Here is a 288,358-nt window from a genome sequence, read left to right as displayed (position 1 = left end):
GGCCTACTGACACCTCTCTGACTTCAGGAACTATTCTCTCCCTTTCTTACTGTGCTCTGATGATGGCAGCCTTCTTGCTTTTTACTACAGGGCATCTCTGTGCCTCAGGGCTTTTGCACACCTTATTCCCTTTTTCTGGAATATCAACACGACCCGCTCCTCACCAACTTCAGATCTTCCCTCAGATCTAATCTTCTTACCAAGATGTTTTCAATGGCCTCTCTATTGAAAATGACAAGCCTTTGTTTTTCCTGCCTTCCTAAAGAATTAGTCCAAAAGCCCAGCAAGGTAGACATCCACGCAGAGTCAGGCTCGGGGGCAGTGGGCATGTGTGTTGTGTGGGAATCTATGAGATGAGGAGGCCATCCATGAAGAAGGCACTGACAGAGGAAGCCTGAAACAGGAGACTGAAGTCTGAATGGGGTAAAGTAGGTGGAGAGTGAATATTGCAGCCATGTGAAGGAAGGAAGCTGGTAGCAGCAGCATATTCTTCTATTCGGAGAATTTAATATGTAAATATGTTAATCATAATGGCAGCCATGTTTCTCACTGGGGGAGAAGGGAGTTACAAGTATGGAAAGGAGAAAATTAGGATGAACCCTGTGGTGCTACATTGGAGCTGGAGATTAATGTTAGCTCATGCTTTCTAAGTGTATATATATATAACATGTATATAAATATATGTATAGTATATATATACATATAACCCCAGCTCTATCCACTAAAAAGACCTGGAAGCAGCAATACTCCATTAGCAACAAGCATACATAGCACTGAGATCTTAGTTTCCAAATATCCAATTGTCATTCTCTACTTAGGAGATCCAGAGACCCTTAAAAGTGGTGATTCCGCGGCTGAGCAGAGAAATTACAAAATAAGCCTGAAGTATCTCATAATCCCCAACAGAAAGGAAATGCTCAAAGATGGGGTTTTATCAAAATGACGGAGGTGTCAGCTTGAAAAGGCCCCCAGTGACCAAGTCTGGAAAATTTGAGCATCAAATTAAATAATAATGCTAATATTATAACCTAGCACTGAATAAAACATTCTGATGTATATTTTTTAATAATAAATAAATGGAAAGAAGAGAAATATTTTCTCTAAGAGAAAGATATTCTCTAATAAATATAGTGAAAGTCATGGAACATTATAGTAATAATCAACCAAGAAACATCAACAGTTGCTAAGACTAGTGGATGAAAGTTAATATGGCATGGGATATTGATATACTCTCAAAATACCTCTCCATAAAATGCCTTTTAGTTACAAAGAAAAAAATAATAACTGTAGAGTGAAGCTGCCTGACAGATATTTTCCTAATGAAATGATCAAAGTTAACAGTACCAACAATGTGACAAATTAAAATCACCTATCACCTGATGGGATGCAATAACAACACAACTTCACTTATGTATCATTTTTACCAAAAATATATAATTGGCACCTAACCATGAGGAATCCTCAGGCAAACCCTGACACAGAGACATTCTACAAAATGTTTAGCCAATAATCTTCAAAAGTATCAATGTTAAAGTCAAAGAAACACTGAAAAACAGGGATTTTTTTTTTTACCCCAGGTATAATTTGGCAAATAAAATTATAAGATAATTAAAGTGTACAACATGATGATGATTCTATATATATATACATTGAGAAAGGATTTCACCCATTGATGAACAACTGGTTTTGATGAAGGATACTGAAAAGACCTAACAACTAAAAGCGGTACATGATCCTGGATAGAGTCCTATTATATGAACATTATCAGGACAATTGATAATGCTGGATGAGATTGCAGGAAAGAATCGGTGCTAACTTCCTGGTTTTGTGGCTGCATCATGGTTATGTCGGAGAAAAAAATCCTTGTTTGTACATAGTCAGGGGTGATAGCACTTACTCTAAAATGGTTTATGAAAACACAAGTTTCTTGTACTGTTCTTTTGTTTATAGCTTGTAGTTATTTCTAAATAAATAAATAAAATTGGAAAGCCACCCAATATATTCCCATTTTCTTCTGCACTGTTTCTCTCCAGAGGACTTATCAACATCTCATACACAATATATTTTACTTGTTTGTTATTGTCTTCCTTCCTCTACTAGAATATAGGCTATATGGATTTCTGTGTAATTTTTACTGATATACTCTAGCACCTTCCATGGTGTCTGACCCATACAAGATGCTCAATATTTGTCCAATGAATTGATTCACCTGTCCTCAGATGTAGGTTGCCTGTGAGCTCCTACACACCTCAGCAAGCCAGGTAGCAGGCAAAGTTACCCTTAATGACAGACATAAAAAAGTAATCTCTTCTCCAAGGGAAACACTTGCTGCAGAAATGGCAGATCTGCCTACTCCTAGATGAACATCAATTCACCATAAAGAACAATAGAGCCCCTTAGAGCCACAGAGTCCCAAAACTCCTCCAACTTCATTGGTAGTTTTGGGTAATAAAACTACAAGTTTTTCAAGAACAAAGAAACAGTCTGCATTTAAGTCAATTCAAGTTACCTCTTTTTTTTTAGGCCAGATTTAAAAAGGGGGAAGGGGTGCTACTAGGTTTGGGTGGACAATTTTTAAAAATCTTCTTCTATCTTACCAAACTTTTCAACAGTCTTAGGGCAAATATAAGTCACAACATCTTGTTAAGTCATCTATTGAGATTTTTAAATATACACTGAAAAAAAATCATATGAAATTTCCATTTGAAAGAACAGAATTAATCTGAAGTACATTTTATTTTTCTGTAGTTTATTAATCATATGGAATGCGATTAAATTAATATGAGAGTATTATGGGAGGCAGCAAGAATATTATAGTATAAGAATATGAGTCTTATAGTCAGAAAGATGGTGATTCACTCCAGCTTCACCAATATACAATAAACCCAGTTGAAGGAAAACACACAAATTTGTGGGGTTTTTTCCCTTCTTGGTTTCAATCTGGTAAACTTTTACAACTAGAGTCTCATTTTCTGTAACTCCCATTAACATGTCCTTGAAAATCATACCATAGTGTAATATAAACATAAAAATGTGGGTTTGACTTTGCATTGTTAATATGTATGGGAAGCTCAAATTGTATGTAGAAATTATATTATTTCAGCTTGAAACTGATTTGTGCAATATGACATTTCATTTTCATTTGCACACATTTTGTCTCTCACTGATTAAATAATTTCTCAAATCAGCTTGAATCTGTCATATCTGTTTATAGCTGAAGGTAACAACCAAATTGTTTTGGGACTAATTTACATAGTAAGTATAGTGGAATTTTTATCCTATTTAAAGTATCAGATAAAAAATTAATTCCATAAAATGCTATAAAAATCAATAATGTAAATTAATTGTGTGATGTGTATACATCTGTATTCAAATTTCATTAAAAGATTAAAATAATAAAAAACAAAGCAAATGTTACATGGGCTTCTCTTTTCTCTTTTTCAGTTAACATGGTTTCATAATATATCCCTAGTCTCATACTGAATCTGGTTTTGCAAAGCTAATCCCAATTGCTCCTAATCCATTTAACTATGAAGTTAGATAGCAGATTTTTGCCCACATTCTCCGACAACAATAAAAGTAAATCAATTTAATTTAATTTAAACGTTATCAAAATATTTCCAATTCTCAGGGCTAGTGTTGAGTTTCAGGTCTTCTTCTGATGCCAAACCCAGCAAACGGCAGGAAAGCTTACAATGATTAATGATGAGTAAATGCCACAGCAACTACAGCCCACAGGTTCAATGAAATGTTGTTTCAACTGTACCTTAGTTATCTATTACAGTTTAGACCTTTTAAGAGGAGAGATTAAGTTTGGAGTAGGGATAAGATCAACTTATTATATATATTATATATATATATATATATAATATATATAAAACAGCTGACTTCCATAGCCTCTGTTTATTCCTACTGTTTCCAAGTGTTACCGCATGTGGCCCTATATGACATGCTATGTCCTTCTCTGTGCCTGTATGATTGATCAGTAAATCCCTATTTGGTTTCATCTGTCCAGTGTTAGATAGCATGTGTTCAGCCATCTCATAGTATTTAAAGTAGGGGATAACTCTCTCACCAACTAGGTAAATAGGAGGTAATCAAAATGCCTTTACAAGAGATATAAAACAATTCAAAATGGATCAAATGCAAGAGCTTAAACTATAAAATCCATATAAAATATAACATTTAGTAAAGAATTCTTAGATATAACACTAAAATCGTGAGCAGCAAAAAAAAAAAGATAAATTTGACTTCATCAAAATTTTTAGAAAAATTTTGTGCCTCAAAGGACACAATCAAAAAAGTGAAAAGACAGCCCATACAATAGGAGGGAAAAATTGTAACTCATATACCTGATAAGAAACTTATATCTCAACTATATAGAGAATTCTTACAACTCAGTATTTAAAGAATGGGTAAAGATCTGAAGAATTACTTTTAGGAAGGTATACAAATAAGTGCCCAAAAAGCATATGAAAAGATGCTTGACACCATTAGTCAAAAGATAGACGTAAATCAAAACCACTCAATAGGATAGCTAACATTAATAGGTCAGATAATAACAAGTGCTGATAGGATATGGAGAAATCAGAATATTCATACACTACTAATGGATATGCGAAATGATGCAGCCACTTTGGAAAACAGTCTGGCAGTTCTCCAAGTGATTAAACATAGAGTTACCATATGACTCAGTGATTCCACTTCTAATATATATTCAAAAGAAATCAAACATATGCTCACAAACAAAACCTGTACAAGAATATTTATAGCAGCACTATTTATAATAGCCAAAAAGTAGAAACAACCCAAATATCAACCAATGAACAAAAAGATAAACCAAATGTGGTATATTCATACAATGAAATTTTATTTGGCCATAAAAAGAAATGAAGTACTGATAACATGGTACAGCTTTAATGAACCTTGACAGTATTAGATTAAGTGAAACAAATCAGTCACAAAAGTCCACATATTATATCATTCCATTCAGATGAAAGACTAGAATAGGCAAACCAATAGAGGAAGAAAATTCCTTAGTGGTTGGTTAGAGATTAAGAAAGTTATGCAGGCACCCTACTTTTTCAAGAAGAGTAAAACTATCTGTTATGGACTGTATCATGTCCCTCTCCAAATTTATTTGTTGAAGCCCAATCTCCCAAAGAGCTGGTACTTAGAGATGAGGCCCTCAGAGAAGTAATTAAGGTTAAATGAGGTCATAACGTTGGGGCTCTGATCTGATAGAACTGGAGTTCTTATGAGAGGAAGAGACACCAGAGAACTCTCTATGGACAGACACACGCACATGCACAGAACGTCATATGAAGACACAGGGAGAATGGCAGCCTGAAAGCCAGGAAGAGAAGTCTCACCAGAAACTGAATTTGCCAGCACCTTAATCTTGGATTTCCAGTCTCCAGACTATGAGAAAAGAAATTTCTGTTGTACTCTGTTATGGCAGCCTGAGCTGACTAATAACCCAAACCTAGGGGAATTCCACAGTTAGTCACTTACTACGTGTTTTGCTTTGTCTGATTGTATCCTATCTTTTCACTTGCCTCTTAGGAATAAACAAAAACAAAAATGAAAAACTACAGTGATCCCTCACTTATTGCGGGTATTACGTTCTAGACGCCCCCGCGAGAGGTGAAAATCCGTAAAGTGGGAACCTTACATTTATTTTAGTATTTACTGTACAGCACCACAAAATCCCGCGATATAGCGAAAAATCTGCGATAAATAATTAAATACAATATTTTTTTAAAATCCCGTGATACAGTGAGGCCGCAATAAGTGAACTGCAATTTAGAGAGGGACTACTGTATCTGCAAAATAAATCCTTTCATTCGTAGCCTTTCATCAAAATGCCTCTGTTTCTCGTTCCTTCTCTCTGGTACCAAGTTTATTTTGGGACACTGAACTATACTAGTGAGAAGGTTGCCTGGTAGGCAAGAAATCAAAGTAAAGAAAGATAGAAAGCTTTGAGGAAATTTTTGTTCCAACAACAGTAAAAGCTGAAGAATCCTAGCTTTTTGTGAAAGTCAGCCCTGTGGTAATGACAACAGTTCTTCCCTCCAGGTTCATTGCCACTCTCCCTTTGAGCCTATTGAGCTACTAGATTCCTGGACTTTGGTCTCCCCTTTCTAGGCTCTATGCTCACTATCACCTTTGGTTAATTAATTTCCATCTAGAGATAAGTGATATAATTATAAAATGGTAAAATTTCCATTTACTTTGGTATATTAAGTTGCAACTTAATTATATTGCAACTGTTTGTATTTAATATGATTAGTTTATGCCTGGAGATCTTTATCTATACTAGCTGTCTCCGTATTCTCATTTTCCACTCAATCCTCCACCTATTCCACAGGGATTGTTCTTATTGCAGTCTACATGCTGCCAAACTTGGTGGCTACTTTCTGTCCTTTTCTTATTGAACTTTTCAGCACCAATAGCTCAACTAACTGCCACCAGCCCTTCTTGAAACAGTCTCCTTACTTAATGTCCATTATACTACATTACATCTCTCTGAGCCGCATCTTCTCAGTCTCCTTTCTTATTACACTTTCTCTACAAAATCTCTAAATGGTGAAGCGCCACAAGATCTATCTTGACCCTTCTCCTCTTCTGTATGTATAACATTTTTCTATATATTTTTAACCACTACCCTACCTTTAAATACCATCAATATACTGATGAGTCAGAAATGTGTATCTTCAGCCCAGCCTTTTCTCCAGGTCTTCACACCCACACATATCCAAGTGCTTACTTGATACAGTCACTTGGCTGTCCAACAACTATATCAAACTATTCAAGAAGAAATTTTGGTTTTCACATAGATATTGTTTCCTTCCGGGATTTCCATAGGTCAGTAAAGGGTACAACGAACTCAGGTTGTTCAAGCCCAAAACTAGAGTCATCCTTGATGCTTCTCTTTCTTTCTCCCCTTGGCTCTCCTACTGCTGCTACTTCCACATTATATCTAAAATCCATTCTCTTCTTTCTATCCCCATTGCCACTACCCTCACCCTAAGGAAATTACGTCTCACCAAGATTGTTAAGGGCAGTCCTAACTAGGCCCCTTGCCTTCACTCTTACCCTTTCCTGTCCATTCTCCAAATAGTAATAAGGTTGTTCTTTGTAAAACAGAAAAGCAGATCTATCACTTACTGAATAAAAATCTTTCTATTACCAGCAAAAAGTCCAAACTCCTTGTCTCCTGTCTCCTCACCAACCTCGGTTTGTAGCAATTTTCCCATGGCTATACTCTAGCCATTTGGGTTTCATTTGGCTCCTCTTTCAACCCTCAATTTCTTTGCACTTGCTAACACATGTGGTTGTAAAGCTATTCCTGTCCCTCAGACTTCAGCTGTATGACTTCCTCACAGAGAACTTCCCTTACAACTTTATACAAAATTCTGTGTGGTGTTGCAGTGTGTAGGGGGCAGGGGCGGGGAAGCGGGGCATATAAGGGTGTAAATGGTAATGAAAAAATACAATAAAATATTTTTAAATATTGTAAAAACAAAAATAAAACACACACACACACAAAAAGAATTCTTCCCACCTCTTCTTTGCCCTCTGTTCATTCTCCATCTTATCATCCTGTTTATTCCCTTCATAATCTGTAATGTATTTACCTGTTTATCTGTGTTTTCCAATAAGAAAACAGACATTATATGTCTATATCTTTAGTACCTATCACAATGTTTGTTACTCAGTTTATTATGTTGAATAAATTAATAGATGAATAAATGATTGAATACTATCCTGAACCTATACTCCAGTAATTGATAGACATGAAAATCCCTAAAATTAATTCTCGCATTTGCTGAGGTCAGAAAGAACAATTCCTACCGGTGGGTGATTTGCATGCATTACCTGTACATTTTCCCAGATTTTATTCTCAGAGAGTACTGACCTTAAAATTCTACATGTATTATTTCCACTGCCACATGCAAGTATATATATACTAACTGAAACCAAGAATGCATTTGTTGCTAAATTTATAGTTCAAAAGCAGATCCTGTCACCTGTTGGATCAGATTTATTTTCTAGATCTCCTTCTAAATATCTTTTATCATTTTTATATTGATTTTATTTGTGCAATTTTTTATATGTTTTAGTGTATTAAGCCATCACAATTTCTTTTGTATGCTATGGTCTGCTTTACAAATCATTTTGTCTTTTTCCTGGGCACAGAATCTAGTGTGATAGTTCTTTGTGCTGTACACTAGATATTTGACTCTCTGCCTTATAGACACACAGTCAGTTGTTCTTCTCTGACTACTGGTTTCAGGCAATGCCATCTGGCTTGCGCTGGTCAATGAGAAAAAATGGCAGGTGTCAACACTGAGCTGATGCCTTAAGTGTAACATTTCCTCCGCACTGCTGCAATGATTTTGTGGGGTGACCAAGCATCCCAGTTTCCCAGAACTGGGAAAGTGACTGGCAGAGTGACTATGAAAAGCAGAGCTTCTTTTCTGACCTGTTTTGGAAATGTTCTATGAGTATTCTATTATTAGTGATATTAATGAAATTTTTGGTGTTGCTTATTACAACAGTATAACCCATTTTGACTGATACTGCTAAAGTACATTGTTCAGTCTGTCTCCCTTATAGTTAGCTGTGGACATATGAATGAGTTCTTGTATAAGGAGTATGAGTGATGTAAACCACTTTCAGGCACATCCTATAAAACCTCCCATGTATGATCCTCCATTCTCTTTACCCATTTGCCAAATAAGTGAAGAGGACTTCAAGGTCCTACAAGAGAGTGGAATCATAACACAAAAAGGCCCTCGATTATGACCCATGTTGAAAACTTCCTGTCTAGGAACACCTGTTTTGGACATCACTAAATCCTATTATGTTAAGTCATGAAGACATGGGGTGCTATAGAATGAACATTTATATTCCCCCAAATGCATATGATGAAGCCCTAAACCCCAGTATAATGGTATTTGAGATAGGAGTTTTGGGAGGTAATTAGAGTTAGAGGAGGTCATGAGGGTGGGACCCTCATGATGGCATTAGTGCCTTTATAAAGTGAGAGAGAGGGAGTTTGTTTTCTCTCTGCCATGTGATAACATAGAAAGAGGATTACAAGCTAGGAAAAGTGTTTTCACCAGAAACTGAACCGTGCAGGCACATTAATCTCGAACCTCCAAGGCTCCATTGACTAAGCCACCCAAGTCTGTTATTCTGTTATGGCAGCCTGAACTGACTAAGACATGGGGATTTAATCTATTTTAACAATTAATATTTCCCTATAAATACATGTAAATTATTTTAAAATAGTTGTTTGAGTTCCTGATTCCAATGTCTCCCTCTTATAACCATACCAGATTAATATCTCATAGCAAACTTCTGATTATATCTATCATAAATGGTTCTCTTCAATTACCACATCAAATTCAGTCTTATCTTTTCTTCCTTTCTTGGTCTGTCCTCAACACACATTTTCAGTCTTATCTCTTATTACCAGCTTACATACACTATGTTATAAACCTTATACCTCATATCCCTATTTATCACTACCTAAATATACTATTTATTTTCCTTCCCCCCACAACATATACCAAACGCAAGTATGAGCCATGAAACAGTCACCAATTATTTAATGAACAACATTCGAATTCCCCTTTCTTCTCTCCTTCCCCCGCCACCCATCTTCCTATCCCCAGCCACTTGTTCAAAAACAATATTAATCAACAGGAGATGATCAAAGCTGTGGTAGGGAAAAAGGATTATGTAATTCCTTCTCCATGAGGCCTGACATTTTAACATAGTGGTTAAGTATGTGTGCTTTGGAATTACCCTGCCTGGTCTCAAATCCCATTCCAGCAATTTGTGTTCTGTGTAACCAGAGGTAATTTACTTAAACTCAATACTCCAGATTCTTCATCTGTCAAAATAGAAACAGAAATAACCCAAAGGCAATGAAAAAGCTAGCTACAGTTAAGGCAAGGTTAAGCCCCTCCCACCAGGCTTGCAGATTTGTAAAGTCAGATCATTGTGTAAATAGCTTTAGGACTCAGACTTACTGACACCTTTCATGAGCTGCCCTGACAAGCATGACTACAAGTACGGAGGATTGCCAGACAACAGGCATGGTATAGTGGAAAGAGAATGAACTTCCAAGCTATGTAGATTTAAATTCAAATACCTGCTCTTGTAAGATAATGATGTGACTCTGAATCACTTATCAGCCTCTTTGCACTTTGTCTTTCCTGTAGGAAATTGATTAAAACAATGGCAGCCCAATAGGACTGATGTGAGACAAAAAGTGAGATAACCCATGTAAATAGCTTTGGACATCTAAACAAGAAAGCCCCTCTCTCCCCTCTCTATCCATTACAGAAGTAAGTGCAAAATTAATCCTCTTAATTTCTGAAGCTTTATTTTTTATCCCCAGCAGCCTGGTTATTCAATGTTTCTCCATGTTCTTTGCTTTCCAAGCATTTCTATTCTAACACAATATTTTATTTGATTTTTACTCTTAAGAAGCAATATAAATTAGTTCAAATGTCTTTCTGTTTTCTTTCCAGTAAACTAATTCTCACTGCATTCTAACAAATAAATAGCACTGTATTTCTTGCAACTGTTTATGATACATATTGATATAGCATACTTATTTTCTTCTCCTGGCAACAACATTTATTTGAACTCAAAAATTATACTTTGAAAGTCAAGTTCAAAACTAGAATTAAAATTAAAATTATTTTTTGTACCAACACTGACCAAATAATATGACCTAATTTGCTTGTTTATGGACCTAAAAATTAATAATAGGCATCGAGTTCTTATTTCTCCGTGGAGCAATTTATTCTCATTATCCATTAGGTCTTTTGTTTTATTTGTCACAGTAGGGAAACTATTCAGAAGAGGACATTTCATGCTCATAGTCATTTTGCTTCAATATGAAAAACAAGTCTATAAATTTACTCATGACTTAAGCAATGCAGGATTCAACAAAAAAAAAGAGGGCATATATTACCATATTATAATGATAAACTACAAATGCCTATATATGTTATTTTTCTAGAGTAATTCAAATTAATAGCTTCCATCTATAAAGGTCATATAAGGTGTCTACATGGTGAACAACTGTCAGTAATTAGGGTTTTTCAACAGCTATTTTACTGCTGTTTTATATATGATCTCTTCAGTGCTTATAAAAATATTTCACTGCATCTTATTTTCATTTTCATATCATGTAAGCACTTGAGTTTTTGATTCTAAATATTCATTCAAAATTCAGCTACCATCTACAAATTAAGTTATACTGAGAAAATGTCTATAAGTAAAAAGCCTCTGCAATCACATTATGTTCTAAGTATTCAATCAATGAACACGGACTTGTGGGCCTATTAATTGCAGACTGTCAGGCCCTGGAAATACAATGACAAGCAAAATAGACATAGGCGGGGGTGGGTTGCGTGGAGGAGAGAAATTGGGAGAAAAGGGGACAACTGTAATTGAAAAACCAAAAATAAAAAAAAATAAAAAACACAAACATAGGCCCTATTCTCATAGATACATAGATACCACCCTCATCAGAGTGGTATATTTTCTACAGTTGATCAGTCTACACTGACACATCATGATGATTCAAAGTCCATAGTTCATTACTGTGGTTTACTCTTGATGTTCATTCTGAGTTTGGACAAATATATAATGATGTGTCCAGCATTATAGTATCATATAGAGTATTTTCAGTGCCTCAAAAATCTCCTATGTTCTACTTACTCATCCTTTTACCACCCTGCCCCCCAACCCCTGGCAACCACTGAACTTTTTACTGTCTCCATAGTTTTGCCTTTTCCAGAATATATACTATGAAGCCTTTTCAGATTGGCTTCTTTTACTTAGTAATATATCTTTAAGGTTCTTCCATGTCTTTTCATGGCTTGATAGTTCATCTCTCTTTTTAATGCTGAATGGTATTCAATTGTTTGAATACATCACAGTTTATTTATCCACTCATCTGCTGGCTTCCAAGTTTTGACAATTATGAATAAAGCTGTTATACGCACTCATATAAAGTTTTATGTGGACACATTTTCAGCTCCTTTGGGTAAATACCAAGAAGCACAATTGCTGAATTCTGTAGTAAGAATATGTTTAGTTTTTGTAAGAAATTCATCACTCGATTTTCCAAAGTATTGTAACTTTTTTCCGGGCTCTCTATTCTGTTCCATTTATCTGTTTCTCTATTCTTTTGTCAGTACCACACTGCCTTGATTACTGTAGCTTTGTACAATAGTAAATCTTCAGGCTGGCTAATGTTAGTGTTCCAACTTTGTTCTCCTGAAATATTATGTTGGCTCTTTTAGGGCCTTTCCCCCTCCATAGAAACTTCAGAATCAGTTTGTCAATATTAAAAAATAATAACTCATCATAATTTTGTTTGGGCTTGCATTGAATCGAAAGATCAAGTCAGGAGAAACTGACATATTGAAAATACTGAGATTTCTTACCCATGAGTATGGACTATCTCCATTCATTAGTGTTTTTCATTTCTTTCATTGAAGTTTTTGGTTTTCTCATACAGATATTGTACATATTTCATGAGACTTTGCCTAAGTATTTCTTTTTCTGGATTGTAATGTAAATGGTATTGTTTTTTATTTTAAATTCCATTTGTTTATTGCTGGTATACAGGAAAATGATTGATGTCTGTATATGAACCTTGCATCCTGTAGTGTTGCTATGTAGTCAGTCACTTATATTAACTCCAGACATTTTTTAGTTGAGTTTTTCAGATTTTCTACATAGGCGATAATGTCATCTGTGAACAAAGACAATTGTATTTCTTCCTTCCCAGTCTATGTACCCCTGCCCCCACCGCCACCCCCACTTTTTTTTTTTTTTTTTTTTGTCTTACTGCTTTAGCTGGGACTTCCAGTATGATGTTTAAAAGAAGTGGTGAGAGAGGCGATTTTGCCTATCTTCTGATCTTAGCATGAAAGTTTTGAGTTTCTCTTCATCAAGTACGATGTTAGCTGCAGGCTTTTTGCAGATGTACTTCATCAAGTTGGGGAAGTTCCCCTGTACCCCTAGTTTACTAAGAATTTTTATCACAAATTGAGTTTTGTCAAATACTTTTTCTGCCTCTATTGATATAATCATGTGATTTTTCTTCTTTAGTATGTTGATATAATGGACTACATGAATTAATTTTCTAATGTTAATCCAGCCTTGAATACCTGGATAAACCCCACTTGGTTGTGGAGTGTAATTTTTATATAAATTGTTGGGCTTGTTTTGCTAATATTTTATTCAGGACTTTTGCACCTATGTTCATGAGAGACTTTGGTCTGCAGTTTTGTTTTCTTAAAATGTCCTGTCTGGTTTGTGTATTAGGATATTGCTGCCCTCATAGAATGAGTTAGGAAGTATTCCATCTGCTTTTATCCTCTGAAAGAAATTGTAAAAAAAAAAAAATGGTATAATTTCTTCCCTAAATATTTAGTAGAACTACCAGTGTACCCATCTGGGCCTACTACTTTCCATTTTAGATGGTTATTCATATTGACTTAATTTACTTTATAGTTATAGGCCTATTAATATTGTCTCTTTCATCTCTGTGAGTTTTGGCAAACTGTGTTGTTCAAGAGCCATTTCATCCAAATTATCAAATCTGTGGGTTGTTCATAGTATTCCTTTATTATCATTTTAATGTCCATGGTATCTGTAGTGATATTCCTCTTTCATTTGTTATTAATAATTTGTGTCCTTTTTTCCAGTTACCTTGGCTAGAAATTTATCAATATTTATTGATCTTTTCAAAGAACCAGCTTGTTTTCATTTATTTTCTCTATTAATTTCCTGTATTCAATTTTATTGATTTCTAATTCTTATTCTTTTATTTACTTTTAATTTGATTTTCTTTTTGTAGTTTACCCAAGTGGGAACTTAGATTATTAATAAAATCTTTCTTCCTTTTTAATATGTGCATTCAATGCCATATATATGTATATATATATATATAAATTTCTAAGTACTGCTTTCAGGACATTTCACAAATGTTGATACATTGTTTTCATTTTCATTTAGTTAAAATTATTTTTAAGTTTTTCTTGAGGTTTCTTTTATCCACATGTTCTTTACAAGTGTATTGTTTAACCTCCATGTATTCAAGTTATCTTTCTGTTATTGATTTGTTTAATTGTGAACTGAGTGTGGATATTTATAATATCTATTCTTTTAAAATTATTAAAATGTTTTATGTCCCAAAATGTGGCCTTAGATAACACTCCCTGTGAGCCTGAAAAATATGTATATCCTGCTACTGTTGAATGAAATAGTCTATAGATGTCAATGACATCCAGTTGATTGATGGTTTTGTTGAGTTCAGCTAGGTCCTTACCGATTTTCTGCCTGCTGGACCTGTCCATTTCTAACAGACGGGTTCTGAAGTCTCCAACTATGACAGTGATTTCATCTATTTCTCCTTGCAGTTCCATCACTTTTTGTCTCATGTGGTTTGATGCTCTGTTGTTAATACATACACGTTAATGATTATTACTTTCTTGTAGAATTGACTCCTTCATCATTAGGTAATGCTTCTCTTCATCCCTGATAATGTTCTTTACTTTGATGTGTACTCTGAAATTATTACAGCTACTCCTGCTTTCTTTTGATTAGCATGGTGCATTTTTCTCCATCCAGTTAGTTTTAATCTATATGTGTCTTCATATTTAAAGTGACATTTAAAGAGCCTTATTTTTTTGATGCATTCGGACAGGCTCATTCTGTTATCTGGTACATCTAAACCATTCAAAGTGATTATTGATATAGTTGGAATAAAATATACCCTATTTGTTAGTATTTTCTATTTCTTGTCCATTTTTTGTTTTTATTTTTGTCTTCCATTCATTTTTATTTTTTATTTATTTTTTGCCTTTTGTGGTTTTAACTGAGTGTTTATGTAAGTCCATTTTTTCTCCTTTCTTACCACATTGGTTATAGTTCTTTAAAAAAAACCTCTATTAGTGATTACCATAAATTTGCAATACCCATTAAGAGCCAATCCAAGTCCACTTTTAAATAACACTATACCGCTTTACACGTAGTATGAGCACATTATAATAACAAAACAATCGTAGCCCTGGCCAGGTAGCTCAATTGCTTACAAGTGTCATCCCAATATGCCAAGGTTGTGAGTTCAATCCCTGGTCAGGGCACATAGAAGACTCAACCAATGAATGCATAAATAAGTAGAACACAAATGGATGTTTTTATCTGCCTCTCACTCCCTCTCCCCCTTTCTCTCTTTCTAAAAAAAAAAAAAAAAAATCAATAAAATTGAAATTAAAAAATAAAATAAATTGGTATGACCAACATACTATTTAAAAAACAACAAATAAAGATAATCCTAACGCCTTCCTTTTGTCCATTATATCATTCATTTCACTTATACATAAGCATATATATGCAAATGCATATATAAATATGTAAGATATACACATAGCATGCATAAAGAAATACATTGTTTATACGATTTGAATATACTGTTGTGTATTAGATCAATCATGGAGGAAAGTAAAAGCTTTTATTTTACCTTCACTTAGGCCATCTTTGATACTTTCATTTCCTTATGTAGATCCACTTTTCTGATGTACATTATTTCCCTTCTCTTCAAAAATTCTTTTAACTTTTCTTGCAGGTCATATCTACTGGCATAAAATACCCTACATTTTTGAGAAGTTCTTTATTTCTCCTTCACTTAAATTACTTTAACTTCTAGTCAAAAATTTAAAAGAAATACTTTAGCAAAGAACAGCAGTTTTCATATTTGTTTAAAAATCTAAAACAATGTTGGACACTTAATTTTGCTCAAATCATTTGTACCTTAGCCTGTGTGAAAAATTCTTTGGTTTCAGTTGTTCAATGTGATTACCTTGTCCCGTTTCCATTCCCCTCTATAACTGCTCACTTCCTACCTTACTTAGGTCCTAAGGGGGGAAAAAGCAATAGAAGTAAATACTAGGAAATAGCTTAATGATAGCATGAGGCTTTCAAGTAGTCACTTTTTATCTAGATTACTATTCTATTATAAAACATAAGAAGAAACTAAACAAAACTTTTATTTATTTTTATTGTTTACACTATTACAGATACCCCTATTTTTCCCTCCTTTGCCCACAAAACTTTTTTTTTATCCATTTAATGGTGTGCTGGAACCACATCACATCAGGAGCTGATTGTTCTCATATTTCTCCAACTTGTGATCAACAACTCCCAGATGGTACCTTGAACTCTTATCACGGCAGGTGTGTTAGTTTTCTATTGCTGTTATAACAAATTACCATGCATTTCATAGCATAATACACAAATTTATTATTTTATAGTTATGTAGGTTAGAAGTCTGTCACAAGTCTCATTGAACTTAATTCCTCTCAGGAAGCTTTAATAAAATTCATTTCCATAGTTTTTCCAGATTCTAGAGGCCTTCCACCCGCCTTGGTTTGTGGCCCTTTTCTTCATCTTTAAAGCAAGCAACACGGCATTTCCTTAAGCTTTCTTTTGGAGTCACACCTCCCTCTTTCATTTTAAGGAATTTTCTGATTACATTGGGTCCTGAATAATCCAAGATCATCTGATTTTAAAGTCGGTTGATTGTCAAGATTAATTTCATCTGCAACCTTACTAGTCTTGCCATGTAACCTAATGTAGTCTCAGGTTCCAAGCATTAGGACGTGGACTACTTTGGGGGAAGGCATTAATCTGCCAGTCACATAAATTGGCAAAATCTACAAATCAGGATTTTTCCCTTAAAGAGATGGTCGTTAAACATTTACCAGTACATCACTGCTACAAATACTCATGAGGGAACATCAGACAAACCCCTTAGAATTACAGGGCTAAAGCAATTTAGTAAGATTCTTCTAACAAAGTTGCTTTGTAATTTAAGATGTTTAAATATACTTCACAGAGGAGGACAAATACTCTTAGACCTCTATTAAACAAATGAAGTTTGTGAAGTGTCTTCATTTGGGATGAATTAATATGGAATCCAAAAATCCTTCTGATTAGAAACAAACAGAAAAAGGCTATTACAGCATATACAAGCTGTTGCTTTTTAAGATTAAAAAACAAATATGAGGAGAGACCTATGAAAAATTATCCAGATGCTATTTGTCCATTTATAAAGCATCAAAAATTTCTTTCAATATCAAGCATGGATTAACTCAGTATCATTTTCACCCTAGGAAAGATGATCTGTATATCAAGATTTTAATTCATTGAGTCATAATGCAAATCAGAGAGGGTGAAACATTATTACAGCCTATGTGGGCAGATATTGTTTTAGCAGACCAAGGGAGAAACTTAAATAATACCACTTCTTAGTCTTAGAACTCTGGTGTAAAAAGTGCTAACCTTGTCCACATGTTAAAATCAGTGATATATGCAATAAAAAAAAGGCATTTGATCAGATTGTTGGTAATTGGGTAAGTTTTTACTAAATAGTCCTTCTCTTCTTTGCTTTTAGTTTTATATAATACACCTTTTAGAAGTTTTCCATTAGTTTCTGAAATTACTCATTCCATCATTAAAACTATAATAGCTAATATTTAAGTAACATTTATTCTACTAAGAGGTACACAAAGCTTCTTAAATACATTATATTATTTAATTCTAAAGACAATCCTGTGAGACAGGTCTAGCTGGTTCAGCAGTGAACTCTGAAATCCAATTGCTTGGATTCAAATCCTGGCTCCACCACTTCCTAGTTATGTTTGACATTGGGCATACTTTTATGCCTTGGTTTCCTCATCAGTTTGGAAAAAAAAAAAAAAAAGGAACAGGTAATAAATCTTCCTTACAATGTTGTATAGAGTAGTAAATGAAGTTCTACATGTTAAGCTTAATGTTACCTATTATTGCTTTAGTTTCATCTTGATACTACTAAATGGAAGCCTTTCTCTTGTCCTTATTCTTTACCTTCTACATAACCAAGAAGTGGAGATTTCCTCCAAAAATGAATTCTACCAACCATACTAGAGAAAGGGACAAATTGCTACAATGAAAAATATTAAAGTGTAGTAAATGTATATATAATTTATATGCATATTTATTTGAAATTTAAATTTCAAATTAACATAGAATTAAAACACGATTGCTTTCTATTTAGAGAACATAAGCATTTAAGATTTTTCCTACAAACATAACTCATTAGGGGATCACTTAATAAATTATGTGTGTAGCCGCTGTGCTATATTCCTAAAACTAACATAAATGATAACTTTGACAAATAAAACATAATGAGGTTCCTGAATGCCATATTTGAGGACTTTTGAGAAAATGGTTATAGAATAGCATCCTAACATATTTTCTACTTTAAAAAAGCCTTAGATACATAAAAATGTTTTCTGAGAATAATTTTAATTGTGCTGAGCAGGCATTACTTTTATAATTGGAAAGAAAAAATGGGAGTAAAAGAAAACAAAGTTTGGGGTAAGGGAACTCTTCTTTTTAAAACAAAAGGAGAATCTATCTGGTTTTACTTGTGCTTGTATTTTTTTTCATTCAGACTCATCTGGATTAAAATGTGAAATAAGAAACTAGCCTTCAAATTCCAGGATAAGAGATGTTGTTTTAGTATAAACATAATACTCTAGTGGGAAATAAAATAAGACATATTAAAAAATTGTCAAATGGGGTGGTGATGAGTATAGCTGGGGGTCCTTTTGCAAAAGGCATTCTACCATCTCCAGATCTAATTTTCTGCCTCCATCAAGAGTCACTTGTAAGCACTTAGATACTCTGCTCTAGACAGTTAATGAACTGGCCTTTTATTTATCCATATAACAAATATTTATAAAACACCAAGTATGTGCTAGATAACATTGTAGGTGTTGAGGATGTATCAAGAAACAGACAAAAATACTTGTCCTCATGGAGCTTATATTTTAATGAGGGAAGATATTTCAAACAAGTTAATTACATTTTATATGGTAATAAGCACAAAGGTGAAAAACAAAGAAAGAAGATAAAAGGTCATGCAGATGAAGTACTGGGTAGGATGTAAAATTTTGGACAGGGAAGGCCTCTTTGAAAAGGTGACATAGGAGCGTAAACTAGAAAAATACTAGAGTGAGCCGTGAGAAAGTAGCCATGCAAATGTTTGGGGAAAAGGATTCCAAGCCAGGGAAGGGCAAAGCCATGAGGCGGAATATGCTTCTCTTTGTGGAAAATAAAGTAAATCCAGTTGGTTGAGGTTAAGTAGAAAACAGTACAAAGTGGAGTCAGGAAATTTTAAGTATCTAGCTTTTATTGATTAAAATGGGAAATGGTGGGTTTTGAGCAAATAAATGTCATATTCTGACTTACCTACTGAACATCACTTTGGTTGCTGTGTTGAGAGCATATTGTAGACAGGGAGAGCAGCTAAAAGTTATTTTAATAATCCTGGTTAGATGGCCAAGGTGATGGTAGAGAAACTGTATGTTGAAAACAATCAGATTCTGGGTATGTTTTGAACATGGAGCACACATTAATTGACTTAATAAACATGATTTACTCATTTATTGATTGAATGTAGGTGTTTAAAAAAAGTTAATGAAGATTCCATGGATTCTGGCCTATATTTCAATGGTGTTCCCATAAACTGGTATGATTAAACAGTGGGCTTGAAAACTATAGGTGTGAGGATTAAGGTTCACAAGTTCAAACTTGGACTTGTTAAATTTAAGATGCCCATTAGGCATCCACGTGGAAAAGTGAAGATATATACTGTGTGTATGTGTATGTATGTAAATATACATATGGAAAAAGGATCTGGTCTAAAAAATAACCTTGGACATCTAAATCATGGTGTTTGAAGGTAAGAAACTGGGTGAAGAGACTGCAGATAGTGAAAGGGTCCGAAGTGTTTTTCCTCTGTGGCATTCCAACATTAAAAGGTCATGAAGACGAAAATGGACCACCAAGAGAGTGACTAGAAAAGCCAATGGCAAAAAACAAAGACAGTGTGGCAGACTGAGGGATTAAAACGTTTCGAGGAGCTGTGTCAACTATCACTGTTAGGTCAAAAGTGAGTACTGATAATTTGACTCGGAATTTAGAAATAAAATCTTCAATGACTTTAAAAGAGGCACTGTCCGTGAAATAGGATAAAGCCTTATCAGTACAGGTTAATAAACTTGAAAGGAAACATCAGTATTGTTTGGTTCTTTTCTTTCAAGTACCTACTGAGAAGCATTTGTAAATTCTTAAAATTGCACCTTTCCAAATGCACATTAAGTGCTAACCCAAGGCATTTGTATTTAAATGTAGCTTTGCCTGGTGACCTCATTATAGATGAGGAACTGACAAAGCATTCTGTTGTCTGATTAAATAAGCACACTAAAGTATAATTATAAACAAATTCATTCAAGGAAAAGAAAAAGAGCAAGTTATCTTTCCTGGCAGCATTGATACCTGATGCATTCCAAAGTGATAATCTACTTAATTGCCATTGTAGCTTCTAGAGTAGCAGTAATAGTGGCAAGGTTGAGAAACCCTGCTCTAGAGGCTGAAATTATGCAAGAGACACAGGAGCTTCAAGTAATTAATATGCACTCTACACTCTAGGTTCAGGACTATTGGGTTCAAATATCCACATTTGACTAAGAGAATATACTTGAGTAGTTTAATCTGTATCTTAGTTTTCTGAACTTTAAAAATAAATGTGTATTTGAAATAACCCATGTTAATTCAAACACTGACATGTAAAATGTGCTCTAACTTTTAAACAAAATATTTAAATATCAAAATCCAAAATTTTCTATGGTGTAACAACTTACCAACACACACCTATGAAAAAACTTGATATATGGTTAATTATTGATTAGCCACCATTGAAATGTTCTGCTCATCAGATAATTTGACACTTGGCTAAAAGGTCTGAGCCACATAACAGGTAACATCAATACACACATTAACATTTCCTTCAACTGAATTCGAATTCCACAGCCAGTTTTGAAGAAAGATAACTCTCTTACATTTTCCCCACCTTAAAATTACTAATATACTTTCTGGCCTTTGAAAACCTGCCAAGACGCAGAAGATACTCCCAAGATCTGTCCTTGGCCACTAGCTCCATGGTTAGCAGTGATGGACTCAGATCCAACTGAAATCCCAAGCTAGACCACAACAACTGATAGCCTTGAAAATCTTCAGCAAAGAGAATGAATGCCGTGGTAAAAACCATTAACAACTGCACACACTTCGATATTAGTGAGTACCACAAATCCATTTTGCCAACGCCAAAGATGTTTAAATATTCTTCCTGACCATAATTTCCAGTTGCAGTTGTTAATTATGTTCTAGTGAAGTTGTGACATATATAGAGTAAAAGTATCTTATTTAGCAACCTAAGTCTTATTTTCAAATTATACTCAAGAAATTATTTAAATTCTAGTATTTATTTCCTATACCCGTTATAAAATTCTGAACACATTTTCAGCATTAAATAGTGACACATATCAAGTTTCAAACATTTATTAATCAGTGTAAACCCCAACAGAATACACAAACATGATTTCATGCATTAGAAGGGGAAATATTTCCTGGTTAAGTGGAAAATTGTGCGCATGGCTTCTGGAAGACCTTCATTCTAAGCAGCTTTATAGTGAAACATTTCATTTAGAAGTCTGGACCTTCTTTCTTCAGTTTGCTGTAATCTACATTCACTGAGTAGAACTTGGAAAAGAAAAAAAAAATTTTAGATAATCTATCAAATTCACAGAGATGGTACAGAAGTTTTAGAATTATTTTTATTCAGTTTTTACAGTAAAAATTACAGACATGAATTTTTTATTAAGACTGTTTAACAACGTGAAAGCCATTCAAAGAAAGACACCAAAACTCCAGTCCTTTAATAATAATTTTGTAAGGTCAAAATATTCAGTCTACTTCAGAAGAGCAGTGTTAGTGTAATTTGTTAGTCAGAACCTCTAAAAAATTCCTGTTTCACAGTGAATAAGAATTCCTTCTGATACATACTTACAATTTTTAAGTTTTTACTTTCATGTTCACTAAGTATACAGATGAATCTCCAACAGAATAGGAGAATACCAAGAATTATCATCCCTACTTTGGTTAACAAAGGTTTATAAGTTAAACAGGAGAGATTTATAGCAACCAAGATATGCTAGTAATGTGGTAAGGCTTTGTTGCATGGTTTACATAACTTTTTAGACACAAATTGGTTTGCTTTGATGGCTTTCTTCCGCCATCACTTTCCTAACCCAGACTGCATCAATATCAAACTAACACCAGACTACCGCTGGTGCAAAAGCTTTTAAGTAGTGCTATATTTTTGCTTTTAAATGATAATGTATTTAAGTAATACTGTATATTTGGAACTTTCAAATTTTCCAAAAATGTCCTTATATTAAATTTAAATTAATATTAGAAATCTTACGATGATTGCTCAAAAAACTGCCTCTAATTCGCAATAATTATTTTTTAAATGATTCATGTCTTAAACTGGCTCCAGACTGAGGAAACATTAGAATTTGTACATAAGCCCAAATAAAGCTATAACCTTCTGTTTATGCATTGCTGTGCCAAACAACACCAAAGAGACTGTACTATAATTACTTGAAAACAGGAAGGAAGGAAGGAAGGAAGGAAGGAAGGAAGGAAGGAAGGAAGGAAGGAAGGAAGATTAACACTTTCTTCATGGACTTAAGCAAGAAGCTCCTAAGTCTGTATCCATTTCTTCAAGCCCTTTGTTTTCTTTCTCCAAACATACCCTAAGTTTTTTATCTATAACTGAAAAATTCTTATTTGTTTGACTTCTAAAAAATAAAAATAAATTTCAGGTAGGAAAGCTTATCCTTGATATCCTTGAGATACATAGACTTTCATAAACAGAGAAGTATGAATAAGCGCAAAGCAATATTCTCTGTTCTGACAGTATTCTCTTATGAAGTAACTGAACCTAGAAAATGAAACTTAAAAAAACAAAACAAAACAAACAAAAAAAAAACACAAACTGACTGTGCTATCCCTAACACATTAACAAAATACTACGGGAATATTTATAAAAGGAACTACAGGTTATGTATTAAGAAAAAAATAAACATTTGTTGGGTTCTTTTTAATAGGTCCCTGGCACTATAGGCATAATGCTTTGTTTATCTTAGTTAATTAATACCTTGCTCATTTTAACTCTATACAAGAGGCAAATGAAGATCAAGCTGCCAAACACTGAACAAGCAGGATCAAGCCCCTACACCCATGCAGTGTAAAGGTCACAGCATCTTTGCCAGTTTTCTCAAAACTAGTCAGGCTTCTCGTGTAATGCATTTGCTTCTATTTAGTTCCATGTGCCAGTATCGAAATTCTTTGTTGAAGTAATTTTCAAATCTGCTTTATTTTTCAGCTTCCATGTACCCATTCTTTTTCTCAACTTAATGGTGGCTAATTGAAGGTCTTTGAAACAGCAGGGAAGGCATGACATAGTTTGATCTTGATTTGGAGCTTCTATTGGGCTGAGAAGTGTTGCTGGACCTTTGATGCTTAAGTACTATTTCAGTCCCCTCTCTGATTTGTATTAGTTAGCTTTGTAAAGTGGCAAAAAATAACCTCCAAATCTTAGTGGTTTACAAAAACAAACGTTTATTTTTCGTTCACATTACATACCACTTACAAACTGACTCATCCATGTTCTCCTGATTCCTATCCTAGGCTGAATGAGTAATCCTTAACTGTCAACTTTGGTCTCATGACAGACAGAAAAGAACAAGAGGGCAACCACACACTGGTTCAGAACTGCAGCATCACTTCTCCTCACTTATGGTTTGCCAGAGCAGGTCATGTCATCACACCTGATGTCAGTGGGCCAGAAAAACAAATTCTCTTAGGTGAAGGGCAGTGAATGATAGAATAATCTAGTCTACACCTCACTATGGATTCAGAAGCAGCAGTAGGCTTCATTCACTCTATAGACTCACTAGTTTCTGAACTGGCTCCCTTTTATTTCTGCTTGCAAATCATCCAAATCTTCTATAAGCTCATCTCTTGGCAAATACAGCCAAAAGTAAGTCTATTAACATCCTGTTTTCCAAAATCTTTTTCTGTAACAGCTCTCCAGTCATATGGTCCACCTTCTAAGTACATAAGTGACACTATCAAATATTTTGCTATTATATGATTCACAGCTACTCACAGCCCAACCTATGCCATGCATATTAGATTTCTGTTGTAGCAACATTCCATCTCCAAAATTGCACGGCCTCATACTCGCATGTTAATCATTTCCCAGAGCACTGGTAACTGGCTTTAGCATCAGAATCACCAGGGGAGTTGTTTGAACTACACAAACCCAGAACCCCCAGAGACTCCAATATGTTCCTTGGTGGAAGGACCAACACCTGATTTTTGGTTTTCTTTTTTAAACTTTATTGGCTATGAATCCATTTTCACTAGAATGGACTTAATCTAAACAAATTTATGAAGAGAAAAATAAACCACAATGCCTACGATTTCTTTTTGAAGCAAAATTTAACAGAGATCAGATGGCTCATTTCAGCTTCACCAATATATTTTCGTTTCTTGTAGTGAGATCTTCTTAGAGATTTGGAAGCCAAACTATAATCTGAAGGTTGAGTGGAAAGCTTGGAATCAGCAAAAGGTGGTAATTATCTTAAAAACTACTGTTACCAGTAGTGCTAGCACTGATCTCCATCAGGGAGTAATATCTCCTAAGGGGTCCTAGACACACCCTGGTCAGTGCACCTCTTCTTGGAAGTGCTTATGGAAACTGCTATTTCTCTTTTGCCGAAGCAGCCTGTTATAGTGGAAAGTGGGTGGGTGAGTTATATACTTTAAATAGGTAAGCTGTATGGTATATAAATTATACCTTATAAAGCTGCATTTTTTTTGGTTTTGGTTTTTTTGACATTGGAAGGGTTTATCTTTATATACAAAAATTTTACACATTAGGAAGGTTATGCTTGGGGAATCAATAACTGGTCTCAGGTTTTAACAACATGGATGGACCTTGAGAGTGTTATGCTAAGCAAGGAAGTCAGATAGAGAAAGACATATAGTATCACTTATGTGTGAAATCTAAAAACCTGAACTTACAAAAAGAGTAGAATGCGGGTTACTAAGAGGTGGAAGAATTGGGAGGGTGTTGTTTAAGGGTACAAACTGGCAACTAGTAGGTAAGTTCTAGAGACCTAGTCAACTGTATTATAAATTTCAAAGTTGCTAAAAAACTAATCTTAATCTCAATACACAAACAAAAAAATAATTACTGATGTGCTAAAAGTGTTAGTAAAAGCTACTGTAGCAATCATACTGCAATATATCAGTGTATAAAACCAACATGTACAAATTTACACATTGTCAATTGTATCTCAAAAAAATAAATGGTCTCACTCCTTGAAATCATTCTTTAAGAGTAGTTCCACAAACCAACCTTCAGAAAAGATGTTAAAAAATTTATCTACAAGGTTCATGATACAATTTCAGTTTCAACTGACTTTCATTTCTTCCTACTAATCACATGAAATATTTTAATCATACCAAGAAAGAATAGCCGACCAAAACATTTATTATACTAGATCAGTGCTACTCAAAGTGTGGTTCATGGACCAGCAGCATGAGCATCACCTGAAACCTTGCTAGAAATGCAAATTCTCAGTCTCCACAAGAGACCAGCCGAGTCAGAACCTCTTGGGGTGGAGCTGAAGAATCTGAACAAACTCTCCAGTTGATGCCTATGTACAGTGAAGTTTGAGAAAAAACTACACTCAACTAAGATCTATGAAAATGGTAAACAACAGCTATACTATCTCTCCTTTTTCTTTCACCAAATCAGTAGAATTCAGACATTATCTTAATTTCACATCTGGAGTCTAGTCTGTGAATAAAATCCTTAGCAAAAATATTTATTAGAAAAACATGCTATTTTAATTTCATAGAACAGTCTAGCAGCTCTTCAAAATTTTACCTGTACGTTCAATTAAAACAAACAAACAAACAAAAACCCTACTCCATGATAAAATTTATTAAAACACACCTTCCAGCAATTTTCAAACTTTGTAGCTTACCTTGTATTGGTCATTGGGACCCAGCTTGTTCCAGGGTTCTGGGTTATTCTTTCTGTCCCAACTAAAATAAAAACATTATAATTGTTATAGCAATAAAAATGATTTAAAATAGTTCTGTACTTCATAAATAGCGAAAATTTTGAACAGATCAATCTCACTTATTATTAAGTGTAGTGCTGTTTTCATTATAAAGCTGAAAGAGAGGGAAGAGCTATAATAAGCAATCTCATGCAATCAGTCAGAAAAAGTAAACACAGAGGCTCCCTGTCCCTATCCCAGTCACAGGAAACTTTATACTAGGCTATTACTGAAGTTTCCTATTTCATCAATGAAGTGATATGTAGAAAAGTGCATAAAATAACAATGAATTGATCTTTTTTCTTGCCTGATGTCTTCCAACTTCAAAAAAAAAAATGTTATTGTGAAAAAGCAAGAAACATTTACATGTACAAGCAACCCTGATTAATTTTTGTATAAAAAGATTATCTCAATCTTTACATTACAAGATACGTATTAGCAGTTTTACTCTACTGATGAGAAAATGAGTCTCAGACATTTAGATGATTTCATGAACCAGGAAAAGCAAATGGTAATGGCAGACTTGGCACCTGAACTTACTGTATAACTACAAAACTCAGATTCTTTCTATTATTTAATGCTGCCTCCCCAGAAAAACTGTGGCTCCTAAACCAGCTTGATAAACTATCAAAGTTTCAAACGTTTTAAGTACTTACCAGACATCTGGATTGAACAATGCCAGGCGCGTGACATACAGCAGTGCCCCAGTACCTCCAGCTCCAATAAATACAAAGAGGGGGATCAACTAGAACCAAAAACAAAATAGAAAGAATTAAGTCATCTTCAAATACCTAAATACTGATAACAGAAAACCTAAAGTAGTTTCTGCACAGATTCTTAAGTTTCAAACTCCTATTCTTCAATTCTGTCTTAAAATTTTAATAAAGGTAGATCTTACATTGAAGTAATATTTCCTATAACTGTGCTCAAAAGAAAGAAGTAGAATTTCCAAAGGATGTGAAGATGAATTTGATTTAATGTAGAAAAAATATTCAAAATTTATAATTTCCAATATATCGTCTACCTCATCTTTCTAACATTTATGCATCATTCCCATTAAATTTCCCAGCTTCCTTTGAGGCTTGAAAAACAAGCTCTTGGCAAATTACTTAAGCTTGCCTCGATATATACGTTATGAAAAACACAAAATTGAACAAACACACCTGTTTCAAATATTAGTTTTAGGCATAACCTCTGAAAGCATACTGCTGCTACCAATGCTTAACACATAAACAAATGAATTTAAAATAAAGACTGAAAACTCCCTAATTTAGTTTTTAAACCACAGGACATTGACGTGCTGGGGGAAAATGAGAGATACAAAAGAACTTGACTGCAATTAAACTCTGCGCTACCAAACTCCCCTAAAAATATCAAGACGTCAAAACAAACTGAGGATTCCAAGATCACAGACCCTCCTACTTGCCACAAGGCCTGGTGGTTCAACACAGTGTCCTTAACAGACAGCACACAAAAAAGGGGTAACCCAAGCTTTACTTGTCTCTAACCCACACAACGCACAACCATCCCTTTTCCGAGGAACCTGCAAGACGGCAAAGCCACCAGATTCTTCCACCATTCACTAGTTTATTTTTCTTTTCCTCGAACATACTCCCACCTTCAGCCGGCCAGCTCAAACCCCACAAGGCACGGCCTGGAAGGTCAGAGCTCAAGGGCCTAGAGCAACAGCCGACAGGACAAAATGAGGCCACGTCCAGCCTCAAGGAATGAACTGCTAAGTGGCTGTGAAAGAGGAAGCTCCCAAGGGACGGAAGCAGCCGCAGTTGCACACAGGATGGCCCATTGGGAAACGGGTCACGAACTTACGCTGGGATGCTTCTTGGCCTGACTGAGGACCTGACGCAGCATGGTCGCGGCAAAGCGTCCAGAAGAAGAGAAAAATAAAACTGCGCTTCCCGCAGCAGGTTGCCAGTGCACCGAGAATCAGCGGACGTCCAAAGTCACCCAGGACCTCCTACCTGAAGGACCCCTGGCTCGGAAGGCACCCTGCGGCAGTAGGGCCTAGATGCGGCTGTCCATAACAGTGCCTGCTTCCCCCGGCGCCTCACGCGTCTGCTCTAACCTAACCAGACCTTTCGCGTTCATTCCAAGGAAACGTTCTTATTCCTGTGCAGTGTATATTCCCGACGGGTAATTTTTTCCGTCAAAAATGGAACACTTGTGTGGACTAGCCAGGCACTGTCTCAGGAGGCCAAGCGTGGAGGGATGGAGGCGGGCGCGCGCACTCCACCAGCCCGGTCCTTTCCGTAGGCGCCCGCCGGCAGGTCCGCGCGCCAAGACGCTGGGGGCGCGCGTGCACGGCGCGCGCCGGCCGGCCCTGACAGCCGCAGAGGGAGCACAGCGACGCCTGGGACAGCTGCGCGCCGGCTGCTTGCAGGGCAGGTCGAGTCTCTTGCTGCTAAGGTCAGCGACTGCGGTTTGAGAAGACTGCAGCTGCTTCCTGTCTGAGACTGTTGCTTACGGGCAGAGGTTAAAAACTAGTAAATGCCTTAAAGAAGACAGTAGTTCTGCCAATGTGATCTCTAAAACCCTCAGGCCCTGAACCTCAATTGAATGTTCAACGCCACAAAGACATTTGCGGCACTGCCCTCTCCCTGGACTTAAAATTGCATTCTTAAAATGTGTTTTCAATGATTACATCCCTACACATCTTTTCTAATACCCTAGTACAGTTTTCATCTCTCCCCTCAAAGCCTTCTATAGGTCAAATTTTAGGGGGCGCTAGGGGGCATCTGAACTTAAAATCTTAATGAAAGAATCACACAAGTAACTGGGTCTGAGAAGAGGAGGAAAGGCTCCTTGGAAGAAGTAACGTTAGACTTGAAGGAGAATGCACATTAACCGACTGAAAGCGGAGGATGCAGGTGTACAGAATAGAGGTAGTAAGTGATAGGGTCTGAATCGAGAGAGACCTTTTGAGGAGCCGAGGGAGGTCTGGTAGGGCTGGAACTTGAAGAGGTAGAGCAAGACGGGCATCAGATCTGATGAGCCAGTGACCATTTACATACACTTCGTGGGTCTTCTGCTGGGAGAATTGGGATCTTAAGCAAAGCAAGATACGGTGGTTTGGAATGCTTGCTTTGTGAAGAATGGATTAGAGATGAGCCTGAAAGGGGAGGGGCTGGTCAATGAGCCATTGCAATAGTCCGTATCTGAGATAGGAAAGCAATAATGAAGACAAGATTCCAGAGGTATTTAGGAGGTAGCACCAACAGGACTTGATGGGTAGAATACGGGGTAGTGAGAAGACGAAAGAATCTAGGATACTTTCTGCAGAGGCTCAGTTTTTGACCCTCTGCGTGGATGTTAATGCCAACTATTAAATAAGGAACAATAGAGAATGATGGATGCTTAATGTAAAATTCAAGTGTATTTATATAGGGCAGAAGAGTAATCTGGGTAGAGAATATATTTAGGACTCAGTTTATTGATAGGAATTGAAGCCATATGACTGAGTGAGATTGTTTAGGGAGAGAAGGTAGAGTGACAGGAGAGGTAAAGGACATGGAGCTGAGGAATTCCAACATTCAATGCTCAGGAGAAATATGGCCAGCGAGGTAGGAAAAGAAAAAGATAAATGGTTATTATTAAGATGATGTGTCATGAAGCTTAGGAAGACTAGTGTCTTCTTCATTCATTCAATAAATCTTTACCAAACACCTACTCTGTACCAAGCACAGTACTAGGTAGATATCAAGGCCTGAGAAAATTGTTCTTCCTTAAAGGAGTTTCCATGAAAGTTGAAAAGGCAAACTATAAACAAGCAATTAAGATCAGTATAGAGAGTGATAACCCAATAAAATAGAATAATGAGACAGAAGGACTAGGGAGAGTGGAGGAAAGAAGGTTACGTTAGTGAAAACAGACAAGGAAGGTCCATCTAAGGAGGTAATATTTGAGCTGAATCCTACATGAAAAGAAGGAAGTGAAACCGGAAAAGCTGGTGCCTGTCACCTACCAGACCCAATAAGGAAAGACAGGGATTGAATCTTTATGGCTGCTTTATTCAGATGGTTGAGGATCTGAGAAGACAGTGGGTTTGTACCCTAACAGACTGTCTTAAATTCCATTATTAACGGACCCTTTTTATAAGAAAAATAAAAGTGTAGGCAAGGGGGTTGGAATTCAGGGAAAAGGTTAATCAGATAAAAGCTTCAGCATTCTTTCATCTGTGTCCTGGGTAGTGGCCCTTGTACCCTGCGCAGTGGTCCTTGTGCCCTGGATGGTGGCGGTCACCTCACCCTGGAGTACAATGGCTCAGATACCGTCTTGACTGCTTGCTGTCTGTCCTCCTGAGGCACAAAGGTGGGACTGCTTATGGTCTCCTGGATTCAGGATGGGTCATGCCTCTGTTACAGAAACAGGGGTGTCCAAAAACAAACCCCAGAGTTTGAGGCTGGGGGATGGGGAAAAGGAAGCAGCTTTTAAGACGTGTTTGCATGCCTGGGGCTAGTTGCTAGTGTCTTTGTTATGCAAAATGGCTTTGATACTTTCAAGGCCCAAGAAGATGGGAGGAGTCTTGAACTGTGGGATGGTACGGAAGGAGCCTACTGAGCCTGTATAGGGTTCTGTGAATGGTCAGAACTGGTTGCAACACCCACTGCGTCAGAGTTCACAGTCAGGGATATATAAGCAGCTGCGGCCATTTTAGCTGGGACTCGCTCGCGCTCTCTCTCTTTCTCTCTCGCCCCCTCCATGCGGCTTGGTGAAGGGACCTTCTCCATTCGGATTAAAGAAGCTGAGTTCTCCATGTAGTTTTGAGAGGGCTCTCCAGGCCGCTTTAAGAGGCTCTCGCCATGCGGTTTTGAGAAGGAGAGGAGATCCATGCGGTTTGCAGGAAGAAGGCAATTTGCAAGGAGGCTGAGAATCCAGGCGGTTCTGCATTAAGAGCTGGAGGGCACCACAGCACAGAAAGGACTTCCCCAATCAGATCTGAGTGATTGGCAGCTACTGGTAAAGCTGAACTGTGCCTAGGAAGTAGGGAAATGGTGTTTCCAACTTTTCTAAGGCTGGCCTGGTTTGGAAGGGGGAGGCAGAACTATGTGTTTGTGGGTATTTTGAAGAACATAAGACTCAACGGCAGAAATCCGCAAATAATCTAAATCTATATAACTGTTAAATAAACAGTTCTTTTTCTTTTCACTAAACTCTGGTATTGAGTTATAATTCTGGCGGCGGGCAATCGGGCCCCTAACTAAACAGCCTGTGGGTTCTGTTTCAATCGGAGCAGCCCAGGGGTTCTGTTACACCTCCAGTTCCTGAAACAATAGCATTTTACACACATTGATTACTAAGCTTATTAGCTATTACCTGAAACTAAAATTTTCGAACATTTGAGTTCCCCATCAGAGGTAACCTGGTGAAGATCTGGGGGAAGGACATTTCAATTGTGAAGAGGAAAAAAAAAAAATGCTCAAGGGAGGCCAGTGTGGCTGATCCATAACAAAAAAGAGAAGAAGAAAATGATATCAGAGAGATTATAAAGGCCTCTCTGACATTGACCTTAGACTTCGTCGGCAGCCGTCCGTCTCGAGAGACGATGGTGTAGCTTCTTAAGAGTCTATCTGCACCGCTGAGAATGGTTGTGCAGTCCGACTCGGGAGTGACACGGTATCTGTCTCCTCCCGTGTTGAATCGACATCTTGCGATGACGCTGGGGTGTCCTCTCCAGTGAAGCTGAAGCTACAGAGCCTGGGCAGGGTGATATGGAGGGTCTGCTGTTGCCCATGCAGCAGACCCCCCCTCTCTTCGCAGCTGAAGGGTCCAAGGGAAAGACGGAGTCAATACAGCTTGGCCTCAGGTGCGCCGCAGGAGTTGCCGGTGTTGACTACAACGTCAAACCGCCTTAGGGACTCTGGCTCCGGATTTTCTGTCGGGGTTTACTCCCTTAGCCTTTCCCCTGAAGAGGTATGCTGCAAGGCAGCGGAGGTTTTTTGGAGTCAGAATTTTCCTTCTCTGATGTACCCTGACTGGAAGATCGAACCAGCGACACTTAGCTCGCAGGCCGACGCTCAATCTTAACCTTAACCAAACCCCATAACCTCCCTCGTCAGATCTTTCTTTCTAAACACACTAACCTGCCCTCCACAAGAGGGATTACTGTAGCCCTTCCCCTGCCAGCTTCCCTTGCTTGCTTGTATCCTTTCTGCCTCCACTGACAACTCCAAATTCTCAATTAATAAGGATAGGTACTGCACCCAACTGGCTATGTTTTAAAAAATTAAGTACAAAAATCATGGAAAATATTTAAAAGTGACTATAGACACCTAATAGGAGTAAGCACAGGTAGGATTTCAGCAAGTAAATTAGAAGAGGCTATTTTATTTTTAATGATAACAGTTGATAACAAAATAAAGAATGCCACTGTGAGAAATGCTCACAATAAAACACCAGGACACAGGACTTGAACAGCAAAGCGAGGTGTTTATTCATGAGTCTGCAGAGTCAGGCGCACCACCAGCCAGGAGAATGTGCGCTCAAAGTAGACAAAGAAAACTGGTTTCATACTGACATGATTAGCTCCCCGTCCCTAACGGATTAGCTCACCCTCTCCTCTCCTTCTCCCCCAGTTTCTCCATTATTGGTTAATCCAGGTTCACAATCTAACGCGATTAACTACTTAACTCAGGGTGTGATTAAGGGTAATCTAGTTATAGCTCTGTCTCCAACTTATTTGCAAAGTTATCTAGCTATACCTTCCCATTTCTCTGTTTGGTGACAACAATCTTTCTCCTTTTGATCCCAGAGATATGAGTGAGGAGCTTCGGAATGTCATTTCCTCGCCCCTTTTCCATGATTCATCTGTTCATTATCTCCTACTGGTTTGAGAGTCATTGGCTTGCTCCTTATCCCTAACACCATTGTTAATAAAAAAGTAAAACCCAGTGCTGGTCGGGCAAGGTAGATAGTGCAGTTGGTTAGAGCATTGTTCAGAAATGTCAAGACTGTGGGTTTGTTACCTAGTCAGGGCACATACAAGCAACCAGACATACATAAATAAATGGAACAACAAATCTCTATCTCTCTCTCCCTCCTTTCTAAAATCAATAAATAGAATTAAGAAAAAAAAAACCTGATGTTAATGATCCATTCAAGAATGTATCCATCACATTGTTAGAAACAAGGACATAGTGACTCCCAAACCAGTAAAAAGTCATTAGTAACAAAGGGCAAATGTAATTAAAGGGTCCTAAGGGCAAATGTAATTAGAGGGTCTCTGAGAAGGGAGCTGACAGCACTGGCATATCTACAACTCACAATAGGGGCATTTAGATAACCGTGTTAGATTGTAAGTTAGATTGTAACTCCGGAGTAACCAGTCATGGAGAAACGGGGAAGAAGGAGAGGGGAGGGGGAGCTAATCGCTCTCACTTTAGGGCAAGGAAGATAATCACTTTAGGGTGGCAATTTTAGGGTGGAGAAGATAATCACTTTAGGGTGGCAATTTCAGGGTGGAAAAGATAATCACTTTAGGGTGGCAATTTCAGGGTGGGGAAGCTAAGACTATAAAACCAGTTTCCTTTGTCTACTTGGCCCGCACATTCTCCTGGCTGTGAGGGTGCGCCCGGCTCTGCAGACTCGTGAATAAAGGCCTCGTTTTACTGCTCAAGTCCTGTGTCCCAGTTTTTATTGTGAGCGTTTCTCACGACATTTTTGTTGAAACATTTCAATAAATTAAGGTGTCTCAGTAAATCCTCTCAACTGAATAATTTGGAAGTCAGATAAAGGCGTGGCTCTCTCACTAAAGCCTGATAGGATCAAAGTGACTGAAATTAAATCTAGAGAAAGAGCTATCTCTGAAAATAATTATATGACCTTTGATGGATGGAGCTTACTGGAATCAAATGGAAGAGAAGCAAACTGGGTACTGCTGAGAGAAACATCAGCCTTGGGATCAAGTGTCTGTGACAGTTTGAGATTTGTAATGGCACTTGGACTTACCAATCACCTGGAGATAAGAAGCAGGTTGAGAGATCTGTTCATCTTCAAGGAAGGCCTATTCTACAATATCCTCTTTATTGGATCTAAAACAAGACTTCCCAGAAAGGGAGACAGGAGCCACGGGGAAGAATGAACTAGAACTAATACCCAGATAACAATATCTGGGCCTAATCAAGGAATATTCCACATTTTCAATCAGCAGTGATTTCTACCTTGTGAGATTTTTCAGGACCAGTGTGTGCCTCCCATTCTTCCTCTTTCTGAATAGGATCAGTCATTGTAGCTATCCAATTCCTGTTCTGCCACTGCATTTTGCATGTTCTGAGGCAAATAACTTGACTGTGTTACTTCACAGGTCTCCAAACCAAAAGGAAACATATCCGGAACAAACACAGAGACTACACATTGTTCAGGGATCATGGGCTTTGAGCTGGCAATAATTATACTATAGGACTTTTAGGTTAATTCCCTTGGTGAGGAAGGTAAGTATATCTTGAAACAGGAAAAGAGAAAGATTGAAATAATTGCAATCAGAAGGGCAGACTGCCCTGGCCCCTGACAAGTGTGGTCAGTGGGTTGGAATGTCATCCCATAGACTGAGAGGTCTCGGGTTTGATTCCCAATCAGGGCACATGCCCAGACTGCAGGTTCTATCTCTGGTCAAGATGGCAACCAATCAATGTTTTTCTGTCTCTGTCTCTGTCTCTGTCTCACTCTCTCTTTCCTACCTCTCTCTCTTAAAAAAAAGCAGTGAAAAGATGTCCTCAGGTGAGGATAAAAAAGGGACAAACTGTGGTAGATTGTCTTTTTACTCATAATATTTAATGTCCTTACTGGAAAAAGGTTATATTTTATAAACCCTGTTTATACCATGTTTAGCCAGATGACCTGATTGGGGAAATAAGGATACAAAAGTAAAATGACTGATACTACAGGAAAAAAAGACTGTGGACTTTTGAAGAACTTAATGATGAAGACTATGATCCTTGCAGAATGATTAGGCCAAAAAAAAAAAAAAGAGGGAAAACGTGTACTCCATATATATGAAATAGCCTGAACAAAGCAGAAGAAATAAAAGTTCATAGTGTAAGTGCATAATGTGTAGAATGAATTGAGATGTTAGGGTAATGAGAGCTTAGGTTGCATAGGAGGGTATTGTAGAAAATGAAATGGAAAAGGTTAACCCAAATTTTTAAGAATATTATATTTGGAACTATTGTTTTCACAGTGATGACTCATAAAAAGTTTTGTACCTAAACATGGGGTAAAACAACCACAGGGCACAATATCTTAAATGAATAGGAGCTGTTTTCTATCACCCCACTCTTGAGACTTGTACCTTCTGGATTTCTTGTTCCTTAGCTTGATTTAATTTTGTTAACAATTTTAAAATACAAAAAGAAAGTATAAATATTAGTTGTCTGAATTAAATATAACTTGTATGGTGAAGAGCTCTAAAAAATCTAGGCAGTATATCAATAGGACCCCCCAAATGATCTCTTTTGCATAGTTTCTCTGAATATACAAGATTAAAAAATTCTGGAAGCTGTAATGCTTATATGCTATTAATGTGTGACAGTAAAGAAATGGGTTTTTTAGAAAGAAATGACTTGGTAAGTGAGCCATGGAGTACAATTATATTAATGCAAATTGAAGGCAGAATCTTATATTTTTTACTCTGTTTGCATTTAGGCATTTAATTATTTTTTCTAGCAAGTAACTTGACAAGTGGAGTTGTTTTTCTGATAATACAAATACAAATTATACCTTCACTTGTTAATAAAGATTCTGCAACTATCCTTAATCTAAAAATAAATATGTTCTTCCATTAGTATTATGGTTACTTAGCATAAATTGTATTTAATTATAAAATTTCATTAGAAAAATGAAAACATATTTTTTCCTGTGAAACTTTACTTCCCTATTATAAATTTCAAAGCTTCATATGCTCTCATCAGTTTAAATACCTGTGCAAATTTAATGAATACTAAAAAGTAAAGAAACTAGCAATTTGAAATAAGTACTTCTTGTTGCTGGAAACTTATAGCTAAATGGTATTTTAGAAAAACTGTATTTACAGTTTTTAATTATTATACCATATACCTAAATCATCAAGTTATAGCTTTTTTAGAAAAACTATGTTCTATTACTCCTCTATGTTGCCATTTATTATCTGCGATTTCTATCTTTTCTATGAATCCATCCATTCGGTCATTACTTACTGGCTGGTTTGGCTCAGTGGATTGAGCGTCGGCCTGCGAGCTAAGTGTCGCTGGTTCGATCTTCCAGTCAGGGCACATCAGAGAAGGAAAACTCTGACTCCAAAAAACCTCCGCTGCCTTGCGGCATACCTCTTCAGGGGAAAGGCTAAGGGAGTAAACCCCGACAGAAAATCCGGAGCCGGAGTCCCTAAGGCGGTTTGACGTTGTAGTCAACACCGGCAACTCCTGCGGCGCACCTGAAGCCAAGCTGTATTGACTCCGTCTTTCCCTTGGACCCTTCAGCTGCGAAGAGAGGGGGGGTCTGCTGCATGGGCAACAGCAGACCCTCCATATCACCCTGCCCAGGCTCTGTAGCTTCAGCTCTTAAGAAGCTACACCATCGTCTCTCGAGACGGACGGCTGCCGACGACGACGACGACGACGGTCATTACTTATTAATGTGTTCATTTATTAAACATATATTAAGTGCCTACTATGTATTGATCAACATACTGAGTGTTTAGGATAAGAAAAACAATACCCTGCTGTCTTTCTTTAACACCCTGTAGTCTAGAGGGGCTGGGGCTATAATTATAAAGCTTTATGATATGTGCTACAATAAACATAGATACATGGCTTAGGTTACTGGGTGTATAGTATCCATACCAAGATCAAGAATATGATTTTATTTTTGGAATGTTGAGTCTAGGATACTTATGAAATATCCAATTAGAGATACTCTGAATACGACAGAAACATCACTCAAGATTTAAGTTTGTTCTGGGGAAGTACAATTTAAAAGGAAAGGGCATTTTGGTGAGCTTGTCTACAAAGAATGTGTAAGAAGGAAAGTGTAAGGAGAGAAGAGGGTCAATGTTAAAACCCTAGAGAACATGATGAAAATGAGGACCAGGCCAGGAGGGAGGGGTCAGAACACAAAAATTATAGTAAGTCAGAGATGTAGGAAGATATATCAGTCAGGGTTCAATAAGAGAGACAGAACTTCCCAGATATATAAATATATAATAACGGATTTATCACAAGGAATTGGCATTACGCAGTTGTGAAGCAGTGTTTCTTATTGCAACCTGATGTCAGCAGGAAGGCAGTCAGTGAGGAAAGTGGGACGTAAAGTGCAGAAACAAAGACACATCAGAATTTGTGAGGTTGAACCCATGAGGACGGAGAGACCCGATGAGATCTCTTGTTGCCTCTAAACTCTCAAATTCAATGGGGTGGGTGTCCTGCAGAAGACATGAGAGCAATCTGTCACAAAACTAGACATAAAACTAATCCAGGAATACACAAACTAAAGGAATAATTTGGCAAAAAACAGGAATACAAAGATGCACCCCATGCCCCACCCCCCGCCCCTGCCCCCGCTGGGAATTTCATGCATTCCAGACATACTCCCTATTCTCAATGAGTTGTAGTATTCCAATTTTCCCTTGCTAGTCAAAATCAATCACAGAAGCTAATAGAGTAAGCCCTCTTATTTGCCTTTTTATTGATTGACATGAAAGCCCAAAGTGACTAGGTGGCAGTCTTAACTTTGAGTTTAATGAAATCATTGCCCTCTCTCCTGAGAGAAGCTTTCTCTCTTGAAACTAAGACTTCTAGATGAGCAAAGCCATGGTTGCAGAAATGTTAAGTTAAAATTTCATTAGCAGATCACTAGGAAGAATAGTAAGAGCTACTCCTATATCATTTTTCACTACTGTCCTTCAGAGTCAATCCAGAGTGGGACTATAGTGCTACCATTGTCTACTCTGGTATATTGACAGCATTTCATACTGAAACAAGGTGTTTTTACTGCAAGCTTGGCACCTTAGTTAACTCAGACAATGCAGACTATGTTTTTCTGTTCAAAGACATTGAAGGGCCTAGTGGGTTTAATAGTGTGCACTGAAAATTCATGAACACCTGGAACCTCGGAACCTTGGAAATAGGATCTTTGCAGAGGTAATTGGTTAAGATAAAGTCACACTGGATTAGGGTGGGATCTAAATCCAATGACTGGTGTCCTTATAAGGAGAATGGACACAGCAAAGAAACACACAAGCAAGAAGGTCATAAAAAGAACTCGGAACTTAGTGTTAACATACCAAAAGCTTAAGGACACCAGGATATACTAGGAACTGAAAGAAACAGGGAAATTTTCCCCTAGAGCCTCTGGAGGAAGTGTGCCGTTTATACCCTGATTTCACACTTATGACCTCCAGAACTGTGAGAAAATAAATTCCTATTGTTTTAAGCCACCCAATTTGTAGTAATTTTTAAGGAAGTCTTTGAAAGCTAAAACAGATATTGGTACGAAAAGCGAGTTGCTGCTGTACCAAATACCTAAAAATGGGGAAATGTCTTTGGATTTGGGCAATGGGTAGAGGTTGGAAGAATTTTGAAGTACATGAGAGAAAAAGTCTAGATTGCCTTCAAGAAACACTTACTAAAAATATGGACATCAAACGCAGTTCTGGTGAGAGTTCACATGGAAGTGAGGAGCATGGTAGAGAAAGCTTCTATCATCATAGAGAAGACATAAATTGTCATGGACAGAGCATTGGTTAGAAATATGAACATTAAAGGTGCTTCTGGTGAGGTCACAGAAAGAAATGAGTAACAATATTGGACGCTGAGGAAAGATAATCCTTATTACAAGGTGAAGACAACTTGGCTGAATTTGTTCTATTATTAAGCATTAAGTGGAACTTGTAAATGATTAATTTGGATATTAGCTGAGGAGATTTCCAAGTGAAGTGTTGAGTAAAGCCTTGTTTCTCCTTGCTACTTATAGTTAAATACAAGAGGAAAGAGACTCAGCCATGGAGCAGCTTCCTGCAACTGGGCTCCCAGACCACGGCAGCCTTCCCCTCGACCTCTCCAATGGCTTGCTGTTGGCCACCCGTAACTACTGCTGGCGCTGCCTGGGTTCCAGTTCCAGTAACAGCTCCTGTGGAAGCGCTGAGTACCCTGGGGAAGACATCCTCCACCACCCCAGTCTCTCCAAGGCCTACCCAGGTCACACTGGTGGGCAAGCTTCTTTTGGGGGAAGTTACTCTGTCATTCATGGCCACAGTGTTGGATTACCCAGAGCACCTGAAGTCTCAGGCTTCTAGCAGTATGAGCAACTGTGACCCGGCTGGGGCAGCCACAGAAAGCAGCTTAATAGCCAGCTCAGCAAAACCAACGCCAGGCCCCCATCCTGAGTGGCCACTACCAGCCACCAGATTTCCAGAGCTGATAGGCTCTTTTGAGCCCCTCCTCTTACCCCTCCTCTTTTTGTCCCTACCCCACTCCACAGACAAGGCAGGCTGCAGCAAGCAGAGGCAGTTGGGCTCTTCTATATCAAAACGGCAAGACACCAACAAGGAAATTTGCTATCCAAGCCACACATGAGCCTTCCTCACACCGTGTAACTGTATGCCTTTTACCAAGTAGAAAATAAATGACAAATAGCCGCAAACAACAACAACAAAGAACTGTGAGACAAAATGCAGCTAGTGCAAGAGACGTAAAAGATAAAAGAAGATCTAATATATATGAAGTTAAGTTCTGTAGAAGACTAGAAGACTAGAGCAGCGGTTTAGCAATTTTCAACTAGTGTGCCATAAGAGATTTTAAAGCACGCACTACCTGACTCTTTAGTTAGGGGTACTGACCTCTTTTTCCTTAGACTGTCAAATAACAAAATGAAAACAGCCAAAATAATAGCCATCCGGTGTGAATGAATAAAAATTATACCTACTTTTTTTTTGTCAGATTGGCAAAAAAATAATATCTTTTTGCTCTGCTGCAGAATTTCAGTAATTAGTTTGTGTGCCATGAGATGAAAAAGGCTGAAAATTGCTGGACTAGAGCATAAAAAAATATTTGTAAGTACTGGAGAATATTATGCTTAGTGAAATAAGCCAGGCAGCGAAAGACAAATACCATATGATCCCATCTAATACAGGAACCTAATGAACAAAACAAACAAATGAGCAGAATAGAACCAGAGGCATGGGAACAAGGAACAGACTGACAGTGACCAGAGGGGAGGGGAGAGGGGGAGAATGGGGGAGAGGTGGGGAAGGATTTAGTTAGGAACTAGTATAAATGACCCATGGACATGGACAACTAAATTGGGATTGACTGTGGGAGAGGGTCTGGGGTGGGTGATGCAGGAGAGTGCAATCAGGGAAAAATGGGACAACTGTAATAGAACAATAAAAAAAACTTTAAAAAGAAACATTGCAAGTATGACAAAGATTGTTTCAAATCTGATGTAAGATATCAGACTAAAGATTCAAGACTCTCTTCAAGTACTTTATAGAAGAAGAAAGCTACACCTAAATACATTGCTGATGAGAGTATAAATTTGTACCACACTTCGAAGATCCGTTTTATTTTTTCTCCTAAAGTTGAATATTTGAATACTATATAATCAAGTGATTTCAATTTGAGATATAAACCCAAGGGAAATGCTTGCTTATGTACACCAAGAGACATGAACAAGAATACATTTCAAATCGTTATTTATAATAACTATGATCTGGAAAGAGCCAAAATGTTGGTCAAAGGTAAATGAATAAATAAAATATGATACATTCAAGCATGTAGTTCCACAGTGCAAATGAACTACAACTACACACAACAACAGAGATGATCCTCACATACAAAAAAATAAATTAGTCAAAGAAACCAGAAACAAAACAATACCTACTGCATAAGTCTATTTACATAAAATTTTAAAATAGTGTTAGACTCAGGATAATGACTATAGGTACCAAGGGAGTATTAATTGAGGGGGCTCAAGAGAGGCTTATTGGGTCTTGGCATAGATGTTATTTAACAAGGTGTTTTCTTCTCGATGATCCTTTTATCTAAACATTTATTTATTTTTCACTTTCTCTGTTATATTTTCCAACCAAAAAAAATTTTTTTTTGAAAACTAAGTGGTATAGATTTAGGACAATGTTAGGAAATTTGCTTATGATTTGTCACTTAAAAAATCTGATGGATTAAAAAAACAGAAGGTATCATTAGGCATATTTGTTTGTTTGAAAACTTTTCCACCTTTTGAGTTGATGACATGAAACTTCCTGTCTCTGACTAACCTTATTTGTCTGTCTAACATATAATATTGTAAACTTTCTGATGTTGCCCTACTGATGCTATCTTTACTCATCTGCTTTGCTTTCTTGGGACTTGCCCCTTGTAAAAGTCAGCCCCTAAGAGTGCCATTAATATGCACTAAATCATGATAAAACACCTTGACTTGTCTAAGCGATCTATCTAATAAATAGTTATTATAGCAAGTATTTAGGAACACAGTTCTCATTTTTGTTTTTTCTCAATGCAGAACAAATACTGATCACATTTTACAGTACCACGTTAACTTAAAAACAAGCTATATCACAATGTGGATAAACCATGAGCACCATGTAAACACCATGCTAGCAAAAAGAAACCAGACACTAAGACCATTTTTTATTCCATTTATATGAAGTGTTTAGAATAGACAAATCCATAAAGACAGATATTAGATTAGTGATTGCCAGGGGCTAGGAATAGAGAAAATGAGGAGTTACTGCTTATGAGTATGGGGTTTCCTTCTGGGGTGATGTAAATGTTCTAAAATTAAATAGTGGTGATGGTTGTACAAATTTTGAATATGCTAACAACCACTAAATCTTACAACATTAAAGGGTGAGTTTTAAGGTATATAAATTATATCTCAATAAAGATAACATACAATGAAAATAGTTTTCATGATACTCATTTGTACATTAAAACTTCTGTATGTATTATATATATGAAAAAATATTTTTAAATATTATTCTTTTGTTATAAGAAAAGTTTTTACTCATGTAATACTAGAGGAGATTCTTATTGCTTAAATCTTTGAAGAAAATCCTGTAGTCAGTATATTTTACATAACATGAAATGGGTGATTACCAATAAATCCATTATTAAAGACATTGAATTGATTTTAAAATTCCCAGCCATCCGAAGTTGCAGTTAGGAATTCTAATTTGAACCTGATTCCTTTTCCTCTGTAGACATTCTGTTTTTTCTCTATGGGAGCATTTGAGATTCTCTTCAAGTTCAGAAATTTCAGCACAACCTTCTCTTTATCAATATTATTTTCTTCTGACTATCTCTGAAAATATTAATTATAGCAAGATCAAATGAGCCATGGACTTTCTGAAAAATACATCTTCTTAGGGATCATAAATGACAGCTATTTGGCTAGCTTCTGGCTGTAGTCCTGCTCAGTATTCTTCATTTCCATCTTAATGTTCTATCAAACATTTGTTACCAAAGGCTTGCCTTCAATAGGCATCTTATTCCAGATGATTAATTGTGATAATATAAATAACTATTTTACCATTTTATGCCTTCGACTTCCAATATCTTATTTTTTACTGTTAATAAAGTTATCACTGTCTTTAGACCAACACCAAGTTAAATAACAAATCTTAAATTCCTATTGTTCAGGTTTTATTTATTCTACGAATACTTTTCCATACAAAATGCTGTATCAGAAAAAGATATTACTAGAGGAAGTAAAAACCACTCTAGGTAGTTTATACTGAAAAGAAATTTGGTGCATGCAAAATCAATTGGAAAGGCTGAAGGAGTGAAAGTCAGGGATACAATGATACTTTTAGTTGCAAGATCATACAATGTAGCTGTGATCTAGAAGTTGGAAAACAAGAGCAGTTATTGCTGTCAACCTTTTCCAGAACTGCTCCTCCACCATGACTTTATACTTTTGAAGGTAGAAGCCAGAATGTAGATTCTATTGTTATTTATAATGCAGTTTTCTTTGAGGTTGCTACAGCTAAGAGAAGGTCTCTGTCTCCCTTTCACCTTCTAAATCTCATGATGTACATAGGAGACCTGATGTATCTGAATCATATAACTGTTCTAAAGGTTTTTAATATTTTAGTTCCTCTCCTGTTATTAGTTTTACTAAAATATTTAATGGTTCGTGGTTGCTTATATGTCTGTAAACATAGATTGTGTGGTATTGGTAGCCAGAATTTATACACCTTGCCTAAATAAGAAGGCCTGTTCACCTGTCAGATGGGAATGCAAGTTCTGTTTACAAATATCCTCGCTCTGATGGTTGGGTGTGGGAAAAGAAGGTTGGTGGTATAGGAAGGATGTACGTGAGCAGGCTCTCCTTTTTGGTTTATGAGTAGTTTGTACGATGAATCCTCCTATTGCTTGTGGCAGTTGATAATCACTAGGTTCACACTTTCTTTCTCCTATAAACCTGGTGCTCATTCTGGTAAATTTCTGAAGTCAGACTTCCTACTTAATAGAACTTGAAGTTTTATTCTGGGAAGAAACATTGTTTTCAGTTCCTCTAAAAACAGGATTGCTATGTTGCTTTTTTCCCTCTAATGAATTACCCAGCTTGTTGTCCAAGTCTGCCCATCTCATGGGCTTCATTATCTCCCATCAGAGAGTTAGTTATATGGAGAATTTACTGCGAAAAAACATTCAGTGACTCATCTCTTTCACTTGGATAAGATTATTAGCTTCTTGGTCTGGTGGGTTTTGTTGGCAACCTGAGCCCTTCTCCATAACTGTCACTCCTGGTGACATTCCTCTCAGGTTTATAGCAGTACATACTATGCTGTTTTGGCTTTATTTCTATTTGTATATTTGTGATTTTAGTGACTTTTGGGGAGGGTAGAAAGGTAATTCAGCTGCTTTATTACCCTTTGTGAACCAGACCTATTGTAACAGAACCCCTGGGCTGCTCCGATTGAAACAGAACCCACGGGCTGTTTAGTTAGGGGTCCGATTGCCTGCTGCCAGAATCATAACTCTGAATACCAGAGTTTGGTGAAAAGAAAAAGAATTGTTTATTTACACAAAGTCCTGCCTCCCCCTCCCAGACCTGGCCAGTCTTACGGAAGTCAGAAACACCGTTTCCCTACTTCCTAGGCACAGTTCAGCTTTACCAGTAGCTGCCAATCACTCAGTTCTGATTGGGGAGGTCCTTTCTGTGCTATGGTGCCCTCCAGCTCTCAATGCAGGACCGTCTGGATTCTCAGCCTCCTTGTAAACTGCCTTCTTCCTGCAAACCGCATGGATCTCCTCTCCTTCTCAAAGCAGCCTGGCAAGAGCCTCTTCTTAAAGCCGCCTGGAGACCCCTGCTCTAAGCCAGATGGAGGGAGCCCACAAGAGCCAGAGAGTGAGGGCGTGAGGGCCAGAGAGAGGCTGAGAGACAGAGCCTCCCAGAGCCAGAGCCAGCCCCAAATGTCCCCAGCTCCTCTCTCTTCCTCCCTGCCTCCTCTCTCCCCCTGCGTCCTCTCCTGCAGTGGGTGTTGCAAACAGTCCTGACCATTCACAGAACCCTATGTAGGCTCTGTCTGCTTCTTCCCTACCAGCCCACAGTCCAAGATCCCTCCCATCTTCCTGAGTCTTGGAAGTAAAGCGGATCTTTGCAACAATGTATCCAGCCACTAGCTCCAGGCATGCATGGGCATCCTGAAAGCTGCTTCCTGCTCCCTATCTCCCAGCCGCAAATTCTGGGGTTTGTTTTTGGACTCCCCTGTTTCTGTAACACTATTACCCTTAGACTTATAACAAACTGATTTACACTTTCCTGATGCTTAAAAAAGTTAATCAGGATCTACGTCTTCTCCCTCAAATCAGGTAAAACAATTCAATTTTTGTTTTCATTTCTCTTATTTTGCTTTACCCAAGCACCCCATCTCTTTGCCTCCAAACTCCTCAAATTTGGTTCCAATCATACTAAGTAGGTTTTTAAAAAAAATTTGGAATGGAAGTTTCTACAGCACAACAGAAAGGTTTGAAGGGGCATATAGCAGTGGCGGTTTGGGTCAGATGATAGAGGTTCAGAGATATTGGAAGGGTTTACATTTCTAGCACTGATGAGGAAAACAGAAAGATGAGACGGTACTATAACTGGTACAAGTACTGTTATGGAGGGATGTCCTGGGGGCATTAGAGGTAGTCCAGCTTGTGAGGACTCTAGCTAGTCCTGTTCCCTTAGACCTGGACATTTACACATGTCTTTCCTTGGTCTGCAACAACTTTGTCTTCTTTTCTTCCTTCCCCAGGCCAGTTCAGACACTTTATGTCTGGATCTAAATATAAGTTTCTCAAGGAAGCCCTCCTTGAGTGCCTTCTCTCTTCTGTGCATGCATATTTTCTCTCTGGTAGCCCTTTCCACACTATACAGCAATTGTTTATTGAATTGTTTGTATCCTCAACTGTATCCTAAACTCTGGAAAAGGAAGAGACAACAACTGTCTTGCAGAAAGTCCAACCTCTATGTAATCATTCCACAAATTGTACAACATACATATTTACTGTTGGGTTGCCGAAAAAGTTCATTAGTTTTTAATTTCCTGTAAGATGGCTCTAGTAGCACTTAGTTGTCTTTAAATCATTCGAAACAATTTTGTTAGATTGTATTGTGACAGCTGCTATATCAACGTTCATTTTTAAAAAATGGTGAATTTTTGTGTAGTCATTTTAATATTGAAGATGGAAGAAAACAGGCAACCTTTCAGCATTTTATGCTATATTATTTCAAGAAAGGTAAAAATGCAACTGAAATGCAAAAAAAGATTCATGCAGTGTATGGAGAAGGTGCTGTGATTGATCGAACGTATCAAAAGTGGTTTGCGAAGTTTCGTGCTGCAGATTTCTTGCTGGTCAATGCTCCATGGTCAGTAGACCAGTTGAAGTTGATAGCAGTCAAATTGAGACATTAATTGAGAACAAACAACATTATACCATGAGGGAGATACCCAACATACTCAAAATATCCAAATCAATAAAATTACTGGTGAAAATGAAAAATGTGTCTTTTATATTACAGAAAAACAAAACAAAACCACGAACTTTTTGGCCAACCCAATATTTTTCAAATTTGATATTATATAATTTAATTCCAGTTTATAAAAGCACTAAACATGTTTCTTCAAAGAGTAAGCTCCACTACTGCATTATATGATTTGATTCCTACACATTTAATTTAAAGTCTTCCATAACAGTGTATTTCCTCATGTTATAACCATTGTCACATTATTAATGTATACTTTGGAATAAACTGAATCAGCTTCATGCAAATCTTTCTCTATCCTTGATATATAAACATTTAAAAAATACTAATACTGCTTAGATTCTAACATTTTAATGTTGCTTTTTAAAGTAGCTAACCTGGTCTACAGCCATACCACCTTGAACGCGCCCGATCTTGTCTGATCTCAGAAAAAGTAGCTAACCTGTATGTGAATAAGCATGGTGTTTGTAACTGTTGAAGATGTGATCCCCCAAGAAAGAAGATACCACAGAAAAGGGCTCCTGGTAGCTAACTACACTCAAATTTAAAGGTAGAGTCAAGCATCAATTTCTAAATAGGGGACCCATGCAAACCACACTTTATGGAGAAGCCTGCATTGAACTGCCTGCCTGCATTGTGTTCCTGCCATACCAGCCGGCGCTTATAAAGGACCTCCTGAAATAGTAGTATTTCAATCAACAGGACTGAAAGTTCTCCCCATCCAATCGGAGCCGCACAGCTATATCTCCATCACAATCTTCACCGATCAATCAGAGAAGCTCTATTTTGACAAATAAGGACAGTGATTTTTGGACCAATCAAACTGGGGAGATTTGGAGTCCTTACTTGCAGAATTGCCAGGGTAAGACTTCTGTCTATACAAGTCAACTAACTCCCCTCTGGCTCCAGAAAGTGCTCTTTCCCTTTCCAGGAAAGACTGAAGACTGTGTTTCCCTGGCTGGAACTGAAAACACCGAAGATGTCTCACTGGGGTAGAGGGGAGCAGACCAGGAGCAGAGCTATCTATCTAGAGAGGGTCCGGGTCTCAGGTGTCGCCTCCCAGCCATGCTACGCTGCTTCATAATTGAGCTGTATACTACTGAATTGTTCTACAGCCGCGCCATATCACGACTGAGTTGTGTGCCCTGAATAAAGTTTTATTCTTCACTGCACCCTAAACTGCAGATTCCTGTTGGCAATGAATTGCCCCAATGACCATCCGGTCCTCTGTTGACAAAGGACTGCCATGTTTGGTTTACCTACTGTCCTGTTGTTATGGGTTTAAAGATTCATTTTAATAAATAAATTCTCTAAGTGGATGGAAGGCACTATTTCACATTCCCACGGACACACATCTTGAGTTAATGCACAACATACTTGTGAAATGGAATATATTCCCCTAGGCGTATTCTCTCTTTCTCTGAGGATTAAATACTATGTATATTTTATTTATGTGGAAATGTCTGTCCACAGTACAATCACTGAAACAACAGTTGCTATAATTAAGTGAATAATCTTCCCTCTGTTAGAGTTGCAATTATCAAAGCAGCGATCAAACAAGGTCTAATGTTATTCTCACGTTACCCAAATCCAGGAAATAAAAATTTCCCAGGTTCTTAGATATTTTAAAGGATGCAATTTATGGAAGAAGCAACAGGAGAGATGGTATTACTTATGTTTTTTTGATAGTGATTTAAGCTAGCGAACGAAATGTATTCTGAGTGAATACTTAAAACCAGGAACAAAAATTGGGGCCCCCCCAGGGATTTGGACCGAGGGTGGAGCCTCCGCGACTTGTGGGCGGAGCCACGCAGGGTGTGGGAAGGTGCTCAGCTCCCGCTGGCATCAGTCGGCTGCTCTCGGCTCGCTCTCGGCTCCGCTCGCTTCCTCTCCGGGAGGGAGAGTGTCTGCGAGCCCGGCGCAGGCGCTCTCGGCTTCTGCTGCACTTGGGGCCCCGCTCCGTCTTGTGTTTTTACTTCCTTCCCTTCCGAGCTGTATCCGGGTCGTTGCTTTCCCTATTGTCTTAGGCAATCGGCCTCGGACTGTGCAAACTCTAATTTTGTTTTTTTGTTGTTGTTGCTTTTGGTGCAGGCTAATAAAGTTTTTCTTTCTTTTTCTTTTTTTCTAACAGTTTTAACGGGGGAAATTAACTCCCCAGGCCTGCCGGGTTGGCCACGCTGCCGGGACCGGACGGCGCCTGTGCCCGGGGAGCGCCGTGGGAAGGGGCGGGAGCCGGTTCCGGGACGACTCGGGGGGCGGGCCGGGGGGTGGGGTGCGGGCGGGGACCGTAGGGGTGCGCCTGGGATGCCGCGGTCGGCTCGGCGGGACGCCGATTTTAAATAGCATCTTTCCGATCTGTTCCCGCGGTCTCAGTCCCCGACCTCGGCGCTGCCTGGGCTCTCGCAGCCTCTCCCTAGGTCTCCTCCACACGACCACCGCACGGATTCCTTAGTAAGTGTCGGAGGCCTCCGCGGGGAGAAGGGTCCGTCTCAGCCTTCCTAGAAGCCGGAGCCGGTGGGACAGCAGCGCGGGCGGGTGGGGCCGTCGTGGGCTCTTTCCCCGTCACGGCCCGCGGGAATGATCGGGGCTTCTTTTAGTCCGCGGGCTTTGCGTTTTCTTGCTGTTGATTGTCACGGTGTCTAAATGAGGGATCACGGGCGAGTCACCGAAGCATCACAAGGTGTACAAGAGGGTCCGCTTCGATTTCTGCCGGCCCGGGCTCGCCTTCGCCGTTCCCGGTGGCTGGAGCTGCCCACGTTGCGGCCCGGCCCTCCCCCAACACCTTTTGCTGAGAACTGAATTAGATAAAGATCCCCTGCACCAGGTCTTTTGGACCTTCCTCCAGCACCACAGCTCTCCCCTGTGCTTGGTGTGATTTTGAATGACGCTGTAATTTTTTTCCCCCCCTTTACAGTGGATCGCAGCTCCAAGAGGAGGCAGGTGAAGCCTTTGGCAGCTTCTCTGCTAGAAGCTCTCGATTATGATAGTTCAGATGACAGTGATTTTAAAGTTGGAGATGCCTCAGGTAAATGTTTCTCTTTTCCCTTTCCCAGATTTCTGGAGTTGGGTTTATTTTCAGACTTTTTTTTTTTTTTAAGAATCGGTTTTGATTAAAATGTCAATTTAAAGTTAAAAGCACATAGACGTCATTTATTCTGTCCACTTGAATTCCCACATTTCCCTAAGATCCGATCACTAGGTCCTATCGTTACATCTGTTTCTGTTGATACTTCGATAATGAGTCGGCAGAAGACTTATTCCAAAGACGCAAAAACATTTTCTCTACTCATTACTTGAAAATATATTTATGTTTATTTTATGGATAGAGGAGAAAAAATGAGAGTTATTACCAGGTACAGTAATATCCTGAAAGTAATGAGAGTCATGAACTGCTCCTGAGCAGGGTTCTTCTCTTTCCAGATCACTGGGCACCCTCCGAGGGGAGTTTTACTTTTTGTGCATTAGCTCCCTTACCAGAATAAAACTGACCAGGGAAAAAACGTTGTGCTTCATAGTAGCTGCTGGACCTCGTGGATTGGGCCTTTCAAAAACCTCTGAGATGTAAAAGCATGCTTGCTCGCTCTATATATTGTGATTTTAAAAACGAACTTTTTAAAAAGGTCATATATTTACATTGTACAAATTGGAAAACAGAAAAGTATGTTGTACTTTGTATCTTTTCATTGTAACTCATATAGAGATACATATAAAGTTTTAATTTCAGGAATCTAAGGAATGGATACAAATTATATTAAAATGTTTTATGTGGAAAATACCAAGATACACATGAACAATAAAAATTACTTATAATTCTGCCCCTTTTGAATGGAAATTTAATAAAGTGAGAAATGAAAGCCCTTCCAATTTCATCCCTTTAACAGTTTTAAAATATTCTTCTATAAAATTTCCTGGGTTTAGTCCTCTGTCTCCTCCCACCCGCTTCCTTCATTTCTTTCTTTTTCCCTGCTAGTAATTATAGGAAGGGATGAATTTAGGTTGTGTTTCTATTATTACTTTTAAGAGCATCAGCAATCAGAATTCACTTGTGATTTACTAAGAACTTTTTGTTTCTATAATCACATTTAATTTTTAAAGTAACTCAGTGAAGGAGATGTTATTTTACAGATGGCAGGGGAACTGAGGTCACTCAAGCCATAATGGATCTAATCCATTTCTTTTGATTCCATAATTTACAGTCTTTTCTCTGCTTAGATCCTAAAAAGAGATAGGATGTAATCTTAAACTGAAACTACTTGGATGTTCTAGTGACTAATTGAGGTCACTCCCAGTAATCAAAGTTAAGTTTATCTTGATTTTTTAACCTTTGCTTCTCTGTTCTTTTTATCTTCCATTTAGTTGATTCTCTCTGATGCTTGGTACTTCCAAAGAAGAGAAAGAATGGGAAGGGGAAAGTGTAAAATCTAAACATACTTTAGTTCTGTTGGAGAAACCTTGGCAGATAAGAATATTATTGGCTAGAATGTTTTCTTGGTTTGTTATGGTCCAGATTATAAAGTGTGACAAAAATAGCCAAGTCTCAGAAATTATGACTTATTTGAATACCATTATGTGAAAAACTTCAAAGCTTAATTTCTCTAAGTATTGCATAATTATTTTTGTGGTAGTAAATTCTGATTTTGTGGATTTTTTTTCTTTTTGCTTATTGAGATGGAGTCATTCACAGGTATCACTGCTCTTTTACAAGGGTTAAAACAATTTAACGATACAAACTACTTTCTCAAAATCATTTATGGTATAAGCTAAATAGAGATTTGGAATCTTACTTTGTTAAATCTTAATCAGAGTTAATGGGAATTATATTATTTGTGGTCAGTGTTAAAGAGTTTTGTTAGCTGATAATTTTATATTAAAAAAAATCTAAAGGTGCTAAAAATCTATATACTTTCTATTCCCTCTTGTCATAATACCTCATTGGCTATACTTATAATTTACTTTCCTGGCTTCTGGGGATATTAAATTTGTGATCCCAGGTCAAAATTTATCTGTGTAGTTCTTAATGTTATTGCAAGTAAGAGTTTAATAGAAAATTATTTTCTTTAATATAGTTCAGAGTTAGTAGAAATTGAATGATGTTTTCTGCTCTTGGTTAAGGTACCTTGGTGTCCCACACAGCTGAAATGTTGGCTTACTCTAGATTGCCAGTAATTCCTGTTCAAATCTTTTCTCTGTCTGAGACAGCTGGAGTCTTACATGAAATAAGCCATTAGACTCATCACTGGTTTCCAAACATGTTAACATTATGGAATCCCAAGCCTACTTATGAATAGGAGATTAAACTGAAAGTGGAAAAATAGTAGCTAGCCATTTGTCAATCATAGCTTCTTTCAAAACAATTTCTGGAATGAACAATATATTGACTTCCTTAGAACTTAATGTTAAAATGCTTAGCTTGATTGGCCTCAATTTTTATCTGGATTCTGTGCATCATTTTCTTTTGGTTTTTATTTTGAAGTCTGAAATTCCGACACAAAACTTCATATTTTTGTTGGGCTTTAAGAATAAATATAGATAATTCTTTAGATAAAGGTTATTATATTTAAGACCTTTGCAGATATAATAATTTTATTCATGTATTTCTTAGATGATAAAAATTGAAAAGGATGAATGTTCCTCAAAAATAATCTGCCAAAACAATTGACAAGTTAATAATTATAAGCCTCGCCCTGGCCAGTTAGCTCAGTTGGTTGGAGCATTGTCCCCATTCATACACCAAGGTTGTGGTTCAGTCCCCAGTCAGGGCACATAGAAGAATCAAGCAATAAATGCATAAATAATTAGAACAGCAAATTGATGTTTCTCTCTCTCCTTTCTCTATCCCTCAAGTCAATTAAAAAAATAATCATTTATAAGTCTCTACCATTATAAAATTATGAACTGAAAATTCTCTAATGTGAAGGTAGAGCTAAATATCTCACTTTTGACTGAGGAGAGTCAAATAAATTTAAAAATTACTAAGTGCTAAAATAGGACATAAGTGTATTAGAATTATGGTGATAACCACCGGAAAAACCATATATGGAAATGTTAGATGAAACAATATAAAATTACCAGTTTTGTAGATATAAAACTGTCAAATATTGGCAATTTCATGGTTTGGCCTAGGTAAAGTGGTTTTATTTGGGGTGTGGACCTCGGATTAGGGCTAGGATAGATTACATTTAGTAATCTGCTATATAAATGGAGAAAGGTACATCTATTACTTTTTTTTTTTTGAAGAAAAGTACATATATTACTTTTACCAAACGAGACAAAATAGCAATGCTATGTCCCCCAACCCTCTGGCCAAAGTAAGATGGTTAACTTTATAAGGCATAGTTAGTTTAATTAGGTGAAATTGTCAGAAAATAATTTAACTGGAAAAGTCAGGCTGAGACTGCTTTGGTATTTGTGCTTAATCTGACTTTACATGGATCAAGATACATTCATCGACTATCTGTAGTATTGTTTAAAAAGCACTTAGATGTTATGGTGAATTCACAAGTAAATAGTGATAATATTAGAATAATTAGATGAAATAATGGATAGATGATATAAGGCATGATTGATCATTTATGCAGGTCAGGTCTTTCAAAGGCAATGGGACCACTTTAGGTTGGATTGATCTAGGAGATTTCATTGAGAACATAAGAGTTAAATTAGAAACTGAAATCTCGGTGGGGAAACATTAAGTATCAAAAGTGCAGAGGTTGGGAAATGTCATTTATTAATTCTGGATCATGACTGAAGAATAAAAGAGATGAGCCTGGGAAAGTAGAATGAAGTCAGATTGCAGCCTTATTGGCTAGACCACAGTTTCTTAATCTCAACACTATTGAGATAGTTCTTTGTTGTGGAGGCCTGTCAGGTATATTGTAAACAGCATCCCTGTTTTCTACTCAACTAAATGCCAGTAGCATCTTCCCTACCTAGCACCCTCCACCCTAGTCCTTTCTTGGCAACCATTGTCTCTAGACACTGCCAAAAATGTCCACTGTGGGACAAAACTGTCACAGCTGGAACTCGAGGGTGAGTTGTGTTGATTGATTGGCTTTTTTAAAAGAGCTCTGCAGGGTTTGTCAAAATGGTCACAAGATGATAGCTGAATAACTATTAGAGTGGTGATCTGTCTATTGTCTATTGTGTGTAGTTATACTACTAATCATGTTGAACTATATCAGTGACCAGAATAATTAAGTAATTAGATTTGATGAACAAAGATGATTCTTCATACTGCAAAGTTAACATAAAACTCTGGTTTAAATGATATTTTTTTGTTTTGTTTTGTTTTTGCTTTGTTTTTGGTTATATTGTTTGATATTTATCATGGGGAGAACTTAAGCATTGAGTATTGTGAAGGGATTCTTTAGGTTGGCTTTTTTAAATTCCGTAACATTCTATAAGTTGAAATAGCTATTGATTAGAGAGATTTTGATATAGTGTGTGTTTGAGAAAGATTATCTTTTGTTTAACTGAATAGGAAGTAAGAAATTTAATTTTAAATATTTTTTCTAATATAAAATTTTTTATTACAGACTTAGAATTCACTAGTCCTTATAACCAAGATTAGGTATATTTGAAGTATTAAATTACTTCTCTAGTCTATTCTTTTTTTTTTTCTTTTAAAGGTGTAAGAGTGATAGATTTGGAATATGGCAGAGAGTTTTATGTTTGCATTCTTTGTGATAGGAAATTTTTCTTTGTTGCTTACAAAAATATAGATAGCCAAGGACTCTTATTTTCTCATTACCATTATTACCAAGCTATGCTTGTAACTAAATATTTTTATCTCCATCCTTTAAGTGCATATGTACCAAAAAGAAGTGTGACTAATTAGATGAAGTTATTTTTCAGAGATCAAAGAAAAATAAAATTTGACATATTCCTGATGCCTGCAAGTAGAGTATGGCTAATATGTTATATTTGGAGAAGGAAGGGTTGGGTAAGCTACTATGATTCAGATTTGTGGAAGAATCCCACATTTTTCTAATATGTTAACAAATGTAAAACATTTAAATCTTTTAAAATTTGCTTTCTATTCAGGCATGATTATAAAATAAAAACAATTAAATTTCCCTTTACTTTGAAAATTAATTAATTGATTTGTATTGGCAATAACGACCAAAACAAAATTTTAAAATTCTTGATGTTTTGTAAAATTTACTAATAGGAAAATTGGATTCCTCTTAGTTTTGATTATGTACCCACATTTGTGCTACAGCTAATCTCACTTTTCTATCTATTGTTATGTTTTTATTGGTAAAATAATTAGGAGTACTTTTTAGGTATTTCTAAAAAGGCTTCTAGAAGATTAATGCAGAAGAAAAGTACCCTTTCTCCCTCTCCCAGCTCTCTTAATTATGATATTGTTTGCAAGATATTACAGTTTTCTTTAGTCAGTGTACACAGAGATTCTTTTTTTGTCTTAGAAGTGTTTAGACAACTCTATCCTTATCTAAAAATATCTAGAAATTATTATTTTACCAGAGGTAGTTTTTCTTGGTAGGTTGGGTTTAATTGTGAATGGTAGTAAAAAAAAGAAATCAAAATTTTCTTAATGACTTGTGGAGCTATTGGACTGAAAGAAGTCACCTATTTGTGAGTGATACTGGGCTCACATACATTTTGAAATTCAAGGAGCTAACAAATCCAGAGGTGTTTTCTAAGTTTGGCACAAGGTTATGTGATAGGAAAACCTGACTGGTACTGGTAGGAGTTTATTTGTAGTATTTATTTATCATACTCATTTATGTTCATGAATTTTATTGCAGAAATAATGTGTTTGACTTTAGGATAGGACTACAGGCTTCCCTGGAAGGGCTAGTGTCGTATATTGTGCATTTACCATGCTACCCTTCTAAATTTATTTAAAACTCTAAATTCTGAAACATAAATGGCTCCAAAATTTTCAGGTAAGGAAGGAATTGTTGACCTACAGGATTTGGTGTTCTATGCAAGATTGTTTAGGATGAGAGTGTTATTTTCACAACAGTCCTGAGTAAGCTATGGGCACCTTGCATGGTAATCTAGAGATTGACAATGATTTTATAAGGTCAGTTGACACCTGCTAAATGTTAGTCTTTTTTTAAAAAAATGTGATTTAATTAGCAGGAATTTTTTTTTTTTTTTAAATCAGCCATTTGTAAAGGATTTCTGAGCTATTTAAACACTAGGTACTAATCATAGACAACTTTCTTTTATATTTAATGCCCAAGTAATAATACAGGCTAAGGCTGCTTGCGTTAACAGAAATTAAAATTGTGTGGAAACATAGATTTTTTTTCATCATTTATTGTCACCCTTTTCTTGGTTATTGGTGCAATATATTCATCACCCTGCAGATTTTACTGTTGATGTTGGCCATGACCTGACTATGACTGGTTTGTTTCCCACTTCCTCCTTTCTCTTTCCTTTTTTTCTCCTCCTCTTTATCCCTCTCCCCAGATATTTTAGATTTTTATTCATTTGATTAGGCATAGAGATGATTAGATGGTTACTGAGTAGGGTTGGTGCTAAGAGGCCCTGGGATGTGCTAGGCAGGAACGGAAGAGACTTGCCAGAAGATTCAAAGTCTTCTGTGAACTCTAATGTCCTTAGCCTATCTTTTTAGGGACTCCTGTGGATGCTCATTTCCAAGATAGCTTAGTTTTTAAAGAAGATTATTAACTTCTTTCATTCTAGGGGATATAGCAGTGACTGCCTAGAATTTTTGATAGTTAAGATGACTCTTTTATTGATATTCTAATAAGTATCCTAAAAACAGGAAAATTGGTTATTTCTCTTAGAACTTCCATTTTCTATTCCATTGCTATTATCTCTTCTCATCCCTGTCCTTTGTGCTTCTAAAATTGATTGCTATATTAGGGGGATGGTACAAGTTGACTGACTTAAATATCTATGTTTAATTTTGCTGGATAAAGCATGAAATGATAAAACAAAGGTATTTGGGCCGGGACTTTCTTGTTGTGATTTGACTCAATGATTGTAAGTCCATGTAGTTTATGAAAGGAAGATATAAAGGAAGAAAAATATGGTGTGTATTCTATTATAATTAAGTTAAAATCAAGTGCCCAATTTAAAAAGAATGATATTTACTTTTAATGCCTCTAGGCTACCAGATATAGCATGTGTTATATGACAAAACAGTGCTCTTCTTTTTAAAGCATATTTTAATTTAGAGTTACATATATTCATCTTCATTAGTATTATATTGAACTAAAACCATACACCAACTCCATTGATTTATTATTTAATCAGGTTAATAATGTCTACCATCCTTTGACTTAAATTTGTTTATATTGTTTTGCAAGTTACTCACAGATTTTGGTGGTTTCATTTGTGTCAGCGTTGTGTGTGTGTGTGTGTATGTATATACATATGTGTGGTTTTTTTTTCTCATATTTTCAACAGATTCTGAAGGGAGTGGTAATGGAAGTGAAGACCCCTCAAAGGACAGTGGAGAAGGTTCCTGTAGTGATTCTGAAGAAAATATTTTAGAGGAAGAACTGAATGAAGATATTAAAGTAAAAGAAGAACAACATAAAAACTCTGCAGAGGAGGAAATACTGTCATCAGAAAAACAGTTAGTTAAAATGGAAAAGAAGGAAGAAGAAGAAAATGGAGAAAGACCTAGAAAGAAAAAGGAGAAAGACAAGGAAAAAGAGAAGGAGAAAGAAAAAGAGAAAGAGAAGGAGAGAGAGAAGGAGAAAGAAAAAGCAACAGTATCTGATAATGTGGCTGCTTCTGCTGCTGCCACCTCACCAGCCAGAAGTCCTCCTGCTGTTAACACATCTCCTTCAGTTCCCACGGCAACGACGACTACAGAGGAACAAGCCAGTGAGCCAAAAAAGTGGAATCTTCGTCGAAATCGACCCCTTTTGGATTTTGTATCCATGGAAGAACTGAATGACATGGATGACTATGACAGTGAAGATGATAATGATTGGCGACCTACTGTAGGAAAGAGAAAGGGAAGATCTGCATCTCAGAAAGAAGGAAGTGATGGTGACAATGAGGATGATGAAGATGAGGGAAGCGGGAGTGATGAGGATGAGAATGATGAAGGCAACGATGAAGATCATAGCAGCCCTGCCAGTGAAGGGGGTTGCAAGAAAAAGAAGAGTAAAGTTCTTAGCAGAAACAGTGCTGATGATGAGGAACTGACCAATGATAGCCTGACATTATCTCAAAGCAAGAGTAATGAGGTAGATCAACCCAATTTTTATGATATCTGTATGTCTGGGGAAAAGGGAATTCTCTAAACCATTCTGCTAATTTTATCGAGTGGCTTCCTTGAAATCCTATTTATAGACATTGTGAGAGTGAATAAGCACCCTAACTATAGCATTTACTCATTTGGCCAACCAACCTTTATTGAGTACCTACTAATTCTCACCGTTCTCAAGGAGCTCACAATCATCGTTCTCAAGGAGCTCACAGTCTATATATTTAGAGGAATATTTTTATAACCGTAGACTTGGGAAATGGTAGCGTTTTTCTTTCCCCTTTCTATTTTCTTACCCCATTGTTCATAGGATTGCTGAATGGTGCTAACTGGATTATGAGAAAGGTCACCTTTCTTTCAACTTAGATATATTCATATCCACATAAAAGGTCAGACTTTTAGAATACTTTAGAACAGGGCAACAAACAGCTTACCAGTTTTCTCAGAGATTCATTTTCAAGGTTAATTTCTTTACCAATTGTAGCACCATCATCAGAATAGTCACCAAATCTCTGCTTCAGATGCACTGGAGTAAGTACAAACTATATGTTTACAGATATTTAGTGAATAAGTTCCCTCCAGAAAGAACTGGAAACAAACATTTCTATCATAAAACAAACATTTCTATCATAAAGCTACAGTAATGACTCAGTTCTTCCACTTGAAGTTCTACTACTGAAAGTTAGGTTTGTCCATTGGGCCCGAGATGCAACATTCAAGACTCTTCAGCCAAACACATTTGTGTCTTTTTGTCTGTGTGTTTATGTATATGTTTTTCTTGAAAAGAAAGATTGAGTTGTCTTCTCACATGTTATATCACATGTAGAACTAGAATTAAATCTGTCATTTTGTTAGCATGTTTATAGTCATGAAAATTCACTTCTTTCACATTATCAAGCACTTATATTTTTTTTTCTTTTTCTTCATAGCATTGCAATAGATTAAACTGGTAGAAAACTTTTCCTTTTAAGCTTTATTCTTTTACGTTTCTTTTGTTTACAACTTTTATATAGCAGTGATTATCCATCATAACTAAGTTTAACTTAAAAATTTGGTGATTTTCTTAAATAATATATGAGGGGTTATATGTCAGTGGATATGAAACAACAGTTTATATTTTAGATTATAAACATTTTTTAACTTCTAGTTTGCCCATTTTCATATGAAAAGTGTTGCTTGCCTCAATTGCTCTACTAATTCTTATCTTTAGGTAAAGAAAAATTGTCATTCAGAATATAATATAGTATTTATAATGATATAGCACAGGCAATTCCATATTCTCAATGCTGATTTATGGAAATAGAAGTATGGAAAATCCAATTGTTCATATTTGCTTTTTAGGTATGTATCCAGTTTATTTTATAGCACTTAGTATTACATCTGTATTTACTGAGTAATTTACCTTTGGCAGCATCACTTCCTTTTTATTTGCCTGACATTTGCAGAAGTAGGCTGGCTAATGATAGAGTCAGTGTGGATTAGAGTCATGCTAAGGTGTGGGGAACACCTTCATGTTTAGAAACTTACCACATAAAATCTGTATATTATCCATTTGTTAATAATCTGTAATACATAATGTATTACTGAAGAGATTGTAGGCTATTTTTATGATACATTTAAAGGCCACATGCACTGTTTAGTTTTTCCTACCAGAAAAGACTTTAGTAAATAATGGGACTTGACATATTTATGTTAACAGTCTCAAAGGAATGAGATTTCAGAGCATTTCTTGGAAAAGTGCCTTGTCTCTTCTTCTATTTTTTTAAAGAGTTTATTTATTTATTTTTAGAGAGAGGGGAAGAGAGGGAGAGAAATGTCAATGTGTGGTTGCCTCTCATGCATCCTAACTGGGGACCTGGCCCACAACTCAGACATGTGTCCTGACTAGGAATTGAACCAGCAACCCTTTGGTTTGCAGGTCAGAGCTCAATCCGCTGAGCCACACCAGCAAGATGTTTCTTCTTAATTAGCTAAATTAATTCCTCTTCTGTTATTTTATGTTAATTTTTCTTTTGCTCTGCCCTATGTAGAAATGTTGAAGAACTTACAGAAAATTAATTTCCCCTGAATAATATTCTACCTGAAAGCTTGATAACTGTTTTCCTCCCAAGACTATTATTGTAATTCTTTAACATTTTTTATTTTAGTTCTATTTAAATGTTACTCAAATTATATATTAAATTTTAATAAAAAATGAATCAATTGAGATTATTATTTTATCTTATGTTTTAAAATTCATGGCTTCATAAAAAGAGGACTAAAGGTTATCTTTGTTGCCTTATAGCCAATGTTTGTATCTTCCTGGCTATTCTAGGTCCATTAGTTAATATGTATATATTTGATTATATTTGAAGTATCATTTTTCTCTGCTTTTACTTTAAGTTTTCAAGTACTACCTTGTAGTAGAGAGAGCTAAAGTGTGGCTTTAGTAGTATATAAGAGAATTATATTTAGTTGATAAGCAGGTACACTTTTTTCTTGGCTGCTCTGTCAAGTGCTTTGCAGGGAAAGGACGTTGGGTTTCATGTAAATGATGCCCAGAAACTTCAATAATTTTGAAGTTTCTTAGGAGAATTTGATATTTTTTTTGAGCAGGGGCCTTGTATAACTATTGGCTGTTAATGGCCTTAACATACCTATCTATGCTATAGGTCCTAAAATACTCTAGAGTAGTGGTTCTCAAACATTTTAGTCTCAGAACATCTTCACACTCTTAAAAATTATCGAGGATCCAGCCCTGGCCAGGTGGCTCAGTTGCTTGGAGTGTTGTCCAATGCACCAAAAACATGGTGGGTTTGATTCCCAGTCAGGGCACATACCTAGGTTGCAGTTTTAATCCCCATTCAGGGAATGTATGGGAGACAACCAATCCATGTTTCTCTTTCTCTCTCTTCATCTGTCTCTGAAATCAATAAACATATCCTCAAGTGAGGTTTTAAAAAATATTGATTTATATAGACTACATATTGATATTTACCATTTCAAATTAAAACTGAAACTTGAAAAAATTAAACATATGGAAGCACATAAGTTATCAGATCAATAATGCCATCCCATGTCATGTAGCTTGTGAAAAACTTAATCTTATACCCATGAATGAGAGTGAAAAAGGCAAACAACCTTAATATACTATGAAAACAGCCTTTACCTTGCAGACCTCCCTAAAGGAGATTTCCCAGACTACATCTTGAGAACTACTCTTCTAGAATAGGGCATTTTCTGCATATGGGTACTTTGCTTTTGTCAATGGTATTATGGCATTTTTAATTTGGTGCATTTTGAACAATCCGCTCAGAATATGATTATGTGTCTTCAAACTTTTATCTTGAAGCTTTGAGATTCACTAAGGTTACCTTGCCTTTTAGTTTCCTGAAGTAGATTTTTTGGGGAGGGCTGTGTAGTATTTTCAGAGACTGGTTCCCATTTTCAGGACTTTAAAACTAGAGCTTTGGATTAATATATGACCAAAAAAAAAAAAAAAAAATCAGTAAATTTTCAGATGGAAGTTTTTTTCTTTTTAAATAAAAGAGTCAGTTATATTAAATGGATATTATTGTCTTGCCATATGAGGAAATGGCAGCTGTCATCTGGTTTGCTAATTAAAAGGTACAAATTTGGCTGAAATTATAAACAGCCACTATGTTTAGGGCTTCTTATTTACTAATCAATTGCCTTTTTACATACATCAAAATAAAACACATTTATCTAAGGCCTAAAAAAGTCAATTTATAACACTGTACAAAAATTACTTGAGATTCTTAAGAATTTAACCTTCTTTAAAAACAGAGAGGAAGAACTATGGGTCAAACTTCTTGGTATACTGATTATATTTCTCTTCGAGTCAACAGATTTCTTTAATTCTGGTTTTACATGAAGTGTGCTGGAATTTCCTTTATCAACAACACACACAACTTAGAATTTAACCTGTTGTGTACATTATTTATAATCATCTATGTGGCATGCACACATAAATGAACACTAAACATACTTTAGAGCAATGAGATAAGAGACCATTGGCCAATAATATCATTTTTGGTATAAATTTTAAATCCCAAAGGAAAATGACATAATTTAATTAATTTACTGTAGTGTCCCATTTATTCTTATAATCACTGCTAGATTCCTATAAATTATTTCACAATATTAAAGTTATATTCTAGGTGGTAACTTGTGCTACTCAAAACTGACTCCCAATTTCTATTTTTATGTAAAAATACTATTTTCAAATGATATATTGTAGTGAAAATGTTAGCTTAACTATTTTCTCCAGAAACTTAGAATATAATATACAGCTTTAGAAATAAGCTAATAAAAATTGATACTAAATTGGCTTTTATATTTTGATTATAAGTGTGCTTAAATCCATGTTTAATCTATTAAAAACACTTAGAACATACTTTTTTTAAGAGAATGTGTTTATTCAATAGGATTCCTTCAATTCCCATTGAAGGCTAGGCTGTCAATGATTGGATTGGGTAGTATTACATTTCTAGTAAGAGTTTCTAATTGGGAGCAGAAGGCCAGAGATACCAGTTAAATTTGTTTCCTCTACCTCTAAATGATAATATGTATAGAAATTGGTGTAGATATAATTCAGCTACTTACTTTTTTTTTTTTTTTTTAGCAAAATAGAAAAAGAGGAAAGTAATGGAATTAGAGCTAACAGTTGATGTCAATTTTTCTGATCCTTAGAAATTTGTGTTTCCCACAGGGATAAACCTTTTTTAAGGGCTGATTTGTTGTTGTAATTCCACCAGAGAAATATTGTCAAAGCCCATAAACATTAGTATCTTCTCTGTCATCAAACTCTGGTTGTTTGTTAGGTCTTTTCCTAGTCTGTGATTTCTTAAAAAACTTAGATGTAGTATTATAAGAAGAAAGTCTTTTTGGAATTAACTACAGGAAAAAGTTACAGTAACTATGGCCATTGAGGCTTACAACCTTTCTTTTAGGGTTCCAAGGAAGATTCCTCAGTGTAATAAATGGTCAGCTCATGTTTCTCTTTTGACCCACCTACAAGAAGTACAGAGGAAAAGAGAATAGAAATCAACATTTATTGAGTACCTACCTAATATGTCTTGGGAATTTTGGGTTTTTTAATGTACTTTTAGTGTGAGGGGAAGGGAGGGAGAGAAACAGCAATGTGCTAGAGACACATTGATCAGTTGCCTCTCGCATGCCTCCAGGTGGAGACTTGGCCCACAACTCAGGCATGTGCTCTGACTGGTAATTGAACCAACAACCTTTCAGTGCACAGGCCGACACTCAGTGCACTGAGCCACACCAGCCAGGGTTTGGGAACGTTTTTACATACATTTTGTTAATTGTCACAACAGCCCCATGAGGTAGGTATTATTTTTATCATCCCATTTTACGGATGAGAAAACTACAGCTTCAGGGTTCAACAGCCATTAAATGAGAGATGAGAATGAAAGCAAAGTACTTTTGACTCTAAGTCAAATGTGTTAAATTTGAAACATGGCTAATGGGATGAAAATCTGGGCAAATTTTTTTTTTTTTTGCTCACTGTGCCAAAGTATTGTAAAACATGTGTTTTCTTTTTAGGAAGTTTTTTACCTTTATTTGCTTGCCATGGCTAAAGCCCTTAAACTAGTTTGCTTTTATAACAAAAGGAAGCAATGTATAAAACTTAAAGTAGTAGGATTCTCAAGAGAAAGAAACATCATACCTCCTTGTTGACTTTTGCATTCTTTTCTGATTTATTTTATAGATCAACTGCAAATTTAGATATATTAAACAGAAATATATTGAAAGAGTATTATTGTTACATTTGAGTGTCATTCAAAAGCCATAAATTGCTATTGCTACTTTTGCAATATTAGTTAATTTAAAAGAACATAAAAATATTTAAAAATTAATGTAAATTAATATTTAGTGAATGTATAATATGGAACTAATTTATAATTTATTTTTTCTGGATATAGTTAGGTTCTTAAAATATATAGACTCAAGTGCTATCTTTTATATGTAATACTAAGCCCAATCTGTTAAATATGACAAGAATTATTCTCTTGCTAACTTATCCTTTAAAGCTTAAATCCATAATGCAGATGGTATAAATTAAAAGAAGCAAACTCTTGAAATTTTATCTTTTTATACTTATCTATCATCTCTTTCTTTCTCCTACATTACAATTTGCTTGGTATCTTTATTACCAGTTTATATTAGATATTTCTTGACATAAACCTAGTAGAGTGCTCTGACTCTTCTAGCAGCTAGTCAACTGGATCCTTTCTTAGATAGTTTTCTGTACCTGTATACACAGATATACCTAGGTAGGTGCTCATCTAGCTATCATCCAGCAGGTGGATAATACTGGAACTTCTGAATTCCCCTTATACATTTAAGGATTATAGAGTCTGTAACTGTGACATCACATACATAGTTGCTTATATGTTATATTGATTTATTCTTGTTTAATAGATGTGTGTCTTGTCTTCCCTAGGTAGGATTGTAAGTTTCCAAAGAGTAGGAGCCTAATGTTTTATTCTTTTTAAACCAATGTATAGGATTAATAATTACTTATGGGTTAATTTTTCCTTTCTCCTAGTTTAAAAGGTTAGACTATAATTCAGAATGGCAGATGTAGAGTTGTTAGTTGCATGTTTGCTTTCTCATTTCCTAGAGAAGAGGTTATATGGGACTTGCAGAGAAGTGAAAAATTAGAGGGTGCTTACAGGGTCCTTGACAAAGAGATATACTTCTCAAATGTAGCATACTCTAAAATTACTAAAAAAAACCCAACAGAGAATGCAGCATAATTTTGGAAGTGCATAAAATAAAGTGAGAGTTTTATTTGTTAAAATTACCTTTTAATTTAAAAATGTAATTTTCTTATATATTTTAATCTTAGGACTCGCTGATTCTTGAGAAGAGTCAAAACTGGAGTTCTCAAAAAATGGACCATATTCTGATTTGCTGTGTTTGTCTTGGAGATAATAGTGAAGATGCTGATGAAATAATTCAGTGTGATAATTGTGGCATTACAGTCCATGAAGGTAATTTTGCATTGTTTTTTTCTCCTTTTAGAAATAGCTCATTGAAACTTCATTTAAACACATAAAGTCAACTCCTTTACATTTGTACTATTCTAAGGTTTCTCTATAATATTTCTTTTTAAATTATTGTTATTGTTTAAGCTGTTACAATTACTCCCACTTTACTGCCCTTCCCCACCCTCTCCCAACCCCACGGCAATCCCCACATTGTTGTCTCTGTCATTGGATTGTGCATACATGTTCTTTGGTTAATTCCTTCTTTCATCCCCCCACCCCTACCCCTGGGCCTTTTCAGCAGCTATCAGTCAGTTCTGTATATCTAAGCTTCTGTTACTGTCTTGTTCCTTAGTTTATTGTGTTCATCAGATTCCACAGGCAAGTGAGATCATGTGGGTTTCTAAGAGTTTCTTGTTGTTTTTTTTTTTTTTACTACTGCTGCATAGTATTCCATTGTGTAAGTGTACCAGCTTTTTTATCCACTCATCCACTGATGGGCACTTAGGCTGTTTCCAAATCTTGGCTATTGTAAATAGTACTGCTACAAACATAGGTGTGCATATATATTTTTGTATTGGTGTTTGGGATCTTTCGGGTATATTCCCAGAAATGGAACTGCTGGGTCAACAAGGGAGTTCCACCTTCAATTTTTAAAAGGATACTTCATATTGTTTTCCACAATGGCTGTACCAGTCTGCATTCCCACCAACAGTACACGGATGTTTCAACTGATATAAGACATACTGAGTCCTCAAAGTATGATGGGTGTTATTTTTCAGATTATGTTAACTTTAAATGTGTTTTTAAATTTTTTAATTTAATTATTGGGGTGATATTGGTTACTATTATATAAGCTTCAAGTTTATAATATTTTAATACATCATTTGTATATTAATTTGTATATTATATTGTGTGCTTATCGCTCAAGGTTTAGTCTCCTCTGTCACCATATATTTGACCTTCTTTACTCTCTTCAAACTCCCCCTCCACTCTAAATGTGTTCTTAAATAATTAAAATAGAAATCTTATTTTGTAGAAACAACAGTATTTCTTAGATGGTTGGTGTTATATTTTTTCTTCATGGTATTATTTATTTCTAGTTTTGGAATGAAATTTTGATGTAGAAAAGGTCTAATATGTTAGTCCAGTAGACTGTACTACAGTATTTAAAAAGTTACATTCTGCCCTGGCTAGCATGGCTCAGTGGATTGAGCACTGGCTTCCAGACTAAAAGATTGCTGGTTTGATTCCCAGTCAGGGCACAACCCTGGATTGCGGGCCAGGGCCCCAGCTGGGTGTGTAGGCAAGGCAACTGATCTCTGTATCTCTCAATGTTTATCTCCCTCTCTTATTCCCTCTCTAAAAATAAATAAATAAATAAAATATATTTTAAAGTTACATTCTTAGTTTAGTGGTATTATACACTTCCTTCTTTCATAGTTATTTTATTTATTTAGTTATATTTTATTGATTATGCTATTATAGTTGTCTTGATTTTTCCCTCTTTGCCCTCCCTACATTCAGCACTCCCATACCCTCAGGCAATTCCTCCACCATTGTTCATGTTCATGGATCATATATATAAGTTCTTCAGCTACTCCATTTCCTATACTGTACTTTACATCTCTATGGCTATTCTGTAACTACCTATTTGTACTTCTTTTTAAAGTATTTTATTAATTTTTAGAGAGAGGGGAAGGGAAGAAGAAAGAGAGGGAGAGAAGTATTGATGTTTGAGAGAAACATTATATAAATTGCTTGCCTCTCACACACCCCCAACTGGGGATCTGGTCCACAACCCAGGCATGTGCCTTGACTGGGAATCGAACCAGTGACCTTTTGGTTTGCAGGCTGGCACTTCATCCACTGAGCCACACCAGCCATGGGTATTTGTATTTCTGAATCCCCTCACCTCTTTACCCATTCCCCTGCACCCACCTCCCACCTGGCAACCACCAAAACGCTCTCTGTATCCATGATTCTGGCTCTGTTCTTGTTTGCTTAGTTTGGTTTTTTTTTTTTTTTTAGATTCAGTTGTTGACAGATATGTATTTTTTGCCATTTTATTGTTCATACTTTTGACCTTCCTCTTTTCCTTAAGTAAGTCCCTTTAACATTTCATATAATAATGGTTTGATGATGATGACCCATTGTGTTTTCTTGTCTGGGAAGCTCTATATCTGCCCTTTGATTCTAAATGATTCAAAATAATAGCTTTGCTGGGTAGAACAGTCTTGGCTGTAAGTCTCTGCTTTTCATTACTTTAAATATTCCTCGCCAATTCCTTTTTGCCTACAAAGTTTCCTTTGAGAAATCAAATGACAATCTTATAGGAGCTCCCCTGTAGGTAACTCACTGCTTTCTCTTGTTGCTTATAAGATTCTCTCTTTATCTTTAACCTTTGGCATTTTAGTTATGAGGTGTCTTGGAGTGGGTTTCTTTGCATCCATCTTGCTTGGGACTTTCTTTGCTTCCTGAACTTGCATGTCTATTTCCTTCACTAAATTAGGAAAGTTTTCTTTCATTATTTCTTCAAATAGATTTCCAATTTCTTGGTCTTTCTCTTCTTGCATCTATATGATGCGAATATTGAAACGCTTGAAGTTGTCCCAGAGGCTGCGTATAGTATCCTCGTTTTTTTGGATTCTCTTTTCTTCCTGTTGTTCTGATTGGTTTTTTTCATTCCTTATGTTCCAGATCACTGATTTGATTCTCCGCTTCATCCACTTTATGGTTGTTTCCTGTAAATCTTTTGTCTCTTCCTTTTGGCAGCCTCCCTGTGTTTGTTTCTATGTATTAGGTAAAGCAGCTTTGACTCCATGTCTTGGTAGTGTGGCCTATTGTAGTAGGTGTCCTAGAAGGACCAGTGGCACAGCCTCCCCTATCACCCAAGCTAGGTACTTGAGGTGCACCCCCTGTGTGGGCTTAGTATACCCTCCTCTTGTACTTGAGCCTTGGTTGTTGTTGGCAGATCAATGGGAGGTATTTACCCAAGCCAGTCAGCTGCAAGGATTGGCTGGGACCACTGACCGCCAACCACCAACCCCCGTCCTCCGTGGAGGATCAGCTCTGCAGGGGCAGGGTGATGGTGCTCCTATGTAGTCGGTAGTTGTCCACTGGGCGTGCTGGCCCTGGGGTTTCCTGGGTGCTGCAGACCAAGGTCATCCCTCACCTGTGTTTTCCCTGGGGTCATTCTGTCAGAGCTGTAAAGCAATCTGAGATGGCTGCTACTTGTGCTGAGTTTGGAGATTCCCTGGAGAAGCCAACTCTGACTCTAGGCTGGCTGCTGCTAGTGCCAGGCCAGGGGCTCACTGAAGTAAGCTGTTGCTTATTTGAAAGGATTTAGGAAGTTGTGAAGCATGAGCCAAGGCCAGCCATTCCTATGGAAAAGTAGCTTGGGTGGGTGGGCCCGTAAACTGGGTGGGGTGGAGTCTCTGGGGATTTCCAAGGCAGGTCAAACAGTATTAGCCAGGTTGATGAAGTCTCAGATATGGCACTAGCTTGTGGACTCTGTGGAGGGAGTGTTTAGAAAAGAGACAGTGCCCTCTGCTCACCTTGATGCCAGACACTTCAGTTCCTCCCTCTTTGCCACTGGTGCCTTTCAAGCTGCTATCCCAGTGCTGGAGTTCAGAGGGAGTGAATCTGAGTAGGTCAGTCCATGTGTGGGTTCTTTAAAAGGAACTGCTTGAGGCTTCAGTAGTTTATTCCACTGACTCAATACCTGCTGGTTTTTACAGCCAGAAGTTGTGGGGACTTATCTTCCTGGCACTGGAACCCTAGGATGAAGGGCCTGGTGTGGGGGTGGGACTCTTCACTCCCAAGATATCTCAAATTTTTATCCACCCACATGTGAGGGAGGGACCAGCCATTCAGCATCTGTGCCTCTCTTACCTATCTGGATGGATGTGGTTTCTTTAATTACAAAGGGTCAGACTTTCATTAATCTTGATTTCTGACATTTCTGAGTGATGGTTGTTCTATATTTTAGTAGTAATTTTGATGTGGTTGTATGAAGAGGTGAGCCATGTTTGCCTATGCTGCCATCGTGACTGCAAGTTTGAACTTGAAAGGAGAATATATGAGTTCATTTTTAAAAAATCTGAAATAGGAGTCACTGTAGTACATTGGAAGTATATTTCCTGATTATAATTTTCAAACATTTTTTGTTAATTTATTTTTTACTTACAATTTTTATTTTGATGTAATTTCTGACTTACAATAAAATTATACGAATAATACAAAGAAGTCCCATATTTTTTCATCCAGATATCACAGATAGTAACATTTTGTTATACTTGTTTACTCTCTCATATAACAGTTTTTTTCTGACGTTTATGAGAGTAACTGTAGTTATAATGTCCCCTCTACCCCTAAATACCTATGTGTATTTCTTAAGAAAAAGGGCATTCTCTTACATAACCACATAGTCATCAAAGTCAGAAAATTAGATTATCTAATCTTCCTACTGTATTCACATTTTACCCATTATCTCAATAATGTCAATTCTAGGAAAATAAAATTTAGGATCATCGATTCCATTCAGTTGTCTTAACTATTAGTCATTTTGCATCTAGAACATATCCTGAGCCTTTGTGTTTCATGCCATTAGTATTTTTGAAGAGTACAGGCCAATTATTTTATAGAATATCCTCAATATGTTTTCTTTTAATTTTTTTTTTTTCATCATTTGATTCAGGTTTATGTGCTTTAGGCAGGAATGTCACAAGTTTCATTGTAGTCTCGGTGTATCATATTAGAAAGCATATAATGTTTATTTATCCAGTTGCTGGTGATGTTAATTTGATTACTTGGTTGAGGTTTCTCTGTGGTAAAATTTTATTTTTTCATATCAGTTCGTGTTTTAAAAAATTTATTGATTGATTGATTTTAGAGAGAGGAGAGGGAGACAGAAAGAGAGAGCTATCAATTTATTATTCCACTTATTTATGCATTCATTGGTTGATTCTTGTATGTGTCCTGACCAGGGATCAAACTTTCAAACTTGGTGTAATGGGACAACACTTTAACCAACTGAGCTACTTGGCCAGGGCAGTTATTTTTTTCTATCATGGCCATGACTTCCACAAAACAGTATTTCTGTGGTCTTGCCTTTGCCTGCCTCTCTGGCATTACAGTCCTCCTCCCAGATAGTTCTGGGAGTCTGCTGGATTTGTGGGACCTTGGTGAGCTCTGGGACCTGTGCTGTTTAACCCTCCCTCTTGCCTTCATGTGAAACTGTCCTCTCTTGCTGTTAAAGGTCATTGTGTCATGTCTCCTCTTTCTATTATTCACTCATTTATTTTTTTCAGTAATGTTTGTTGAGTAACTTCCATGTACTAGGCGTTCTGTAGATTTTACACATGTTAAATAAACAGAATATAGAAATTGCTGACTTAATAAAGCTTAATGTTTTGGTAAGAGATAGGCAATGAAAAAAATGAAGTAACAAATAAATATATATCAAGTGGAGATCTGGACAATGGAGAAAAATAAACCAGGGTGAGGATTAGCAGGACTGCTATGGTTGTGGGTAGTTGAGTGGATAGATAGAAGGAAGTTTGTATTTATAAAAGGTGATAAAGAAAACTGTCTGATCAGGTGATATTTGAACAGTGACCTGAAGGATGTAAGGGAGAAGCCATAGGAATATTTGGGGAAAGAGCACTCTAGGAAGAGCGAGTAGTGAGGGTAAGGATCTTGAAATAGGAGCATGGTTGGAATGTTTGTGTAATGGCACAGAAATTGGTAATGGCTAGAACTGAGTGAGTGAGCTGCTTAAGAGATTGGGACAAACCAGGTGAGGCCTTGCAGATAATATCTCTGATTTTAGATTTTACTCTGATGGGTATAGGAAGACGTATGTGAGTTTTGATCAGAGGATTAATCTGATTTGGTTTATATTTTGGAAGGATCGCTCTGACTGCTGGGTTGAGAGTAGACTGAAGTGGTCTACTAGGTCTAAGGTGGGATTTAGGGAGACGGTTTAGGGAGACCATTGCAGTGATCGAAGAGAGGAATAGGTTTGGAGGTAGACAGTAAAATTTTGGTTTTAAACTCTCTGGGTGTAGTAAGATGTTGGGACTGGAGGTATAAATCTGGGACTCATCAGCCTGCAGATGAGCCACTGAAGAAAAAGGCACATCATTCCAGATTGCTAGGTGGCAGGTCAATAAGCAAAGGGACTTAGGAGGCTTGTTGTGGGCAACCACAAGACAAGTGGTTTTCTGCACCCACGTGGCAGCCTTGCCCTGGCCAGTGTGGCTCAGCTGGTTGGAGCTGTGTACCACAGACCAAAGGGTCACAGGTTTGATTCTTGGTTAGGTTAGGGTACATACCCAGGTTGCCACTTTGGGGTATGTGCAAGAAGGCAGCCAGTCAACGTTTCTCTTGCATCAATGTCTCTCTCTCTCTCTCTCTCTCTCTCTCTCTCTCCCCCTTTTCCCCTCTCTCTAAAAGCAATGAAAAGATGTTCTCAAATGAGGATAACAAAAAAAATTTACACAGAAGCCTTACTTGGGGTTAGTCATTTACACAGGAAGCCTTAACAGGGTTCAGTCACATTCCAAGTCCAAATAATCTCATCAGCATATTTCTATCTCAAGTCTATGTACTTGGGCAGCTTCTAGCAATGGCAACACACAATTCCAAATACAGCGGAGGGAGTGGGGAGCCTTCAGATGCCTAGGTCCAGATCCTGGGTCAACCAGTGATGACCTTCCCCAACAGGCCACCGCATTTTATTCTGTTACTTGCTCTACATTTTTTTTGTCATTTAAAAATAGGTTTTACTTGTCTTGTTCTCATTGACTTATCCTTTGCCTGTTATATGTGGTACAATTATTTTCCAACCTTACAAATATTTTTTCCACCCTGCCCTGTACCTTTTCACTTTGTGGTATTTTTCACTGTTTGTAATGTTCTTTTTTATAGTCACATTAGTAGATTTCTCTCTACTACTTTTTAAGTCCTTATATGAATTTTCATCTGAAATTAATTAATCAACAGAAAGGGAAATTTTCTACAGTGTAACAGGAAGCTAGTGTTACTACGGTTTGTTTGCTTTTTGAAAACTCAGGTGCCTAAATGACAGATTTCCATATTGTAACCCAGCCATGCAAATTTCACTTAAACTTCTCATGGTTAAACATGAACTTCTTGAATGCTTTATTTTAGAGAGAAACTATTTGTCCATCATAATAAAGTACGTGAACACTAAATAAACTGTAGGAAATAGAGAACAGAGAGAAGAAAAAACATTTCTAATAGTCCTAATAGCTAGACAACCATAGTTAGTGTTTTGGTGTAGTTCCTTTACCTTTTTATTCTTCTCCTCTTCTTCCTCCTCCTTTTTAAACATATTCCTTAAGTAATATAATTGAGAGACTTTAAAGTTGAGGTTCTGCTAGAAGATAGTACTCTAAATGTATTTTTAAATGTATGATTGTATAGTTTTCAGAGGACTCACTTCATCTAAATGTAGATTAATCTTTTCTTTTTGAAATTGAAGGGTTCCAAACTGTCACTTAGTATAAATACCTTTGTGACAAGGTCTTGTAACTGACTTGTAATAGTAGGGTACCCCTGACTGTGATGTCAGTTTTCATGATACACTGATTGCACTGTGTCTGAAGAATAATGTCAGGTATGTGTCATAGTACAAGGCAGAGAAACAGGTAGTGCACTTCCCAGCAATTACCCTTAAGTTTAGTTGCTATGCATTAAATGAGATCAGGTCTACTAAGAGATGTTTTCCTTCAACTTGTTTATTTTTCTTTCTGCTATTAGTCTAGTCCTACATCATTTTTATTTCTTAATGTACTCAAAAATATGTCTGCATTAGTATTTACTGGGTAGTAAAAGTTTGTCCAAGTTATAACCATTTGGGCATCCAAGTCAAAAAGCACTGTGGTTCTTTTGTGCTTTAGAATGTATTTAAGACAGATATCATGTATAAGGTCTTTTCTAATAAGCAGCATTATTCACTTTAAAATCTTTTAGTGGATTTTGTAATCAGAGGTTTAGTGTTAGGCTTTTAAGTAACTAAGAAGTGCTTTAAATTTTTCAATGACAACTTCTGTGTTCCCATTCTTTCCTTTCTCTACTGATAGATAATTAGGATAGATGTAATTAAGTACATATTGCATATGAAGTATTTCATCCTCAGAGGTGCAGTTTGTCCAGATATATAGGTAGAAGGTAGAAGACTACAAGTCTTTTGGTCCCTCATGGCCAACTGAATGGGGAAAATTTCCCCTTATTTGAACTCTCCATACCCTGTGTAATTCAAAACAATTGTAAAACATTTTATATTATTTCTCCTTAACTATGATTTGTGTAGGTTGCATGTGTTACTTAATGGTTGATCCTAATTAGCCATAGAAATATTTTCTATGTCTACTCATTTGAAAACATGATTAATCCATCTGAAATGGATTTTATGTCTATAAATTTTTTATCTTATGTTTACAAAAAACGCCTTTTTCCTTAATCATATTGAAGATGCACTTTTTTTTGCATATTCTACTCAGAGTTAGGTAAAAGAGTAAAGATTGTTTTGTGGTAGTTTAAATTCTATTTTGTATGGAAGAAGGAAAAAAGATTTAAAACTATTTAGTCACTAATTCAAATAGATTAGAGTGCATATTAAGTGCTATAACTTTGGTCTAGAGCTGAGTAAATGCAATAGATATGGCAAAGAAATATGGGAAAAGTGGCAGATGATGGGCAAAGAAAGAACTCTGTAACAATGATTACAAAGTGTGAGCTATTTTTCAGAGGCAGTAGAGCTGAAGAAGAAATGCTTGCCCAACTTGTTGTTGTTCTTTGAGCTTGCATGTCAATCTTCTAGCTTACAGGCAGAAATTTTCTAGGAGAGACTCTCAGAAATCATTCTCCAGGATGTTCCGAGGTGGTTAAATCTCCATGCAAATGCTTGCTCATGTGTAGTATATTCTTCAAATAAATAGAATTGAAATTTTGCTTTATTTTAAAAAAAGTGAAGTGCTGTGATTTACCTTGATTTTGGTGAATTAAAATAATAAAATGGTTAACCCCTTCAGGTCTTCATTATTTGTGTGACTAGAAAGAATTTGCTTCAAAGGGAACATTATTTTGTAAAGAAAAAAGTTTTTTTTCCCTTATATGATCGCATAACCCTTTGAGAAAGCAGGTTGACTGTTTTTATTTTTATTTTTTATGATTTTTCTTTAAATACAATATTTTGCTTTGGTGACAATTAGTAATAACCTTTCTAAAGAAGGAAGTTTTTCCTTTCAATTATATGATCTGTCAGTGATGAAGATGATGATTATGAACTACAATTTAATGATGTTAAAGAAACTTAATATTTTGATTACTTTGCTTATCTTCTATTCTATAGTCTGCTTTCTTTAAAATATTTTATTTGGCATTCTTTTATATGAATTTTACATTATGTTGTTTCACTACTATAAAGCCATTGAATAGCTTAAGGATGACTATACTTACTGGATTTTTTCAGGCACCTTAATGTAAATCATAGCTTTTAGTTTTTTGCCTATTAGGTTGTTTTAATTATAGTCTGTATTGAATGGTAGTAATGTATGAAAATATACTTACACATGACTCGACCTATTAAATATGACATCTAGTAAATTAATATTTTAAAATTATTTACTAGTTGTATGTCTCTGAGTGACACGTTTTACTTATTTATATAGTTATTTACTCATTTTAATTTGGGTATCTTTGGTGATTCTAAGGAGGCACCCTCCGATTTAGGTTCTTTTTGTCCGTTTAGTGTATAGCCATGTCAAATAATCAATTACATGACCTTACAGTGCACATATAAACTAACGTAAGTGGTAAAGCCTTTTGAGAGATAATTATTTTTATGTTTCTCATAGTGGTTTTTCTTTTTTTAAGATTTTACATATTTATTTTTCAGAGAGAGGGGAAGAGAGGGAGGAAGAGAGGGAGAGAAACATCAATGTGAGTGAGAGACATCAGCTGGCTGCCTCTTGCACACCCCCAACCAGGGACCTGGCCCACAATCCAGTCATGTGCCCTGACTGGGAATCAAACTGGCTACTGAGCCACACCAGCCAGGGCCTTACAGTGGTTTTTCTAATGTCTTCATTTTATGAGAGGTTACTCTGGGTGCCCCTTAGAATTGGTCACTAAGACTACCCTGCTAGAATAAACCTGGTGAAAAGTGTTTGGGATGGTTCATATTTGGCTGTCTGCAGAAGCGACATATCTTGAGAGGTCATAAATATGTCTTAGGAGATGAGGAAAAAATGCCCAGGCCTAAAGATGACAAGGGCATACATCTGCACTAGAATTTTGTTGTGATCTATTGCATTACTGTACATGGAATAAATTGTTTCTCTGAAGGATGTTTTAACGTGAGGGTCATGTCTTCCTCTACAGAAGAAGAGAAATTGGATTATATAAAGTTGATGTGTGTCCAGCACCATTTGGGAAAAGTAAAATTATTTAGGAGTCACTATTGTAGTCACCAGAGAAATGATATTTATTGTAACCGATCACTAATACAGCATAGTTTTTTATAGTCTGGGTGAAATTATCTCTCAACTTCTCAATTTCCCTTTATTGGATTCCATGATTATCAGTATTTTGTTGGTACCAATGTATTCTTCTTGGTATCTTTATACTGAGAAAGAATTATTCATACTGGACTTTCTAGTGAGGTAGGTTGGTTTGTCAGTTGCTGAGGGCCTCTTCAACACTGAGTTTGTAGATAAAATTGAGTTTTAGGAATTTTAATGATGAGAACCTGATCTTAACAAGATGTAGACAGTGATGTCCTCCGTCAACCTCCTGCTGGCTTACAGCTTTGACATCTAATTTACTTTTTAAAGCTCAAAATCAGGGAAAAGTCTTTTTGATTTCATACAAATTTTAGATAGATTTAGAAACCTCAATAATAACTTTAAATATTATTTATAATCCCAGACATGCATATTTGAGTTAATAAGGAAACTTTTTGCTTTTGATAATTGGAAGGTAGTTGAAGAATAACATGCTCTACTCTAAAATGTAAGGAACTATGCTAAATAATGTTTATTTGGTATGCTTATAAGTTATCTTTAAACATTTTTATCACATTAACTAATTCTTATCAGAATACAAGTTATATGTGAATGAGAAAAGGAATTTTTTCATTCCTTTCAGTTATGAATAATTTTTACAGAAGATTGAACTATAAATGTTTAAAAAGAAAAAATATGTCATATAGCCAGAGTGAGAAGAATGTTTTCATTCATTTCAGTTATGAATAAATTTTTACAGAAGATTGAATTATAAATGTTTTTTAAAAACACCTCATAGCAAGAGGTGGCTTATTTGTGAATGGAACTTAGCTTGTCCAACTCTAATCTGAACTGTCCAAATGTTCTATTGCCATTCTTTCTCCTTTAACTAAAACTTACTCTGCAATTACAGTTGTATGAATTTCTATTTTAATCCACCACCTTCAAAATTAGATCAGAGACCTTTTTGTATGTTTGTTCTGCATGAATGTGGTTATATATCTATAAATACATATATATATGTGTATATATTTACTTACTTACTTTAGTGTCCAGAACAAAGGGAGCTCAAAAAATACTTAACTAATCAGTAGTTCCTAGACTCAGCCTGATTATTTTTAGTGAAAACTCATATTTAAGTATTTTTTTAAATTAAAAAAAGTTTCAAAGAACTAAATGTTTCCCCTCTAATGATTTTTCAGTAGGTCTAAAACTATTTTTAGAAGTCATTTATTTTATTGCATGGACTATGGTAGGTAAAAAGTATTTTTTATAAAATGATTTTATCTTTCTGTTTTGATGTTCATATTACATAAATAATTTTTTAGACCTTTTCTCTAGCACTGTTTCCTTCCCTTTTCCTTTTGTGCTTTTATAAATTTAAGTTTAAAAAATAAATGACTTAATCATACTTTCTTTTCCTTTTTTTTTTTTAGGTTGCTATGGAGTTGATGGAGAGAGTGACTCTATTATGAGTTCAGCTTCTGAAAACTCCACTGAGCCTTGGTTTTGTGATGCATGTAAATGTGGTGTTTCCCCTAGTTGTGAACTATGTCCTAATCAGGATGGAATTTTCAAGGAGACAGATGCTGGAAGGTCTATGTCATAATTCTGTTGGGTTAATATGCCTGCTTTATAATGTGTCTGCTTTTGACTACTATATTCTTTTATTCTGATTTTCTGAGTTATACCCTTTCATTTGATTGCTTTTTTCGTATCTTCTTGGAATAGAGTAAATGAACAGTAGGCTGAAGATCAGAGTGGCAAGGAGGAAAGACCATTTATTGAGTACCTACATTTGTCCTTATACCCAGTATACTATTTAATCCTAATATTTTCCCTACAGTGATACAAGTCATAAAGTCTGATTTTATAGGTAAGATACCTAAGGCTCAGATCATTTAAATAATTTTAATTCTCTCAAAACCACAAGCTGGTGAATAACCAGGTTTGAACCCATATCTTTATTGATTGATTGAACGATTTCAGAGAAAGATGGGAAGGGGGAGGACAGAGAGAGAGAAAGAGAGAGAGAGACAGACAGACAGACAGATGGACATCAATTTGTTGTTCCACTTATTTATGCATTCATTGGTTGATTATTGTATGTGCCCTGGCTGGGGATCAAACACCCAACCTTGCTGTATTGAGACAACACTAACCAACTTAGAGCTTCCCCGCCAGGGCTGACCCCATATCTTTTTGACTCCAAGAACATATCAGGGCACAGAACCCATGGAGTGAATTAAAAGAGGAAGTTTAATTTAAAGAATTATTAAGCTGTGATTAAAAAAACTAACTATCAGCTATAACTGCAAAAGATGGGAAAGGTAACCCTTTCTCCCAGGCTGAGCTTCAGACCTTGCTGGAGAAGGTGTAGTTGTAGCCTACTGGATGGCAGAGAAGTTTGCTGGTTTGCCTTGGCCACCACTGATCTGTGGTTCTTGGCAAGTACAGATGGCTAAGCATAGGTTGCAGAGGGAGTCAGGGCCCTGCTGTGGTGTCTGTGTTATGGAGGCCACAGACAAATGACCTCCAGGCTGGACAACGTACGTGGCTGGGGCAGGGCAGATGTCCTCCTCCTGTCCTCTGTCCCTGCTGAGAAGCCCTTTCCTCCTGCAATGTCCTCCACTCTAAGGAAGCTTAATATCATGCTCACTCTAAAGCAGAAATGCTTGCTATAGGGCTTCTATCCATTATTGCAGAGCAGGTACGGAAAGGTGGATTTGGAACTGAGAGGCAATAAATTGTTAACTGGCAGAAAGAACTATATTGTTTCATTATTGTATTCACACTCATCTTTATTACCACATCTAAGCAGTTATCATCAGAATAGAGTGACATCTTTCCTGTTTTTTTCTTAGTAGACTACCATCTGGGATGGATGACAGAAATGTAGGAGTAGTTCCTAACATTTTGTATTTTGTAGATTACCACCCACACCACCTCCCACCCTCACCCCTCCTTATAAGAGGGGTGCTCAATTTTTATTTTGCTATATAAAGATAGTTCAGAATTTTTATCAAACATGTTTAATATTTTAACAAGAACAAAACAGCCTATACAACTTATCACCATCATTTCTCATATCTTAGCATTAGAACGGATAGGGTGCATTCTGTTCCAAAATAAAGGATGGGATTTAAAATTTAATAAATAGTACTTAACAAAGTAAAAAATATTTTCCTTACTTTTTTGATTTTTGCCTCAATTGGTACACAGGCCCTTGAGAAATGTTGCCGTATAACATTGTTGGGATGTGCTCCACCATAAACTCTTGGAGAACCCTGTGTTGATATCTAGGAAAAATGTTAAATTTCTTACTTCTTCTTCTTTGTCTAGAAAAAAATGGCTAAACCTCTTACCTATTCTGCCTCATTTCTGATCCCAAAAAAACATAAATAAAAGAAATACATAACAAACAATTTGATGTGCTGACATGAATCTATGGTTTATATCATAGACATGGGCATTATTTTATGTTGGGCTGACTTTGGACTGAAATTAGGGAGTTCAGTGTAGCATTTGAGGTATGTGCTTTCAAGTTGAACTACCTATATTTAGATTTCCTATTAACTGTGATTTTAGTCAAGTGATTTTATCTCTTTATGCCTCAGTTTCCTTAGCACTTTTTAGGAGATTAAATGAAATGATTCATATAAAATAATTTTACAGTTTCTGGAACATAATGATGTTCATTGACTGTCTCCTTAGTTCTGCTGCTGCTGCTGCTACCACTGCTACTACTAGTGCTTTCTTATTAAAAATATTCTACTTATTTAAGGTAATCATAGAGTACCAACTGCATAAATTCTTTCTGGTAACTCTTCAGTTCTAAGAGTTGAAGTTTATGGTGGTAAATTGTGATGAATAAGTAAGTCAACTTTAGAAAACAGCTTCCTTTCAGGGAGGAATTTTTTTTTTCTTTTCTTTTATTTTGTTAACAATTTGAACATTCTATTGAAAAACTTTAAAGTAACTGTCTCTTCATGCTCTCACAATTGACAAAGCAACCTGTGAAGTTGCTTCAGAATGAAGAAAAGGGAGGCCTCTTCAAGCACTTAGATTTACTGAGAGAGATTTGTATTGACTCCTGTGGACCTTATATATATAGGCACCTCCCTTGATTGTGCAGTCTGGCAAAAGTTCTTTTTTAGTATTTGAACAATTTATTTATGTTTATGTCCACACTCACCTACAGGCTAGTGGAAACTATAGGTCTTGATAAAGTTTGAGGGATGTAACACTAGCTTGAGTCAAGGCAAAAAAAAAAACAACCAACCAACCACAATAGTTGACAAGGCATTTAGTATACTAGCTTCATATAGAAAACAGGGGGAAAGAAAGAACAATAAATGGAAAGAATGAGAAAGTTTTGAAATTGAACTCTATCACATGGGCTAGTTATAGACTTATTTCCGTTTCTGACAGCAGCCACCAGTTCTCATATAAAGTGATGCCCTTGAATGTGAGAAAGCCATCAGTATATTCCTGTCATTAAGTTTTTATTTCATTTATTGGAGTACTTTACCTTGTCCTAAGTGGCTTACTAAATCTGATTATTGAAAATATCAGACATACTCTTAATATCTAGAAATAGCATGTTAATAAGCACTATGCACATGCATTATTAGACTTCCAAACTGCCTGTGTGATACTCTGGTCCTAGTAGATATTTAGTAATTGATTATTGAATGAACAAATGAAAAACTGAAAATAATATACTGGAAGTGAATTTGTTTTATATGTTGTAAAGAGACTACAAATTCAAGGCATTTCAGAATCAAATTTGATTGATTAATATCTTCCCTATTCTGAAATGAGTCTTTTGAGAAGTATCTTTCTACTTAGTTTGCTTTATTAAACTATGTGACTTTAAAAGAACCTATTAATAATTTCTATACTAGAATAACAATTCTGACTCTTTGCTTTTTGGTGGTTTTATGTGGTGCTTGTTTTCTGCTCCTTTCCCCAATCAACATCTGTCATCATAGCTCCAAGCAAAATGGATGGTAAAGTAACAAGGAAGATTATTCTTTTCTGAATTCTCCATTTGCCTTAATTACAAAGTTGTAAAGTGTGCAGCTAAACAAATGACCAAAATGCTATTTGCAACAGGTATTGATAAGGACCAACATTGTCTCAGCTTTCTGATATGCATTTTAATAAAGACTAATGTTGGCACTCTCTCATGAGTGGTTGGGGAAAATGATACACTTGTATGCCAGTCATACTGAAATGGCAGTTTAAATCTGTAGTACTTCGTGTGACTTGTACTGAAACACATTAGGAAGGTCAGTATGAAGCAGGCAGCCAGCTGTTGGGTTTATCAAAGATAAACTCCTGCAGAGTACAGCGGCACTTACTACACCAGTGGAGCATGAAAAAACGGCGGAAATTAAATTGAGAAAGCTGCTTGTTGAAGATGTGTATCTTCATATTGAACTCCCCAGGATGCATTTGGGAGGCTGGATTAAAACAGTCTATCAAGACAAAATCTCAAAACCTTGGGTTTTCCTCCAATAAAAAAGATAATTTTTAAAGATTTGTAGCTATTTTACCCAGCACCTTTATAAAATGATTCTTAGTCTTATTTCTTTAAAACTCATAGTGCAGCACAAAACAGAACCATGTAGCAATCATAGCCTCTTAAGCTGTGATAAAGCAGAAATTGTTAATATATTCACAAAGTAAGAGAGATTTGTCATCTTATTTTTACCCTGTTTCTTACAGAACTGATACAGATCTGTTTAAATTTCAAAATCCAGTAACCCATATTTTGTTTGGTTGTAAGCAAACAAACGGAGCCTAATATATTAAAAAAGGTTCAGAGTACTTAAAAAAAAAAAAGAATTAGAATCAACTTCCATTTATTGATCTGTTTTTTAGTCTACTGGAACTTTGAGCATTGTTTTTTTAGTGTTGCAGCATCATTCAGAGTTAAAAAAATTTTTGTATGTAGGGAGTATAAGTTTTTGTATGGAGGTTGTATGGTGAAGAAATGAGTGAATGAAAAATGACTTTCTTATATTATTAAAACTGTTCTGTACGGCTTTCCAGCATTCAGTTTTAACCTGAGAAGAAAGTCAAGATGCATACCAAATACTGTTTTAAAATATTTCCTTAAGTATTATCCAACAGCTTTTAGAAAAAATGTAACAAGAACAATTTTACCTTATTAGTACAGAGTAACTTCACAGTATTAAATTAGGATCCTTAATTCTCAAAGTACCTAAAATAATGAACATGAATACTTTTTCATACATATGAAAATGATGTTTTGTTTCATTTGAGTAATGGTTTTATGCAAATATTTAAGAACAGAGAAGTACAAAGTACAGTAAATTTTAAGTGAGAGATAATTACAGCTATTATTAACTCTCAGCTTTGACTAAGCTGCTGGAAAGTAGTGCTTGTTGTGGTCTCTTTTTCTGTAAACAAATGATAGTCTATACACATTCCATATTCTTAGGCTGTATGTTTGAAATTTTGAAATGTGATCATAGAACTCTTTCAGTAGGTATTTAAGATGGTATATATTTTATATCTATTTTCCACATGGACATTTTATAAAAGGGTTTGATAGCAAAATCTTATGTTCTCTCCTTATAGATGGGTTCACATTGTTTGTGCCCTGTATGTTCCTGGAGTAGCATTTGGAGATATTGACAAACTAAGACCAGTAACACTAACTGAAATGAACTACTCCAAATATGGTGCCAAGGTGAGACAAAGTGTTTTTGATTGCCAAAAAATGTTTTTACTTGTTTTTTAATAATAGTGTTGACTACAGAGATGCTTGTTAGTAATCATGCTATTTGTATACTAGTTAGCATTAAACCATTTACTATTTATAGTAATATTCTGAGAAAGCCAAAAATGTATAAATTCTCCCATGTATTTTCAATTTAGAATAACCTGTGCAGGTAAAATGGTAATTGATACTACTGCTATTTCCCTGGCAGTTAACACACTGCCTGGTATATAGTGCGTTCTCAGAACACATCCTTATTTTTAAGTAGTTGGATCAAGTAAAAAACTAATTTCTTACTTTACTTTTGAAATGGAATTTGTCAAAATTGTGGAAAGTACAGGAAGCACTTATTTTACCCAGGTTTCGAGGACTGGTTTTATGGCTATGACTACATAACCTGCTGAGTAGATGATTCTCAGCGTTGTTTATAAATTAATTTTTATTGATTGACCTTTAAGATTATAAATGGTAAAAATACCCACTTATTAATTTAAACTTAGGTATATAATTACTACAAGGATTCCTGGAATACTAGAACTAACTGGGCACCAATTTGTTCGTTTTTCATTACTGTTTATTGGGAAATTGGGAAGGAAGACTCTTGAATAGTATCATAACATATTAAAGGTGAGGTGGGTAACTTAGAGATTGTTGGAAAATTTTGATACTGACAATTTAGAAAGTTGACAGTTTCTGTTATATTCAGAGTACCTTCCTTGGGCTCTAAGCACCCCCATGCCCCACCCCCCCATCCCTCAGCCGCCTTCCCACACTCCAGTATGTCTGTGCTTTAGTTTGGGTAATTTTTGTTAAACTATCTGCAGCTTCCACCTCCAGAATTAGCTAAAGCTCCCAGGGAGAAAAGCAGGTCCAAGCACTGAACTTACTTTACTGGTCCTCAGGTAATTCTACACGATCTTCCTACTTTTCCGATACCTTTAAGCTATAGTGTAAAAAACATTTGTCCACGTTTTCTAGTTGAGCAACATTAATACAGATTATCTAGTTCACCACAATTGGAAGAAGAAGTTACTAATTTTTTATAGCATCTCCATAATTCACAAACACAGAACTAGAAGGGACTAGCTTAAGTCATTTTTAATAAGCAAACATTATTATCATAAATATAAATCTAGACCAAAAAAAAGTAACTGAATATTACTTCATATTACTGAAGCCAGCAGTAACCTCTAGACTGAAGTCATTAAATGTCCAATTGTTAGCTGATTTTTTCATTATCACTTGATTTTATTTTGAAGTAGAAAATTATGTATTCTCTACCTCATTTGCAGAGTCGAACACAGTGTTGTGAATTATAACAGGGACAGCTCTCCTAGAACACACTGTCCACCCACTTCCTCAGCCTGATTACTTATCCCCTGTATTCTCAGTTGCTGAGTTCCCTTGCATTTTAAATGATTCAGGCAATTAAGGAATATTCCATTTTCTCTCATAGGTTGTTCTATACTCTTATAACACTTTATTGTCAGGAAATTTTTCTTTGCATTCACTGTGAAATCCCTCACTCAGTTTTATCATATTACATTAAATCACTCAGGGAACTATTCTGTCCTTAGTATTGACATCCTTTAATTTAATTTCTCTTTTTCCTGCCCTCTCTCCTATTTTCTCTCTTGTTCTTTTTTGGTATCATACTTAGATTACTATTTGCAGGTTATTTCATAGCATACGCATTCTACTATTATTGGGAAAAGACCCATAGGCAGTAGAGTATCAGAACCTGGGAGTGTTCCTACATCAGTTCCCGCTGTTTTTATTCATTGTTGATGTGTCAGTCTTGGGATGTCTACCTGCTGGGTGGACACTTAACTGTTATATTATTTTAATGATATTTTTAGTGCCTACTGAAATTTTTATGTGTTTCCCTCATATTTCATTTACTTAGAAAATATTTACTAAGTAGGACTTCCTTAATTATCTATTGGCAGTCTTTCACAATTCCCCAAGTTTTTCTTTTATGAAGATTCGTATTACCAAAGCAGTATATATTTTGAGACTAGATTATTTTCCTCTCGGAAGTTAAGAGAGTAAAAAGGATAAATAAATAATTATTTGGGGGGAGGGGATCTGGGGTAATTTCAGCAGTTTATGCTTTTAGTTTTACAGTTTTCCCTTTTGCATACAGAAATAATGTAAATAATTGGCTGTATCATGTATCACTGCTGATTTCACCAAATTGTTTACTTAAGATTACTTTTACTGTTCTTAAAGATATTTTTAAAATGCACGATCTCTTTGGTTGTAATGCTTAGATCTTTTGGTGAATTTTCTTTGGCTTATTATTTATTTTAATTCGTTTTTCCAAGTAGTATTATATTGTTCTAATCAGTGCAGCTTAATGGTTAAAAGCATGGACTGTAAAGTAAGATTACCCTGGTTTGAAGACGGGATCCCAATTATTTCTTGTATTATTTTGAGCAGATTTCTTAACCTGTCTTCACCTCAAGTTTCTCTTGTATAAAATGGAATACCTATAGTATCTCATTCACATATTAGTGTGGAATATTATCAAATGATATTAATATACATAAAGTGCTTTGAATAGTGCCTAACACATGATAAGCCCTCAAATAATATTATCATTATTATTATGTCAGTAGAATTTTGGTTTATTTGAACTACAGAGAGAATTACTTTTTTCATATAAACTCTTGGCTTGCCTGTTATTGTCTGTATTGATAAACTATTGGTTCACTGCTTGCATTTTGTGGATACTTTGTATGAGAATACTACCTTCATTGTGGAAATATTTGTACACTGAGCACTTTGCTGTTACTCCGTTGTAGGAGTGTAGCTTCTGTGAAGACCCTCGTTTTGCTAGAACTGGAGTTTGCATTAGCTGTGATGCAGGGATGTGCAGAGCTTATTTCCACGTGACCTGTGCCCAGAAGGAAGGTCTGCTTTCAGAGGCAGCAGCGGAAGAGGTAGGTTTATTTAAATTGATAGTTGATGAACATATTCATGAGACTTCTCATGACCCTGTTATATCCTACAACAGGTATGCATCATCAGTTGAGCTTACAAGTTTATTCTTAAAAGTCTTTTCCTAGATCGCTGGTCTAAAACTTCAAGAGTAAACAATATATATGAGATTTTTTTCAATCTTAAAGTAAGTTAGACATTTGAAAAATATGTTAAAATTTGGTAGTGAGATCTAATAGATGAAATGAAACAGTCGGAAGTGTTTTAAAGCATTAAAGTGTCAGCAGCGTATTTTGCCCTGGCTGGTGTGGCTCAGTGGATTGAGACGAGCCTGAGAACCAAAAGGTTGCCAGTTCGATTCCCAGTCAGGGCACATGCCTGGGTCGTGGGCCAGGTCCCCAGCTGGGGGCATGTGAGAAGCAACTGATTGATGTATCTCTCGCACATCAATATTTCTCTTCCTCTCTTTCACCCTCCTTCCCCATCTCACTAAAATTAAATAAAATATATTTTTTAAAAAAGTCAGCATCTGAGATTGTATTTGGGTAATAATCTTACTCTGTTACTCTCTAAATAAAACCATTACCTTGTTTTAATAATGTGCATTTCTACCTCTTTATAATTATTTCTAATTCTATAATTTTCCTTCTAGACATATCAGCTTTAGATTAAGCAATCAGTTGTTTTAAAAGTGTGTTTTGGAGACTCCTTAATATTCTTTCAAGAGATCTGTGAGGTTAAAGCTTCTTCATGACAATATGAAAATGGTGTATACTGTTTCTATTCTTAATTCTCTCACTAGCAACAGTGGTGATATCCAGAGATTATATAACATAACAATAGAACATTTTTAAATGGAGAAACAGTTCTGAGAATCTAGCTATCTTTTCTTATAGCTGTCTTCTTTTATGTCAACTATCCAGACATTAAAGTGATTTGCAAAAATGTAAGATGGTGCCATTCTTCTTAAAACATTTTGTATACATGTAAATTATTGTATTTTTCTCACATGGTAAGAGATAGTTTATCACCACTTTGACTGGGTTCCACCCCACTGGAAGGAGGATGAAGGAGATTCAGAGTGGGCAGCTTTCTTTCCAAGGCATGGTCTAGAAATTTCACATACCTCATTGGCCAGAACTTATCACATGGCCATATCTAGCTGCAGGGAGGCTGAAGCAGAATGTTTCCAGCATGGTAGCCATGTATCCAGTAAAAACTCAGAGCGTTGTGATACTTAAGGGAAGAGAAGAGAAGAATAGGTATTGGAAGGCAGTGGGATTTATAATAGTTGACATTTGCTTGGTATATCTATTCCATTCTCTAAATTAACCCCTTGGTCATGTTAGCCTTACAAATAGGGTTTATTGTTCCTTAATCTGTAAGTAACTGCTAAAACAAACACACAAAAAAACTACTTGGGCTATTATTATTCCCTTTCAAATATCTTTTAGACCAAAGATGACTGACTGGTCTTTTCCCTAAGTCTGGCTTTATTTGGCCCTAATGCTTAACTTACCTATGCAAATGTGAATTCTATCTGATAACTCAGTTTCAATCTCTTCTACTTTAAAACAATGAATCATACTTTAGATCTGGCCATTTGAGGTTCAGTATAATCTTTATTTCCATTTAGCATTTCCTGTCACTAAGATTTAGAGCATATCATGAGAAAGTAGCTGTGAGTGTGTGTGTGTGTGAATGCAATCTCCTACTTACATTTTTGCATTTTTATAGCCATATGAAGTAGTTATTAGTATTTGTAAGCCTGTTTTGCTAATGAGTTAAGAGAGGCCCAGAGATGTTTAGCAACTTGTTGAAAGCTGTAAAACCTGTAAATTGTGGAGCCAAGATTTGTATCCAGGGTTTTATATTTCCAAATTCTGTGATCTTATCCACAGTCCTATACTATGACATCTGTGGGTATCACACTACAGAATTGCATCTCATATATATATTTTAATGTAAAGAACATTTTAGATTCTTTTAAAATTATTATTTCTCTTTCTGTACTTACTCATTTGTTTCTTTGTACATGTGTGTCAGTTCTCTTTGGGTTATAAAACCCCACCTTACTAAGAGGTCCTTTTACTATAACTTAGACAAAAACTGTATGGACAGCTTATCTTTATTTCTCATCCTTGAGATTACCTGTCATTTTGTTAGCAATCACATTGTGGATTACATTTTTAGGCTATATATATAAAATTTTTTTCTATTTTTGATAAATTTTTTTCTTTTTTTTAAAAGTATATTTTATTGATTATGTTGTTACAGTAGTCCCAATTTTTCTTTCCTTTGCGCCCCTCTTCCCAGTACCCCGCTTCGCTCTAGCAATCCCACCCCCTCTTGGTTCATGTCCATGGGTCGTGCATATAAGTTCTTTGTCTTCACCCTTTCCTATATTATTCTTAACTTCCCCCTGTCTATTTAGTACCAACCAATTATGCTTCTTAGTGCCTGCACCATTTCCCATTTCTCCCCCTTCCCCCTCCCAGCTAATAATCCTTCCAAATGATCCCCATACCTATGATTCAGTTCCTATTCTGGTTTGCTTAGTTGGATTTTGTTTTTATTTTTTAGATGCAGTTGTTGATAGTTGTGCATTTATTGTCATTTTAATGTTCATAATTTTGATATTTTTCTTAAGTAAGTCCCTTTGACAGCTCATATAATAATAACTTGGTGATGATGAGTTCCTTTAGCTTTACCTTGTCTGGGAAGCACTTTATCTGCTCTTCTATTCTAAATGATAGCTTTGCTGGATAAAGTGGTCTTGGTTGTAGGTCCTTGCTTTTCATCACATTGAATACTCTTGCCAGTCTCTTCTTGCCTGCAAAGTTCCTTTTTGAGAAATCAGCTGATAGTCTTATAGGCACCCCTTTATCGGTAATTCTGTGCTTTTCTCTTGCTGCTTTTACGATTCTCTTTTTATCTTTAACCTTTGTCATTTTAATGATGATGTGTCTTGGTGTGGTCCTTTTTGGGTCTAGCTTGTTGGGACTCTCTGTGCTTCCTGGACTTGTATGTCTATTTCTTTCACCACATTTGCAGAGTTTTCCTTTATTATTTTCTCACCACAAGTTTTCCATTTCTTCCTTTTCCCCCTCTCCTTCTGATTTGGATGCTGGTGCATTTAAAGTTGTTCCAGAGGTTCCTACGCCTCGCCTCATTTTTTTTCAATTCTTGTTTCCTCATTTTGTACTGGTTGACTGTTTTTTCTTCCTTATGTACCAAATCATTGATTTGAACCCCGGTTTCCTTCCCTTCACCATTAGTTTTGTGTGGATTTTCCTTCGTTTCACTTAGCATAGCCTTCACTTCTTCCCTTATGCGTTTGCCATACTCAAGCGTATCTGTCAGGCCTGTGAGCATCTTTATCACCAGTGTTTTGAATTCTTCATCTGTTAGGTTGGCTATCTCCTCGTCACTTAGTTCTCCCACTGGAACCTTGATCTGTTCCCCATTTTGGGCCATACTTCTCTGTCTCCTCATCTTGACAGGCTCCTGTGTTTGTTTGCCTTCGTGTCTTAGGTAGAGCTGTCGCTCCTGTTACATTGTAAGGGGTGGAGCCTTAGGTATACGTCAGTCCAGGGCAACCCATTTCACCACGTTGTGACGCTGTTTGTAGGGGAGGGGTCTGAGAGGGAACAATGCCGCTTGCTCAGCACTTTCCTATTTTTCAGGCACTTCTCCCACTTTGTATGGGACTGGTGCCTCTCTAGTTGTTGCCCTGGCTGTCATTCCCAGAGTGGGTGTGCCTGCGGTTGTTCCAGGACTGTGGGGGCCCTTTAAACAAGCAGTCTCTGCTGAGAGACAAGCATTGTCTTCCTCTTCCCCGAGCCCCACTGATTTGTCCAGTCAAAAGCAATGAGGCTTTATTTCCTCTGGCGCTGGGACCATGAGCTGTGAGGTCTGGTCTGGTGCTGGGAGCGCTCCCCAGGTGTTCCTTCAAACTTTTTAAAATGTGTGACTGTGCTTTACCGTGGCCTGCCGCTGCCACTGCTGCTGCCTCCACCACATTGTGTCCTCTCCACCCTAACTCCGCCCCTCTTACCTGTCTGGATGAATATTTCTTCTTTATATCTTTGTTGGACTTCCATGCAGCTTGATTTTCTGGAACTTCTGGTTGTCTCTAGTTTTGAGGTAGTTGTATTCCTTCTTAGCTGCGGAGGGAGACGCAGCATGTCTGTCTAGGTCTCCATTTTAGCAGGAAGTCTTTTTCTTCTTTTTTGTACCCTACTCTTTAGGAATAAAAAAAAAAAATGTACTCATTGGGCTAGTACCATGAAAGATGGCTATGAGAAATTTGTGTTTACATTTACAGTTTTAGGGTTATACAAAGAATTAAAAAGGATACCTAACGTGTTTTATTGATAGGGCCTGCCCTTCTTAATCCATTTTTGTCCAGGTTAAACTCTGTCCATGCATTGCTAGCCAGTTAGAAATGTCCCACTTATGTGCGTTGGCTAGTTCTGTATTTTCTGAATATATTATTTTATAAGATTAATCTACATATGCATAACTTTAATATGTAGTTTCTACCTAATATTATTAAAACTATTTATTTTAAACAGGATTTTTTAGGTATACAAGATATAATATGTAAGATTTGATTTCAGTATTTTTTAAATCCACAAGGCCCTTTAAAGAAAAAGAAATTATTAACTTGATGTTGATAAAGGATTAAGGTTCTAAAGAAGCAGTTTTTATCATTAAATAAATTACTTTTGTAATTTGTTTTAGAAGTAACCAACACTGTCAGAAAGTATTTAAAAATTATCTCCTATGTTAGGTTTTTATCTCACCCTTTGGAGTAAAAATGTTCACTTTCCCCCTCTGTTTTTTGACATAGGATATAGCAGATCCATTTTTTGCTTATTGTAAGCAACATGCAGATAGGTTAGACAGAAAGTGGAAGAGAAAAAACTACTTGGCTCTACAATCCTATTGTAAAATGTCTTTACAAGAAAGAGAGAAGCAGCTATCACCAGAAGCACAGGTATGGAATTTATGCCAAAACTCATGTTTATTCTTTTGAAGGTATGCATTTCAGAGCTCATGTGTGTTTTTTCCAATGGCATGTGAAATATAGTAATGGAATTTGGTTAGTGACTTAGGAAATGGATTGCCATTAAGTTAAATGGTGAGTATAGTTTGTGGCTAAATACATTGCTCCCCATCTAGTCAACAGAGCAGTCATTTATAAAGCATGTTTCCTAATACCATGAATAAGGTGGCTTAGAAGAAGTTATTCTATCAGTGCAATATGTTGACCACAACTTTTTCAGTCTGTTCTGATGTTTATTTATGCGAAGGATTTGATCAGTTTGCCCATCGTTTAAAATGTATTTCTATTTAAATTAAGTAAATTTATGGACATTATTCCAATTATTAAGAAGAGAAACTTCAGCTTACTCTGATCATAGAGTAGGACAGTTGTTACTAGAGCTAGACCTAATTTACTGTAACCCAAGAATTAAACAGTATACCTTAAGGACCAGTATATCTTACTCTGGGTAGATATAACTTGCCTTGGTAGAGGGAATTCTGGTTATCTTTACTTTCTCTAAGCATGGAAATAAAAATCATAAGGAGTATATTCTACTTTAATATCTTTTAAAATTTGTATACATTTTTTTTTTAATAGGCAAGGATCAATGCCCGGCTTCAGCAGTATCGTGCCAAAGCAGAACTAGCTCGATCCACCAGACCTCAGGCCTGGGTTCCAAGAGAGAAACTGCCCAGACCACTCACTAGCAGTGCTTCAGCCATTCGTAAACTGATGCGGAAAGCAGAACTAATGGGGATCAGTACAGATATCTTCCCAGTGGACAATTCAGATACTAGTTCTAGTGTGGATGGAAGGAGAAAGCATAAGCAACCTGCTCTCACTGCTGATTTTGTGAATTATTATTTTGGTCAGTATAGACACTGATAATGTGCACATTTTTACTGAGAAATTTGTTAATTAAAATATTTGATATGTTGTCAATTTTTATTTATTATTCATGCTACATATATCAAGCAAAGGCATGTTTATTTTCCTAATAAGTTGCGGATTGTTGTATAATACTAGGTTCATGTATTATGAATAGAATTAAACGTGTTTTGAATAATGTAGGTTTATCCATGGGACCATCTCTGTGGTAGCTTCTTCCTTTGTGTATTTGGTGTATTAGCTTTTATTTTGTACTAAAGTAAAACTGGATATTTAATTTTAATAGAGAGAAATATGCGCATGATTCAAATTCAGGAAAATATGACTGAACAAAAGAATATAAAGGATAAATTAGAGAATGAACAAGAAAAGCTTCATGTGGAATATAATAAGGTAAGTTGGCTATAAAACAAACGACATATCTTACTGATGATTTCATTTGTGCTTTTACAGCATTTATGTTTATGTTTCATTTTGAAATTCTGGAGTTTTTAGGCCCTTCCCTACAACTCCTACCCTGCGTTATCTTCATTATCATCTCTAACACTTACTGAGCACTTGCTATGTGCCAGGCATGCTTTTCAGAACTACACATGTATTCATTCAGTTCTCACTTCAGCTTTTTAATATGGGTATGCTTATTGCTCCCATTTTAGGAGAGGAAAGTGAGTCCTAAACAGGTGAAATAATTTGCTTAGAGGCTCCTATAGGTTATCAAGTCATAGAGTTGGTCTTTGAGGCCAAGCAGTCTGACTCCATTTTGTATTCCTAACCCCTGTACTATGGAACTTACTCTAAGTTTGTAGAAAACTTAGAAACTTATTATTAAATTACTATTTTTCCCGTATATGAGTGAAACCGTATAGTTCTTGGCTTTTTCTAATTGGCTTATTTCACTGAACATGATATTCTCAAGGTCCATCCATGTTACCATAAATGACAGCATTTTGTCATTTTTTATGGCTGAGTAGTATTCCATTATGTATATGTAAGTTATGGGCACACAGTGCAATATATAGACCTAGTATCATAGAAATGTATACTTGAACCTATATGACCTTATTAACAACTGTCACCCCAATAAGTTTAATAAAAACAAATAATATAAAATTACTATTATTATCATTTGTTTTGTAATGTTACCTTTGATTTTTAAAAAATTACCTCCCAATTAAAATTTTTAGTCTACCTCTTCATTCTAATGATGAGGGAGATCAAAAAGAAAATGGTATGAAAACAAGATGTGGCTAAAATGTTAGGTAATAAGTAATATGAGCATATAAAACTGGTATTGACTTATTGTTAGATAACATATTAAGTGATAAAAACTTAGTAGGAAGAAATATCCCATAATTAGCCACAAAGTAGTGAAAAGAGTACTGGCATTAAATTCAGAAGACCTGGACATTCTTGCTAGTTCTGTGATATTGGCCAAGTCACAAAAACCCTATGTTTCTTAGTTTTCTCATTAGGACATGGTAGAAATGCATTTTGATAGTCACAAGGATTAATTAGCAAAATGTGTGAAAATTATGTAGTAAACTTTAGCAATATACCAGTGTAGGTATCATTGTCATTAGTAGAAATGCTAACATAAAATAAAATGCTTACATTTTGTTTAACTAATTGGACAGTCCCATCTCTCAGTGGTATTGTGACTTGAATGTATTAAGATTATAGGGGATATAAATATAGGTAGTATTGGATATATATTGATAGCTGTTTAAATTGTCACACATTTTACCTCATATTTTAATGGTTTACTAATTTAAATTATTTGTGTTGTAGCTGTGTGAGTCTTTAGAAGAACTACAAAACCTGAATGGGAAACTTCGAAGTGAGGGCCAAGGAATATGGGCCTTACTAGGCAGAATCACAGGGCAGGTTAGTCTCTTTCCAATTGCTGTCTCCTTCTATTCTTGTTCTCTGTATTGTTTTCAAAAAATCAGATCTCTGATACAACTGTCACTTTGCTAACTGATTAATTCTGTGTGATTAGGGCCAAATAATCCTCTGGGATAATGACTTCTCCCTGAAACACATCTAGAGCATTAGAAGCTGCCTACTGAGAACCTGTAGCTTAATTTGGTTGTTTTAACAGCTATCTTGTTTGCAAAATTTTTTCATTTGCTCTAACTGATTGACCTGTCATTGTGATGAAGATAAGATTTGAAGCATGAATTCCTACCACATCCCTCCACCCCCCCCAATTTAGCAGTTTTAGATTCTTTGTCATATTTTTTTTTTCTGTCTTGTTCTTACATTTAGTTGGGTTTTCTAAATTTAAAAGGCAAATTTGAGAGATTTGTTTTCATGTTGATTTGCTTTAGAGCTTTGTAAGAAATGGTTTTTGAAATTTTAATGATAAAGTTTACTTTTTCCCCTTTATTAGGTACTATTGTAGTTGTGGAAAAAATGACTTTATCCTTAAACATTTGTAGCCTGTTAAAGTTCTTAGTGTGGAAAAGGAGAATCATTGCCAAATAGATTTCTTTGAATTCCTTTTTTTTAGAACAGTGTATATAATTCATAAATTACTAATTCATTCAGGGGGGTATTGCTGGGGGAGGGGGATGCCGGGTGGAGGGGAGCAAAGGGGAAGAAATTGGAACTATTGTAACAATATAATCAATAAAATATACTTAAAAAGGAAAAGAATTCATTCAAGTAATTTTGGTTGTGTTTTTAACGATGATGGAGACTCACTGTAGCCCTTTCACTATGAAAGTAGTTTTATTTGTGAAGGATGATTTTCAAAGAACTGATATTTTTCATTGTACTCATTTCACAGGTTTATAAAGAGTCAAATTCATCATACAATTCATGTAGACATAGTTTAGAAAGTAATACATACTGACATGTATTGTGCCACGGTAGCTTTGAAGATGCTTTTGAGAACAGGGTGCATGTGGCTTATAATTAATAACATAATTTCAAAGATGAGAATGAATACTTGCTAATGCAGAATTGGCCTTCGTTCCTATTGATAGGTGGCTGATGGATTTTTGGAAGATTATGGTGGTTTATATTTTATATTTAGAGAACTTAATGTTGAGTGCAAGCCTATTATGAGTTTATTTGCCAAGCTAGCATTATCTTTTGGCTTGATTTGCAAGTGTGTCTCATACAAATCTGCTGTAAAAGGGCATTTTCATTTATTAAATGACTTAACAGAAGTTCATGGATTTCCTTGTGCAAATATAAAATACACAGCAGAGATGGAATTCATTTGTGCTGCTTGCGTGACACTTTTTTTCCAGTTGGTTGAACAGATGCCGGCCCACTGGGCCACGGAGAATGACTTTGATAGATGGTTGCTGTCTGAGAAGCCAGCATACTACAGATTAGTAGAAACCCTAAGAGAATCTCATTCGCTTTGTGGAGAGTTTGGTCCAATAAGATAATTTTTCTAATTAACCTATGGAGCACCAGTGTAGTTGGGATGTTGAGGAAAATAAACGGCTTCAATATTCTTTTTGTCAAGTGTACTATGTGTGTTTTTTTAATGTTCTTAAGTGCTTGTCCTTGCCTTTCACTTTTTAAAGCTCAAGTAGAAGTTTAATTTTCATAATGTTTTGTGTTCCACTGAAAATTGATGGAAGTACGTAATTATAGGTTACTAATGGAAGTAACTGTGAAACAAAAACTCATTTTAATCCTTTTTGCTGGTGTTAGAGCTGGTAAAAATTCCCCCCTCACAATCCTAGCACTTTCAGTTGACTTGAATGGCATAAGAGGAAAATGTTGCTTTATATTTCTTCTTTAAAACAAAATAAACTGCATTTGTTCAAATCAATAGAAGTTGAACATACCGGCAATTTTGCGAGCACCCAAGGAACGAAAACCAAGTAAAAAGGAAGGAGGCACACAAAAGACATCTGCTCTTCCTACAGTACTTTATAGGCAAGTAATGAAATTATGACCGAGTAATATTGTGTGTTCTTAAATTAACCTTTTAGTAACAAGATATTTCAAGTACTTGAGAATGAATTGTCCATATTAGAATGTAAGTTACATGCATTTAAAGTTCATTTTATTAATACCTTCATCAAAGATGCTTTTTCAAAAAAGTTTCATGATAGAAGAGATTTTTACATCTCTTTTAATAAGATCAATGAAATGACTTTTTGTATCCTTTAAGTAACTGGGGAAATATGTGCATAAGCTTCATGGAAATGAACGGTCCTATTTGGAGAATTGGAAAGTTATTTTAAATATTGTAGACGATTATTTTTATAAACAATTAAACAATGCATTAGATATATGGGCATTTTTATTTTACTTGAATGAGTTTTAGAGTTTTGCATGTGTTTTTAAGTAGTGATGGGTATTTTATACTCTGAATTATTGTCTTTGTGTAGTGGTGGATAATGAAGATAAGTTTCAGATTTGAATCTGTCTACATTTTTTTCCCTCTGTACTAAGTTGTAATCATTTTGTTCTTACAGTTTTGGCTCAATATTTTACAGTGTTCACCATTATAGTAATTTTACATAGTAAATACTTCTTGACCGTAATAGGTTACAGTCTTTTAAAATTAATTAATTATTTTTCCTTTTTATTGAATTTATGGGGGTGACACTGGTTACCAAAATGATACAGGTTTCAGGTGCATAATTCCACAACATATCATCTATACACGGTATTATGTGTTCACACCACAAATGATCTTTTAAAAAAAATGTAACTGATTATATTGATTAAATGAGAAAAGTTTAGAAGATGCTAGTAGATTTATGTGTATATTCATGTAAACATGTATGTATACTTATGTAATACATAAATGTCCATACAACCTCTTCCTTTTTCAGAAATAGCAGCAATAGCAACAACATCAATCTTTATAATTACTTTCCATTCCTGGTTGAAGTCTCCCTCCATAGGTAATAGCAAATAACTTCCTTGAAATGTGGGAAAAGCCCCCTAGTGTACTGTGTGAGGACTAGCACATTCTCAATCCAGCTTTTTCCAAACAAAATTGGTTCATTTGGAACCATCAGGCACATCACTATACTTCTAGGTTTTAACACTACAGTTCATTTTTATTTTTGAATATATTTTAGGTGATTTTTTTTTTTACTCAGCAACTTTGAGACCAAATACTGGTTTTGTTTGTTGCTGTGTGTGTGTGTGTGTGTTCTTTTTTTCTAGGATTATTTAAAAAATACAAACACCATTGCTGTTTCTGTACAAGGATGGCTCAACAGCTTTTCCCTGTCTTTACATTCCCAATATAAATAAATATATGCTAGATTTTCAGGTCATGGTGCATGTGCTCTCAGGGGTAGTAAATTTGTCTTTTTGCACAAGAAAAATTAGATTCCTTAAAAAAAAACCAAAAGCCCAAAATAACAGTAACATCAATAGTAAAACACCCCATTCTCTGCAGTAAATTTTTGTAGTATATTTTTAAGACAAAGTCTGATTTTGAAAAGAGACATTATATATATATGTGTGTGTGTGTGTGTGTGTGTGTGTGTGTGTGTGTGTATCTTTTCAAAAATATATATATACACATATGTAGCTTATTTACATGTTGAGGGTTCTTTGAAAGATTTATAATTAATGGTAGAAAAGAAACTGAATTTTGTTTGTAAAGTCACTTCTTTTGTAGTTTTGGAGAAGTAGAAAATAGGAAATCTTTTGTTTAATAATTTATACTTTTAGAGAAAAATTGAGCTAATGTTCAATGGGGTTTCAGTGATAATTAAAATTAAGATAAGGATGACGTTGAGAATACCTTATATGTGCCATACTCTGAAAGGTTTGTCTCTAGCGCTATTTAAATCTTTACTAGATCCAAGCTATTCTTCTATATTCTCAGAAGTATTTAGAACTAATAGTTATGACATAAAAAGATGTGTTATGAAAAACTTTCTATTTCAAACATAGAAATATTAAGTTAATTAAAAGAAAATTTTGAAATTAAAAAAATTTTTAATTACTTCAGTGTGATAATTATTATTTTAATACTTCATTTGCTGCCTTTATTCAAAGTTGTGGAATCTGTAAGAAGAACCATGACCAGCATCTTCTTTTACTATGTGATACCTGCAAACTCCATTACCATCTTGGATGTCTGGACCCTCCTCTTACGAGGATGCCGAGAAAAACCAAAAACAGTTATTGGTGAGTACAGCAGAGAGAACTGAGATGTTAGAATTTCAGCAGCATAAGATGAAGTGTTATATTATTTCATATTAAAGTTTCTGGCATGTTTTAAAATTGATACTTTCATAATTATTTTATCCAACTCTATTGAAACTGTCAACAATTAAAAGTTGTATATATTTAAGGTACACATTGTAAAATAATTACCGCAATCCAGTTAATTAACATGGTCATCACCTCATATTGTTAGTTTTCTATTTTTGTGATAAAAATGCCTTAGACATAAATGTTTGTTATAGTATTGTATGACTAAAGCTGTAGCAGTTTTATGAAATGAATTTTAATTGAGGCTATTTTGGTATCTTAGTGGATTTTTTTTAAAGATTTTATTTATTTATTTTAGAGAGAGGGGAAGAGAGAAAGAGAGGGGAGAGGAACATCACTGTGTGGTTGCTGCTCGTGCGCTCCCAACTGGCCTGCAACCCAGGCATGTGCCCTGACTGGGAATCGAACGGGCGACCCTTTGGTTCACAGGCCAGCGCTCAATCCACTGAGCCACACCAGCCAGGGCTTAGTGGATTCTTAAAGCATGAATTCTGTCTAGTGTTTTATAATTTTCTTTAGCTTTATTATAAGAATTTCTCAAATGCTCTGTTTTGAAATGGTGATGGCCAGAGGGAAGAGAGCACTGGGTGGAGGCTGGCAAGGGGAGGAAAAGAAGGACATCTGTAACACTGAAGTTAACAAAAAGAATTTGCCTTCATATTCATGATTTTCTTTGTAATTTAATATTTTATTTCTAAATTAGTGTTACTGAAGGCTTTATTTCTAGGATTTGTCATTTGTGCTAGTTATATTTAAGTTCAACCATTTTTTTTTGCAAATCTAGAAACATTGACATGTTTCCTAATTATTTTTTTTTCCTTTAACTTGGGCCTATTGAATCACTACAAATGTTTGATAAAATCTTATGATACCTATGATGAGTTTTATCCTTTCCTTAATTTTAGTCCAAGGGAGAAACAAATATTCATTCAAATTTTAATAGGCTGATTCTATATAGGAAGAATATAGGACATGGAAAACTTTGTAATGGACGTGGTATTCTTTCTATACAAATTACCTTTCTAGTTTTAGAAAAGGTATGAATCCCAGATTCTTACACAGTAATTGCATGCTTCTCAAACATACTAAGCATGTTTTTGATCTCATTGTTTTATCTCATAAAGCTGCTTCTGTTAATTTTACTAGTATGCTTCCATTTTTTTCATCATTTTATGATACAAGATTGCTTTTTCATACTGTTTTTTTTATCAATTTGTCATGAGATACTCATACTGGTCTGCACTTCTCAAATATAGTGGAATGCATTTCTTTTTATATTTATGTGCTTTTGGAACCAGAATTTAAGAAGACACTGGTCTATTTCATTGGAATGCCAGCAGTATTATTAAGCATCCTAGGTGGGTTTCTACACTGAAAGCCAGTTTGGTAGTCTCCAGGGCCAGGGCGCTTAGTCATGATCTAGGACATGGAATTGTGCAGTTCCCTCCTTAAATGCGATTATTAGCTTGTCTGTAGAGCTCTGGTTTCTAGTGGGTGAGAGTGTTTGGCAGAACTTCAGATCAAAGAACACAGTGTAGGGTATTTCAGTGAAAGTTCTCCCTAAGATCTAAATTACTTAAGAGTCCTATGCATTGGTTGCAATGTTTTAAAGTAAAAGTAGAAACTGAAATTGCAGCAAAAAAACAAAACACACACACATACACACAAACTCCGTATTTTCTAGTTTCTAGTGATCATATTTCCTTTGGCCTCTAAGATCAACTTAGCTTTGCTTAGCAGTTAATTGAGTATATACAGGGGTTGGCAAAAGTAGTTTTACAATTGTAATACAAATAAATAAGACAATAAATAATACAAGAGTAAACTGTTTTACCTACTCACAACTGTAAACCTACTTTTGCCCTTGCCTGTATATATTCAGAGTAAATTTTAGAGAGTTATTTCTTTCTTTAGTATATCGCTGGCATTCACCAATCTGTTCTCTGTATCTATGAATTTGTTTTTAATATTCCACATATAAGTGAGATCATATAGTATTTGCCTTTGATTTACTCATTTAGCATAATGACTTCAAGGTCTATCCATGTTGTTGCAAATGGCAAGATTTTCTTTTTTATAGCTAAATAATATTTCATTGTGTATGTGTATATATATATATCACATTTTCTTTTTTTTAAGTATATTTTATTGATTATGTTGTTACAATAGTTCCAATTTTTTCCCCTGTGGTCCCCTCTGCCCAGCACCACCCCTCCCCCAACAATCTCCACCCCCCAGTCTATGCCCATGTGTCATACATACAAGTTCTCTGGCTTCACCATTTCCTATATTATACTTAAAAAAAAATAATAATTAATTTTTTTAACAATAAAAAATAACATTCCCCCCCTCTCAGACTTAAGACCCTTTATAATCTTATAAAGGACAATGGGTGAAGGTCTCGAGCTCCTCTAGCTGCTCGAGCTGGACATGGTTGTCGTCCTACCTATCTTTGGGTCCAGAAATCCCTAATAAGAGTGGGGGTGTGGAGGGGAGGGTGGCCTTCCCACATGGGGAAGGATCTTGCAGACTCCAGGTCAGTTGGCTGTCCCCGGACAACGGTGTGCTTGGTTTAACAGGCTGGCATCCTTGTTGTATTCTCTGGTTCAATTTTGCTCATTTGTTTGTGTTGTTCATTAGTCTCCTGTATTAGATGATATCATATGGTATTTGTCTTTTGTTGCCTGGCTTATTTCGCTAAGCATAATTCTGTCTAGTTCCATCCATGTTGTTGCAAATGGTAGGAGTTCCTTCTTTCTTTCTGCTACACAGTACTCCATTGTGTAAATTACCACGGTTTTTTGATCCACTCATCTACAGACGGGCACTTAGGTTGTTTCCAGCATTTGGCTACTGTAAATAGTGCTGCTATGAACATAGGGGTGTACAGGTTCTTTTGAATTGGTGTTTCAGGATTTTTTCGGATATAATCCTAGCAATGGAATTGCTGGATTAAAAGGCAGTTCCATTTTTAATCTTTTGAGGTAATTCCATACTGTTTTGCACAGTGGCTGCACCAGTCTGCATTCCCACCAACAGTGCACTAGGGTTCCCTTTTCTCCACATCCTCGCCAGCACTTGTTTGTTGATTTGTTGATGATGGCCATTCTGACTGGTGTGAGGTGGTATCTCATTGTGGTTTTTATTTGCATCTCTCTGATGGCTAGTGATGTTGAACATTCTTTCATATGTCTATGGACCCTCTGTATGTCGTCTTTGGAGAAGTGTTTGTTCAGGTCCTTTGCCCACTTTTTAATTGGGTTGTCTGTCTTCTTGGTGTTGAGTCATATAAGTTCTTTATATATTTTGGAGATCAATCCCTTGTCTGAGGTATCATTGGCAAATATAGTTTCCCATGTGGTTGGGTTCCCTTTTCATCTTGCTGATGTTTTCTTTTGCTGAGCAGAAACTCTTTAGTTTGATGTAGTCCCGTTTATTTATTCTTTCTTTTATTTCCCTTGCCTTAGGAGATATATCAGTGAAAATGTTGCTACATAGAATATCTGAAATTCTCCTGCCTATGTTTTCCTCTAGGACTTTTATGGTGCCACGGCTTACACTTAAGTCTTTGATCCATCCTGAGTTTATTGTGGTGTATGGTGTAAGTTGGTGGTCTAGTTTTATTTTTTTTGCATGTCCCTGTCCAGTTCTCCCAACACCATTTATTTATATATCGCATTTTCTTCATCCATTCATTATGGCCACAGGTTGTTTCCATATCTTGAATATTATAAGTAATGATGCAATGAACATGAGAGTGCAGATATCTTCTCAGGATAGTGATTTCATTCTTTTGGATATATGTATATAGCCAGAAATAGAATTGCTGGATCATATTTTTAATCTTTTAAGTACTCTTCATACTGTCTTCCATAGTTGCTGCATCATTTTACATTCCCACTAATAGTACACAAGGGTTTCGTTTTCTCTACATCCTGCCAGCACCTGCTATCTTGTTTTTTTGATGACAGTCATTCTACAGGGGTGAGGTGGTATCTCATTTTGGTTTTGATTTTTATTTTCCTGGTGAAGTTGTATATAGACACCTATGAAAATTTTCCTCTAAAAAGAAGGGAAAGCATGGGATAAGGAAAAAAAAATAGAAACTATAGTGTGGAACCTTTGAAGATTAAAAGAGGTTATCTGTAAAGAAGAAAAAAAGCATATCATGAATTTTGTATAAAATTTGGGAAATAGAGTGTTACTAGGTTTATTACATTTAAAGATTAAATAAAATTATTTTTTCTTTGGCTTATCCATGTGATATCCTCTATAAATTAATTAGTATACTTTCTTATCTTAGCATTATTATACATTAAGGGGAACCACTGTGAACACACGTGTGGTGCTGGAGATGAACAAGGTATAGCTCACTGAAAAAATCTCGGCCTGTCAGTGTTGAGGTTGTTCTTTTGCATAAATTCTAGACATGAATTTTCATTATATATACCTCACAGAATCTACTTTTAATTAATTGAATGTTTTGATTACTTAAGGTTATCTTTACTATTTTACATGGGAACTATAAATTATAGGATTCTCTCCCCTAGTAGAATGTATTAAGTTAAAACATATAGGCTTAAGGAGAGTATTTGTCTTTTTGTAACTGGCTTATTTTACTCAGTCTAATGTCCTTAAGGTTCATCCATGTTGTGCATATCAGAACTTCTTTTTAAAAAACTGAATAATATTCCATTGTAAGTATATGCCACATTTTGCTTAGCCATTCATTGGTCAATGGATATTTGAGTTGCTTCCACATTTTAGCTATTGTGACTAAAGCTTGCATGAAAGTGGTTGTACAGATACATCCTTGAGAGTCAGCTTTCGGTTCTTTTGGGTATATCCCCAGAATTGGAATTGGTGCATTAAATGGTAATACTATTTTTAATTTTTTGAGTATCTATCATTTTACACACCCACCAGCAGTGCACAAGGGTTCTAGTTTCTCCACACCCTTGCCAGCACTTGTTATTTTCTGGTTTTTGTTTTGTTTTGTTTTGTAGATTAGTCATCCTAATGGATGTGAGGTGGAATCTCATTATAGTTTTACTTTTCATTTCTCTAATGATTACTAGTAAGGAGCATCTTTTCATGTGTTTATTAGCTATTTGTATATCTTCTTTAGAGAAATGTTTATTCAGATCCTTGTTCAATATGTGGGCTCACAAGCCAAAGTTTATATAATACTAGCTTGTAGGACAATACTTTTTTTTTCAATGTATTAGTTTCTTGTGTCCTGTAAAAACCAAATGTGTTGTTAAATACCATTGTTATACCAATAATACTAGCTTTTCTAATTGACCATGTATTAAACTTTATTGAAATATTTACTTACCCATACATACAGCTCTGAGTTACTGTCTAATGTCTTTTCTTTTTTTAACTCTGCAGGATTTTCTTGAGCATTTCTTATAGGACATGGCTAGTGGTAATAAATTTCCTCAGCTTTTGTTTGTCTGGGAATGTTTAATTTCTCTCTCACTTTTGAAGGACAGTTTTGCTGGATATAGGATTCTTAGTTGACAGGTTTTTTGTTTTGTTTTGTTTTATTTTTTTGTTTTTGTTTTTTTGCTTTTAACATTTTGAATATATTGACCCAGTCATTTTCTTTGGAAAGTTTGATTAGAATGTGTCTTGATGTGAGACTCTGAGTTTACCTTACTTGGTGTTTGTTGTTTTTCTTGGATGTTTATATTCATGTCTTCATCAAATTTGAATTTTCAGTCATTATTTCTTCAAACATTCTCTCTGCCCCTTCCTCTCTGCTTCTGGGACTTCCACAATGTAAATGTTGATCCACTTGTTGATGTCTCCACGTGTCCATTAGGCTCTGTTTGCTTCTCTTCAGTCTTTTCTTTCTGTTCCTCCTACTCAATAATTTCCACTGTCCTATCTTCAAGTTCACTGATTTCTATGCCTGCTTAAATTTCCCTTATTTCCCATGAAAAATGAATTTTTTCACTTCAGTTATTGCACTTTTCAGCTCCAGATTTCTTTTTGATTATTTTTTATCTCTTCATTGATATTTCTTGTTTTGTTTGTACATTGTTTTCCAGGCTTTCTCTACAACCTCCTTCAGTGAGTGTCTTTGTAACAATTGTTTTAGAGTCTTTGTCTTATAGATCTGTCATCAAGTCTTCTGACACAATCTCTGTTTACTTAATTTTTTTTCTTTTTTTACTTAAATGGACTATACTTTTGCCTTTCTTAGTATGCCTTATGGTTGTCAAAAACTGGACATTAAAATTTTATAATGTGGTAAATCTGGAAAAGAAATTCTCCTATATCCCCAGGATATGCTGTGGTTTGTTATTGTTTTTTATTTGTTATTTATTATAGTGGCTGTCTCTGTGCTGAGGTGTAAACTTATGTTCTTCTCATGTCTTTTCTGAGCTTTTCCCTGGGCAAGTGTGGCCATTTTCTAGTTTTGCTAGTTCATGCACTTATTTTTGAATGTCCTAGTCTTTATCATCTGGCTCCTGAAAGGGGAAGGAGAGAAAAATGAAGATGGAGGGATAAATAAAGGACACCAGTCTTTTAAGTCCTGGAAGTCACTTCAGACTGAGTGGAAGTGCCTTGCAATAATAGAAGGAGGTCACCCACCTCTTCGTCTACACTTTTGTGATCCAAAGCAGCAATCAACAATCAGAGCACAGATCCCAATATTTGTCATCAAGGTTCGATTTGTTCACCCTGGCTCCTAGCTTCTGTGTGCAGGCTAGTGCAGGAATATGTGCACACATACCTGCCAGGTGGCTTGGGATGGAGTTGGGGTAGCTGCTACTGCACTAAGAGCTGAAGTTGACCAAAATTAATAGCAGTTTGCTTGTGCAAGCCTTTCCCTGGGAAATTGCAAGCCTTCAATAGACTCCAGCCTTCTAAAATAGTTACATCAGACAGATTCTGCTAGTGCAACTGTTTTCTCGGTAAAGAAAAACAGATTCCTATTCTTCCTACTCTGCCATCTTCACCCCCTTGTGCCCATGTTTTTGAAAATGCCTCATTAAATTCTTTTAATGAGTAAGTTCATGTTTCTTGTTTTATTAGTATGAACCACTAACTAAAATGACCTGTTTATGTTTTCAACACTGCTTAGAATCTGTTCCTATAGTTTTCTTAGTTGGTATATTCGTCATGGCTTGTCATTAACAAAGATTAAAAGATATGGCAGGAGTAGAGTCAGGGTCAATGAATGACTTTGATTTTCAGGTATCACAGTACATGTCACTTAAATAAAAGTCATGATTTCCTAAAAGAAACTTCCTTTTAAATCAGTGCTGAATCTCTTATGTTAGTTCATTTAAACAGGGCCATATGTAACTGCCTTATATATTTACTTGTTATTCTTAAAGGAGTGTCTATGCCTTTCTATATGTATAGTCATTATATACCCCGTGATTATATATACCCATGTATATTTTTATTTTTCATATATCCCTGAATTTTGTGTTTACAGAAACCAATGCCAACACTAGAAGGTAAAAATAAGTGCATGAACTTAATTTTTTTCTCCATGTAGGCAGTGTTCAGAATGTGACCAGGCTGGGAGCAGTGACATGGAAGCAGACATGGCAATGGAAACCTTACCAGATGGAACCAAACGGTCAAGGAGGCAGATTAAGGAACCAGTGAAATTCGTTCCACAGGACATGCCTCCAGAACCCAAGAAGATTCCAATAAGAAACACGGTAATTTATTCCCTATTTATCATATCATCACAAAATTCTGAGACAGAAACTTAGGACGTGAGCAAGGCAAAGGGTGAACATACACTCAGGAGCCAAAGAAATGTGTGTAACTGCTATTAGATATTCTTAAGACTGTATTATTGTACATTATGAAGTATACCATATATACCTGAGAATTTCTACTTTATGTATGCCACTTAAAGCCTAATAATAATGAACACCCATTATTAATATAATGAATATACCAACCAACTTCAAAAATAGGACATTACTAAACCTTTTAAAGTCCTTGGTAATCACATTCCCATCCATTTAGTCCAGAAGTTACCTCTTTCCTTAACTTTATATTTCTCATTCTCTTCTTTTAATTATATTCCAAATGTATATATTCATAAATAATACATAGTTCTTCTGGTTTTGAATTTTGTATGAATGGAGTTAAACTTTTCTTCTGTTATTTGATACTTTGACTAACAAACATTATATTGATTTCATTCATACATGCTGATCTGTGTAGTTGTAGCTCATTTATATTCACTAAGGTGTGATTTTCTTTTTTGAAAGACTAGATCATTATTTATTTTATCTTTTGTTCTGTAGATTGTCATTTAAAGCATAATAATAATGAATACCCATTATTACTATAATTAATGTACCATCCTTGAGCATCTATATTTTTGTTCAGTTGTATTTCCCCTTTTAGGAAATGTATATTCAAGTCTTTTCTAGTTTTTCAGTCAGGTCATTAGCCTGTTTCACATTAAAAATTATTTGAAGTCAAAGTTTAAAGAATTTCTTCAGAAAAATTTATATTTGTTATTACCAGATGCTTGGGAGCTCTAAAGTTTGGTGTGCATCTTTTCCATTACACGAACCCATGAAAGCTGGCTTGCAGTTATGAATTCTTTGGGGAGACATTTTACTTTCTTACTCTGAGCCATGGCAGTCAAAAAATCTGCCTCCCCCTGAGGGAGATGTAAAGATATTTTTAGGTTAGTTGTCATCATTTGTTACCTGTTCAGTTTTAGAGTCTTTATTTTTTTCCCCTTAAAATAAAAGTTTTCTTTAATCTTCTTCATTGGAATCACTTAAAGGATCTCATTCAAGAAAGTCACCTAGATTATTTCATTCATTTTTGTGTTATGAGCTCATTTGAAATTGATGAGGCAAATTCTGGAATTGTTGTCTCTTAGATAATTGTAATAATTAATTATGGGTGCTCTAAAGTGATCAACATGTAATAGGTTTTTTATTTTTGTTTTTGTAATTTTCACAAGTTTTAAACTTTTTTTAAAGCTTTACAAATGTATTTTGTAGTTTTATTAGTAATTTTCACAAGTTTAAATTTTTTAAGGCTTTACAAATATGTTTTGTTTACAAATGAACTGAAGAGGATTTTCCTTCTTTGAATAAGCCTGCTTGTTTCTCTGTTTCTAAAATATCTTCTGTAACTGTTTGATTCCACATCTGCAGCTATTCTTAAGACCTTTATTACCGCCCACCCCGCGTCAGGTTTACTTTGAGACTGAGCAACCACTGTCTCAGCAGCAGCACTGTCCTCAGCCGTGCTATTCTTAAGATCTTATAGATCTGAAGTATGTAGATACTTCATAGGTAGATATCTACAGAGATTATCCTCTAAAGAAATATTTTGTTCTAGTTTTTTATTGTTTAAAGAAATCCTTATAGTGGGTATTATCATCGTTACCTTTGGAGTTATGTAGAGGGAAATTTTGTACATATTCTAGTGATATTTATGAGCCCATAGTTTAGTACTATTCAAGATAAAAGAGGATCCTATTTTTTAGAATTAGAAGGAAGCTTATAATTTTCTAATTTAGTCCAATTGTTTTCATCGTATTCTTTTTCTCTGGCTTTCTTGTGTAAAAGTTTTAATCTTGTAGCTATCAGTGGGTAAAACACAAGAAAATATTCCATGACCAGTAATTTTAGGAAATGTAGTAGCATGGTTATTTTCTCTCTTGGGGGAACTCAAATCATATTGAAACTCTCAGAAATACTGCTGTTTAGAAAAATATATAAATTATTTATCTTCTTTCCTAACTTCTTTTATCAAAGAGCACTTCTTTTCAAGGTACTTTTTTTTTTTTTTTTTTTTTTTTTTTTTTTTATTGTAGCATAGAGTACCTTGTAGCACCAGCTTTGGTTGCATCAGGACCACCTGGGGTGTTGGTTGAAATGTAGACTTTGGATAGCCTAGAACTCATGAATTAGAATGGGAATTAGACTAGGGAGACTTCTTAGGTGTAGACTATCTAGATAACATTTTTGATTATTACTCTTGCTTTTTTCCTTTCATCTTCCCTCCATCAGTCCATACAGCAATTCAGATGAGCATGTTCAGTTGGTCAGTAACTAGATTAAGGAATATAAGAATATAAGATGCAGAAGAGAGTGATATATCATCTTGACCTTTTAAAAAAATTTTATTTATTGATTTTAGAGAGAGGAAGGGAAAGAGAGAGAGGAAAAAAATCCATTTTTCCCCCATTTATTTATGCATTTCCTGGTTTATTCTTCTATGTGTGCTGAGCAGGGATTGAGCTCACAACCATGGTATGTTGGGTTCATGCTCTAACCAACTGAGCTACCTGGCCAAGGCTCAGTCATCTTGATCTTGAGCTTACTATTTAGGTTGAATTCCTATTGTTACCTTAATTTTTTTATTTGCCATTTCTGTTTCAGAGTTGTATTAGCATTTTAAATTATTAGATGGTACATTAAAATGAAGTGCTCTAGTTTCTTTTCTTAGCACACTTAAATTATGGGAATACAGCTATATATAACTGCCTACTAATTTGTATAGCCAGATACTTTTCACAGTAAATCACTGATTTATCTCTCCCTTTGATTTTTTGAAGTTCCTAGTATCTTATTCCTTGCACATTTTATTTTAGTACATATATAACATTTTGGGGTAGTCCATCCTTACATTTCTTACAATATTTTTGCTTTTGTTCATTTATGTGTTTCCTGCCATTATTGATCGAAGTGTATTTTATTTCACAATGGTCATATTAGTCTATCAGGATTTTGAGGAAAAATTTACCTCTGTGATATAGGGGATTTAGGACATACTCTTAAGTTTCAATTCTCATTTCAAAAAAATATATCAGTCAATAAAACTGTTGAAATAATCATTTGTTCTATAATTTTCTATGAATTTCTATTAAATTTGTGAAGTTCCCTTGGGTTGCAGTGATAGTACAATTTTTAGAGACATAGTTCGAGGTAATTTCATGCTAGTAAAATGGTTTTTCTTTTGTTATAGTAATCCTTTTGGTGGTATATGAGAATTGGTTAGAATAATTTTATGTTTAAGAATTCAGACTTAACAATATAATTAAGCATACAGCACTTTAATCTCTTTTTTTAAAGGCCTCTCTGTGGAGTTGTCCAAAGACCATCAAAAGCTAAAATGATCAGGTCTGCAATAGATTGAAGTCCCATTTTTATGGAATAGTTTTCCTTACCCCCTGCTATTTATCACCTTTTATACTTTGTAGGTTGATGTTTAAAAGTAAAATCAGGTGGTAGTAAAGGACTGAAAGGGGAAAGGAAGGGATTCATATGTTGGATAGTTGAATAAATTATAATATTGGGTTGGACAAAAAGTCCATTTAGTTGTTTCCGTAAAACAAAAGACATTCTCCATTTTGAGTATGTCGCCTATCCTCCACTGTGCTATATTGTTCATTGTTCTCAGTTAATGTCTCCTTTTGAATGCTATCAACCTCAACCCAAAGTGGAGCATCATCCAGTGGGAAACCCCCAGCATGAAACTTCACAAACCATTTTTGACAAATTCAATCAGTCACAGCATCTTCTCTGTACACTACACAAACCTTTTTTAAAAAAAATTTCAGTTGCACATTTACCTTTCTTGAAATAATAAATGATAATATGCTGAAAAATGTTGCATATGTACTTCCATTTTTAATATTAAAATGTTGACAAAAAAATTCACCAATTTTGATAATTTTTTTAAAAAATACAGGCTGATATGACAGTTGTTACAATACATTCTAACAAAATTGTTTTGAATGAAGTTAAAGACAACAAAGTACTTCTAGAGCCATCATATGGAAAAAAACAAACGAACTTTTTGGCTAGCCAAATATATTGCTACTATTAATTTAACTTCCATTTATCCATACTGCTAATAAATCCAACCATTTTATTATTTTCCATTTCTTCCTACCACTTAACCACTGGGTATTTTATATATCAATACATATTTTAAAGGTTGCTAATTCAGAAGAGCATGTGGGAGATGACCTTTATAAAAGATGTTTTTGTTAAGTATATTTTATTGATTATGCTATTATAGTTGTCCCAGCTTTTCCCCCTTTGCCACACTTAACCCGGTACCCACCTTCCCTCCAGCAACAACCCCCTCAGTTCGTGTCCATGGGTCATGCATAAAAGTTCTTTAGTTTCTCCCTTTCTTATACTACTCTCTCTCACTTTTTAAATGTACTTATTATTTTTCTATTACAGTTGTCCCACTTTTCCTCCCATTGTCCCCCCCCATTCTGCCCACCCCTTATCCCACAGTCAATCCCCACCCCGTTGTCCACGTCCATGTTTATTTAGAGTAGTTTCTTGACTAGACCCTTTCCCTTCCTTCTCCCCTTTTTTTCTCCCCTCTCCCCCCTGGTCACTGTCAGTTTGCCCCTTGTTTACATGCCTCTGGTTCTATTTTGCTAATTTGTTTGTGTTGTTTATTAGTTTCCTGTATTAGGTGGTATCATATGATATTTGCCTTTCATTGCCTGGCTTATTTCGTTAAGCATAATTCTCTCTAGTTCCATCCATGTTGTCGCAAATGGTAGGAGTTCCTTCTTTCTTTCTGCTGCATAGTATTCCATTGTGTAAGTGTATCTCAGTTTTTTAATCCACTCATCTACTGATGGGCACTTCGACTGTTTCCAATTTTTGGCTACTATAAATAGTGCTGCTATGAACATAGGGGTGCATAGGTTTGAATTGGTGTCTCAGGATTCTTCGGGTATAATCCTAGCAATGGAATTGCTGGATCAAAAGGCAGTTACATTTTCAGTTTTTTGAGGAAATTCCAAACTGTTTTCCACAGTGGCTGCATCAGCCTGCATTCCCACCAACAGTGCAGTAAGGTTCCCTTTTCTCCACATCCTCGTTAGCACTTGTTGTTTGTTGATTTGTTGATGATGGCCATTCTGACTGGTGTGAGGTGGTATCTCATGGTGGTTTTAATTTGCGTCTTATACTATTCTTAATGCCCCCCTGTCTATTTTGTTCCTACCAATTATGCTTCTTAATGCTTGCACCATTTCCCCCATTCTCCCTCTTCCCCATCCCAGCTGATAATCCTACCTATGATTCTTTTCCTATTCTGGTTGTTTGCTTGATTTATTTTTGTTTTTGTTTTTTAGATTCAGTTGTAGATAGTTGTGAGTTTGCTATCATTTTACTACTCATAGTTTTGGTCCTCTTTTTCTTAAACAAGCCCCTTTAACATTTCATATAGTAATGGCTTGGTGATGTTGAACTCCTTTAGCTTTACCCTTGTCTGGGAAACCGTTTATCAGCCCTTCCATTCTAAATGATAGCTTTTTTGGATAGACTAATCTAGGTTGTAGGTCCTTGCTTTTCATCATATTAAATACTTCTTGCCTGCCCTTTCCCTGCAAAGTTTCTTTTGAGAAATCAGCTGACAGTCTTATGGGAACTCCTTTGTAGGTAACTCTGCTTTTCTCTTGTTTCTTTTAAGATTCTCTTTATCTTTAACCTTTGGCATTTTAATTTTGTTGTGTCTTGGTGTGGTTGGGTCTAGCTTGTTTGGGACTCTCTGTGCTTCCTGGACTTATATGTCTATTTCCTTAGTCAAATTAGGGAAGTTTTCTTTCATTATTTTTTCAAGTAAGTTTTCAATTTCTTGCTCTTCCTCTTCTCCTGGCATCCCTATGATTCAGCTGTTGGTACATTTAAAGTTGTCCCAGAGGTTACTAGGCCTCTCCTCATTTTTTTGAATTTTTGTTTCATTCTGTTCTGTTTGAATGTTTATTTCTTCCTTTTGTTCCAAATCATTTATTTGAATCCTGACTTTCTTCCCTTCACTGTTGGCTCTCTGTGTAGCCTTCATTTCTTCCTTTATTTTTTTTTTCATACTCTGAATTCTCTGAGCATCCTTATCACCAGTGTTTTGAACTCTGCATCCTGATTTTTATCTACCACACATGAATGTGTGACCATCTGTTCTGCCATTAGCGCTGATTGTTTGAGCCATACCGCCTCCCTGCCCTGCCTCTGCAACTCTGTCCCTCTTCCCTGTCTGGATGAATGATGAATGTGACTTCTTTAAATTTTTGGTTGTCAGACTTCCATATAGCTCAATTTTCTGATGGTTCTGATTGCTATTTGATTTTGAGATCTGGTTGTAACTCTTCCTATGGCTGTGCAAGGAGGCGAAAGGTGTCTACCTACGCCTCCATCTTGACTGGGAGTCCTATATAATATGTTTTAAAAATGATAATATTTAACATTTGATGATGATTCATCATATGCCAGACACTGTACTATAATTCTCCATTCTATTCCTTCTTTTTAAAAAAAGTTATTGTTTAACTATTATAACCTCTATTTTACTAAAAATGAACCTGGGAACATCGACTAATTTCCATGCTATTTTATGTCATTGAATCTCATCTTTTTTGATTAAGCAACAAATATCTTTTTGGTATGTCCACATAGTTAGACCATTGTTAAGAGGGATGGGCCCATAAACTCAATCTTTGTGGTCCAGTGCCTCCTTTGTGCCAGACAAGGCTGCTATTAGAATAATGGCATCCACTTTTTCCTGCCGACAGGCAGTTTCCATTTATCATGGCCAGAGAGTGCAATGGGAATAGAATACTTTGACAAGGCTTACTGTATTTTTATTATTTGGATACTGAGGAAAGTCAATTTCATTTCATTCTATTCTGGTTTCCTTAATAAGAATTTATAGAAATCTGAACAAATGCAGCATATTTTGAAACATCCAATTCAATAAGATATAGATGCTGTTCAAAGTGAGTACACCCAGTATTACATTTTTCTCTTAGATTTTTTCTACCCAAAGGTGATAAAACAATTAGCCAAAATGGTACATGACAAAAAATTATAGTACTAAAGATCTTGTGTTTAAAAATAACAGGTTATAGGAACTATATCTAAATGTAAAGATGAAAATACTATACTTTTAGAAAATACCTTTCCTGTACAAATATGGATATTCTCTCTGACTCATATTTTAATGTTACCTTATATTTACATCAGTTATTTCTTTTTTTGGCAGTTTATCATTCCAAATGTTAGATTATTCTTACATTAAATTTTCACTATAAAATAATATGTGAATACCTTTTAGTTGTAAAATATTTAAAATATAATTCATCTCCTTTAACTTTCCTGCCAGCATTTCCCTCCCTCCATTCAAATTTACATGCCCCAAATCCACCTTTAACACAAGGGCACATTTTTTGAACTTTAATTATCTGATATTTCTTTTGGTGTATTTGTCAAAAAAAAACAAACAATGATCCACATGCAAAAGTAGTATGGGGATAGTTTAAGAAACATAAAAATATTCAAGTATTAATAAGTAAAAGAGGAATGATCTGGTTTTAGAAAATTCTTTGCATATTGTTTCGTTCTCCAGAGGTATGACTTAGTAGCATCTTAGGGCTCACAGACAACCCATCTCCAGTATTTCAGCATCTCATTACCCATGATTCTCTATTTTTACTGCTGGATACAAATAGGAGGACTAGGTCTAAAGAAGAATAAGAATTGAAAAGCATATTTTTATTTACCATTATCTATTATTTACTATGTATTTTATATTAATCAACTTGTCATGACTACCCTGTTAAGTAGTTCCTAATACCATTGGCTTATAGATAAGAAACTGAGGCAGAGTTAAGTAACTAACTTGCATAAAGACATGCATCTTCTAAGCCAGAAATCAAACTTAGCTAGCTTCTGAGTCCCTATTTTTAACTACTTCATTGTGCTGCCTTTCTAGACAAAATTACCAGCTGTCCTCCTTGGTTCAGAATCACAGGCTCCTCATGCTCCCAGCAGCTTGGTGACTAAGTGTTTGGTCAGGAAAATGGAAGTCACTCTGTGGAGAATCAGGGGCTTATATCACTGGGGGTGTGGATGTTAAGAAAGCTGTCACCATAAGTTGGAGGAGCTCTGCTGAACATCAGAGAAATTTTCAATGAAATATTTATCCTGAAGCATTGCGCAGGTGGTGGGAGCTGACATTAGGTCAGAGAACTTGGCAGTGAAGATCTCAGTCTGAACAGCACTGGTGAGCGAGTGGAAAATGAGTTTGCGGGGAAGTCTGCAAAGCCTGCCAGGACTGTGATGTGGAAGTTAACAAAAAGGTCTACAAGGCTGCAGCATCTGAAAAAGCCATGCCTCAGAGTCCCCTGACCTCCTGAGAAAAATGACTGTCACTTTCCTTATGTTTCAAATCTGAGGTTGCTAGCACAGAACTATACAGGGAAGGGGACTCCGGGAAATGTGGCTCCAGCCTTAGAGTAAGTAAGGGGATGTGCAGACGTGTGCCAGACTGGCCACGGGCAATCCGGCATAGTAACCAGCTGCTGTTTTAAAAAGTGGCTAATGTACAATAGTACTTACTTGCCACCTGGGTAGGTGCCCTAAAAAGTTGCATTTTCAGACTCCTTTCCTTGGCCTACTTTTCTTTCCTTTTTGAGGACTGTGACATTGTCTTTTTCATCCATATTTTCCGAGATATGAGCATTATACAAGGCATGCAACACGTTCTTGATAAAGTGGTTAAATGAATCACTGACAGCATGAATGCAGAGTTGTAAAATTCCAAGAGTAACCTGAGTGTAGGCCAATGAACGTGACCCTGGGCTTTTTACAGGCCCTGAACTGTTTAAAACAGAGAGGGGGTTAACTCCTTCTTGGCTCGCTGAATACCCAGCTTAGCCTTCACAATGCTCTCCATTCATCTATGAGTGAATCAGAGGTTTTCTCTCCCACATTTTTCTTTTTCTTTTTTTAAAACAGTTAAAAGGGAGTAACATGGGTGAAGCAGAGAATCTTAGAAATAAAGGCTCTAGTGATAGATGATATGTCAGCTTCTATTAACTCTGACTTTCTTCTTCTCTTCCTTTTTATTTATAGAAGCTACACAAATGAGTTTAGGGCTTTTCTTATTAAAAACTTTGGCAAGGAGAGTCCCTTTTATTTTGATTGCATTAAGTAACTCCTTCAGAATTCCTATAATTTATACCATCCATTGCCAGTGTTTATTTCAAAAGTTGGCTTTGATATAATTTATTTTTTAGTGGTTGAGCTGATGCTTTGACTCTATATTCGGTTTGTATAGCAATATCACTTTATAAAATAACTTTCATATGTCTAATTGTACATTCTGGAGAAAGCTAGTAGTTTTGATTTCCACATTGATTGCCAATAATAACAATTGAGGATAATTTTTAAATACCTTTTTCATTCATTGTAGAAATGAAAATGTTTAGTCTTTAGGGCTGGAACCTCATTTATCATAATATAATTCAACTTCTTTTGTACTTGGAGAATGCTTTTCTTTTTCGGAATGAGATCCTTTTTGGGACAGTGAATCGATTTATATACCTAGCCCTCCTTTAAATGTAAAATCATCATACTTCAGCAATTTTCAGCTGATGTACGGTGCCACACAAATATGCCCCAAGAATCTTTAAAACATGCAATACCTGACTACAGTATTCCCCCACTTATCGCGGGTACTACGTTCCAGACACCCCTGTGAAGTAGGAACCTTACATTTATTCTACACTCTTAAACCTACGTAACTTTAACAACATACGTATACAGTACCGCAAAAATTCCACAATACAGCAAAAAATCCGCGATAAGTAATTAACTATAATATATTTTAAAATCCCGGATACAGTGAGGCCATGATAAGTGAACCGCGATATAGAGAGGGACTACTGTATTTATTTAGTCAGGGGCACTGATCTCTTTTCCCTTAGATTGTTGAATTTAAAAAATGACAACAGCCAAGACAACAGTAGCCATTTGGTGTAAATGAATAAAAATTCTCCCTATTTTTTGTCATACCAGAAAAAAAAATTATTTGGTGTGCTGCAGAATTTTAGTAATTAGTTTATGTGTGCCATGAGATGAAAAAGGTTGAAAATTCACTGCCATACTTCATATATTACTTAAGAAAAACTTTTTCTTGAACTTCTTAAAATGTTATGTGGTTCTAACCTTTCAACTACGAATTTTTATTATAGTACTTCCATTCCACTACTTTCAAATAGTATCTTTTTCCTTCCACATTTCCAAGTTGTTTCTCTGGCATTGGGCCAAAACAACTCTAATCCCACTGACCTTGTAGGTTGCTGTATTATTGATCTATGAAGCATTCACTGTCTGGTATCATACAGTCGGTTTTACGATGTTGTAATATTCTAGTTTTAATACTTAATTGTTTTGTTTTTCATATCTTTGGAAATCCCAGTAGTTCTACAGCTATTTCATCTATCTGGATTTTGCTTATTTTCAGTTTTATCTCATTGCACTTAGAGAGTAGATCATGACTTCTGATGCATGCAGCATAATTCTCAGCCTCATTGATTTGGTCTTTGGCGTATTTTGTCCTCTTGGGTAAACCTTCAGAATCCAGTAAAGGGAAGATAGAACTAAGGTGAACTTTTGTTTATAATTGATAGAAACATGAATTCATATTATATTTTCTTCACAATTGTCAAAATTTAGGCAGTTATCTTTTGTATGAATGCTTTGGTCATATTTATTCCTGAGCTGAACAGTTCTTTATGTTAAGCAGTAAAAATTGGGTACATGGGACTCCAGGTTTTCATATACTCTCATCCTTGCTTGGGATTCCTTGTCCTACTCTTGAACCATGATCAAGTTAATTTTTTTCAACATAGATTTATAGAACAACTAAAAATGTAAGGTACTGGGCAATAGATAATGAATAGCATACCATAGTGAAGACATGCTTTATGTCATTTAGAAACAAGAAAGTTGATAGTAAGCCACTGTCAAGAAAATGAAATATAAATTTGGAAGTAGTGTTCATATGAAAGGTAATTGCCCTAGGAGGTAACACAATAGTTCGTCAAGAAAATGAAATATAAATTTGGAAGTAGTGATCATATGAAAGGTAATTGCCCTAGGAGGTAACACAATAGTTCTGAAATGGAAGAGAAAAGATAGAAGATTGAGGTAAGCAACAGAGACCAAAAGTTGACTGTTATTATATTCCAAAACCTGGGTATTAACAAGTTGAAAATTTTAAAGTAACAGCAACCTAAATGCATTGGGCTTTTTAAACATAAAATTTAGTGTAAAAATTTTGAACCATATTTGGTATCATAATACCTATAGCTGTCTTTCTTACAACATGTTTTTATGATAGGCATTTTGATGGCAACAGCTTCTCCCATTGCTAACTTGGCAAAATTTTAAAGATGTTTATTGGATTAAATCTTAATTTAATTTGAATACAGATTCACTTATAAATCAAGGTTATTAATGTTTATTAGCACACCTTTAACAAAAAAAAAATCACTTGCGATTTCAACCATTTAATTTTTTCAGATAAATAGGTATGAATAGTTTTGGGATAGCTTATTTCTTTTAAAATTATTTCTGTGCTAAGGAAATGCTGATCACTAATGCATTAAGAGTTTTTTTTAACTTAAATAACTTTCTTGTATTTATTCAATTAGAAATATCTTGTATAAGGATATGACTTACTATGCTTGAGAAAGTAACCATTTAAAATGTAATGATATTTTCCTCTCTAGGACAATTTCTTTGTATCACTATTAGCTTTAAAAGTTAGATGGTACAAAATCACATTATTAAGTGTTTTAGATAGCATAGCATTAAAACATATAAGATAGCATAGGGTGTGGTAGAAAGTACTTGAACTAACACATGGTAAATTTAATTTCGGGCCCATACTCTGCCAATAATCCTTAATGTGGCTGTGGGTAAGCACTTTCATTTATCTTGTTTGCACTCATGCACTGATCCTCAGAACCTGTGAATATGTTACCTTACATGGCAAAAGGGGCTTTGCTGATATAAGTAAATTTATAGACTTTGAGATGGGAAAACTAACCAGTATTATCTATGTGGGTTCAATCTAATCTCATGAGTACCTAAAAGGAGAGGACCAGTTCTTTTTTCCCCCTGAGTAAAATGTATACTTTTATTTATTTACTTATTTATTTATTTTTTAAGTTTGTGTGTGTGTGTGTGTGTGTATTTTTAATATGCTTTATTGATTATGCTGTTACAGTTGTCCCAATTTCTTTTCCCTTTGTTCCCTTCTACTCAGTGACACCCCTCCCTCCAGCTGTTACACCCTTAGTCCATGCCTATTGGTTGTGCATATAGTTCTTCTCAACATCTTCCTGTCTACTCCCTCCTACTATGCTTCCTAATTCCTGTACCATCTCCCTCCCTTTCCTCCCTTCTCCCTCCCCACTGACCTCCCCCCAAAATGTTCACCATACCTATAATTCTTTTTCCTCTCATGTTGCCTACTTAGTTTGCCCTTGTTTCGATTCCCTAGCTTCTGTTGTTGGTTGTTGTGATACAGTTTTCATTTTAATGTTCATAGTTTTGATCCTCTTTCTCCTAAACAAGTCCCCTTAACATTTCATATAACAATGGTTTGGATCTGATGAAGTCCTTAAGTTTTACTTTGTCCTGGAAGCACTTTCTCTGCCCTTCTATCCTGAATGACAGCTTCACTGGATAGAGTTATCATGGTTGTAGGTTTTTGCTTTGTATTACTTTGAATATTTCTTGCCAGTCCCTTCTTGCCTGCAGAGTTTCTTTTGAGGAATCAGCTGATAGTCTTATTGGGACCCCTTTGTACATAATTCTCTTCTTCTCTCTGCTGCTTTTAAGATTCTCTCTTCATCCTTAATTTCTGACATTTTGATTATAATGTGTCTTGGTGTGGTTCTCCCTGGGTCCACTTTTCTGGAACTCTCTGTGCTTCCTGGACAAAGTAAAACTGAAGGACTATCATCAATAGTAAGTCTATTTCCCTCCCCAAGTTAGAGATGTTTTGCTTCATTATTTTTTCACATAATTTTTCAAGTTCTAGTTCTTCTTCTTCACCTTCTGGCAACCCTATGGTTCGGATGTTGGCCCGCTTATAGCTGTCCTATAGTTTTCTGAGCCTCTCCTCATTTTCCTCACTTTTTGTTTCCTCTTTCTGCACTGGTTGACTGTGTTCCTTCCCTATGTTCTGATTTGTTGATTTGATCCCTGGTTTTCTTTCCCTCACCACTAGTTTCATATGTGTTTTTATTCATTTCAGCAAGACTAGCCTTCATTCCTTCCCCAACTTGTTTAAGATCTGCTGTTAGGTCTGTAAGCGTTGTTATAAGCAAAGCTCTGAACTGTGCCTCAGAAAGATTTCCTATATGTTCCTTCATTAGATTAGATATTTGCTGGTTGGTCAGCTGTGTCACCGGGATCTCTATGATGATCTGTGCCATCCTGACAGTTTTGTGTTTACCTTTGCTTCCTGGGCGGGGCTGTCATACCTCCTATGCTATAGGGGGCAGAGCCCCGTGCACTTGTCACAACCGGGCAACCCTTCTCACCACACTGTGGCATTTTCCGTGAGGGCGGGGGTCCAAGATGGATTCTTGCCATTCACTCTCCACTCAGAGACTGGGAGCCTCCTCCTCCGTCCCCAACCCCTCCAGGGCTCACAGTCCAAGGCAATGGGGGTCTGCCTTCCCCGGCATTGGAATAGCAAACTGACATGTCTGGTCTGTAGCTGGGGGTGTTTTGCAGGCGCTTCTTGCCTCCTCTTAAATACAGGTGTCTGTGCTTACCACGTTCCTGCCACCATCGCTGCTGCCGCCACTGCCAGCACAGCTTGACCTTTCCACCTCAGCTTCACTCCTCCTACCTGTCCGGACAAGCACCACTTCTTTATAACTTCATACGTTGGACTTCCATTTATTTTCTGGAACTTCTGGTTATTTCTGGTTTTGCAGTAGTTGTATTCCTTCTTAGTTGTGGAGGGAGAGAGAGTGTGTCAGTCTAGGCCTCCATCTTGGCTGGAAGTCCGGAGAGGAACTTTCCCGTTTTTAATTAAAAGGGAGATATAACTCCAGACAGTGGGTCAAAGAGATGCAGCACTGCTGCCTTTGCAGATGGGAGAAAGGGGTTGTGAGCCAAGGAATGGGGCAGCCTCTAGGAGAAGGAAAAGGTGAGCAAGCTGATTCTCTCTTTAGAGCATCCAGAAAGTGATGCAGCCCTAACACTCATGTCAGAATTCTGACCTACAGAACTGTAAGTTAATATGTTTGTTTTGTTTAAGCCACTAAATTTGTGATAATTTATTATAGCAGTAATACAAAAATGGACTTGTACTTTTATTTTGTCACTTAAAAATAAAATGGGAAAGTGATTTATAACACTACATAATTTTTACCTGAAGGCATAGATGTTAGAATTGAATGGCGCATTCATTCACACTTTTGGAAGGTTCCAATAGTGTACTAGTTCATATTCATTTAAATGCTTTATATCATTCAATGATAGAGTCCATAGGTGGAGTTTAAAATGTTTCATTTTTTCATCATTGATGGAAGTTGAAATAATTCTGTAAATAGCATTTTAGCTTTATTTAGATATAACTTAATTATAAAATTTAATAATTTAAGCAGTAATGGAAATTTGTTTATATTTTTCAAAGTTTGCTACTATTAAAATTGACTCTTAATTCAGTTATGGCTGATGATTTTTTTAAATCACAGCTTTGCTGAGACATAATTCACATTCCATACAATTTATTCATTAAGGTTGTACAAGTCAGTGGTTTTTGTTAATTAATAGAGTTGGATAGTTATTGCCACAATCAATTTTTGAATATTTTCATTGCTTCCCTGAAAAAAAAAATCCCACATCCATTAGTAATGACTCCATTTTCCATTCTCCCAACCTCAAGCCATAGGCACCTACTTATCTACTCTCTCTCACTGCAGATTTGCTTTCTGGACATTCCACATACATGGAATAATATGATTGGATTTTTTTTTCACTTAGCATAATATCTTCAAGATTTATTCAAGTTACAGCATGTATCAGTACTTAATTCTTTTTATTTTTTATAATATTCAATTATGGGTGTATCAGATTTTATTTATCTGTTCATTCATTACTTGATGGACTATTGTGGGAGGTCCTCCCCCCACCCCCCCACTTCTTGGCTTTTATAGATCACGCTGCTGTGAATATTAATGTACAAGTGTTTTCTGTGAACATGAATTTTCACTTATCTTTGGTATACGTGTATACCTAGGAGTGAAATTGCTGGCTCATATGTTAACTCTTAATTTTAACATTTAAGAAACTGCCAGACTGTTTTCCCAAGTGGCTGTAGTTTTCATTCTCACCAGTAGTGTCTGAGGGCTTCCGTTTTTCCACACCCTCACCATTTATTATTGTCTGTCCTTTTGATTAGAGCCGTCCTAGGGGGTGTGAAGTAGTAGTAGTATCTCATTGTGCTTTTGATTTGCATCTCTTTGTTGACTAATGACACTGGTGATATTTTATTTTTTCTTGGTGGCAAAATTTACTGCTCACAGTTTGGGAGGCTAAAGATCAGAGCATCAGCATAGTCAGTAAGGGTCTTCTTGTATTCTCACATGGAGGAAGGGACACTGATCATATTTTAAAAGGAAAAAAAAATGATGCAGGCTGCCTCCCCTCTCTGTTATCTGTGCTGTTACATAATGCGAATGTTTCTAGTTGAACTCTCAAATAAATGAAAAATGACTGAGATTATATATCTGTAGTAAAGTGTAATTAATCCTTTATTATTATTGCCATTATCCTCCAAATCTAGTTCCTATGAGCTAAGAAAGAAAAACCTAATGTGATGTTACAGTGAAGTTCCAGAAAGATACTCTGAGGACTAATTGAAAGAGTATTCCCACAGCAGTTTTCTTTTGCTCTTTTTTCACAATTATAATTAAGCTTGTTGTATGTTTATGAGTTTAATAAATGAAAAGAGATTCTCTACATCATAATGACCTGGTCATTTATCTTTAAATATTTAAGCTTCTGTTACATGAGTTCAGACAGTAAACCTGGCCCCAACAATTAGAACCATCTTACAGTGGAACATACTGCTTCTTCTTTGGAATAGTTAAAGCTATATGACTATCAGGGATATAATTTTCTTATGTGTTTTCTGCATTGGGTAGAGAGAGAATATTAGATGAAATAATTTATTATTTTAATTTTAAGGTGGATATGAAGTAACCTTGAGCTCCGTATGTTGTGGGTCCTTCTGTATATTGCTAGTCCAATAGTCATCTTTATTCTCAGTTACTTAGCAACTTGCTTACCCTCAGGTACTTCCTGCTATCACAATGTTAGTATCTTAAATGGATCCTATGTTTAGTCATTTCAGTAATGTTTTTGCTACCATCCTCGATTCCCTCTTGCCAGTCCGAACTCGTTCTTTTTCCATTCCTGCCTGAGGGTTGCCAGTATCACACTGGAATGTATTCCCTTGAGATTTAAAAAAAAAAAAAAGGTTAGGCATTTCTCTATGCCTATCTTTATGATGTAGAGCTTTTTATCATTATAAAGGCTATTAAAATATGACTCACTCTTAAACCTAAGAACAATTTTGATTGTAATTGAGATATTTGAAATATCTAAGCAGTATGATTTTATTCTTTTAGTTCATCTTAGTTGCCTTTACCATATTTATAAGTAATTGTGCATGTAATTACTTTTTGGTGTCAGTAGACTCACAGACCTGAAACCCCGTGGACAGGAGCAATCCTGTTTACTGCTCTATATCCACAAACTTCCGTAAGGTTTGGTTCACAGTAGGTACTTAGCATTTCACAAATAAGTTCTTCCATCTTCTTCCACTATGGCCATGCATTTGAAGCCAGTGCACTTTGGAAGACTTTTTTTCTAGTCCTTTATTTTTAGGAAGGAAATTGGTCCCTTTCTTCTTGTATGTTAATCCTATCATTGGTAAAACTAGAGAATTACTGTAAAGGCAGCCTGGGATACTTCTATTTAAGTACCCATTATTTAGACATTTTCTCTGCATTATTTCCTACGTGGAAACTTTTTGCTGGCTTTTAGGCAAGTAAATTACTTTTGAAGGAAATATAAATTAGCTTACCTATGTCTCTTTTGAAGTTACTTTAAAATTGGTGTTTGTACTTTTTTGGCATATTTTCTAACAGCTTTAATGCAACTTGAAAGCTTTTGGATTTCCTTTTCATTTTCTTTACATTCTGTGTCATGTGGTGACTTTTCATCTTTATACAAGCGGCTTGTCAGGACCTATCTTTCCATAGTTTCTCATACACATGCACCGTCTTCTGCTGTCTTTGAAGCTGTCAGATCTTTCTTCCTGTCTCATACTTTGTTTTTTAAATTTTGTTTTGTAGATCCCCTTTTTTAAAAAAAAAAAATAATAAAAAGTCAAAGTACATTTTAGTATCTTTGACTGAAACCATGTTGCTTTTCAGGCTGCATCTTTTACTTATAGATAGTCATTTTGAAACTAGACTTAAACACTTGGTTAATCTGTTTTCCATCTTACTTAAAAGTCTAAGTCAATAAATAGTCTGTTCCGAGTGGCAGTCCTCATTTGAGAATCAGATAAATCTCCTAGAGTCTACTCTTACTACATTTGTTGTTAAATTACTTTTACAGCTACAAAGTGGTATCCTATTTAACAAAGATAAAACTTAGGTTCTAAAAATTTGAAAATCTGGAATATGCTTTTTATATATATTTTAACCTTAATTTTTAACTAAATTATATATATATATTTAAAATATTTTATTGTACTTTTTCTATTACCATTAAGCACCCTTATATCCTGCCCCCCCATCACCACAGTTATCTCTGTCCATGAGTCCTTTTCTTTTTTGCTCAGTCCCTCCACCTCCGCGCCCCCCCCCCCCCCCCACTGGCTATCATCCTGCTCTCCATCTGTGAGTCTGTCTCTGTTTTCCTTGATAGTTCAGTTTGTTCATTAGATTCCACACATGAATGAAATCATATGGTATTTGTCTTTCTCTGACTGGCTTATTTCACTTAGCATAGTGTTCTCCAGGTCCATCCATTGTGTCACAAAGCGTAAAATTTTCTTTTTTATGCTGAGTAGTATCGCATTGTGTAAATGTCCCATTCAGCCCTAACAAAATGACTAAAGGTTACTGTGCATTATGTCCTTGTCTTTATTTACTTGTTATTTTGTACTAACTTTTATTTATTACAGTTTCTGCAAAAAAAAGGTTTATTTGTAGGCTTTAGCTATCAGTGCTATTATTGAGTCTATTATCCTTAGAAGAACCCTGGCAAATTTTTTTGTGTTGGACCATACTTAACTCACTTTGGCTCACTTGGAAGGAAGAGAGTCACTGTGGGTGTCAAATAATCCCATTTGGAACCCAAAGTCTATGCATTTTGCCTTTGGAAATCCATCATTGTTATTTATTTCCAAAAGTCTGCGATAAGGAGAATGAAGAACAGGTAGAGCTTCAGGATTTTATTTTTTGCATATACCATTATCTGTAAGAAGGGTTTTATAGGAATACTTATGTAAAATGTATATTTTATATTTTTAGCCTTGTGGTTATTTTAATTTATAGTATTAACCCAGTTGGTCATGATTTTCTCTTTATTCTTCAATGTATTTTCCTAACCCTGCTAATATAAATTAGATAAAAATAAACCCTATAATCAATTGATAAGGGAGAACACTTTCCGTGATCATTATTCTATCTGCTGTATGCCAGTAGCTAACAGAAACCTTGTTTATATATGTAAACTTTTTTGCATATTTTATGAGCTTTAATATGATTGTTTTCATTGTATTGTTCTATAATTGAAAAACAAATACTTATTTTTTAAGAATATGCATGTAAACTTTATATGTATAAAGTTTATATTGAAGAATTTTGAACAGCTGCCAGATAGCTCCTGGCATGTATTCTGCTGTATAAATCTGAAGATATTTAACTTTATAGAGGTTTTCAAAGTTGATTTAATTGTCCTAATTAACATTGAATTTGAAATTTTGCTCAAGAATACATTTTCTCTTTTTATATATAAATTAGATAGGGAGGCCTTCTTAATGTTTTATCTGGTTAAGTAATGGCTTGTTTATTCGTTGGCAGCCGTCCGTCTCGAGAGACGATGGTGTAGCTTCTTAAGAGTCTATCTGCACCGCCGAGAATGGTTGTGCAGTCCGACTCGGGAGTGACACGGTATCTGTCTCCTCCCGTGTTGAATCGACATCTTGCGATGACGCTGGAGTGTCCTCTCCAGTGAAGCTGAAGCTACAGAGCCTGGGCAGGGTGATATGGAGGGTCTGCTGTTGCCCATGCAGCAGACCCCCCCTCTCTTCGCAGCTGAAGGGTCCAAGGGAAAGACGGAGTCAATACAACTTGGCTTCAGGTGCGCCGCAGGAGTTGCCGGTGTTGACTACAACGTCAAACCGCCTTAGGGACTCCGGCTCCGGATTTTCTGTCGGGGTTTACTCCCTTAGCCTTTCCCCTGAAGAGGTATGCCGCAAGGCAGCGGAGGTTTTTTGGAGTCAGAGTTTTCCTTCTCTAAAGCTCAGTGTACCACTCTAAAATTGCATAAAATAATACAAGGTCTGTCCAGAAGGTATCCAGCTATGTACTATGAAAAAGAGACATTTACTGAAGAAGATACGAGATACAAGAAACATTGTACATAGGGCAATGATGCCTCAGGCCCCTTCAAAGTAGGCACTTTGGGACCTCACACAGTTCTCCCAATCACCATCAGCTGCCTCGTCATATTTTCCTGAATCTCATCGAAGGTCTGAAATCTCTTCCCTTTCAAAGAAAATTTTATTTTGATATACATGTGTATATCACATGTATGTGTGATAAGATATATATGCATGCTTTGATTGTGATATGTATTATCAATTATATAGCTATATAATAAATTATACATATTTGTCAATATATACTATATTTCTCATATGATACAATATCGCATGTGTGTATATGTGTGATATGATGAATATACAGCTATAGAGAGAAAGAGATACACAGACAGAAGAGACAGAGATAATAGAGATATGTCTATGATGAAAATGTGTAGCTATAAGTAGTTATCCTGGTACAGGCTGATATGGGGCTGCTTTCTTCTCTGTGCTTTTCAGCCCTTAAAATTGCAAAGCATTCTATGACCTCCTGCATGATTCCTTACCTACTTGTTGTGTGTGTCACTCTAATTCTCTCAAGTGAAGCAGAAGAAAATTTACACAAAACAAATATTAGGAAATGGACAGGTGGATAGAGAAATAGACAGATTTAGATAAATAGATTTCCTCTTGTTTATTAATTATTATTTATATAAATGTTGATTTGTCATAAAAAGGGAAGTTTTTAAATTCAGAGAAAACTGCACATATGAATGTGTGAAACCCATCTTATGATACTAAAGATGTGGAAGCACTGTCTTTTAGTTTTAAACTCAGCTCATTGGTCAAATGAATCATTCTAACCTTGGGAGAAACATCGTGCCTCAAACTTAATTGTATATTAAAATAACCCTAGCTCTAAAGAATTAATTTAAATTTACTGCACGTTTTCTATCTAAATGAAGTTATTGAAACATTAAATATTTGTTTCAAATGAATAAGCTATTAAAATGATGCCTGATGACTAAAAATGCTTTATTCTTTTCTAATTTAGATACATTTTCTCTAATATCATTTCATTCTCCTAGGGATGTTTTTTTCACCTCCTGTATTTAAGTAAATGTACCATAGGCAGATAAAGAGCAAGGTGATCTAAGCTGCTCAGACTGCATTGTTCCCTGGCAAGTAAAGTTCTTAGAATATAACAAAACAGAAATTTAAAAAAAAAGGGAATGTGTCAAGATATAGAGTAAGTTTCAAACTTTCATTTGCTTTTTATAGCTTAATAATTGCAAAAGGAACCACAATTTGGTATTGAACCCTCAGTGGGAGTAGACAATGTCCTACATTATGTTCTAAGACACATAATTATTAAGTAAAATTCTTCTTTCCACATGTTGTTTACACCCTGATGCTTTATTTTGTTTCTAAAATTTTGTAAGGCTCACCATGGCTGGTGAGGCTCAGTGGATTGAGCATTGGCCTGCGAACCGCAGGGTTGTGATCTGATTCCTGGTCAGGGCACATGCCTCTGTTAAGGGCCAGGTCCCTGGTTGGGGGTGTGCAGGGAGGCAGCCGACCAGTTTGTCTCACAGATTGATGTTTCTTTCCCTCTCTTTTTCCCTCCCTTCCCTTTCCTCTAAAAATAAAATTAAAATTAAAATTAAAAAGTGTCAGCCTCAATGTACATCATCAAATAACCACCTGGTTATGAATACTTCTATACATCTAAGATGGGGCAAGCTCTTTGATAATTGAACTTTGTTGAATGAGCCAAACATGTTTTCGCTTTTCTTTCTGCTTTTTTGCATCATTTCTCCTACTTTTAAACTTCCTTTAGATTTTCTGATTTATTCAGAGGCACCATGTTTGGGATATATTCTGTTGTGATCATAGGCACGTGTGAGTTGTCATGGCTACTTCATTAAAACTAGAAAGAAACCAACTGCTCTTGGCATTTTCTTGAAGGACTTGGCATTGTGAAGAGTTGTGTTTGGATTAAACCACGGATTTTTTTTTTTCTTTGTAAATATTGGTGATGTGATAAATGCTAAATGGATCACAGTAGTCATTATACTGTGTAGGGTAGCAAATTGGATAAAATATAGTGTTGATGTGAGGTATCGAGGTCTCCTCTCCATTGAGTATAATGCTCTAATATACTTGTTTTGAAATGTAAGAATTGTTTTCTTATGATAATTTTGGTCATCTTGATTTGGGATTAATTTTTTTAATCTTGGATTTGCCATGCAAGAAAAAACACTGAATTGCGAGTTAAAATACCTAGGCTTGAAGTTCACCTCTGTCAGTTATCAGCTATGTGATAATCAAGTCCTTCCCTGGACCGCTTTTTCAAAGCTCTAAGCTCATTTCATATTGCTTGTAACAATGTGTTTCTGGCTGGAAATCGTTTATGTTGCTTATGGGTAGTTATTTAAAATTACTATAGCAATATATCAGTGATTACTACTTGGTAATAAATGTACTTAATTTAAAATGACTTTTAGATAATTATAAATACTTATCCATTTAAAAAGTAGCACTTTAATTATATATATATATAGTCATTAAGAAGGAATTTGTAAATATAGAGAAATGTAACTTATGCCATTGTGTGTTAGGAGCACTTATTGGCATTATTGTGCTTTATGATACTCATTGCAAGATGGGTATGAAAAATTTCCAATTTATAGAGTCATTCCAGATGGAGATTTAATTAATTAGAAATGGTAAATAATTGTATATCTTCAAAATAATTGATAACATGAACTTGGAGTTTTCACATATATACTTCAAAATTACTTCACTGACTAGATGATTCAAAAACTAAATGATTCATTTGCTACTTCATTACATAAAAGAAGGGTTGAGTGAAAAAAGTGGGAATGTATGAAGGGATTTTGAGCATTCTAAGATGTATATAGAACTAAAATGAGTAATTTGAATATTTTCCCTTTAATATTGGTTATTTTTGTCACCTTACTGAAATGCCCCATATGCAGAAATTATGCAAATTGAAAAATAACTTATTAGAGAAGGAAACATAATTTATCCTTTTTGTCAATTGTTTTATCATTTGTATTATCTAGCAAATCATTTATGAATTTTAACCTAACCATTTATTATTTACTTTATTACACAAATTTATTCAGCCTTTATGTAATACATATTGTATTAAGGTTAGTTGGGTTTGGGAGGATAAGTATGATATGATATTTACCAGTTTGGGGACGAATTGTGTTGGGGGACAGAAAATGAGGCATAAAGGACAAGGATATCAGAGAAGGGAAAGATGGATGTGCAAAGAGCTAGCCATAAAGTGCTGTCAGTGTTAGGGATTCTTCTGCACTAATGTTCTCAAACTCTGATGTGTGTATGACTTACTTGCGGATCTTGTTAAGAGGCCAGCTCCAATTCAATATGAAATAAGAATTAAGATTCTACATTTCTGACAAGCTTCTAGGGAAGACCAATGCTTATGAGCCATGATGGATATTTTGAGGAGCAAGGCTTAGTACTGTTTTTTGGGATTAAGAATAGATGTAGGGCCTGCATTTAAAGACTTTTCCTGGATACAGTCTTACTTTTTCTTCCTAATTCCTTACATAATGTGATTAAAACATACTAATTGGCAAGGCAAATGTAAACGAATACATAGTTTATAAATATACTTCTTTTGAATGACTAATTCAGTCAAGTCTTGGTTGTCTAAGGGCAGATTAGATAGTATGCAATTAGCCATGGTATTAAATAACAAGGAACTTGGTATTATGAATGGAAACAACAGTACTTTAGGAAAACATCAGTGTATTACCATTGGATAGAAATTCCATTTAGAAAAAACCTATGCACCCCTATGTTCATAGCAGCCCTGTTTACAATAGCTAAGTGCTGGAAACAGCCTAAGTGCCCACCTGTAGATGAGTGTATCAAAAAACTGTGGTACATTTACACAATGGAATACTATGTAGCAGAAAGAAAGAAGGAACTCCGGCCATTTGCGACAACATGGATGGAACTAGAGAGAATTATGCTTAGAGAAATAAGCCAGGCAACGAAAGAAAAATACCGTATGATATCATCTAATACAGGAAACTAAAGAACAACACAAACAAACTAACTAAATAGGACAAAGAGCAGAATAGCAGTCAATAGGGGGGAGGGGGGAGGGAGAGAAGGGGGATAAGTAAGGAAAGGGTCTAGTCAAGGAACGTGTATAAATGACTCATGGACATGGACAACGGGGAGGGATATGATTGTGGGAGAAGGGATGGGCTGGGAGTGGGGAGCAATGGGGGAAAAATGGGGACAACTGTAATTGAAAAACCAAAAAATAAAATTAAAAAATAAAAAGAAATTCTATTTAGAATTATTTGGTACCTACTCACTCTAATCTGGAAATGTGCCTTGATCTCACCACAGTACGTAATTTGTGGGAGTATACCTCCTTTCTCTTCTATTATCTGAAGGGTACTAGACTGCACATGAGATTATAGGTCTACAGAGGCTGTGCTACGTGGGTGGAGATTTTTTAACACATTGGCTTTAAATACTTTTGTTTTTCATGCTTTATTACTCTTAAATGTTTGGATATTGTCTTTCAAATGGTAAATGTGTTCTGTAATGTAGGAGTAAATTGGAAGTAAGTCATTTATGTCACGTTTTAGTTAGTTCTGTTTTAACTAGGATTTGGGGACATGTGAGATCCTTGCCTCTCACTTTTTATGGCTGTTCAAAATTGATTGTTTATATTACACAAACATGCATGCACACACACACATACATGACGTACAAGTAGATGTAGTATGAGTCTAGGTTTAGCACTTCAGCTGTAGAAGTCTTATAAGTTATGAAAATTTAAATTCTCTGCATAAACCAAAATTGTGCGACATATATGAAGTATTGCAAAAAATTCTTCAAATTTTGAAGAACTTTTTTTCTTCTCAGATACTTGTTATTTAAAAATAAAGCACTATAAAGTGAGTTTAATTTGTTATGCTTTTTTAAATTGTAACAGTGCAGTAGAGCAATATAGCATTAATTAGAAATACTAATTTTCCAAGTGTTTAAGCAGTCGTGTTTTTTTTTTCCTTTAGAGAACCAGAGGACGAAAACGAAGCTTCATTCCTGATGAAGAAAAACATGAGGTTGGAATAAGTTAAGCATATTTTACATAGTCTAAACTTTGATAAACTTTTATGTTCAAAATTATTTCTTTCTTATATCCTGATTTTGTTTTATATTTTGTTTTGTTTTGTTCTCCCTGGGATGGCAGGAAAGAGTTCCTAGAGAGAGAAGACAGAGGCAGTCTGTGTTGCAAAAGAAGCCCAAGGCTGAAGATTTACGAACTGAATGTGCAACTTGCAAGGGAACCGGAGACAATGAAAATCTTGTCAGGTAACTTGTATGCTGAGACCTTGTCTTTAGGGGATTATGGTGGCATTTTCATAATTTTTTTTTCATCACAGATATAATGGGGAAAAATCACAGTACAGGATCTTTTCTAAAACCTTATTTAGTGGAAACAGTACTTCAGAAGCAAATTTCATCCACTTACTTATTAACCTGCCATACTTGGTTATTCTCTGGAGTTAGATGTAATTAGGAACGATAATCTGAATTTTGAACATAAGAGAATTAATTTTCTCTTGACAATGAAGTTGACAATATTCTGTACATAAAAGCCACAAAAACAATTTAATCCAAACTAAGATTGTTTTATCTCATTAAACAATAAAAATTACGTTCTCTTAGCATGTTATAAAACTTGAAGTTTATTAGCAATGATGATAAGATATACTTTTTTATTGTTAGGAACTTCCTCACTAGTTCCTTACTATTTATTAAAACAAATGTGTTAAATGCTTCTCTCTTATGAAATAAAGAAAGGTGAAAAGATGGCCTAGACAGATTTTATTTTGTTTTTTGTTTTATTTTTCCTATGTTTTGTTTTGGTACTTTTTTTTAGTAGACGTAATGCTAATCAGGAATCTCAGCTGATGTTGCACAGTGGCTATTCCTGATGGTCCAGACACTGCTCATTTTAGCCATTTGCCTCTTTTGCTGAGATAAAGAAATTGCTCAAAGCCCTGGGTGAGATGGAGGAGCGAGTGGGTGAACTAAGAAGACCTCATTTAAAAGAGTTATCACTCTTTCAAAAGATAGTGACATTAATAATTTTTCAGTATGTCAAGGGAACCCTTTCTGATTTCTCGCAAAGATTTTCTTTTTATAACCCCCTATTACATTACCTGAGGGCACAGAAATTAAATGTTTCAAAACACTAAATTGATAAAATACGTATTAGTTCTGTTATATAATTTTAAATATTTGCTTCCAAAATGACGTCATTTGTCATTAAAAATATAATTTCTATTTGTTTTCATTGCTCAAGTGAAGGCAAGAAGTTTTGAATTTATGAGTTTTTTATACTATTATTGAGGAAGATAAGGAAACAATTAAAATTTCAGCAAAGAAATACAAATTGCTTCAACAAAGTCAAGAAAGTCTGTAACATTTGGTCAGTGCTTTTTGAATGTCATGAGAGCTCTCCTGGAGGTTAAACTCATTTAAATTTAGGGTCAAGTAGTTCTAATAATAGAAGATACACAAATAATTCTGACTACAATATAATCTTCTGACTTATATAAAAAAATAAATTTCAGGCATAAGCATACTCTAATGGGATACATGAAATAATAAAACCAATTTAGTGAACAGAAGAAAAAACAGAAAAAATAATCTTGTATACTGGACAGAAATTCATTCCAGAGGAAATTCCCTTGGGGTTGAGGGTACATTGTCAGGCATAATCAATCTGTAACAATAGTGAAAATCTTAGAGAGCTGGTTATCTTCTTTTTAATTAATTGAACCTATGGAAATATCTACTCTCTTATTTATTTATTTTTAAATAGTAGGTTAATTCAGGCCATTTTACTATAAGACCTATACATTTTTACCAGGTTTTATTTATTTATTTGGTTATGTATATGAAAGAAATAATCCAGGAAATACATTTTTTATTTTTAAAACCACTTTATGAGAATCTTCAACAAATATTTTAGTTGTATAAAAAATAATTATCTTTCTCTGACTCTTGATAATATTTTGAATAATATTAGTCTCTACTCTCACTTACTTAGTTTCCATTATAAATTTTCATTCCTAATTGCATTATTATAACATGCCAGTGTCTGCGATTCTGTGAAAGTCTTCTGGAATGTAAAGCTATTTTTGTTGCTATAGAAATGATGGATATACAAAGCCTCCTTCCTTGGTTTTACCTTGTTAAGAAGATAACATCACAGATTTTCTGCAGAGGATTTAAAGAGGTAATGAAGAGGGACTTAAAAAGTTTTATAAATAGTATTTATTTATGATTTTGAGGACAAAATAAGCTGGATATAACACAATGCCATAAAATTTTATGGTTATAATATAGTTGTTCTGAAAAAAAAATACACATTCAGTTTAAGCACTATTGTTCTTGAGCTACAGAAGAATTTCATTTTATGTAGAATTTAATGTGTTTAAAAAGGTAATCTTGTAATCTAATATCTGCCACTTTCCAGACTATCTCTTTTATTTTGTAATTGGGTCCATCATTGTTTGCAATTCCCTAGAAAGTCCACACAATTATGATTAAGTTGCATCTTAAATATTATGTACACATGAAATTCTTTTTTGTAACTTTAATTTTAAGACATTTTAAATTAGACTTTATTTTCTTTAAAGATATATTTCAGTGCTTGGTCAGAGAAACATTATACTTACTATATATGTATTAGGTTCTCTTATAAAATTAAACTTCTTGGGTCATAATTTAATTAATAATCTTTTATTGAATACACTGTATGTATTTTCTCAAGTTCCTTTGAACAAATGAACAAGACTCATTAGAATCTGCTGTTTAGCAGCTTTGATTTTGAAACCACACTTCTCTATGTAATTCAGGCTATATAAAAATTTCCTTCTTACTTACTTTCCTTGCTTTTCAGTTCTTTGTGTACGTGTATGTGTTAATATATAATATTTTAACATCACTGGTAAATTGCATTCGATTTATCTGGTAACTGTAATAGGTTACAGCCGTTATTTTCTGTTTTGCCTCAAGTTTTTCTCAGTTCTTCCTTTGGCAAGTGATTTAGGATTTCTGTGTCTTAGTTTTTCCCTTTGTTGTACATGATAAAAATCACACTCTGCTCCATTAGGGGCTTTGTGAATAATTGCTCAGTGATAGTAAATTCTTCCCATATAAAATAGTAGGACAGTGATATTATTTAGTAATACAAAGGATACATATAATGTGGGCTCTGAAAAAAGGATTCCAATAGGTAAATATGTTCTAGTAATAATAAATGCTTATATTTTTACTTTTCAGAGAGTGTGCATGTTCTGTTTTTGTATATAATTATTTCTAGAATATGTGGGACAAAAAATTTAATTTGTTGAAACATGCTCTTCAAAACTGATAAGGCCAAACTATTTCCATAGATATGGGAAATATAAAAATTGTGAAGGTCTTAAAGAGAAAGATGATTGATAGCATCTTATGGACTTTTTAAAAATAGTGTTTCATTTTTTGCCATCTACTTTTTAAATGTAATTAAAAGTTACCTGGGAAGTTTCCAATTAAAATATGTTTCTTTGTTATTTAGTGAAATTAAATGCTAAAGGCCAAATTGAAACTGACTTGGATTTGTAAGGTCTTTTTAAGTATTTATCTCTGTGACGGATGTTTTTGTTGGAGGTAATTATGGGCCCACTTAGTGATATCTGATTGTTTTTATTTCCACAGTTCCTAGCCTATTTAATACTCAATAAATGCTTGACAATGAATGTCTAGTCCACATAAGTAATGACTTGTTATTCTTTGCTCAATTAATACAAAACAATATTATAATTTATTCCTAGAATATATTGGTCACTAAATGTACATATTTGATGAAGATGTTTAAAAAGTTTTATGTCACTAAAGAAGAATGGATCATTTCTTTTTTCTTGTATTATGTAAGGGAATAGAAATGACAGATTTGAGATTAGTTGTTGCATCAACATAAAATAGAAATGAAGTGATTCCTCTCCTTGAACATATTTGACTTTTATTATTTTTTTTAAAAAATTATTTATTGATTTTAGAGAGAGAGAGGAAGAGAGAGAAACATCAATTTGTTGTTCCACTTATTTATGCATTCATTCATTGATTCTTGTATGTGCCCTGACCAGGGATTGAACCCACAACCCAGGCGTATCAGAACAATGATCTAACCATCTGAGCTACCTGGCCAGGGCAAACATATTTGACTTTTAAAAGATAGATTTTAGAAATAGGTGAGCCTTTCTTCTCTAAATATCACTTAGAAATGACACTAAATTTTTGGACCTAAAATTTCATCTTAACTGTGTAAACTCAATGCTTTTTTTTTTTTTTTTTTTTTTTTTTTTTTTTACTTAATGGAAGCTGGGCAGAGAAAAAAGGTTTCCTAAAACAAAGAACCCTAGCATCTTTAATGTTTTGTATTGTGGCCATTACTCAAAGGGTAGGAAATGATCTATGAAGCTATTTCGCTTTTATAGCTAAATTCAGTCTATTAACTGCCTGCTGTAGTCTCCTCCTTATTTGAGTATATGGCAAGTTATACAGGTATTGAACCATTTTAGTTACAAGATTAGGTGTTTGTTCTCTTAAAAATGTTGCTGGCATTTTTATTTATTTCACATTTTAAACATCTGGCCTCTAAATGCTTCACCCAAAAGTAAATTTGATTGTATCATCAGGTATTAGGACCACCAGTAAGAATGCATATGTATCATATTTTTATTTCAAATATTGGTCTTTGATTATTCAGATTCTTTTTATTTTTAATTGTCTTTTCTGTTCTAATCTGTATGCAGGTTTCTAGATTGCCTGGGCCATAGTTATAGGGGTGCTTTCTCCCAGAGATTTGATTAAATTAAGAGAGAAGTTAAGATTAGTTGTAACTTTAGTTACTATATTCATAGAACATCAGATCACTTAAAATGGTTTAAATTACTTTTAAAAAGATGAAACCTAGTTTTATCTCTTTTAAGATCAGTTAAGACTGCATATGATATATTTCTTAAAACAAATATAATTGAGTTTTATTTTATGTATTTGCTACTTTATTGTTTCTTGTGCAGTTTATCATATAATCATATTGATAAAATTTGCATATTAATGTAGGAGTATCATGGTTGTAAAGTGATGGTGCAAAGATACATTATTTGGATACTTAAAAATTAAAACTTAGAAACAAATTTAAGTTTTAAAATGATTTGTGTGTTCTAATAAATTTCAAATGTGTTAAAAACAGATGTTTTCCTCACAAAGACATTTCTGGATAAATTTTGTTTCTATTCTTTACCTCTACCAGCAATTTCAAAGATAGGTTTCAGGGTTTTGTTTTGCTTTGCTTACTTACATATTCCCGAGTCAGTGATTAGTATAGTGCAATTACTGTGTTTTAAAGGATTGTTTCCTAGCTTGGATTTTTAATATTTCTTTCAGTTATATGTGGTAAAATGTATCCCCTCATGTCAACTTGATAGCTTATCGTGTATACCTTTCTTCAAGTTTGGTTGCTATTATATCTGGTGTTATGTCTTACTTGGTATTTCTCTTTTGAAAGTATAACCATTTTAACATATCAAGCTTTCTCAGAAGGCATAGGGACTCGCTGTACCTCTCAGCCCGAAGAAGTAGGCTGCCTAACTTTTTAAAAAGAGTTCACATAAAAAAGGAAGAAGGGTCTGGCATTCTAAACCCAAATTAATGAAGCATTAAGCATTACTTGAAAATTTAAACAAAGGAATATAATTATGACCTTTTTGAATCCTTATTTTCCTAGGTTTTTAACTGTCTCATTAAATTTTTACATTTACTTTATTTTTTTAATTAACTGTTATAGAGACAGATGCATTTCAAGGAAATTCTGATGCAATTACCAACAAAAATACACTACCATCTAAACTTAAAAATACAAATCAGTAAAGTTGGGAACACCTATTTCTGCCACATTTTGGAGTATTTAATGTAATTATAGCTTTATTTTGGTAAAATATTCCTAAATTTCTATTTTGTTTAGCAGTTGATTTTATTTTGATAGTTTTAAAAGAGAAGTTACCCCATAAGGTCTCCTTTTGTTTTGAAAGCTTAAATTATTGTTATTTTTGAAAACCTGATCATTTAATTGTATTAATTTTTTAAAAGCTAGCTAATTGAATCAGCTTAATACCAGAAATAAAACTATATAAGAATGACAATATGTAATATGAATAATGCTAGAATGTGTAAATAAATCAGCCTGAGCATTGAATAATAAAGATATCTTCTTTCCTTTTTTATTGAAGATGAATGGGGGGGGAAAAGCAAATGTTACAACTATTTAAAGTTTTATAATAGGTATTTTGATGAAATAAAATCTTAGTAATTTAGATGAAAACAAAAAATTAAAAGTCCAGTAAAAAAAAACTGGCTGTACCTAAATAAAAACTTAATTATATGAGCTTTGTGTTTTTAAATCAAGACTTTGTAAACTACAGCAAATAAAAATAATTCAAGTTTCCTAACTCTTAAGGTAATGATGAAATGATGAAACAAGTTAAAACAATTTCATGGAAATATATTTCATTTATGAAAATTTACTTACAGATTGTTTTGTTCAGTAGTTCTCTAACATTTAGATATTCAGGGCAATATATTTACCTATTTGCTCAAGTGTAGACTATATGGCAAGTAGTTTCAGAATTGCCAACCCAAGCCACTGCATGAAGTTGTTTGTGTGTGGGGGGGGGCAGGGAGCAGGGTAAAAGGTTATATAAAATAATATGCATAAATGTTAACTGAAAATATTGATGAATTTTAACAAAAGCATGCACTCATGTAACCCCCATTTCTATTAAGACACAGAATATTTTCACCACTCCCAAAAAGTTGTGCCCTTTCCCAATCAGTCCTTCTTTTCAAAGGCAATCACTTTTCTCTATATTTTCACCATTAGTTAGTTTTACCTCTTGTAGTATTTCATATAAGTGGCATGTTTAGTTTTTATTTGATGTCCTATTTTAATAGATGTTGGGGGAATCCCTCTATTGTTTTAGTTTGCCTTACCCTGATGTGTAATGATTTCCAGCATATTTTCATGAATCCACTGGCTATTGGTATGTCTTCCTTTGTGAGCTAATTATTTTGCCCCTTTAAAAACAAAATTGTGTCACATGTTTAGTATTGAATTGTAGGAGTTTTTAATATATTCTGATTGTGAGTCCTTTTACAATTAAGTTTTTCAAATATATTCTTATCTGTGGCTTGCCTATTCATTTTTCTTAATGGTATCATTGAAAGACAGGATATTAACTGTGCTGAAGTCCATTTTAGCAACATTTCCTTTTATGGTTATTGTTTCAGTTTCTTAGAATTGTTTTCCTCAGTCCAGCTTGCAAAGATTATCTCCCTTATTTTCATATAGAAGCTTTATAGTTTTAACTTTCATATTGAGAGATGTGATCCATCTGAAATTGAAGTTTGTGTATGGTCGCATGTAGAGTTAAGGAAGGTTTGTTTACTATCCCATGTGAATTTCCAGTTTTCCAGCACCATTTGTTGAAAATGCTTGTCTTACCACATTAAGTTGCTTTGGTGCCATTCTTAAAAATAAATTGACTTTTTAAATATGGGCCTATTTCTAGACTTTGTATTCTATTCCATAATACCAATTGTCTTGCCTCTTGGGGTCTTATAGTGAGCTCTTTTTATTCCCGAGCCATTTCATTTGCATGTAAGTATCAGAAACAGATTGTCTGTTTTCATTTAAAAAAAAGAAAGGATGACACCAAGAAAAAAAAAAAGCACTGGCAGCAACAAAAATAGATAAATTGGATATCATTTTTGTGTATTAAAGGACACTATCAACAGAGAGAAAAGGCAACCCACAAAATAGGAGAAAATACTTGCAAATCGTTTATCTGATAAGGGATTATCAATAGTATATAAAGAATTAAAACTCACTGATGACAACATAAATAAACCCTTATTAAATATGAGAAAAAGACTGCAACAGGCATTTCTCCAAAGAAGATATATAAATGGCCAATAAGCACTAATCATTAGGGAAATTCAAGTCAAAACCACAATGAGATATACCACTGCTGCAAATTCATTAGAATGGCTATTAGAAAACAAAAGTGAAAACAGACAACACAAAACCCAGAAAATAACAAGTGCTGATGAGGATGTGGACAAATTGGAACCTTTGTGCTTTGTGGATAAGAATATCTTACAAAATAGTGCATCTACTATGGAAAACAGTATTGCGGTTCCTCAAAAAATTAAAAAGAGTATTGCTATATGATCTAGCAGTTCCACTTCTGGGTATATACTCAAAAGAATAAAGCAGAGACTCAAAAAGATATTGTACATGCATGTACATGGTAGCACACATGGTAGCACTGGCAATAGTCCAAAGGTGGAAGCAGCCCAAGTGTTCATTAGTAGATGGATGGATAAACAAAATGTGATATATCATACAATGGAATATTGTTCAGCCTTGAAAAGGAAGGAAATTCTGATACATACTATACCATGGAAGCTTTAAGACCTTACGCTAAGTGAAATAAGCCGGTCATAAAAGGGCAGATATTGTATGATTCCCTTTAATATGAGGGAATTAGAATAGTCAGATTCGCAGAGAAAAAGCAGAATGTTGGTTGCCAGGAGCAGAGTGACTGGATAGTTCATGTTTCATGGGTACTTAGTTTTAGTTGGGAAAATGAAAAAGTTCTGGCAACAGACGGTGGTGCCGGTTACACAACAGTGGGAGTTTACTTAATGCCTCCAAACTGTCCACTTAATGGTTAAAATGAACAATTTTATATATAGTTAACCACAACTTTTAATAAAGACAAAAATAGCCTAGTGAGATTATGATTAGCTTTGTGCTGACTACATGGATGAATTTGGGGAGCATTAACATCTGTACAATATTGTCTTGTAATCCATGACTTGGTATAGCTCTACACTTATTCAGATATTCAGATATTCTTTACTTTTTCTCATCACATTTTTGGAGTTTTCACTGTAGAACTCTTGCAAGTCTATTATTAAATATATTCTAAAGTATTTAATGTTTTTTGATGCTATTGTATAAGAAAATTTTAAATACATTTAACTGTTTATGCATGATGTTGAGAGCTGCCAGGTAATGAGGTGGTCAGTTTGGATCACAAAACAAACTGAAAGTTACAGTTAAAATTATTTATTGCAGTAGCATAAGCAAGAGGCCAAACAGGAATGGTTGCTAGTTCCCCAAAAGTTCCATTTTCCCCACTAAATAGAGCTAGGTAAAGGTCAAATGGGTCACTGCAGACATCGGGTGGGGTGTGGGGCACTGATGTCCCTGCTGACAGAGCCTTGAACGAAAGGCTCTTGCTCTTTTATGGACCCAGGGTCTGGGGGAAGGACAGCCAGCTAGGGCTATGAAGTACATAAGTACTGAGTCAGTGGATAAGACACCTCCTTCTACAAGGGGATCTTGGGAAAGGTACATGAGCATGGTTTAAGTCTAGCTCCCTCTTCTACCACATAAGGAGGCCTTAAAAGTTCCACCAAGCTTGCAATCCTGGAATAAACCCCTTCTGATCATGAGGTGTGGTCTCATATATTTTTGGAATTCATGTGCTAATATTTTGATAAGGGTTGTGTGTCTATTCAGAAAAGTCTGGTTCTGTTCATTGTTTTTCTTATAAAGTCCTTATCAGGTTTTGTTACTAGGTTATACTGGCCTTCTAAAAGGCCTTAAGTGTTCTGATCTTCTTTTGTTTTAAAGCATTTGTTTAAGATTGATATTATTTCTTTATTGAATTTTTGTTGAATTGCCCAATGAAATCATGTGGACCAGAGTTTTCATTATTGGAAGGTTATTGATTAATTCAACTTTTAAAATAGATGTAGAACTATTGAAAATTTTTTCCGTCTTGTGTTAGTTTTGGGTAAATTCAAGGAATTTGCCATCTCAGTTGTCAGTTGCTTCTTTAGTCATTCTTACCATTTGAATGTGCTCTACAACTACTTGCTTAAGACTTTCCTGTTTCCTGCAATATTTTGGACCGTCTTCTCTTCTTCCCTCTAAGACTAGTCAGTATTTAATTCTTTCTTGTATCCTTCCTGACTTATATGATCTCAAAATGATCTTTTTCTTGCTTTGATTGCTCTGGGACGCACATAAAGCCCTACATCATGCTGTCACACACTGGCTTGGATATCATTTATGACTTGTTTTCGCTTTTCCACTATGGAAGGGCAGATTTGTGGCCTTCCATTTATCCATGATAGTTCTCATAGTCTAATACAATATGGCACCAGCAGTTAATTCAGAGTAAATGCTTATTAAATTATTTACTGATGCATTGCTAGATTTGTACATGATAGGAGCTTTATACAATTGATAGGGTTTATTATCTCTTTTGAGGGCAGGCCCATTTCTTTATAAACAGTTCCTGGTTGATTTGTTTCACTTCTGAAAAATTTTAAATATTTTTTATTTTAAAAACAAACTTAAATAGTATATAGATATTACAGTCAAACAAAAAAGACTAAGCTTTTGATTGACTGATGATTACTTCACTGCAAGTTTGAAGATCTCCCTTGGTCTAAGCCTGTCAATGGCCAGTTTTGTTCCAGGCCAGCAGTCACTTAATCTGTATGGATCTCAGTTTTCTTATTTTAGGAGAGTACCTTAGCCTGTATCATCTCTGCTGTCTAACACACTAACTCTGGTATTCAAAGATTATCTGAAATTTCAACTTCCCAAGTCCACCCTGCCTATTTGTTGACATTCCGTTCACAGGCTTTCTTGTAAACACATATTCTAAGTAGAGTCTTTCTATATTATTCTGCAACTATGTAGAATGTGATTATTATTTTTTATTAAGTCTGTTAAAGTGACAAGATGTTTTTCTTGTTGCCTTGTTTCTCATTTACCTAGAGAGGATTGGAAAATAAGTCATATCAAAATGCCCACTTCTCTGATGAATATCTAAGTTTTTTTTAAAGATAAATATTGAGGCCTCATTTTCATACCATAAAAGTTCAAACACTGTAAGTGTGGAGCATAAAGATTTGTAATAAATTTGAGTTGTTCAGCCATCACTACAATCTAATTTTACAGTATATGCATCACCTTAAAAAGCAATGGGCCTGTTTATTGTCAATCCTAGTCCCATCCTCAGCCCCAGGCAACCACTGCAAATGTTTTCTTGGCAGGGCTTCCTCGCAGCTTATTTCTTTCCTGACCTGCTTTTTTATTTATTTATTTATTTTTAATCTATTATACATGTTTTGGATTATGTGTAAATTATACATATTTTTGGTATGTGTAAGTTAGATTTTTTTTTTTACATTATTATACATGTTTTTGGTTATGTGTAAGTTAGACTTTTTTCCTAAAAATTTATAATGCACTAAGGGCAACGGGAATTCTTTGATGGACCAAGCTTCAGTCAGGCTTCTGAATCTTCTAGGTTCCTTCATCTGTTAAGTTCCTTGTGAAATCCAGGTTTAGCATGAAGCTCTGCTAGTCAGTTTAACCAGAACCCCTCACCCTTGATGTCTCATCACCTGAGGTGTCTGATCAGGTTCCTGACCAACCCCCCAGTCCTGCCCCCACCATCCCGCAGGTGAGGACTGATCACCCTGGCCTGTTTCCAGCACGAATCCTGTTAGGTTCATTTAGCCAGAACCTTCTTAACCCTGACGTTTCATCTTAGTAATTTTCTATCCACTGCTGCCCACCCTGCTCTTTGGCTGTAAATTCCCACGTGTCCAACTCCAGAGTCGGGGCCAAATTCCCCGCCACTGTAAACATCCCGCTGCAGGGATCCCTTTCACGTGTTGTTCCTAAAAAAGTCTGCCTTACTATCTCCAACAAATGTCACCAAATATTTTTTTTCTTTAACAAAGGAACTTCTAATTAAATAAATACTAAAGTCAGTCTTGAAAAGTGAAAAACAAATCTCATTTTTTCTTCAAATTGATATTTTTCACATTGGATATTTAGAAAAAGAACCCTGCTAAGTTTTTGTGAAGAGCCTGCATTTTATTAAATTTTAAAGTCTTTCTACATTTTTTGGAGACAGTATTGTGAAATGAATGATCAAGCATGAGGATTTATACCTGCTCAGTTGGGTTTGAAACCTGTTCTGTTATTTGTCGAGTCTGCCTTTATCTCCCCTGTGGCTTAGTTTTCTTATCTGTGAAATAGCAGTAATCGATAGTACCTACCCCGTAAGTTGTTGGAGGATTAAATGAGATAAATATAAGTAAAGGACTTGGCACAGTAGTTAGGGAATTATAAATGCTCTATACATGCAAACAGCACCAACGACTGTAATAAAACACTTACACAATGCTTACTATATAGGAGGCACCTTGTATATACATATTAAACCATCTAATCCTTACGACTATCGGTGAGCCAAGCAGTGTTATTATCTCCACTGAATTGAGAAAACTAAGGCATAGAGAACCTAAGTAATTTTCCAAAAGTTGCATAGCTTGAAAGTGGCAGAACTGATACCTAAATTCAGGCAGTCTGGCTCCAGATTCTGTGCTCTTAACCCTATACTGTCTCAGCATAATTTATACTTCAGCTCCCTGGATGGATAAACTTGACTTTGGTCAGTGTATTTGTTGCTGGCTAAATGATGACTTCCTTTTCAAAATCAAAGTTGATGTTTGGTTTTCATTATTTTATGGTTTTCACAACCACATTTGATGTTTTTTGAGACTTCAGGGCTATAATCTTTATTCTAACCATGCTATTTGATTTTCTTTATTAAAATTGTGCTTTTCCTTTTTAACTCCAGATGTTATGGAATTATTATTTATTTATATTTTATATTTAATGAGGCTCCTAGCACTACTAATAGATCCAACCTTTTTAGATAACTTGGGAATATTTCTTTCAAAGGAAATACTGTCATTTTGGGGTGAACAAGATTACATCTTTCTCAGATTATTTTAAGATGTGTTAATGGACATCTAAAGGGTATATGAATATAATATATTTACAATGTGTGTTGTATATATATTAAAATGGTATATGTATACATATTTAACACATAATACATATATAATATTATACTCTATATTGATTGAAGTTGCTGTTTGTGAAAATCTGTAATGCTATCTATATTTTGATGTTTTCGTCATTAGTAATTTTTAATTGTGGTCATCTATTTACTGAATGCTTTTGTAGTTCCTCTGTCTTTTCTTGAAGAACAACACACATCATTGCTCTAATAGTAGATTGAAGAAATCTCTGAGTGTACAGGTACAATGATGTGAAATTTTAGAGAGGTGAGGATTTCTGTTAACCCACAGTTGTTCAAAACAACCAAAAAAGCAAGCACCATGTATTTATATTTTGAGAATTAAATTTAGAGATCCTATAGAACATTTATATATAGCATCCTCTAGATTACCTGTGATCTGAGGGGATTTTTGTTCTTGTTTTTGTGAGAGGAGGGGTTTAAATGATTGGAACAATGCAAAATAATAGACGAAGAATGGCTGTCTTTTGAATTTAGTAAATAAGGACATTGTCATTGTAGGATCCTAATAAAATGTCAATCTGTTCCTTAGTTGAGAAGCCCTGCATCATTGATTCTTTCTAAAGCATACATGAAACTGAGAGTTAAGTACATTTAATTTTAGCATACATTTCTGAGAGTTAAATCTCAGAAATACATAAACACAGAATTACATAATCTTAATGCGATCTTGTTCAGGTATTAAAGTGTGTGTGTGTGTGTGTGTGTGTGTGTGTGTATTTTATTAACATTGATATTTGAACAGAAATGCTTTCAGATTTGTATTTTATGATTAACGATAGAGGAAAAATGTTATCAAGGCTCATTTTTTCCTTTATTTTACTTTATTTACTCATTCTCTGGATGTGGTATGCGTCATTAATATAACTGAATATTGTTGTTATATATAGAGAGGTTGTTCATTAGGAAAACCCTAATGATAATTTTTTTGCTTATTAAGAGATAAACTTCCTTTCTCTCTCTCTCTCTCTTTTGGCAATGGTACTGTATTTAATATTTATCTTAATATGCTCAAAAGTGAGCCTCCCTTGAAAACTTAAGTAACCAGTCAGGAGAATGATGGGAGGCCATCAGGCTGAAACTGAAAGGCTGTGCCACCATTAGGCATGCAGATAACTCTTCTGGGAGCCAGTTATTTCACTCATAAAATAAGCAATGTATTAGATTGATTTGGAGAGCCCTTTGATTTTCCTGTTTTATAATTTTATAATACTATAGGAATGAAAAAGAGAAAGAAATTTGGAAATGAAAAAATCTAGGTGTAAGGAATTCTGGATAATTTATAGCACAGATCTCCCACCAACAGCACTGTTAACTGTATTGGTAGCCCATAATACTTTTCTAATTTCAATTCAGTTATATATTTCATAGATTATAGCCTATCCCAAATATGTGAGTTAATTATAAGACAGACACTTTTCATTTTTTACTAATTGATATGGTTGTTTGTGAGAAATGTAGATAGTAGTTTAATCTGAAAAGTTTTTTGTTTTCTTCTCAATTCTTTAAAACAAAATATTATACATTAAGCTTTTAAATAGGCTAAAATGTATTTGTAGATAATAATGACATTTTACCTGGGTATTTATAGCATTTTTCATATTTACTCACTTGATAGCTCCTGTTGTGTATATATGATAACATTGGGTTTTTTTTAATTCTTAAGAATTTTTCTTTTAATTAATAATTCATTTCAATCATTTTTATGAAACAGTTTCATGGAGCAATTATATCCTAAACTGAAATGAATTAAGATTATCAATTTCTGAATTAGCTCTTCCTATTACCATGTACTTAATAGATTTAAGCTAAATATAGTATACCTAAGATACAGCAGGTTCCCACTTAAAAGGAGTTCCCTCTAATTCTGTCTCACTTTCTAGACTGAACTCATGCATTATTAAGAAAATGCATAATCAAGAGTGAGTTTGACATTGTAAGATGACTTGGTAGCTGACTTTTACCACTGCACATAAACTGCACTTACTCTCAATCACAGTATCCCTTTCAGCCAGATAACCACTAAAATCACTGCACTGTGGTTTCCTGAAAATGCCATAATCCTTCAAATGCCACATTAAACTGAGAGAGAAAACCATCAGTAGTGCCTGCACAGTTATGTAGAAGAATGAGCCATGAACCAAGCAAAAAGATGTTCTGGAAGAACAGTAACCTTTCCCTTGATGTGTGCATTTCCCATTACATTTTTGACACAAAATGTTGCGAAATGATTTAATGGTGGCATTTTGTTTTGCTGACTCCTTTTATTCATTAAAAAAAGAAACCACAAAGTTAGGATAGGAATGTAGGGGAAGAGTGACCAAGCACTGAATTCTATTATAGGAATGTTTTCTAAATACATAAATAAATACATAAGTAAACAAGTAAAATATTTTAGAAACAAGTTTCCCCCTTCTTTACATTGTATGTTAACTGTGATATACAAGTCACTTAATTCTATTACATTTTCACAATGATGTTATTTTTTTCTTTTAAGTTCTTTTTTTCCTCCTCTATTGGCCTCTATTTTTCTAATAACCCCTGCTCATAAATGACATTTCAACAAATCAGGAAAGCTTTGTTTAGTAATTAGAAAAACCTCATCTACTACTTGTAACTCAGAAAGTGTCCAACTCTTTACTATCACTTTGGATGTTTATCACTAGAGCTACTCAAGGAAACAAAGTATGGATAGATTGAAAGGTACAAAAGATTAATGGCTGTTAACTTTGACAGGATACATTTCTATTGGAAATGAAACCATCAAGTTGTTGCAATAAAACTAGTACAAAGATACGCATTAGCAAGATTGACTATAACCCTACATTAAGACATCTACTCTAAGGGATAGCAGTGAGTATCCTGTCGGTGCCCATTTTAGAGCTCCATTCACAGGCACAGGTGCCATGCTCCACCCCAATGGTGAACTGAATAAATTGGCCTGGGCATCACTGTGGTCACATGCTACACGTTTAACAAAGAGATACCATGTTTCTGTGTGTGTGTGTGTGTGTAGGCAACAACAAGGAAGCTAAAACTGACATTTTTATATGAATTTTTTCTAATCTTTGCTTTTTATTAAACTTTGGAAACCAGTTTAAAAAAAAAAACTAGTACAAAGCTTATTTGCACCTATGAAAACATGGCAAGAAAGGGAAAGAGAAAGTAACTTGCCAAAATACAATTTGTAAGACTTCTGCAACATTGGGTTTTCCATTTCAGTGTTGATATGGAGTGCCTGGGTATGGGCTGTTACACAGTTTTACTGGTTGGGTAACACAGGGTCAGTTAAGTTACATCTGACTATCGACTGTCTGTATGTTAATCGAATTTTGGTCAGAATACAGCAAATAAGGCTATCTATATCTATCTATATATCTTCATATACATATAGATAGATATAGACAGATACTGTACATAAAATATATAATTGTCTGGGTCTTCTATTCACTCCAGTGTGAAAGAAATTTGGTAACAGGTTAAGCACTCCTAACCATGTCACTAGACCACACTATGCTTTGTCTTTACCAGTTTTTTGTTTTTGTTTTTGTTTTTGATATACGTACGTTGATATACAGTGCCATATTCTTTTCCTTTACTCCACTGATTAGCTTCTAAGTCTTTGCCTAGCTGTTTCTTTCAGTGGCCCTTGCAGCATGGATTACATCTACGAAGTTTCTGACCCCCAGTCCCTCCTCATTTGTTAATTAATCTCTAGGTGACATCATTTGCATTCATAGCTCTGAGAGTGTGCGTTTGTGTTGTATGACACATAGACACATATATAAGGCTCTAACTCTAGCACCTTTTTATGCTATTGAGTAAGCACTTGAAATATGTAAGAAGAAAATTAGCTGTTGATTTTCAGAAGTTAATGGAGGCAGAAAAAGTAAAATATACATTTTCATACTAACAAAGATGATAAGTCACCTAAAAATTACTGAGTAGGATATAATTTTACAAGTTTTGCAAGTCATAACTTCTGGTAGAATACTGCTTACTTTGTTTTCTTCAGTATAAAATTTAACTTTGAGGATTATCATTAACTTCTAAAGGAAATATTATTGGTCACACACATACATGTACACAACACATGCAGGAACCTGTTTCCTAGCATGAAAATTTTACAAATTGTGAAATGATTCAAACAGTAACAACTAATGAAAATAACACTATTTTTGATTTCTCAAGACATTTTAAAAGTATCTTTTACAAAGTTAGTATAATTTTTACATAATCCTACTTTATTTTTTTATTTAAAAACTGATTTTTCTTGCTTTGTCTTACTTATATATCCTTATCTTGTATCATAATAACTTCCTCCACAGAATTGAGTACAAGGAAATGGTCAAAGAAAGCTGTATAAAAGAAAATGTATAGCTATGTTTATAGTAGAAACATCATGCACACTAAAAGTGCACAAATCCCAAAATAAAAACAGTTTAAAGATTATATAGGAGGGTTATGATAAATTACAGCAAATCAGTAGAACAAAAATATTATGTATCTTTTATAAGTTACAAGATAATTACATAGGATGATAAAACCTAAATATTTAGGAGACAAGCATATATACTACTAAATTGTTACGTATAGATACCTAGAGACTGAAAGAGAACAAGAAATGAGCCTTTTTTTTTTTTTAGTATAGTAAGATTATGTGTAAAATAAAAGTTTTAAATAATATGTAACATGAATTTAATGTCTAAATAGCTATTTCCATTTTCCTCGTGCTGTGGATCTGATCATCCCTCTATTTCTCCACGTTTAACAAACGGCCTCGTCTGCTGCTTCACACAGGAAGCAGGAGCCATCAGGCAGAAACGCCTCTGTGTTGTAACATGTAACCTATAATTTACCTATAACAGTATGCTTAGGCACCTCTCCCCCACAACCCTTCCGTCTCCTCCTGTGTCTTCAACCTCTTCACTGATTCCTTTCCTTTGGCTTTCAAGAATGGCATTCTCCTAGGCCTCCTCTTGTCTCTCTGGAGGGTTCTTCTGTACAGACTCCTCTCCCTTTGCCTGCCTTCCCTGCATGTTTAGTGCTCCTTAACATTCTGTGCAAGATCCTTTTTTCATTTTACATAGTCTATGGTGATTTCATCTTTGACATCTCTTCCATCAATTCATTAATGATGAATATTTCCAAATTTTTAATTGTAGCCAGACCCTCTACTTAGTTTCTGACAAGTGTAGCCAAATGCCTACTGAGACATTGCCAACTGAGATTTCACAGGTATCTTAGATTCAGTATGTAAACTGTTGACCAGGTTTCCTGTATCTCCTAATAGTCTGGATCTCCAATCTGCATCTTCACTTCTACTGTCTCAGTTTTGGTCTTTGTACTATCCTAGATGAGCTTTTGCAGAAAACTTTCTAACAAGTTTCCCTCCTTATAGCTACCTTGTTCTCCAGTTAATTCATCCATAGCCCTCTTTCTGTATCACATCTTTATGCTATTTGTTTAAGTCTTTTCAGAGGATCTCCAGGAAAATAAATAGACCCCCCTGTCACTTAACTACAAGCAGTCTTTACTCCAACCACACCAAACTGCTTTGTTTTTCACATATACATATTTAAAACTCCTTTGTACTTTCCTTCTACCTCAATTTCATTCCACATATTCTCTGCCTGATAGATTTCTACTTAACCTTTGTAATACTTGCTTTAATATCTGTTTATCTTTTTTGTTTATCCTTTCCCTAACCCCCTCTCCTATTTCTCAAGCAAAGACTATTCAGCCAACGTGCTTCATTCACAGTTATGCAGGCCTCTGCACTGCTACTTGTCACACTGTATTAAATCTCTCCTAATTTAGAGTCTTACACTTTTGTTCATTTGATCCTCCCACCCCCATTGGACTGTGAACTTAATGAGTTTTACTTTACATCTCAAAAACCAGGATAAAACTTGGCATGCTATAATCTTTCAGTAATTTTTTGAATGGATGGGTTGTGAAAGATCACTTGTTGGTGAGTGAAGCTTGGAACCCAGACCTCTTGACTTCGGGGTTCATTATCATACTGTTTCCACAGGGACTGTGTTATTAAGGTCTTATAATAATCCCACTCCTTTTGAAAAGCTTATTATAATGCACGGTTGTATCTTTATGTGCCCTATCAATAATAATATTTTTAATGAAATATGTGTAATTTTTACCACTTTTATTCTAGCGTCTTAACTTTATCATTTTAATTGTTGTTTTGGAGTATACAGTTCCTTCTGCATTAACTGTACAAGTCTCTTCATTGTTTCAATACTTGAAAAACCTTTTGCAGTGTCATGTCACTATGTTTCATTGGGTTTCCACACTTCCCTCTGGGACAATAGCTTCTTTTATTCTATGACATTTTATTCATTTAGTCTGATCACTTCAGTATAATTGGTGATCAGTTCTTGATATATTTCTTGAGCTTTAATCTTCACAGTCGTATCTGTAAATTCTGCACCTGGTAGAGCAGTAGAATTATATCCTATATATAAAATTGTTCATTTTATAAGTTTCCTAGATCTTCTTGTTCTGAGTCTGGCTGTCTTAAATCTTTGAAAACAGTTTTTGATAACACTGTATGATTTATTGATATCAAACAGAATTATGTGTAGGCAAGTTTTTCACTGTCATTAAGCCTTTTTTAATACTGTTAAATAATAATTCACATTAATATATAATATATAAACATACATGTACATAAATAATGACACTGCTTAATTTCTACTTTATTGCTTGACCTGTAATACTCTAAGAAAATATTAGATTTGGAATTAGATTATTTGTCTTTATCTTGACTATTATTTTAATCAACTATAATTTTGATTTACTCTAACTTTATTTATTAGTGGAACTGGAATTAGAAACTAGAACACAAATAAGTGACATGCCTTAACATAAATTTCAAAAGATTTAGTTACTGTTAAATCTGGATTTTTCTCTTTAAAACTTTGCATATTAGAAAGAAAATTTCTTGTTATATTTACTTCCTTGCAGGCATTATTATCTGAAAATTAAATTATTAATTCTAGGATTTATCATTTCTCTCCAAATCAATACCTTTTTAACTTTAGCCAGATTGGTTTTATGGTATTTAATTCTGTCCTAGGCAAGGGTATGCTGTTATTTAATCAAAGTTTGTTTTATTGTACCCTTACTTTAGTTCTTTGGTGAAAGAGAACAAAATTTTGAAAATTATGAAAAAGTGAATTACCCAGTTTATTCAGCCTGTCTTCTATAGGTCCTATAGCAGTTGTTTAATGCTTTATGGTTTTCCTTTGAATTGTAGAGGAATACTCTGGAAACCTTTTAATGAGGTATTTAATATATCTCTATATTCCTAAAATACTTAGACAATTTGAAAAAAGTATTATGGGTGAAGAGAAGAGTGACAAGTTAGAGGTTGATTATTACCTCATGACTATACTATTAAAAATGTATATGTATGATGTGACTTTAGTATGAAATTGTCCATGCATTCTGTGTGTATGTCATTTTTAGTACAAAAATAATACATGAAACCAAGAACTCTTGTGTGATTTACTTCATAAATAGTAACCACTTGAGCACCGTGAGATGTGATAGATTGAATCTATCACTACAGAAAAGTAACTCTTTAAGTATGTTCTCTCCAAATAATTGCAAGCAGAGGAGGAGTTCTGCTTTGAATTAAAGTGTTAGGCACTCTCTGTAATTGCTCCGTGAATCAGACGGACACGGACAGCTGCACAAGGAAGATAGGCCTACGAGAAACTAAATCAATGGGATTCAGTCACTTCCAAGTGAAATTACATCAGTCAATAGCTTTCCATTTAAGTGACTGAAATCTTTCAGGCCCATATTTCTCTTGTCAGGTTACTTATTTGTGTCAATTATTAAAGAATTGAAAAATTGCCTGATTATATCAAGGACCTTTTTGTGACATGGCCTATAAATGTAGATCTTTTTTAAGAGAAGTTGAGTTTCATGTAGAGCACTGAATCCACTGACCAAATATTTCTTTGACTGTTCTTTTGAAGCTTTCATTTGTCAAGAAATTATTGAATCTATTTTTCCCTGTTCTCTTAAAAATAATGTTTGTGTGTTATTGTCATCATATGTATTTTTCTAATTGATTTCACATTCATTAAAGATAATAAAATCTATTAACTTATTCATCCATCAAATTGTTATGTGGAGGGTATATAAGAGACATAAGAATTTAGAGGATCATGGGAATATTTCTAAAAGAAGGAGGGAGAAATTTTTATGTTAAGCCAAGGTGACATTTGAGCTGGATCTTGAAGTCTTAGCAGGTTTCAGAAGATTAATATGGGAGGTAGCAAACCCTTCTAGAGAATGAATGAAGATGAGAAAGATACAAAGTGAGGCTGCTGGGGTGGCCTGATGCAGGTGTCAGGCACACTGGGGCCTGGATTCAGGCTAAAGATTCTAAGAGTCCTACCGGTGATTCTCTGAAGGCAGTGCTTTTGAAGACTTGCTCTTTTTGCCTTTCACTTTTTTTTTTAAGTGAAAAACATCTGGATTTTCTTCTGTTAGTGAAAACAGGTACTAATATAGGGAGTTTGTAAAAGTGAAATAGTGTAATATGAACTTTTGAAAAGTGGAGGATACCTATAATTGGAAAGACTAGTAGTACCACTAACAGAAAGATGAGTGGGTATATTTATTTTTTGGAGACAAATACAATAGGTGAATGGCATCAGGGGGGATTTCTAGGAGTGTTAAATGAGAAATTTCCAGAATGTATTGAAAGTTTTGGGATTACAAATACAGAGCACACTCCAGATAGATTTGGTAAGTGTTACAGATTTGTTCCACACAACTCAAGTATCTAAACGCAACTCTCCTACCTTTAAGAAAATTACTGTGTCTCTGAGTGGATACTGAAGATCTGTCTGGTAGGAAATCGTGTTCTATAAGAATGGAAGAACCCAAAGAATCGGGTGGATGTCCTTGGTTTAACTGGGCCACAGGCTAGGTTCCGAAAAATTTAATTACCAAGTAGGAGAGCCTCAGGATGAGATTGCTTAGTATTCGGTAGGTTGGTTATTTATTTATTTTAATTAATTAATTAATTAATTATTGAAGCTTCATTTTGGTGACCAAAATATCTATATCTTTCGGTGTAAATAATATTTGTCTCTGCTTAGCTGAATGTTAACTGGTTCACATTAGGTAAAGGTGTGGAACATTTGTAACTTGTTTCCTACCCCGTTTACTTATTTATTTAGTAGTTATTGTTTCCATGGCTCTTTCTTTGTGTTTCCTTCATACCAGCTGAATTTGCTCTAGTTTAAGTAGAGCATCTTAATCTTTAGGGTACATTCAGATAATCTGAAAGTCATATTAAACCTCACAGTTTCTGTTTTGAACATTCTGAGGTGGTGCCAAGAATTTGTATTTCCCACAAGTTCTCATTTAATGCTTATTCTGATGGTTTGTGGACCACCCTTTGAGAATCACTGTTTTATTACAGAAGCCTTTTAGCCTAAGCCCTAAGATAGTGATTGTCAGCTTGATTGGGGTTGTAAATCACCTGTAGAAAGAATTACAAGCAAAACCAAAAGAAAAAATAATCCCACTCTCTGAGATTCTGAATCAGGAGGTTGTAAGTTTATGGGGGTAGAGTTTGTACATCTGTGGTTTTACAAAGCTGCACAGGAATTAGGTATGTAGTAGCACTTCATAGGTACTGCCTAACAGTACCCATTCATTTGCACCTAATCCTGGACTTTGCCCCACAGATATAGTGGTGAACAACGTAGGAATGGCACATAAGAATTTAGAAAAAGCTGATTTTTTTTTTTTTTTTTTTGGCATATACTCACATATTTACTGATCTAAACCCAAATGGTTGGGCCTTTTGAAGTCTTTATACTGTAGCTGTGCTTATGTAGCAGCCTCACAGACCAAGAGCCTTGTTATCTGCTAGCTGAACTTGATCATTGACTCCTAGAGCCTTTAGGGAGGAGACACAGTTCTCTTGGACAAAATGGTACAATTAAATGTTGAAGGAGGGATGCAGAGAATCTCAGAATCATTTAAAGCTAAAAAAAATTTTTATTTTCTCATGGTGACCCATGAGCCAGATTGGCAACAGCAATGACTCTACACAGCTCTGAAGTGTGCAATATCTGATAAAATCTCTCAAAGACCATGGCCTGGTATTGAAGATTTCTGTTTTTACTATAGCCAGAAAGTACAAGGCCGTCCTGCACAACAAAACTTTCAGGTTTTAGACTCTAAGCTTTTGATTTCCCTTGTGACTTTATCTTTAACTCCTGGGTTTATTTAGAAGTGTGTTGTTTCATTTTCAGATATTTGGGGGATTTCCCATATCTTTCAGTTAATGATTTGTAGTTTAATTCCATTGTGGTCAAAGAACATATTTATAGGGCTTCAGTTCTTTCAAATTTACTGAGGTTTTTTTCTTTTTTGTGTGTGTGTTCCAGATTATGGTGTATGTTATTCTATGTGCACTTGAAAAGATGAGATTGTTAGTGTTTGTTATTCAGGTGTTTTTATATATACTTACTTTCTATCTACTTATATTATTAACTACTAAAAGTATTAAAGTCTCCAACTATAACTATAGGTTTGTATATATCATCTTTCAGTTCTCTTAGTTTTTGCTTTATACATTTGAGTCTCTTTTGTTATTTCTTCTTGGTGATTTGCCCCCTTTATTAATGTAATGTCCTTTTGACCCTGGTAACATTCTTGTTCTGAAGCAAACTTTGAAATTACTGTAAGCACTCCAGCTTTCTTTTGATTACTGTTTCTGTGTCATAGCTTTTACCTCCTTTGTTTAACTATCTATATCTTTATTTTAGAATACTTATATTTACATATGATACATATTCATACATGTGTACATGCAGACACATGGACCACATTTAAAGCAGAATGGATTTCTAGTAACTAGCTTATAGTTGTAACTTGCTATTTTATACAGTCTGAGAATCTCAATCTTTTAAGTGGGTTGGTCACATTACTTAGAGTTAATGTAATTATTGATATGGTTGGGTTTAAATTTACCAGCTTTATACTGTTTTCTGTCTGCATCATCTGTTCTTTATTATTTCCCCCTTTTTTTCTGCCTACTTTTGCATTGTGTATATTATTTCATTTTATCAACATTTTTGTCTTATTATTTATACCTCTTTTAAAAGAACTTTTAGTGGGGGGTGACTAAAAAACTGGAACTTATTTATAAAAAATTGTGTATTCCTACATGTTTAAACTTCAGTCACTGTCAAAGTACCCTATTTGATGCACTACACCTATCAAGACATTTTCCACACTGTTCAAACAGTTCTGAACTCATCAATTTTGATGCCTTTTAGTGTTTCTGCCCGTTTTTCTTTCACCTCTTCCACAGCAGCACAACGTTTCCCTTTGAGGACTTTTTTTCATCAAGGGGAACAAAAAAGTTGCTCAGGGAGAGATCAGGTGAATAGGGAGGGTGGGGCACTGGGGTCATGTCATTTTTTGTCAAAAACTGCTGTACACGCAGTGTGGTATGGGCAGGGGTGCTTGTAAATCACCCATCATGCAATGAGCAAATGCCTTGAAAAAGTCTTCAAAAAAACTCACTAAAGCTGAGCACAGCCTCTCACAACAACTCCAGTTGGTACACTGATACAGATGGGTTCCAGGAACACTCACCTAGCAGGGGAAGCCTGTACTACAAGGTGCCCATCCGCCATAAGATAATCCCAGTTTGGGGGGAGTCCTTGTTATATATCTTTAATGTATCACTGACTCCCTCCAAATATTATTTTACTGCTTCACAAGTAGTGTAAAACCTTAAAACACACAATGACAGAGGCAGAATTAGTGTTAGCTCAGTCTTCGTCTCAAAGTCTTCCTTCCCTTCTCATTCTCAAAGTTCATTGTTTATTCCATTGTATCTAACTCAGCAACTTGTTCAATATCATTGCACTTAATAAAAATTGATGAAGTGTGCATACTCCCAAGTCTTGGAACGTTTGTCTCTTCCTCTGTTTCTGTCTATCTGGCATTCTTCTCCTTTATTTTTCCCTATTCTTGAGCTGTCAAAGGTGCTATGATGTGAAAATAAAGACTTTTAACATTTCAATTTAAGAAAGAGGAGTGTGTGGGGAGGGAGTATATGTGAATCTTGGTATACCTGCTCAATTATTCTGCAAATCTACAACTATTCTAAAAAATAACATCTATTTTTAAAAAACAAAGGCAGGTAAGTAGAAATATATATATATTTAATATCTTTATTTGATAGAAAATTGTATTGCATATATATCAAAAAAATTCAAAAATATAAAAAGGGGTTAAATCCATATAATCTTATAGCATCTTCATATATTTTTATTCATGCACTTTTAATGATTTTGTTTGAAAACCTATAAACGTAAAGCTGTTATGCTTTATTGGAAAACTAAAAAATATCAGAATAACTCAGGCACAATTTTCCATCATAACATTTCTTGATATCCATTCCTTTTCTTTCCCATTTTGTGGCTTCCTTGAAACCTTTCTCAATGTTTGTTTCACTGTTCTTTACTATGTTATTTTGTACACCTTAGCTGCTTCATCATTTCCTCTTGCCTTCTTTCTGGGTTTCTTTCTTCTGCTTAGCCCTCCTTGGATTTGTTACCTTGGCTTTCGTTTTTATCACTAATGGATAACTGCATTCTGTAGCTCTAATATGTCTTGATTTCCCAACCTTCTGGGTCTTTCTCTTGCCTGATAAAGTGGCCAAAATCAGAACTCCAGTCACCGTGGAAAGCCCAGCAATATTCTCTCAGATATTCAGAGAAGGCTGTATGTCCTCATGCATCTTCATTCTCCACTGGGACCTGCTGTTCTTTACTTTATTTTCCAAATACCATTATTCCAAGGTTGTCTTGAGCATTTACTGAGCAATTTAGGATAACAGAGAGGTCATATAGCACAAAGCAGTCTAAAATCTAAATTTGAATCCTTTACTGTTCTTACAAGTTACTTGGCCATCTCTATCACCAAAAATGTGGCCCTTTGCCATAGATCTGGCTTTAAAAAACGACGATCAGTGATTTAATGTCTTTAGACCTAACATGATGCTGTATTGTGCCTCATGAAGAAATGAGATTCTAAAGAGGAAATCAAAATATAAACTGGGTTTTCTGAAGGAAACTTTACTTTAAAAGTTACTTTTTAAGAATGCTTTTCTATTGGTAAAAATTGAGGAAGAGATGTTTCATTTGTATAATGATAGGAGCCAAGCTGCCCCTGAATTTTTTTTTTTTATTGAGGTGGTATTCTGATAAAATTAGGATTAAAAAGAAAATGTTTACTCAGTATATTTTTTCTTTTATAATTAAGCTGATTTGATGACTTTGTTAGATGTGTGGAATGGCTATCCCATCTCACACATTTAGTCTTTAATATATGATATTCCTTGATTTCAGAATCTATTATATATTGAAACACTAAACCTTTAAGTAACTGCATGTTTCATAAATATTTTTACATTGTGTTAACATTTTAATTTTAAATTAAAAAAAGAAAGTAAATGCAACATTGACAAGTAATTTGTATTTAAAGAAAACAGAAGCCTGAACATGGTATTCATTAATTACATAGTGAAGTGTGGTGTTTCTGGAGTACGCAATTTTAGAATAGTAAACCTCATAATTTCAAGCACTTATAGCAATGAAATATTTCTTGTTTCACTTATTTATTTTTTAGTAAAATTTACTTTTGTAATTATTTACTTTTTTCCCATTGCAGTGTGTCAATATTGTTAATTTGTACAGAAGGGTTTATCTGTTATCTATTCAATTGTTTGTTAAGACTGGGGCCATAGTCACAATTCTGTGACTGGCTAGATGAAGGGCCTTGAATTAAGTTAGCTCTAAAGTCATTTTCTCACTTGTAAAAAATAAGGGCATCAACCTCATTTTTTTCTCAAATTTTTTTATTTTTATAACTCAAAGAGATGCCAAACACACACTATGTATACAATCCTGAAAATGCTCTCTAAGTCTGTTATCCCATTAGTCATCTGAGGCTTGAACTATCTGCCCAGTATCACTACTGAGGGACAAGGGAAAGAGCTGCTGCCGGGGATAGAAGTATGAAAGTAACCTATTCCTCCTGGAGGCAGCTCTGACCATTGGCTCTTTTTTGTCTCCAAGTGAGCTGACAATTATTTCAGTCTTTGGAGTCATACAAAACAAGCATAATCTAGCTTTCCAGTATTAAAACCAACAGCAGTGAGTCCTCCCTTAGTATCATGGATAGGTGCTGTGACTTTAAATGAAAACACAACCAACTTTACCATAGGCTAATTGGTATAAACAAGATTTAAGTTCCCACATCTAATAATATTATAATGAAACTATGTTGAACAAAACATTATTTGAGGACCTGCTGTATATTGTTTTCTGGTTTTTCTTCTTTTTCTTTTTAAAATCAAACATCCTTTTTCATCTGTTCCTTCTATAACTACGTTTTGATTTGTATAATTTTTGTATAGTTTTGGACCTATGAAATGGATATAATAGTAATAAAATTAAAGGTGAAGTGAATTTGAAATAAAATTGGATACACATTTTGGAGTTGATAGATTTTGATATCTAGGTTAATGTATAAGAATCTCATTTTTTAACATTCGTAATTAAACCCAGATAGATGATTAAGTCTTCATCGACTCAGGATAAAAATAATGCTACTGTTAGATCTTACTATATCCCAGACTCTATTCTCTGCTCTCTAAATATATTAGCTCATTGAGTTTTCACAACAGTCCTATGACATACGCACAACTCCATTTCGGAGATTAGATACCTGAGGTACAGAGATACTACGCATCATGAAATAGAAATTATTCCGGTTATATATTGAAATTATACTATATAAAGTAAATATTATTAGAATATAGATTTTTCACTTCGAAGGAACACTACTATAGTGTTTGATAAATCTGTGTTCTTTATAATGGTTGCTGATATTTATAGAGTGCTTATTTATTATGGGCCGGTTAATGTGCCGGTCCTTTTTTGTACTTTATCTCAAGTAATCCCCACAGCCAACCCATAAAATAGGTATTGATTTAATCCCTTCTTTACGGGTGAGGAAAATGAGAAGAATTACTTGTCCAAGATCACACAACTAGAAAGCGATGGAATTGGTGTTGGAGTCTAGGCAGTCTTGACCATGCAGCTCATGCTCTAAAGCGCACACTGCCTCACCAACTACAGTGCTTTAGCATGTTGAGCTTTGTTGTGGCAAAAGAAGTAGATGCTTCTTCTTGGCAGGAATTCCAGCTATCTGTCATACAGAGTACATGTGCATACATCAGGGAAGTCCCTTGAAATTAGATAATTTCCTTTTTTCGACATTAATTTCTAAGTAAGCTTACTAGGTACATATGGAATGAAGACAAAGCCCAAACTGGATCTCTGGAGTAAAAAACCGTAAGTCTTTTCTCCTCAGAAAATAGCAGCCAATGAGCCACTTTGCTTATTCTGGCTTTAAGGGAGATTTGGAATATTAAGTGAAACTTTAGGACGGAAGAATATTAGTGATAGCTTTTTAGCTTTTTTCAAAGTTAGACTTCAGCCTAGACTTAATTGATGGTTAAAGCAGATTACCTAATACCTAATGTATGTATATTCCAATTCCTATCAAAGTTACATTCAAATATATCTTTTTGTTGTCTGCTAGTCTCCATCATTCGTGCATATAATTATGAGTTAATTGTACTTCTAATGGTAAATGATGTGATTGCTTCCTCTTGCATTCTGCTTACCTAGTAGTAATTAGAATATTAGATTCAGAATGTGCTTAAAGCTCTTCACTTAGAGACTGAAGCACTGAGAAAAGTTAGCACATGAGACTATTCAACAGGGGCATTCAACTCTTCCTATTTCCGTTATTCAACAAGGGGATTAGCTCTGTTTCTCATATGTTGATAAGTACATGTCTCTGAAATCTTCCCCATTATATTCTTTTTTTCCTTGTACAATTTTGATTTGGCTTTCTTTGGAGGTTACTTGGTTCAACACAGTAGCTCTTCTTAGTGCTTTGTAATTGTGCCACTTTTCACTTTCTTTTTCTCAATGGAACTTAGAAGCATTAAACACATCTCTCTTATTGTTATATATCAAAATGAACTTTTTCTGTGATGTGTGACTACCTGGCTATTCAACTCATCTACACAGATATAAATATTTGAAGGAAATGATACATTTTTATGTGTACCATAGTCAAAAATATTCTAGTCACTGAGCACCTAAAATTTCTCCTCCAAAAAAATGGACAAAGGTAGCAAATGAATATATGTCGATAGGGGAAAGCAGTACAGGAAACACTAGAGAAAGTTTTGAGACATAAATGCAAGTATATGAGTTTTGAAAATTTGGCTAAAATTGGTGCATTTATAATCAATGACCAGGTCTTTACAGTGACAATATTCCCTGCTGTTTCTGTTGCACAATCCACTAAACTAGCTAGTTAGGAATATACTTTTCACAACTGTAACCAAACATTTCTGGTATAGAACTTTTTTTTTTTTTAAAAGGAAGGCAGTTTTGGCACCGGGGATAAGAATCATATGAAATTTTCTCCGAGACTCTACAGTTGAGTAGAACCAACCTGTCCATACTGGTTAGGTGTGCTTGTTTACGGCACAGGTGCATGCTTTCCCAAGCATTGTTACAATGCCATATTTAATGAAAAATAGCAAACTGCTGTTTTTCAAGATATTTATTAATCAAGTACATGTTTGCTTTATCAAACACATGTAAATACAAACCCTTCGTCATATTTATATTTTCTTTTTTGTTTTTGTAAGATAGATTTTGATGACTAAAAGAAATAATAATACAAGAGGAAGAAATAGTTCCACTTTAACTACTAAGAGCCTTCACAAGATCATGGCATTTAGAGTTAGGGTATCTATCTCCTTGGACCAGATCATATGTTATTTGAATCTACTGTGGTGTTGTTAGTATGTTTCATAAGACATAGTGCAGAGCTGCTATGATCTTTAAATGTTAATGTTCTTTTCTTATCACTTTACTGTGTAGATACCCTTCATGAGACCCAACTCTGCCACAGCTCATCCTCGGAGGCAATCCTGGAAACCTCTTTTATAAGTGTGATTTTAAAAATGTGGATAACACTCTCAATAGAGTACATAAAGTAAAGGAGAACAGCTATCTTGTCCTTCCCATAAGCTTATCACTGCAAAAAGTTGCCTTTGCTTGTCAGGTTTGGATAGAATGTAATTGATTGGTTTATTACTTGGACTGACAAGGCACTTAATTTGCCTGTGTGGATTTTTTTCTTTTTTCTTTTCTTTTTCCTGCACTAATCGGAAATATTTGATACGTGCATTATTGAAAAATATTAGATAATGTCTTGTCAGAATTGTCCTATAAGTAATGCTTTTCCCTCTTGCTTTTTTGGCAAATGATGATACATACAGTATTTTGACTTACTGAAGAGTTACGGAAGCATATGGGACTTGACTGCAATGTGCCACTTACTGCGGTCGTTGAACAATACCAGTAACAACTAAAAAAGACAGTGCATTCTATTAGTCTGCTGTTCTGTTCCATTCAACTTAATACATATATCCATATATGAAATGCTGCATTGAGAAACTATAGACTCTTATATTAAACAATTCTACTTATAATATTCAGCAGAAGTAAAAGACATGTAAAGCATATGTATTCTAGTTTTGACTCATTAGTCCTCGTATGAAAGCACTAATATTATTAGCATGAAATTTTTACATCATATTTTAAGCTCATAAGTAAGAGTATATCTGTGTTGATCTCTAGATATTTTTAGTAGTGCCCAAATTTATTCAGTCTTTCTTGATTTAATACCAACTTTCTGTGTTCAGTATAATTTTACTTCTCTCGACCTTAAAGATGAGGTTAAGAAATAAGGAGGGAGATACAAAGCTTATTGACTATACAACCTGCCAGCTGAAAGATCTTCATCAACATCTTTATTTTTCCAGAGGTTTACAGAATTAAAATTTGATCTTCAAGCTTTAATGATCAAGTTTTAAGTCAAGTACAGAAATATGTCGAATATTTCATCATTCCATCTTGAACTGATTTAGAAGAGACTGTGTTGAAACTGAAATGCGCATATATACATGTAAATTGTCAACTTGTTTCTTGGAATTTCTTGATTTGTAAATGTGGTTTGGGGCATCTTTTCAGGTATAGTGGAAATGAAAATAGTTTAGACTTTAGGAATAGAGTAGGCAATGTAATACATAATCAAAATCAAGTGTAAATATAAAGTTTCTGTATGCTAGTAATCTATAGTTATAGTAAGCAACCGTATTATTGGATGTTTACTGAAAGTAATATGTATATACTTAGATTAACTTATCAAAAAATCATATAACATTGGAGGAAAATATTAATAACCTTTGGCAAAACCAGTAGGCTTTTTTTTAAGAATAAGAATGGACTCATTATTTATTACTATATAAGTTTAAGAAAAATGTTGGTAATTATTATGATTGCTGAACTCTCCAGCTGATTTTAAGAAAAATGACAGATTGCCATTTTCTTAAAAGAATATTCTAATGCATTAGACCTTGGTCTTCCTTTGCTATATGGTGAGAAATTACTAGTGGCCACTTTATATTAGATTTCTTAAGAAATCATTAAGCCTTGTGGTTTTGGTATCACTATAAATCAAAATTCCCTCCACCATGGTTCTAATTAGAATACTACATTGTCATTATTCTCAATCTCGCAGTCTTCAGTGGTAGGTAGGCTGTTCCGGATTTGGTGCTAGCCCTAAGAATGTGTGTCACACATTACAAATATAAACTGCATAATTCATACATACTGGTCCCAGAAACATAATTTGGAATAGGAGAACTTCTGAAGGGAGTAGAAAACACTTTCTCCTGATAAACTACTGAATGCTGTCATATTTCCACAGTATAAAATCAAATCTTTTCCATAACTCATCCAGTTGCTATTCAAAGGAGATATTAATAGGTACTTAGGAAAATATGAATCAATTTACAGACATAATGTGAGAGAAAACGGCACAATGGGTAATGATGACTATTTGTATTGCAACAGGAAAAGGAAAAAACACTAAAATATCAGGAAGGAAATTAAAAGATCTGAAATACAAGAAGAATGACATGGTACTTATAGCAGTGGTTCTCAGACTTTACATTGCATCAGGATGACGGGAAGGATTTGTTAAAAATGGATTACTGCCCTATTTCCCTCTTTCTCTCCACTGTACTCCTTCTGCCTCCTGACTCCCAGGAGTTTCTGATCCAAGTTCCCAAGTGATGCTGATGCCTCTGGCCAGGGACATCACTTTGAGAACCATTTGTATATAATATTTTTTTAAAGAATCATTGTTGTGGTTGACATTTTTTTTGAAAGATTTTACTTATTTTTTAGAGAGGGGAAGGGAGGGAGAAAGAGAAGGAGAGAAACACCAATGTGAGAGAAATGTCGATCTGTTGCCTCTCATACACCCCCAACTGGGGACTTGGCCCGCAACTCAGGCTTGTGCCCTGACCAGGAGTTGAAACACTGGCAATCGAACCACCATCAGCCTTTCAGTCTGCGGGCCAGCACCCAATCCACTGGGCCACACCAGCCAGGGCTGTGTTTGACATTGATTGATTGAATGAATGTTGCTTTAATCTCCTTAAAAGGACCCTTATACTTTCAAAAATATTTGTTTCTAGATTTAAAGAAGTGTGGTAGTGTCATCACAACACATACTCTATACAACACATACAATACAATTTACTTTCATAAATTCAGTTAAACATGTTTATTTTATGCCTATTATGGGGGGAAGCAATATTTTATATTCTGAAAAACATATAAAACATATATATCTTCATCCATAACCCACTAATTGCTTTTTAAAAAATATTTGAAATTGGGGTTATTTTTGAACAGGAAAACAAAGTTTAGCTTTGGCCTTTATCCATCTTAAATTTAGAAATTATATGTCTGAATCATTTATACATTCTTATTATTTATGATATTAAAAAATAAATTGCTGACTATAAATAATAAGAATATCCACACCCATTATCCTATTTCCTGGTTTTATATTCTACCACTTAATGAGACTACTCTCTTTTTAAACACTTAATGTTATTTATTGGACAAAACTTACCACTGTTTTACTTGATTCACAGTATGGGAATATTTTATGACTATTTCACCAAACCTATTCAAGGAATTCAGAAGGACTCTACATCACAATGGATTATTAACATTATTAATTTTGTTTTCTGAAATTGTCTTTGACAATTGTAACTTGAAAGATTCAGCTTTAGTGCTGTGTGGCATATGAAGGCAGAAATCTACAATCTGAGTCAGCACTTTGTAAATTTTACATATAGTATGGAGTGTGATTATAAATATTTCTGAGATGGGCATGCTTTGCAACTGCATTCTTAATAAAAATGCAGGTCTTTCTCCTGCACTCTGACACTTTCTGCAGGTCTGCTGATAAAATTCACTGCTGTTGAGGTACATAAGATATAATGAAATTGGATGCTCACACTGTGCTCTGTAAACAAAATGAGATTGACCCCTAGCCATTATCTCATTTATCTGATTTACATTGTAAAATCAAAATCTACACTATTGATTAGAGCATAATTAGTTAATTATGACCAGGTAAATACAAAGTTATGTGGGGCTTGAACACAGCAAGTTGTAGCTGCTGAAACACTTCCCAGGGCCCGAGCAGATGGAGATCAGTTCATTAAAGAAAATAGCAGACGTATTTCAGGTACAAAAATGTCAGATCATTCTCTCATGCTGTGAAGAAGTATTTGACCTTACTGTGTATTTTTATATGAATTCTTTTATTTCATGTTTCAGTTTTTTGTTGTTGTTTCACTTTTAATCTTGTAACTTGGCTGTGCAGATGTACTTAACTGAATCGATCCCATCTTTTAAGTGACATTAAATATGAATTTGGATTTAGATATAATTAATATAATTCCATGTGTAAAGAATACTTTTGTCTTTCTTACCACTCATTACTGGCTGTGATAAAAGTCTATAGTGGCATTCATGAAAATATGTTTAAGACTTCTATATTAGTCTTATGTTTGTGAAATATGATATAAAGACATTTTCTAGTTATTTCGTTTAGAAAATGCTTATATACTTGGTTTGCACTATAATTGTTGTAAAATATAAGGAATAAAATGTCTTTATTGATATTAAATGTTACTTGAATATTGGTAGAATGCAGAATTTTGTGCATGTTTGTATTATGTTAAAAGTGATTTAACTCATGGGCCGCAGACCTGCACTCTCCTTCTTTTAAAATGAGTAACTGAAATAATTAGCTACTGTTCAGTGAAAGAATCTGTCACTACCGGTTAATAGATCTGTGTAGGTATTTAAGCTGCTAGTGAGATTTTATTTAAGTAATGTTAATATTCAAGACCAATTCTTTTTATCTTTCCTGTAGAGAATTTTTACGTGGAAATGATGGAAAAGTAAGAAAATCCAGTCCATGAATTCTCTTGATATTTAGCATTTTCTTTTAAGTGGACAGATGTATAGAATATATGTTCAGAGTCAGTATTTTATTTCACTCTATATAGACTTGGAAGGGATCTAAATAAATGTTTCATGGACAGCTTGATTATGAATGAACTTGAACATAAAAATATACATTCCTTTTCAAATCCCATGTTGGGGATATCTCTTCTTCCTGAAGTTTAGCTTAAAATATGGCTACAAATCATATGCTAGGAGGTGCACTTAATTGTTTCTGTTAATTTAAAAAATAGTTACTTAGTGTACTCTCCTAATGAAATTATCAATTGGCAATTAGGGGAGTTAAATCCTTTGGAACACTGTCTTTAAGCTTGTCTCTTGGACACAGGAGAAAATGTATCAGTTGTTTCTTTTTTACTTGTATGTATATTCTCAGCAATCAGATAAACAAGACTGATTGCTTGTTACGGATCATAGGACATACAAACATAAATCATTTTCATCTTCTTCTTTGTCTAGGGTGCTATACTTAACTATATGCACTAAGTAAGTATTTTAAATACATATAGAGCTATGTTTATTTGCTCACTGCATTTTGTTAAATCAATGTGTAAAAGACTTTACACAGCTACTTTATTATTTACATCTGTACCTATTATTAATCTGATGCCTAGGAAATTGTATTTAGTAAGAACCAAATTAAACAGTTTTCCTGTTATCTTATAAAAGGAATTCACTTAATTTCATTTAAAATTGTAATTTTAGAGTGCCCTATAGTGTTAATGTGGACAGTACTTCTTAAAGCATCCAATTTGCATTTTATTAAAAATTTCATAGTGTTTCTTTACAGGTTAGTTTTATATTCTCTCTTAATATTTTTAAAATATTTCCTTCCTATTTAATATGTGTGCTATTAGTATGCTGTAATAGTCTGTTTTTATTACACAGACATTTGCGTTATTTAATAAAGTATATTGTGTTGTGTCACTGTGCTTTTGTGGGTCAATGACTTCCCTTGCAAAAGATTTTAAAAACATGTAATTCACTGTTTATTTTCATAAATTAAATATGTACTGTAATTATATGTTTCCAAATATATGTAAGAAGTAGAGGTAGAGACCAACAACAATAATTTGATCAATAACTATTTCAACTCAATTTTTTTTAGGTAGCAGAATGATTGCAGACCCTTATGAGTTTCTGATTTTTTAGTTTTTAAAATGATATTGACTTGTAACATATCTAGAATTTGTTCTGACAAAATTTGCTAAAGTTCACAAAGTGGTGTGTGTGTGCATGAAATAACTAATCCACTATTTTTCCATTTACACTGTTCTTTAATTTCTAGTGTTCTTAATGGTCTATGTTTGTCTATGGTATATTAATTTTTGCAAATACTTCTCAAGTTCACTGTGTCATTCAGGATATTTTTGTTACCAACACATAAATATTCAGTTCAATATTCTAGAGTAGAAACAACCATATATTTTTCCACATGGAAATAATTTTAGTCATTTCTAGAAATAGCTTATATTTGTATTTTTGTTTATTAACAGAGTTAATGATTTCAAGATTGAGTTATTTCTTTTTGTTTTTCTCTGCTGGATTTTGGCAGTTCTTGAGTGTCTTAACTACTCTTTTTTGCCATTTAGTCTTGGAATTGCAGTCTTTTATTTACTGATGAGTGAGCTATAACTTGAAGGAGCTCCTGTCTCACCCATAATTCTGACAAGCAAAGTGTTCCTTTCCTCTGGAACCCATCCGTCACAAGTACATTAGAGTTCCACGTGTAAACTAAGTCATTCTAAAATGTATCACTATTGAAGGAATCAGTAAGGATTAGGTCATTTCCAAATGGCATATATTTCAACATTATCTTCTAACAAATCTAGCATATAAAACCTTTCTTTTCCCTTTTGTATTTATTCTTGAGCTGAAAGATAACTTGATTTTACAATTAATTGAAATCATCTACAAATTGGAGGTATATCAATGTAACAAACTTGTTCTTAGTCTATTAGCTGGAAATGCATAGATATTCGAACAAGAATCATCTGTGTACAAAAAGGTAAAAAATAACGAATTAAAATTCACCTTTATATTCATCACGGTGTTTGACTTAAATTATGTACTATAAATCTTAATTTGCAAATTATTATTACACAGAGTTATAAAGTAAATATGCAGTAAATAGGTTGTAATTTGATATGAACTAGGAAGACATCAATACCATAACTCCACCTATCAAGATCCCAGATTACTGGCATTATGAACTGTACAGAATGTTGCCTGAAAAGCTAAAGTTAAGCAGAAAGGACTGTATTTACTGAAAATTGAGTCTATGTACTTAGCTCAGTAGAGATTCTCATTTTCATGTTTTTGTACTGTCAGTTTGCCATAGTCTTAATAAATTTAAGGATCTGGTTTCTGAATCCATAGCAAATTTCTGTTGTAGAAATGGCTGCTTGGACAATTACACTGACAGTATCAGAAAGTGGCTGATACTTTTCAAGCAAGTGAGGACTCTGAAAACCTATAAATTGAGCATAAGAATTCAAACAGAATAGCAGAATGATAATACTCACTCCAAACACAAAAGGCTGGCCACACTGTTAGACGCACAGCAGTATCTATTCCTCATACTCATGACCCTGAAATGACTAAGACAGTGTAAATTACATTTTATCTTTTCTTGATAAAGCAGAGAATATGATTCTTTACAAATTTCCCTCTCAAAGATGATTGGAATACTAGTTTTTATGATTGAAGGAATATGCCCTCAACTATCTAGAAATCTCAAGATTCTCATTAACTCAGAAATTTTCATACTGTAGAGGTTCTTATAACCATCCATATATTTAATGTAATAGAAAGTTTAACTACTGAAAGGTAAATAAGTTGAATTAAGAAAGAGCATAAAATTGTGTAGGCTTGCCATTTAGTCTTATTACATTTAATGTTAGCTATATATTATCTATTATTCTTATTTGCCTTTTTCATTTTATTTTTTCTGATTTTTATTTTATTTTATTTTTAAGTATATTTTATTGATTATGCTATTACGTTGTCCCAATATTATCCCCTTTGCCATCCTTCACCTGGTACCCCCACTTTTCTCCAGCAATCCCCCTCAATCCCATTAGGTCATGTCCATGGGTTATGTGTGTAAGTTCTTTGGCTTCTCCCTTTCCTGTGCTATTCTTAACATCCCCCTGTCTATTTTGTTCCTACCAATTATGCTTCTTAATCCCTGTACCATTTCCCTGTTTCTTCCCCTTGCCCCTCCCAGCTGATAACCTTCCAAATGATCCCCATACCTATGATTCTGTTCCTGTTCTGATTGTTTACTGTTTTTGTTTTTGTTCTTTTTAGATTCAGTTGTTGATATTTGTGAGTTTGTTATTTTAATGTTCATAATTTTGACCTTCTTTGTCTTAAATAATATTTTACATAATAATGGCTCAGTGATGATGAATTCCTTTAGCTTTACCTTGTCTGGAAAGCACTTAATCTGCCCTTCGATTCTAAGTGATAGCTTTGCTGGATAGAGTAATCTTGGTTATAGATCCTTGCTTTTCATCACTTTGTATACTTCTTGCCTATAAAGTTTCTTCTGAGAAATCAGCTCCTTATGGGAACCTTTTTAGGTAACTCTCTTTTCTCTTGCTGCTTTTAAGATTCTCGCTTTCTCTTTAACCTTCGGCATTTTAATTACGATGTTGGGATTCTCTGTGCTTCCTGGTCTTATAAGTCTATTTCCTTTGCCAAATTAGCAAAGTTTTCTTTCATTATTTTTTCAAGTAAGTTTTCAATTTCTTGCTCTTCCTCTCCTGGTACCACTATGATTCAGATGTTGGTACATATAAAGTTGTCTCAGAGATTCCTAAGCCTCTTCTCACTTTTTTGAATTCTTGTTTCTTTTTTCTGTCCTGATTGAATGTCCATTTTGTTCCAAATCATTGATTTGAATCCCGGTTTCCTTCCCTTCACTGTGGGTTCCCTGTATATTTTTCTTTGTGTAACCTTCATTTCTTTCTTTATTATTATTATTATTATTATTTTTTGCTGTACTCTATGAGTTCTTTGAGCATCTTGATCACCAGTGTTTTGAACTCTGCATCTGATAAGTTGGCTATCTCCATTTTATTTAGTTCTTTTTCTAAGGCTTTGTTCTGTTCTTTTATTTGGGCCACATTTCTTTGCCACCTCAATTTGGCAGCCTCCCTGTGTTTGTTTCTGTGTGTTAGATAGAGCTGCTTTGACTCTGTCTTAGTAGCGTGGCCTGTGTAGCAAAGGCACCTATAAATTAGGGCAGGGCCACCACTTCACTACTTTGTTTGTGGTGGGGGGCTCAGAAAGGGGACAGTGCTCTTGCCTGGCTTCTGGCCACTTTCCCAGCACTCACCTCATTTCAAGTTACTTCATCCACTTTCCATATGCAATTGGTGCCCTTCCAGTTGCTGCCCTGCGGTTTGTGTATGTCCTAAGACCATGGGGACCTTTAAGTGGGAAAAATCCAGCAGTTTCTTTCTGCTGCCCAACCCCCACTGGTTTTTACAGTCAGAGGTAATGGAGGTTTCTCTCTCCATTGCTGGAATCCTGGGCTGTGTGGTCTGGCCTGGGACTGGGATTGCTCGTACCCAGGGTATCCCTCCTGATTTTTATCCACCACACATGAATGTGGGACCATTCATTCTGCCCCACCACCTTTCTACCCCATGTCCATGCCTCTGCCCTGCCTACCCGTCTGGATGAATGTGGCTTCTTTAAGTCTTTGGTTGTCAGACTTCCATATAGCTCGATTTTCTGACAGTCCTGGTTGTTATTTGTTTTTTGGGATTTGGTTGTAATTCTTTCTATGGTTGTGTGAGGAAGCAAAGCATGTCTACCTATGCCTCCATCTTGACTGGAAGTCTTTTTTCTGATTTTTTAAACTTTATTATTATTGTTGACAAGATGTCCCCCTTGCCTCCCCCTGTGCTCATCTCCTCCCAGCCCCACCTCCCCACTTCCATTTGGCCATCACCCCACTGTTGTCTGTGTCTATGTGTTATACATATATGATCTTTGGCTAATCCATTACTTCTTAATGTTGGAACACAGATATTTAAATATTTTAACTTCTTTTAAATATAATTTTGGATAGTTTGTTTATAACACTGACATGGTATTAAAGTACTGTTATTTGATTTTATTTTTTCCATAGCTAGATTTATCCTATAAAACTTTTTTTTTTCCAATTCTATATCTTGAGTCTAAAAGAAGGTTTCTGGAAAGTATATAAGTTTATTTGGTTCATAAGGAGAAAGATGTAGAGGAAGAAAAGCGTAAACTTTATATCTGAATAACTTAGCTGAGTTGCTAACTTTTCTGAAAAAATTCTTGATTCCTAAAATGGATATTTGGGAGATTGCACTTTGTAGCATTATATGAAAATTTTAGTGTACATGTGTATTTATAGTTCCATTTACTGTGATGGTTTTTTAAAAATAGCTGTTTTTATGTGTTATTTATAATAGCCACTTCCTATTTTTCTAATAAAGGTTATTGAATGGGAATTACTATATGTTCAAGTAATATGGATCCTATAATATTTCCCCTTGGTTTCTTAGTGGTGGATTTCTCAGTTTTTTATGTTTTAAATGAATATGAGAAACAATATATAAAGAGAGACTGACAAATTGATTTAAAGAAGTGTTTTTTAAATTTTAAAAACAGCACAAAGAAAAAAAGGAATATAATTCTTTCTATAAGATGTATACATTTTTGTTGTTTGTTGTTAAATTTTAGTCTTGTTATTCCAACTGATAAAAAATTCTTTTTATAAGACACTGAAATAATACAGGTCTTTCTTCATTGTCAGCAGGATGAGATTTGTCTGAAACGAAGAATAGGTATGATAGTTTTCTTAGATTTTGTACATCATAGGTGGCAAAGACTCTATCAAAATATTAATAAGAGTTAAAGTGTACTAGGAAGTCCTTTGAAAAACCAAATACACTGAGAAAAAGTGACAGGTAAATTTTGAGAATATTTATATTTGATAAAATAACATCTAGTTCTTAGAATGGTTTTTATTTGCTATAGATTGTGATAGCATGCTATAAACATAATTGTTTATAATTTTCTTTATAAATACAGTGATGAGATATAAGTTGTATAGAATTGATTACAGATTTGTGTATGTAGCCTGTATAATTCTTTAAAGCTCTAAAAATTTTAGAACTATCACAATGTATTGAATTTATAATCCTGAATTATATGTATCACATTCTTAATATTTTTAATTTTGTTTTCACTGTTTATGTTGTTACAGTTGTTCCTGCTTTCTCTCCCTTTCCCCACCCCCACCCAGCACCTCGAACCCTCCCCTAGCCAAGCCTCATATTGTTGTCTGTGTCTATGAGTTGTGCAAAAGTATTCTTCGGTTAATCCCTTCATCATCTTTCATCCTGTTCTCACCCCCCACTTCCTTTCTGGCAGCTGTCAGTCTGTTTTATGTATCTAAGCTTCAGTTACTGTTTTGTTTGTTAGTTTATAAAAGTGAGATCATGTGGCATTTTCTTTCACTGAATGGCTTATTTCACTTCACATGATTTTCTCCAGGCCCATCCATGCTGTTGCAAAATGTAAGAGTTGCTTTTTTACTGCTGCATAGTACTCCATTGTGTAAATGTACCACAGCCTTTTTATCCACTCATCTACCGATGGGCACTTAGGCTTTTTCCAAATCTTGGCTATTGTTTTTAAGCTGTCTCATGGGCAAATGATTAGTTCTTGAAGTTCAAAATTGAAATTGTTGTGTTCATACTGAACACATACAGCTATAGACATACAGCTACACACATACATTCATTCATATATTCTTAACATTTCTATTATCAAAGTGTTCTTAATGATTTTTTTGTTGTTGTTAAATTTGTTATATTTTGTTTTTCCTACCTTTATTATGTCAGGTTTAGGTTGTTTTTGTCATGGACATTAATTTAATAATCCCATGAGGTAATGGTAGAATTAATAGTGTTGAAGTTGAAATATGCAGTAGTTTGCTATTTGTCTTTGAAAGGGCATTTTAAGAATATTATTTAGATATACCATAAATCTGTTTATCCTGCAGATGTGATGAATGCAGATTGTGCTACCATTTTGGCTGTTTGGATCCTCCTTTGAAAAAGTCTCCTAAACAAACAGGCTATGGATGGATATGCCAAGAGTGTGATTCTTCATCTTCTAAGGTAAGGGGGGGAAAGCCTGTAAGAGAATGTGTGGTTTTGAGAGCTTTTCTATATCATATCATCAACTTCCTGACTTTAATGGGATTGAAATATGAAGGAATAACATTTTAATCTAATGTATTTTAATCTAATGGCTTTTTCTAATGAGATATAATTGATTATAACATTATATTAGTTTCAGGTGTACTATAATTATTCAATATTTGTATATAGAATGAATTTTTAGTCTACCCAAACTCACAAAGTATGGCATGATAAGACTTTCTCTGTTTTATTAATACCTCATAAACCTAGGTAGTCACTTTAGTTTTCATGAAAAATAACCAACTGCATGGATGCAGATATATACCTTTACATGTGTACACATGGGAGACCCACATGCACAAAACATATCTTCTCCCATAGGCTATGCTTTGAAGACATTTGATTAAGGCAGCAGCTATCCAGACATTGAACTCTGATTATTTTCAATGGAGCTAGTTCATTGCTTCCTATCAACATGAATTATTTTTTTCTTTATCTTTACCATGTTGTGAAAATACTGTTGGTAGTGAATGTTATATACCTGGGAAAACATATTTTATTCTTCCTCCTCCACCTCACCCATCTCTTATTTGTCCTTTCACCTTTACTTCCATCAGTTCACCCAAGCCAAATACCTGGAATCATCCTCAAGCCTTCCCCATCCTTGTCCCATACAGAACATCACTTCCTGAGTCCTATAAAAGTTTTCTTCCTTAATGTTTTTCCAGCCTGCTTTTAGCTCATTTTCTCTACTGCGAATGTCTTGAGTCAGTACCTCAGTTTGATTTCTATGTTTGAGTCTGTTTATAATATAAACAATATTATCATGCTATAGAACAAGTATATAACTTTACACATATGTACTTATGTTAACATACATACTTAACTACTTTTAGTGTTGGGGTATATCAACAAAAGTTATACTGCTACTTGAGTAATCTTTCAGAAAGTGTATCTGTCACACCTCCTGTTTATATCTGTTAGTGTTTTTTCATCTTCCTGCATATCCAAAATATAACCCCCAAATCAAGAAGTTAGTATTAATACAGACCTCATTCAAGTTTTGCCATTTGTCCAGTAATGTCCTTTTAAGCAAAAGGATCCAGTGCAAGATCACTTGCTGCATTTAGCTTTCATGTTTCTGTAGTCTCTAGTTTTTGTCATTTTTTGGCTTTTATTATCTTGTCATTTTTGAAGATTACAGAGTAGTTATTTTGTAAAATTTCTTTCACTTTGTGTTTTTCTGATCTTTTCTTGTTTTTAGGTTCATTTTATGCATCTTTGATAACACAGATATGGTGCAGTATACTTTCTGTCAGGTGGTACATGATCTTTATTTACACCACAGATAGTGGTGTTAACTTTAATTGCTTGAATTAGGAATTATATGAAAGTCTTCCCCATTCTTTTCCCCTTTCTAATTATTGGTAATTTGTGGGAGGGAGAACTTTGAAACTATGTAAATATCCTATTCCTCATCAAGTTTTTATTTTCTGTTTTTTTGCTCCAGTGGATTATACTGGTTATTTTCATTATTTATTTTGATTTTCAAATTGTCCCAAATGTGGTTCACAGAAGCCACTTCAGGCTTGCTTCTGCCACTTCGAACTGGCATCTGTGTCCTTTTGACATGATCAGCAATCTTTGAGTATTTTCTCACTAAAAATGTTCTTGGCTCGACTTGTACTTTCCATTATCTTATTCCTGGAACCAGCTCTTTCTTCAAGGAGCTCTGGTTCCCATGAGTAGAGAATGGTATTTAGAAACCAAGATATGGGTAGTAGATGTGCTCATTGTTACTGGGATGTTGCTCCTACTGGGTCTTCTCAGTAGACAATATCAAGGACTAGATGTATGTACAGGCACACCTCATTTTATTGCACTCAATTTTATTGCACTTAAGAGATACTATGTTTTTTTAGTAAATTGAAGGTTTGTAGCAACCCTACATTGAGCAAGTCTATCAGCCCCATTTTTCCAATAGCATTTGCTCACTTTGTGTCTCTGTGTCATATTTTGATAATGTATATATATACATTGTATGTTTAGACATAATGATATTGCACACTTAATAAACTACAGTGTAGTGTGAACATAACTTATATGGACTAGGAAACCAAAACATTTCCATGACTTGCTTTATTGCGATATTCTCTTTATTGCGGTTGTCTAACCAAACCTGCACAATCACCAAGGTGTGCCTGCATGTAAATTTAGACACATATACATTTACATCTATATTTCTATGTGTTTATTGGTATTATAAACCATTCTAGTTTTTCCTATCCGTATTTACAATTCCTTGACCTGAAACTGGCTCCCATTATCCTTAATGTATATGCTTACATGATTAATAATCTCCTGATATAAAACTAATCTCTTTGACCCTTTACTTCCACACCAAATGGATACCTAGTTTGCTTACCATAGCCTGATGGCTTTTAGACTGACTTGCTCAGGAAGAAAAGAGAGGGAGTGAGGGTGGATGTTTATACTTATCACAAGCTCCTCAATTTATTATAATGAACTATCAGGAATAAGAACCACTATTTGACATATTTTATGAATTCTTCAGTTATTAAAGTTTCCAAGCTAAAAAGTAACTCTTAGAATTTTAAAACAAATGAACACAATGCCTATAACCCAAACGAAACTTTTACTGACACTTAAAAATCATGATGTACACTTGCATAAAAAATATAAGATAGACTTAATATTGTTGTTGTATTTTTTTTTTTTTTTTTTTTTTAATATAGGGCACAGTTCACTATTCGGTCTTTCTAGGGTATACTTGAATTAGATCGCAACAATTTCTGTCTGCTGAAACACCCAAAATGAAGACCACTTCCTTTGACTTGGTTAATGAACATGCATAAATATTTCTTTTAAAAGTGCTTCATCCAAGTCATCTATATTCACGAGTACCACTGACAATTTAAATATACATAACATATTTTACAGTGACTGTGCCAGTTATGATTTTAGCTTTTCATCCTTGTTTAAGTTCTGTTATATGAAAAGCATAGAGTAAACATGACAGGTCATTATCTGACTAGTACAAGACGAACTGTCTTAGCTTGGAGACGTTCATTTGGTTTGCTTATATTTGATCCTTCTAGTATACTACTCTTTAAATCATAAATATGCATAGAAATCTTATCTAAATCCCTGTGGAAGATTTTCTGGAACTACAAAGGTCAACTGAAACAAGTGGTACTTTTTGATAATCACTGTATTAGAAATCCCTGAGTAGGGGGAAGTATGATTTTTTTTACTTTATTTTCCAAATTTTTTGTATTGAGCAACTAGAATTCTATAACCAATATACTTATGTCAAAACAATAGTTATTTTCAGTAAAGATAGTCATTGAGAATTTTGCCTCTTTAATAATGGATTAGAACAATCTCTCCAAGGAGTATCTTGCCACAATACATTAAGCAAGAACATTTAATTGTACCTGGAAATATAAGAAATTGGATGTCTGAATTTTATGTATCATGAAGATTTATGAAAAATATAAAATTAGAATGAGTTATCCTTTAAGGTTCTTCTAAATTTGAAGCACATAACTGACTCATAAAAAAGGACTTTTTAGTATTTTAATTATTCATTTGGCTTCTTAGATTTTATCTGACATTGGTTTAAATTTTAAATCTTTGAATTTAACATGGTTGACAGATAAGTCATTTTCAGGTAAAATTTACACCACTCAACTGTCTTAATTCAGTATTCTTATAGCATTTGTGTGACAAGAAGTAGAGCTTACCATAGTGCATTTTATTCAGCTTCAATGAGTGTTGATTTGCCTTTTTACCAATACAGGTATGTAAAAATCTGGAGAAAACTTGTGTACAGTACCTTACATTAGAATCCCATAGAACAAATCTTTCTGAGAGTTAAAACCCTCTCTGGAATGCATATCCTTGATGATAGCTATAGTTAAATATTTAAACCTTAGATTTCCTCTTAGCTAGTACGTGGAATAAAGCCCATACACTTCCAATTGATCTTCTACCTTATGCTAGACTAAGTTTAAGATGTAGCCAGTTATTCTAGCATTTTCCCTGGCAGGCAAAATTGTGTATGTCTTTTACGCCCTTAGTTTCTAATAGAGTATCATACTTTCACACAGGTAACAGTGATTTATGAATTCAATAAAAAGTAATAGCCATAAACAATTCCACTGTGCTTTTTAAAGAGTATGTTATTTGTTTAAACTGAACATTTATGTACTGCATTTATTATTTGTTTGTCATGATTGCCTGCTCAAAGAGTTTGCTTACTTGATTGTCCTAGACATGTTTCTGAAACCTATCCCTAGGTAATATTTTTATCAAGTAATACTTTTCAGCAAAACAATGATTGGTTATGCTTATTCTTTATAATGGAATTAGAATCTATGCTGATCTGTTTAGTTCTGTAACCTAAGGTAGTTTTCATGGGGACTGTGTAATATGTATTAAGCATATTGATTTACTTCAATAAGCTATGGTCAGGTATTCCTTAAGAATCTTCTCAAAAATTTGATTTCTTTCCTCTAGGTGAAACTTATTAATGTTTATTTCAAACATTTTTATATATTTCAGCATCATATTCACAGAGAAAGAAAATGATTGGAACCTCTAAAATTAGACAGATGTTTTCTATATTAATAATATGCAAAACTGAAAAACGAAATTACTTTTTAAGTTATACTTACTACAAACTGGAAACACCAAGCCATTTTCTAATTAAGATGGCATGTGGGCCTGATGTGTTGACATAGCATGCTGTGGAATGCCATATGTGATGAGAGACTAAAGCATAACTGAAATAATTAATCAAAGTGCAGTAGGGTGCCATGCATAGGGTTGTCTTTCAAAACTCACCAACTTCCTATTATCCTTTAGTTTTTAAACTTCTCTATGGTTTTATTTTTTAATTATTTTGGGGGAAAAAATGTCCCCTGCTAAGAATATGGTAGTTAAGCTGAAAGATATTTCATTACTGCTTATAAAAAGTTAGTAAGAATATTTTTACCTTATTGACCTAGTATTTGAAATATTAAAATTGGGCTTTGTAATATACCAATGTATAACTTCAGAAGGAATGTAGAATATATTAATTATGTAAACTTGTTATTCCAGTATCTATATATAATGTGTGTGTGAGAGATGTTGTTCATTGCAAAAAGATGGTCTTAGTTGAACCAAGGTGGTCTATTCTGAGTTGTGAAAGTCAAATCCAATTAAGAAAGGCTCAAATTCTAGCTTCAACAAAAGAGTGAGATTTCATGTATTCTCGGTGTAGATGCAGTTAGTTTATACCTTCTAATTTATTAAACATTTAGTTTAACTATTTCATCATTTTGTAGAATTAATTATCTGTTAAAAGTTATCTTTTTAATCTACACATAGTGGTTTAAGAAGTACCTTGTTGCCTTATAACTAAGATAGACTTCTTCAAATCTGAGCTAGAAAATTTAAATAAACTGATAGTTAATGGATTTGAGTTCTGAAATTAAATATATTTAAGCCTTCTAATCTTGATGTTCTGATAGAATCCATACCAAGATTGATAGGGGTTATAGTGAGAGTGGTTTATGTCATGTTACTTACATTTTGGCATCTATTTTTTGACATTTCTGAAATTCAGATGTGTATCTAAAGCAATTTATATCTTTAAGTGATAGTATTTTTTCCATAAAAATATGTCATTAAATTTATAGAGTTTCTTATAATTTGAGGCATTGAGTAAGAAAATAATTTAAAATGCTCAGGAAGTCAAAGTATGCAACATGATGTAGAGAAAATAGCTTTGAGCTTTCAAGAGAAATAAATTAGGTTCATATATTAACTACTTACAATGCTTGTGACCTTCAGTAAGTTACTTCACTTTAGTGAGCTTCAGGTTGCTCATTTGTGAAAAGTTTAATGGCAATACTTGGAATAATGGAGATGCTCAGTAAATGGCATCTCTTTTTAATTACAGAGAGAAAAGTTCAAATTTAGTGTCAATGTTCCGACTTTTAAATGTAAGAAATGTTTTTAAAAAGTAATCTGAAGAGCAATTTTCTGTTTTATTTTTTTGTCTGCACATATACAAGTACAAATCTTTCTTGTCTCTTGGGTTTCATGCTAGAGTAAGGGCATGTTGAATTTCTTTATTTACACACACACACACACACAAACGCCATTCATTTTAATTTCTTGATAGAGTTAAGAGGCAAAGAAAAGTATTTTTATAATTAACCTGTTTTTAAACTAAGGCACTTATGGTTCTCTAGACCTTTAAAATTATATAGTATTACATAAGCATTTTTGCTAAATTTATTGTATATTATTAAATAATTTGTATTTTTATATCGATGCCAATGACTATTTCACATTAAGTTTAGAATTATGGTCTTCTGTGAATCACAGATTATACATCAGTGTTTTTATTTTATCTTATAAGTAGAAGGCATTATATTTAGAAAGTAAAGGCTTACTTTCATATTTAAACCAGTAACTCTATCAAGTACTGAATAATAGGAGGGTATAACTGATAAGTGCATAAAAGGGAAACTTGTTTTTAATTGAAGACGTTTTGTTAATAGGTGAAGAAATATTCAAGAAATTTCCTATACATATGGAGGAGTATGATTTCCTTGTCAAGGTCATTAAAACTATAAACTTGAAACTGAAATAAACATTAAAAGTAAAAACAAAATAATTTAAAAGTTACAAACACTGAAACAGGTATAAGATAACTTATGTGCCCACTTTGACAAGGTGTATGCAGTTTTCAATAAAAAATTCATCAAGCCAAACAAATGTCTTTTAAAAAAGAGAGCAGGCATATCTCAGAAACTCACCCTTTTATTATATAAATGTTTTAATACTTTTAAGGATGAAAATGCGAGAAATTCTGGGCTAGCATGTTCACATTCCTTGTGGAGCACAGAAATTAAGGGTATTAACTTTAAGGGCACACTGTGTAAACACATTTAGAATTTCATAACATTATTATGTACCTTCAATGTCTTACAGCATTTATGCCAAGTGAAAGGAAATTATACTCATTCTTATTCTCTGATGCTACTAATGCCTTTCTTTTTAGAAAGGTATAATCTCAACAAGTCCTTTATGTGTATAAATCAAAGGGCAATGATTTATACTTGCAAATTCTCCAGAACCCTATTTTTACACTCATTCCTCTCTCCCTTTCTGCCACCTGCTCCTGATTCCCAGTGGAAGAAATCACAGTCAGCCCTCTGTATCACAGATTTCACAATCACGGATTCAACCAACCGAGAATTGCAGTCAGTTGAATCTGGGGATGCAGAACTTGCAGATTTGGAGGGTCAACCAAGCACTTGACAATCCAAGGATTCTGGTAATCCTCGGGAGTTCTAAAACCAATCTACTGTGGATACTGAGGGATGACTGTACTTCCTTAATCAAAGCATATAAATTTGTCTGGTTACCTTCTTGTTACTTTAAAAAAATGAATGTCCCTTCCTGGGAATATCATATCTATTGTTTTAAATATATTTTCCATTGGTAAAATGCCAAGGAAGGCAAGTTATAAGACTAGACCATAGTATTCTTCACTGCCTCATAGCCCCAGCATAGACCAGTCCTGCTCCATATTAAATTCTTAGCTTCAGCCCTCATGTGACAGGGCTCTAGGAGCTACCTTTAATTCACTTTAATAGGTTAGGTGAACATCACTTTATTCCTTTTTATGCTTTAACAAAAAAATTAATCTTCTCTTTACACCGTAATTTGTAATTATCATAATTTGTCAATTCACACAGCCCAAATGCCAGTGATTTCTCCCCAAAGTGCAGTCTACAAATCAAACCAACTGCACCAGAATCTTCTAAAGTACTATTATATTTGCGGTTTGGAAGGCCCCATGCAAACCTGTTAAACCAGAACCAGTATCTCTGGAATGGTGCTCAGGAATCACCATTTTCATAAGCACCATGGGTGATAATTATGATTGTTAAAATTTAAGAACTACTGCTTTGACCCTAATCTCTTTTAAATTCTTTATACATACTTTTGTCTCTCATTTCAGTATTCAGATTTCGCTGTTCTGTAATAGGGCTGTCTTTCAACCCCTCAGGCTGGTTCAAGGAACACTGATAACACCTGATTCAGGTTCAGGACAATAGCATTCCTGGGTTCCTAATATACCATATGTCCATTCTTTTTTCCAAGTTTCGGAATTGCCCAGCAACATCTCAGGGATATCGTCTGAGCTGTATTCAGTTTGTCCCCATTAAGAATCTTTCTCAATCACTCCGCCTCATCTTTATGCTACTTCTTTGTGGTAACTGACACTATTGGTAACTTACTACTTTTTACAAACTCCTTTCTTGCTTTTAGTGAACCTGTTCGCTCCTGGTTTTCTCCCTTCTCAGCAGACCATTTCTTGGTCTTTTATTTATTTATTTTTTTCCAGCTGTGAAAATATTTATATAGTCAAAATAATGTATAAATTTAATGAGTTAATACAAAAATTTCACAAAATTACATTATGAAGTTTAGGGAGCTAAAAACCCCCTTGTCTAGAGTAAGAACAGATAATGCCAAACACTGAACAGTCAAGAACATAACAGACCTCTTAGTGTGCAGGGAACAAATGAGATAAAATACTATGCTGACCTAGTAACAAGAGCAAATGGAGATTTTGAAGAATCAAAAATAAATGGTTAAATTTCACCTCTCCTTTGACAGGCTTCTCTGACATGTTTTCACAGTCCCCTTTTCTCACTCTGCAGGTGACAGCATCCATAGCCCAAAGCTCATTGCCATACCAGTTTTGCTACAGGAGAACTTGGAATTTAGATGTAATGACCCATCTACCCATCTACTTTCTCTGAAATAATATTCATCAAGAGAGAGACTTTCTGCCTTTTAAAATATTATCCTTTGGTCTAATTAAGACATAATGTAGTGATAAATCTACCTATAAGTTCTAGTTGGCCATTTCTATTATCTAATAATCTCTTTTTACTACAAAGTGTAGTATTTACTTAAGTAGGAGAATACATATCAATTGTTCTCCAAGAGAAATCTTATTCCGGAGATATGATTAACTGTGCTATAATTAAGGTGTCAGATTCTAAGTTTTACTTAATATTAAAGCTAGAACGTAATAATTCAAAATAGTAATTTTTCAATACAACAGCACTAATAACCTTTGTATAAAACTTTGCTTTAAAAAAAGATGTGCTTCTCACTCTTTTACTCCTTACTTCTTTTCTCTGACACTACCTCTCTGGAGAAACTTGGAGTCAGAAAAATAAGTCACATATGCTGTGTGTGTGTGTTTAAATTTTTTATAAATGTAATACATGGTTATTGTAGAATATTTAGAAAATTCAAAAAATTTAAATATTTAAAATTACCTGCAATTATAGTATCTAAAAGGTATTATATTTCTGCTTATGTTCAGTAGTACATCCTACTACAACCTACCCTTTAAGAATTGCAATCATATTAAGCAAAGCAAACCATCAACAAAACAAGAAAAAGAACCTACTGAATGGGAGAAGATATTCACCAGTGATATATCTGATAAGGGGTTAATATCCAAAATTTTATGAAGAACTCTTAAAACTTAACACCAAAATGAAATCCAATTAAAAAAATGGGCAGAAGACCTGAATAGACATTTCTCTAAGGAGGACATAGAGATGGCCAATAGATATATGAAAAGATGCTCAACATCACTAAGCATAAAGGAAATGCAAATTAAAACCACAATGAGATCACCTCACATCTGTCAGAATAGCCATCATCAATAAATCAACAAACAAGTGCTGGTGAGGATATGGAGAAAAGGGAACCTTAGTGCACTGTTGGTGGGCATGCAGACTGGTGCAGCCACTGTGGAAAACCTCACAAAATTAAGAATAGAACCACCATATGACCCAGCAGTTCCACTTATGGGTATTTATTCGAAGAAATCCAAAACACTAATTCAAAAAGACATATGCACCCATATGTTCAATTGCAGCATTATTTACAACAGCCAAGATATGGAAGGAACTTAAGTGTCCATGGATAGACAAATTGATAAAGAAGAAGTAGTACATATATGCAATGGAATCTAATCCAGTCATAAAAAAGAATGAAGTCTTGACATTTGCAACAACATGAATGACCTAGAGGGAATTATGCTATGTGAAATAAGTCAGACAAAGAAAGATATAAGTACCATATGATTTTACTCATATGTGGAATCTAAAAATATGAACAAACAAAACAAACTCAAAGATACAGAGAATAAACTGATGGCTACCAGGGGGAGGGGCAGGGGGATCTGGGTGAAATAGGTGAACGGATTAGGATGTACTAATTGTCGGTTATAAAACAGACACAGACGGTTCGTGTCAGGTGGGTACTAGACTTATTGAAGTGATCATTTTGTAAGTTATATAAGTGCCTAATCACTGTGTTGTACATCTGAAACTATTATAATACTGTATGTTGACTAATTGAACAAATTTTTAATTAAAAAATTGCAATCATGTAATTATCTTAATGGCCTTTTCCATAATTTTATATAGAATAATTTTTCATGTTCATACTTTTTTCTAACCAGATTTTTTAAGTACTGTGCAGTTTTTCTTTGCATTCATATATTCTCATTTTAATTGCTGGTCAAAAAAATGAACAATTTTAAAATAAAAAAGTACCATAGTAGTAACCACAGTGATCAACTTTTATTGAGTACCTCCCTGTGCCAAGCATTATCTAAGCACTTAAAATGTATACTCCCCTTTAATTCCCACCATAGTCTGTAAGGTAGTTACTGTTTTTTATCTCCTTTTTATGGGTTAAAAAGTGAAGTTTAAAGAATTTAAGGATTACACAGCTAATAAGTGCTTCGAACCCATATCTGCCTGATTTTAGAGCCAATATTTTAGAAACTTGCTTTTATACATATATTGAAATAAGTATTTTCTATTTCTTTGTTGCAAGAGATTCTCAAATTAGTTTTTCTCCTGAAGCCATTTTAGATTTTCCTAATGTAGAAACTCGGATAATTTTTCTTTCATAAATAAACACTACTATTAATAGGAAAGGAAAAATACCTTTATTGTTAAGTGGAATTGGTTTTGGTCTTTCTAACAAGTAGGGGGATAGAACCTGGAGGTTATTCTTAAAACAAACAAATTGATTAAAGATGTCATACTGTAAGGTGTGGGAGACAGACTGTAACTCCTCAAGGCTTTTTCTTCATAAAACTCAATGAAATAAGTATCTGTGTTAAGAAAGCTGCCACTTGACAATATGGATGATTTATATAGAGCCAGCAGAATCTAATCTGTCATACTTGGAGGGAGGGTAAAGGAAAGGGATCTAAAAGTGAATTTTTTATTAGGCACTAAGGACTGTATTTTAGCTGAGTCAAATATTTCTTCTTAATGTCATGAGTTGTGAAGTTTGAAGACCTTTACTGTGAAAAGAAACTCAAACCAACCCCATTCAAACTCTTTGCAAAGATAGTTACAGAATATTCTGATTTGTGCGGTGTCAGCGACTTTGTGTACAACCTGGAAGATTTTGTACACTTTTCTCAGTATCAGCATTCTTCTGCAGTAAAGACTCCCCTTGCCCCAAAATAATACCTTGTTTGTCAGTGGTTCAAATACAAATTATAATACAATTTAGACTCATTTGGGTTCTTTTGTTAATCGAAGAGTATGAAATTATTACTTCACCTATAAAGTTAAAAAATGTTTATCTCCTCCTTGACAGATAAAGATTCATAACTATTTTTACTCTATTGTATTTCCACCTGTGACCTAACTCAGCCATCTAGGTCCTTTTGTGGTTTCAGACTTCCACAAGTTCTTTTAGCCTTAATGTACTATTCTTTTTTTCTTTTGAAATATATTCATATGCTAAATTTAAACTCTGGTCACCTAAAATGCAATCTATTTTAATGTTTTCTCTGAAGGTTTCTTAAAGGTTTATGTTGTAGTGATATATCTTCATTGCAGTTAAGTTGGTTTTTTGTTAACTGTACCTTCCATACTGCCTACAAATGATTATCTGCTTCACTGGTTTGAAAACTCTTTAAAGTATCCTTACAGAGGTTAAAATTTTTAAGAATCACTTTGAAAAGTTCAAGCTGCATCAGAGCATTTTTATTAGTTCACTTTTGTGATCCTGGGGGACTGGACTTTTTCCTCAACTTTTAAAGACAAATAGTATTCTGTAAATTCTGTTCCTAAAATCAGATTTCTGAATTTAGATTACCAGATATTTGTGAACCAGTTTTCAAAGCACAGCTATATAGGTTGCTTAAAGCAAATCATAATCATAAGATATTAAAGCACTATTTTCCTATGCTAATGCAGCAGTTTCAACATATCTATTCAACATCACTATTTAATAACTCACTTTAACATTTATTCCAGGATCCAGTCATTAATTTACTTATCACTAATTTTTCCTCATTTCAAGCCATTTTAAGTTTGTGAACCAAGTGAATATTTTTAGAAAGCTTTCTTTTCTCTTTCACAAGCAGGCAAACTGCTATATAACTCAGACATTTCTCTATATTTTCCCTGTGACATTTAGTGACAGTGTAGAAGCTTTAACCTGTTTACAGCATAAAGACTATATTAAGTATAGTCTTGTCTTCCATTTCTTCTGGAGTTCTCCCAAGTCTGCTCACTCATGAGTCTAATTTGTGCATGAAGTAAACCTTCTGTCTTCAAGATTTGTCCCCAAGTCTCCAAATTTTCTCTTCTTCTCTTTCTCACCCCTTCTTCATTTCCCCCCGAGTTAATGAAAGCAGCACTAGGAAACATGACAGTCTATATTTATCAAGTATATTTGTGTCTCTTTATCAGTAAAAAGCTTCTCAGACATAGGAACTTCCTCAATAGGGTCGAACATAGTTGCCTTTTTATTTTTTACTCATCACAGCAACTTGAAAAAAAATCCTGCAGTCTGAAATCAACATTTAACAAAAAACCTTCAAATTAATTTTAAATAAAGATTACAAAAGGAGACAATAGAAGTGGTCTTATCTATTCTCTATATGAAAGGCTTTAAGGCCTGTCCAGATTCCTATTTTTAAAAGATCAATCATCCATTTTTATTCAGATATAAGTGAATATTTTTCCAGAATTCAAGACAAGATGCAAACAGAAAGTAAGCTTTGCTGGATCTTTTCTCAAATGACTCTAGGGCATATCTTATGTTTTTTTTCAATCTCCCTGAGGTATTAGTAGTCTTTTTAAAAATATATATAAAAAATCTAGCCCAGTTTAATGTCAGGGCTTCAGTCTCTCAATACCAGTTCAAAGCTTCTCCTCTACTTACTGGATTTTGCCTCCTGTGCCTGCTTCCTTTGTGGGTTTGTAGCTATCTGTCATTGCTAGGGTTTTCCAACTGGCAGGTCCCTTGATGTGAAAGATGCTTTCTCCCGTGGGTTACTTCTAACTCATTTTCAGAACTTAAGTTTCTGTCTTCCTCTTTTATTGGTGTCACCTCATTTCCACTAGGCTGTCCTCTTTGTTTAGATGCCTTTCTAGACAACCGGCGTCTTGCTCTCTTTCACGGGTCATCATCTGTCCCAAGTAAGCACATGCAGACCCCGGCCCTGCGAGCTCAGAAGGGCAGTCATTCCCCCTGCAGCCCTGCACCATTCTCTGGTGCACTGTCACTGCAGACAGACAGACAGGCATCACCACCCAGTCTGTGTCCCTCAGCCCCTAGGGGACACACACTCCGAGTACTTTTCAGAAAAGTCCCTCTTATGTAGGGGCTTCCTTTCAAGTACATCTTCTAAAGAAATCCTTACTCTCCAGCCTCACCTTTCCTCATTCTTCAGGCCTGTCCTTTGCGTTACCAGACCAATTTTTGGTCTGAAATGCTTCAGAAAAATTCCCTTCAAAGGAAATATTTCCTGAAGTATTTTTCAGTGTATCTCTTTTTTAAAAAGAAAGAAATTTCAGACAATTTATGAGAGATTGAGAGAGAAAATTTCACCCACCCCATGAGTCCTTTTAAGTGAATATGTCAAATACCCTAACAGCGTGACTCAAGTCATGATCTTTTTTTTTATTTTCTCCTTAGGACTCCCACTTTTTCAAATACTTTCCACCAGTGCCTCAGTTCTTCTCAAGACCTCCAGGACATCCTCCTCCTTCTGACTGAACCCCCTCCTTCTTTTTCACACTATGATTTGGCATTTTAATGTGCACTTCCACAAAACATTAGAACCATCTATTGTACTTCCTCGACTTTCTCTGGATCCACTGTATTGATGCATCTCAACTGTTTCTTTTCTAGCCAGAAATAACTGGAGGAGATTATAAACTGAGGCTCACTATAAATGCACGCCTCCTAAGTTAAACCAGGCCTCATGGCCATAATGTGAGCCCCTTATCAGATTTCTTACAGCAGTTATTTCAAATCTTTGCCACATTACCTCAAGTCTTGGTTTTATTTCCAGCATTCTCGTTTATCAATGACTCTGTCTTTTACTTTGCTGAGGAAAAAGGGACTGTATCCTCATCTTATCTCCTCCCAACCTGAGAAATAGACTTTATACTTTTCCTACTCCAGTCTTTATTCCTTTCCCTACCTCAATCTTCATTTCCTGTCTCAGAAGAAAAAGTCACTTACTTTTGTTCTTTATTCCAAAAATCTTTCTCTTCAGAATATTCTATTCTCTGTAAGCCACATCAGAAGTATTTTTTCCAAGTCAGTATTTTTGAAAGGTGACTTTTCACATGTCCTTCCAGGTTTGAACGCTCAAGGAAGGAGCTCTCCATTGACCATACTATAGAAGAGATGTCAGGGCTTCCTCCCCGAATTTCAAGGCCATCTACAATCTGGCCCCAAGCTTACATTTGAGCTAGCTCTTCCTGTCACTCCCTCTCTTCCCACTCCCTCCTTCCTCCCTTCTGTCACTTACATATGTCATCAGGCTTGTTTATTTATTTATTTCACTGGGGAAGAATTTTTAACATAATTCCTGTTGAGTTCAATTTTTCAGCTGTTTTAGACTTAAATAGGCATGCTAATTTCAAAACTGCAGTTAGTTTTCTTCTATCACGTCAAGTTTTTTCTCCGCAGCTTATCTTAATGCAACCACACTAGATTGGATCAAGCGTGGATCAAGGGAAGCACTAGGCTCTCCTATTGGCTGAGAGCAAACCTCCCTCTAGTGGGGACGGGTGGGGGACGACCTTGGAGACCAGTGACAGGTTCCTACTTGTCTAGGCTATTCAGTTACACATGAGACAGTGTGGTGAGAGGTTGTGTGCCACTCTACATAGTGAATTGTATTCCGAAGTGTAGTCCGAGTTCTTGTCTGTATACAAGGAGTTAGCAGAATTTAATTATTTTATTCAGATACATACTTATCTCCTTTCCTTCAGATCATGTCTGCTTCTGCTATTTCTCGTTGTAAGTGTCTAAACAACCCTGACTCGTTTTGTTATATCCGTGGCAGTTTAACCATTCCCAAAGGACAAACATCAGCACATTTGTCAGGCAAGCCTATTTTGCATATTTTAAAGTAAAACTTAGTGATCAAGATAAGTCTTCAGCCCCTCACAAGGTGTGCAAGTAGTGTGTCAAGAATTTACAGATGTGGACAAAGGTAACACGTGATAAATTACCATTTGGTATACTTATGGTTGGCGAGAGGCCCAGAGATCATTCAAGTGACTGTTACTTTTGTATAGTGAAAATGTCAGGATGTAACAACAAAAATAAATGTAAAATAGAGTATCCTAGTCTACCATCAGCTATATGCCCAGTGCCTCATTCGGCTGAAATCCCAGTGCCAGTTTTCATTGAACTACCCTCTTTCGAAAAACAGGAGTAAGGCAAGGAATTAAGTGACAGCAACGATGAAGATTTTGAAATTGAAGATGAGTCAGTTTGTAAGGGATTTGATCAGCATGAGTTGAATGATTTGGCATGAGATTTGGGACTATCCAAAGAGGCTTCAGAACTCCTAGCATCAAGACTGCATGAGGAAAACTTGCTTGAAAAAGGAGCAAAGGTATCCTACTTTCGATCACGAGAAAGTGCATTTCTGCAGTACTTTCGAAGTGTTGGTGGCTTCGTGTATTGCCATAACATACATGGTTTAAAGGAGGAATTGGGAATTCCAGTCTATAACACAACTGAATGGTGACTGTTCATTGGTAGCTCAAAGCAGAGCCTGAAGTGTGTCCTTCTCCACAATGGCAATTTATTTGGCGCAGTCCCAGTTGGCCATTCAGTTTGTTTTCGTGAAGAATATGAAGACATACAGAGAGTCACTGATCTGTTGCAATATCACAAGCACAATTGGATCATTTGTGTTGACCTTAAAATGGTCTGCTTCCTTCTTGGTCAGCAATGCGGACACACCAAGTATCCCTGTTTTCTGTGTATGTGGGGCAGCAGAGCTCATGAGAAGCATTGGGTAGAGTCGAATTGGCCTCCAAAATCTGACCTCAAACCTGGTGATCCAAACATTCTACATGAGCCACGTGTTGACAGAAAGAACATTCTATTACCACCTCTGCACATAAAAAACTGGGTCTCATGAAGCAATTCGTTAAAGCTTTGCAAACGACTGAAGAAGACTGTTTCAAGTATCTCATTTTGGCATTTCCTAGCCTATCAGTTGAAAAGATAAAAGGCCAGTGTGTTTGACAGTCCATAGATTCGGCAGCTCATTAAAGATGAACATGTCAGAACTCCAAAAGAATGCTTGGTTGTCATTCAAAAACTTTGTCAAGGACTTTCTTGGAAATACATGAGCACAGAATTACACCGAAATTGTCCAGAAATTCTTGAAGAGCTTCAAAATGGTTGGTTGCAACATGAGCATCAAGGTACATTTTCTGCATAGCCATCTTGCTGACTTCCCGAGAAACCTTGGTGCCGTCAGCGATGAGCAAGGTGAACGGTTCCACCAAGATTTGAAGGTCATGGAGGCACGGTTTCAGGATAGATGGGATGTACATATGATGGCTGACTATTGTTGGAGCATCAGGCAAGATTATCCACAGATTGAACACTCCAGGAAAAGCTATAAGCGTAAATGTTTACCTTAATATGTATGTTTGGTAGCAGAACTTTACTACTTGGACACAATTTGACTTACAGTAATAATATATAGCCTTTATATGAATAAAATTACTCTAAACAAACAGTATATTCGGGTAATTTTTTTCTTTATTTTCCTTTGTATGTACATTTTGTATGATTTTTAGGACAAAGGGAGGGTATCCCATACCCTAAAAAGTTGTCATGATAAAGAAAAATTGGGGTCATTTTTGGATTCAGATGCCAAAAGTTAGTCAAAAACAAGTGTCAGATGTAATGCAACGAAAATTGTGTTCCCCAGTGTTTTTTAAGTTAAATGTCCAGCTTAAATCCTGGTTTTCTCTATAATCTTGGGACTAGACTAAATTTCTTTTGCATTTGTTTGCTAGACTGTTCATTTGGCATTGGTAGATGCTTCTTCATATTTTTATTAATCTTTTTATGTCTAGGATTTGTTTACCAGCTAGACTGCAAACTCTTATGGCAGAAGCTCTATCTCTCATACTTCCTTGAAGACAAGGAGCGAAAAGGATACACATAATTTTTCTAAGATAGATTTAAAATTGCTTCTGGTGGTTCTTCACCGATAGCCTGTTTCCTGTTAGTTGTTTTTGAAATTATTTCTTAAAGCTTTATTTTGCTGAATAGCAGTGGAAGGATGCAGGTAGGTTCTAGTTTTTGCCCTAGATGCCCAAGGCTATTTGTTGAAACAACAAATGATGTCTGAAACATAAATGCCTGCAGCCATGACCCAAATATGCAGAAAAGAATAAGCGGAAGCCACACAGAATATCTACTGAACAAATTTAAAATAATAGCCTTTCTTAGAATAGTTTCTGCTCCTGTCTAGTTCACCCAGCATTTTGTGAATGTTTAAGAGTACCTGTAGATTATAATAGATTTCTTGGAATAGAGACAGAGTTTTAAATTAAAAAGAAACTGTGTCCTCAGAAAGAACACTGGGGCTGTCAAAAGTAGATAACACTAATCTCAAACAAAATGTCCATTTTTTACATAAAATTTGAAAAGAAACAGTAAGTCTTCTATTTTTACAGGTATTTTCTTTTTCTTGATGGGCCTACCAATATGTCTTCAGTAGGAACCCCATTTTATTGAATAAAAATCTGAGTAGTATTCAGAGGGGATGCCACATAGTCTACTAGGTGCTAGAGATATACTAAAATAATCAGACATGATCTGGTCTTTAAAAAAAATTATGTTCTAGAAGGATAGATAAGGCACGTATGCATATAATTATAATACAAAACTTAAAATATTAAATCCCATTAGAAGCTGTAGATAAGCTACTGTGTGAATTGAGAGACTAGGAACATAGTTTTCAGCTCCAAGAATCAAAAAGAAATTGTGACCAATATGTCATTGGAATAGGATTATGAAAACTAGGTAGAGCTTGATAGGAATGTAAATCAGGGTAAGCTAGGTTATACAGCATAAACACAAAACATGCCAAATTTTTGGTGGATTAACACTTGTGGGTTTCTCATGCAAGTATAGGTTGGAAGAGCAAGTATTCACATGATGGTCACAAGGGGACCCAAGCTGATGACACTTCTATTTCAACATTATATGATCCAAGGCACTGCAGCAGTAAACATGGCAAATTGCAGAATGACTTTTAAAATCCTGCATGAAAAATAACACATGTCATTCCAGCTTACATTCTACAAAGTACATAGTTAAATCTAACTTTAAGAAGCTGGGGGAGTATAATGTTACCATGTGCTACCATACTTCAAAGGTCTTTCTGGTATTTGAATCCTTGGAGAAAAATAGTATGTGTATAATTGGTATGGGAGAAATTGCATAATACTGTAGTTAGAAAAGTAGTAATTCTACTAATAATAGTTGCTAATGTCTTTCAAAATTTATCATGATTTTAATACTTTGTTGTTTGTTTTAGGTTTACATAAAAAATGAGTAGAAAGTACAGAGTTCTCATGTACCCCCTCAATCCTCCCCCACTCACCAGTTTCCCGTTACCATCTTGCATTGGTGTCGTACCTTTGTTAGACTTGATGAACTGACATTGATAAACTATTAGTAGCTGAAGTCCATAATTTACATTAAGATTCAGTTTTTGTAATACACTATACTTTGTGGGTTTTGAAAAAAAATATGTCATATACCCACCATTACAGTAGCATTCAGAATGGTCTCACTGACCTTATAATCCACTAGGTTCTACATATTTACCCCTCTGTCCCATTTCCCAACCCCCTGGCAAACACAGATCTTTCTACTGTTTCCAAAGCTTTGCCTTCTTCAGAATGTCATATAGTTGGAATCAATAAATATGTATGGGTGCACCACAGTTGGATTTATCTATGCACCTAGATACATGTACATTTAGTTTGTTGTGTGTACAACAATCTTGGTTGCTTCCAAGTTTGGGCAATTATAAAAAAGCAGCTATAAACATGGACACACAGGTTTTTATGTGGATATAAATGAGTATGTTTAGTTTTTAAGAAGTTGTCACTTCCTTTCAAAATGACTGTACAATTTTTCATTCCCACCAGTGAGCTGTCTCTTCATATCTTTAGCTTATTTCTTAATTAGGTTGTTTGTTTTCTTACTATTGAATTTTAAGAGTTCTCTGTGTATTTTGGATTGTAGTCCTTTATCAGGTTCATGTTTCACAGATGTCTTCTCCCAGTCTGTAGCTTGTGTTTTTGTTCCCTGAAGACTGTCTTTTGCAGAGAGTTTTTAATTTTAATGAAGTCCAACTTAATTTTTCTCCAGTGGATTTTACTAAAAAGTCATTGTCAAGCCCATGGTCACCAAGATCTTCCCCTAATGTTATTTTCTAGGAGTTTGATAGTTTTGCATTTTACATTTACATCTGTGATCCATTTTCAGTTAATTTTTGTGAAAAGTGTAAGGTCTCTGCATAGATTCTTATTTTCATGTGATGGTCAAGTGTTTTAGTGCTTTGAATTTGTTACGTGTCAAAAATCAATTGCCTTCTTATATTCCATCAATTAACAATTGCAATAGGGCATAAAAAACAAAATGCCATTTTAATTAGCACCAAAAATTAAATACTTAGGTATAAATCTTATAAAATATGAACAAGTATAAAGGACCCATGGACATGGACAACAGGGTGGGCATTGACTGTGGGGCGAGTGGGGTAGGGGAAAGCAATGGGGGGAAAATTGGAACAACTGTAATTGACAGCAATAAAAATTTTTTTTAATATGTATAAGATCCATATGAGGAAAACTACAAAACTCTAATGAAAGAAATAGAAAACAAGTGGAGAAATTTTCTATGTAGATAGGAAGACTCAATACTGTCAAGATGATAGTTCTTTCCAACTTAAAACTATAGATTCAGTGCAATTCCCATCAGAATCTTAGCAAATTATTTTGTGGACATCAACAAACTGATCTAAAGTTAATATGGAATAGCCACCACAGTACTGAAGGAGAAGAACAGAGTTGGAGGACTGAAACTAACTACAAGACTTACTATAAAGCACCAATAATCAAGACAATGTGGTATGGGCGAAAGGACACACATATAGATCACTGGAATGGAGAGCCCATAAATAAAACTCTATGCACACACACACCCACACACACACACACACAGAGTTTTCATATATATGTGTGTGTATATATACATATAAATAGTTTACATACATGTATGTAAAATCAACTAATTTTTACCGAAGGAGCAAAGGCAATTCAATGAAGGTATAGTCTTTCCAGCTAATAATCTTTTTAATGCAAAGTGGTTGGGAGGTTAGATTGAGACCATATTATAAAGGGTTGTAAATATTATGTCATGAATCTGTAACTACTGAAGTATGTTTTGAGCCCTTTGATCAGCGGTCCCCAACCTTTCTGGCACCAGGAATCAGTTTTGTGGAACGCAGTTTTTCCACAGACTGCAGAGAGCGGGATGGCTTCATAGCCTGCCACCAGATGCAGCTTAAATGTCACTTGCCACTCACTGAGAGGGTTTTGATATGACTCTGCAAGCAATTGATTTCTAATGGTCTCTGTGCAGTCAAACCTCTCTGCTAATGATGATCTGTATTTGCAGCTGCTCCCCGGTGCTAGCGTCACCGCCTCAGCTCAGATCAGCAGGCATTAGATTCTCATAAGGAGCACGCAACCTAGATCCTTTGCTTGTGCAGTTCACAAGAGGGTTTGCGCTCATATGAAGACCTAATAACGCAGGTGATCTGACAGGAGGTGGAGCTCAGGTGGTAATGTGATCGATGGAGAGCGGCTGTGCTCCTCCGCCACTCACCTCCTGCTGTGAGGCCATGTTCCTAACAGACCACAAACCAGGTGCCCATGGTCCGTGGCCCAGGGGTTGGGGACCCCTGCTTTAGAGGATGTTAAGAATCAGAAAAGGAATTTTCATTTAGACCCGTGGTTTTCAAACTTTTTCAATGAGATTTATTTTATATACTTTGTTATATATAACTTAAGGATTTCATGGAATAAAATCGTGCTAAAAATTGTGTTTTCTTTTTTGGTTAAAAATGCTGATTAATCTCCACTAAATTGATTTCACTACCACTTTAACAGGGTTAAACAATTTCAAAAATATTGATTAGTCAAAGTGCTTTATTTTACAGAAAGGAAAGTGAGACTCAGAGAAGTAAGCTTAGGTTAATCTCAGGGTTACACAACTAGTTAATGACCAGTTTAGTGCTAATTGATGCTCTTTCTATAGTCATTTATTCTATCATTGTACACTTCAGAAATGATTGTATATTATCATTAAAGCTGTTCAATGATTAAAAACAAGTTTATTGAGAAAATATAGATGTCTGTCTAAAATAATTTTTCATCAACATGGGTATACTCAAACTATAGAAGGATACACAGTGAATGATTAGGTAGAGCAACACATAGTCCTCCAAGCAAACTTTGTCAAAAGGCTGAAAGCATTCTTGCACTATATGAGTATTCAATGAGTACTTGCACATAAACATGCTGATTTCTTTGTCTGCTGGCACTGGAACCGCCACCCCTTTCTTCACTTACATACCCTTCTAAGGCCTCTAAATTTGACTTTATTCTTTCCCTCATCACTGTTTCTCATTACTTCTCGTACAATGTTTTCTGAGAAATTAAGTCTCTTATATGCACTCAGTGTCCCTGTATTCATAGTCAAATATCCTTCAGGAATACAGACTCAAAATCAAATTGTCTAGGTATCTGTATAAATTTGGGGGTCACTGGTTCTCTCTGTGGCTCATTTCCTCAGTAATAAATCGTATCTACTTATTAGCACCTTTTTGGGGGGGTAGTGGTGCTATTTTATCTGTGTTTTAGAGTCTGTTAACAATGATGATGAGCCTGACTAGTACCTAATTCACTTTTCTATTGCAAATCCACAGGAAAACAAAATGAAATGGTTTTTACAAATATAAATATTAAATATATATTTATGTCTAGTACTTATGAAACACTGAGAATAGCACCTTTATTGTGCTTTATTTTTTTGAGGACCATTAAAATTATTTTAATAGGATGTCGGCTTTATAATTTTTTAAAATACTCCATAAAATTTAAGCTTGATCAAGTGTTAATTTTTTGTGTATTTTTCAGAGTAAAGAAATACATGTTTTTTTCCCCCATTGAAACTCCATCTTTGTTAAGGAGTAACAATTTCCTGCACGGGTAATGTAAAATGTACTTTAGCTTTCAGTTCATTGCTGTGGTTATGTTTCCAGAGCCTGCTGTAAGAGATAAACCCATTGCAAATGAGGACAGCATTCATTTCCTTCCACCTCAGGCCACACAGAATTGATTGAGGTAATAAAATGACAGCACCCTGTAATATACTGAAGGCTCTTTAATTTGAAAACCAGTTCTATCCTGATTCGGAGCTTGTTTAAAGCTAATTTATAGCTTGTATAATTTTCAGCTGGCCAACCAAGGTAAAGGATGATATATGGAAACTGATAAAGAATTAACCTACGATACATTCAGACCTGTCTGGTTAAAGTCAACTGGTATTTAAAAACAGGTGGTGAGGAATACTAGAAAAAAATAATTAGTAATCTTTTGGTGCACATAAGGAACATTGTTGACAGCAGTTTAGATTTCCCAACATCTTATTTCAAGCCTAGCTTCTTGTCCTTTCTTTCTAAAATCGGCTGTGTTTGTATTTCTTATATTTAAAGTCCTTCATTTCTCCTCACATATTAAGGTCAGAGTGAGGCTGTGTATAGTTAGCAGCTATTGTGACTTCCACAGTGCCAATTCTATTGTTTGACATGGTGGCAATGCTGCTGCTAAGTAGGTCTGTCAACATTTTAATTACAAATAACCTATTCTTCAGGATGTAAGCTGAAAGGAGTTCTTCATTTTTATTTGGGCTTAAAAATTAATATTTGGCTTTTTGCCTTTGTGGGCTTTTTTCAACTCTTCATTCTGGCATATTTGTTCATTTTTGACCCACAAATAATACAACTGCCATAATAATGTATTCTGTACTATGAAAGAAGCCAGATTTTAAAAAATCTCTTGTCAGCATTTACAAGCAAAACATGGATTGCATTTTTCTTCTTTGTATTTAAGTCCTTTGCATGGTTATTTTTTCCCTTGAAAACATGACCGTGCAGGATGGGCACAGTTTTTGCCATATTGTGTCACAGGATCCTAGGAAGTGTTGAACCTTTTAGGAGTGCATTTACCATTCTTAACCGTGCTTATTACATTTAGTACATTGCAAATGTTTTGGTTATCTAAGCTAAAAAGCATTATCAGTAAACAAATATATATATAAACATAAATTAGAGAATGAGAAATTCTGTAATTTATTCAATGAAACTTATCTAGATATTTAATTAGGTATTCAGACTAAAAGACTGTAGTTAATCTAATTATGATTGTCTATGGTAAACATGGTCATACTCATCTTAATGACTTGAACATTATAAATAATAATGCTTATTATAAAATATAAAGATGAAAATAAAACTTACTCAGGAATGACCACTGCTAACATTTTGTTAACTAAAAATGATTATAAAAATTTAATTTTTCAGTTATTTTTGCTGGAAATAAAATGGTTTGACTTGTTAGGACTTGATTTTATATTATTATGTGTTTATGTGAATTATAATTTGCATATTAACTTGATATGTTATAATATATATAAATAAAGATTACTCAGGAAATGTAGTTATAAAGCTGTTACATATTAATAGTTTTTTTAATTAAAATTATTTAGCCATTCATGATCTTATATCAATTAAGTTATGCTTTATTTTTACTCTTTTTATATATAAAGTACAACTTTACAAAAGCACAGAAACAGATATACAGGACATATGTGGCATTAAAATTAAAATTTCATGGGGAATTTAGGGGAAAAGTTCTAAAAAGACTCTTGGGGAGATGTTAATAAAAAAAAGTTGAGTAACACTGGCATAAATGACTTGTATCCTGCTTTTTCTCATAATATTACGTAGTAAGCATTAAAATGTCTTATAAGCAAAGCCAGTGGGTATACTTTTAAGAATAGATTCTCTTTTATTACCAGCATCAGTCATTATAATCAGTTTCATCTGAGATTTCATTTGAGATAATAATCCATCAATGCTAGCAATCTACAATTATCCACAAAGTTCCAGATCATCTTGTGGTTGATGAAGACAGAGAACTTATTTTTTGAGCCTGAATACTTCTATTTTTATTTTCAAGTTTCATTTTCATTTAGTTTACTGTTGGTAAAACTTAAACTCCTTGACTTGAATCATATAATATAAAAATTTATTTTTAAAAATTTTACTGCTTTTTAAGTGAATTTGGAACTCATGTAACAAGTGATTCTGGAACCCAAGTAATCAAGCCAAACACAAATATGTAGTTGTTATGTAGTTCTTATTTTTACAGCTTGGGGAGGAAGGTTTTTTGTTTGTTTGTTTATTTGTTTAGACAAATATTTTACCTTTTTTCCTTATATGAGTAAAAATCTAATAAAAGCAAAGACCTTGGAAATATTCTTATTACAGAAATTCAGGGAATAGGAATATCTGCAAAATTTATGTGTTGTTTTCCACATTCACAATATTTGTATACTTAAGCAAAATTTTGTTTTATAGCAGAAAGTTTTTTAGATGTTCTTTCAGTTCTACTGGAATTGATAATAGAAAGCAGTTAGTTTTGAGTAATTTAGAGCAAATTTTGTTCCTAGAACAGAACTGGTTTATTTATAAATTTATAGATTTAATAAAAAACATTAAGAGAAAATTTTTAAATAATTTGTTTTTTACTAAAAATTAGAGGTTTATCTATATTAAACTTTTTAGAGCCACTATTTATTTCAATATATATTCACTTGTTTCTTCTGATTATTTGGAAATTATATAATACATGATTCAGTGTCATTTGCATTATATGCATAGGAATATTAATTTAACAAACTCTGCTCTCAATTTGAGTAATTTTACATAATGACCTAGAAAAGAGCTTAATCGAGTTAACCTAATTAAGTTAACTAATTGTCACACTCTGATGAACTTCATATTAAGTGGGAATTAAAGTCAAATAGAAATCATTAGCCTTTGGTTTGAAATCAAATTTAAAGGATTTTTAAAAATTGTATTATATTTAAATGAAGAATGTATCTACTTTACACTAACCCTAAAATATGGGTAATTAAAAATCTTAAGACAGATATCTGGAGTGTGTCAGGTATTTAGCTTTGTCTTAAAAGAAACAAAAAATGAAATATATGACAAGTAACTTTGGTACCTTTTAAAGGTATAGTAGGTAGACAAAAGGTATAGTAAAATCAAATGCGACTTAATGTACTTGTGCATCTGTTTGATCAGCAAGTCTATATAAAACCGACATTGACTTCTGGATTTCTGTCAGGGTAGTGGGGATGGCCTGGCCTACCAGACTGGTTATTTGGAACAGTAACTATTAAAGATTTCTGACTGGGAAACACAATTCCCTATACGTTCCTAAATACCATCCTACACATGTCCCTATATATGGCTTTGCACACATTCCCATACATGACTCTATACATGCCTCTCTCTGTACAGTGACCTTTTCATCCTTACTATTTGTGATGAACCCAACTTTATGATTTTTTTCAAATTACACCTTTAAAACAAATGTTCACAACTCACTAAACTCACATTTTTGTCTATATCAGAGCATGCTTGCTGTTACAATACATTCTGAATGATATGTAGGTCTATATGGTTTTGCTAGGTATCTAGGCATATGAATACAGATCCAGGAGCAAATACAGATAATCCAGGAGGAAGCAATAACTTGCTTATAATTCTAGTTTTGTGTCAAGTTTTTTCAAGGTTTTGTGATGTGATCTTTGTTGTTCAACAATGATGAGCCCTAGATTTGTAAGTTGCTTTTTTTCTCTCCATAAGATATATAATACAAACTGCAAAAATATCCTATTCAGAAATATTTAAAGGAACTAGTAGTTCAAGCAAAGATGTTCATATGATAGGATTTGAAAGAGGTTCATATAATAATATTGAAATTTCTGTACTTCATGTTAAAATGAAGGGCTTCAGGCCAGTAGAATGACAGCAGGTTGCAAATTCTGACATTATCTGAAATTGCTCCCAACTAGTCACTGACATTGAGAAATGTTTAGTTCCTGGGAAACATCTTTGATATACGGTCAGTCTTGTCATGTAAATGTCAAGAAGCTAATACTGTTTCTGTTATATTTATTACCTGTGAGGACATATATGTCAATTTCTATAAAACTGACCTTAAGTGAAATGTACCTGAGTAGCATGAGGTTTATAGTCAGACAAACCTGGATTTGAATATCTACTCCTCCACTTAGTAACTGTGCCCCTCTGAGTTTCAATTTCCTCATTAGTAAAAATAATTCTATATAGGCATATTCTGAAAATCAGAGATAGCATATGTAGAATGCCTAGCAAAATTTCCAGCCCATTAAATCCTCCATAGATGGCAACACATAGCAGTGTGATTATTATTGTAGTTATTAATATTGTTCTTAATTTCATGTTTATCCTGATTTATGAGCAAAGTCAAGCTATTTTATTGAATGTATATTTGGTATTTCATAACCCAAAGAATAAGAAATGCCTAAGAATTTATAGTAGCTCTTTATATCATTGTTACTGTCAAAAAGATTGCTTGAGAAAAAACAATATCATATATAAATTTGATTATAGACACCTTTTTCTGGATTAATATGAAATTAAAGCAAAGTACTATTTCACAATTTTTAAACAGAGGATTATATGAATAATATATTTTCAAAGCATCTTATAACTCAGGCCCTTATTGTTGAATTTAATACAATACTAAATTATTGCTAATAACAATAATTACCACAGTAGATAGGTATCACGTGCTTGGCCTTACCTGAAAATGAGTAATGTCTCCCTTAAAAAATCAGTTTGTTAGAATTATAAAGCATTGACATAGGGAGATTAATTGTTCTCCAAGTTTATTTGAGGAAAATACCAGTTTCACCTGAAGTTTTATTCATAATAGTATACTCATTCATTTGGAGTAGTTTAAATCAAAATCTAAATGTAGAAGTGACTTTATAAACCAACTGGTCAGATTCTTTTTAGACTTCATTCTCCTCAAGATTATCTCCGTGGTTAAAAAATCTGGAGTTTCAGAAAATTTGTGAACAAGTTGTCAAAGACCCATAATAAGTACCAGGACCCAGATAAGGATTTTTTTTTTTCTTTTTTTTCTTTTGGTTTTTCAATTACAGTTGTCCCCTTTTCCCCTAATTTCTCTCCCCCACCCAACCCACCCCCTCTCCCACAATCATATCCCTCCCCGTTGTCCATGTCCATGAGTCTTTTATACGGGTTCTTTGACTAATCCCTTCCCTTACTTATCCCCCTTCTCTCCCTCTCCCCTCCCCCCTATTGACTGCTATTCTGCTCTTTGTTCTATTTAGTTCCTTTGTTTGTGTTGTTCTTTAGTTTCCTGTATTAGGTGATATCATATGGTATTTTTCTTTCTTTGCCTGGCTTATTTCACTAAGCATAATTCTCTCTAGTTCCATCCATGTTGTTGCAAATGGCAGGAGTTCCTTCTTTCTTTCTGCTGCATAGTATTCCATTGTGTAAATGTACCACAGTTTTTTGATCCACTCATCTACAGATGGGCACTTAGGTTGTTTCCAGCACTTAGCTATTGTAAACAGTGCTGCAATGAACATAGGGGTGCATAAGTTCTTTTGAATTGGTGTTTCAAGATTCTTCGGGTATAATCCTAGTAGTGGAGTCGCTGGTTCAAAAGGCAGTTCCATTTTTAATCTTTTGAGGTAATTCCATACTGTTCTCCATAGTGGCTGTACCAGTCTGCATTCCCACCAACAGTGCAGTAGGGTTCCCGTTTCTCCACATCCTCGCCAGCACTTGTTGCTTCAGATAAGGATTTTGAGTTTCTGTCTTCAAGTCTATTGCTCTTTCCCCTATATAGTACTATTCAGTGCTCATTTATGTACATTTGTGGTTAGATATCTTTTAACCACAAATTCCCAAATGTTGTATAATTTCTATGATTATCTAAGTGGGCTTATTGTTTGACATATGCAGAGAAATATTTCCTTATTTTGATATAAAATAAGTTATTTATAATTTTTCTTTGCATTGTTATATAATAATCTGAGTTTCCTTAAGAGCATAATTTGATATATGTTTCCCTTAATCTAGATACAGATTTTATTCTTTGATATTACCAGCTTCATTTTGCATTAGTAGTATATGTGAATCTCTTAGCATTTTTGTGTTTCAAATTGTTTGTTTCTAGCACCTGTTTTTATATTTATATCACTTTATTAGCGATGTTGCTCTTTCTACTTGATAGCATGCAGTCTCACAAAATGTAAAAATACTGCTTCATGAAAGAAAAAAAAAATGGTAGCATATTTTCCTCAAGTTATCAGACTATGAGAATTATTTGCCTATAAATTTTTAGGTGACCACCTTTTAAATGTCTAATATCAGAAATGACTAAATAAAATGAATAATGTGCTTAAACAAATAGATTAACTGGTTGTTATTTTTAACATTAGAATTGCTTAGACAAAATTTTTGGTTGCTTTCCGGCCACAGATGCCTCGCAGTTAAAACAAATAGTTTTATTGCATTACCTCTAAAGCATGCTGTAGACAACAGTGTTAAATTTATTATCAATGCAAAAATCATGAATCCCAAACATGTAAAATTACAGATTTAAAATTTTCTTAGTAACCTTAGGAATCTTCAAATTTAAACACTCAATGCCCTTTTCTGTTTTTATAGTGGTGCATATAACTAGTATTCATTACTCCATACTGGATCATTTTTATCTACATCTTGTGTCCTGTTTATATAGAATAAGTATTTGTTTTCTCATTTCTCTGAAATAAAAGATACAGATAAAATGCGTTTGAAGTATCAGCTATAATTTATTGCTTGAAAAGAAAAGGCCTTCTAATGGTATTGTATGAAAGAGAAAACCACCTAAATCATTTCGGCAGCAAGCTTATAACCAAGATAACATCAGCATTTTCCTTCTTGAAGGAAAATATATGTATTTTCCATATATTGAAGTAAGAGAAGCAGTATTTTATTTAAAATAGTATGACAAATTTAACTATCAGAATTACAAACCTAGCTTAGGTAAGATTGTTATTTTTGATAGGGAAAAAGTAATGGCAAGTTTTGTTTTAGTCACATTTTCACTACATATACAAGAACATGAAGACACTTCTAAAATGTATTAAGAAATGAAATAGCTCTTATCTTAATAGTTCTCAAAATTATCCTGTATACATAGTGAGAAACTACATAAATGACATAATGACTAGTTGATTAAAGCTGTCACATTTGAATAATCTAGGTTTTCTGCTCACACACAAAATGTAGCCCTGTGATTTAGTATTACTTGCATTTTTAAAAGTTAAATATTTGTATAGAATATGAACAAGTTAATACACCATTTGATCTATATTAATAATTAGGAATAAAAAGAGTTTTAGTTATGTTAGAAATATTTGACATGCTTTCGGAGTCCAGATTTACATTTCTTGACTTTGACTTGATACCGTCTTTTCCAACAATGAAAAACAGAATTTTATTGAACTGTACTGTATATACTAAACTATGCTTTAAATAATTTTTGATGATAGAATGCTATAGTAATTTGTAAATAAGATATATAAACTTCATTTAGTGCAAATGTTTCGTATTGCTACTTATAAATGGTATATTCACTAAGGAATTAAATGTCAGGTTCATTTAAGAGCTACATTTTAAATTTATTACTTTGTTTTCATTATGCAAGTAATGCATATTTGTAGTTCATTTGAAAAAAGCAGAAATATGGGTAAAGAAAACAAAAGTCATAACCTCTCTCCCAGAGATTACTACTGTTAGCATACTGGCGAATTTCCTTCTTGCTTTTCTTCTTGTGTTCATTTAACAAATATTTACTGAGCATCTTATAAGTGTAAGGCCCAATAATAGTTGCCGTGAGTACTATGTGTTCATGGCAGGATATAACCTCTGTCCTCATGATGTTTATAGTTTTATCAGAGAATATAGACAAATGACATGAAAGCTATAAAAGAAGAATCCAAAGTACTGTTAAAACCAGAAGCAGGGGAACTAAACTGGTTTGATGAGTCCCAGCAAATATTCTTGATAATTTTAGAATATGGTAAAAGTCTTCCCTAGATTCCTGTACCATTATAGGCATATATTCTCACCTGCTCTCTCTCTTTTTCTCGTATTTTAAAAACTCCATTGACTATTTCAGTGAGGATCTAGAAGTAAAAACATTATTGTGTGCATATATCCCTCATATCTGAAAAATTCACATTATTTTAAAAACCACTCTGGTATTATTATCATTGCTATAAACTTAGACTGAAAATGAGCAAATCTCCAAAATGTCTGTTAGTTATTTCCCTATGAGCAGAAAACAATTTAGCATTTCCAAATTATTTTTATGATAATATAAAGTTGGTTATTCACTTGTTGTATTTTATTTTTTCCAGTTTTAACACTACTGTCGTTCTAAAGCACATATCACAATTGCTATGAATAGCACTTTGGTACTAATTTTATATTAATATACTTAATTTAGTCTATTTAAAGACCTGTTTTTCTAATCTATTGGTTTTTACCATTGTAAACTATGCTAATGAATGTGAAAAGTAGCATGTATTATGAATACATGTAATAATACCATAATCTATTTCATTAAAACAGTAATTTAACAATGTCATAGAACACTAACTCTTTTATTTTTTTTTCCTGTTTCATGTATTTTTATTCTATGCTATATGTTATACGTTACCATATTTTAAACTTGTTGTATTAGTATTAGAAAATAAACTAAGGAAAATATAAAAACATTTAATATTTAAATTTTTTTGTGAAAACAATGGCAAATAAGCTCTTGAATAAGTTGAGCCTAAATTTTTCATTATTGTTAACTATATTAAATTTATTATATTAAAATGTTTCATTGGATAATCTAGGCTTCTGACACTGTTTTATGACATAGTTTCTAGTGCTTTACACATTTCCTATAATAGAATATTTATTTAAATATACAAAATTATATTTTGAAAGCAAATAATTTTGGTAGGATCTAAGGCTTTATTTTTTTAATTAATACTGGAAGAATATCAGGTAGAAATAATTTTAGTTCTTTGAAGAATCTCTTTATTTTTTAATATTTCCTTTGACAAACATGTTTTAATTATCTCCTAGTCTTCCACAGACTCTAACCATGTTCTCATCCCTTTTTAGCTATTTTTATTATTGTACTATAGGAAAATTTCCAAATGGTTGTTTGTACTCAGTACCTCCCATTTTCTCTATATCCTCCAAAATTAGAAATGTTTATAAAAAATAAGTGAAAGAGTACAACATATTATATACCTCCTCATTCGGTGATGTAGAGAAAATTCTCAGAACATCAAGTTTAAGTTGAATTTTAAGTTGAAGTCAGGAAGATTCTGATTTGACTGTTTATGGTTGGGTGTGTAAAGCAGCATATTGGGTTGGCTGAAACGTTTGTTTGGTTTTTACCAAAACATGGCTTTAGTAGTGCTTAGTTGTCTTTAACTGCATTCAAAACAATTTTGTTTGAGTGTACTGTGACTGTTGTCATATCAGTCTGCATTTTTTAAATACATCAAAACTGGTGAAATTTTGTATAGCAATTTTAAAGATGGAGGAAAATATGCAACATTTTTGGCATATTTATGCTTTGTTATTTCAAGAAAGGTAAAAATGCAACTGAAATGAAAAAAAAAAATTTGTGCAGTGTATAGACAAAGTGCTGTGACTGAGCGAATGTGTCAAAAGTGGTTTGTGAAGTTCTGTACTGGAGATCTCTGCTGGGTGATGCTCCACGGTCAGTAGACCAGTTGAAGTTGATAGCGATCAAATCAAGATATAAACTGTGGACAATCAACGTTATACCATACGGGAGCTAACCAACATACTCAAAATATCCAAATCAATAGTTATTAGTGAAAATTAAAAAATGTCTTTTATTTTACAGAAAAAATATATGGACTTTTTGGCAATCCAATATATGCACATTTAAAAAAAACAGCATTTATAGAAGTCTGCTATGTGTGAGTTTTTCTTTCATATATACTGTCAGCTCCAAACGGTCATTTTCAGCATAACTAGGACATGCTAACCTAAAAGGAGATGGAAGAATGTTCTATTTACGGTAACGGCACTGAGCTCACTCTTTGTGCAAATCAGCGCTGGAGTCGTTTTCTGTTTTTTATCCAGACTGAAAGTCTTAGAGACCAGGGTAAAGAATATATTATATATTGATTTTAGGGGAGGGGTATTTTTATGTTGCAGGAAAAGTTTGATTAATATAGGAGATATAAAAATATAATAGTCAACAAAAAGCCCTGGCTATCAAGAGTAATTTTTCTATGACTCTTTCAGTCTTCCTACCATGGTTAATGGTTGAAAGATGGCTGCTTCCAGCCATTACATCCATGTTCCTAAAATTAAGGAGGAAGGAAGAAGTGCACAATGATATCTTCCATTCCTTTGCTGAACTGTTTCAACTAGGCTTTGATCTCTACTACCCCACTGAAATGGCTCGTCTTAACGACTGAAGTGCCTTGTCACTTAAAATCTCTATTTTGTCAAACTCAATAGTCACTGCCTCTGTCTGAATCTTACCTGAACTCTCATCATTTGACCATACTGATTGGTCCCTCTTTCTTAACACACTTGCTTATCTTGGTTTATATGACCCTCCCCCTAGTCCCCTAATTTTCTTCCTACATCTTAGCTGAATTCTCCACTGTATACAAGTCTTATTCCACGGCTTAGTCTTTGGGGACCCTTTTTCTCTATTTATATATCATTCCCTAGATGATTGTATATAGTTTCATAATATCTCTATGTTGGGACTTCCAAACTTCTAATACAAGCTCTGAACAAATAGCTAAAGATTGTCTCAAGTTTAATGTTGAAAAATAGAATTATTGTTTCTGGATCCTTCCTCATTCCTATCACAGTTTTCTTTTCACATAGTCTTTCCCAACTCACTTCTACCATTTTTGGATGCCAGAAACAAAGGCATCATTGTTAATTACTCTCTTTTGTTTACTGCCTCTACCTGCCTATCAGCCTGCCCTGACTCCAAGCCATGTTATAATTCTTTTCATTCCCACTACTGCTATGGGGTAACTACTTGTGTGCTAAGTCCTAACAACGATTCAGACTATCTACCTTCAGAGGGGACAAAATCAAAATGCTATCAGTCTCAAATGCCTGCTGTTGCTGTTGAATTCCTGTTTTATTGCTCTTTTGATATTGAATATATTAACAAGGCATTTCAAACTGTGGTGAAATACAGAGTATACAGTTTATACAAGGGCAGGCAAAAGTAGGTTTATAGTTGTAATACAAATAAATAATACAATAATTAATAATACGAGAATAAACTTTTACATACCAGTAACTGTAAACTACTTTTGCCAACCCCATATTTTAAGACAAAATTGAATAAAGGAGCTATATGCTATTTATGTATTTTCTGTCTGTGACAAAATGTGTATACCAGTAATTTAAAAAAGTAAAATAATTTCTTAAAAATAGAGAAATTTAAATTTCCTCTGTAATTGTTGAACATCTATTAACACTTTTGAAACATTTAACATATTTTTGATTTAACAATATGGTTGCCACATAATGTGGCTAACTTTTATTTTCTCATTTTATAAACTTAAATATATAACTTAATTTGTTAACTACTGTATTATGTTAGAATTCTATATACAACTTAACAGCATATTAGGATGTTTTTTCAGTCTCTTCAGTTTGAACTCAACATTCCCAAGAGCCCGCAAGAGTCTTTCATGGACCGTATGAATCTTTTTCTTACAAATAGAGGCGATTTTTTTCTTTTTCGGAAAGTAAGCTTTTGTGTTAGTAGTTGCCAAGGAATTAAGAAAGCCATGGATCTTGATAGTAAATCCTCTTTACATGAGCTTTTTTGAAGAGCAGTCAGCCCAAGGTAATGGCAGAATTTTATGTTGCTCAGAAAGTGATTTTTGTGACACCTTCCCAATACCCCTTTTTGTCCTCAACTATTTCTGTATCCTCATGAGATTTAGGAAATATAACACAACAAATTCTGAATATCATCAGGATACTTGAAAAATGAAAAGCAGTTGGTGTATTTATCAAGATTTCTATAAATAGTCTTCAGGGAGCAGCATTGTTGAACTGTTCTGATTGGAAGATTTCTTTTGGATCAGTTCTGCAAGATAGACTTAGGACCTTTTGTATAACCGAGTAATTAGTGTAGTCAATATCTATTGGACAAAAATTATTTTGGAAAGGTATGTGAAGCTTTCACTATTTACTGATCATGAGCAATTCGACTGTCCACATGTTATAGTGGAAAGAGAATTCTTTGGAGTCAGATGGAGCTGAGTTTGAAACCCAGCTCTTCTTATATTGAGGAACTGCGCTTGGTCAGTTCCTCGGTGTGTTCAATCCTCAATTTTCTCAAGAGGAAATGGGAATGATACTACGTATTTTCCCTCACATTTTTGATGATTACATATAATACATGTAAACTCTTTGTATTTAAAACGTACTAAAAGAGACAAAGCTATTATTTATTTGTTTCCCAGCATCTATATAGTAGAGAATTCATTCATAGGTTCAAGGAATATTCATTGAGAGGCTATGATGTGAGGGCCTCACTAGCACCTGAGGATCCTGTGGTAAGCAAGGCAGAAAAGCTGCTGTCATGGAACTTACACTCTAGTGAAGCAAGGGTAAGTGATTTTCCCCCCCATAGTTGCACAGCTTTGGACAGTGTGTGTTATCAGTCAGGATTTGAATCTAGGTTTGCCAGTTACTGACCACAAAGCCCAAGTTTCCTCTGGGAGACAACTGCATAGAAGGAACAGGACAAATATAAAGTATGTCTAAAGTGACCATCCATGAGCCTGGCATAATGCCAGGACAGGCAAAGGCTAAAACCTGGCACTGTCTTTCTACCTCATTTCCCATGCTCTTCTTCTCTGTCCCTGGCTTCAGCTGACTTAAGACTTCCTCCCCATTCTTTCTACCTGGAATGCTCATCCCTTTATGCTTACCTTTCCTGCTCCTCCTTATCCTTCAGGGCTCATGGTATTTGTCACTTTCAGGAGGGTGGGGGCCTTCCCTGGAACTTTTAGATTCTTCAATTGAAAGTATTTTAAAGAGAAGTCAACTTTTTTTCATGCATGAAAAATTAATGTGCCATAGGAGATGTGTTACTTGAATGTCTAATGAGCTATTAATTTCCAATAAAACTATGAAGATTAATGGGTTCACTCTGGGAAAAATAGCATTCAATTTGAAACAGATATTTGAGGCAACTCAATCTGTTCACTTGGGAGTAAGTTTTAAAAATTCACTCTCCAAACATAAGTTTATTTCTGAAGGATATAGTCTTCAGTATTACTTATCTTAATAAAAAAGCAGGGTAAGTTACACTGAGAAGTATTTGTTTTTAAAGATTCACAATACTAACCTTAGAGCATGTGGGATGCTGTAGCCCAACTCTGTAGAAATATAAAATCATTAAAATATAAATTCTCCATATGTATTGTCACGGTTCAGTTTTCTTCCCTATCACATTTATATGCCTGATGAACTTTATTATGTACTTTCTCCATTGATTGTAGTTTTATGCACAGCTGTCTACCTTATTGGAACATGGGCTCCTCTAGGCAACAAAACATCCTATTGATCTTTATTATTTTTAACACCTTGCCCAGTGTCTGACACACAATCATTGTTCAATCAACTTTTGTGGGAAGAAGAAAGGAAGGATTCTAGGAATAGAATTTACTTAAAGAGTTAAGATCATCTTTAAAAGATTAAATGTTTTAATATCAAAGGACAACTCTATTCCAGACTCTTCAAAAATGAAATTACAATCAAGTCTGTCATTGTGGTTTACACACACACACACACACACACACACACACACAAAGAAAATAAATTTTTTTTAGCTTTTAATTTACAAACAGTTTCATTTTGTTTTTATATTTGTACACAATTTAGTCTTAAATCAAATGATGCTTCTATGGAGAAATTCCTTTTGTTAAGTGAAAGTACATCATTTCCTCCAGATAAGTCAAATATTATTTTCAAATTCCAGATTAAAGGTGCTGAAATAAAATGTCAGTATTAATAAGGACAGCTACTACCCCCACAAAAACTACAATATGAAATAATACAAACAGGTCTTCCATCTTATTATTTTACCACTTGAATATTGTTCTAATGGTTCTTAAATACTGCATGGGTCCTAAAAATATGACAATGAATTTCATGTGGGAAACATCACTCAGTGTTGCTAAATAACTAACTGTATGGTTTACCAGCAAGCAGTAAATATTTATTTATAATGTGCAGTCTATAGTGGGATGTTTATATCTGGGAAATTCTAAAATCTCATTATCCATAACTGATTACTTCAGCATACAATTTTGGTGAGAAGCTTTATAGTGTTTGAAACCAAAGTATATATATCTCTAAATCATCTACAAAAATTATTTGTTTGCTTGTCTGTTTTTGCTTTTTGTGTTGAGATAACTTTAGATTTTAAAAGAGTTGCAAATATTGCATAGAGAATATGCAGCTTATGTTAATATCTTATATAAGCATAGAGCAATTATCAATCATAAACCGAGTATAACATTATTAAATAAGCTATAGAATTCATTTGTATTTTACTGGTTTTGCCAATCATGTCCTTTTTCTGGTCCAGGATCCCCTATTTCATTTTGTCATCATGAGTCCTTCAATTCATGACAGTTACTTCCTCTTCCTTGCCTTTTATGATCTTGACACCTTTGAAAAGTACTTTGTATTTATTTTTAGAGTATCTCTTAATTTAGATTTGTCTGTTACTTTTTCATGATTAGATTAAGGCATGAATTACTGGGAAAGCTCTCAATTCCAGTACCATAGTTATTGCTTATATTAATGAATAAATAAAATATGCTATAAATAAATAGTTTCCAGCTTATATAATGAACAAAGTTATTGTTGAATAATTTTTAATTATAATAAACCATGCATGTATAAAATTTTTAATGAGCCAATAACTGATTCTTCTTATTCAGCCTGGAAATCTCTTGGTGATGGTACTATAATTTGGTGATCTTGTATATCTTTTTGACATTATTTTACTTTTAATTTGGTAAATTTTTTAAATTCTTGGGGATTTTAACATATATATGTATATTTAGAGCAAAAGCAATCTATGTGTATCTGTGTGGAAAGTAGAGGTTTATATGTAATCTCTTTAAATATTAGCACATTTTAGATTTTTGAAATGTACATTTAGTGAATAGTGTATGATTGATACAAAAATATTTTCTAAAGAGTCTATTTAAATACTGTACCTTCACAGACCATAAACTTTAATTAATATATACTGAACATATGTTATCCTCATTCAGCAATATGTTATATTGGCCAGTTATGGAATTTGAGGGTTTTTTGTATAATTAGTGCTAACTACATACCAACTTACTAACCTTAATATTTCAAAAGCAAGTAATATCTTTTAAATCAAAAATGTTATAACTGAAGGAAAGTTATCAATGTGAGGTCTCTAATGTACAGTTCTAGCATATTCTTCTATGCTTATTTCCCCCATGTTAGAAGTCTTATTAGAAAAGGAGAGGTGTTTTTGTTTGTTTGTTTTAGCTTTAAGACCATAAGCTTCTCGGGGGTTATTAAATGTAGTCATCATACAAGAACTCATCTGTCAGAAGAAGAAAAGAATAAGATGGTATCCTTAGTCCCAGCAAGTTAGTGACATATTTTAAACATATCTTAAATACCTAAAAATTCACATTATGAAAGTTGTACCTTTTTTCATGTTTATGGGAAGATTATAAGCCTATAGACTTGGGTTTATGCTGATTAAAGAGTCTACTCTAACACACTATCCATCCTTCATTTTATTTCCTCTCTTTTATCCCACCTAGTTTGCCAGACTCACCTTCTGCTCACTGATCTTCATTTCCTCTACTATAAATATGCCCTCCCTAAGGTATCTGGGCACATTTTTATGCTCTTTCTTCCCAGGTCAGAGAGGTTCCCTCTTAATCCCAAGTCTTACTCGGGAAATGCTCCTTTTCCATGCTACCAATGCCACCACAAAGAAATAACAAGTGACAGGAGGAACTAAAGACTTCAAAAAGCACCCCTACTCCACTAGATCTGCTCTAGAATCACAGATTGGAGAGATAAGTGATTACTCAACAAATGAGATAGAATTATTCATGTATTCTCATACATGAAATCAGATATTCCTTATTACCCTTTTATCTATCTTACTTGCTATTAAAATAAAGGATATGATTTTGTAATATTAAATAAAGGAGATATCTTTGATTAGCTGTCTTTGAATCACTAAGAGAAAAAAGATACAAATTTATAAAATAGCTCCATTCTGTTTAATAACATATGTGTTTAAGCTAGGTTTACTAAGAACCTGCCTAGTTTAATTTTACAATATAGCCCTAGACCTTCTAATTAAATATGCAACTTCTGTCAAAAGAAAAAAAAAAAACCTTATGTGCTTTTTTTACAGTAAATTTAATTAAGCATTTCTTGTAAGTTCATTTCAGTATCTATCATGGCCCACTAAAGTTGGAATTCAGTTGTAAAATGGTAGATTAATTGCCTTTTGTATTAAATGTAATGAGAATCTCAAATATGCAAAGTCAGGAAATTTAATTGTGTTCTTCAATTGCTTATTCAATGCATTGGAAAACTGAATGCAGAAGTACAGAAAAAAGGGCCAAAGGTTGTTAAATGTGGCACATCACACACATTTTGCACTTTACTTAATGATCCGAGTATTTATTACTATGAAGTAAATGTACTAGTTAAAGAATTATGGCGGAATTGTAAAACGTTAAAAACTCTAATTAATTTTAGTCTGAAGCATGGAGCGTGCTCATTTTGCCTAAAACATTTTCATTATCGCCAGTATTTTTCCAGTTATTAAGATAAATTTTTGCTCAGTGTGCAGTACTAGCATATTTTCTCTATTAAAAGAACAATCTTAAATGCTGTTGAGAGTTATATCTGGTATGTGTTCTCTATGAATAAAAGAAAGTTTTTAATCACAGATTGGGACAATGTAATATGTATCACCTTTCTGCACTTGTTCTATAAATAACAGAACAGGTTAAGTGTGTCAATGTATTTTTCAACATATATACACATATACATTAGCATTTTTAAAAGGATCATTATTAAAGTATATGGATGATTTTGACTGGTCATTTAAATCCAATTACAATAACTCTTTTCTAATTAGTCAATGGAATATTTAAAATCTAAAGGAAGTATCATCAGAAAGCAGAAATGCTTTGAGTTAGTGTTGAACTGCACCTTCTCACTTCGTTTTACTGTTGTGTCACCGTACGGCTTTGTCTGCTGTGAACAGCGAGGTCGGTAGGGTAAAAACAGCTGACACCGTTCTCTTTGTCAACACAGGCCCCCATTAGGCTTCTTTCTAAAATAACTCAAATGGCCAGATTATGAAGGGACTTAATAGGAGAAAGCTTATGTTTTCTGATTGTGAAAGTAATCCATGCTCAGAGTAGAAAAAGAAAATACTGTACATGGACACACAGCAAGAAAGTAAAAATTAATAACCACTATGAAACTTTAGAGTTCTCAGGAAAGGAATTTTTGACAGAAAATCAAAAAGGAAGGAGCGGCCTTACATGACACACTAGATCAGATGGATTTAATTGATATCTTCAGAGCATTTCACCCCAAAGCAGCAGAATATACATACTTCTCAAGTGCACACGAATGTTTTCTAGGATACACCACATGTTAGGACACAAAACAACTCTCAATAAATTTAAGAAGATTGAAGTCATATCAAGCATTTTCTCTGCCCATGATGGTATGAAACTAGAACTCAATTACAAGAGGGAAAAAAAGTGAAGAAGAAAGACATGGAGGCTAAAAAACATGGTGCTAAACAATGAAGAGGTTAACAATGAGATCAAGGAAGAACTCTAAAAGACACCTTGAAACAAATGAAAATGAGAACACAACGGCCCAAAATCTACTGGACACAGTGAACGCAGTTCTAACTAGGAAATTCATAGCATTATAGGCCTACCTCAAGAAACAAGAAAAATATCAAATAAGCAATCTAACTTTACACTTAAAGAAACTAGAAAAAAAAAAAAAAAGCCTAAAGTGAGTAGAAATAAAATAGTCTCAAAAGAATACAAAAGATTAGTGAAAACAAGAGCTAGTTCTAAGGAAGGAAGGAAGGAAGGAAGAAATTAATTTTAGGTAGCACAATGGAATGTAAAAAATGTATTTTAGCTGTATATTTTCAGTGTAGGGCCTACCAGTGCTTTATGCTTTTTCTACATAAAATCTTTTAGCATAGTTTGTATTTACTTTGAATTTAGAAAACGTTCATTAAGTAGCCACTTATATTTTTTAACCTTTTAATTTTGAAATAATTTTAGACTTAGAGAAAAGTTGCAAAAATAAAAAAAATAATTCTCATTGACCCTTCATCCAGCTTCCTGTAGTGTTGCCATCTTCCGTAACCAGAGTCCGTTACTGAAACCAGCAAAGTAACATCAAGGCATTGCGACTAACAACTGCATGGACCATAGTCAAATTTTGCCAGTTTCCCCACTAATATTCTTTTTATTGCCTAGGATCCCACATTGCATTTAGTCATCAGGCCCCCTTAGTCTCTTCCAATCTGTGATAGTCCAGGCTTTGTCTTGTCTTTTACGACCTTGACACTTTTGAAGACTACTGTTCAATTGTTTTGTAGTTTTTATCTGATGTTTTCTCCTGACTAGATTGAGGCCGTACCTTATTGGGAAGGATATCACAGACTAGAGTTGATGTGTCCTTTGCAGCACATCATACCAAAGGGTTACTGTTAATATGTATCACTGGTGATGTTAACCTCCATCACTTAGCGAAGGTGGTGTTTGACAGGTTTCTCCCCCGTAAAGGTACTCTGAAAGTCATCTCTAAAGATAAAAGGGAGCGATGGGGAAAGTTGCCCCTTTGTATAATTCTACCCTTCACAGAAATCATTTAAAACTTAGCAGTCTACAGGATAAATACAATTATCAGGACTCAGGAAATATAATTTGAATCTAAATATTACTTGAGCTGTAGATATTCTAGTCACTAAAACACTTGGCACTTGTTTGGAGTTGGATCCCTTCTAAGAGAAAGGAAAAGTGGGATGGATAGGTTTTATCAATTGGCATCAATTCTTTGAACTATTATGAGAACTAATCAAATTTGTAAATAAGGAAAAATAGAGAACCCCTCTCTTGCAAATTGGTGCAAGCTGAATAACATTTAAACAAACCTTGCAAGTTTATTCAATGTTAAGAGGTATTTGGTGTAGATAAAAACGGCAGTGTTTTTACTTATTTCTCTGTTAGAATAATTATTTTAGCCTCGTGTTGTCACCTGGAGCATTAGACAATAATTACATTGTTGTCCTCACTACAACAATGCTGTTAGTGTAAGAAGAGCAAGAATACTAAGGAACCATATTTAGTCATTTGACATTATGAGTATTATTGTTATATGAATGGATGTTCTTGAAATTCCACATGGCAGATCTGCAAGGATGTCACAATCAACACATTTTTTGTAGGATGAATTAACAAGCTTAAACGTTAAGAGGTAAATCTGTCTACTTTCCAGCAGCCCCAAAGGGTACATTTTCTTGCTGACTGCTTCAGAACACTTCCTGAAACAAATGTCAAACTTGTCAGGGCCGTCACCAAGAAAATGATCCGTGTGGCCAGGGTCTTTCACTGGAAAACAAACAGATGTCTTTTCTCAGCAAAAAGTGACAAACCCTGCCATCTATCAGAAGAAACTTTTGTCTGCCTTTAATACCCAGTAGTGAAGAAATACTTTGGTGAAAAAGCTTCCTTTCTTTGCGGTTTCACTCATTACGCACTCATTTGTCAATGATATTTCATTTGCTGCCTGAACAATTTTAATGTTTTTATTGATCGTGAATTGCAAGTAAATTTATTATGAAAACTGACCTGCAATGTTAAAAACAAAGTAACACTTCAAAAAGAACCAGAGCAACCCCTAAAATCCTTTCTCGAGCTTTACTGGCTCTAATTCTAATGCTTTTATTTATACTGATGAAAATATACTGCTGTTATTTTGATTACTTTGATGATGTAATACTATAACAGTTATGATGAATTATACTCTAGCGGTTAGGGTTAAATGTCTTTCCACCCCTCCATAATTCTCCAGAGCACAGCTATTCTTATACAAAGGAAGAAAGAGATTGGATCTTCTTACTTATACAAATGTTTTAAAGGCACAGAAAGGCAAGATATTTTAAGACATGTCTTCAGCATAAAGGAGAGTGTGGAACAGTTTTTGCACCTGTCCTGAACAGAAGGCAGTGTTAGGAGAGACATGTATTTACAACCCATTCTTTATTACTCAGAAAAATTCAACAATAAAAAGACTGGCATTATATTGAGAAAGTTATATGAAAGTAAAGCATATAGATACTTCCTAGTCCTCAGGGTTATTATTAAGCCTTTACAGTTCTGTTTTGACTTAGAGCATAATGGAAGATTGCTAGGAAAATTAGATAGACAAGCTTCTTAAACCAGTAAGCCTTACTGGTGTGGGAAATTAGTAGGCTGTCTACATGATAAAGGCTCCATTCTTGTACATAGTAGAGGATATGAGCTTGCTAATGGTCCTGGATGATGTTGTTGCTTATTTCTGATGATATTTGCTTATTTCTGTTTTTTAGTACTGTAAGATTGCCAGAGAGTGACTACTGGTTAAGGAAGGATATATCACGCTTTTCCACATTACATATTAGTTTAGGCAGACCTTTCTTTTCTTCAATATTTACTCCACTGTTTCACATAGCTCAGGAAACATTTATTGGACTCCAACTGTATCCCAAATGTGCCCAGTTTGATGGTAGGAATGTAAGATAAAGAAGAGAAAACCTAGCTTTGAGGAACCTATAGACAAATTCAATGCTACCTAACAAAAATTCTTGCCACCTTTACCTGCTGATTTAATGCTTTCTGTCATTGTCTCACCTGAAGAAGGCAGTGGAAAATGTAAAATAATATTTACTTTTTATTAGGATATAATTAAAGTGTAATCTCTAGAAATGCTTGTCTAAAAGTGGAAACTACACATTCATTAATAGATTTTCAAGAGTCAACAGAACATAATATCTCTATTCAGTAGAGATAAATTGGAAAACACAGTAAACAAAATATAGTGGCTTTTATGCTTAGAGAAGTGTATTCAAATTACACTGCCAACATGACATCTGAAACTCCATCCCTTGCATTCTACGTATCTATAATATTCAGGTTGGTTGATAATATTGATAATTTCTCTACTTGCCTGGTGTTGACAAAGTCTGAATCACAGATGCTACTCAATTTAGAGACAATGCATATAAAGGAAGCTTTCTCTAACTCAATTTTTACAGGTGAAGTGTGGTTTTTCATGGAAAACAAACACGTATGCCTTGATGTGCATTTTCTCATACAACAATTTAACTGAACGGAATTTTGTTTTATCAGATATAGAGAAGCAGGGTGATGCATTTGGTGATACTGATATTACTGTTTAGAGATATTTAAGAAATTGCTACTCCTGCTCTAATTAACCCAGTAAAGAGTTAGGCAGTACTTTTGATCTTACTTGATAAATCAAAAATATGAGAAGAACAAGAGTGCTTTGTACTTGGGTATTGTTGAAGGAACTGGTATGATGAGGCGGGTTTCAAACTGCGAGATGAAATATTTTTCCAGGCTCTCATTATTCATATTTTGGAGGTCACCACTTAATACTGAACACCAGAAGCACTTTATTCCTATGGAACCAGACACTATGATGTCACTCCATTCATTCCCCATGTTCCACAGGCCCCTGCCCTGAATGATGAGGCCACCCCCTAAAATTGAAACTGGAGAAGATTGTGAGCGTTCTATACTCTGACATCCCCATGTTTCCTATTTTAGAGCTGACTGATCTTCAGATAACATATGGTGGTACAAGTAATTGGAAAATTGGCAGACCTGTCAAGAAAGTATGCTAGATGACACAAAAATGCCATGCTTGGAGCACACAGTGTCTCAGAAGTTAAATTTATTGTTTTTCATCAAACAGCAAAGCAAAAATATCTGACTCACCCCCTTTAAAAGGACACTTTGTAGTGGCAGGTGTGATTTCAAAAGAAGTTTTTAGGTAGTTGATAAAATAAGTTGCTTTTAAAAACATATAGAAATTTTTAGTCAACATGTAATATAAAATAGCACCCGCTGTAAATATTTAAATGTTACGTAATTTTACCATTTTGTTTATAGCCTTTTCCCTAGGATCACTGGAATCACAATAGTCAATTCTTCAGAGAAATAGAGTTAAAATGTATTAAATACAGCTGATAAAATGCCCTAAAGTTTATATTTTAATGTTTTCTAAAATTTATTTCACAGGAAGATGAAAATGAAGCTGAAAGAAAAAATATATCTCAGGAGCTCAGCATGGAACAGAAAAATCCAAAGAAATAAAGGATTTTCTGTAGTGTTTTGAAAAGTTTGCAATTTATGTAGTAGCAGATAAAATTTCTAATTGTAAAATGTTAAATTGTAAAATCTTAATCTGCAAAATGTTCTGAATAAAGTTGTTGAAAATGAAATAGGAGCTTGGATTTGAAATTTGTATGTTTTTAGAGCAATTTAAACTTCTATATAAAAGTTAGGCCTTTAAAACATATATACTTTTAAATTCTTAACTGAAATTTGAGAATAGCAAAATTTTTCTCTTATCTGTAACCTAAAGTTAGCTTATCTGGATGGCCTGGAAAAAAAAAAAAAACACCTCAAAGTCTTTTATCCCCTTACTAGTTTCTGTTTCTTCTTCAGGGGCCTTAACAGAATGCCAATTATTTGTATAAAGAAAACCCAGCGTGGTTCAAAAGCGAACAGGCAACACGTGCACATGAAAACACTTAAAATCACCAATGCCACAAAATGAAATATTTTCTGATTTCATCTTAGATACCAACTTAGATTTCACATAATACTCTAGGATTACAGGTCAAAGCTAAAAAGAAATGATAATTTAAAATTCTCTGTGGCAGAAGTAGGGCCATGACTTTTTTTAAAATGAATTTTTAGGGATGACATTGGTTAGTAAAGCTATATAAGTTTCAGGTATACAGTTCTACAATGCATCATCTGTATATTGTACTGTGTGTTCACCACCCCAAGTCAAGTCTCCTTCCATCACCATTTATCCCCCCTTTACCTTCTTCTACCTCCTGCCACCCCAACAGTAATCATCATACTGTTGTCTTGTCCATGAGTCTTTTTTTAAAAAAATAATTTATGTATGTATTTGTGTTATTTATTTTATTTTTTTAGAGAGGGGGAAAGGAGAAAGAGAGGGAGGGAAACATCACTGTGTGGTTGCCTCTCACTCGCGCCCCCATCTGGAGACCTGACGTGCAACCTAGTCATGTGCCCTGACTGGGAATCAAACCAGTGACACTTGGCTCACAGGCTGACGCTCAATCCACTGAGCTACAAGCAGCCAGGGCTTGTCCATGAGTCTTAATCCCTTCCCAAACCCCTCCCCTCTGACAGCTAGGTCCATCACTTAATTCATAAAATATTTCCTAAGGACCTACTATGTGCTAGGCCCTACACATTTTTTACTGAACATTTCAGGAACAGTTCCCACCTGTTTGGCTTAAGAATTTTGTAACATTTCTTTGATTTGCATCTTGATCAGTTCTCAGTAACCAGCTGTTTTTCTTTCCCTGGTTCTAATTCCCAAGCTATCATTTGCCAACTATAGCAGGAGCAAAGATGCTACTTGCTATTTGCAGAGCCAACTGTTCTTGACAAATGTCTTTGATGATTTAAGGCAGAGTTTCTTAAAATAAGAGGCAGAACTTCGGACAGCTTATAAGAGAATGTCAGAAATACAACTTCCCTGTGAGAATGGAATCCATGCACTTGCCCTGGAGCCATAGTTTTATCACATGCGCCTGACAAGCTAAATAAAGGTGTGACGGTGGGACATGCTGGCAGCTATGATACAGTGAGCTGAAGCAGGGAAACTGCAGCTAGACAAGATAGAAGATGCATCCTGTATAAGCCCCAAATAATACAACGTAAGTGGAAGACAGCTGTATCCCACAGACTGGACTCCCTCGAAGAATGTGGGAGCAAAGACTTTGAGACAAAGAACAGTCTGAGGAGTCAGGTCAGCGTCTGCAGAGGGCTTTTGCAATAAGCAAATACAAAGTAATTTGACTTTTCCTTTTTTTTTTCTACTTTTGAAATAGATATTAATCTCTTTCAAAATGCCCATGCTTACATAGATTGGAATTACATTAATAGTATCACTTTTGAAAAGAAGCAATAATACATGATTCATATAATAGCTAACATTGTATTTATTATTTGCAGGCATTGTGCTTAATGCTTCTTAGTATGCATTATACCACTAATTCCAAATAACATATACTATGGTTACTATTACCCTTCCCATTTTACGATGATGGATCTGAGACTTAGACAAGGCAAATAAGTTAACCAAGGTTACATAGCTTGTAATTGGCAGAGCAAGACTTCAAACCCAAGCAGTCTCACCCCGGATTACCACACTTCACCTCTGCGGAATAGTTAGGCCATACCTCTTTTCAATCCACTATTTCCCCCTTTCTTATTAGGACCTCATTCATTATCTGTTACCTTTCCTTTAGTTATTTCTTTCCCCCAGCTTCTAGGCCATGCTTAATTCATTTTGAAGACCGGCTTGCGTGAAACAAGTGAAACAATTATATCTACCATTCCACCTGCTGCAAGACATGAAAATCCTGCTTTATCTTTTTTCCACTGAGTTATGATGGAACAACAAGTGCGAATGCCTCTTACTGCTTTCTGTAATTTTTCAGTAACTTTATGGACATATTTTCAGTAGACTGTTTATTCAATTATTAGTGTATTAGCATCTCAGCTTTTAATTCTTTAATTCCTAAAACAAGTTTCGAGTATGAGAGGCATAGTGACCCTCAGCCACCCAGCAGGTATTTTAAATATTTACATTTAAGTGATATGATACCTTTAACCATTGAAAACCCAGTTTTCGTTTTAAAACTTTTTTTCTTAAATATACACCCCTTGACTTAGGATAGTGAGTAGTAGAGTAGAATCATTAAATTTCCTTTAGGGGAAATGTGCCATATGAGTTTCTCAAAATTTTACGGTCCGTATATCCATACCATAAGTTTATGCATATAAATCTTGTTATAATGCTACAAAGTTGCCCACATTATGTGACTGTGATTAAGCTAGTCACATAATTTGAATCAAATAATGCATATTATATATTTTATATCATATAGAATATTACATATTGTTTTAGCTCATAACAAAATAATACTCCAGGCTGGGTAGCCTAAACAACAGATATTTATTTTTTCACAGTTATGGAGGCTGGAAGTCCCAGATCAAGGTCCAGCAGGTTTTGGTTTCTGGTGAGACCTCTCTGGCTTGCAAATGATGGCCTTGCTGTGTCCTCATGGGGTCCTTCCTCAGTGTGTGCATGTAGAAAGAGAGCATGCAAGCACTTTGCCATCTCCTCTTATAAGGACACTAATTTTATTAGATCAGGGCCCCAACCTATGATCTCATTTAACCTTAATTTCTCCTCACTACAAATACAGCCATAACTGGAGAGGGGGGGTGCAGTTAGAGCTTTTTCGTATCAATATGGGGGGTGCACACTCAATCCATAACACACTATTTAGATAAGTCCAAATTCCTCTGTTATAATAATTCTGAGTTACGTTAAGGAGCACTACAGTGAAGTCCCAATGAAAACCCTATGGCAATATGGATAATATATATTTAGGGTCCTTAGAAAAGTTAATAATTAGGCTATAATCTAAAAATTGATATCTAAAGAAGATAAACCACTGTACAATTATATGTACCTGTTTTATCTCTTATCCCCATTATTTAGTTTATTTTCTGGCCCATATTAGGTGTAACACTACCACTAGAAGTCACCTATAACAAATAAAATATCTAAGGACAAAATTCACTTCTACCTCATGATTCCTATATAATTTCCACCCACTCACCCAAAGTGTATTGTCTTCATGTTAGTTATTGAGCTATAATTCTTCACACATCATCAAAGGATTTAAAAATAACACAGCTTTTAATCAGTATTTTTCTCTTTCATACTTAGGAACAGCATTTAAAAAATTTATTCAGAATTCTCTTTTCTTGGATCTATAGGACAAATCGCAGAAATAGGAAGAGGTATTATGTTGTTCTTCAGTGGAAAGTGCTGGGCACTATACCTGAATTCTTAAATTTATTCAACAGAACTTTCTTGGAACCTACTAGGTACCCTGCATTGTCCATCATTGGGGATTCAATAACAGACAAACCTCCTCTGCTGTAACTGTCTTGAAATTCTTCAAAATGTTTAATTTTTGAATAAGGGGCCTCACAGTTTTATTTGGCAATTGGTCTGCAAATTGCATAACAGGTATTACTAACGTGCTATTTTTATCTTTGAATCATTTTTATTGGAATATAATTTACATACAAAAAGCACCCATTTTAAATGTGAAATTCAATAAATTTTGTATATATCTATGTACTCTCCACTCCAATCTAGATATAAAGCATTTCTATCACTCCCAAAAAATTTTTCTGCAATTTTGTAATCACTAACACATCCCTACTACAGCCACTGATCTTCTGTCTTTCTTATTAGTTTTGCCTGTTCTAAAGTTTCATACAAATGGAATCATTTCACATATGTCTTTCTGAGTCTGTCTTTCTTCACTCAGCATAATATTTTGAGGTTCACTGATGTTATTGCATGAATCAGTAGTTTATTCCCTTTATTACTGAGCACTTTTTCAGTGCATAAATACACCACATCTTGTAACATCTATTCACCTGTTGCTGAGCAAATGAAGACATAGAAAAGAAGATATACAAATGGCTAGTAAGTACATGTAAACATGCTCAACATCATTTGGTTATAAGGAAAATGCAAATTAAAACCACAGTGAGTTACCACTTTGTATTCACTAAAATGTCTATAATGGTGGTGTACAATCCAGTCTATTAGGCACTTAAAATATGACTAGTCCCAATTGAGATGTGCTGTAACTATAAAATACATGTCAGCATTTGGTGAGTTAGCATGAAAAGCTAAAAGCTCATTTAGAAATTTTTTTCTCATTACATGCTGAAATGGTAATATCTGAATAGATTTAGTTAAGTAAAATATATTATTAAAATAAATTGCAACTATTTTCACTTTTTATTATGGGTTATAGAAAATTTGAAATTACATATGTGGTTTCCATTTCTACTGGACATAATTAGTGCTAGGCTTTAATTTAAAGTCTGATAAAAATTCATACAAAGGACTCCGCTAAGCCATGTCCAGACTATAAACCCATGGAAATTGTGAAGTAATTAGTGTGTATTGTTACCAGCTGCTAATGTTGTGGTAATGTGTATGCAGTAATAGAAAACTAATAGGGATATCACATAAGAGGTTGAGGATAAGTTGCTGTTTTTGGCAAGTTAGGCATTCAGCAGTGGTCACCAAATCAGTCTTCAGGAATAAACACTCATATTAGTGAGTCCATACCTAACCTCTCTCCCTGTAGAAAGGCCATTTTGTTCATGAGACTATTGAAAAAGCCATGATGTGGCCATGGAAAGAAGCTGACTGACAGCTAAATAAAATTATCGTCTTGTCTACTGGAGTATTGCTGCAAGTATACAATGGTACACCACTTTGGAAAAGAGTTTGGAAATTTCCTAGGAAATTAAACATACCCTTAGTCCTGACTGGTGTAGCTCAGTGGGTTGGGCATCATCCGGCAAACCAAAAAGTCGCCAGTTCAATTCCCTGTCAGGGTATATGCCTGGGTTGTGGGCCAGGTCCCCCGGTTGGGGGTGCATGAGAGGCAACTGATTGATGTTTCTCACATAGATGTTTCTTTCCTTCTCTTTCGTCCTCCCTTCCTCTCTCTCCAAAAATGAGTAAATAAAATCTTTAAAAAAAACTTATCTTTAATATATGACCCAGTATCCTTGCTATAGAGTTTTACACAAAAGAAATGAAAATGGAGCCCATACAAAGATTTATACATAAATATTTTTAACAACTTTACTCATAATAGCCAAAAACTAGAGAAATTTTTATTTTCTTTTTAAGTAAAAGGCATATACTTCAGAATGGTTATTCTTTTCAGAAACCACTTGTCACTCTAAGTAGTGTGGCTCACAAAATTAGTGTTTAATCCCTGATTTTCTTTCAGGGAAATTGGAAGCAGTGTGCAATAGCATTTGTAATAACAACAGTGTAAAAGTTAAAAATAATCACCGCAAAAGATGCTAATGATGGTTTTAAAAGAAATTCGCATACAAAAATTCAAAATTCAAAACATAACGTGATGTCTTATTGAAAACATTTAATGAAGTTAAAGCTCTTTAATGATTGCATATTCTGTTTTAATGATTTTTTAATGGCCTTACAGTTGAAAATACATTTAAACCCTATTTAAAAATTTAAATCATATTATCTTCTGGACAATTTCTATCCATTTCCCTTTAAAGTAGAAAGCTGGAGGCAGGAGGAAAGCAAGTTGGGTGCCAGTTGCTCCGATTTTAAGGGATTACGAACTGCTTTGAGTTTCAAGCGTTGATGAACTTTCTTGAGTTTAATTGTCACACACACCACACAGGACACACTCATCTTGGGGTAAAATGGTTTTTCATTTGTACTTCCTGGTCATTCAGATAAAATGAGGTGAGTCTAGGTCATGTTGCTTGTTTTTGTTGGAAAACAATAATATTCTTATTGCTCGTTTTGTATATGTTCTTTGTGTAAAACAATCACTAATGCCATTCCACTAAGCTTAAACAGCTGCAGGCATTTGATACACCTGTACTGTCCTACATCCACCGTAATTTGTCTTGTTTGGCCCACATGTAAAAACAGTTGCTATTTAAACTGAATGGAGAGAGACAGAGAGAATGTTTTCTACAAATGCATCTCTCACATGGCCATGTAAGATTTACTCTGAAGCCAATTGAGAAAGAAGAAATAAGTTTGATTAATTGCTTTGACATTGCCCCAATGCTTTTGAGTCCCTGAGGCCTGCACACATTTCTATTTGTTGGGTGCTAACATCACATGGGACAGGAGCAACTTACTTCTCCTGAGGGTAGGCTAAATATGATTCATTTAGAATAGTGAAGGTTGATTAGAAACCTACTCCATTTCATATTACCTCAAGAAAACAATTTTTACACAGCCATGAATGAGCACATTTTTTCCACCACAGACTATCCTGGGCAATCACGGCAGGTAATAAACGTATCCCCATGGTGAATTCAATATGGAGTACATGATTTTGTTACCTACAGAGGAAGTTAAGTGCTAACTAACGACAACAGCATGAAAACACATGCAACAATGGCAAAATTCTGATTTGTTTCAGAAAAACTATTAATTTCCTTGGTACAAAGCCAAGTAAGAACAACCCTTTAAAACTATTGAACCATAAGAGCCATTTTCCTTAAGGATTTTAAATTTGGAAACAGACTCATGAAATTTATAGCTTTAATGAGATATTCTTTGCCTGCAGTCAAGATGAGGATTAGATCATTGGTTTCCCAGCATGACATCTATGTGTTCTTGTGTGCACTTGATATCATCAGGCTCATAATAACACAGACAATATCACATTAACGTTTGACAGGTTCACTTTTGTCTCTTAGGTTACGTCTTTCATTTCCACCTATAGCATACTAAATATCTCACTCTAGAAAATCAGATGTACTCTACCTTTATTGATACTGTCAGTGGAGTAAAAAAGTCACTATTTTCATATGCATGTTTCACGCCACAACAATCAATAGATATGATTTCTAGAAAACAATAGATAATTGAATCAGGTGTTGTATGTGTACCTCTGAACATGGTCATCTTCCTTATTGATACGTAAGGAGCAGAAACTGTGGCTCTCCATGACTCATGGCAGTACCAGAAAGAGGTAGCACCCACTGTAGAATCTACCATCCTACGTTCTGCAATGAGAAATAACATGTGCAGGAGCTCTGAAGGCAGACTCAACCTATTCTGTGCAAAAATCGTTATATTTTACATAATGAAATCCTGTGATTAAGGAACCTAGATCTGTGCAAATGTTTGCACTATTTATCATCTTCAACAATATCAGACACGTAAGAGTGGAGAGGATCCCCATGTACCCTTAACTTTGGCAGCCGTCCGTCTCGAGAGACGATGGTGTAGCTTCTTAAGAGTCTATCTGCACCGCCGAGAATGGCTGTGCAGTCCGACTCGGGAGTGACACGGTATCTGTCTCCTCCCGTGTTGAATCGACATCTTGCGATGACGCTGGAGTGTCCTCTCCAGTGAAGCTGAAGCTACAGAGCCTGGGCAGGGTGATATGGAGGGTCTGCTGTTGCCCATGCAGCAGACCCCCCCCTCTCTTCGCAGCTGAAGGGTCCAAGGGAAAGATGGAGTCAATACAGCTTGGCTTCAGGTGCGCCGCAGGAGTTGCCGGTGTTGACTACAACGTCAAACCGCCTTAGGGACTCCGGCTCCGGATTTTCTGTCAGGGTTTACTCCCTTAGCCTTTCCCCTGAAGAGGTATGCCGCAAGGCAGCGGAGGTTTTTTGGAGTCAGAGTTTTCCTTCTCTGATGTGCCCTGACTGGAAGATCGAACCAGCGACACTTAGCTCGCAGGCCGACGCTCGATCCACTGAGCGTCAAGAAAATTAGTAAGATTTTTGCCATCCTTGTTTTATGTATATATATTTTTCCTTTAGATCCCAGACAGCAATGCTTTTTAACATTTACTCTTCTCCTTTCAACAATTCATTTCTGATTGGATGTGTTCAGTGTTTTTCTATGGCTTATGTGCATTTTTTTTTTTTCAATAATGTGAGACAGTCAGAGGGGTAATATTTTTAGGCCACATTTTTAGTGAAATTCAAAAGAAGATATTTTCTTTGAATTTTTTAAATAATCATGAAGTAAGAAGCAGAAATGATACAGCATCTTGGTCATGTTTGCATTTTTGCATCTTAGGCAGAAAAATAGAACTAATCAGAGCTGCAAATCATAAAGGAGAACAAATTTCAACCTCTAGAGCACTGCTGAACCAAGACATCCAATATCAACAAGAGACAAAAGTGATGTATTCATCAGTGACTTTGAAAATGTATCTTCTTGGTAAAAATCAAATTAATAAATGGAACACCTGTTCAGGATTATGATTCTTCCTGATTATGGTTAGGCTGAATCTTTTTGGCAAGTATTGCTTTGGGATTTGAAATTTTACATTTGATTATGTCTAATTTTTGAAGTCAAGAACAGTCTTATGCAAAAGATTTTAGTAGGCTGTTTGCCTCCAGTTTGTGAGTTCCTTCTTCTCTCATCTCAGCCCAGGTCTATCATCCTGGAGGAACAACTTCTGCTCAAAACCTCTTAACACCTTCATCTTCCCCAGACTCCTCTAAACTCCTTCTGCCTTCTCTCAAACCCAGAATCTCTTTCTCATGAAGTCTCACAGTTTCCTTTTAATTATATTGCAAGAGAGCAGCTGGTAAATACAGTGAATGGCCCTGGCCAGGGTGGCTCAGTTGGTTGGAGCATCATCGTGCACACTGAAAGGTTGTGGGTTTGATACCTGGTTGGGGCTCATACAGGAGGCAGCCAATCGATGTTTCTCACATGAAAGTTTCTCCCTTCCCCCACCCCCTCTCTTCCCAACTCCCTCTCCCTCTCCCTCCCTCTCCTTCCCCCTCTCTCTAAAAGCAATGAAAAAAAATGTCTTGGGCTGAGGATAAAAATTAAAAAAAACCAACACATGGTAAATAAATTCTTCATGAGTGTATTAGTTAGGCTAGGCTAGGCTATGTTGTAGAAACAAACACCCCAGAACTCTCAGCATCTTAAAGGTTTACTTCTCACCTACATCACTGTCTCAGCTGACTTTCTTGGTAGATCTTGGAAAAAACTGCTTCATAAATTTATATGTTCACATTGCAACTTCGCCATTTGAGTTTCTCAGAGAGAGGAGAGAGAGAAAGAGAGAAAACAGTCATGATTAAGTGCTTGAACAGAAGTTGATAAAGGTGTTATGGATAGCAGAGGGGAGCAGCTAAATAAGCTGAGAGGTGGAAATAACACTTCATAATACTGAATCCATATTTGAAGACATGAGGTTTTATTAGAAGTGGTGGGAACAGAGTTTCAGAAGATGAAATAGCAACATGCACAGGTAAAGAGTGTTCAAAGGTTAGAGATGATTCAGCATGTCTGGATCCAAGGGAATGCAGGGCAGGAAGTGACAAGAGCTGCCTCTGGGAAGAGGGAAAGGCTTTAGGGTTGGCTAAGACACTTGGATTTAATTTACAGAATTGGGTATTAAAGTCCGCTAGGAAGAGGAGATAATGGTGATGGCTGTGCAATATTGCGAATGTAATTAATGGCATGAATTATACAATTTAAAATGGCAAATTTCACTTGATATATATTACCACAATTAAAAAATTAATAATGTAATGTAAAAAATACCATCGAACTGTATGGTATGTGCATTATATTGCAATAATTACTTTTAAAAAAAGATTGAAACCTAAAAAGTAATAAAACTATATGAGGAGCTTTTTAAAAAACTGACACTCAAACCCCATCTAATGGTCAATTATATTAAAATCTGTGGGGGTGAGCTGAGCATCTGGTGGCTTGAAAAGTGCTCTGGGTAATGCCCGTGTGCTATTGCAGTGCAGAATCACTGCTGTAGGCAATAAGAAAATGGTGAAGAATTTTAATCAAGGAATAACATGATCAAATTTGCATTTCAGAAACATATCCTTAGGGGCTTATCTGCTCAGGTCCCTCAGCAGCCACATGAATGTGTATACGGCAGTCCCTCTTATCCATGGGAGATACGTTCCAAGACCCCCTGTGGATGCCTGAAACCATGGATAGTACTGAAATATATATATGGTTTTATGGGCATACATACCTGTAATAAAGTTTAATTTACAGATTAGGTCCAGTAGAAGATTTATAACAATAACTAATACTGTAATAGAATAATTATAACAACATACTGAAATAGAAGTTACGGGAGTATGATCTCTCTCAAAATACCTTATTGTACTGTACTCATCCTTCTTGTGATGAAGTGAGATAATAAAATGCCTTATTAGTCAAGACCTTTTACCCTTTACTTAAGGAAAGCACTTTACAGCTTCTTTTTGGCATATCCGAATTGCCAGCATCACTATTCCTGCCCTTTGGGGCCATTATTCAGTGAAATAAGGGGTACTTCAATACAAGCAGTGCGATGCCTAGGCAGTTCATCTCATAATCAAGACGGCTACTAATGACTAATGGGTGGGAGACCCTGGACAAAGGGATGATCTGCATCCCAGGCGGGAAGGAGTAGAACTGTGTGAAATTTCACTATGCTACTCAGCACAGTGCACAATTTAAAACTTATGCTTATTTGCGGAGTTTTCCATTCAATAGTTTTGAACCATGGTTGACGGCGGGTGACTGAAACTGTGAAAAGTGCAACTGCATGTAAGACAGGGACTACTGTAGAGAATTTATTCATAATCACCTGAATCTGGAAACAACTCAAATGTCCCTCAACTGGCAACCCGATAAATTCTCGTCTGGTCATACAGTAGAATAACGGTGAGCAATAAAAAGCCCCGCAGCCTTGACCCATATTAATCCTCTGTATTTCCACTTTCTTGGGCCCTATTTGCCAAGGTAGAATGCACTGTTTCCTTTTGGGCTTGTCTGCTGCCCTGCTCAGCTTTCCTATGCACCTTAGTGACCTCAATCTCCAATTATCACTCAAGCCAGAAACCTCACTGATTTTTCCTTCATTTTTAAAGTTATGATTACATACAGTAAAATGCACTTTTAATTGCAGTTCTTTGTGTTTTGACAAGTGATACAATCATGTAACCATGATCATAATTAAGATAGCGAACCATGCCATCACACTTCCAAATTCCCTTGTGCCCTTCCGTAGCCAACCGTAAATGTCTCTCCCCACCTCCAACCTCTGGCAACTGCTAATCTGTTTTCTGTCCCTTAAGTTTTGGCTTTTTTCTAGAAAATATCATATAACTGGAATAGTACAGTATATAGCTTTTTGAGGGGGGCTTCTTTCACTTAAAATAGTTCACCCGTGCTGTTTCATGTACTAGGATTTCATTCCTTTTCATTGCTGAGTAGTGTTTATTGTATGGACATACTACAGTGTGTTTACCCACTCACCAGCCGAGAGACATCTGAGTGGCTTCTAGGTTTTGGTGACTATAAATAAAATTGTATATACAGATCTTCGTTAAGGACAGACCTTTATTTTCTCTTGGGTAGATGGCACGGAATGGGATTGCTGGGTCAAATGGGAGCAACTTTGTAAGGTGCTACTAAAATATTTGCCAAAGTGGTTTCATCATTTTACATTCCCACCAGCAATGTGATGGCCATAGTTATTTCACATCTTCACATTCTCACTAGCACTTGGTATTTTTTGTTTTCTTTTGCTTTGTTTTGATTTATCTTTAGCCAGATTTTAATTTGCAATTCCCTAATGATGAAAGATATTGAACACTTTTTAATGTGCCTATTTGCCATCTGTATATAATCTTTGCTAAAGTATGCATTCAAATTTTGTGTCCATTTTTTCTATGAGGTTGTTTTCAAAGTCATTTTTGTAATGTCCTGACTGCCTTTTCTATGACCAAGGAGGCAGTCAGTTTTTCCTCCATTTTCTTTTTCTATCAGGAAATAGCCTTCTGGGTCCTGCTTTCTGGAACTAGTGGCATCCCCTTGTTAGAGTTCTCTTCTAGCCACCTGCCTTTACCCATTTGAGGCCATTCTCTCACAAAGCTGATGTTTCCAAATCCTCCTCTTCATCAATGCAGCTTTGGGCTCTTGTGCATGGTCACTTTTCCCCTCTGTTCCCCTAAATATCCTTTCCCCCTCATACTCCCCTTCCATGTGAAGGTTTTCCTCATAAGTCTGGAAATCTTGGACTTGCTCATACTTACAGAGGGGGCACTCTGTACACGGGGCAGCTTTAGGCTGGTGAGCCTCACCTCAGGAGGCTTCGCTAGATGCCAGCACCTCTGTGACTTTTTTGTGTGGCTGTTCATTTCCTGTAGGAAGAACGCTACAGCCCCCACCCTGGACCATGTCTCAGGACAGACAGTGTGCCAGGGGTATGGGAGCCAGGGCTCTAGCAGGGCTAGAGAGAGACTCATGGGCCCGCATGGAAACTCACTCAACCTCATGGTCAGTGGTCAATAGGAAGCCTCCCCTCTGTCCCTCTGTCTGGAAACTCTGGTTTACTTTGGGCAGGGAATGAACTCCTCTTCTTTAGCTGGAGGGACCCTGACCTGACTGGGCAGGTTGGGGAAGTACACCTAGACGTCTGTTCCTTATCCATGCTCTTTTTCAGGTCCACACTTCACTCCAGCTTCCCACCATGCTTAATGGTCCCATTTCTTAAGTTTTTGTGGGGTTTGAGACATGACCTAGTCTGATCTCATCCCCATTTTCAAGCCCCTGGGTCTCCTCTTCCCTGCTTAGCTAAGAGTCATCAGTCATCCTGCTCTCTTCCCATCGGTCCAAACTTGGACTTCATTTTTAACTTGTCCATGTGATTACAAATCCTTTTATTTCTTTATTGCAATTTCACTGGTTGTTGCAGAAGCAGCAGAGAGAAACATGGCTTCAGTCTAGTGTTTTAAAGAGAAAAGTCAGCCCTAATTTTTACATATGATTTTTCACAGGAATGTTGCAAAATTTCTTAGTCACATACGGTTAGTTTGTAAAGAATAAAAATCCACCCAAGCCTATTTATGTAAAAGACAATTTTATGTGTGAGTGCAGGGATTTCTCACAGAATCCAAGTGCCAGAAAGCCTCAGACAGGCTTCCACCTATTTTTCTTCGCTAGTCTCCACTCCTGGCCCCTCTGTGTGTGTGTGTGTGTGTGTGTGAAAATCCTCTCTTCCTGAGTACTCATCATCACATGTCTTAAATGAACCATAACAAGTCCCTGACCTAACTCTAGGAACTTCTAACAAATTCTACAGTCTCACATGAGGTAACCTGACACAGATCTTATGTCACATGGTTCCCCACATCCAATCAGCTGTGGGTGGACAGTGGTAGGCTACAAACACAGTGACAGTTGGAAGGAGACATTTCTCCCAGACCAGGGTCACTAAGACTTACCTGCTACATGAAGATTAAATAAGTATAGTGAGCATGAGAGATATTAAATAACTTCTTTTTCTCAAATAGTTTCAAATGTATGACTATGCTCTCCACTGTATCCTTTATAATTCCATTAAAACCTTTTATTCCCAAATAATCTTAAAGCTATTACAATCTAGCAAGAATAGAAAAATGAAAGCTAGTAATATTATATTAGCCAAGTAGCTCAGGGAAGCTACACATAGTGATGGAAACTCAAAGCATGAAGAATATAACTTGTCTAAACAGGCCCTGAATAGGAAAATCAATTGATATTCAAGGTCCTAGGCCAGAACCTACAACTTGATGACTGACACTCAGAGCAAGACCTGAAGCTTCTTAATGTGACCAGAACAATGTTAAACTAAACATCTACAACAAACTATAAGTGAAAGAAAAATATAAATAAAGCTTTCCATATGAAATTATTAATAAGTAGTTCTATTGAAAAGTAGATCTAAATATTGGGAGGGAAAATAAAATATAAAAGAAGAGGCAAAATCTATATAAAATTTAATTTAATTTTAGAGCTACTGTGACTTTGGATCCAAGCAGCTGAGGGTAAGGAGTGAATACTATTCCTAAGAATCATATTTTCAATGATACTATATAACGACATTGCAAGGACAAAATGATGTAGTTTGAGATACTAAAGATGATACAAAACTAGGGAAATAATCGTTGATTTAAAACACTCATGCAACATTGGAACCAATTAATTTTTTAAAAGATACAATCTAATGGAATGCTATTCCCAAAATTTTCAGACTAAAAACGTTAGATACAGGTTGGTCTTTAAATATTCTAAACACATTCAGGGAAGATACATTTTTCTGACTTGTAAAGGTTTGCATTTTCTGCAGTTCGCTGAACAAAATGTCTCAGCTCTTGGTGTCCACAGTTTATATTATAAAACATAAAAGAAGTTCTGAGCTTCCCTTGAAAAAAACACCACCACCTACAAAACCCTCTTGCTCTGTACTCGTTCAATACCTGGTTATGTCTTCCCCTCCTGGTTTGCTGTATCATGATTCATGAATCACATATACCCTTTGAGAAACTGGGCTGGAGTTAAAGGCTAGAGAGACACAGAGGAACTGGCCCTACAGGGTCACAGGAGAGATGTCTGGTAGATAGTGATCCATTCCTCACAGGAAACCACAAAAGGCAGGACCCTGTTCTTTGATTGATGGTGGTCCTGTGTGGAGGAGGGCAGAGGAAACACCTGTAGCCACCCCTTCTGATCCAACACAGCCTCAGAAAGATTCTTTAACAGGGCTCAAATAAATACCCAGGAACCATGCATGCCTACTTCCTATAGAGCCCCGATTCTTTGCATTTCATCAGTTCTTCTAACTCAGGCTTGAACTGCATAAATGAAATATTTTTCTGCTGAGATTATCCTTACTCCTCAGGGAAAAGAGTGAATTCCCATTGGGTGGGGCTTGGGTAACACATCATTACTACCCACTGCAGCTTGGTTTCTCTCTTCCAGCAAGGTTGAGACTTTCTTTTCCCTCCTAACGTGCATAAAGGTAACCATGCATGACCATCAAGAGAATTCATTTCTACCTACTAACCATCCAGGCTAGTCTTTGTTACAGACAGACCTACAACTCAGACTGTTCTTCTCTGCCTGTGGTTCTTATCAATATCAAAGTCCTCTCATGGTTTAATTTTTATTTGTATTAAAACAGTCACCACCCATTAGGAACATGGCTATTATATAAGAGAAAAAAAATATCGGAGCTATTCCAGAAACACAGAATCCACAAATGCTTATTGAAGCTCAGCTCTGTTAAGGTAGATGTGTTAGAATGGAAAGCAAAATGATACCAAGACCTCTAGGTAATTGTGGGAGATCAACTCTTAAAGTTGCTCCTGTCAAAGAAAACAGCTGGACATTTGTTGAAGGTGGCAAGACAGATCTTATTCAGGGTACTGTAGTAGGAGAAAGACACTTCAGTATAAACTTAGTTCAACTCCCTGAAACAAAAAACAGGATGCCTTTTAAATGCTGAGTGTGATAATGGAAAAGTGCGGAAGGAAGTTGTGAGGGGAATTTGGTCAGTGTGATTAGGCCATCTGTGTCTGCTAAATGGTGCTTATTGAAGTCAGGCTCCTACCCTCCCACAGACAATGGGGGACAAGGACTCTATCCTTCATGATGATTACATTTAAAGGAATGGCTCCCAGGTCATTTAAGAAAGACATTCCTGGGTTGCGGAAGACACATTTCAGAGGGACAGAGAAAGATTTACAATTGCAAGTTTTCTAAAGTAAGTGCTCTATGAAAAGGGAGTCAGATTTTAGCTAGTAGAAACTATAAATTTTCTGAGCTTTCTCAGGCAGCCATTTTAAGGGGCTGGGATTATCTTTCTAGGAACACAGCCCTGAGTTGATAGAATTTACTCAAGTCTCTTAGTGTGGGTGGTGGACAAAGTCATTTGTATAGAGTCTTGCAGTTCTTGCCACTATGATTCCTAACTCTTGATATCCATGCTTCTCTGTAATTCCCTCCCTTTGAGTGCAGGTGAGAGCTATGACTTGCTTCTAATCAACTGATTTCGACAAAGACGATGGAGTGAACACGAAGACATTTATATAATTACATTATATAAGATGGTAGCACACATCTTGTGAAGAGACTCTCTGCTTATTTGTTGGTTCTGATGAAAGGAGACCCAAGTGGCAAGGAACAGCCAGCGAGAAAATGGGGCCCCCAGTCCTGCAACCACAAGAAAATGAATTCTGCCAAGACCCTGATTGGAATGAACCTCTTCCCAAACAGTCAGATGAGACCTATCCCCAGACGACACCTTAAATGCAGCCTGGCAGAAAATAAAGCAAAGTGCACCCTGACTCCTGACCCACAGAAGCTGTGAGACAATAAATGAGTGTTGTGTTAAGCTACATTTGTGGTGTTTTGTTACACAACAAGAGATAACTAACACAGTCAGTACTTCCAAAAGCATGTCTAGTTGAACACTTTTCTCATATCACGAAAATAAATGGTTTCACATCCAAATCAGTTTGGGGAATGTTGCTTTTTAAGTCCTCCACCACCCTGGACAGTCATGGTGCATTTTGAGAAATACAAAGAAGAATCTTTGTTAAATCAAAGTTAACCATTTTTTTTTTCATTATTGAGCTCAGTCCCACTTTGATTTGTTCACTTCTAGTAATAGCTTATAAAACTAGTTTTCAGATGATCACACCACAAAGGAGTGATTATAAGAGCATCAGCCTTCAGGCTGGAGAACACAATCCCTAAGGGAGGCAATTTTCAGATTCTCACTTCCTTATATTTTTTTCCCCAAACTAACACTCCTGGAGAGGAGTCTTCAAGTCTTCATTTTATATATATATATATTTTTTTAAAAAGCACCCACCCCATCCATCCTCACTAAACCTCTAGATGACAAACAAAAGGACAACTTGAAACACTGGTGTCCATGTTGAGAAAGTGAATGACCGTAGACCGGATATCAAGTCATTTCACAGATCAAAGTTTTCTTTCTTTACTTTCACTTTGTAGAAGAGCTTACAGAATGGGGAAAATGGATGTGACCATCTTTGAAAAATACTGTCTGCCACAAATGGGCAAATAAATTCACAAATGCGTTTCCTCAGAGGTAATTAAAGCAAAATGAAATATGTTCAAGTATAAGGCTAGGCCAACCCCTGGGATGAGGGACAACCGACAGCTCTGAACTGTTGTTGCTGCAGCTTGTCTGAGCATGGTAGCTGGCCATGAGGAAAGAAAGCAGCTTAAAAAGCCCTGGGTTCACACACACAGAGTCAATTCCCACTGCCATGCCAGATATGCTCACACTGACTCCTCACAACCACTCCAAAGCTCAGGGGAATTACTACTCCTATTTTATAGGTACAGGAAACTACACTTTAGTGTGTTGCAAAACTAGGATTTGAATCCACATTTGGTTCTCCACATTGTCCAGTGGGCTTTCCCCACTACAGTGGGAAGGCAGCTAACCATGCCTTTCATTTTCCCTCTTTAAGGCAACACTTTAGTTCCTTCTACGGAGATTTAACCTCTGTGCAGGGATCTGGGGAGCACTGGGTTACCAGGGCGTTTAGATGCGATTCAAATCCCATGAACAAGTCTAATTCAAGTTGCATTTTTAACCCCAAAGCATAATGGCAGGTCTTTTGCTCATGAAATGTCTATAGAAAGACTGATAATATTCTGGTGATCAGAAAGTACTTCTGTAAAAATAACGAGATGGATGAGAAATTTATATAAACTGAAAATTCAATGTCATTTACATGATGTAAATCATTGCAGGAACGAAAGACACCAATTTGACCTTACTATGACTTTGTATTCATATAGTTACATAGCATATGGACAGCTTAAGTAAGATAACTAAGTGCTTCATTGTCTCTGAATAAAGTACACCAGGAAAGAACAATAACAAAGAAAATTGTAATTTTTCCCAGGAATTTATTTAATAGGATTAAATGCAGAGGCATGTATAAATTTATTTCTTTATATCTGCACTATTCCCTGAAGAATTAGAGATGGCTTATAAGATCTACATAATAAAACAGAAGAAAATAAGCATAAATAAATAAAATCAGGAACAGGTAAAATATAAATTAGGAACCAAGGTCAAAACTGGAGGTAGAATGCAGAGAGGCAGGTCCCACTGAGTTATTAAAGTCAAGCCACAAATATGGCTCTGAGCTTCCTGGAGGCTAAGCAGCTAGAAATTAATGAATAGACTAACAGATTTTGATACGTTATCAGTAGGAAAAATGTATTTTCCATTAGCCACTTAATTCTATAATACTTCACACTAAATATTATTTGCAGATAAACTTAAAACATGGAAATTTTTTGTGCAATATAAAGGTTTTGCTAATTAGGAGGAAATGCATGGAGGAGTGTGTTTACCAAAGTGTTTCTCGTTGTGAAAGCTGATGGTTTCAAAAACGTATTATGATAAGAAAGAGAGTTTTAAAGAGTTCCCAGGTTAATCAGGAAAAGTAACCAAGGGCCTGCTGCTTTGAAGGTTTAATCCAAGATACTTATCCAACCTCTTTGTTGAACAAATCTTGCAAATAAGGTCTTTTCAGAAGATTCACAGCATTTTCTGTGGGAGCTTGAAATGTCAGCAGAACAGGCTTTCTTATGATTTTATGTTGGCATAATGTCTTAACAGTTGGGGTGGGGATGGAAATGGAAGATAGCAAAATCGGTTCATTGCCTGATTTTTATGCTGTACTACAAAACAGCTTTTCTGGCAATGATGATAGGCGTAACATAAAGAGAAAACAAAACAAGTAAACAAAGAAAGAAAACAAAGCTTGACAAGAGCCAGAAGCTCTCTGCCCTAATAACAGATTTTTCAATGACTGACTTCAACCTAAGACTAGGGCAATTGGTGAATGGATGTCCAGATTAGTGAATGTCCAGAACTCAACAAAAACAAATCCTCAGTTCTCAATAATTACTACTGTTAAAGGATGCATTTTAAAAGATAAAATTATGACTCTTGTGCAGATAAAAAAATGAACATGCATTAAAGATTTTATTTAATGCATTGTTAACAAAGGAACCTGACAGACGTTACAACCAATTCAAAGAAGAATCCAAAGAACAGATACATTTACATATTATGAATACTGAAATGAATTTTCAAATGACCTCATAAGAGGGCTGGCCCTCCACCAGACAAAATTCATTTGCATGTGCAGAGACATGTATGATTTGCTTTGCCATCAAATGTAAGATGGCTCAAAGGCAACAAAAGTTATAATCAGATAACTCTGGAAAAGTGTCACTAAACAATGCAGAGTTTTCCACTGAAGACTTTTAGTAATATCATTTGTTTATTCTCAAGTTCTTTACACTAGTAAATAAATATGTTTTCAATCCTGGACACCCCAGTGGTACCATTGACCACCTTCTGGGCATGTGGAAGCCTATGATGCTTTCTACATCTTATGTCTTAAGATTCATCAAAAGAACAGTGACCTCCCATCTTACTTGAAGAAAACCAAATAGAGGGTCTTGAACAGAGTCGTAATGTTCTATGGATCCTCAAGATCTGCTCTAATAACAGGTCTTTCAATGGCTGCCTTTAAACTAAAACTAAGACATTTGATGATTGGAGGAAATTAGTGAATGTCCACATCTCATCAACACCAACAAATTGATCTTGCAAGAAGAGTGACTTAATGCTACAACTTCAAAACAATGCTTTAGTAATACATATGGTTTTAAATATTCAACAAATAAATAAAATTCATCGGAATTCTCTGTGGCTAGGTCATTTCACTGGTGGCAGAAACACTACCTTTTCACCAAATCCATTTCCTTCTCCCTCAGGATGCACAGCTAGATCATGTTCCCAGTTCCCTTTGCAGTTAGGGGTAGACATATGGCTGCATTCTGGCCAAAGCAATGTGGGAAGTGAATGCCCTGCTTCTAGGCCCATGCCTCCTCCCTCTCCCCACCCACCAGCTGGATGCAGGGGATTCTGAGATACACAGGAGAGAGGAGACCTTGATCCTTGAAAGGAGCATTGATCCTTGAAACCATGATCCTTTGGACATTATATGAGAGAGAGGTAAATAATGTATTAAGCCTTTGGGTTTTGTGATTTATTTGTAATAGAAGCTAGCATTACCTTAACATAATAACATCCCAAATTTCTTTTGAATTTAAATTTCCAAAAAAAGGCAATACAGTCCCAATGTTTAACAATCAAAATGATATCAAAGGTGCACACTGACCATCTCACTCCCACCTCCTTGCTATATACACTGCCAAGTTAGGATTTAAGCCACGTCCTCGTTGATTGCAGACCAGAGGCCCTGCCCCACCTTCTTCAGGAAGGCAGGTACCTGATAGGATTTTGTTTTATTCACCAAAGACAACAGTATAATACACACAGGGAGAGTCATATAACCAACAATAATGCAAGGATGGGGTTGAGCGGAATTGCCCGCATCCCACCACATGGCAGGAGGAGGGCACCACAGCCTCATCTAGCTGTCTTTGCCAAAGTATCAGTGTTGACAGAGCATTAGAACTGTACTGGTGCCCCAAGGGTCCCCCTCTCCTGTTCCTTATGAAACAGCATTTTTGAGGCCACTATTAATCTGCATATCAGAGCCAATCTAATTGTTTAGCTCCTAGCCCTCACTGCTGAAAGAACAAAAGAGCCCTGACTGGTGTGGCTCAGTGGATTGAGTGCTGGCCTACAAACCAAAAGGCCACCTGTTTGATTCCTGGTCAGGCACATGCCTGGGTTGTGGGCCAGGTCCCTAGCTGGGGGTGTGAGAGAGGCAACTGATTGATGTTTCTCTCTCCCCCATTCTCCCTTCCTTTGCCTCTCTCTAAAAGTAAATAAAATCTTTAAAAAAAGAAAAAGAAAAAAAAGAACAAGATCCCTTTTTTATTTTTCCAACTTAAAATTCTGTAACTCTTGGCCTCCGTTCTCCCTCTCTCTCTGCTCATGCACATTTTTTCTTGGGATGTATAAGACCAGATATGGCATGTTTACCTTACTATTTCTCCCAGACTCAAGTCAAGGAGCCACGATGGTGTGTCCTGTACCTGAAAGGCGGGAGCCACGTCCTAGTGGTTCTCTGTTCAGTGTCCCTCACACTAGGTAATGTGGAGGAGGCAAAGTTTCAACATAGCTCTCTGAGGTTCCAGACACCAAGCTCTGAATGCTTTTCTGGGCTGTATAAATTAATCACTGGAAATGTTTATTACAAGGGAGATCCCCCAAAATGGAATTTATTTATAAAAAATTGTGTTATTTATTCTTACATTTAAATTTCAGTCACCTTCAAAATACTCTCCATTTGATGCAATACACCTACTGAGATGTTTTTTCCACTGTTCAAAAGTTTTTGAACTTGTCAGTTTTGATGTGTTTTAGTGCTTCTGCCATTTGTTTGTTTGTTTGATCTCTTCCACATGGGCAAAACATTTACCTTTGAGGACTTTTATCATCTGGGAAAACAAAAAGAAGTTGCTCCAGGTGAGATCAGGTTAATAGGGAGGGCGGGACATGGGGGTCGTGGAGTTTTTGGTCGAAAACTGCTGAACACTCAGCACAGTGTGGGCAGGTGCACTTGTAAATCACCCATCATGAAATGGGCAAATGCATCGAAAGAGTCTTCAAAAAAAATCCACTGAAGTTGAACGCAGCCTCTCACAATGACACCAGCTGGTACACTGATACAGATGGGTTCCTAGAACACTCACCTAGTGGGAGAAGCCTGTACTCCAGAAGATAGTTTCATCTTTTGGGGGGTCCCCCCTCGTTTATAGACACCATTCCCACACCAGTGTTCCCATTATCCTCACTAACAATGAAGCCCACTGAGAAAACACCAGGGCATTAATCCTGTGAAAGGCTGGGATTCCAGTGAAGTTGTACATCTTTCAATGTAAAAAGGTTCCTGGAGATTAACCCAACAGGGTCTTTTTACAGAGAGGAAACATCATTGAGGAGGACGTGCCTTGCTCAAGAGTGTGCCCAGATGAGCGACAGAGATTTGGCCTTGTGATGTCCACTGCTTTTTTCATTACATTTCATGCCTCACTTTCCAAAACTCTGGTCCTGTTTTTAAATATTCTCAATTTAGCAAGTACTATAGAAACTGATTATTTTTGATCTGCCTAAGTGCTTCTTGGTCTTAAATAAGGCTAAAAGAAATTGTGAAAAATTGTTGACCTTTGCATTTGTGAGTACTGAAGCGTCCTGTGCTGTTTTAAACACAATGTTGAACTTCTTGGGTGGGGTGGGGGTGAGGAAAGAAGAGTTGCCAGTTGCCTGGCCTGAGATCTGGAGAATGGCTGGATATACTCTGGGCATGCTATTCCTCGTTCCACCTTTTCCCTGAGCATCTGGAACATTGCTGAGCCCAAATCCTCTGTGCCAGTACTGCAGGGCACACGAGTGCTGCCCCCAGGGAGCAAAGGAGGTAGAGATACCCATCCTCTGTTTCCATTTGGTGCTCAGCCAGATTTTTCTACCTTGGTATACATTTAATATCCTACCCACAGAGTTAACCTTTGCAGAGTTCGTTTATGACCTGTCCAAAGCTTATTCAATTTGCATCATATCAAGACATGACTTAGAAAAGTACAGTGCCAGGGTGAAAACTGGCAGCTCCACCTTTGGGGCCTAGTCCTCCACTTTGTAGGTTCAGACTCAATTTCATCTGTTAGCCTAGAGACATAAAGTATAACTGGTCCCTGATAAACCACGGCGGTGACACTGACTTTGCCTGTCCAAGAGAATACCTCCCCTCCCCGCACTCCCCAAACCTTGGAACAGTATTCTCACCCATGGTTGACCACATGATCCTGAACTGGACTGATCACTGCATTTCATCCCTTAGGCACCCCGCAAATGACTGTATATGTCCAAATCTGAACACTGAGTTGCATTATATAGGATTTGCTTAGCTGGAACTAGCAAAATAATTTCTCTTTCTTCTTGCTTGTGAACTCTAAACATAGCACCTTAGAGCTACTATTGTAGAAAATCCTCCAGCCAATGACGAGTAGAACACGAAGTGCCAGGTGCCACATCCTAATGGCTCTGCCACAACTCTGGTGCCTGAGGTTCCTTCTTTACAAGCCAGACTGACAGTTTTCTGGGAAAGTCTTTTTTGTTTAACTGATGTTGGATTTCTGTAAAACAGAGAGCCCTGACTACAAATTAGGCTGTCAAGAGTTTGTTTTATAAACTAGGTTGTCAGTCTTAAAACGTATGCTAAGAAATCTAAGTGCCAAGTGGACCGCCTGGTTAGCGCCTTCTCTTCCCTAGAGGACAGCCCATGTGGGAAACCAGATGATGAAAATGCCACTTCACGAGTCAGCGCCAGGATGAAAGGAGTAGGACTGCCTCGAGGGGCACTCTCCACCATCCACGGCCCTTTAGGGACCTAGTGTCTGTTAAGTAGGGCAGAACAATTCTGCCAGCCGTGCATAACTCGCAGGGGCAGACTGGCCAACTCTTCCTTCCAGCTTTTCAGTTTAAAATTTCTTATCCATCACCATATGATTCTGATCCCCTCACCAGATACCATATAGCTTCACGCCTCTGGGACTGCTCACTGCCCTTGCCCCCTTTCCCCTCACCAAACCTCTCACTGCTGCCTGCTTCCTGTCTCCCCTCCGACTGTAGGAATCCTCCTGATCTTCTTGGATTGACAGCACACACTGATTCCCCTGTGAGGCATTTCCATTTTGCCCAAGTCAGAGTTTAATCCTGCCCTGTCCTGTGTCTTCTTTTAGGAGCCAACAGGACTCATTCTGCAGTGTCGCAAGCTGTGTATGTGTTGTTTGTCCTGAGGACACAGAGTCAGCCTTACCCATTCTGTTTGATTCCCAGCTTTCAACATAATCCATGGCAAATAACAGATGCATAAAATGTAGGTTGAAGAAATTATGTTAGCATGAACTACTGCAGTCTGGTTTCTTCTTTGTTGTTTTGTTTACTTACTGGGTGTTTTATTGCTTGGGACTCTTTGGGTAACATTTGACAGAAAATAATCTTAAATTAGAAGAGTTTGGGGTGAGGCCCTCAGAAACAGGCTTGACCACCCAAATGACAGAAAAGGCAGGGAGAGAGCTGAGGCTTGAGATCCATGGGTCCCAGCATCCTGGGCATCCAGGGACTGTCTCTTTTGTCTCCACATCACTCCACTGCAGACCAGCTTCTTCCTCACACTGGCAAGTAGGGGTGCTGACCACCTTAATGTCATAATGTCAGTTACCAACCACCAGGTTGAGATGGAAGATTCCTGAAGAAGCACATGGGGTTCTGTGGTGGATGGTGGCACTGTTCCCAATTCTTCACGTCTCTCTGAATCTTCATCTTTTATTTTTGACTGGAAGTTCTCCTCAAAAAAGAAAGACTACATTTCCCACTACTTGCCTATGTTTGGATGAGATGAAGACAGCAGTGCACTGATTCTGAGCCCAGGCCTCGCGAGGTCTCTTATTTCCATCTGTGCTCTTGCTCTTCAGCTATTCCATTAACAGGGCTTGTCTGGGCCACCCCTCAAATCCCCAGAAGGGATAAGAGACACCCAGCCTGGTCCAGACTGCATCTCCTGACTCCAGTTGACGCAGCCACATGAGTGAGCCCAGCCAAGATCATCAGAACAGACAGCAGAACCCAGCCTTGGCCAGCCAGATCCAGGATAATACATCATATGTTAAGCTACTGAGTTATTAACCCAGCATTTCTGTGGCAATAGCTGATTGATACAAACCAAGTCTCAGCTGTGCAACCTTCTAGCTATGTGACCCTGGACAAGATGTCTAGCCAACTGGATTTCACTCTCCACCTCTGCAAAATGGAGATAATAACAGTATCGATATCACAGAATTGTTTTGAGAATAAGATGAGTTAAAATCTAAAATGTCTTACACATAAAAATATCACTAATATACTTTAAATTATTATTACAGTTTCACATGCCCATCCACAAATAACTGTAGCCTGAGAGGTGGGAGGTCTTAGGGATTGGCCTGGCTCGGGCAGGTGTCCCTTTCTGGGCCACTGAGCAGCAGACAGAGGGGTGGAGGGTCTAAAAGAAGAGAGCAGCTTCCATTTTAAGAAGATGGTTGGATGTCAGGGGAGAGGCATCCCTGAGAAGATGCGGAAGCTGATTCCACATTAAAATGGGAGGTGAGCTAGACAGACAAAATGAGAGGAACACACCAGGTACATTGCAGTTATTTCTCAAAGCGGTTTCACTGGTAAACTCTGAATCGTAAAAGATAGTTTCAGATGCCCAGCATAGAGCAAGCAGCACAAGTGTATGTTGTCTCTTCTATTTACCAGGCATTCAATCTTAACTATCACTAACTTAGCTTCACTTAAATTCATATCGGAGAATGAAAACAATAATTCCCACTTCCCAGCATGCTTTTAGGAATTACATGAGATAAGGGTATTGTACATGACATACGGCAGGTGAGACTCAATAAGGGTGGCTGTTGTTGCTGTTATTCTTGGTTCCCTCCATGATGAGTTGTTTCTCATTAGCTTCCATTACAGGAGAGGGGCCTTCTTAAGTCAGCCGTCTCCATTTCTGGGGTTCTCTCCACTGCTGACAATATAAAGCACATCCTATTTAAGATCGTGCATATGAAGTCTGAACATGAGCACAGTGCATCCAGTCTAGTGCAGTTAATGCTGAACATGTCCATGTCACTAGTTTTTCAATGGTGACAGGCTCAGGGAAACCTTGTGATATCTGATCTGGAAAGCCTTTTTAGTGTAGAATCTGAATTGCAAAACTGTTATTCAAACCTGCAAATGATCAGCAATGGTAAATGTATGACATTAACTGCCTCTAACCCTCTTTGTCTCTCCTGGGCTGACTCTGGGAAACTGGTGAGTCGCTTGCTGAGCTGGGCTATAATTAGTGTGCGTCTAGAAATGCAGGTTGTTCACAGAAGACCTTTGCAGGGAATTGCTCATTATTCCTGTGATTTCAGGAAATAAAGACCCCAATTAGTTTCCAAGCCTGAGAAAGAAAGAAGAGCAACACAGTTATCCCCTGGCAACAAGAAGAAGGGGAGAAGCTGATTAGACCCAGGTTGTCCACACAAGATTACAGTCTGATAAAGTACATTTGTCTCTGCTCATCCCCATGCCTGGCAGCAAAGAGATGTGACCCCCATCTTGCCCAGAGATAGATAAAGGTGTGTCTCAGTGAGGTGCCCTTTCCAGGCACTAAAAGCAATTGCCCTTTGTTGTCCCATAAGCCGGCGTCAGGGGATGTGCTGGGAAGACAAGGGAAGTCAGTAGTGCTTGGATGACCGGATTTACCCTGAGGAGAGGAACGGACACAACGTACTGTGTTTCCATAGAGAGTTAAATAACACTCATAACTGTAGAGATATTCTCTGGACAAATAAACCATTTTCATCCTGGTATGTATTTGTTTGAACAAAGGTGCGTTGGCGTGAGGACTTTTGGCGGGAGGAGGGGAGCTTGGGAGTTGAGTGCAGTGGGCTAGGATGTTCTAATGTGTTGCTAAATGTCAGAAAGCGGGATCATGTGATCATGTGCACAATGAGTTGTCCTGGTGCCTGGCTGTTAGCTCATCAGCGGCAATGGGAAGATGTCAGCAAGCTTGGGCATCCCAGCGTGTCCACAGAAATGCCACTGCACTCACAAGCCTGAGGGGAAAATGGTGAATTCTCAGGCTGGGAAGGGGCTGCAACAAGCTATGGGCAGGTTGTGATCAGACAGAACCGACGGTCCTGGAAAGTGGAGCGCGTTCCAGTGGCTTTGCATAGAAGACATGATCAATGGCTGTTTCTGAAAGATCTTGATTTTAGGTAAATTTACTTTCCCATCATGAGTACCATGCTATCAGAAAGACAAATTAATTTAACCTGAGTGACTTCCTGCTCTCTTATGGATTACTTTCCAATTGTTTTTAATAGCATCTCTTTATCTCTAGCACAGGAAAACACAGTTGACCTTTAACAGCCTCTTTTATAAATGAACCCAATTGCAGTCCAGCTTTTCCACTTTCAGATCTTTATCTCTGGGCGCTTTGAATCCAAACTCATCTGAATGCAGGTCTAGCTGCCTCTCTAATGGTATCCGTCCATTAATTAAACACTCAGTGCTTAACAGCTTGCATGCCAGCAGCTGTAAAAGATGAGGAGGCAGTTCTTTAATCTACAAATATTTATTTTCTTTTTGGGGGATTGGCTGGGAAAAGATTAAGTATATGGGAGGATAACCAGCTTATGGAGAACGTGGGTGTCGTGTGGGAGTTCCTTGCTGAGTCACATCAGGTGCAGTTAGGAAGCAGGAAGGCTGGCTCCTAATCCCTGCAATCACGAATTGCAAAGTGCTGGTTAGAAAAAGCATCTTCCTCCATCTGGGCTCAGGGATGTGTCTGCGTTCTCTGAGTATCTCAATGAGTGCATGTCAATGAGTTTACAGGGGGAATGGATATAACTCACAGAGAACAGGACTCTGATATTTATGGGATCCTGTCTGCACAGGAGGAGCTGGTCCTGGCTTGTGTGTTCTCATCCTGCTACAGTGCATTCTGGGGACCCTCCTCAGCCCATTTACATTTTTCCTTGTTTCTCAAGTCTCATTTATCATTAAATGGTACAGAAACAGTCCTAGAATAACAAAACAACAGGCTGAAAGTTGGACACAGCATTAGCATTTAAAAAATGTTTTTTAAAATACAGAAGCAGTACATATGTGTGGTAAACTATTAGACAACATTGACAAGCAAAACTAAGAGAACAAAGAAGATGATATTGCAAGTACCTAGAGCCTGAACAGTCAATGCCTTGGTGTATATCTTTCCAGATGACTTTAAAATGTTTTTATATCTTTTGGGATATATATACATATTTATATACACTCACAAATTATTTTTGCTTTGTAATTTGCTTCATTTAACAATGTCTATTTTTCCACTTCACTACATTTTCATCTCAAGTACCAGACCATATTCACATTTTTATAATTGTCTCAAAAATGTCCTTTGTATCTGGTTTGTCCAAACTAATGTCCCATCTAGAACCATATGTTGCCTTTAACTGCTATGTCTCCTAGGTCTCTCTCAAGCTAGCCTGCTGCACCTGTTCACACACTACTGTATGGGAGAGAGTGGGCCAGTTAGCTATCCAGGACAAGTTCCATGGCTTAGTTCAGGTTCTCTGAAAGCAGAGCCTCAGATAAAGACTTTTGTGCTAGTAGTTTCTGGAAGATGACCTCACGAAGTAGAAGCGAGGGAGCAGGAGACAAAACGGAAGAAGAAGATGCTAATTATGGGGGGTGTTATTGACATGGCCACTGTAAGCCATGTCAGTTCGATTCTGCCAGGACTGCTGACAAGCAGTCAGGGTGCCCCTGGAACTGCCCACCTGAGAGAAAGGAATCTGAAGCCTGTGCCTGCCAACTCCCCTTGGGAAAGAGGGTATTGACTCTCTCTTCTTCCAGCTGTTCTTACACAGGCCTAGAGCTTGCAGAGCAACACTGTCCTGGGCAGGAATGCAGAGGCGCTCACCTAGCGTCTGTCCAGTCCAGCTGTGGCTGCAATCTGAGGTGGGCCAAGGAGATGTGATGTGGGTACCAGGATCTATACCCCATGTTATGGATTTGTCTGTATTGTTCCCCCATGCACAATTATTCATTTTGCTATTCTATAGGAACATTTCCTATAAACAAAGAGTTATCTAAGGCCAGATATGGTTACATGAAGCATTTTGGGAAAAAGAATGGCTTGACTGCTATTATTTACATATGATTGCAAAGATGTACTAGCACCTCTTATTTTCTTCTCAAGAGATTACTTCATCGCACAAACTTTTACTGAGCACCAGATATTGAGGTAGGTGCTGATAAAATGACCCTGCCTTTGGGTTTAGCAAGTTTTATAAAATAAAATGGTGCTCTGGTAGAATTTTCTAGAGTGTGGTTCTGGGTCAGGGGAGGAAGTGATCAATTGTTTCAGGGCAGTGAGAGAGGAGGGAGAAGGAGAGAGAAAAGTCTTCCCCACTGCAGTTATGCTTGACCTGGGTTTTGAAAGATGAGCAGATGGGGAGAAATGTGTTCTAGGCTGAGTTAGATTGGGAGCAAGGGTTATAGGCATAAAAACAGAAAACTTGTTTGGGAAACTGAAAGTCATTCAGAATGACTGATGAGTGGGCATGAAGGGCTGAGGGCAGAGTAGAGGGAAAAAAAGAAAAGAAAAGGACAGATAATAGAGAACTTGTACATCAGACTAGATATTGCCTTCAATACTTATTTTACATGGAACATCCCTGGCAGGAATACAACATGTGGGCAGGAATGGACTTCAGGAAGGAGGGTGGGGGGCGGTCCATGCCAGGTCTGCTGCTTCTGGCATCTCAGAGACTTATGCTGAGCCCTATAAAGAGGGACTAGTGAGCAAAGATCGTAGGAGCTGTTTCCATGAGGTAGGCAAGGGGCACGAGCAGTTGCTTTAGTGCCCAGGTGCTGAAGGGAAGCAGAGTGTTGGGGAGAACAGAGTTCTTCCACTTCCTAGGGAACACGAGACCTCCCGTCATCCTTGAAGGCTGGGAAGATCAGGAGACTGCCCCGTTGCCAGAGACTTTCAAGTTCTCGTAGCAAACACAGCTAGCAGGGTAGCATCTCCAAGGGCCTTTGCAGGTAGCAGTTACTAGAGTAGGTGCTGCCACATAACTCTGGCTGGAACTGACAACTTTAGAGGTCTAAGCACTTTAGATTGAACCTGGAGACTCCCCAAAATAATTAGGTCAGACGTCACAGAGGACTGAAATAAGTAGATGGAGTCAGCAAACTGAAATTGGTGTTGACGTAGGTAAAATGAGTCCCACATGTAGGTAAGGCCTGGAAGATTGGGCTTACACGTAAATAATGACAGGAGCATATCTGGTTGGGTTTTATGGCTCAGAGCCCACAGTCTGTAACTGAAAGCCTCTCTTCATGTGTTCATAGCACCATTGTGACAGTGTCCACCTTGTGGTCACATCCTCCTAACATGTGTGTCATGGTTATCGATTATGCCATGAAGGTTGGAAGCGCCTCAAACATGAGACATAATCATCAAAAGACCCAGACCTACAGCTCCTTTCCCCCCATCTGCTGGCTGGCTTATCTCCATGTAGGGATTGATCACTGCAGGGGCAGAGGCTGTATCTTCAACTCCTCCTGCCAAAGTGAGGAGATTTATCTGAGTAGAGGTAATGAAAGGAGGCAGGAAGAAGGGAAATTCGGCCAGGACTCAGCTACACTCAATGAGACAGTGATGTCTGGAGGAGCCAATGACAAAACAGAGAAGAATCAGAGCAGTGTCACTCTCTGGAGCATGGCCAGCAGCATCTCCAGGTGATGTATGGTGATACAGGTCGCCGAGTGCTACTTTCCTAACTGCGTATGCTGGGCTCTCACGCACAGCAGATTTATTGTATTGTCACTGGTGCATCACCAAGCAGAGATGCTGTAAGGAATTATGGGTAATAGGTTTTTTTTTTTCCTGGTTGAAGTCAACAACCTGCCTCCTTTATACCTCAGCAAGCAGGAGACTCCAACAGAGAAAAGTAGAATTTATACATACATTGATTATATTCCTATCCGTCTATGTTTCATGACAGCAAGTGTTTGAATTTTGTTGTTACAAAAGTAATATAATAAAAATCACACAAACTATAGTCATACCTAATGTGTGAATAAACATTATCACCTCTTTCCCACATTTTTACAAGTGATCTACCAATATTTATAATACTTTCAATAATTGTGAAGCAAATAAAATTCATGTAGGGTTTCTTTTCCTGAGGATTAAGAAAAGAAGGGAAGTTGATGAGGAAGATAAGTGTTCACATACCTCGTGGCAAAATCACTTGGTGCACTTTTTAGGGGGCAGTTTTAAACACCCAGCAGAATTTAAAATGTGAATTTCCTTTGATCCTGCAGTTTCACTACTAGGAAAATTTCCCTACAGACATACTCGTGCAAATGTGCAAAGATGGAGAAAAGGATAATCTGGAAACAACCTGAATGTTGGTCAACAGGGGACTTGATCAAACACACTGTAGTGCAACCTCATGAGGAAATATTACTCAGCATTAACGCAAGTACCGTGCACTGAAAAAAAAGCAAGTTGTAGAATAGTTTGTGGAGTACGATTCCATTTTAAAAACATATTTATGTATAAATGTGGATGTGCTTGTATATACCTAGAACATTTCTGGAAAGGAATGAAAACTGACCATTCTTCTGCAAAAAAACAACCGAGGGGTAGCTGTAGAAATTGAAGTTAAATACTGTTGTACAAAATGAAAAAGTATGTTTCCAGCATCTTTTACTATGTAAATTTTAAACAAACTTAAAAGTAAAGAAGAAGAAGGAAGAAGGAAGAAGAAGGATGGGAAGAGAAAGGAGGAAGAGGAGGAGGAGGACGATGTATCTAGCATTCACAACTTTTTTTAACACAGCCCGCCTCAAGATAGGTGAGGCCCAAATGACTAATGGGGGTACCACACCTGCCCCCACCACCCTCCTGTGATCTTATGTTAACACATCCCTCCTCAATGGGGTTTCATCTCCCTCTTTTCACTTTCAGTATGAGTTCTAGCAAATGCAAAATATGTCAAGGAAGAGGGAAAAAATAAATTGAGTAGAAGTGTTTGTGTAGAATTATGAAAAACATCTAGAAATGGTAGGAAATAATTCTTGTTGGAGGGACCAACCAAGAGGAACGCGCCATCTACTTTCCACTGCTCTTTGTGACAGGCTGTTTCTGTGCGAGGCTACTGACAATGCTGGTTTGAACAAGCTCATGGCCATTTCAACCACATTCAATCCCTGAGAAGCTGGGGCTGGAGACCTTCTTAATTGTCTTTCCTGTGTAAATCCGTGGCCCATGTTCTGCAGACAAGGGGAGCCAGGTCACCTTGGAGGAAGAGCATCTCTACTTTTCAGTATAAGTTCGAGCTGAAAGACCACTTCGTGAGGTGTCACCCACTGTTGGATGAGCAAGAAAATCTGTGCACAAAACCTGCACCTAACAGGTTGAACCAGCGATTTTCCATCTTTTTCATCTCATGTCACACAAGCTAATTACTAAAGTTTTGTGGCAGACCAAATAATGTTATATTTTTGCCAATCTGACAAAAATAGGTATAATTTTCATTGATTTACAATAATAATAATAATAGTAATTACCTTCCCTTTTTGCTCCAAAGTGACTTTTGAAAAAATCATGTGTCTATATTTGTATATAAAAATTTCTGGTACAACCAAGAATTAACCAATCAGACACAACCTTATTATGTGATGTGAGCAATGAGATGCCAGTCTATTACATGACCTATGACCTATATATTTATGGTTTGAGATAGTACATTCACACTGGACGGCTACTGTTGTGTGGCTGTTGTAATTTTTTTATTTGACAATCTAAGGGAAAAGAGGTCAGTGCTCCTGACTCAATTGTCAGGTATTGCATGCTTTAACATTTTTGCAGCACACTGGTTGAAAATCGCTCAGTTAAGCTAAACCTTCCTGATTGAATGGCCATTTTCAGTAAACTGAGCACATTTCTACTCCATAGGCATCACTGAATACCTCCTATGTATCAGGCTCTGTGAGGCACTGGGGATATAAAGATGTATATGCATATTCTTATGAAGTTCATAATCTAGATAAAGAAGCAAACATATAACATACAATTTACAATCTAACATGTTAGTCCTATAAAGTGAGGAGGTCCAAGTTATAGTCACCAGGAAACATACACACTAATATAATACTGGAAAACGTATGTATATATTAGCTTCTTAATTTGACTGAAGGGATCTACTCTATATTCATCATTCTAAGCTTTTACTGGGATGAACTGTATATTGTTGTAAAACTACAATCTAATGCTGGGGACAATGGTCTTGTGGGAAAATAAGCCACTACAGAATTTTGTGACTGCCCACTTATGATGTGCATCCTGTTTTCATTCCTACAAGGTTTTCTGCTTCTGCAATAACATTGCAATAAAAATCAGTGTCCTCTTGAGCAGTGGTCCAAAACTGTTCACTGAGAAAAAGTTTTTCCTTCTGAGTAGTATATAAGAGACAATTATACTTGCATTGTTCCCAAAAACGTAAGAAATTTTGAAGCAAAAGTGAGCAGCTATCAATAAATGAACAAACGCGCTCTTGACATTGTTAAAGACCACTAGGTTTTTTTCCTTTCCATACTAAAGTCTTCCACTTGTCAATTCCATTTACTTTTAATTAGAGTACATGAATAAATCACATGGAAAAACAACAGATCTGTGTATATTCATTACATATTGACAGATAAATAGGTCCAGCTGATCAAACTGAACAGAATAAATATGTGTGTATTCTTTGGTTATTTTTGTTTGGCTGATTGTTTTAACAAGCAGTACCCAGATTTACTTTAGCAGTAGAGTAAAAGAAGAAAAAAGGGAATGTGATAAGTAAATCTAGGATTATGTAAAATAATGGAATAAAATTGAAGAGCCTAAAAGTTGTATAACAATTTTTTTGTTCTATAGTTTGATATTTGAGGTCCTTCAGGGTGTGAACTGCCTTGCTTTCCAGGCTTTGGAGTTAGCCTTGCGCCATCTGCTGGATAATATTGGGACTTGCACACGTACTAGGACCGGGGTCTGGAAAGATGTTTGCATTCACAGTTAATGTTTCTCTGCCTACTGGCCACAGCCGCGTACCCTTTCTTCTGGCCTATACAGCATCTTCCTGTGATTAAGTTTTATCTTCCTTCTGTCTTCACTGTCAGAAAGACAGATAAATTAGGAAAATTCCATTTATTTTTCAAATCTGATATGTATAAAATATGGCCTCAGCAAACAAATGAGATTTAGGGGACAGTGAGTGGATGCGCACATCTGAGCCCTCCCCTCCTGTGTTGTATGGGTGCTTATGGCATAAGCAGGGGACAAAAAAATGCAGCTAGATAAACTGATCCACTAACGTCTTATTTCATCTTTTTCCATTCTATCAAATAGCTTATAAATAAAGGTATCCGTATTAGTTTTATTCTGACAAATGAGCTCTGATATATGAAAAGGAGAGAAATGTTTCACTAAAAAAAAAATAAATTGATGAGCAATAAATATTTAAAATATTAGGTTTATGAAAAGATTAAGACTTGACATTGTGACTGATAATTTCTTTTATTATTCTAGGATAACTGGACTGACTTTGAGATCAAATTATTGCCTAAACACCTTAAGAAATTCTGTCACAGAGTGGGATGAATTCAAAGACTATTTCATCATAACATATAAACAAAAGCAAACAAGCTGCAGAAAAAAATGCACAAAGGACACTTTTTTCATTGGAAAAACATGTAGGATCTTACTGATCATGGGTTAACTAGTTGGTGTATTTTAATTTTGCAATTGCTAGAGTACTCACATGGGACACATAGTCCCTATTTCCATGGTAAAGATTTCTCCATCATTTCTTTTTTATCGTTTTACCATTTTGTGTGCATTACGGTGCTTGTGGAGAAGTGTTATCTGTATTTCTAACTGCCTAACAAATTGTAGTACTTTCCATTTAGCCAACTAGTCTCATTTCAACAAGTTAGAAAAAGAAATGCATTTGAAACACTGAGTCCCTGTCTTATAAATTGTGCCATGTCACAGAAAGCATCATGCAAGCTAGCACTTTACCCTTTTCTGTACAGGATAATAGGTCAGCAGGATTGCAGTGTAGGAGGGAGTGCACAGGTCTGGAGACTAGGGACATACAAAACTGACAGCTTGCTGCTGTCTTGTTATGCAAGATCAGTTGCTCAAGAACAAATCTGTTAAATCTCACATGTACTTCCTGTTCTGTCACTGGGGTTGGCCTCTAACAGATGCAGATGACAAGAGGAAGGCAACTGTAACAAAACAGAGCCTTGCGTTTCAGGAAAACTTCTGTCATTGCCCCCTTTTCATTTAACCTCAGCACTGGGTCCCAAACAGGAGTCCTCCAAGCATCTATTAATACTTATCTCTAGGCCACTCTGATCTCGGAAAGAATGAGATCAATGAGACCTGGGGGAATAGAAAATGTGTGTGCAAATATCTGGAGTTGACAACTCTTGAATAAGGCCACTTCTGAAACACATTTATTATTACACGAGCCCCTAACTCATTCAGGAGAGTAACTGCAATGAAACTATAGGGAATAACTTAAATTTATAAGGTACCAGGAGTTACTCTTTTTCAATTTATTTGGTTTTATAAATAAGTGTTTATGCTTTTCTACTCTGGTGGATTAGTCAGCATCTGCAGCTAGTCTTAGAACCTTTGAAAAGCTTTGAGCACATTCACAGTTCTCCACTTGCATAATGATCTAGTGCATACTTTGGAGAGTTCCTGTGACTACTATTCTTTAAATGTACTTTATTGATTATACTATTAAAATTTTCCCAATTTTTCCCCCTTTGTCCTCCTCCACCCGGTACCCCCATTCCCTCCAGCAACCACCCCCCCACCTTAGTTCTTGACCATGGGTCATGAATAAAGGTTCTTTGGCTTCTCCATTTCTTATATTATTCTTAACATCCCCCTGTGTATTTTTGTACCTACCAGTTATGCTTCTTATTCCCTGTACCTCTTCCCCATTCTCCTCCTTCCCCCTCCCAGCTGATAACCCTCAAATTATCTCCACATCTATGATTCTGGTCCTCTTCTGGCTGTTTGCTTAGTTTGTTTTTAGATTCCGTTGTTGATAGTTGTGAATTTGTTGCCATTTTAATGTTCATAGTTTTGATCTTATTTTTCTTAAATAAGCCCCTTTAACATATCGTGTACTAATGGCTTGGTGGTGAGGAATTCCTTTAGCTTTACCTTGTCTGGGAAGTACTTTATCTGCCCTTCCATCTAAATGATAGCTTTGCTGGATAGAGTAATCTTGGTTGTAGGTCCTTGCTTTTCATCACTTTGAATACTTCTTCCCAGTCCCTTCTAGCCTGAGACTACTATTACTAGCAGGATTCCAATGGGAACGTTTGGCTTGAAATTATATAAGATCATTCTGAAGAACTTGGAGATCATGGGCTTGACTGTAGAGCTATGGCTTAGAAAAATCAATAACTTAGTTAAGTCAATAGGATGACAGGTATTTTGTATAATGGGTCTGAGCATATTGCTCAGTCAGAATCATTTTCTAAATGATTAAATTGCTAGAATCTTTCATTAAATAAAATTTAGAACAATGAACATCATGAGTAAGGGATAAAGTGGGATAAACCCCATAGGCTTCCTCAGGAAGACTGTTGTCCAGTATGGTTATAGACTTCGATATATCAGCCTCCGGTAAAACACATTACATGGTGATTACCCCCAAATGAGAGATAAACAGAACACTGTGAAAAGTTAATAATTCTGAGCAATGTAATTAGGAGAAGCTTTATGGAGGAGATGGCATTGGAATAAGGCTCTGAAAGACAAGGGAATAGAACTGAGGCTGATGGAACAGCACAACTGTCATACTGAGGTCAGAGATAATAAGAGCGAAAGGAGGCCACGGGGAACTGAGGAAGAATCAAAAGTGTACTCAGGGACTGGCCTATAGTTGTACAGGACTGATGCAAGGGCTTTCTATGATTAGACTTTTCATCTTATTTTACAGGAAATCAGAAGCCACTTCTGCATGTCAAGAATGGGATCAAAAGCATAGTTTTAGGAAATTATACTTAACTTTATATTTTAAAATTCCATATGTCAATCCATGAATATCTACTGAACAGACTGCATAAGTTTCCAGTCCCCAGTGATGCTGTAATAAGGTATATTTTCACATAATTGCATGGCATCCATTATGCTCATTCATTTCCTTCAGATCTGTCAACGAGTGGCTGTTAATTGCTCTCTTCACACCAAGGTTCCAGGTATAATAATTGGTAGTTGTTCTCAATCCATGAATAATGCTCACTATGTTGCAGTGATTTGGTCCATGGACATTTTCTGAAACTCTTTATTAAGTTTCTCTTATTGCTTTGGGAAGACCAGCACCAAGAACAGATCATTTGCCTGAAGTGTAATCATTAATTTTGTTCCTCTTGCTGAATCCCTGTAACTTTTGCTTTATAAATTCCCTTTGTTATCTTAGATTTAACCATAGTCTGAGAGAACATTTAAAAGATCGAAGTCTGTATCTGGAGAGCTTCACCTACTTCCAATATAGTTTTTTTTTTTTTAAGAATGATGATATGAATGATAGTCCCTTCCTCGTGTAGAGAAATCAGGTTCTGTTTAATAAATACACTTAAAAATACATGTCAGTGGGACTGAAATGGAACATGAGACTATTCCTCACCAAAGGCATTTGGCTATTATGACATAGTGTCAAGGAAAAGAACAAATTCAGGGTACTGCCAGTGGATATTCCCTCAGAGTAAAGATTAATTCAAGGCTGTGGTTGTGAGGTGCTTTGCTAAGGCTTTTGAAATGATTAAGGTTCCTACTAGATCCTCTTACATAGACAAAAGAGTTTATACAAAGATTACGGTCTTGGTTCTATAGACACTGGAAACCTCTAAGATATTTGTAATTGAGTCTCTAAAGAGAGGCATGTCTCAAAAAGAATCATGGGTGTCATAAACTTTGGTGCCACCACGTCTGGAACTTACAATGTTTTTGAAAGAACCATATTGGAGAAAACATTACCAGTCTGAACTAAAAGAGCAACATCGTTTGAGATATAAAAGGTCCTGGAAAGAATCAGGCTGGGAAAACTGCTCAGTATCCAAAAAGTAGAATGTCGTCCAATGTCCTCTACCAAAGCAGCCAAGGAGCATCATGGTAAAGATGGTCCCAAAGGGCAGAGCCATGGAAATCAGTCACTTGGGAAATCACTTTCAGGAGCATATCCAGAGTCTAATCAAGGAACATTTCCCATCCTCAAAGTAGTGGAATCTGGCAACATTTTCTTCAGTGGGATTTCAGAATAGCTATGAAATAGTGACTTACGTGTCTCTCATCCTTCCACTTTTTTCTTAATGGGATTTATTATTCTTATCCTATTCCTGTTCTACCTTTGTATGTTGGGTTGTGTTCTGGATGGCTAACCTATCTTTTCATTAAGAGGTCTCTGGATCAAGAAGAGCTACGTTCAAACCTGATGTAGATCACAAGGTCCTGGAGATTGAACCTGATGTGGTGAGGGTCTTGGAACGGGGATGAGTATATTTTACACAAGCCAGAATATGAATTAATATAAAGAAGAGAACAGACGGTAAGAGTTTGTGTTTTTGCTCAGCAACTACTCCTTTCTCCTCCTCACTGCCCCATGGGTGCTCAACTTGTCCATGTGATTGTCTTGGGCCAATAGGATGTTAGTGAAATGTGCTTGGGTGGCGGTGCTTCTGTCATTGCAGTGAGAACATAGCCTGGGGACTTGCTGGTCCCAGGATAAGAGAGATGCTGGTCAGAGCCAGCTAGGCTTCCCCAAACACCTGCAGCTTAAAATTATCACTCTAGCCCACTCTGAACCTATGAATGTGAGAATGAAATCTTATTGCTCTTATGCCAGTGAATTTGGGGGATGTTCGTTATATAGCAATAGCTGACTGATATGTTATATCCCAGGCACCATGCTAAGCACTTAATCACTTCTCAGCCCTGAGAGGTATATTATGAGCTCCATTTTGCAGGGAACTGGAGTTTGAAAGAGTTCAGTAATAGAGTGTAGCTTATAGTCAAGCCTGTCTGGTTATTAAGTTTATTAAGTCTTTTCCCTTGAGATCTGTCAGTATCTTTCAATGCCCTGTAAAATCAGGTTTGGTTCTTTTCTCCCACCTTCCCTGACTCTGCTTTTGGAAGAATATTTCGAACAGGTAGAAGAAGAAGGCTCTCTGTCTGCCACCACTGTTTTTAACTAGAGCAGAGATGCCACTAACCAAGGCTGGTCTAGGGCCTAATTATAAAGCTGGGAAAGTTGATTTTGGGCTAAGTGACTGCCCCACTTTATGTTAATATTTTCTTTCCAATTATGTGTACTATCCTTACCTTTCAAGTATGTTTTTTATTATTATTTTCTTTTATTTCTGAATTATTCTCAAATCAAAAATAAATACATACATACATACAATCAAAAAGCAGTATTTACTTGGTGGAAGAAACTCATCAACACCTTGTATTCATCCTGACCCTAAATACCTACATTTTAATCTTCTTATCTCTAGTTGTGGGATTCAGAGCTTTGTGTTCCCTTAAAAATGTCTGAGTGAAATATGAGTAGGTTGGGAAGACTGTGGGCCTGGGAAGAACCTCTTCCACCCTGAATTACTATCATAGGTAAGTCTGGCTTTGAAGAGCAGGAAGAATAGGGGAGAAGAATAGGTAAAAGAAAAGAGAGAACAAGATGTAGATTTGAACTCATTCTCAGGGCCAGATACTTCACACATGTTCTGGTGTAGCATGCAGCCCACCTGCACAGAAAACACCCTACTGAAAAGCATACTGTGACAGGTGCCACATACCCCTTTCATTTATTCCAGAAACGTTAACCCTGGCTAAATAATTAAATAGAGGCCTCTCTTTCACAACCCTTCCCATTCTGAGAAAATGACTCACAGCAATTCTTGGGAAGAAGCCCTTTCAGCTGTTTGTTATATAGCAAACTATACTTTATATTGAGTGGTGTTCACTTTTAAATTTCTAGATTTTTTTTTTTTTTTCCCACTAAGGAAGCTGGTAAAAACCCTTGGCTAAGGAAAAATTTTCCCAAACCTCATCTGGCTCAGAGTCTTTTTGTGTGGTCTAATTCATGACTTCCTTCTTGGAAGATACTGGCATGGCTCATAAAACACAAATTTTCTATAATTTTCTATAAATACTTACGGGAATTAAGGAAGCTAAAATTAGTTCTTAGAAAAACTGCCACTCAATTTTTCAAGAGTTTAGTGATCTTTTTCTTTTCTTTTTGTATTTGATTTGGTAAAGGTTATTCAATCTTCCTTGGTTTCTAAAACTGTTATTACCAACACTAAAAATTTAAGTTGGCCTGTTAAATTGGCCTCCAAACAGCAAAACTGTAACCCAATATTTCTATATGTATAAACAGCAAGATTATAACCAAACACATATCTATAATTAAATTTCCAATATATGAAAAAATTTAAAAACATTCATCTGGGTCAATTCCTCTTCTCATTGTGCTGCGTGAGGCTACTTGTCCTCTTTGGAGTTCATCCTGATCTTTTAACAGGCATGCGTGTGGGGGGGGGCATAGTATGAAGCTGAATTCAGCCTTGGTGGACCCCATGTTGCATGATAATACTTGCAAAATGCCTGGCATGTCATAGCTACTCAATCAATGTTGATGTCCTTCCTTATCTCCTCTACCTTTCCTTCCTTCCCTTTGCATTCCCTTTGCTCAGATCCCTCTGCTCAAAACAACCGTAACTGTCAAATGGTTTGGGGGCAAGAGTTCCCCGAACATCAGGCTCTTACCTGCTCATGAATTTTCACAATTTCCATTTCAACTTTAACTAATGCCTTTATGATTTTGACAGAACTCTGTTTTCTCAATGTATTCCACTAATCACAGAATAATTTGCCTTTTCTCTCTCTGTGGATGACCTGGCAGGTTGTCCTTCACTGAAATTTAGTGCGCTTGTTCCTGTTCTGAGGGTGGGGTTGCCCTGTGTGGGGATGAAATAGGTTTGTTCTAAACCCTTCAACTCAAAGAACAACTTCATGGCTGAGGTCAAACAGAGAACAGAGCCCTCCCCACGGGGTAGACACGGGGCTACCAGGGCATCTTCTGTCCCCAACATAAAAGTCTACCCCTGACAGCAGAACCCTGGGGCTGTCCTTTTCCATCTCATGCCCCCTATGATGTGTGCTTGCTGAAAATCACACTTAATCCCTACAGAATATGTGAACCCTGGGGACAAATATCTTTATTTTGTAGAGGGGAAAGTGGATTCTCAAAGAGACAGGTCAGTCTTCCCAAGGTCATATGGCTAGCAAGTGGGGGGAGGAGGATCCACGCTGGCTGACTGCGGAGCCGTGGGCTTTCAGCACACATTTCTGTGCCTGTGACACTTCACATGTTGCCTAGGACCCCGCCACACAAAGCACAGACCGCAGACCAGCAGCTCTGGCATTTCCTGGGAACCCGTTAGCAATACGGAAACTCAGGCATCACCCCACGGTACTAAATCAGAATCTTCATTTTTACTAAGACCCCCAGGTGGTTTGTATGCACATGAAAGTCCAAGAAGCACAGAGATAGGTCATCATATGCAATTGCGAAATAAAGGCTTGGAGGGTTTGAAGGAAAAGTTGTAGGTTTACAGGATAGATCAAGAAGTTCTGATACAGTCACGTAGGAGATCTAGGAAAGAGCAGAGAGAATAGATGGAAGGCAACATGCAAAGAACAAAGAATTTCTCTGCATTCAATGCTAGACTAAATGGGCTTAATGAGTACAGCAGGAGAACGGGGAAAAGAACAGCATCAACTCACACCTAGATAAATGGAAGACACATTTCAGAACACTCAGGATAAGGAAAACTCTGTTAAAACTTCCAGACAGAAGAAAGAGACTAACTAGGGAATAAGAAGCAGAGATTTAAGTTGCAAGAAAAAAATGGAATAATATAAAAATTCCTAGGAAAAATATATTTGAACCTAGCATTTTATACCCAATGAATCCATTATTCCAAGACAAAAGTAAAATAAACATTTTCAAACGTAAAATTTGATTTAGTTATGATTCTCAGTGCCAAATCACAGAATCATCTCTATCAAGCTTAAGCAGAAAGGGACCTATCAAAGGCTTTTAGGTAGCTCAGAGAACCTTTGGGAAGGTCAGAGAATGAGGCTAGCCAGCCACATCACCAGGAACAATGCAGCCAGAGGAAGGAGCATTTTCCCAAATCACTGGACAGAGCCAGCAAAATCCCATTCCTGTGGCCACTTAAAGCTCAGTGTTAATGGTGCTAAGAACTGGACACGACGAACTCTGCCACAACCCCCAAGGGAACGGATGCCCTTATTATTTTGCTTGCCCAAAGATCAGCTCTGTCTCTGTCTGTGGCCTTCACTGCTGTCTCTGAGCCTCACATGGGTGCATCTGCTTGGTAGAACTGAGGTTCCATGTGGATGTCTAGCTTCTGGAAGACTGAAACCATAGTTTTCTGGTGACAGGCTCTATAGAACAAAAGCAAGCCAGAAGAGGGGTTGAATCCCAGATAAGTGAGCCAGACTATAGTGTTTGACATTCAATAGCTCAAAATAGTTTACAGTTAATAAATAATCTCTGAAAGAATTACTAGTGAATATACTCCATAGCAAGAAAAACTTGAATCCAAGATGAAGAAAAGATTATAAGAAGTATCCTAATAAAAGAAATTAGTTTAAAATGTGTATTAACTGTAAAAAACAATAAATAACTTTCAAACAAGTTCAAGAAAAAATAAAAAGTAAACTAAATTAACCCCCCCAAAACAGGTAGAGTTAAGGACTTGATAAATCCAGCAAAGGACAGATGAAAATTTTAAAAACACTAGAAATCCTGGAAAATTGGATGCATAGAATGAGAAGGGAGGAATAAATTTAAACATATATGTAACCACAATATATATTAGTGTGTTATGCCTATTCACCAAAAAAGATTCCCAGGTTTTAAATAATCCCTCCCCAGAGGTTTCAGAATAAAAGGTTAATAAAGAAGTATGAGCAACTGGTTACTTATAATAAAAGAAAGTATGTATAGTAATTGAAATAGAAGAGACTAAACAAAGTCAAGATGAAAAGCACTTAATGGAGAAAACAGGATAGTTCGTATTAATAAAAGGAACAATCTACCACGAAGATCTAACCCTCTATTCCCCATTGTTAACTAACTAGTAACCTAAGTACTTACTTAAATTAGGAAGAATTTATAGAAAATTATAGTGCCAAGTGCTCAAATTTTAAAATAAAACTAATGTGTAGCATTGCAAGACTACAACCTTTTTTTTTTTTTTTCCTGTTTAGGGGAATGTGGAATTAGTGTCACAGGTGTTAAGTATGAAGGGAAGGAGAAAAAAGCCTTGGCATAAACATAACAAGTTTGTAAGTAAAGATGAACTATATAGACTCTCATATAAAAAAAAAAAAAAAATTCAAACAGCAGGAAAACCCAGTCTCCCAGAAGAGCTCAACATAACTAGAAGCTCATAGGAAGAAGCTGATTTCTGTGAGGAGGAACTAGAAGTTTATATAAAAACTCATTGTATGGCATTGTATACTATCCTTTCTATATTTATGCCTTAAGCTACTGTACAGGAAGTGTATTTAGTTCCTATTCTATAATGCAGCTTCATTTACTCAGTTGATTAAGCTATCATTGAAATTGAATATTTTAATCTATCAAATATTAATTATTACCAATTACATGATTGAATAAAATATTCTTTCCACAAAGAAGGTTGTAGTGTAGTAGGTCTTAATTTTCTTGGTATTTAAAACTTCTTGTTTCACAAGTGTAGTTATCCACTCTGATTGAAAGGTAAACACTCAAAGGATCAAGCTGGAATTTACAATCATTTGAGCAATATCTCCAAATATTTGCAAGCATTTTGGTAGAAAAAAAATCATATTTTTCCCAAAGTCACCATGTTATGGTTAGAAAGTTCAGAAAGGGTTTTAACACTTGCAGGTATCAGAGCATCTTCGCTACCTGGGTGTTTTAATAGAATGGACTGGATCAGTCTACAGATCTCCTGAGTCTTTCCTTTAGATTTATTACTTGAAGGTCTCTGCCTGTTAGGGAGTCCCTGTGATCAGGGGACACATTTTAATATCTGCTAAAAATTGGAGCATAAAGTTGCATTCCCATTTTCTTCATTTGAGGACACCCATGTTTTCTAAGCCCCTTGTCAAATGTGACAAGTCATGGTTAAAAGGATGGGTTTTAAAATGACATACAGCAGCATTTAAATCCAGGCTCTGCTACTTGATAGCTAAGTGAATTTAAGTCATCTTCCTTCTCTGAGTTCTTGGTTTATAAGGCAGATATAATTACAATAGCCAATTGGCAGAATCAGATATGAGATAATGAGTGTAGAGTGACTTGCTATAAATAGTAGCTATTACAATGAAATAGCTACAGATGTCCTTGAAAGAAAAGTTAGCTGAGAGATCTAAATATTTTTATTGTTGTTTATCTGTTGATGGTGAACATGGAGTATCAGGGACTCAGTGAGAGAGAAGAAAGTAAACAACAGAGGATTAGTGAAGTAAACTGGAGCTATTCACCTATAAGGACCTTAGTATTGTTTCCAGGTCTCATCATGGGTTATTTTGAAAATATGAATCTAAAGCATTAAAGATAGGCATTTGGTGGCAGCAATACCCCTTCCAAAAGTTTTCCAAATGAGTTAATTCAATCATTTGCTGTGAAACAGGCACCCTTCTATATATTCAGTTGGGATTATTGATATGTAAATTAAACCCACTAAGCTGCAAACGTGGTATATTAGAATGGTCACTGTAGAATAATTTATGTAATGGGTCCAACCTGAAGTACAAAGTGAGACAGCACTTTTATTTTTCAAATATAGTCTAATTGGATCATTTCTGTGCCAGACTGAAGTGCAGTAAATCTTTGGTGAGGGGATGGAAGTTCCTTTGTTCAGAACTGTGCAAGAAGCACACAGGCTTGGTCAGTCCAAAAGAGCATTTACAACTTCTACACACTGTGGCCAAAGAACTCAAAGATGTGTTCTGTTTACAGATTATTCCGCTGCTACTTTACCATTGCTCTCCTGAGTGATTCTGAAACCAGGTCCAACAGTGCAGAGTATCAGCCTGTATGACGCTCATGGTTCGCATCCCTGAGCACGTCCAGTGGATTTTGGAGAGGGAGCTCCAGTTTTCTGAGCATTATACACAGCACAGAGCATGCTCTATGTCAGAGCATTAACACAACTTATCTCTAGGCAATGGGATTATGGGTAGTTTCATTTTTTCTCTTTGCTTATCTGTAATTTCTAATTAATCTATAAGAATGTGAATTACTTGTACTAATTTTTCAAGTCAAGGAAAGCCTCTTTTAAAGAGAACCTTATCAATTGTGCTCAATGTAAATTCCTCTTCTAGAGTGATTGAGAAAAGATTAGGTATAAGATATGCCTTTAAAAATGGCCAGATCACATTTTCCCTTGAAACACTAGTCTTTTATTCACTAAGTAATTTGGCACAAAGGGAGACATACATAGATGGGAAAGGACATGGCCCTACACTCGTGGAATTTACTGACTCCTCACTAGATGCTAGCAAAACAGATGGGGTTGCTTTTAGTTGCTCTGGCAAAGTGGAATGCTCTCTACTCTGGATGTGGTAGCTCGGTCAATAAACACTTACACATGGCATGTAAGTCAGGTGTAAAGGAGTCCTTGAACTTTCAGATGGGTGTTTATACATAGGTACAGAGCATGGTGGACAGATGCAGAGATAAGAGGCAGTCCTACCTGGGCTTCCATCCTGGTTCTGTCCGAGACTCCTATGTGACCTTGGACTTATTACTTAATTCTCTGTTCATGGCTTGGTGTTTTCTGATCTCCAATGGGGAACCATCATAATAGTACCTTGAAGTAAAGATGTACACTGTGGAGCATAGCATAGTTTTCCAATAGTGTTAGAACCCACATTACTGCCATCTGGATATCCCTGCTCAGGAAAGGGCTGGATACAGCCCACTTCCTTCCTCTCCAAACCTTCCTCTGGTAGGTTCTGGTAGGTTTTAGGACTTGAATAATAGGCAGTTTCAGTTGGCCGGTACCACAGCCTGCCTCTCTGCTGTTTCCTAACTATTGCTCTCCTTGCTGTCTTCTCTAGGAAGCTTCACACATTGGACAATCCTTCCCTTACTCTTCCAAGTACCTTTAATGTAAAACTGCTGTGTCCACCAAACAACTCACATTATTTATAGTGTGAATAACATAAGAGGAATCTAGCAATTCAGCAGAATTTGAATACATGATGTCACTCTTAAAAATTTCTAGGCCTCATGGGTTTTAGGGATTTCTCACAGCCATCTTTCTCAATAGGCTTTTTTGCTGCTGTGTGAATAGACTTCTTTTTGGCTTAAACTCTTTTCCTGTCTCCCCAGCTGCCTGGGAATACATCTGATCTCTTTGTTATATGTATATAAAGCAATTTGGTCTTTGTCTAGATTAACCTTCTGGTTTACTTTTGGAAATCTAAAAAGAAGCTAATGACTTACACTCAACAAAATAATCTCAATAGGTCAATTCTTCATTTCTTCTAGAATGTGAAAGTAGACGCAGAAATTCTCTTCTTTTTAAATAGAATTTCCCTCTGTACGTTAAACTAGCTTTTGCTATTGCTGTTTCTGCCACAGTGCAGCTAGATGCCGAGAACGGGCAACTTGAATACAAGTCAGTAGACTGGAGTATCCTAAGCCATTTCTTTATCTAGGCTTACGCTTTCAGGTGAAACTATAAACTCCCTAATATAATTGAGCTTAACTGGTTGTTTCTCCATTATTTACTTCTGTATTGATTTTGTCCAATGCCTTGCACAATAGAACTTCATAAATCTGATTTGATTTATAACTTCCATAGCACCAGGGCTGAAAGATAAACAAACCTAAAAGCAGGGTGGGTGCTGGGTTTCAAAGGACACTGGTGGTGGGGAAGACAAGTAAGGGATTACTTTGAATGGTACTGCCAAGATCATTTCAACAGCTTTAAAACAGCTGATAAACACTGTAGGAAAAAAAATATCCACGTCCTCCTTTCAGTGAGACCTGCCTGTCCAAATAGGGCTGAGTGGCTGCCAGAGGGTGAATCAAATGTCAATTGGGTTTACACCATAGAAGACAATCTGATCTAGCATTACTTGAACTGGAAAAAGAAGATGAATTCGTAAAGAGCTACGTACAGCAGGCCAGTCTTTTAAAGGGCTGAGGAAAGCCCGCTGAATGCTTTTACTGCAGGGTCAGGATGGTGCCATGTATCTATTAGGCACAAAAGTAATCATTTTCTCAGCATTAAGGATATGATCTTCTGAAGGATACTGCCTCAATGAAAAAATGCAGGGAACAGATATATTTAGTGGCAGAACTTGAGTATGATTCATAGCCTCTGGGTTTCATTCAAAACCTAAGGGTATAATGGAAAATAGCCAATAGATCTTTTTGCCTACTTATTTTAGATTAACTTGTAAGACTAAATATTCTCATCTCAATTGTAGTAATTTTTTTTCTTAATCTTCACCCGAGGATATGGTCATTGACTTTATAGAGAAGGGGAAAGAGAGATATGATAGAGAAACATTGATTGGTTGCCTCCTGTATATGCCCAGTCGGGACTGGAACTTGCAACCCAGGTATGTGTCCTAACCGGGAATCAAACCTGCAGTCTTTTGGTGGTGTATAGGATGATGCTCCAACCAATGGAAGCCACATGGCCAGAACCACTGTAATATTTTTAAATAACTATATTTCAGTAAGATATGAAAACATGCTCAAATTCAAATAATCAGGCAATAAAATAATTTTAAAATAAAAAACAACCATAACTATCATTTAGTAAAATTACTTCTAGCTTTACCTTATGATGTACACCTTTCCAAATGACTTACGCACAAATTAAAAAATGGATTTGTTTATGCCTTTTTATATACTTACAAAATGAGCTTATACATATGTATTGCTTTGAAACATGTCTTTTAACATCTCACTGTATCATGGCATCTTTCCACGTTAATATGTATACAGGAATCCCTAATTTTATTGTCCTTTGCAGATATTGTGTTTTCATTAACATCAAGCCAACACCTCCACCAGCAAAGATTACGATTCACTGAAGGCTCAGATGATTATTAGCATGTTTTTAAACAATAAATTATTTTAAAATTAAGGTATGTACATTGTTTTTAGACCCAATGCTATTGTACATTTCATAGAATACAATATAGTGGAAACATAACTTTTATGTGCATTGGGAAACAAAAAAATCATATGGCTTGTTTTATTGAGACATTTGATTTATTGTGGTGGTTTTAAACTAAACCTTCAATATCTCTGAGGTATGCCGCTATATGTAAATCATCTTATTTAATGCCTGCCTACCATTCCATAGCATGAATGAACAGAGATGTATTTAGCTAATTTCCTACTTGTGGATATTTGAGTTATTTCTAATTTTGCCTATCGTAAACAATGAAGTTGCTATAGCTTGAATTGCATGACCCCCTCACGCAACACATTCATATGTTGAAGTCCTAATCCCCGGTATGACTGCATTTGAAGATAAGGACTTTAAGGTTGTAACAGAGGATAAATGAAGTCATAAGAATGAGGCCCAAGTCCTACAAGACTGGTGTCCTTATGAAGAATAAACACCTCCAGAGATTCCTCTCCTTCCTCATGCATGCGCAGAGGAAAGGACATGTGAGGACATACAAGGAGCCCAGTCTAGAAACCAAACCTGCCCACACCCTGTTTTGAATTTCTAGCTTCCAGAACTATGAGACAATAAATAACTACTGTTTAAGCACCCAGTCTGTGTGTGGAGTTTTGTTATGGCAGTGCTAGCAAGTTCACACTGTAGCCATCCTAATGGGTGTGAGGTTGTATCTCACTTCGGTCTTGATAGGCAGTTGCATTTCCCTAGTGATCAGAGATGTCAAGCGCACAAAATTTTAAAGCCTTTGTTCTATACTGCCAATCTGTTCTCCAGAAATATTTTACCAATTAAAGCTCTTAGCAACAGTGCCTCATCTGCCCTTTCCAACATCCACAGGTAGCATTTATAACTTTTGAACAACACTGACCTCAGACATGGAAAACGTTGCTGTAGGCTCTCTGATTGCTGTCATAAGGTGCTACATTTCTTCAGTATTATACATGGCCTCAGCAGGCTAGGCACTAAAAGTATACTTACTAAATTGAAAGCTGCATTTTCACACAAAGAATTAATCTTTAGAAAGATTAGCCTCATGAGGCTAAATAACTGATTTGGTTCTTTATATCTGCATTTCCTCCACCTCTCTTAATCTCTGCCACCTCTGATTCCCAAGTATTTCATGTGGCCTCCCATCTTCCTACAGAGTCCTTGATGATATTCACATTTACTCACCTAATCTCTAGTTCATTTCACTTTCCTTCTGCCAAAGAAATAAGTAGCTTTTTTTTTTAAGGAAGAAAGGAAAGGAGAGCAGGAAAGCATATCCTTAATTGAGGAAGCTCACATTTCTTGAACAATGACCCAAGAATTTACTGACATACTGTGTTGCATCCTTTCATCACAATTAACAATTCCCTTTCTCTATATTATTAACTTAAGGTGTCAAATCTACTAGCAAAATCTTCTAGTAATAATATGTCCTTCAACTAGCTGGTGAATGCAGCTGAATAGCGTTGTGTTCCTATCTTACCCCATGCATTCTCAGATTTCAGTGACTTTTTTGCCATATCTGCAACTTGTTGATAATACTATTGATAAAAAGAAGAGGAAAACTTCCAGGTTTAGGTCTCATCTGACAAAATGTCCTGGCTTGTGGGCAAATTGCTTGGAGATTTCCTTCTCACTGAACTCTGTACCCTTCCCTGATGTGTTGCGCCCTTCTAATCAAAACAAGAAAGAGCCATTCAGTTTCTCTCTCAGAAATATAAAATAAATGTAAAGGTATTTATTTCTATAAGAATGAGTAGGAAGCCATACATGGTTCAGCATGCAGACATACATAAAAACGTAAATAACAGAACGGCAAACAAACACTCTTTGGAGAGGCATTTAGACAATAATTACCTCAAGGAAGTGGAATCACAAAATACTTGTCTTTGTGTGACTGGCTTATTTCATTTGGCATAATGTCCTCAATGTTCATTTGTGTTGTCACATATTGCAGAATTTTCTTTAATAAAATGTTGATTAGTATTCCATTGTACGTATGTACCACTTTTTTCTTTATCCATCGATCTTTTTATGGACATTTAGTTGTTTCAACCTCTTGGCTATTGTGAATAATGCTACAAAAGCCAACAGGTATATGAACAAAGTGCTCAATGTCACTAATCATCAGGGAAATACAAATCAAAACCACACTGAGATATCATCTCAAACATGTCAAGATGATTAATATGAAAAAAATAAGACAGCAAGTGTTGGTGAGGATGCAGAGAAAATGAAACCCTTGCACACTGCTGATAGGAATGCAAAATGGTGCAGTTGCTATGGAAAAGTGTGGAGGTTTCTCAAAAAATTAAATATACACTACCATATGATCCACCAATCCCACATCTGCATATTTATCCAAAAATAATTGAAATCAGGATCTGCAAGAGAAATGAGCGGTCCCATGTTCTTAAGGTGTGAAGGGATGGAATGAGGTCAGGCAGACACCCAGTAGCAACGAAAGTCCCAGGAACAGCAGTGTCATATGTAGAAGGAAGTCATAAACTACAGTTTGATATTGTGCATTGGTTAAGTAAAAACAAGTAGAGGCTAGATTACTGGGTTTGTGGGCTTCTGTAAAACCTACGGAGCACGGCTTTTGTAACACAGGGATGGATGGTCGCCAAAGCTATTTAAAGAATACAGTGACATGGCCAATCCTGGGATCACACACATGACCTGGTAGGCTTTGAGAGGATGAATTTTCAGGGAATGAAGTAGGAGCTGCAGGCAGGTATCCAACCAGGAATCCATGTCAATGACCTCGGAGGGAGCACATGAGGGCTTAGAGTGAGACTGGAAGGGAGGGAGGCAAGAAGACAGAACCGAGAAATATTTAGGTAGGTTGGATGCGAGGGAGTGAGTAGTGGGGGGTGGAGACAAAGTCCCTGTAGGCATCTGGGTTTTTCATTTAGGAGACTAAGTAGTTGGGGGTCCCCTAAAATGGGCAATGATTCAAGAGGACAAACTCATTCAGGGTTGTAGATGACAAACTCCATTTTGATAACTAATGTAAAGAACCCATTCCTTGAAATCATGGAAAGAGCTCTAGGCTAGTGTTCCTTACACTGTCCGTGACAGAGGGCCTGTTTTTTTGTTTTGTTTTTTTGTTTGTTTTGTGCACATGTGTGTGTTCATTTGTTTTTAATTTAAATTCATTATGAACCAAAAAGAGAAAGGAAAAAAGAAAAAAAAAAGAATTACTAGGAAAAGGGAAAAAAAATTTCAAAATATAAACTGAAATAAGCACAAAAGTTCACAGGAATGTCCTGGGGATCTTGTTAAAATGCAGGTTTTGATTCAGGAGGTCTGGAGAGAGGCTTGAGTGCCTGCGTTTTTATGAGCTCCCTGGTGATGCTGATGCTTCTGTCCATGGACCACACCTTATGAGCAAGCTTAGCCAATTGTCTCTCAACCCTCAATATGTGCTTTGCTATCACCTAGGGTGATTATGCTGGCATCCTACTCACAGATGTTCTGATTCGGTTGGTCTGGAGTTTTTTCAAATGCTCCCTGGGTGATTTGGGGCAGTCATGATTGATAACCACCAACCTGCTTCACTCTGTGCCCCTTTAAACCCTCCTGTGCCAGGCAGGATGCCTCGCTTATTCTCAGCAATCCACATTAGCCTGTAGCTCCCAGAAGCCATAAGTAAAGCTTACAACTAGCAATTTTGTTCCATCTTCATTGAGGTATAATTGGTATACAAAAATGCACATATTTAATGTATACAATTTGTTGAGTTTGAAAATATGTTTACATTTGTGTTATCATCATACGATTGGTAATTTTTAAGGATAACAAGGTACAAGAATCTAGGCAAAATAGGTTCTAGAAACTGGAAATTCTAGGGTGTTATAAGTAAATTAACAAATGGGGTAAGCCTGAGATAGTTAACAGTATGGCTGTTATCCTAGTTTAACTGGTTATAGTTGCCACCCTCACTCTTGAAAATTTCCTCATTTGGATAGTAAATAATATGGTTAATCTACTGATAAAAGAGCAAAATACGATCACACATAGATTCTCTGAGCCTTCCTCCTCTAAAATTTCTTCACATATTGAGGGCAGAACACAGGTCTGGGAGGCATCATGGAACTATGAAAACTTGACTTACTTGACCAGGAAGATGCTGTTGAGCCTGTGGACTCAAAAGTTTTCCTTTTAATATAACGTAAACCCTGTCCTTCCCTTCCAATCTGTCATTGTTTTCTTCAGAAACTCCACCTTAACTACGGTCTCTGTGGACCAAGACATCTTTTACTCTCTGAATCATATTTGTCTAATTCTATTGATTTAATTCATTCTGCTATTACCCCAGAGCAGAATATCTTACAACATACTGTTCATCCCAAATTTCTCCCTAATTTTAAGTACAGTAAAATTTTCTTCTCATAATATTATGGGTATCCCTTACTCAACATATGTTACACGTCTTTCTGAAATTTTTATCTCTTTATACATGGAGCTAACATTTAAAATTTCCACATTCTTCTTTCCAGATTAGTATTACCCATTAAAACCAACACAAGACATGCTATAAACTCAACTGAAATACTGGCAGCCCATCATGTGAATTGTCACTTACTATTGTTCACCGTTGATAACACACATTTTTTTGTTGAGGTTAAAATTTCCTGTTCTTAAAAGCAATGCATCAAAATTTAAAACTGGCATTTAAGTGTATGAGGTGGGGGTAGGGGTATTTCAGAGAAAAAAAAGAGGCCAAGAGAACAAATATATAAGAAAAATTTGTTTGTGAGGGATCAGATAGATGCCGGTGAGCTAGGACAATTTACAAAGTTTAGTTTGTCAACATTGACAGAAGCTGTAGGAGGGCAGTCTATAGATTTTTTAAAAGGAAAAGATGAATATTTCAGGTATTTTATACTGTTAGGTACAGTTTCTTATAGTACTGATTTATTTTACTTAATAGTCAAATTTTATGAAATAGCATGACTATTAAGACTTTTGAACTAAAGAAGAAACAAATTTGAGGAGTGGCAAGCCACAATTATTTGTAGGTATATTATTGGAAATATGTATCATTACTGGATTATTGGCTGCTATATGGGGACATTCATAATGAGTTGGAGCTATTGGCAGTATTTAATAAGAAAGTCTATTTTTTTTTTCTGTCATTCAGCTATTAATAATACGAGTATGGCTCATTTCCTGTTGTAGTGGACTGGCAACAAAATGATGCTGAGACAGAAGAATGCTCCAAGACTGCTCCTGCCTGGAAGTGCTATTGAAAATTGTCTTAAGTATTTTAGGATTATCTCTTTATTCAGTCCAAATTCTTCTTTATCATGCTGTGTGCTGTCAAAAATGTTAACTTACGAATTACTTTTCTTTTCCTGACAACATATCAGCTAAGCCCTGTTCAGTGTCCAGGGCAATATATATACTTGCTTTGAATTATTTGCTTTATGATATTTGAAACCCTAATCTTGTTGCTAGCTGCCTCTTCTGTATCTGAAATTTATATATATTATATAGTCTAGAATTAGAGAATTAAATAAATGAAAACCCCGATGACTATTTGCGCACCAACTGGGTTTCACGTATCCATCTACCCTGGTAAGATAATGAACTAAGTTTAGTAAACATTTTCATTATTCCTTGAAGAGTTCCAAGCTACTTGTGTGTGGGCATGTATAGGCTCTCAGTTATCAAGGACATTAAGCAGAAGGTAAAGAAAATGATATGTTTACTTTTGACATACAGGATTTCAGGGAAAGTATAGACAAGCCTGAGTAAAATGTGTAATTATTGCAAATAAACTCTGAGAACTGTTGTCATTTGCTGTGGTAAGCACCACAAAGCCACACCATATCTTTTGTTTCAGATAGTTTATATCACAAATTATAAGATGCTAGATTCTTTCTCTGGAATAATTAATATAACCATTAATAGTTGTGGCTTGCACGGCTGTAATTGTCTCTGTTTTACACAGTTCCCCTTCAGTAAGTGCTTTGATCATGACTTTACTGATTTTATCCTTTTGTTAAGGATAATGGGGAAATTGACAGTTTTCTCTTTTTGCAATCCTTAGAGCCTAAAGATTCCCTTTTTCTACTATGTTGAAAATGGGTCTTTAGTTTTATGGTCTATGATTTGCATGTAAAAGCCTTTCCACCTCTGCCCCTTCTGAAATTTGCAGTAGGTGTTCAATGAGAAAATTAAGGTAAATGTTACTAGTAGAATAATACTGTTAAATCTTGTTCTTATGCTGTAAATCTCTTCTGAGATCAACTATTCCCTCTGTTCTCAGGACCTGCACCTACCAACGCACCAACATGGACCCAGATATTTCTACCAGGGCCCCAGCTAGAGCCACCCAACTGGTTTATTTCTCTTGGTCTCACTCTCCTTTATTCAATTTTCTGTTCAAATGTCACCTCTTGAGAGGAATTCTTTGGCTTCTGGTGGAAAATAACACCCTATCATTCTCTTTTCCATTACTGTAACTTATTTTTTCTATGAAACATGTATCTGCCATTATTTGAAAACATACTTATTGACTCTTTCTTCTTTAGAATGTAAATTCCATGGGTTCATGGACTTTGTTTCCTGCTATATGTATAGCACATATATAAGTCCCTGGCATATAGTATGTACTTAATAAACATTTGTAACGAAAGAATAAATACTGGCAGGTATCAGTGATATTTTAAATGAGAATTTCTAAAATACAGTGCGTATCACACTTAAGAAAATTATGGTTAGGTTTAAATTTAAGACGGCGGCATAAGAGATTCCAAACTCACCTTCTCCCATGCCCACACCGAATCTACAGCTACATATGGAACAATTTCCTCTGAATAAAAACACTAAAGCCAGGCTGACCAACTCCTAAGCATCTGGCAACGGAAGGTTCAACGAAACTGGAAGGAGAAACTGAGACACTCTCACCATAAACTCTACCTCCAGCGCAGCGACCCACAGTAAGGGGGGAAGGGGTGTACTCAAAACCCTGAACTTCTCCCAGAGGACCCAAGGGTTCAAACCTCACAACGGCACCCTGACTTTTAAGACCTGCACCCGACCGACAAGCCTTCAGAACACGTAGCTTTGAAAACCAACGTGGCTCCTGTCCACAAAACCCGCCAAGACCAGACATCTGAGCTAGAATTCATAAAGGGCTCGTGCCCTGGGACTCATCCGCCACCGGGCCCTCCGCAGAAGCAGCCACAGGCGGAGTGCTGGGCCTTGGCCTTGGCGTTGGAGCTGCGCGTGCGCTGGTCTAGCAGTGGCGGCCTGCGGGGCAGGCATGTGACGGACACGCTGGGGACCACGGCTGGCGCCATCTTGGTGTTCTCTGCGCCTTCCTCCAGCCGGCTGGCTCCACCACTTACTTGTTAACTCCAGGTTTCTTTTTTTCCTTCTTTCCCAGCTGAGCCTCACTCCAGCTGGTGGGCACCAGCTTTGTGTCCTCCTTCCACCTTGCCCCAGCCGCAGACACAATCTTTTTTTAACTCTAGGTTGCTTTTTTTTTTTTTCTTTTTTCTTTCCTGGTGGGCTTCATCGCCACACTTTGCCTTTGGTTTACTCTAGTTGGGGGGCGCCTGCTTCACACTGTCCCTCTAGATTGTCTTTCTTGGCAGGTGTTCGCCGTCTGCCTAGTCCCGCGAGTGGGCGCTATCTTTGTTCTCTCTCTCTCCTCTCTCTCCCTCCCCCCACCCCGGGCTAAAGCACTGGCGACCCCCAGAGGGCAGGCAGCTCTTACAGGTGTTCGGGGCCCCTGGTTTTTGCCGCTGATTGCCAGGGGATACCTCTCTATCACCAGGCTCTGTTGGCCAGTGGGGATTATGGAAAAAAAGTTCATAAAGAGCTCCCCGCTCCACCACACAGCAAGAGGAATAGACCCAGGAGCCCACACTTTCTGTGAATAAGTTCAATCAGCTAATCATCCTGACCACAGCCTGATGAGCAGACTTCTAATGAAACTGGCATGCAAGGGATGACTGTAAACCTTCCAAAGCCCTCCGAGAGCAGGTGCTATCTTCATGATCACCTTTGCTGCCCTCCCGAGCGCCGGTGTTTCCCAGAGGGAGTTTTTGCATGCATCCGGTGCCCTGGATTTTGTGTCTGCTGCCCAGGAGATGCCCTTTAAGACTCTGGCTCTGGTGGCTAGGTGGGTGTACATTCCTGGGTCCCACAGGACTGTCACAATTGGAGAGAGAGTTCTTGGCAGGATACTACTGCCAGGACACCGAACGATAGCAGACTGAGATACACCAGAGTCCTTCTGGGAAAGCAGCGTATTTGCTTGTCCTGAAGGTTTGGCCTGAGATGCAGACTTCAGGTGTGGCACATCTGGGGCCTACCGATACGTTCTCAGGAGATGCAGGCTGCTGCACACCATCTTTGTGCTGTCTGCCTCACTACCCTTATCCCTGTCTCCCAGACAAAAGTGTATACACTCATCTGGAGCCTTGACTTTTTCCACTGCCGGCCAGGCAACTCCTCTAAATCACTTGGCACTGGTGGCCTATGGGCTTCTACTTGAGGTCCCAAAAGACTGTATATATTATATTTACATACCTTAAAAGCTGCTGCCTGAGAGCCTGGCTTCCAAACAGCCTGAATCTAGGTGCTGAGATCTTCCCCCTTTGGGACGCTAACTGGTCTTGGCACACCCTCAACTGCTGGGAGCCATTAAAAATAAAATAGGCTGCTGGGACAATCACAGGTTTGAGAGATAACTAAAGTTAGGACAGGGTTGAACGATAAGTCATGGTGATAAAATGTACTGCATGGTGACTATAATTAATAACATTGAATTGCATATTTGAAAGTTGCTAAGAGTAAATCTTAAAAGTTCTCACCACAAGAAAAAACATTTTTTGTAACTCTTTATAGTGATGGATATTAACTAGACATATTGTGGTGATCTTTTTGCACAAATCATTGCACTGTATACGTTAAATTAATATAATGTTTTATGTCAAATGCACCTCAATAAAAAAGCAAACAAAAGAGAAATGTAGTTAGATAGTTGATTTAAATGTGTTATCAAACAACAGAGACCTCATGAAAGACATATTTAAAATATGTCTTACAATTTCCATGCAAGTAAATATATTAGTCCAGGTGAGAGTGTATGTAGGTCTATGCCTATGCTTCAATATTAATTTTCTTGATACTGACATATTTATTGAAATTAATAATTTATGTGGTGTTCTGCTAAGTATATGGCACTTTCATCTTGTTATTCACAATGTGCTTGTTAATAAAACTATATCGCTCCTTGTCATAAGATAACCATTTTCTCATTTTTAACATAAATTTTCCCATTTATATACCTCTTTATGATTTTTATTGGATTATGAAATTTCCCACAAAATTATTAGAAATTATGGTTTAGTTTGTTTAGCATCCTTTACTGATAATCCAAAAATAATACTTTGATAGAAGACTATTTTGAGTATCAGGAAGAAAATATTCTTTATTACTTATATAAATTTACCTTTTATTTTCTACTTAAAATATATTTCAGTTTTTAATTTCCAGGTTCCCTTAGAATTTTCCTGGCCACTTTCTTTTTTTTTTAAAGGGACACCTACCTGCCCTAATAGGATGTTTCTGTAACTTGAATCTATCTAGATAGATGTAAAAAATTACTCAAGACAACATATAAATATTTTCCATTAAGAATTCCACTCAGAAGTATTTGTCATCTAATAAAAGCTAGTGAAGAGATACTATGAGGAAGAAAAGAAATAACCCTTAATCTTTTCTTATTCCCATTAGTTATCTTATTACTTAATTATAAAGTCTGCTTTGAAGTATTATTCTTAAGGGTAAATTTTTATTTTAAAAAAAGCACTATTATTTTTAGTGTTATCTTGCCAAATTAAAAAGTTTTAGTGAGGTATGGTGTGGTTATATCTGTACTCAGACTATTATTTTCTTTTTTTTTCGTATCCCATTAGAATGTGAGTCAAGTTATGATTTCCTCTTAGATCCAAAGTAATGCAAATTGAGTTATTTGAGACAAAGCCACCCCGAAGGAGTATATTCTAATGTTGCAACTCTGGATGACAGAACCTGTCTTGGTCATTTACCTGTAATTCTAAGACCAAAGTTGACATCCATAGAAGTTAGGTACACTTCATTTCAATTTAAGTGCCCCAAATTAAATATTGATATGTTTATATTAATCAACCTTTAGCCAGATATTTAACAGTATAATCAAATCCCAAATTATTTCTTTGTTTAGCAAATAAAGCAAAGGCAACATTAATTTGAGTTCATGGGTGCTCATTTACACTTTAGTTTTCTTCTTAATTTTCTATTCCTGACCTGCTTTGTCCCAGTTATTCTCCTGTCCCACAAAATCCAACAGGGATGTTTTCCACTATTCAATTTGCCTCTGGGACAATAGCCACTGCTTTCCTGAGAAAAGAGACCTGATGACAGTTTTACTGTCCTTGTCTTATTTTCAAAACAGAAAAGCAGCAAGTTTCCATCATTCTTTAATTTTTCTTTTCATGGGTGAGAATGCTAAATGACAGCTCTGTGGACCACGTTCAGCTTTCCAATCAAGAAAGCTGACTAGTGCACTGTCCAGTGAAGGTGCTGCCACCACTTGAGCATTACAAGAGTTTCTCTACTTCAAAAGACATCAAAACAAGCATGAAACTGGAAAACTGGGATCCAAAGGAAACTGTCATTTTGTTAAACAGGTAAATTAAGCCCAAATTCTTAAATATTTTTTTTACAACTGGGCTAAGAAAAAAAAGTATCTGTCACAGTCTAAGAGGCAGAATTGAAAACAGAGTCCGAGTTTATAAACAACTGTAGCCACAATCTAAAGTACTTGCAGATGTGAGGTTTGTAAAAGACCTGCTATTCCTTTTTCTCATATCCCCATGGTAATTACTATGATGACTGTTCTCGGTGATTTTTATTATAAAAATACTAAGTCTTGATATCTTCCTTGTATCAGGTACATTTTAGTGCACTCTTAAAAACATGTTTTTATTTAATTCTCACATTAAACCTATGCGGTAGATACTCCCATTTTACTGATGAATGGGCTGGGTCTTAGGGGAAGTTAAAAAACTTTGCTTCCGATCATTCAGCTGGTAAACTGCAGAGCTTATATTTGAACTATGGTCAATCTAGTTTTAGAGTTTAGCTTAACAATGACACATATCAATATAATATTTATATCATTTTTAAGAAGAGTGGCCTGAACTTGAAATCTATAGAATCAGATTTGAATTTTCTTTAATTTGATAATAATTTATTTTTAGCTCAATTTGTTGAATTTCATTGTACCTGTCTAAATGTTAATATTTGAAGAACCAAGAGAATTATATAAAGGAGATACAGGGGTTGAATGTGCAAGTGGGAAATGCAATTTGTTTTTTATAGAGATATTTTAAGGAAAAATAATCTGATTATCTCCATGACAAATAATGGCAAAGTATATTATTTAACTCATAGAGTGAAAGTCACATTCTTTAAAGTGATGGCCAATGTTAGCATTTGAAATGCATGCATCAACGGGGGCATACCAGGCTTCTTTGTTCACTGCTTATAGACGCGATAGGGAGTGGTTAGAGAAGCACAGATCATTTTATTTCCATCTGCAAAATCTCAATTGTTATCCTCAGAGATTGCTCTCTAGAGAGTATATACCAGTGTTCTCTTTCCAGTGGGATATAGGACAATTCTGAAAACAATTACTCCAAATCTCTCTTTCTCTCTGATGTACATATCTATATAAGTCAGACTTTCACTATGTATAATATTTTAAAGTTTGATCAGATACCTGTGGTTCTAGAAAAGTCATCTAAAAAGTCTGATATCCACAGAGACTGCTTTTCCTATTACATAAAAGCACTCTGACACACATCTGTAGGTACGCATGGGTATTGTTAGGCTGCAGGGTAATTAGGTGTAAGTGGAAAATAATTCACATAAATAATTCTAGTGTTTTTTTACAACCAAATCAAAATTTCCCAGACTATTTTCTCAGTCAGTTTTCCAGTATATATATTTAAATTTGTCACATCACAGTATTAGTTAAATAACCTCTGACCACCTAGAGCACATATGCATTGCAGAATACTGGATTTCAGCTTCCAAGATTGATCATTTCTTTCCCTTAACAATAAAGTTACCTATGAGCCACCACCGAACATTCGAACTCTACCACTTACTCCCTTCCTTACCTCCAGTGTTCTAGATTTCAAAATTTCTGAAGTGCTGTATGCAGTCTTTGCAACAGCATCAGCATCAGCATCACCTGAAGTATTTTATAAAAACACATATACTCTGGTCTCTCTCCTGACTTGCAGAATTAGAATCTCTATGCATGAGGGAAGTACCTAAACCAGGTTGCTGATGTTTCTGATGCAGACAAGAGTTCCCAAGCTGTCTTGCATTGGAGGTCTTGAGAGCACAGACAAATTATATCACAGACCTGAGATATTCAAATTTGTCAATCAAGATATGGTGCGAAGAGAAAGGATATGCAGACCAATGAGGAGAATGGTGAGAAAAACCCCAGCATTTAACTTTCTCTAGGTCTAACTTTTCCGGTTTATAATGAAGAAATATGAGGGATGTTGGGGCATTACAGGTGCAGCAGACATAAAGAGCAGAGCACGGAGTATTACCTCTAGTAAGTGCTCAGGAGTTGTTGTATTATGATATTCTCTTATTCAACTAATTTTTAAGTGCCTACAATAGTCAAGCCCGATGCCAAGCACTGACTACAAAAATGAGCAAAAGCAGACATGGCTTCCACTCAAGGGACATGCAGAACATTAGTAAAGATGGACAAGTTTCAAATAAATACAAAACTGACTATAAAACAACAAAGGAGATAAACACTAAAAAGGGAAGAGAAATGGCATTAAGGGAATTTCACCTACACAAAGAAAGGGAGCAGTACGTTTCAAAATCCAAAGGAAGTGTACAAGGTTTGGTGAATTGGAATATTATAGGCAGGAAGATCAGGATGTACTTTACAATCCTGTGGTTACTGTAAATGCCCATATTCAGTGATCTTACGTTATAAGTCTTTAGACTGATCACCCTTTTATAGATGAGAAAACTGAGGCTTAGAGAAATTAATTAAGGTGGGCAAAGTCACACATATTTAGCAAGTATTGCGTTTATGATAAGAAATCCTTTTGGTTCTGTTTAAAGCTTATAATTTTTTTTTTTTGGACATGAAATGTATTTCAAAGGGGAAATGATAATAATATCTTCTCAGGCTTTGCTTACAGAATGATGTTAGTAATAAAACATTAAGTCTACAAAGTTGGGAGTAAGGAGCAAAAGGGAAATAAAAGAGGGATATAATGATACTTTCCTGCATTACAATTTTTCTGTGGGCTGCTATGAATCCCACTGTGATAGAAATGGCAGAATGGAAGCATCTGGAATTTCCATTCTCTTCCAAAAGGTTACATCAAAATCAACTTTGTATCTCTGGAGAAACTGTAGATGTTAGTGCCATGACTAAAGGCTTGAAAGATGAAGATTCATGATTCTTATCACATCCCCAGTTAGATTAATGCAGAAGACAAATGGATCTCAGAGGATTACGGTGAGTTATTATAGGCTTAATCAGGTGGTGAATCCAATTACACCTGCTCTTGTTGATGAGGTCTCTCCTTAGCTGAGAAAATCATTACAGCCTACTGAATCTGTTATGTAACCATTAGACTGTTGACTATTTCCTCCTCTTTTCCCCAGTAAATAAAAAAACAACAGTAGCAGTTTGTTCTTACCTGGGAGGGAAAACAGTACACTCCTACTGCTTTGCCTCAGGGTTTGATCAGTGGTCCAGCTTTGTGCTACAATTTTAACTGTAGGAAATATGGCTATGCCACTGCTTCTCTGATGTCGTGTTGGTTCATCATATTTACCTCATCCTGCAGATAGGAGGAAAAAGGAAGTGGAAGAAACCCTGAAAGCCTTGTTAAGACATTTTACCAAGTTCTAGAAGAGGAAGATAAAAATCTTGACAATATAACATCCCGTTACCAATTTGAAGTACCTGGGGAATATCAAGATCTTAATTCCTTCAAAATGAAAAAAAAAAATTATTCATTGAGCCTGTTACCACTAAGAAAGAAGTATAGATCTTTGGAATTGTGTGTGTGTGTGTGTGTGTGTGTGTGTGTGTGTGTGTGTGTTGCTTTAGAGGTAATGAGTTTTATATCTGCATGTGTTCTGTGACCTTGAAGATTTCCAGAGCAAGAAAAGAGCTGTCTAACTGGTCTATGCAAACAATCGTGCCACTCTTCTTGATTTTAGAGAGAGAATTAAGGGAGAGAGAAGGGAAGAGAAATATCAATGAAAGAGAGAAACATTGATCATTTGCCTCTCACAGACACCCTAATTTGGGACTAAACCTCACAACCCGGGCATGTGCTCTGACCAGGAATTGAACCAGCAACCTTTTGGTTTATGGGATGAGGCTGCAACCCACTGAGCCGCATTGGCCAGGGCTGTGACACACTAATGAACTAGCAGATATTGTGGTGATAAAATTGTCTGTAGGAAATTGGGAAGTTGAGTGAAAACAAGTCAAACTCCAAACAGAAGAATCCATAACAGAGAGAATGCAAAATAATCCCCTCTGGGTAAGTAACTGGACTCATTAAGGAGTGGCTCTTATTTATAACCAGCTCAGTGGAGACCATAGTATCAGGGGATGAAGTAACCTGAGTTGCCCTTCATATATAGGTACTATATGTCTGCCTAGCCATTAAGTTGGGGGTGCCCAGCAGCACTCCATCATCAAACAGAATGTCAAACCAGCAGGTCCTAAGAGCAGAAGAAAGTTGCCTGAGTGCATAGTTCAAGCTCTCAGCATGCCTGCTCCTCCTCACATCCATCCTTTTATGAACCCACATACACTGCTACTTGGGGAGTCTGTAATGACCTATTTATTGAGCAGAAGATTCAAGTCTGAATCTTCTGGATGGTGCTGCAAGCTTTATAGTGCTCCTGAAGGACAGTGAGAAGAAAAATTCTCTAGGTGGGCCTAATATATCATGTTGTCCTCTTTGTCTGAAAGAAAAAAAAGTCTGAGGTCTTTAGAACTGTGTGACTCAAGGGTAATGATTAAGTTTGGCTGGATGAGCAGAGTCTCTGAAACAGAAAAATTCAAGGATTGGTAACAAAAATGTCTAAGGAAAGATAAGTATCTTTTTTTTTTTTTTTTTTTTTTTTGGATTTCTTAGAATGGTCCCAGAAATAGGGAATGTTTGAGTCTTATTTGAATTCTCATCAAAAGTGCCCTACACTGAAGGACAAGATGACTTTTCTATGGATGTCAATCTCCTTCTCCAGCTATTCCAGTGCTTGTTTATTCAGTTAGCACTGAGTCATTCAACCAAGTCAACATTAGACATCTTTTTATAAGGCTTGTTTGCAACTCTGTCAGTGAAGGAAATGTCACAATTTTTCAGTTATGGTTGGAACAGAGATGACTAGATAAATGTATCCCATCATGGCATAGTAGTACCTTTAGTTTTCCCTTCCAATTTCACCACACCTTAAGAGAACTTCACAAAATGTACTAGACAATTTAGAAATTGATTAAATGATTTAGGAAGAATATGCATACATACTATACTTTGGAATATTTTATTTTCTTACCAAAAGATTTAGGGAGTTTAGACAGTAAGGTAAAAAGGGGGTAGAGGTAAGCTGGAGTGACAGAATATCAGGAAGTAGCATCTGTGGTGTGCTTCTTGTTAATGAGTTATACTAGCTTTCTTTTATATATGGTCTTATTTAGTCCCAGGAGTACCTCACAAGAGAAGTATTACTGTCCTCAGTATAAGTGAGAAAACAGATAAACAAGGATAACATAATTTGCCCAACTTACACAGTGAATGTGTTAAAAATAGAAGTTGAACTTAGCTCTTCTGGCTCAAAGAATCAAAGGGAAAGAAAGATGATGAAAAAGATCATGAGTTTTAAGCACATGACTGGATTTATAGAGCTGATAAATGGTCCTAGCAGTCATTCTTGGTGCATCAATTAGGTGGACACTGAGTGCCCAACTCATGGAAATGTCCTGCCAAATGAAGAACTGCAAAATGCTAATCATTGAGGCCACCAAACAAGATGAAGTTTACTGAGTGAGTATGTGTATGTGTGTGTATACAGTGTGTGCTTAGAAGGACTGAGTGTTAAAATGTCATGTTTATTTGACACATGGGTTTTCAACAACAGAGCTTTGGGAAAATTTAAGCGCACAGCTTTGGGTTTGAAAGAAATTACTTGTCAAGTATGGTCCTACAAAGATACATTTTCTATAGAGAAATAGACATTCAAAAGCATAGCTTTATTTTACCATGATGGTAAAAGAGTGGGAAAATAGAATAAACATAAGGTACCCTAGAATTTCTATTTATGTAGTTATTTGTGTTGAAAAGTAGCTGAGCAGTCTGTACAAAGAAATCAATTGTCCTGAACCCATTTTTTTATCAGTGTGTTTGATCAAAGAACCATTTAACATGACACATACATAAGCATTTTGAGGAAAACTAAGTTAAAGGAGCACAATTTGAGGAATACTGTCTAGGCCAATGGCTTTTTTCAAAGCTATGCAAAGCCAAGTTCATACAGGAAACTAGGTAGTTATTATAACAACCAGAGTAAGTGAGTCACAACACAGTCTTTCTCCAGATATGAACAACAGAGTTTAGGGTATAATAGTCTATCTTGCACTCTCTTTTTTTTTCTCTAGTGTTCCTTTCTTGTGCCTGACTTTCCCCCATTTTGTTGCAGCTGGTAATCAATACATCAAAGGAAAAGAGAATTTCCAGTGTGCATGTCTACACGAAATGGGGAATTTTGTGAATCTTATATTTGGTATCAGATTTCAGACCTGTTTCTACAATTTTTCATTCTGGATTCTGGACAATGGGGAAGGCACTAGGGAGCAGTAGGGAATTCATGTGTAATAGGGTAATAGGCAACTGAATTGTTTCCCATGAACTCAGGGAGCGCCTTCTGCTCAGGATGCTGGAGGGCATACATGGAGGCTACAAGACATGGTACCAAATGGCTAAACAGCACGGGAGAGATTGGAAGAATATATAGTGAAATAGATACCAAAAAGCTCTTTCTTGGGCAAAATACACAGACAAAAGTTTACAGAGTCCACTGGAAGAAGTTAATCATTGATTAACACTATATTTGAAGTTTCAGGTCAAAAACTAAAATGTTATTGAAATGTGTGTTGAAATTTTTAAAAATCTGCTTTCTAGTTTAGGTGTTAGGAGTGACAATGATAAATAGAAGCAAGAGAAAACTTGAATTTACCCATTCATTCCACAAATATTTATTAAGCATTAATTATGTTGGTATCATGGTGCTGGATATTGGCCTGATTTCTCACCTAAAGAAACTTACAGAGTACAGCAGGCAGAGTGGAATAGCCTAGATAGGCCAGGGACATTTCCTTTAGCCAGACATTGCTGAAGGAACTGGAAATTAAAATTAAACTGACACTGTATATTACCTACAGGCCATTGTGTGTATTTACTTTACACTTAGATTAATGAGTAATTGAAGTCCTCCCAGGTAGTGCAGTGATTTAGGATGGCAGAGTATAAGAGTATTCATTCTTCATCATTCAGACTCTGTAACTGGAATGTCCAAGTTCAAATCTTAGGTCTACTACTTAATAGTTCTGTGGCCTTGGAAAAGTTATTTAACCTCTTAGTTGGAAAAGTGTTAGTACCTACCTTAAAAAGCTGTTGTGAGGATTAAATATACCTATTAACTGTCGGAATGGTGTCAAGTACATAGAAAATATGCTATACAGTATATTTTGCTATCATTATAGTTTGAACTTATCATATTAGCTATTACTTTAATTCTTTATTGTCATTTTAATAATTTTATTTAAGATTATTATAGATTCTATCATAGCTAAATATCTGGACAGAACAGCACCAAACTAAAAGTTAGTGAGTCTCTCTTTGGACTATATAAACCAACAAAATAGCTCTCCTTACCAAATGCTGCCTTATCTATGGTTATTCCTATGTGGACAGACATATTTCCTAAAATAGCATGATTGCTTGTGTGTAAAAGTCCTGTTCTATATCAGGATCTAGACTTTCTTATGGCTCTGCCACTGAATGGCTATGTGACTTTCATCTCTCTGGGTCTCCATTTCACAAAATATTACAAAATAATCCCCAAAGTCTCATGAGGCTCTAATATTCTATAAGGTGGTATCAATAGAGCTGTTAATAATATTCTGGTTCTTCTTCAGGGCACATGTGCAATCAGTAACTTGCTTGACTAATAAAATGTGACTGGAAGATATGCTTCTTTTTCAGGCAGAAGCCTTTACAAACCAGTGTTCCAGTTGCCACAACTTTTCTCCATCTTGTCGTGGTGTTCTGTTGCCCACATAATATGAGCCAGAAGTAAATCTTTGCTATTTTGAGCCACTAATATTTTAGGGCTATTTGTTCCTTGCATTAATTGGCATTCTCTGATACATGTGGTATAACCCAGTGCAGAAGCAATGTATATATCATTGTACTGCATAGTAAGTGCTTAAAATTTTCTTGTTTAATGGCTATCATTATGATGTCATCTGACCCAAAGAATTGGTAGTAAATATGAAGTGGCTCAAATTTGCTTCTACAATGAATTATTGAATAATGTTTTCAATCTGATTTTTGGTTGTATTCAACCACATATGGTATACCTCTCTCTGCAAGATTCATCAGTCCGTTGCTCTCAGGCTGTGTCTCTGGGTAGTGCAAAATATGTGATAACTGAAATATCTTTTTTCTTGATCTGCTGAAAGTTATCATGACCCATTCCGTTCAGTTAAAAAGCCATTGATAGAGCACATGTTTTGTGTCAGGGACAACATTAGGTGACTATTAGAATAACCTTCTAATGTTAAGGAAGTAATCCTCAGGAAGACAAGGATGAGGTACATTATTTTGGACTCAGAAGAATAATGTGTGAAATGGTTATTTCCCTTCAGCATGGCACTATTAGTCATCAAGTGTGGCTCCACTCTGAAAGCCTGGGGTCACGCCTTGAGCAGAGATACCTAGACAGTGGCACCTGGGGCAAGTTGTGGAGCCTTGGCAGCTAATGAGGAGCTTGGGGGTAAGAGTATGATGGAGGTTAGGGATATGACAAGATTATCTTTGTTGATATCCAAGTTTTAGGTCTTATTAAAGGAGAAAGGAAAAAAACTTGCAGAATTTATACTTTAGTTAAAGGTTTCAAGATAAGGAGCTTGAGGATATCAGAAAAACATCATAATACAATGCCTTTTTTTCCCTTTCTACTTTTTATCCCATTTGGAAGAAATGATAGCCCATTCCTAGAAGTTGATAAGTCCTTAAAAAAAAAAAGTTTAAATTTCAGTTGATTACATTGACCTAGGAATCTCTGAATAGCTAATTTTTGCATGAGACTAACTAGCAAGATGATTCCTGCTGGCTTATGATATGATTATTTTTAAAAAGCCACTTACCAGGCACAGAGCCTTGATGTAGATATTTGAACATTATGAAAATGAATTCATAAGCCAAGTCCGTCTGTCAGATGTTTTTAATTTAAATATTCTGATGAGTGATGAGACTCAGCAAGTGGGCATCAAAAATTGTCTTGTGAAATTTTAAAAAGTCAGGAAAAGAGGCTAGAAAAATTTCAACATTTAGTTCATAATCATATGCCTATTTGGAATTTCAAGTTTCAGGTCAGGAAAGGTTTTGATTTCCTAAATTTGACCTTTACTACTTAAAAATCAAGCGTCATTCCATTGTTTGTTTGTTTGTCTCTTTTTAATAACAGATGTTATATATTTTACCACAGATCACTTGTGGAATGCTGGAGAGATCAATTCAGTAATAATAAAAACCATTTTACCTGAGCTTCTGGAGTGAACGACGCTCCAAGTTTCTCTTTCTAAATAAATACAGGTAGCTTGAGGCTGTTCTAATATCAGGCTATTTTTAAATATGTGTGTGCACGTGTTTGAAATGAATGTTATAGTTTTTATGCAGCATAATGCTCTGGTGAGTGACCTTCTACTTGAGAGTAGTGTTCCACTGTAGCTTCTGCAAAGGGTCTTCACACAGGTGTATTGCTAATACCAGAGTGGCCCGTGGTTATTTGAAGGTCCGCAGCCAGGTGACTGCTAACTCTGGCCCACCCGCCTCAGTTCAAGGCTTAGAGAAGCTCTGTTTCATTGCCTTCCTATTCCTGCAGTCCAACTCTATGGTCATCATGGCAGTGGGATCCTTCAAACTGTCATGTAGGCCTATAAGAGAAGTAAATACTTTGCTGGAGGTAGCAAGGATGATAATGACGTAGGCTCTTTGCAAACTAGGCAGTGCTAGTATGCGGTACCGCTTCAGAAAACAGATGTGGAAGGGACCCCAGATACCAGGAAAGATCTAGTTCATAGCATGTACTTTAAGATTAATAAGAGACAGAAATACATTTTCTTTATATTACATTTTTAAGTCATGATTGTTGAATATAATGATTATGCAAAATTAATATGTCATGCTGAAAGGCAGATACGAGGAAAGAAAATCAGTAGGGTTTTGAAAGTTTGGTGCACAGAACATATGGAAAAGGATAACATTTGTAGAGTCAAGTGTATCTAAAAAGTATGTTTCAAGTGGGCACAAAGGAAATCAGGGCTTCCCAAGCACCCTAATACTCTCCAGACCTGTTGGTGGGTAAAGCTTAATTTTTACAAGGAAAAATAGTTAATAAAATTAATTATCTTATCTTGTATGACATATTGGCATTCAGCATTCAAAATATGCAGGCTGGGTCTTCTTAAGACTATGTTAATAAAAATGAAAAATGTAAGATATATCATTGACTACCATTTACCCCAGACATACACATAAAGTATGAAATTAAGACAAAACCTCTTTTTCCCTAAGCTTGATACATAGCAAGGACTTTTAGCGAATATAGGACATGAAGAACTCTTTAAAAGAATTCATTTAACAGACTGTCAAGTATATTCCAACTATTTATTTTCTTTAGAAAAATGTTCTATGTCAACCTTTCTAAAATGCAAATGTATTACTTTTTAAAACAGATATTTAAATAATTCTAGGTTCCTTTTCTAGCATGAGGAGTCAGGCGGTTGTGGGGAATGGGAGTTATGACGGACACAGTAGCTGGGAACTATTGAGGTAATGAATCTACTAAAGAGGCAGGTGAGTACCTTTGCATGGTCAGAGCTTTCTGTCTATTGGCCCTTGTTTGGCTGATACAGAAGTGAGGGCAAGAACATTTCTCTGGTATGGATCCCCTTTCTCTTTTGTGTCTTGACACACTGTGACAAATAAGACTGTGCCTTAGCCACAGGGAAAGAAGGAGAGTGCCAGCAAGAGAGACAGCAAGCTGGGGAAATCAGGAAACTAGGCTAAGTCACAGTAGTTTGCCCTAACAGGTTGCGAGCGAGCCACCCACCAAGTAGCACTGCATGGCTATAGCGAAATCTTTAGAGTAGAACACCAGCATCGTGCCCAGAACATAGAGGCTTTTCAGTTGGAGTCCAAATGCAGAGCATCTGTCACTAAGTCACTTATAATTAATTCTGCCTTTAAATTAGCAGCTGTCTTAGGACATTTTGCTGGTGGGTGGGTTGGGGACGAAGATGCAGTTTGGAGTGTAATGGATTTGGGCTTGTCAGTTTTAGGGAAATGACAGTATCCACAACTGTGCTAGACTGAGGGCTTTCCATATTTCTTACAGTCACAATGACCTGTTTTGGGTATCTTTAATATTTCTTGGCAAAGACTAGCATGACAACTATTTTAGTTAAGAATTTTAGGATTCTCCCTTTCTTTTCACCTACAACTTATATCTAAATAATTTGAGTGAAATCTTATTTGATTTATGAAAATCATAGTCTAGCCAACCTTTCAATTCCTGAGGTAAAGGACACTTAATTTTCTTTCTCCCACATCACCATGCAATCCACCACTGAGCAGAGATAGCAGGACATTAGTTAATTCAGGTGTCTGCAGGTACAGGGTGGAGGAATCTGGTGGTCACAGTGAAAGCAAGCCACGTTTGCCAGTCTTTAGAGAGGATGAATCATGCTGACCCTCACACGGCCTTTTGCTTCTCATTGGCCCCCTACTTTCTCAGATACAAAAGATTTCTAATATTATGTGTGCAGATGTAACTTGCTGAATTTCATACTTCGGTATATCCCATTTCATTTGTCCTTAGGACATTATTTGAAGCTTGAGCACAAGTAAATACCTCATTTATCCACTAACAATAAAGGAAGAGCCACTTTGTGAAATTGCCAGGTAATAGTCGACATAGGAGCTAGGATGTATTGAGCTGTTATGACGTGCTTAAACGCAGTTGTGGCTGGCAGCCTCCCAGAAGACCCCCAGTGATTCCACTTCCCCAAATTCATGTCACCTGAGTCTGGGCTGAATTTGGTGATGATGACATGAGCAGTGCTTATTATTTTCAGCCATTAAATTTTGGGTGATTTTTTACACAGCAATTAATAACTAATACAACTTTTAATATGTTATTTCATCTTTATAACAATGCAATGAAGTAGAAATTATTATCACTACTTTGAAGAAAGACTTTGAGAGGTTAAATATCTTGTTCACAGTAATACAAGTGGAATGAAATAAGGATTTAAATTTAGATCTGCCTGAGTCCAAAGTCAGTTTTTTAAATAGTTAAGCTATTTTCTCTCAGGTGACAGAAATTTTAAACATTAATAAAACTTAGGCTTTTCTTATTAATCAGCATGTTGATGTTACTGAAAGCTTCTCTCTGTCATTCAGAAATTTAGGTAGATGTTGTTCTGATCCTTGATTCCAGTTGTAGCGAGGAAGGGGTTACAGTGTTCACGTGGGGTCCCGTGGTATCACGTCAACTCCCAGGCCCCTGTCTTCTCTCTGCTCCTCTCAACTCTGCCCTTGAAGGCTGCCCTCACTATTGCTAGCAGCCCTCTAGGGAACTTGGCTGTTTTCTCTCCCACCCCTACCCTGCTACCCTCTTGGGAATCAGCCTCACTTTGCTATCGACCATCTGCAGCCTTGAGAATTCTGGGGAAACACTGTCCCTCTTGTTGAGTTGTAACTACAGCCAAACTGCAGTTAGGTCACGTTGTTCCTTCAAAATACTGCTCTGCTTTGGCTCATAGGTTCCCTACATCAAGAACATCAGATTGTTGCCTTTAAATAGGATTAGTTTTTCTGCTTTCATGTCCTTGGTTTAATCTCCTTTATCTTGAAACATTTCCTTTACAACCTGGGATGGGTTGCATGGTTTGAAAGGAAAACTAGATGAACTAGGAGTAAGGGCTGCATGGGCAACAGCAGACCCTCCATATCACCCTGCCCAGGCTCTGTAGCTTCAGCTTCACTGGAGAGGACACTCCAGCATCATCGCAAGATGTCGATTCAACACGGGAGGAGACAGATACCGTGTCACTCCCGAGTCGGACTGCACAGCCATTCTCGGCGGTGCAGATAGACTCTTAAGAAGCTACACCATCGTCTCTCGAGACGGACGGCTGCCGACGACGAAGGGCTGAGGGCCATTTTCTAGTACATGTGCTTGTGGCCTTATTTATTTTTTCCCAGGACAGGTTCACAATTTTATTTTGGATACTAGAACTGCCAAAAGTTCATTTCTACCTAAGTGAGGTATTACTGTATATTTTTAACTTCATTTTATATCAGTTGCAAAAGTGAACACATTCTTACTCATTT

The 288,358-nt window shown here is 35.8% G+C and overlaps 2 protein-coding genes and 1 non-coding gene across 6 annotated transcripts; 1 reads left to right on the top strand and 2 right to left on the bottom strand.

The window, feature by feature from the left end:
* Positions 1-21,476: 21,476 nt before the first annotated feature.
* On the bottom strand, positions 21,477-28,095 carry COXFA4 (cytochrome c oxidase associated subunit FA4). The gene is made up of 4 exons (XM_090287181.1): positions 27,966-28,095; positions 26,795-26,883; positions 26,061-26,121; positions 21,477-21,693 (listed from the first exon to the last, which is right to left on the bottom strand). The coding sequence occupies exons 1-4, from the start codon at positions 28,005-28,007 to the stop codon at positions 21,637-21,639; spliced, it is 249 nt and encodes an 82-aa protein (XP_090143307.1). The 5' UTR covers positions 28,008-28,095; the 3' UTR covers positions 21,477-21,636.
* Positions 28,096-48,403: 20,308 nt separating this feature from the next.
* Positions 48,404-233,039, top strand: PHF14 (PHD finger protein 14). 4 transcript variants are annotated; one of them, XM_090287178.1, is made up of 19 exons: positions 48,404-48,569; positions 49,033-49,143; positions 56,526-57,319; positions 64,214-64,358; positions 76,324-76,483; positions 81,500-81,611; positions 84,449-84,586; positions 89,440-89,586; positions 90,235-90,505; positions 90,812-90,918; positions 92,314-92,409; positions 94,325-94,428; positions 95,337-95,408; positions 96,523-96,654; positions 104,264-104,432; positions 129,303-129,353; positions 129,482-129,603; positions 170,961-171,078; positions 232,664-233,039. In XM_090287178.1, coding segments are annotated over exons 1-19 (2,874 nt in total). In that variant the 5' UTR covers positions 48,404-48,568; the 3' UTR covers positions 232,688-233,039. The 4 variants fall into 4 exon arrangements, with proteins under 4 accessions (XP_090143304.1, XP_090143303.1, XP_090143305.1 ...); XM_090287177.1 differs by lacking the exon at positions 232,664-233,039 and adding an exon at positions 216,241-216,340; XM_090287179.1 differs by lacking the exon at positions 232,664-233,039 and adding an exon at positions 131,454-131,539 and having other exon boundaries at positions 170,961-171,021.
* Positions 105,931-106,005, bottom strand: LOC150001469 (small nucleolar RNA U105B). Its single transcript, XR_016513244.1, has one exon. It is a non-coding gene; the product is annotated as a small nucleolar RNA U105B (small nucleolar RNA).
* Positions 233,040-288,358: the final 55,319 nt, after the last annotated feature.

Source organism: Furipterus horrens, unplaced genomic scaffold (assembly GCF_987537825.1).
Source record: "Furipterus horrens unplaced genomic scaffold, mFurHor1.1.pri manual_scaffold_9, whole genome shotgun sequence".
Classification (NCBI taxonomy): Eukaryota; Metazoa; Chordata; class Mammalia; order Chiroptera; family Furipteridae; genus Furipterus; species Furipterus horrens.
This window is presented reverse-complemented; position numbering and strand designations above follow the sequence as displayed.

Excerpts from the sequence above, each read along its gene's own strand:
- COXFA4 (XM_090287181.1), bottom strand. The coding sequence starts at position 28,007 with ATGCTGCGTCAGGTCCTCAGTCAGGCCAAGAAGCATCCCAGC. Across the intron at positions 26,122-26,794 it reads TTGTTCAATCCAGATGTCTG|TTGGGACAGAAAGAATAACC; the intron begins GTAAGTACTTAA and ends TTTTTATTTTAG. Across the intron at positions 21,694-26,060 it reads GTCCCAATGACCAATACAAG|TTCTACTCAGTGAATGTAGA; the intron begins GTAAGCTACAAA and ends TTCTTTTCCAAG.
- PHF14 (XM_090287177.1), top strand. Across the intron at positions 49,144-56,525 it reads TAAAGTTGGAGATGCCTCAG|ATTCTGAAGGGAGTGGTAAT; the intron begins GTAAATGTTTCT and ends TATTTTCAACAG. Across the intron at positions 171,079-216,240 it reads GTGATTCTTCATCTTCTAAG|GAAGATGAAAATGAAGCTGA; the intron begins GTAAGGGGGGGA and ends TTTATTTCACAG.